At 38.4% G+C, this 258,152-nt stretch overlaps 2 protein-coding genes across 2 annotated transcripts; one reads left to right on the top strand and one right to left on the bottom strand.

Moving 5' to 3' along the window:
- Positions 1-28,635: 28,635 nt before the first annotated feature.
- XRCC4 (X-ray repair cross complementing 4) lies at positions 28,636-214,958 on the bottom strand. Its single transcript, XM_032205917.1, has 8 exons — positions 214,927-214,958; positions 197,567-197,716; positions 190,277-190,464; positions 133,192-133,358; positions 127,136-127,288; positions 126,395-126,498; positions 91,803-91,947; positions 28,636-29,379 (listed from the first exon to the last, which is right to left on the bottom strand). The coding sequence occupies exons 2-8, from the start codon at positions 197,703-197,705 to the stop codon at positions 29,271-29,273; spliced, it is 1,005 nt and encodes a 334-aa protein (XP_032061808.1). The 5' UTR covers positions 197,706-197,716; positions 214,927-214,958; the 3' UTR covers positions 28,636-29,270.
- A 115-nt stretch (positions 214,959-215,073) lies between these two features.
- On the top strand, positions 215,074-236,252 carry TMEM167A (transmembrane protein 167A). Its single transcript, XM_032206299.1, has 4 exons — positions 215,074-215,137; positions 226,457-226,566; positions 231,941-231,975; positions 235,031-236,252. The coding sequence occupies exons 1-4, from the start codon at positions 215,135-215,137 to the stop codon at positions 235,099-235,101; spliced, it is 219 nt and encodes a 72-aa protein (XP_032062190.1). The 5' UTR covers positions 215,074-215,134; the 3' UTR covers positions 235,102-236,252.
- Positions 236,253-258,152: the final 21,900 nt, after the last annotated feature.

Raw genomic sequence — 258,152 nt, 5'->3', positions numbered from 1 at the left:
CAAATCACCCTGTAACAGGGGACTTTCACCAATTAATAAAGGGTCTGGGGTGTTTCTCGGGCAGCTCCTTTCCCACAGTGTACCTATCCCAGTTTGTGTCAGACACACACAGCTCCCCTCGGCCGGCACAAAATGCTGGCATGAACAGTGCCTCTGGCACACTGGCTCCCAGTGCAACGCGTGCCACAGCCCCCTCGTCCAGGAAGGTGTAAATCCGGAGTCAGAAAATAAATGCCTGGGGAAATAGGTGTGTCTGACCATGCCGCTCTGGGCTCGTTTCTGGCAGACCCGAGATACCATCGCGAGGAAGGCAGAGGAGGGGTTTTCCTCTGGTGCCTCTCTCCCTCATTGTTCCGGCACCTCCATCCCTAGAGCCTTGCTGACAGTGGGTTTGAAATGAGCCCAGAGCCCTCACCTCCAAACACAGCCCTCAGTGCCAAGCTGCAGGAACGGGAGGTGGAGGAGATGACAGCCAAACAGGGGGAGACAGAAACCTGGTGGCTTACACTGGACCAGGACAGTGTGAGCCTCACCTCGTCTCCAGACAGAGCCAGACCATGGGGTGAAATCCTCACCTCGCAGACTCAGAGCGTGCCTCAAACAGGGTGAACTCACAGCTGCTCACTTCCAGAAAGGGCTCCAAGGAGCATACGACCACCTTATCTACATCCCCACCTCTGCTACCCCACCAGACCCTGGGGTTCCCAAGCTGGTGGTGTCAGTCCCAGCATATCCCCCGTGCCCCCATCCATGCCCTGACCCAGTGGAGCAGGTCTGCGTGGTGCTGGGTTGTGGGGTTCCCAAACCCTGAGCCTCGTGCAGCGATGTGGCCAGCAGAAACACAACTCAGCGCTTTCAATTCGGTGCTATGACAAGTCGCAGGCATATTTTTGAGGCTTTTTGGTGGAAATTCAGACAAAGGCACTACGGTTCTGTTCAAATTGTAGGTTAGGGGCTATCAGAGCTAACCCTGCTCCTTGTTCTGCCCTGGCCTCCCCTTCCCACCCTTGCTGCCGAGGCTGTGCACAGTTCCTCTGCACAATGTTGGGATAAAAGAAGAAAACTGACATTGATTTTCTCCAGCAATGGTTCGGATGAGCCCCTTCAGCTGTCCCTGCCATCAGGGGGTTGTGTGAGACCCACAAATAGGGATCTGTCCCCTCTCCCCATGCAACCTCTTGGGCCGCAGGTGAAACCCCTTGAGGACAGGTACTTAACCTGGGAATCTCTCTGGATCACCCCTGGACCAACCCAACCCCTCACATCCACCAGCCCCCACAGCCTCTTCCCTTTCCTGCAGCTCCTGGCTGAGGTGGTGGCACCCGTGTCACCATCCCAGGCGGCAGGAAGGGAGAGCAGAAGGTACCCAAGAGTGTCAGGTGCCTCCCCTTCTCCAGGCCACCCTCCAGAAGCACTGTCCCAGAGGACAAACAGATATGTTGTACATGACCACGGTCAAACCAAAGGCTGTCTCCATCATCCTCTGGGCTACCCCAGTGCCAAGCAGCCCCAGCTCTGTTCACATGCATCTCATTTTTCACGGCGGGTAAGAAAATAGATTATTTTTTAATAACCAGATATTATTTTTTACACACAGATACCCATTCCACCACTCTTCTCCCACCCACCCCAAACGCTGGAGCCCTCGTGGGAGACGGACAATTGAGCTAGGTGCTCATTCAGGGAGCCGGGAAGAAAGCAGAGGCTGCAGAAACCAGCCCCTCCCCCGCTCCTCCTCCTCCTCCTCCTCTTCCTACTCTTCCTCCCCACCCTCCCCAGCCCAGCCGCCGAGCTCCCGGCACCCCTTCGGAGCCTCAAGGCCCCAGGGCGGAGGCTTGGTGGAGGCAGCTGGTGTCTGGGGAAGGGGGATTTGGGGTCTCCCCGCAGAGGTGAGAGGCCGTGCCTCCCCTACCCCGCAAAAAAAATCCCCCTGAACCGGACTGGCTTGTCACTGTGGTGGGGAGGGACAATGGTGGAAGTGGAATAGGCCCTGGAGGCTGTGGGACAAAGGGAGGCCAGGAAGGTGTCCTGGCAGAGTGAAGGCTGGGGAGGGGGCACAGGGAAATGTCCTCGGGAGCGACAGCCTGGGATGGAGGGGGTGGCCTCAAGGAAGGAGACTGGGGATCAGGGGTGGCCCTCGGGGACCCCAGGAGAGAGGCTGGGGGAAGCCAGGACCTGGGCCACCCCTTGGTGTTCTCATCCCAGCTCATCGCATGAGCCCCTTTTTTCCTTGGGAGCTGGCATCCCTGCACAGGACCCAAACCCACACAGAAATGCACCCAGAAACCAGAAATCCTTCTCTCCTCCTCAGCAAGACCATGCAGACTTCCTTCACGAGTTATGTCAGAGGCCTGAAACATTGTCTGATTTACTGTGAATGTCAGATATTTTTTCTCTGTAAATATTTTAGGCAAAGTAGAAACAGTAAACCTTTGCTCAGGCTGCCAAATGTCTCCCATGACAAATCATTGTTTTCAGATGTTCAGATTTGTGTGAGAAAACCCAACAAAGGGAAAATGTTTAGGCTTTGTCTCAATCCTAAAGCATGTATCATTAGAGAAAAAAAAAAGAATCCTTTTAGCTACGTCGCAGTCCAGAAATGATGAAAAATATTATTTTCATTACACACTTTTTAAGCACAGGTTTTATGTTACTGACTCAACAATGATTATCATTTCAAATGTGAACCACAGACCCTAAACGGTTCTTTATGAGAAACCATTGTTTTGAAATATCTGAAATTAATTAGACTGTGGCTATGGCCAACGTGCAAGTATCAAACTGAGCATCTGTGTAGAAAAAAAGCTTCCCATCACTTGAAAGAATATTATGAATCTGAAATACAGTCTATCAAGGAAAAACTCTCATCTGGCATAAGTTCTCTCAAGCCATCTCCCTTGACAGGCACCTTTTCTTTAGCCTTTTCATGTGCTTTTCCCCCATTTTTTCCCCCTCCTGAGCAGCTGTGTGTGAAAATCCCTATGTAAAAGTCAAGGAAATAATTCATGTAGTTTGGATGCCAGCAGCACAAAGGTCAGTTCAGGCAAATCAGAGATCCTTGCAGAGTTACTCCACTTGGCCTACCACCCCTGAAGGTCCAACTTCCTGTGCCCTTCAGCTTGCAGACAAGCCATGCTGGGCCAGCTGCACTGACAATGAACCCATGGCTCCAATTTTCCTCTTAAACATATTGAAGCATAGGTTGCTTCCTGGCTCTACTGCAAATCCATTATCTAAAACCACTGTGTTTTCAGAAACCACAAAGTCTTTTGAAACAATGGACTTTTGCAAGTTCTCAGATACTGTACGTAAGAAAAGCTTTTTCCAGCCATTCTCTTTCCTGTCTCACGTTGAGCTCATTTCCAGAGCCAAGCTAAAACTCTTCGGAGGATTCAACCTTAGCAGCACTGGTAGCTGTAGTGAGAGTACAACCACTTTCCGAAATGAAACACTTGATGCCTTATGTCAATGTTTCTTTTGTGGCAAAACCCTTCTCCACCTATTTATACTCTGTAGCTCTTTAGCAAAGGAGAGAGCACGAAGCTATGAAAAGCTATGAACAGAGTGTTTCGTTTGGTATCAGAACAAACCACAATTGATGGTTAGGTATTATTTCTGCATTACTTGTAATGATGCAGACACCACACTATCTACACAAAGATAGTCAGCTTCCAGAGCAGCTGTCCTTTATCAGATGGAGGTCCGGGACACGGACCTCAGCATCACTTGCCTGAGCAGAGACCTCCCAGAACAATGATATGTTCTTCTCCCACATTTTGACTCTGCCTTCTGTCCTGCCCTGGTGTTTCTATACCACAGTTTTTCAACACTACAGGCAAGGGGCCAGGCTGGGTTATTTTACTCATGCAGAGTGGCTCTGCTTCCATAACTAACCTCACCGAAATGCGTGTTGGACAGGTGTTGGTGTACGGTGCTCCTCCATATACCCACAAGGCTCAGGCTTTGTTGTCAAGTTAGGCTCAAGGAACAGTCTGCTTTATGCAGCCAGACCAAACTCCCAGACTCTCCAAAGAAGAGTTGCTTTCTGATTTTGGGGAGGAGCTGTCAGAGCAAGGAGGTCACCAAGACCTCCTTGTCAGATCAAGGAGGCCATAATCTCAACAGCGATGCCTATGAGGAGCAGACACAGGACAAGGAGGGAAGAAACTGAGCAGTTTATCAGTGTGGGGCAGTCCGAACCATAGTCAAGTGTTGTGCTAATCCCCACTGTCCTGGGCTTCCTCTGATAAACTCCATCCTGGACACACACTATTTTTGTTTTGATAACTCAGTGGCTGCATCACAAGCTTGAGTGCAGAAGTAATCCTGAAGAATCAAATGTGGTTTTGTTCACTCACAGTCACCAAATGAAATGAGCCTTTCATAACCTTCTTTCATAGCCCTTTTTTTTTTTTTTTTTTTTTTTTTTTTTTCTCCTTAATATGATATGAAGGTACCACCTCTGTGCAAAGAGCAAACTTACTGGGTCTGGTCTTGCACCATTAGGGTGAGCTCTTGAAATGGATTAAGAGAGATTTTCTTAACTAATCTCTTTTTCCTGGGCCTTCTCATCCCTTACTAACGCAATAGCAAACATCCACAATGAGATCAATCCTAAACCTGCCGAGTCACTAGAAAGATCCCGCTGACTCCACAGGTGTCAATCAGTAGTTTCTTCTCCTTTGCCACACTTGAAGGAGACCAAAGGAATAAAATGGAAAAGGAATGTCTTAAAAATTGGAGAAAAAGAAGACTGCAGGCTTTTCCCTTGTCCTCCACTGTGCGTGAAAGTCTCTGCTTTTCTTCTCCTGTGACTCCTTTTGTCAGGTCAACATAAAAAGGCAGACATTTTGGAGGGTGTTAGGAAGCAAGGAAAGAGATCCACATCTAAAGGGAAAGCTAACCCACCTCAGGAACAATAAATAAATGAGAATCCTTTTGTGGAGCACACCCTGAGCACAGCACGACCTGCAGCTCAGCCCTACCCTGAGAAGGACACCTCCTCAGGTGAGCCCTGAGAGCCAGGCACAGGGCAGTGCTGCTAAAACGCCTCTGCAGCCCCAACTTGGGGCTCCCTGCCTGCTGCCCAGGGAGCCTCAGGCTCTGAGTTCCCACCGCAACCTCCACAGGTCTCCGTTACGGGCACCAAACACTTCTCAGTGACCTCCAAAAGACACGTGCTGTTATCATTTGGCTGTGAAGGATGAGGATGAAACAAGGCTTTTCTGATGTCCAGCAGAAGATTTATCATGCTGAGTGGGGTCTCCAGGATGAGAAAGGATGGAAACAACTTTGGTGATTATCACATTGGCTACAGGAGCTTTAAAATGTCTTTTTTTTTTTTGGTATAAAATCAGACATAAACTTTACGAGACATTCCCATGCTAATGCCAGCGAACATACCACAGCTGTTATGTTGGCAGAGGAGCACAGGAGGGGTGCCCTCTCCTCTGTTTTGACCGGGACACCCCGTTGAGCACACACCTTCAACACAATAGCCCTGGCTGCGGACATTTCCATGCCAACAGCGCTGAGATATCTCATCTTCCTTCTCTTTGCTTTTCATCCCCCCCGTACAGAGGCACAAGGGGTAAGGGAAGCTGTGGCTGTGGTGGTCCTGGGGTTGTAGCGGAGGGGTGATAGGACTGCAGTAAGCAAGGCTTTCGCACTGCAGGCTGAGGTTGGCCCAGGAGGAGAGAGGATGCCCCCAAAATGCTCCGAGGGAACAGCTGCAGACAGCTCGAGAGGTAAGTCTTGCTGCTTTTATGCAAAAAGGCATGAGATAATTTTGCACTGGGGGATGTGAGGAGCTGTAGGGATGGAGGAACTACCTGGTGGCAGCAAGGCTGATGTACTCTGAAGACCTGGTTGGTGGCTGGAGAGGTCTTCTGTGCAGCCAAAGGGGGCTGAGGAACAGTGAGATGCCTGCAAAACGGGAGAAACCCAGGGACACTCTGGCTGAAGGAGGGAGGATGAGTGTCAAAACAAACACCAGAGAACGACAAAAGGCAGGGGAGAAATACATGTTTGTTTTTCTCCCTGTTTGCTTTTTAATGAAAATAGGCAGGCCAGTGTTAGAGGGCTGTTAGCATTTTGTGCTGGCCTGCAGCTGGTGCATTTTTCACCCACTTCTGTCAGAATTTATTTGAGTTTGGTACTGAACGCAGATCAGACTTTGCCCCTTGCTTTACTTAGGCTTGGAATTGCTTATACAGCAAACACTCTCTGCTAGGGTTCTCATTAATCCACCTCTTTGTTGAGGTTTCCTAGAGGAATTCCTATTTCGTAAACCAAACAGAATTAAAAGGAATGCGTCTGAGCTCGGGATATCCATCTTGAGTCTCCGGGCTCTATTGTCCCTTCTAAATTAGACTAGGAGGCCCCCTGTGCTTGCCTGGTGCCACCATTCCCACTGGCACCCGATAACGAATTAAGAGCAGCCCGTGCGGGTCCCGAGAAATAAATCGGTGCGGCCGCAGCCGCTAGGTGGCACTTCCCTTCTTGCAAATTACAGCAATTAGCGGCCCCGGGCGCTGCCGGAGAGGGCTGCCCGCCCTCCTCCATCGGCTGAGGGGGGTGGAAGACGAGGTATAAATTAAAAAAAAATATTATTATTTTTAAAGGACAAGGTCGGGGCTACTCTCCGGCTCATCCCATCCGTGGTTTTTCTCAGGTGCGCACTTTCGTTTCTTTGCCTCCGCACTGGTGTTGCTGAACCTCGCCAGAGCCCTGCAGGCACCGCCTGCTCCTGAAAACACAGATTTCAGTTCCCCACTCCTTCCTCGCCTCCGTGCCGGGACCAACCAGGGAAAATGTCCGGGAAGGCAGAACCGGCCTTCAGCTGCTGCCCCGCAGCACCCACGGGGAAAGGCCAGTGAGATCTTCTGAGATGGGCCTGAGAAGGCGTGCGCTTCCTCAAAAAGCAAAAACAAAGGAAAGAAAGAAGAAGAAGCCAGGTTTTACTGTGGCTTACATGACATTTCACTTCGTGTTTTAAGTTTCTATAGAGCCTAGTTTGGTTCAAACTGATTTTGGCAGAGCACCAGGCATAACTGAGAGCTTCATATAGTTTCCATCTGAAAACATAAATCAAGCAGCAGGCTCACGGGCAGCCTGGCCAAGCCTTGCTGAATCTCACTGCCCCAGACAGTGAGGCTTTCAGCGGATGTAGTCTGATACCTGGCTCTGGCTATGATATGCGGAGATGTAGCTTGTTTGTTTTGCAAGGCATCTGGGCACAAGGAGAGGAGGGAAGATAAGTGAAATGTGGCTTTTTCCACACTCAGAGGCTGCTCTCAGCTCCCCAGCGAACAGTGGGCTCTTTTACACAGCCCCGAGCAGCTTGGGGGAGCACATGGGATGCTGAGGGGAAGGTTAAGAGAAGATTTATACATTTCTTAGTGCATGCACAGATGTATTTACACTGCATCATCCGCTCTGCAACCAGATATCCACTCATACCCACCCTCTCCCATCATCCACATCCCTCTTTACCCCATCGTCTTCGTTGCCTCTCTTCATTGGATGAAGGAGGATGTGGAGGCTGGGTTCTGCTGAGCCTTGATGCCCTCCTTGTGCCCAGTGACATAGCTGCTGTGGGACGACTGGGACCAGGACAAGGTCTGAGCGCCTGTAGAGTGCCTCGAGGCGGTTAGTTCAATAGGAGTTCTTGTATTATTTTAAAACTGGATGAGGACACGCAAATTCACATTTGTGGCATGGTTTAATAACCTTAAAGCAACACAAACAAGGCTTGTTTTGTTTTGTTTTGTTTTTCTCCCATAATTTTCTCCTTTCATTGTAACTTTTCTGCAGCATGAGAGTCCGAGTGGACTCCAGTGAAAGCCTTCATGCCATTTAACTCTGCTGATCACCCTCTGCTTCTCACACTACTACAGCAATTTCCCTCCCATCCACAGAGGGCTGGATTGTTTCTGCCTCTGAGCATTCAATATCCCTCAGGATTAATGCCCTTTAAAACTTCCTAACATATTCCAGCTCATTCTGCTGCTTTCAGCATCGCACTGATGACTTTCAGCACACCACTCCGTGCTCCAGATTCAGTGCCTTATGAACAAATGCTAATTATGTTGCTGCGGGCACACACTGCAATGGTTTCCTTATATGCAATCCAGGTAAACAAGACAGGAAAAAAAAAAAAAAAAAAAAAGAGAGAGAGAACAAATGTTCAGTATGAAATGCAGGATGGATACAAGACAAAGGTGCTTTTCCCCTATCCCTACCATATTGCAAAGCTGACAAGGAGAAGCACGCTCCAGTTTGTGAATACAGGTTGGAAGCTGAGGGATCCAGCATGGGTGAACCCCCCTGAAAGTGAGTTGTGCCCAAAGACTTCTTGACAAGTGTTGTTCCTCTTAATTAAATTAAGCAACTGTGAAACTAGAACTTTGCTGACTTTTTTTTTTCTTTTCTCTTTTTTTTTTTTTTTTTTTTTTTGAGGCTAGAATAGAGTTAATTCCACACCAAAGAAAAAATAGCTAAGAAAATAAAACTCTTATCTTAAGCAGGAAAGTTGAGGAAATCTTTATATTGCTAGACTTTGCTTCATTCTTTCTGCAAAATAATAAATGATAAGGATAACTAAAGAGCTAGCTCAAAATGCTCCCCACAATGTAAGGTAGTGATAAGCTTTTCACCATTGTTCAGTTCACAGTTAAAATACCTGTGGGATACGTAAGCCTCCCCTGAGACAGCTCTCAGCAATGCCTTGTGGCTGGTGTGTATTAGCCATCCAGCCACAGACGAGCCCTGGGTGCTAAAAGCTGCAGAGATGCTCACTGACCTTTAACACTGGAAGTAATGTGGGTAAAGTGGATAGAAATACCTTACAGGGAAGTCTGCATATGGTTTCCACATAGGACCACAGGAATGGTTACAGCTGTGTATCAGAGTGACATCTGTGTTGGAACAGGAGGGGCCACGAAGACAGCACCGTAATTGCTAGCTGTTTGTACAAATGTTTGGCTGCTGGAGCCTCGAAGGGAACCTTTTCTGGACAAAGGGAACAGATATTGGGTCATGGAACAATCTGCAAGGAGGAGATATGAGCACAACTCCAAAAAGGAACAAGAAGAAATTGCTTCATAGGAGGTTACTTCACCATCCGTTTTACTGAACAGCCTTCAAGGAGCCATTGCAGTCCTAGGTCTGAGTTTTCCCAATTTGCCAATGAATCTGAGGAATCCTTAAAATCTAATTTGCATTTTTTTCTTGTGGGATGTGTATGTGTAACCTCACTGTTTAGTTTATCTTTGTACTTTTACTACATTTGTATTATTTTTCACTACTATTAGTTATTTTCAGGTGTTATTGTTAGACTAGCCTGAGTTCAAGAAAGAAGAAAATATTGGAGGTATCTTTATTTCTTATGATTTTTTTTTTTTTTCCGTACATTCATGAGTCCTAATCCCAAGTCCTCAGACGGTTTCTATTGATTTCACAGGGCTTTGAGGTGTCCAGTAACAAGGCCAAACAAAAGGAATATACTGACTGTGCTCATGCTTCTATAAAACAAATCCTGAAAGGTGTTAAAATAGAAGAATGCTGTGTTTCTGCATTTTTTTCAGAAAATGCATGCTTTTCAGGGCCAGGCGTTAATACGTTCCCAGAAGACTTCAATAAACAATTCAGATAATAATGCAATTATTTAAATACAGTGTAGTAGGATGCCCTGCCTGTGTGAGTTCATACATCAGTGCTCTGGGGGACAGAGCTTCGTGTCCGTAACCTGCTCTGAAGACAGACATGGGCATGCTCCCCAGATGCCTCTGAAAGCCCTGAGAGCTAAGGACCAGGCCAGCCAAAGTCATCTCTGAGCTGAGAAGCTGCAACTCCAGCGCTCCAGTGCTGCAGCTCCTGCTGCTGTGTAGCATAAAGGAGCTTTAGTTCAACCCTGGACCACGTGTCCTTCGTAAGGATTTGATATCAGAGGCCTTCTGCTCACATTTACCCATATATTAACATTTCTGCTGCCATGCTGCAAGTCGCACAAGAATGTTTTTCATATTCCTGACTTGAAAAAGTGCTCCCACAGACAGCAATTCCATTACTGGGTCCCAGATAGCAAATGAAAGCTCTTACAGAAAAAGACCTACACAATGACCTTTTCAGATTAAAAGCTGTACAGCCAGCCTTTTCTTAGAGCAGCTGGTGCTCTGCTAGCAGCCAGACAAACCAAAAAGAGCAGATATTTTAATATTGTAGCCATTTCTACTTAGGCATAGGGCATCATCCAGTAAGCATTACCATTCATTCCCAGAAACCTTCCTCATTACCCATCCCTGAGCAGCACGCACGCTGGTCTGACACAGGTGATGCACAAGCTTCTAAACAGCAAATACCCTATCTCTCTGTATCCTATCAAGCCACAGGAGTGGGTATGGTATAAAATATTCCTTGCCACTCTAACAAGAAATATAAGAAACATGCCTGTGAATGCACCACCATGCACCGCTCCATCAGAAGTCAGGACCTGGAGCCTGAGAGTGCTGTGAAGCCATCCAGGAGGTGGTCACCCCATCCACAGCTGCTGCGGGTTTCTGTTCTCTTCCTTCCCCTGTAGTGGCTCTGTCACCATGTGTGCTCAAGGACTGTATCCTTGGTGCTCAGGTATAATACCAATGCAATAAATAACACTAAGGGTTTGATACACAGGGCTCGCTGAAATAATTTTTGTTGATTTATCATGAAAATGTAAGGTCAAAGCTTTTATTGTATAATGGGATGGCACTTTCATCTGCTAAAGAGATATTTTAAAGTTGGAAATATCAAGAACATAGGGATATTAGAAATGAGCATTTCAGTGTTGTCTTTTCTAACCTGTTTGTAAAGAAAAATAAGCTCAGCAATCATAAATTTCCACTTTCTTTTATTGTCATTAGAAATGTCTCTACCTACAGCCCAGTCAACAGTAATTCAGCTGTGATTCATGGTTTTAAAGCCTGAATTGTGACAGAAGAAGTCATAAATTGCAGGAATTATTTTACTTTAAATATGATGGAGTATCTACACTGACCAGAAGGCTTTTAATCTATTATATTTCTTAAATAAATATGCCTAAGCAACTAATCACTTGCTATTAGCAGTCTCCTATGATCACTTCAACTAACATAATACTGTATCACTTAAATAAACTGGCAGAGTCCACAGGAGAGATTTATGGGACTTAATTTCTCAGCTCACACTTGTCTCTTTTGCATTCAAAGCAAATCCCAGAATGTAGCTGGCAGCTGATATTTGTAGGATCCATTTATTTAATGTTTTGAAAGAAAGTAAAATACTTGTCAGCTAGTTTTTGCCTGCATATTCTGCATGATAAATAAAAAGTAGTAATAATTAAAAAAACTAACAGGACAACAACATTGCCTGTGGGTAATATGACAACATTGGAAAACAATTTTTTTTTATTTTTTTTAAATCATGACAGCATAGTATGTATATTGCCTCTCCAGAGGAGAAGGTGTGGGTAGTGCCTTCAAATGCCTTATCACTCTGCTGTGAATTGCAGAAAAGCCCGAGTGATGCAAGGAGGTGCTGTGCCTGTGGGATCCCTGCTAGCCCCAGCTGGCAGACAGAGCTGGAGAAATCAAGTCATGAAATTTTGGTTGTTTGCCATCTGCACAGTGCCCAAGCAGGTCACGTTTGAAGTTGTGTAATAAACATGGGCCATCCTTCTGCTGGTGCTGGTCCAGGCAAGTGACACATCAGAATACTTTTCTAAACTGTTGCAGGTACTAAGACAACAAAAGTTTAGCGTGAAAAAGCTTATTCATGCTGATGGTGAAAGATCCAACTTCTCAAGGAAGCTGTCATAGAACACCTCACCCCCTACGCAGTTCTCGTCCTTCACCTTTCCCAATTGTATTTGGAAGGCCCCAAGGGCAGGAGAGTCAGACTGCCTGGGGAGGATAGGAAAAGGTCAAAGCATCCTCATTACTTCATTTGGATAAATCCCAGCAGCCCCACTGACACTTTTCGCCTATAACAAGAGCTGGAGAGGGAACAGAGGTGGTTTTTTTTTGTTTGTTTGTTTGTTTTTGTTTTAAACTGCTAGCTGAAAACAAACAAAATAAGGGACAAACAACAAAGAAGATCCTTATTTTTATTTCAGGCTGACCCAATGTTAATTACTTTCTGTCCACTGAAAAATTTCTTTGGGATTAAGCAACACTTTCTCATCCTTAAAAAATCATTTTGGTTTTGATTTAGACTTTTAATTTAAAGAAGTAAGGGATGAAAATCTAATCTGAATGGAAATCCCCAAAATAATATGAAGCAATGCTTGGACTTCTGTTTCCTTTCTGTTTCCAGTCTTTTCACAGACTTTCTGGGAATTTTTATAGGACAAACAACTTGGCAAAAATCAGTTTTGAATTTGCAAAGTGTTATGATGTCACCACATCTGCATTCTTCATAGGAAAAAAAGTAGTTTGTTCTAACAAACTACCAGACAGAAGTGGCATATGACAACAGTGGTCAATACAGCTTAGAGAGGTGATTATCTCCCATACATCAGTTGGAAGTGAAATGATTTCCCTGTTTGTAGGACAGCATCTTCTCCAAGCAGCATTTCATTCCTCTGTAATCGCTACTTTCCCACTTGTTGCACTGACAGGGAGTGAAGTGTGGCTTCACAAAGGCACACAGAGACAACTGGAGAGCAAATGCAAGAGATGTCTGTAAGCCATCTGCAAAGGCACACAGTCTCTCAGGGCATGTGAAATTGCAAAATGGACATCTCTTATGGGGTCACTCATCTTAAATGTTCTTCATATGTACCTCTAAAGAAGCATGCCTGGAGTGTCCACCTCCTAATACTGCTCCAGGCACTGTGGCTTGTATATATAATTTCTGCAGGTGCTTTTTACCAGGCCACAGGCTTCCATTCATTTCCTTCACACTTGCATGGGAAACCACTTATTTGTGAGAGTTTGCTGGCGGTATTTTACTCACTAGATTTCCTTTAGGATCTCTTGCTCTTCACTTTGGACCTTGTCTGATTTTGATCAGAAATGGCATGCATCCAATCTTCTGTGGTTGTCATATAGTAGCCATGCACTACAGTATCCAGGTAAGAGAAAAATTTCCTTTAAGGGTCAAGAGTGCTTTTGCGTGCTGCTATTTTAGAAGGCTAATGGCCTGACATTAAAGTTTCTTAGTTTTTTTATCATACTTATTTATTTATTTAATAAGCCTGTATTGAACCTGCAGTCCGCACGTAAGCACAGTTGATACCAGGGAGAAGTACTATGTATAGAAGGTCAGCATTCCTTACTATGACTTAAGCCACCTGTAGCTGTGTCAGGATAAAGCTTGGGATTGGGGCAGAAGTTACACACTAGGGGTAGGGCCCTGGAAGGCTCTGGTTGATGTTCCACTTTGGGTTTAAACTTTGCAGCGTGTGCTTAGACAATCTGACCTTTCATACAGGTGACCTCATAAGAAAATTTACAGAGCTTGTTCCTCTTTCTTGGCAACCTCAGGCACAAGGGTCCTTGAGAGACTTCAATGTCATTTAGACAAACTCAGACTGAAAAAAAAAAAATCCATAATATCTTGGGATGTCATTTCTCAGCCTGTTACCCCAGCTAAGAAGAAGTGCTGCTGGGTTTAAATTCAGGTAGTTATTGTGGAGAAGGAGAGTGGAGAGGGCAAAATATCAGTATTTTGTTTTGCCGGCAGGTTGTAGATCAGTTTTCAGACCGCTCTAAGTTCTTATATCTTATCTGTCACATAACTTTGCATGCATTAACTTCATCGCTAAATTTATTTCTGGACTTTGCAAGTGAAGAAGGGAATTGACAGAGGTGGCATGCATGTACCCTCACTTGTTTTAGACGTGTAGAAAACCTGACCAAACCAAAGTAAAAGAAGAAAAAAGATCCAAGAAAATCTGGGCTATTTCCAGTGCTATGCCCCTAACACTTTTGGTTAGATTATTATGTATCTCAGGGCTTGCTTCATGCTGCCAGAGTGAGAAATCCTCCTCGATCCCTGTGTGCAGTCTGAAGCAGTTGGGGCATCTGCTCTGGTCTAATTTGAGAGAGTAAAGATGTCCGCATAGTAATATTAAAATGCATGGTAATTTAACCTAGAGGGGCATGCCTTTTCCCTCTTCACATATTCTGTTCACATCACCCTTTAAAATTAATTGTCTGGGTTCTGTAGGAAGTAGTTTTGCAGAATCTAAATACTCCCTTTTATTTAGTTTATGCTTGTTTTATGGAAAGCGACATGTTTTCAGGTCAGTGGTCAATGGAATTCTTTTTACAGCTGCCTCCTCCTGTTTATCTTTATCTGTCAGTAAAGTAAACTCTCTTCTAGTTGTTTAGAAATGAATGTATTCCGTACGAGCTATCATTACATTACAGGCAGTGCCTAGATGCCGTGCTCTGCCCAGCAGGAGGCAAAGCCCCTGTGGTCTTCTGCAGGATGGCTACGGTACCAGAGCCTGTGTGAGGGATGGGGACACCACCAGCTTTGCTTGTGGCATTCAGAGGCAATCCACAGGCATCGAGTGGCATCAGTTCTCTTCATTAGCTCTGACCTGCTGAGATCTGCATCCACACACCAGGTCTATTGTGGTTGGATTTTTGGCCACCCCCCTTGGGTTGTCCCCAGGCTCTGCCACCATCATCACCCCCATCCCCTTAGCAGGGCACCCACAGGGGTTGTGCCCCAGCCTCAGCTGTTCCTGATGTTTCTGGCACTCAGTGACCATGTGTCACAGACGCAGTTCACTCCAGTCTCTCTCTAAAACTTCAGCCCTGTGGCTGGAACACAGTCCTTCACTGAAATCACTCCAAAACATGCCATGAGGAAATAGCCTTGTATTTTGGAAGGAAAGCAAGTGGCTTAGCTGTGGCTAACAATGTGTCTATGCTCCATGCTTGTGCCATTTCTTTTCCATGAGAAAGCATCTCCGAGAGGCTGGATTCCTTCTTTTATTTGGCCGTGTGCTTGCACTGTAACTATATTCTTTTCAAAACAACCCTACAGTAACTGTACATTATTAATCCCCAGAGACAGAAACTTCATTTTAACATTTTTCTGTAAGCACTATGTAAAACTAGGGTATAATACTAATGTCTTTTTTCTTTCCTTTCCTTTCCTTTCCTTTCCTTTCCTTTCCTTTCCTTTCCTTTCCTTTCCTTTCCTTTCCTTTCCTTTCCTTTCCTTTCCTTTCCTTTCCTTTCCTTTCCTTTCCTTTCCTTTCCTTTCCTTTCCTTTCCTTTCCTTTCCTTTCCTTTCCTTTCCTTTCCTTTCCTTTCCTTTCCTTTCCTTTCCTTTCCTTTCCTTTCCTTTCTTTTCTTCTCCTGCCTATACTTTAAATGTAACAAAAAGGGAAGTCAGCTTTAAGAAAGAAACAAAAACTGAAAAACTGATCCAACGTGGAGCATCCAAATCTGAATTATATTCTGGTAGAAAAGAGCGTGCAGGTGGTAAAACATCTGTTCTCTCTCTGGGCTTTAGGTATCCAGCATTGGCTCATGCTTTGCAACTCTCTCCTCTTCCATATGCATTTCTTATAGGTTTAACACTTACTTGTTGGAATCTCTACAGCATTTTTAAATTCAAAATAAGAATAGAAAAATGCTTCAGGTGGCAAATTACAACCTTATTTTCCACAGTTTCTGTAATGAAGTTTCCCCTCTAAGTTACAATAGCTGGCACTTTGTTTTGCATAAGGTTGTGCTAACAGAGACACCAGCACCCGCTGAGCACAGCACGCAGGCCTTTACACGGGCTGCATCTAGGCCTATGAGCAGGAAGGCTCGGGAAACCTAAAACAGAAACAGGAGAGGCTAAAATCATAAAAAGCTTGGCATAGCCCAAACAGGGAGGGACCTCAGCCAGCGACAGGTTTCTCCTCTCAGCCCATCCCCAAGGATGGAGCAGGGCAGCCTGCAGGCAGCCATGGTGTAGGCCACAGAGTGGTGCAGAGCCCTCGACAGTGGGACATGTTGGGGGAGCACTGGTCTTCCACCAGTATCTGCTGGGCAGCGACTGATACCTGGCCCTGGGAAACCCCAGGAGCCGTCCCGGGCACAAGGAGAAGGGGTTTCCTTGGACAAGGTGTTTGGCATCATGCTGACTCATGAAGGAGGGTTTTGGCACCAGGCCTGGCACGGCGAGGTGAGCGCCATCAAGTGCAGTCGGAGGGCTGGACAGCTTGCTGAAGGTGAGGACATCGTGCCAGATGAAGGAGAGCAAGCATAAGCCACGTCTTGACTGACTGCCTCAGTGCCGTGATGTCTTTAGGAACAAAAAATTTTTCTGGCCCTTGTTCCTGCACTTTAGGGAAAGAAGGTTTATTACAAGAGATCTCAGAAAATCCTGTGATGTCTTAAAGGTCTCAAGCTGAGGCCTGTCAAGATATAATTAACAGATGTAGACAGCCACTATCTCGGCATGACTAAGCTAGTTTTACACCGGATAAATCCAAATTATATTTATTTTCATTTCACAATATGTTCATAATTTTAATGAGCCGGTGCGATATACAAACAGGAAAGTGAGGCACCATGACCAATCCTCCTCCCTGAACTGCTGGGCTTGGTATGTTAATGGACAAAACTAACACAGCAACTTCACCGAAACAAAAATCTTCCCAAACGATTGAGCAAGGCAGCTGGCAGGGAGGCAGCAGACAGCTCCCGGAGCCCACAGCTATTATTATCTGTTTGTGATCGGATCAAGCAGTTGTGATAAGCATGGCACTTCACTCCAAACGCACTCAGTGACAGAAGCCAAACACAACAATTAGTCAGCGAAACACATCTCTCAGGCTGACACACAAGAACTGTGTTTTCATGAAGGGCAATGCTATGCAAACATGTAGGAAAGTAAGTGGAGACCGAGGCCTTCTTCAGTAAGGGGAGCTGAAAAAGACACATGGGGAAGACAATCGGCCATGAAATAAGTTAGACATGGGCCAACTGCAGCTTTGCAGCTCCTGCTCCTGAAACAAAAAACGTGTTTTCTCTAACTCTGTCTGCTATCAGGAAGCCCAGTGATGCTCCATAGTGGTCCAGCGCCATCAATGCCAACAGCTAGCCAGGTGTTCACTGGCAGAGATAAGGTTTTTCTTTTGCAGCAGTTGCAAAACTATGCATCTTATTTAAAATGTGATTATATGGTGTCCACAGAGCATGATATTTCAATGTCTACATGCCAAATCTCCCAATACTAGCTGAAACTCAACACGCTGTATGGCATCAAGTACCACAAGAGAGCACTGCTTTAATTTCTGGTGACAGAAGAGAGGGTGATTTAGTGCAAGGCCACACTCAGCTCTGACTGTGGATGGAAGGACATAGCGATCACATTTGGTGCTGCTGTGCAACATGGAGCAGGAGTACACACCTACCATGCAGGAGAAGGAGAATAAGGAGCACTGAGGAGATAACAACTCACCTTCCTCAGAAACCCATTCAGTGGTTGCAAGCTAGCATTTCCTAGGTTAATCTTCAACACGAGTTTATGTAGGAATTTCCCATTTGCTCTTGCAACTGCTTTACAGTCAGGCATACACCAACCTGTTAATAAATTACACCTGTGGGAAGAGTCATGGATGGCTTAGGCCACAGGTCTATTCGCTTCAGCATCCATCCGCAACTCGGGTGAGAAGAGATGCTTAGAGACAAGTAAGAATTGGGTAACGAGTGTGATGCTTCCCCCAGCACTCTCCCAGCCTGCAGACACAATCATTTCAGGGGACTCCCCAGGCTGGTGCTCAGTGACCCTTTTCCCTTTTCCATACTTACATCCCCTTTCTTCTTGGAGCAGTGTTACCTTTAGTATCCACAGTATCTTCTGGCAAGGAGCTCCAGAGCCCTACATGGCATTGCATGACAAACTGCTTTTTTTTTTTGGGGGGGGGGGAGGGGGCAGAGGGGGTGGGTGAGTTGTCTTTAACCATTCCTAGTTTCAGGGCTACTATACTCACAGGTGTGTGAGTTTAATTCAGAAGTTATACCAAGTCCCTGGTCCTGTTTTTGGTATACCTGGGCAGCTCAGAGAGTCCCTCAAAGGAGGGAGCAAGAAGACAATGAGGACCTCTTAAACTGCACCCATCTTCAGGACCAGGGCCACTGGTGGGGATACAGTCTGCAACCTTGTAGGTTAAAAATCAAACTCATGCTTTCCAAAATCTGAGCAAGAGACTTGCTCATTCTTTCAAAGCATAGCTGGGGACACCCCTTTCTGTACATTACCCAGATTTTCAGAGCCCATCTGCCTGCAAGGTACCCCTGCACACCATGTGCTTTACTTCTCATCCATCACCTCAGCTGTGCATAGCCCCACTGAAATGTGGTCATTTTTATGAACCTTAAAAAAAAATAATATTGGGTTACCTCCTTGTTTCCCAAACTCTGCATAACACTTGGGACTGGCTTCAGTGAGGTGAGGACTTGACTCATGGACACCATTAGCAAAACCCTGTCAAGTCATTAAACACCACAATGAAAAGCCATTCGTTACAAAAGGGCTAAAATAAAAATCCAGCTAGACAAATAAAGGAAAAGCACCCCTGTCACTAGAATTTATTGAGACATTTTCGAGGCCTTCAATGGGGTTTTATTTTGTGATAGTTTTCTATTCAAATTGTAATCACAGGACTGGGTGTGGAGTTACTTCTATTTGGCAACGTGCTCCTGGTGAGAGGGAAAGCAAGTGTGCTACAGGCACGAGTATCAGGGAATGGGCAGCCCCCGACCAGCTTGACCTAGATGTGAGCTCCTCCCTGAGTTGGGTTTCAGAAATCAGTATTACACAGCAGAATGTGCCCCCAGTGCACACTGCCTCCACTTTAGCCTGATTTTTGTGTTTCTCTCAAAATCACTAATGTGCTGAGGAAAGGGTATGAAAAAGTTATTGTGAAACCTACAAATATCTTTTGTGAAATCAGAGACCACTTCTTTCATTTTTGGCTTGCGTACCTTCTTGGGCTGGTTAAGTTTCATTTCTCATTTTATGGACTTGAACTGGAGTGATGAAACCCATCAGCATCACCCCACCACATCCCATTGTTTTGAGAACTGCCAATAGCTTTCATGCATAAAACTTTGGTCCCAGCTGTGTAATCTGGGGACCTCAGCTTCAGAGATGTCTCCTCAGCAGGAGTCTTGCATTGAGCAAGTCTGCAGGTTTCATGGCGCAGACTCCTGCCCCTCAGGAGGAACCTCACACAACATCACTTCTCCTGATAATGGTATTGACAGACTGTGTGAGCTCTGGTGTCATGACAGCAAGTTTGTCCCTGAATGCTGTGACAAGGAACACAGGTCCCTGTCAGGGTAGAGGATGGTACCAGAGTCCCCATGTCCACTCTTAGTGAACCTCCCCTTTAAAAGCCAAATCTCTTCAACACAGCTTGCATCTTTCCTTTGGCTGATCTTACCTCTTCCGTTGGCCTGAATCCCAATCCTGTGCGCATACTGCATGTCTCTGATAGTCTAATTAGCTAAATATTCAATTAAAAAAAAAAAAAAAAAAAAAGTGAAAATGTAACCTGAGGGCAAGCAAACCATCCGCTGAAATCCTTGATAGCAACAGGAAAGGTCCTCACATTAGTTCCAGTTGGAGAAAGCAGGCTGCAAAACTAAAAAAATTAGCTTGTTCCTCTGGCCATGAAACTGAAAGAAAAATCAGGATAAAAAAAAAAAAAAAAAAAAAAAAAAAAAAAAAAAAAAAAAAAAAGCAAAACAACAGATTATACTCGGCTTACTGCAGCTTTTTACTGCGCAGTTGCAATAAATCATCGGTCAGCTTGGCTGATCAGCTCAGCTCTCCACTAGCTGCATGAAGTCAGAGGGGAAGACACAGCATTCCTGGGATTTGTCATGAGGAGGTTTGTCACATCTTCCCGAGGCTTGCGTAAGGAGGAATGAGACAGGCTGCAGAAGGCCAAGTGTTAAGCAGAAATTATTTCACTTCCTCCGTGCTTTTGCAGCATGAAATATTTCTTGCCATAAATCAGCTCTGATTAGTTTATTATGGATGTTTAGGTTAAATGTCTCAATTGCTCTTTTGTTCTTTGGGAATCCAATCTTATTTTTATAGATATTTATTAGTACAGCTTCTAGACGGCTGATTTCATTTCCCATCTCTTTCCCATATTTTTGGCTGCGCTGCGGGAAGGACTGTGTCATAAAGCTAAAATACCCACAGACATTAGCAGCGGGACATGGGCTTGCCTCTCTACCCACCATGCTGAGACTAAGCAAGGCTGCGTGGAGAGGATGTGAGCCCATGCAGAAGCTGACTCCCAGCTCTTCTTCTCCCACAGACGTGCCACAGCCTCTGGGAGAAATGTGGCTAGCAAGGCACAGCCACTGAGTGAGAGCTGCCCTAAAACAGGCGGTTGTGCTGAGAAAATTGTATGCGGGAACACGTGCCTCCTGTTCACATGTAGGAAAATTTCACAGAGTTGTACAGTTTAGCTTCTGCTCTTCCCTTCTTTAAAACCACTCTGCCACAGCCTCCTGAGGAAACAAGATGAGGGGTGGCCTGATGTGAGCAGAGAGTTGTCATCCCAGATTGCTGAGCCTTCTTCACTCCCACATGAACTTCTCGGTGGGCTGTGCAGGGATGTGGCTCACTCACCCCGTTACTTACCTCGTGCATCAGCTGCGCCGAGTAATTCACCAGCAGTTGTCGAGAGGCCATCGCAGGAGAAGTACTGATGTGGCAGATGTTACTTTGGTTTTGAACCTTGGTTGTTCAGTGACTACTACCCAAGCTAGGCGTCAGAGCGCTCAGCTCCCCGTACCCACTCCGGCAGACGGGTCTTGCTGCTGCGTTGCCGCGTCCACACCTAATATAACACTTGCACTTGGCTCCCACCGCTGCCGTTGAAAAGAGGGTGGAGTGAACTTGACTTCGACATGTCTGGTAAAAAGTTCCCTGCAGACAATGTCTAATGAGGTTTTGATTTTCCAAAATAAACTTACAGCAGCTTGCACAAATGCAGAGCCCCTCCTGCTCCTTCACTCCCCCCCGACGGAGGAGCTCCCACCACCTGTGTGCCAGCGCAGGTTTTCTGGATGTGGCTGCAGGACAGAGGCTTGGAGGGATGGAGCAAGTGGTGCTTATATCAGGGTGCACTCTAGGGTTGCCAAGAGCCTTTCCAGCAGCTTACCGGAAAGGATAAAGATTAACTTCTTCCCTCTGCATGAAGGAAAATTAACCACGTGCTCGCTGTGTGGAAATGGTAACAGAGAGTGCTGATAGTGCTTCCTCTCCAAATACAGCGAGAAGTCAAAAATAGGAAAAAAAATCACTTGGATGGTGTGGGAAACTCATAAGATGGTCTGCTTACCCTGCTCTCTGAATTACTCAGACCATCAGGAATCCCAAACAAATTAATCCATATCACAGCAGATCGACTTGTGCTTGATCACAGTATTTTGTATTTTGGTACTATATATTTGATATCTATGTAATATACATATTATTTTTCTTCTCTAACTTTATTATTATTATTATTATTGTTATTGTTATTATGTGTGTTTGTGTGTGTGTGTGTGATGTAGAAGCTTTTCCAGTGTCTTCATAAATAAAAAACAAAAAGGCATCTTCCTCTTTGAGGTGACTTTGCTTGATATCTGCCCTACTCACGAGGAGCAAATATCAGGGAACACAGCAGGAGAACGTCTTTCCTTGAGTTCTGCATGGTGGTCCTGGTATCAGCTGTGCTCAGGTGAATCAGTGGGAACAATGTTCAGAGTGCCTGCAGATAACAACACTCTGCACAGTGACTTCTGCCCACCACCACCTTGACAGGCTTTGATAACTCCAGATATCAGGTACCCTGAACCACTTCTTTGCCCTTCAAGAGTAAAAAATCCACAGTAATGGTAGCTACCAACCCACTGGTGCTCATCTGCCTAGCTCCAAGAAGCCACATGCTTCAATGTTTGCCATCCCTGTTCCCCTGATACTCATGGAGAAAGTGAGGGTTACCACCTGGCAGCTAGCCATCCTATCCTAAAATAGGTAAGATGAAGATACGCACCTACTTCTTGCTGCTGAAGGAGCCTCTGGGTGACTGTCTTAGGCTGAGCATCTGACCCACATTTTTTAATCCAGGCCAGAGAGGTTTCTCCTCACTTACATCCTCTCCATGCAGCAGCTAGCCACCATTTGGTTAGTCTGCGTGGCTGCACTTGGTGCACCCTCAGAGGCACCATACTCTTTCTTCCCAAACTCCATCCAAGTGTCACCTCTCAGACCAGAGCCTCTGCGGCACAATCTCCCATTTTGGCCACAGATCTGGCAAAAGAGGGATGAGGTGACCATGCACAAAGCAGGACTTCCAAGTGACATTTAATTAAATAGGGGAAAACCAAACCAAACCACAACAAGAACAACAAATCCTGACCTTTAAACTTTTTTTTTTTTTCAGATATTACTGTCAGGCCTTTTCTCAAAAAATGACAGCTCTGCATAGAGCTCCTCTAGAAACAGAGGCTAATAATAGTTATTTTTAGCTTACATACTCAAATGGTTCAAGGTATTTGTTTCCTAGCTGTCCTATGAAGACTAGTCTGGGTAGGACCCACTGGTTTAAGTCTCAGCAGAGACATAAAGCTAAGACTTTATGGAAAACCTTTACTGTACTTGGGATACCTGTAAGCACTTCCCCTGAAGACAGAGAGACACTTGCAGTAGGATGGTACAGGAGCATTCATCAGCACTGCTGTCTGGTGACTGCAGAAAGCTTCACAAAATCCCAGCAGACAGAGTGATTTACATTCACAGCTACTGCTGACATTAAAGCTTTTTGGAAGATGCAGACTAAATTTATTCTCTTCATTAAATAACAACAGACTGGGCAAGGTGTGAGAAACTTGCCTTGATTGCCCCTTCCCTAAGCACTGGACTAGATGTTCTCCAGAGGCCCCTTACAACCTCAGCAGCCCTGTGGCTCTGTGATGTTGAGGTACAATGGTAATTCTTCTTCAGATAAATATTTCTGACAAAAAGACAAATACAGACACATACACAAACAAAAACAAACAAACAGCCAAACAAAAAGCCCACAGAACTATTCTGCTTTCCCAGGAAATATGCTGACAATAGTGTGTTCATCCTTCTTCTCCTGGGCATTAAAAACCAGCTCACATCAGATAATATTAAGGTTGCTGTAGCAGCTTGACAAGAGGTGAGAATTCCCTCAAAGAAGGCAATTTCTGGTAATTGTGAAACCCTCTGACCATTGGCATTAGCAGGTAATACAAGATCTGACAATGTCAGGTGTCGGCTGCAATCCCGTTCCCCAGAGAGAATGAATTAAAGAAGGCCAAGTATCAGCTCTCATCCCCTCTTCCAGTCACACCCAGGCCAAAAGTGCTCTCAATTTCTCTTTCTTGCCATCTCTCACACATTCTCTCTGTTTTTCTTAGGCTGTACTCCCATAGATTGTCCCAGCCATGTCCTTGTTTTTTCACTACTTTTTTTTTTTTTTCCTTGCACTTTTTGTCATCTCTGTATTGGCACACAAATTGCCACAACACAATACCTATCAGAAACTACTAATCCTGAATGCCTTATTCATGAAACATGTTTAAAGGTGGTAGCTGCTATTACTTCAAACAAAGAAGCAGATATTTCTCATAAGGCCTCCCAGATTGATCTCATCAACAGATTTCATTAGGGTGCCTGTTTTTTGTGCCAATGCCATTAAAGAAATGTTGAATGAGATTGGGATCAAGAGTCATCCCTGGGGTTCTCTGCAAGTAATCTTCTTTCAGGTTGGTATATTCCGTTGTAGTAGTTACCAGTTTTAAAAACATAGAGTTTCATTTTCCTAACACTACCAGTATCATACTGATAGATTTTATGAATTATATTGATTTTGTGGTGTATTTATAATAGCAGTGAAATAAATTAATGGTCGCAGAGAAAGATGAAAATTCACACGTTTCTGACTTTATCACAGAATCACAGAATCACAGAACTGTAGGGGTTGGAAGGGATCACAAAAGATCATCGGGTCCAACCCCCCTGCCAAAGCAGGTTCCTCAGACCAGGCTGCCCAGGTAGGTGTCCAGATGGGCCTTGAATATTTCCAGAGAAGGAGACTCCACAACCTCCCTAGGCAGCCTGTTCTAATGCTCCATCACCCTCACCATGAAGAAGTTCTTTCGCATGTCAGTGCGGAACTTCCTGTGCTCTAACTTGCAGCCATTGCCCCTTGTCCTATCCCCACAAACCACTGAGAAGAGGTTGGCTACATCCTTCTGTCCCCCACCCCTCAGATATTTGTATGCATTGAGGAGATCCCCTCTCAGTCTTCTCTTCTCCAGGCTGAACAGACCCAGGTCTCTCAGCCTTTCTTCATAGGGAAGATGCTCCAGGCCCCGTATCATCTTTGTGGCCCTCCGCTGGACTCTTTCCAGGAGAAAAGAGTCCAGGAGAAAGAGTCCAGCAGACTCTTATATGAGAAAGAAATGAGACAGAGAACGATAGATTGCCAAAAGGAAATTTAGGATAAAGATTTGATGAGAGCTCAGACCCTGTGTCGTGGTTTAACCCAGCTGGCAGCTAAACACCACGCAGCCGTTCGCTCACCCTCCCCCCTCCCTCTCTGGGACGGGGGAGAGAAATGGAAAGTGAAGCCCGTGAGTTGAGATAAAGACAGTTTAATAAGACAGGAAAATAATAATAACAAAATAATAATAACAATAATAATAATAATGTTACAATGGTGATAATAGGAAAGTAATAATAATATGTACAAACAAGTGATGCACAATGCAATTGCTCACCACCCGCTGACCGATGCCCAGCCTAACCCCGAGCAGTCCGGCCCCCTCCCCCCGGCTAGCCACCCCTATATATTGTTTAGCATGACGTCAGATGGTATGGAATACCCCTTTGGCTAGTTTGGGTCACCTGTCCTGGGTTTGTCCCCTCCCAGCTCTTACTGCACCCCCAGCCTGCCTGTTGGCAGGACAGAGCAAAAGTCTGAGGTGTCCTTGGCTTGGTGTAAGCACTGCTCTGCAACAATTAAAACATCGGGGTGTTATCAGCACTCTTCTCATCCTAAGCCAAAACACAGCATTCCACCAGCTACTAGGAAGAAAATTAATTCTGTTCTAACTAAAACCAGGACACCCTGTATAGAAGTACAGAAGTACAGGACTACGGGAAGAGAATTGGAAATTCAGCTAGAGCTGAAAAATAGCAGAAAAGTGGAAATAACCCCTGATGAGAGGTTTGATGCCTTGCTGAAGACAAGCAGGAATAGAAGTGAGTTTCCATAAGATGAGAAGGCTCTGCTTGCTGCTTCTCCTTCAGCAAGATAACCAGCTCCTGAAAAGATTTTTAGTTTTGCTCAGAACATAATACCTTCAGTCTCTAAGCAGCCTGGACATACTTTTATTGTCTTGTTTTCCTACCATTCTTGCTTCACTGTTTCCACATTTTATTTTTTCTGTGAAGAAAAAGAAAAGCCAGAAAACAGAATAAATAAATAAATAAATAAATAATATGCTTTTCCTTAAATATTTATCAGCATCGAATTCCCAGGTGTAATGGCTTCTCCTATCCGCCACCTTGAGTATTTCCAAGGTGCTAGAGCAAACTGCAGAGGATGTCTAAGTCAGCTAGACTGTGTTAAACATTTCCAGGGAGTCACATTTATAAACACAATTGTTTATACCCTTACAGGCACCATGCAAGGAAGAACAACATATTTTATATATACATATATACATATGAGTGACTCCTTTGGGGAATAATAGTGGAAAGGTAATTAAAATACTGATATGCCAAAAATTTATCTCAAAATTAGAATATTTCAACCCAAAGGCAATACTTTATATAGCACTTCCTCAAGAAAACAGTTTTTGTTTGTTTGTTTGTTGGTGTTTGTTTGTTTGTTTTGGGGGGAAGGGTATAACACTGTTTCCCTTTTATTTAAAAAAAAAAAAAAAAAAAAAAAAAGTTGTTAATCATTTTGAACTAACTACTGGATAAACCCAGATCTCAAATGACAAATTGTTATGCATAAAAACACCCACTCTGTTTAAGTAGTTACACTGAAAATACAAAACTCTAGACGAGTCTAAACCTATAATGAAAGATGGCATGTTTTTCCTCCTGTAAAACAAATGTATGTTTTATCTTCCCCTAAAGTATAGTTTAAGCTGAAGAAAAAATTTACCTGGGAAATCATTTGCAGAGCAATATCAAAGAGACGTACTAATTAAGGACAGCCTTTGAAATTGGATCCGCATTTCTTGACATTGGTTAATTTCCTGTCTTGAAAAACCATTTGTGGGCAGGTTTCTCTATTTTGTCTTCCATCATTACTAAAATATTTTGGACAGGGGAGAAGCAATTGACTGACATCTCATGTCAGGTTATTTCATGTGACGGTTTTATAGGCTTGCCTGGAAAACATGCTCTTCCAAAAGGTGAGTTAGAAAACCATGCTCACAAAGTAATTCTCAGTTCAGTAACTCTGCTAAGTGGAAGGATGAATGGAGTAAGGCTTAAGACCAGAAATGTTCGATGTTTTTATTAATGGTCTGGATATCAGCAATGGGAAACTTACAATGTTTCCCATAATACTGTGCTGAGAAAGAACGAGTATACAAAATCATCTTGACAAACATGGGAAATCAGCTCCAGAAATGGGATGCAAGTCTGTAAGGTGAAATGCCAGTTACTAAACTCATTGGGTAAGTGTCAGCTGCACAAATGAAGAAATGAAAAACAAGTGACTACCTAGTAATTCTGCATGTGAGAACCTAAGGATAACGGTGGATCACAACAAGAACATAATCTGGTACATGTTATATCATTGCAAAGAAGGTAAATATTGCATTCAATTTATGTGTAGCCGTACTTGACTCTCACAGGAACCCCTCTGCTCTGTCAGCTTTGGAAAAATCCCACTGCAAGAACTCCATGGGCACAGAGGGATAGCAAAGGTCCCAGCTTTTCTCTGAGACTTCACCAAGAAGCAGCAAGTACTGTAATACTTCCACAGATTTTTAAAAAATATGAGGTGTTATTACTGAGTTCCCTTCCCAAAGATCGCAGGGTAGTTTGAAATGGATTTTGTTTGGCATGGCCAAAGGAGCCCACTGGGTCTGTTTCAGTGCATAAGGATGAATGAGTTTGCGGATGAAGTGGATGTCTCCCCTGCTTTTGGACAATACATACATATTGTAGGTAAGTTGCACTCATTTTGTGTAGGTTTCACAAGACTTCCTCTGCTCTGACAATTAATATGAACTCATTTTGGAATTATTAATGAGATGCTCCTTGTCTTCAAAGTCAACTGGATATTGGAACCTCATTGGCAGAAAAGCAATAGCTTTTTGCACAAACTCTTTGAAAAGGGACATTTTCCTAGCACATTCTCACACAGTTGTGGGGACTGACACGTTGTAGATGGTTTTCGAGGGAGCGGAGGTGTTCCCATGTATACAAACAGCCACAGCTGATGGGAAACTGGCTCTGTATCATAGCTTTTCTAACTAGACAACACATCTGTGCTCATTCCAAGGTATGTCCCCCATCACGTCACTTTCTACTAAGTTTCTGGCTTGATTCTATAAACCTCAAAAAAAAAAAAAAAAAATCTGACAGAATTATTACATCTGCCAACTGAGTGTAACATTTGCTATTTATATAGTAGCATTTTATTATTAGAAACCAAGTTTCTTGAAAGCAGACTTTTGCAGGATGTTCAGGTCCATTTACCTTCATTTTCTGCTCTTCTATTTCAGGTAAAGCCATGGGACATTTTCACATTAAAATTGAAACTATATACAAGCTTTTGCTGAAAGCATTGTCAGATCAGCACTGGAAGATTTTAAATCAAGCAATGTCTATGAATGGGTGTATGAATAGGTCTTTTGTGGTCTTGTCATTTCTCAGGCACAAAGCCTATGGAGCAAGCAAAATATTTTGTCCATTCATGTTTTTACTATGTGATTTATAACACTGTCCCAAAGCCCTTTGTGAATTTAAAATGCTGTGACCATGTTTTTTGGAAAGGAATGCTTAATTTTAATATTCCCAGATACTCACTGAGATTCTTAAATGAGACCCTGATCCTGCGAATAGAGACCAGTGCTTTTTATTAAGTATAGGACTGAATTTTGGCAGGATGAGGGCCTAAATAAACTGGCATTTTAAAAATACAGGGTAATTTTCAAGGTCCATTACAAGCCATAGAGCACAGAAGCAGTACTATGTTGCGTAGTCCTGCTGGCTTCAGTGGGATTATTCATGTTTAAAACTCTTGTTTCTCAGGCAGAAGAATGGGTCCCCTCTGCCTTAAGTGAGAATTGATTCAGGCTCTTGAAATTGCAAAGCAGAAGTCTGACACACATGCTTAGTTCTATGCACTTGATTTTGACCTCTGAAGGTAAATACACATTTCTAACTTTTCATCTGATGAAGCCTTAAACCTAAATGAGTGTACCAGCTTCAGGCAGGAAGAGGTCAAGCATTAAAGCATTCTTCTAACTAGACCCTTTACTCATAGCAGGTCTAAGCAAATAAAAGCAAAAACAATGCCTTTTTAGAAAGCATTTTATTACTTTAGAAACCATCTTAAGAAAAATAATGAAATATCAAAATGTCTCTTTTAAAGTCTATGGGTTTCTACAGGTCTACGTCATTCTACAGAAGGTCAAAATAGATTCAATATTAAACACTTTACTCCCCAAAGCAGGTATGCACCATATATGCATAATACTACAAAGAATCTTTAAAAACCAAAAGTCATTTCTTTGCACACTTAATTTTTTAAAGACATACCTCAATCAAAGCTGAGGAATTAGATAGACCACATCTAAGCTAAGCTGCTCGAGAAAGGGGCAGAAGATCAGGTAAGTACAGTGACAGCCTTAAGTATTCCTTATGTCTGATTTATTCTCTGGCGACATCTGAAAACCAGTTGATCTTGGATACAACTAACAGCAAAAGCCTGCTAGGATGTAAAAAAGTTGTGATGGGGCTCTCTTTCCCCATGCGCATGCAGTAAAAGCTCTACACAGAGGCTGAACTGATTTCAAGGCTGTCACAAATCAAGACTCAGAAGGCCAAGGTTCTACAACCGCGCAGTGAAGAATGGGAACAAGGCCAGTGCAAGGGAATTAAAGCAATATGTCATCAAATACCGTACAGATTTTGTCTCAGTGTCTATACCAAAGCCTTTTAGTTTTATAACTAAACTTGATGTGGAGCACCAGTCTCTGAGTTTCTCAGACAACACATAGCTAGATGTCATCAAAGAGGTCCTCCGGCTCGCAAGTGTTTTCCAGTGTTTCGAGAGACATCACATCCGGAGAATGCTTGCCCGATGTCTTCTGTGAGGCAGGATCAGGCCTGGGAATATTAAGCAAAGACATAGGTTTGAAATAAGTTTAGATAGGGATATAAATAAATCCAACACGCACACGGCCAAGGTGCCCATTTAACAGCGTATTTTGAGATTTTTGTTAAGGTTACATGTAAGAGAAAAGAGCTTTTTGTAAGACCTAATTATGTGCTGAGATGGCAGTGGCAAAACAAACAGATGAAATTCAGCTTGTAAATGTCAAGCCTTTAGCTATTTTGTTACAATTTTTAGGAGAATGACCATTTCACCCACAAATTCCACATGGAGAGCTATGGAGAGCAGAACAAACACAGAAAGCAAGGAGAGGACCCGCCCTTCTTCTGCTGTACAAGATGATGCTCCATGAATTGCTCTTTATTTTTACCCTGGTGCTAAGTGTGTGTGTGCTGTCCATCACTTTGGCACACTGAGTTGTCTCAAAGGTCCATGCCCCGAGGGTGCAAGCCTGTCCCCACACTGCGCAGCAGAAGAAAACACAGGTAAATGCAGAAAATCCTTGCATAGCACATGCTCTCCACCACTAAAATCCACGTTTTCATGGACTTCCAAATCCCTGTCCTCCACCTGTATGTATATTATGTTTACATGTGCTCTAACTGTATGCAAAAAAACTACTCATCATTCACTGCTACTTATGTGCCAAGGTGCAGGTTTGTCCTTAGGTAACTGGACAGCACAGACTCCTACCTGAAAACTTTCTGCTTGAATCAGACATCTGTTATAATGGATAACACACTGCTCTGCAACAATCAGCCCTATTTAGTCCTCCTTCGACTGCCCCTATCAAGACAGATGATTTAAATGTTTCTTGGCTATATGGGCTCCTGGCATTTACTACAAGCTCACGTTCACTGCTTCTCCTCTCCCTCTGAGACGGCATTCAGATAAACACAGAAGATGAGGTATCCTGCATTTACAAAGATGACAACATTTGTGACAGCTTCTAATCACTATGAGAATTAATACGTATAGACTGGGATTCTCCCCAAAACCTTTGAATCCTACACAGATTTGGTTTTGTGAGCTTGAGGAGGAAAATCACTGATCACAGATAGTGGAGCTGTCAGTGATGCGATATTCCAGGACGGTATCACTAGATGCTTTGAAAACAAGAACTAATCTCTTAGTCTTGACTCAGTAGACTGTAGGGAGTCAGTACAGGAAGCAGGAAGCGGACCTGATGTGCTTGCACTATAGGGTTTGGGACTGGCTGGAATTTCATGAAGGTCAATGGCTTCATGCCCAGGTACAGTCCACTGGTTTCATCCTGACAGAAGGTAAAAATTTTTTCTATTACCAAAACCAACACACCATTCACCAGGATGGGAAGAACTAGACAGAAATGATGGAAAGTTACTCTGAAACTCTGCCATACGAGGGCTTTGTGTAATGAGGCATTCAAAAGCCATCTTAATTCCCAGACTAATTGGAACCTTCAACTGCTCCACAGCTGCCAATATATTTAGTCAAAATCAGCATTTTTGATTGCTGTTTTGAAGTTTGGTTTCACACAGATTTGGAACCAAGTTTTAGAAAATTCCCATTCTAACTGGAAAACTCCAGAAAGCAACAGTTCTAAAAAACACTGCGATCTTCAAAATGTAATAATCTTCCCAAGAACCCAGCCATTCATGGCTTCTTGTCCTTCAAGTCTGTGAATCCACTGGAGGTTCAGAGCTCTCACTACAATGTTTCTTGGAGACTGATTTCCATTTAGAGGTGGAGCCCTCCGTGCTCCTTGGGAACCAGCAAAATCCCATTAAATGCTGAGTTTGGGACGCCTGCCCTTCCTATGAAGTCTCCAGTATTCGGAAGGGTTTCCTCACCACCCTATCCATCATTCCAGTTCTGCAAACTGCTTTAATTTCAACATACCATTATTTTCAGATTATGATCATTACTTTCCCTGGAAGTCTAACTAGGTTCCTCTGTGAACTCTGTAAAATGTTCTCCTTCAGGTCTGAATTAATCATGTCAAAGAATGTGCTTTGTTTTGTCGTGTTTGTTTTATTTTGTTTTGCTTCTTCTATTGGCATGCAGTGACATCTAGACAGATGACAGTCTCATCAAAAACCACTTGGACCAACTGCAAATCAAATGTGCCAGAATCAGACCGTTAGCCAGTAACCTCTGGTCAGCAGGATCAGATCACTCTGTGCCATTCTGACTGTTTGTGATCAACTCATTCATACCCTTTTTTTACATATAGGCAACATACCTCAGCACAATGTGAAGTTCAAGTTCTCTTATTGAAGGTGCATAACTTGATCAGTCTAAAGCATTAAGTCTCCAGTGAGAACACAGGTGAACCACACAGTGTGGAGCAGCACATATATCATTTTAATTAATTTTGAGTGGTCTCACAAGCAGATAAATTAGGCTGTGAAAGACCTCTGTATCACCACAGGTTATTTCAGGTACTTGAAGTCTTTTTAGATTAGCTTAGGAATTTTTCACTGTCCACATGCCATTAAGGTAATGAGTCTGAGTTTTGCTGACTTTGAGGGTTCACCTATCACAGCATTTTCTGTTTTTGAAAAATAAGCCTGACATTGCTTAAGAATGGCTGTATCAGTAACAATTTTATCCTCATTGGGTAAACTAACTGTTTTCAACATTACACATGAGAACACATCCATAAGCCAAACCACTGGTGAGTTTTAACATTACACAGCTAGAACTATTAAGCTCCTGTACTGGTACATGGTACTCTCATTTGCTCTCCAGAAGCTGTAATACCATGCCTGTGAATAAACCCAACTACACTTGCAAAGTGGAATCATTAGACTCTTTACATGAAGTTCATAAGCAACTTAATTTTGGCTTTAAGACTGTATGATTCATATTTGCATGGCAATTATTCAACACATGTCAACAGCTTGCCTTTTGCTGTGAAATTTTGAATCTTGGATTCTCACTGAAGCTGTACTACCTGATGCATAACTGAGTTAATTTCTTTAAATTGCAGTAAGTTGTATAGTTCTCTCTTGCCAAAAAGCCTGCAAGTAAAGGCATTCTTCTTGAAAGTTTATTCTTATGTTGGATCACTTTTTGAAGTCTTGCCTTTTGGTAAACTTAAACTCCATTAACACATGTGGAGAACTGCTGACTCCAAGAGATCATTTCATATTTCCTGACATTTAGTTCAAGCCCTTCATAAACTGAGACAGAAGACCAGATCCACAGCTGGTGTGAATCACTGGAGCACTAATAATGTCAGTGGAGCTCTGCTGACTTACACCAGCTGAGATTCTGGCCCAAGATTTGGAAGAAAGTGGTTATATTACTTGATATTTCTTTCCACAGCTGAGTAAGAGCCATAAGAAACAGAAGACATGCAACATGGTACTTAACTAAACAGTACAGTAACTCAAAGCCATGCAGGATGATGGTTTTGCACAGCTTGGGAGAAAAAACAATGGACCAGCCCCATTTGCTTCATGTGATGAATTGTTCCTGAGTTCACACGGACCCCAGAGGAGATCTGCACGACACCACTCCTGCTGCAGTACATGGCCAACTCCACTTGGTAATGTTTTTGCAGGAGTATGAAGCAGAAAATAATCTCTAATGTGACTGCTATAAATGACATGGTTAAAAAGAGCTTCCTAGTGGCAAAAAGATCAAACAAGTTGTAGCTGCTCTGAAGCAAAATCAGGTCAGAGGCTGCAACATTAGCACCATTGCTCATTTTGAGGCATTCCTTGCCCGAAGGATGAAAGGTTCTTGCACGGAGCTATGCTTGCACATCCAGCTCAGCACATTGTGGTTACTCTTCCACTGAAGGTTTTGTTCTCAAGCAGCTCTCATGGGATTTGGAAAGAGCAATACTCTGGTAAATTAACATAGCCAGAAAAGTTTCCTAAAAAACTTAAGCAATCTAGGAGGCATACTTGTGTCCTTGTACAACTGTATAATTTCCCCCATTTTTCTTAGTAATTAAAAGAATCACTTCCAATCAAAAGCTGGCATTTTACTAAAAGAAATTTCTCCAAAATGCGTAGCAGGTTTCTTAGGAAAAGGATGAAAGTATTGATGTGTATCTCTCTCCTTAGTTTGGTTTAATGATTCATTGCTGTCATTAATCTGAAAAAGGCTTAATAACACGAGTAGCTATGAACAGAGGATATAATCTGATACATATTTTCTTCAGCATCATAAAAATAGGTGGCAGCAGCAGTTCATAAACAGAAAATCGGTAGTCATGACAGCACTAACAGTGAAGCAAAGGTGAGGCACCTCGAACGCTAATGAACAGCCGCTTTGTGACTGACAGGACAAAAGCTCAGAACAACAGTTGTGCTCCAGAGGCAGCATGTTTCGTCCATCCCAAGAGAAAAACTTGGATTGATTTATCATCAGTCTGCTGTCTGGGCTGTTACACCCCTGTCTCCACAGAAAGTCCTCAGAAGAAAGGTACTCATCGGCTGTCATTAATAAGGAAGGATTATGAAAGGAGCTTTGAGGAAAGACCTGGGTGAAGCCTCACAGATCTTGTGGCTATACGTAAACCCTCGGTCTTCAATAAGTGATTCCCCGTGGTGTGAGCCCTTAGGAGACATCATACTGACTGCCTACGGCTACTGGACAAAAAGAGAAAAGTTTAAACATGAAAAGAAAAAGAAATGGTGTAACGGAGGCAGAGAAAAAGCCTCTTACATTAGCAGATGCATCAAGAAAACTATGTGCAGCCATACCTATTTAAAGACTAATTTTAAAAATATAAGTAGATTAAATTGAAACTATAGTGGATTAAAAATATGGCCAGGGATTCTCTTTTACAGCAATGCTGATGACTATAACATAAGGTAAATTATAAAGGTAAATTATAAAGGTATTTTCCTTTTAAATACGATTTAAAATAAATGAAACTCGATAATTTGGTTTAAGTTTTGGCAGTGTTATAATTATTCAGCTTCCAGATATGGTCTATTCTGGCATCTATTCCTGGATAATATGAAAAGCCATGTATTTATAATTGATCTTACAAAATCAGATCAAGAATTGTGAAGAACAGTTGTGCTGATTACAATTGCCCTTGTGATCAGAAATTACAGTAATGGACTTTTCATGAAGAAACTGATTATTTTTTTCAGTCACTTTCAGTCATCTGAAGAGACTGGTGGCCTCAGGCATCATCAGAGCCCAAGCTGTACTCAGTGCCTCTCGGAGAACCTTCCATGTGTGGCTTTTTCATACATTCAGCACATTAAGCAAACAGTCTAGACTCAGTTAAAGTCAGCAGACAAATAATAATAAGAATGTTCAATTACACTGTTAATGAAGAATATTTTCAGTGCGGCAACTACAGATTTAATGTTCAGCCAGGGAATCAATGCTCCTTAATAAGCTTCCACCTCTGGCTGAAAGCCAAAGTGCGACTGCACCTGCATTCATAACCACTGGGTGAAAGGTAGGTCTGGAATTCTGTCGATGCACAACACTTACAGCACAACTTCAAAAAATAGGACAATTGCTAAATACTACTTTAAGCTCTTGCAAGTGCTCCTCTTTTTTCTCTATGAATAGATGCTAGCAAGAAGAGGATAATTTTGTTTTGCGCTTGCATCATTTTTTTTCTGTAAGTGTCACTTTGGAATCTTTCAGAGGGAGGAAAATGAATGAGAATCCCTTAAATATTGTAGAAATAGGCACTTTTGTTGCAGCAAGAACAAACTTGCAAACAAATCTGTTATACTCTAAAGACAGGCATATCACTCTTATTGATCTCTGGCCTAGAACAGCTCTCAAAATTATTTTCATCTTCCACGCTACCTGCTTAGTCCTAAATAAATAAATAAATAAATAAATAAATAAATAAAAGGGGTAAACGTCTAAAGTTCCTCAGAAATCCATATGCAATGTCTAAAATGGCTGCACAGACAATATGTCATGTAAACGAACAACACTGAAAGGACATTTTAAGGGACTTGTATCCGTTCAGTTGCAAACTTCCAATTAACTTCTGCTGGCAAAGGTGCAGGTCCTTCTTTAAAAAGAACATTCCAGTGTAGGAATATAAATATAGCCTTGGATCTTTCCATCTGATCAAACACACTTGTGGATGCTTACTAACAAAGATCTACTTGAAGATGCAATAATAGATGTCACTTAAAAGGAAAGGCCTAAGCCATGTTTGTTTTAGACAAGTGGCACACATTTCTGTGGCTCATTTCCACTTAAACTCCTTCTTGCTTAAATAAACTAGATCGCATTCAGCTTGAGAAACATACTAGAGCCACAGACTTCACTGGCAAAAAATACAAATCTCTTAATCATAACTACAAGAGTAGTAGAAGAAAACTTGCTTTGTTTAGGAATTTTGTCAAGGCCTTTCATAAACCCAGTACATTGCAAATTTATTGGCAAATGCTAGAAGCCATTTCTCATAGTCATGAAGCACTATTTATCGCATATATACATTTATATAACACCAGCACTGGCTAAACGGTATCATATCCCTTTTCCAGGCTGTCAGACCTCTGAGGCTGCTTTCCCTCCCTAACCCTTTCTAATTCCCCCAGGGTGATCATAAGCAGCAACCAAAGGCCGAAGAGGGCAAATAAAAGTCCCAGAACCAGTTTCTCACATGGGAAATGGGCGTCCCTGTGCCCCTCAGCCTGCTGTACCCAGTTCAGACCACTGCTGCTGTTGCATGGTGGTGGAGCACAGAGGGATGGGCTGGTCCCAGAGCCTACCTCTCTTCTTAGTGGGACCCCATCCTACCAGATAAAGCAAGGGCTGGCTTTTTGCTCTGTTCCTAATAACATGATGCTGCTGGTTTCCACTGGCATGACAACCTGCAAAACCATGCTGAATCCAAACACCAAAATAAAGCATTTAGTTGGAGCAGTGCTGAAACCTACGATGCACTTTAGATCTTCCACGTCTTTTCCACTCCCTTCTAGTGCAAAAGGCTCTAAGTGACTGTTTAAATCCTATTGACTTCATCAGCTGCTAAACACTTGCTCAGAGTTAAGCATGTGCTTAGAAACTCTCCTGAACCCTGGTCTCAGCTTGCAACTCCCTAGGGTCCATTCTTTACTTTGACTGCCGCAGGAGAAAACTTAAGAACTTCACAGACTGAGAAAATTAAATAAAGCCATTCTCACAGAAAAATGGATTACTCTGGCATTCATACAACAAAAAGTTTCCTCTTCACACTAGGCTAGATTACTTTCAAATCTTTACAAAATAACTAGTTATAGCTTAAAAAGATCGATCCTCAGAAGGATTTAGGAGAATACACAGGTGTAATCTTAAAGATTCTATTTTAAACACTCCCATAATGAAATTAAGTAATTTATTTTTTTTTTTTCTACTCAACAATTTGTACACATGCACCTGGGCACTGGCAGAAGCCTATTACTGCCCAGATAACCCATTATCTGCAGATCTGCTCAGCATACTTTGAATCGTACATTTTAATCAACTTACTGAGAAAAAAAATTTTGAATCAGTACAATATTCAGATACAACTTATGTATCTATTTTCTGATGATTAAATGCTCTCAGAAAGAATTGAGACAGAACTGCAGTGAGTTCTTACATCTGGGAGCAGTGAATTGAATGAATGAGAGCAGGTCCCAACTTACAAGTTAAGGCAGAGCATGTAAAGTATAACAGGCTTCCCCCCAGTAGGTGTCTAATAGGTCTCTGTTGAATACAAAATTATTTTCATAATGAAAACTGTGTTTCCCTTTCTGCTGTCTCTGAACTCCCATTCAACCTGTCCTATGTTCCTCCTGCCCTCTCCCAGCCACAGATGTGAATTTATTCACACTTTTCTGAAATAAGTTCAAACCTTTGATATTTAAGATCAAATTCCTGCCTACAGTGACACCTGTGAGAGCTAAAGCATGTTGAAACAGTCGTATCAAAAATAAAAAGAAGAAAAAGAAAAAACAAAAGGAAATGCACATCACTCCAGCCTTTTGAAAACATCAGGTAAAAAGTAAAAACAGGCACACTTGGCTGAGATAGATCAGAGATGGCCATGGCAACAGCCAGTGCTTTCTGACTACAACAGCATTTTTCTTCCTTTGCATTTTTACCAAACCTTACTTCAGATGTCTCCTCACTCAGGCTGGAGAACTGACATTACCTTTGTTCATTTAAAGCCAAGCCTATTCCTTACTTCAGGGTGCATAAATGAAATGAATATGGGCCTAAGAACATGCCTATGAATCTCTTAACTCTCTGGTAATACTTCTTTTTACTTTGGACACGTTGCTAAGACATTTCACAACCGTTCTTTCTAAACAGCACATCTATGAATGTGTCTATTTATTTGGTAAAGAAACTGCCTTAAAAAGCAGGAGTCATCTGCAGCTCATGATACAATTGCTGTAAGACAGAGACAACAAACTTGAGTCTTTTCAAGACATTTTTTCTCCTCCAAAGTCCCAAATGGTCTTCATCCATGCTAGCTCTTGGGGTCTGCCTAGGCAGCACTATCTGCACTAAGTACTTTACCAGAAACACTTAACAATAGAGCAAATTGCCAAGCCATTACTTGTTGGATAAATGCTACAAAACAGTCTAGACTGTAAGATTTTTAAGAAAGGTTGTACTACCTCCAAAAACAACAAAACCCCAACTAACCAAGAGGACTGGAGTGGCCTTGTGTGCTTCTTTCACAAAAATTCTTACCTAAGCTGGATTTTTGTTCTTAATGACCCACCCCCTCTTTTTTTGGTAAATGGTCAAATTCACAGAAACATTCTTTAGCCCTTAAATTTTAAAGATTTCCTTTTCTGGCAGAACAATTTTCAAGCACGTTGTACCAGAATCAAGGGACATTCTCGTCTTACTTGTGCAAGCACGTACTTCCCCAGGTGTTGTAGCAAGGGAGGTCAAAGCCCTGACTGGTCTTAAATCAGCACACCCCAATGGGTGATTGCTGAAAGCCGTCCACAAAGGTCGGGTGGAGGGAGCACAGGATGGTGACTGGTCAAGATCTGCCACCGCTGAAGCAGGTCACCCATCTCTGTTTTGAGAAGGAATCAAGACGACCAGCAGAAGAGATGGATTAACGAGTGTGGCAAGCTGAAAGACAGCAACCAACCCTGTATTTTAAATGGAATTTTTCAATTACTACTTTTCCGTGAATATAGGCCCGGTTTCAGAGAGCCCATAGTCCACAAGGCCCACTGCCAAATGTTTCTTCTCAGCCTCCAGGATCGCAGAGACACTTAGTCTATCAGGAAATTACGAGTGGGGTCTCAGAGGGAGTGTAGGCCATCTGAGGAGGCAGGACTATCAGGCTCATCAATACTTCCAACCAGACGCACAAATGCGACCCTGAGAGCACACAGTGCTGGTATCAGACAGTTGAGCTCCTTCAGACTGCTTGTGCTCGCCACCCTGGCTTGGGGAGATCACCTTACGCTTCGTCTTCCAGGCCTGCTCAGCACCTGCCTGACTTGGCACCGTGCATGGACACCTGCAATTTTTATTTCACATGCGGCCTAACAAAAAACATTCTGCAGTTTTGGTCACTGTGACCTGAACTAGGCTAAAGTAAGTGCCTTCCTGGGATGAGGAAACAGGCCATGTCAGCCAATCTGAAACAGGTAATGAAAAAGACAATTTGCCAAACTGCTGGAACATAGGAACAGCTGTCCTGGGTCAACCCAATTTAGCCCAGAACCCAGTCTCCAGCAGCGGCCAAGAGCAGATGTTCTTTGAAGCACACAAAGTGCTTTTTCAGCTTCCAACCATTCGGAGATCAGAGGCTTCCTGAATTAGTGTTACTTTCTATGGATTCGGCAACATTCAGCATGTCTCTGTCACAAACTGGCACTGTCCCACCGGAGCACATTTACACTTCCAGTTATTCACAAAATATTGAGGGACACATGTAATGCACAGGAATAGGAAAAACATAGCAGAGAACACAGAATAGAATAAAAATGGGATAGAAATAGGACAGAATTGATCAGATACTAATATACGTTAATTTTCTTTACAAAATTGTTCCTGTTCCACAGCATAAACCAGATTTTAAATTGGGTTGTGATACATTAGCATAAACCCGAAGTAGCTCCACCAATATTTTCTTGTACTGGTCTGGTTCAAACCAGCATTTGAACCACTAACTTCATAAAATTTTGATCTGTACAGAGCCTTGATAATTCTACCAATGCTGTCCTACTGACAAATTTAGATGGCTTGCCTTTTGGTGAGTTTCAGCACAGTGCTCTAAAGGATTTTTTGTCTTATAAATGCATTAAGAAAAAAGGGAGCACCATACGGGTGGGCAACTGGGACTTTATTAGGAGAACGTGTATGTCAATCAGAGAAGAATAATCATGGTGTACATGTGACACAGATGCTGCCTTGTGTAAAATAACACATTGTGATATACAGATGAATCACTGAAAATGCAACTACTGATGCATCTTAGGTTATTGGTAACAGGTCCACTTACTTTAAACCCATCTGGTTTTACCCACGCTATGGTACCAGGAAACAGGGAAAAGAATAATGCCCATTTTTCAAGTACACCTCCTCACCTGATGTCTCCATTTTTCTTTTCAGAAAAAAAAAAAAAAAAAGAATCAATAGTAGGCTAATAGTCCAAAATCACATGGAAATCACTGTCTTTTGTTAATTAAGATATTAACAATTTTTACATTTTGAATATTGTTTCTGCCTGAATTCAGTATCTTTGCAAAAGAGAGAGGGAGAAAGAAAGAGTTCCCATCTAAACCACAGCACACAACTACCTCAGCCCTTACACAAATTCTCACAATCAGAAAGAACAGTTTAGATAATAGAAATGGATGCATACAATTTAAAAGACCTTGTGGAAGACCTTTTGGTTTAAAAAGTTGTGATTTATTTTTATTTTTTTTAAAGCACTATTAAAAATGGCTGCTTGAAAAGCTTCCCAGTAAATCTGGCAGGCAGAGAGCATTTCTGGTATCACTAGGAAAAAAAAAAAAAAAAAAGAAAGAATTTTTCAGAATTCAGTCTGAAGCTTGAATTTTCTGTTCAAGCACAGTTTAGCTCTCCTTTTAATATAATCTGCTTCTTTCAGAGCAGAGTTAAAGTAAGTGATTGGCATTTTTTAAAGACTGCACATGGAATTACCAAAGCTCTGCAGCTCTGAGGAATCCTCATTGCAGGGGTGACGATTTTCCTCTTTCAGTTGTTCCAGCAACAGTGGAGGGTGTGCTGCTGCTCCCTCTGTGATATTGCTTGCACAGGGCCCTCCTAATCCCCCAGTGATTCTTCACAAGAGTTTTATTACCAACAATATGCAGCATAACAATTGATTGTATTGCATATACTCTTGCCTGCTAAAATTATAGGTCTGGTCATAAAAGATGTGGTCATTAGGTACTATCTAAAGCCCACTCAAATCCATGGGAGTTTCTCCTTTGGCTTTATTTTGCTTTGTGTATGTTCTTTGCACACAACACACCTACATAAGCCCTCCAAAACAAAGCAGGGGAATGGTGGATTGTTTTCATAATCTGTATCCAGAATTCATTTTTTTTCTCCCCAGATATCTCTCGACTCACCAGTAAGATAGCAATCCAAAGTATATGGCCCACTTATTGCTGTTTATCTTTCAAAACTAGTGATGAAACAAAACCAACCAATCAACCAAGAGAGTCCTTGTGTGTGTGATTTGGTTTTGACACAAACCCCAAGCACACCTTACTCATTGGTTAGGTTTCAATGGTGCTGTTTGTGTGTTCACTTTGTACGTAACCGCTTCTGCTTTGTTCTGCCAGGTATGTAGCATTCATGAAAATGTCTGTCTGAACGTAGAGCATACAATAGAATCAATAGAGGAATTAACAGATGATGACAAATTGATTTCATTCACATTTTTAAACTATGAGAACATTTTAAAGAAACATCAATGAAATATTAAAATAATTGATACTGGTCCTTGCAAAAAATCGTGATACAAGATGGGTATTTGGAACAAAGCAGCAAACTGGGAAGCCTGTTTAATAACCAACATGAACTTGTAAAATGATTTATCAAACAGCTTTCCACCAGACGCTCTGTGAAGAAGAATCCATTCTACCTTTCCATATTCGGTATTGGTAATTGTAATAAGATATTCAGACAACAGTAATAAAAGCTCATTCTAAATCTGGTGGGAACTGATGAAAGCAATTATGGTGAGGGCTTGGTACTGTCAAACTGTCAAGTTTCAAGCTTAATGTAATTCTTTAGGGTTTACGCCTTTTCTACTCACAAAGGAAAGGACTGCAAGCCATTTTCTGTTCAGAATGCAATGAGACCGAGGAAACAGGCCATTTAGCTGCAGAATGCTAAAACAGCATATAACACACCAATAAAATTATGTCATGTCACTGAAATTCTTCAGGAAGGGACCCATCTTGAACTTTTGGATATTACTAGTGAAAAAATATGACAACAGCCTTGAGGCCCTTGGCAGGGAGTGCTAGAAATTTCAGAGGTCTGTGAAGAGTGTTCATTTAAATTTTATCAATTGTTTCTGTTTTTCTAGGCAGGAGAAATGCTCCATTGTGGAGGAAACAATGAAATAATAAAAAATAATGAGGAGTCATTAGGTTTAGTCTGAATAATGCCATTTATCAGCAGAGCATATTCTGCCTAAAGACCTTCCTACATTAGTCTGCAACACTAGGGCTTACTTGAAGTGAAGTGCTCTTCACATACACACTTCCAAGCTCCACAAGCTTTGTGATTACGAAAAATGTCAGAAAAGGATGCAGTCTACATCCTATTTGTATGAACAACTCAAGTATGACAGGGGCAGTAGCACTGACAATACGATTCATGAGATGCACTCCATCTAATGCTCCACTGTGCCGGGAGACCCTTCATGAACAGCCACGAGCCACTGGGTCTGAACATCAGTGCAGTCTTTAGCCCCTCAGCTGAAGCTCCCTGTGACAATGAAAATCATCACTAACAATGACTGGATGCACCAGGAGGCGGATGATTATTACTCTACCTGTTTGTCTCAAATATTCCATAAAACAGCAACCACCAGTCAGTGGAGAACCTGAATTGGAGCTGAACTGCTTGCAGAGCAGCCAGTGAGCAGACAGCAACAATAATGATCCATGAAGTCAACACCACTGGAAAAAATATTACACTTTGACTTGTAGTTTAATTTTATACTAAGGGAGTAAGGTTTTCTCACTTACTGTGGGGCAAGGCATGCTGAACTTTGTGAAGAGTATAGCATGGGACAACAAAAAGGACCTAGAAAATGTGATGTAGATCTGGTGGAGATATGTGACCTCAGCAGGCATGACAGCAGAAGGAAATGCCGGTTCCGGCTTTATGAGTGTTAAAGTGCTGTACTATTTATGTTGCATCTGCTTGCCTCTGGCAAGGAGGAGGTGTGCCAAACTATAAATAAATCAGCATGCTATATGAAGAACAATTGAGACTGATGGAGCTAGCATTAATGACTTTGGCTAGTGAAGATTGCCGCATTTTTCCTTTAAAACTTTACTCTGTTAGGCAAAACTACAACAACAAAGCAATGTGTTAATTTACAGCTGGGGAGACTGTTTAGGGAATAAATCAAAATGCAGATGCTCCCGGACACAAGGGGCAGAATGCAGTAAATGTAATGCAACTGATGGGCATAGTATCATTTGCTGCTCTAAGATGCCTAGACCTACAGAAATGGTTCCAGACTTAAAATACTTCTGTTCTTTCTTTCACAACAGCTTAATTAATGCACAGGCACATTTATCTGATTCCCTCTTCATAACAGGAAGTGAACTAACAGACAGAAGAAAGAGTTGGTAGACAGGATACAAAGAATAAAACTCTTATTTGATCCCTACAGCTGCTGCAAAACCAAGGCAGAGAGAAATATTCATGCTTCCAGATAGAATTTTTATTTTAAGTTGTTATTTTGTTTGTTGTAAGCATCCTAGATCAGTTCCTGGTACTGCCAAAATAAGAAGGAAGATTCAGAAGGCTTGGATTTGGACTGGAGGTATATCAAAACTATATGGATCTTAAGTCCCTAAAAACACAGCAGAAAATCATGACAGAAAATACCTCTTGTGAGACTTCTGCATTATTGCTTTTAGAAACGTGAGAGGGAGAAAAAAAAAAAAGCCACCTCCTTTTTACAGAATGGGATGAAAAATGTAACGACATGAACACTCAGGACAAGACTTTTGAAGTTTGGATCAAAATAGGGGGTGGGGGAAGAGGATGGAAATTTACTAGTTTCTTATGTTGAGTCATTCATCCACAGTACTTCTGTGTGTTTATTAAGTGTCAGCAATCACAAAGTAGACAACAAAGTGTGATAAAACTAGCCATTCCTAAAAATCACTTCCTATAGATTATGCTTAATTCAAAGGTGTGATTTTTTTTTCTTTTATTGTTGGCTGAAAAGACAAAAACTCTAGTGAAACTGTCTCTGTTGACCTGTCCAGATCAATACAAGGCGAAGAGCTGGAATTAAATCAATAAAGGGAATAATAAAACCAAAGACAATTCTCTTTAAAGTGAAATATAAAAAATAAAAAATCAGGTGATTCAAATTCCCTCAGAGATACTGCCCTGCCTCACTGGAGTTGACTGACCTCAAAAAGGCTTGAAACTGATGAACCATTGTGCTGTGAAAATATCTCAAGAAGAATCTCATGAAGAAAATAAAAATAAAAGAGAAAGGAAAATTATCGTGTCCAGTATGGCATCATTGTGGGAATGGCCTGTGGGGCTCCCCACTCTTTCCATCCCATAATCTGGGGAAGCAGCCACAGAGGAACAGAAGCACTCCTTCCACCCTACCACTCTTCCACCCCACTGGCAGACACTACCTGAGATGCTCTGAGTCACCACAACACTGCGTTTGGCTGATCCAGAGATTCTTCTAGCTTTTGCCTCCACTAATACATACCAGTATCACACCTGTCTCTACTTCCATGTTAATATGGACAAAGAGTGAAAACTGAAGTGTTGCAAACCTGGGTGAGGGAAAGAAATGTGTGGGTCTCCTGAGGACCACTCAGAGCAATGCAAGTTTGGACAAAAACTATGTTTATAGAGAGGCTGCCATTGGCAGTCTGAAGGTGGCTACTGGAGAGAGGTGAGCAGACATCATGCTATGTAGTAAAATGAGTTGTTATTGGCACGGGTTTACAATAGCCACATTGCACATGTGTGTCTCAGCTACAGTGGCTTATACAGTTTGTCCCAAATGAGTGCCAAAAACACCTATTTTCCCACCATGCCTCTCCATGCATTTCGTTTATTGCTTCCACCCCCATCTTCTAGCAGTCCAAATGGCAAAACCCAAGCACTGCCTCTGACGGGAACAGGAACACAGTAGCTGGCTGGCATAAGCCCAGTGTGGGTCCAATTCAGGAGAAGCTGGACCAAGGCCAGCTACAGAACAGGCAGCTTTTCGGGACAGGAACGGGTTTTAAAGGTTATGTACACCACATTCTAGCACAACCTCCAGTGGATGATGTATTGCACAACCTCCAGTGGATGATGTATTGCTACCCTTTGAAAATGTGAACTCCCTGAACAGAGAAGCAAGTCCCAGAATCACTGAAGAGTTTGCTGAGTTAATGCATTAGTGGTGATTCTTTGAATTATAGGAAATTAAGAGGATATTCTGAAAACAGCAAGCAAAAAAATACAACCAACCAACCAACCAAAAAAAAAAAAAAAGCAAAAAACAACCAACAAACCAACCAAACCCAAACCAAACACACCAACCAACCAACCAAAAAAAAAAAAAAAAAAAAAAACCACACACAAAACAAACAACAAAAAAATACACACACACAAAAAAAAGCAAACCAAACCAAACAAAAAAAAAACAAAAAAACATTCCACAAAATCCAGCCCTGGGAATGAATGCATCCAGCAAGGAGTATGACAACTCTAAGCCAAAGATCTGTTCAGATGTTTGTTGAAAATATTACTGGGAAAAATCATACAGACGAGTATTGGTAAGACAGATATTATTACAAAAAGACATAATGGTAAGTAATGCATGCTGTGATAATGCATATTTTGCAAGGCTTAATTTCATATGTACCATTCAAAGAAAAATAAAACAATCTTAAATGGAAGATTTGGAAAGACTATTCCAACACGTCTAGAAGCCAGTTTTCTAAGAAACTGCCCAGCCACCCTCACCATCTCTGGGCTCCAACAGTCACTACGTCCTGCAATCCCCTACGTCCTGCAAGAACCCCAAGGAAAAAACTGTGATTCACAGCCCCCTGAACTTTTCCCCCACATGAGAGCTGATCAGGCAGCTCTGTAGCACAAGGAGTGTATTCTAAAGCCTGACCATCTCACAGTCTCTGAAATGGGAGGCTACTGACCAAATTTCATCAAGATATGTTCTTGCTGATACTTTCTTGGATTAATCTATGGTGTATACATCTATTTATATGTGTAACCAGTAGGGAGTTTTTTGGCTATGTTTTTCAAAGAAATCCAATATACATATTAAATACACGTCCGCATTAATTTTAAGAAAAGTTGGGAAATGAGGACTTCGGGTTCATAAACCAGTTACTTAATTGTATTCGCCCACATACATCATTTTTCCTATTTGTGACACATGAAATGGCTCACATACTTCACTGTCTTTCCTGAAATTTGTTGTGCAATGTTCCTGTCATAAGTGGTACTCTGCTCTTCCTTACAAAGAACTGGTTTAGAGACTAAACCACATACATTGTCAGAAAGGTTGTTGGACCTCCCTCAAATTTAAATCCCTAATGCCTGCTAAGCGATGTTAAAAGAGGCTTACAAAATAGAATGGTACGTGGCACTGCTGAGTATAAATCTTACATCTAGTATTTATGAATATCATAACATACAGCACCTGGGCCAGACATGGTCCTGTTCTGCAGGGGAAAGGCCAAATAAAGCAGTTGTGATTCGACCATTTCATGAAGCGTGTGCATCTTGTGCAGCACTCAAGTTGTTCCCATACCCAGCAGCAGCCTTTCAACCTTGTGCCTTGCACAACACAGGTGTGTATCTCGGTCCAACAGATTTGAAGGCCACGTGGAAGAATGGAACAGCAACTCCACATTCCTAGCGAAATCTATGTTTACAGGTATTTTCAAAATATGATGTGCACATAATAATCTCCTTTGTATCTGAGCTTTTAAAAGTGTCCTCCCTGTTGTAGAACAATGCCATTAATGTTTCCCTTTAAAATATATCAGATATATCTCTGTAGAGTGAGAGTTGTCTAACACATGAAGGCAAGACTCATGTTGATTGTGTATGTTTGCCAGACAAAGAAGTGAGATAGTAAGCTTAAATTGTTTTGTTTTGTTTTGTTTTGTTTTGATGAGTCCTGTCAAAGAATAAGAGATGAGTTGTGCTATTTGTTGCTGTGACAGGACAGTCTCCTCAGCCTTTTCAGTTTCTGTTGTACAGTTGAACTTGTATTTCTGGGTGAATACACTAAACAGAGTCTAGAGGCAATTATTAAACTGATTACTGAGAGGTGAATAAAAAGCCGTATCTGAAACAACCTTTCACTTCAAGCTAATCATTTCAGTACATTAATCACTTAGGCTTGAACTCCTGTGCTGACGGGAACTTACTAGAAGAAGCTAATAAAACCAAGCAATCCAACATACCTTTCTCTACGTATTCATACATTACAGTAGTATTTTAGAAATACTAATTGGAGCAAGCCCTCCAGCCTGGACAGCCATGGCTTTAAAGTTAATGAAAATTTCCAGCAGAACAACAGTTACCACAACAAAAGACACATTAAAACAAAACAAAACAAAACAAAACAAACAAACAAACAAAAACAACTTTGCATGTGTTTACCATACCAATTCATTTTTACATGCTATTTTTCATCTCAAACGGTTAATTTTAGAACAGAGATGACTGTATCTTGGATTCTGTCAAGATAAACACTAGTGACATATAGTGCACAGAAAATAATCCAGAATGACAAAATTGATTTTGGAAAATGACATCTGCTAACACAGCTAATGGTGAGTAATTCCAGGTTGGGGTTTACCAGATTTGATTTGAGCCATAAACTATTTCTTGGTTTACAGCTCTACAGAATAATACTTTAATGTGACTGTGGCAGATTTCCCATATGAAAAACTCATTCTAAAGACATAATTATTTCCTTAGACTAGTAAATAGTGTCTCATCACACTGATGACATTGTAAGAAATGCAGGCTTTTGATTAAAGGTATTATCATTGAAATGAAGACAGATCACATTTTAAACTCAGTTGGATTGGTTGGCATTAATTTCCTGCAAAGATACCATGCTAGTTACATTTCCTATGGCTTGATTTTTAGAGACGCGTACCACAGAATAATTAGGCTCTCTGATTCACAGACAATACCACCATTTTCCCTTCCCTACATACATTTTCTACACAGCACTTGGATGATTACAAACATCTCAGGCAGCGAGATGCAGGTATCACATCCAGAGATTTATGGTTCTTCATCACAGGTCCAAGGACTAAGGTGTTTTGCTCTCCACGTACAGTTGAAATCCAATGCTGTCAGTCTGCAATAGCACTAATTTTCCAGCACCCAGCATGAAAAAACTGCCTGACTGATTTTATAAGAACCCTTAGGAATGCAGAATCCTCCTTTCCTACTTCTGCTTTTGGCCCACATACCTCTTTTGTTAGTCCTCCCCCTTGATACTGTTCTCTATGCTACAGTCACATACTGTTGATGCACAAACAGCTGAGCCAGGATTACAAACTCCTCTGACTTCGGACTCTGCCAAGTCTGTAAGAGTCCAGCATGAAGAAGCAGTTCAGTGATCCAAAGTTCCAGTTGCCTAATCAATCCTTTCACCCTAGCCAGGAGGCAGTCATGCTTTTGCTGTGGTTTTGCAAAAAAACATGAATTATACAGCAGTACAATGAACTATCAATTACTGACCCAATTTGCAATGCTGGGAATCAAATCCCAAAGAATCTAAATGATCAAAGAAGAATCATAGGTTGCAAATTTTATTGCTGTATTTTTACTGGAACACAGTTTACTCCTCCTAAAATCATCCACATTAACACAATACTTGCATGGTCTGGAGCTGTTTAAGCAAAACCTCCTTCTACAGCTCAGTGTTTCAAGGAAATTAGCCAAGTAATAAGACAAAGCATTTTTTTAGGAGTATTAGAAAAAGCAATAAAAGTTTTGAAAATTTAACTTTTGACCCTGAAGACTTAAACTGGAATAATTTGAAAATCAACCATACAGCATATTTTTTCTAGGTAACTAAAAGTATTTGTAGTGGATTTTAGGATTAAGTGAAAGAAAACTGCTAGAGAGTCTGTTAGGAATTACCAAATTGTTGTAAAGAATTCACTGTTATGTAAAAACTATCATTTATTTTCTTGTGCATTGAGTCACATGCATTAGAGAAGAAATAACATTTTGGGCTGAAAGAAAGCCACTCATTCAGAAGATAAGGACATAAGTTGAATGTAGACAGCAAAATGTGAAGGTAATAAATCAGTTTAGGGGATGTGTATAGATAGTATAATGCATATGCAGCAGGACAAACAGCACTTTGTTTTTATTACTCTTTTCCACTCTACATCTTCTTGCTGGTAAATCTGAATGGGCATTGTTAAAATTGCTGGAAGGAGACTAGGCACAAACTTTCAGTCCTCTTGGCAGAAGTGAGATTTAAATAGATGAATTTACTGAATTTCTTGTTGCCACCATCCACAATTTCATAGAAGGAGTTTCAGAAAGGAAAGACTCTCTAAGTCTCTGGGAGAAATTTAGGCAACACCAGACTACAATTGCAAAATGGCATCCCTTGTGAATTCTGACAAGGTTCTTCCTCTGGGTATCTCACCAAGCAATGTCCTTACCCCATGGCTGGGGAAGGGTGTGAAACAAGACCCATTCTGGAGCAGACCAGAACAGAATATGTCTGAGGGCATTTGCTTCAAGCTGCCTGAGGCCTCACTGGCTTTTTTTTTTTTTCTCTGCAATTCTGCACACTAGCATCTTGCACATTGAGAAAGCACGAAAGGACTTTGTAAGGAACCTCATATTGCTGGTCTTAATCTGGCTACCATAATCCTACTGGGAACAATGCTCCTCATACCAGGAAACTGCAGTGAGATTTAAAAAAAGGTGAAACTCCCCCAAACACGCAGAAAACACACTTCTATTCAGTCCAGGCAAACAGGGAGTACAATGTATTTAAATGACAATTTGAGAAGATAAAAGGAATTGGGGAAAAATAAAATAAAATAAAATAAAATAAAATAAAATAAAATAAAATAAAATAAAATAAAATAAAATAAAATAAAATAAAATAAAATAAAATAAAATAAAATAAAATAAAATAAAAGGAGTGAACAGATACACATACCAAAGTACAGTAGTTCTATAAGATCTTGTAGGGGAAAAAGGAAGGTTGTTCCACTGTATGCCAGCCACATAGACCTGACCAGCTGCTTAAAATAATCACGGAGAGATCTGAACATAAGGACTACAACGCTCTTCGCATCTTTGGCCAGCTACCAATGCTGTGCAGACTTACACACCCCTTTATAGACTAAAAACTCAGATTTGCTCAAACTAAAATATAAGAGCAGACTTTTTATAATATACAGTTAGCTGTACTGATCGTACAAAGGATGCATACATGATATGAAAAGCTACATTTCAAACTGAAAAAATGCCACAGCTCTACGTCTGTGTGCTGCTGCTAAGAGGGAGCCAGTATTACTCTCTTTATTATAGCTCAGCCAGTTGAAGCTCCCACCTGCCCAGGATGGAGGGAGAAGCTCCACTGAAAGTCCCTATGTTCTTTCCTACTGCACATCTCAAATAGGTTTACAAAGCAGTTCATGTGTTATGCTTATGAAATCAGCCTATCTACACCACCTATCTATGCTTTCAGATTCACTAAAAGGTAGAAGAGCTTTGGTTTCTATGAGACTAAACTATGAGACTTAAGTTCTCCAATGCTTTCAGTGCTTCAGAAAACTGTGTCCTTTGCTCACAATTGGTCCATTCCACATGAACATTGCTTGAGAGCTCTGGGATCAGATACTAGGGGAGGCACATATTCATACTTTCTGCATATGAACTATAATACTGTACAGACCAAAGATGAGTTTTTAAATTACATTAACTCACTTCAGCAGAAACTACTTCCTAATGAAGATGTGGACACTACTCAGATGTGGACACTACATCTACTACTCAGTATTAGATGTATGGTATTTATTTACCCGTGGTTCCTTACAAAGGACAGTGAAAACAAACAAACTCAGACAGATGAATCTGTTTCCTGCGACAGAAGAACTCATTCACATTACTCATATTTTTGCAGCCCAGTTCTAAATGAAGCAAGAGAAGCAGCTTCATTTCCCTCTGGGAATGTTATTTCGCAAGCTAATAGATAAGACTGACAAATTCTTAATATATTGTTCAAAAGCTCTTTTTTCATTTCAACCCATCTTTCTTAATCCCATTTCTCATATTAAATTCTCTGCTTTGTGTTGATACTCTTCAAGTATTATCAGAAGTTTCCTTTGTTGTCCTCTAACCATCCAGCACATATTTAACCTAAAAACATTCCCTATAAATCCCATCTCCAAATACCTTTCCCAAGTGTGCTGTTCTTCTCCCCATCTCACCAGCTGTCAATATCTTTCTGCTAACGAGACCTTACGATCCTGAGTGACAGGAGACCTCTGCTTATTCAGAATAAAATTGAATTGGTCTTTATTGCTGTCAAATCGGCATTCTAAATTCATGCACAATTGGCTGTCAGCTACTACTTTTAAGTCTCATTTGGCATTACTGCCTTCCAAGGTTTCTCTCACTCGTAGGAATCTGTGTCTCAGATTATTTTTCTCTTAATAGGCGTGCGTGCACTAACTAATGTTTCTAAAATGCTTTTAAAATGGAAAACACTATATAAACATTAAGTGTTCTTATCTGTAATGGGGAACATGCTCCATTACTATTGTCACAGAAATTTCTCAACAACATGCTTTATACATAGTCCTTGGTCATGGACACTTGATTTCCTAAAAAGCATTACCAACCGAACACATTAATGGGAAATACTTATGTGTAGCCTATGTACACATAAGAGCTGGGGCAGGCACTGTATGTGTTATACATACAAAATATAACTCAAACAACTCTATCTGTTGTTTACATATTTAATATAAACAGAAATTTAGTCCAGTTTGCAATTTTGCATATGTATTTTATACTGATTTTTACTGTATAAACACTGTCGCACTGAATTATTGACTGCCTAGCAATGTTTGGTGCAAGAAATTGTTCAATACTGAAGGAAATGATATTTGTTAAGTTTAGGCTGCTTAGGTATTAATTATTCAAAAAAAAAAAAAGTAAAGTCAAAATATTTAAAAAAATCTGTACTGGTGCTTCTTAATATTTCATAGATTTGACTTTAATGAGTATCACTTCAAATGCTCAGTTCCAGAAAGAAATGCAAAATCTACCTGTACACTTCAGCATCTTTAAACCATGGGTAATTAAGAAGACTGCCAACTGTGGCTATTGCAGATAATACAGCACAACATCCATTCCCAGCAAGGGACCCAGCGTCACACAGTGCTCTCCGGGTCTCACAGTTCAGAGCCTGTGGGGTCACCCTAAAAAGTACATGCCCACGGGGCTGATGAGCAGAGGGAAGGCAAAGGAAGGAAACCGACCCAGATATTTTGTTAAAGCACGCATTAAATAGATTAGTGGGGTTTTTCTTACTAAATGTTGCATACTTGGTCCTGCTCCAATAACTCGCTTACCATAGCAGTCAATGTGAAGGTTAAATTTGTGTTTACATACTCTCTTTGGTTGGGATCTGCACAGTCAGCTCACTTCAGGATGGACCCACTGTTAGCTAAGGTATTTTATTTTTTTTCAAGGCTACCAGCTTTTGTCTCAGAAATGACTGTGACAAACTTTCTGCAAGTCTTGCTTCAAAGAAAGCTGGATGGAATAGCTTCACCTCCATCTGTATTTATTTTTACAACAATCACATTCAATATGGATCATGATATGAGGCATTTTATCATATTCCCTCTTTTTCTGGACTACTGTCCCTTTCCAAAATTCAGATCAAAGAACAAAAAGCAGTACTTAATCTTTTACAGACTGTAAGAAAACCATTCTACGCTTTTGTATGATAGCTGATATTTGGTGAATTACACCTTGCGATGCTGACTTACTGAGTGACACACGTGTGGCTGTGTGTCATGGCCACCACTCCTTCCCACAGGTGGTGGCTGCTATACGTGTGCCATATTTGCTAAGCCGTAGTTTCAGATAAAACGCCAGCAGACTGCTTATTTTGGAGATTGTTTAGGCAGAACAGCACACAGCTAATGCACCCGTCATGCCACCACCAGACCAAAAAAGCTGTGTTTGCCTCCCTTATAAAACACAGAAGGGGGCCCTAAACTCGTATAAAATGTCTAGACTGTGAATAAACAGTCCCCAAAGCCGGTGCTGTTGCTAGTTACTGAATTGCCATGAATGAAGATGAAGCTGCACGTCGATAGCATGTCATTGACATTCAAGGACGAGAAGCAGATGTAAGATGTCCTCTAGAGATCTGCGGTCACCTGCAGTCCCCAAGAAGGCTTCCCAGTGCCCTGTGACTGCAGCAGCCCTTGGCAGCCAAACTCCAGGGAATTTTGGTCAACCAGAGGGAGGAGCAGGTGATCTTCAACCCATACGCTTGTCGAGTGAAGCACCTCTCAGCTCCCGAGACCCAGTGGGAGTACAAGCGAGCGTGCATCTGCAATAACGCTATCCAAATCTCTTTTACAGCTCATAACCTTGAATGCCAGTCTCCTCCACGGGATAGAATACATCTCACTAAGTTCTCAAAGGCCTCCCCTTGCTGCCACAGTTACTCATAAAATCCACATAGCGTCGTTATGAATTCAGCATAACCTGCTGACAGACACGAGGGAAATTTAAGGTGAATCAATGAAATGTAAAGGCAAGAGACGTAATCCACTAGATAAAAACAGTTCCTTTCAGGTGTACAATCTACTTTGTTGTACCTTAACCCTGCTAACTTAATCGTGCAATTTCAGCCTGCCTTTATTTGTACACACCGATACAACACTCTAAGTTGATAATTGACCTCCATGCATTTTATTGTGTTAAAAGCTTTTCAGATTCTGGGTCCTGGCAGGAACTACATAAACGATGACAAAGCGGCTTTGGAAAAATTTCCTGCATTCTCATGGCTACACAAACAAAAAACACATAGAATTTTTATTTATACTATTATTCATAGTTGAAGATAACTACAAAGATGATAAGTATCACCACAATGGTTTGCATGGGATTTCCGCAAAATAGATGCTTGAGATGGTTATAACATTTACAGTAAACATGCTGAAAAATTCAGACAATGTAAGAAAATGATAATGTTACATAAAACAAATATATGTATCAGTAATGTGCTTGTTTTATGAAACCAGGAAGTATTCTATGTGAGAAGTTGTTGTTTTTTCTTTTCCTTCAAATAACAAGCAAAGAATGCAAAAATAAAAAATCCTACAAGCACTTCCAATTAGACACAAAATATCCTTCCCTTTTCAATACAGCATTAGTTTAGCTTGCTAAATGTTGACAGGAGCATTACAGCAATTTCAGTGGCTGACTGCTTCAAAAGGCACCAGTGATGGTGGTATTTTGGGAAAGGTTACAAAAACAGATCTCAGCAAGAAAGAGGACAGAGCACTTGCAGACAGACATCTCGCTTGGTTTGCCTGTACCCACAGCACGCTACAAAGGGAATGTTTTGCTGAACCTGAACTCCTGTGAGGAATGGAGGCACAGATCTGGTAAATCTTGAGAATCAATCTGAACTGTTTTGCTCCTGAATTTACCCACAACTGATCCTCCAAGTGGAGACTGCAGGAGCAGTCTTGAGCAAGCTGCCCACATGAGTACGTCCCCTTCATGGGTAACATCCACCTCCTGTTTTCTGCGCTGCACGAAATAGCTACAACAAAACCAACCCGGTGGCACCTAGAGCACCTGCTGCTGTCTCCTCAAGCAGTATAGATCTAAAAGACCTAGAAACTGGGACAGACTAAAAAGAATTTTACAAGATTTTTTCCAGCAATGCCTGTTATCTGGCTGAAAACCAGCTGGGCTCCTTGCTTGAAAATGGCTGTGCACTCTTTAATCACACAGTCCGGTGAGCTTCCGTGCCAGAGGGAAATATTCAGGAGGTTTAGGAAAAGAAAATCAGATCCATTTACATCAGTGACCTAAGCAGCAGCTTGAATCTGGATTTAGAGATGTAAAAAGTGAAGAAATCCATTATTTCATTCTGCCCATACTCCAAGTTACGGAAGCATAAACAGATAAATATGTCAGTAAAATCTGCTTGCTTTTATTGCATGGTAAGCTCTTATGAATGACCAACTTTTCCCCACCACATTTTTAAAAGAATAATTTGTTCCTAGTCAAAAAGCCTGCATGCCAAGTTTCAGCACAGAATAAAACTTTTACAGTGAAGTTATAAATTTCTGAAAAGTGGGTTCTATGTACTGACATACACTTAACTATTACAAGGGCAGCAGGTGTCACTATAACAAATGATGTAAAGTTCAATTTAAATATCAGAGAACATACTGAAATACTTTGGAAATTGCCATAGGTCAGTAACATTTTATATGAAAGAAAAAAGAAAAAGAAAAAAAAAAAAAAACAAACCAAATGCAAACTCCCCTCCCTAACATTTTTTCCCCTACAAGGCAAAGTAAAGAAAACACAGATCCAGATTCTTTGTAATTAACAGGACTGTGGTTTTACAGCTAAACAAGGTCCAAGAAGTGAAAAGTTAACAAGTCAGTAGACATCATACGCTGCACTGAAAGGGAACTGCAATACTCTGCAAAATAGCTTAGGATGCATGAGCATGAGGTCAACTGTTTTCAGTAGATAATTGTACGTATAAGCATCTTTACCTCATGAATAAGGCATGCAACATAACACAGGAATATTCTAGCATTTTCAAAACAATTACATTTGCCTTCCGTGTTATTTTAATAAACACAGAAGGTAAGGTAACTAATCAAACTTACGATTTATATATTAAGAATAAAATTGCATGCCTTTTTTTCTCCTCCCCACCTCCTATTTTGGTGCGTGTCCTCGTAGTTTCCATAGCAGCTGCAGTGTGTACAACACAAGGCCTCTTCTCTCTCCTTGCTGGGGCTCCTTGATGTTGCAAAGCACTTCAACACCTACTTAGTTCTGAAACAAGGAGGTTCCTGTGGGACCGCTGGTACCCAATATAGGTGCTTTGCTCATTTTCAGAATGAAAAGGAGATACACCAGGTCACCTGAAGGAAAAGGAGCAATGCAACTATCGTCTGTTCATGTAGGAATAGTCATCTTTGACCCAGTCTGCCCTATTACTAGAGTGTGTTCAACATGACCTCCAGGTTTCACATGGTGATCCACACTCCTTCTAACCAGCACCTGCTCAGGGGTGTACCTGGCAGCATTCACACGCTGTCAGCACTGCACACTGATCAACATTTTACCCTACGAGTTGCTGCCATCGAAAGCTTGGCCGGATGATTTACAGCAAGAGCACCTCTCACCTCTCACCAGGCACCCTCTGAGGGTCATAGGAGCTGCAGCAAGCCCTGCATGTGGAAGATCTGACAGCTCAATGGTGTGGCTCAAACCACACAGCTTCCCTCCTTAGCAGGATACTTGATCTCTGATGTATAGCAACATATTCTACACTAGAAATCTACCAGATGGAGGATTTCTTTCTGATTATAACAAACTTTATAACAATAGCAGCATTATCTTGGAAGCCTTTACGTCTCTGCGTGTGCGGCTGTTATGAGCTATGCATCCTCCCCAGGACTTGTGTTCTGTGAGTGGATGTGTCCACGACTGCCAGTGCAATCTGTCAGACACAGTGTGGTGACTTCGTACTGCACACACCTGGTGCTGGGCTCTGCAGCCAACGCAGCTGCAGGTAACAGAACACACCGTGAGATGGGGGCAGCAAAGGAAATCTTGGTGTCACTGCACAGTGAGCTGGATAGTGTGATGCCTATTCAACGTGATGTTGCTCTCATTTCTACCAGTGTCACTGTGAACGTGCTACACACATCAGCCAACAATTTGCTGGATTTTTCCTGACTTGGTGCTTAGGGACGTGGTTTAGTGGGTGGCATGGGTAATAGGGTGATGGGTGGATCAGATGATCTTGGAGGTCTTTTCCAACCTTAATGATTCTGTGATTCTGTGATTCATGGCAGTCAATAGACTTGATCTCAACCATATAGACTTGATCTCAAGCAGACTCAACCACCACACAATGTGAATTGCTGTTGTCTGATATCCCACCTTCCCTGCATCAATAAGCACTTCACACAGATCATCCAGCCCGTATTTATTCCTGACCAGAAACATCGCCTCTCCTTGAAATTTCTGGCCATCTTCAACAACTGATTTTCTCAAACCACCTGTGAGGCTCTGGCCTAACAGCAGTGATTTTAACCCACCCAACTCATAGCAGCAAAAACAATAATGAAACAGCACCTACTTCAAAGGCCATAGATTGTTAGCCAGGCAAAATTTAGCACGTGAGCAAAAAAAAAAATTAAATCAGGGAGAAGTGTTAAATGGAAGAGTTAGTTTTTGTTCTTCTCTTGGAAAAGAAAAAAAGACGTTCTCTGAGCAGATGGGGACACTGGACTGCGAGTGAGTTCTTGCTGCTTGTTTTGCCCCTTTTTCTGTTTTCCCAGGTCTGTTAAGCACCCTCTGTATCAGGGCATCAGGAACCAAGGTCCTCATCATCCCAGACAGCTTCCACATCCCCTGGCGGCCCGACCTCCCACTCACAGCACTGTGTGGAATTGCTGACCAAGCTGCAGACGCTGCTGGAAGAGTCAGTCTTATCCCCCCCATCCTAGGAAAGGCAAGCAGGCTGCATTTTTCAACAGCCGTGCCCTAAGCAGCTGCCTGTTTCACCTGTGCCTGAAGCTAACTGATATTTAAGCTCTTTCTTGTCTCAAAACGAATGTTTTAATCTGAGAAATACGAATATTATCTGTTAGATGTTTTCTGTGGCTTTTTGCTTCGTCATAACATGTCTGGCCCTGGTTCAACAATGCACTTAAGCATGTGCTTAATTTTAAGTAGTTGAATAGGCCTGTTGAAAAAATGCTCCAGTTAAGTATAAAATTGATAATGTGCTTTGGTGTTTTGGATTAGGCATTAATTGCAGGAGAAGTTTAAAGCCAGATTGTATAACATTTAAACATTGATCCATAGGCAAGTCTATGCTTTCCCTTTAATAATAATAATTAAAAAAAAAAAAAAATTACTAGTGCTCCATAGCATTAAAGACATCTAGGATGAAACTAATATTACCTAGCAATGTGATAGATGTGCTACAAAAAAAAAAAAAAAGATCGGTGATTTTTCTGCGAATCTTTCCTGTCACAGACAAAAAAGACCTTTTTTAAACAGTCTCTGTAAAACAGACTGTTTTCAAATATCAGTACATTTAGGGTCTTTTTTTGCTAACTTGTTCTGCATTCAAATCCAAAATGCACATGTCATGCACAATTCCAGACCACACTGATGTCAGCACCTTTTATACATTTAATTTGGAAACTATAATCCCTCATATACCTATTCTCCCCAGAATACTTATAGTAAGAAAACAATGTTTTAGTTTTATTGTGAAATACTCCAAACAAATATCCTAAATGGCAAATAAAAAAGCATAAACATAAACACCGAATATGTGTTCCTCTCTTCCTTCCTTACAAAGGCAGCTTTTATCTGTACAAATTTAGCAAAAAGAAAAATGAATTTGTTCTGATCTGAAAAGTATCACCCTGTGTAATTTTAAAGCCTAGCACGGTGAGCTTCACTTATCATGGTGAAATGACAACAAAACTCTCACAGAACTCTTAAGCCAAATCTGTAAATTAGAAGCACTTTAGCACATCAGTGATATGTCAAGTAATGAGACCAGGCCCGAGATGTGCAGAATGAAGACACTCTTCTGAGGAAGACTTTCTAGATAGCAAGGCAAATGATAGCGTGGATCAGGGATAAACACAAATACAAGCTGTTGAAGACAAAGAATGAGTTTTGGCACTAGAATGAAAAAATACAAATTGCTTATGAAGCATTAGGCATATGAATGAAATCAGAGAACTGTCAGGACTGTGAGGTTCTCAAATTAAGGAAAAATTTGGGTTTTCAGACCCAGCCTCCAGCTCTCTTCAAGACTTCTTGAAGCTGCTTCTTTCTTAGAGCAGATTACAATTAGGCATCTCATTTCTGACGAGGTCCTGAGCAAGGCGTGGGACATGTAAGCTGTGCCAGCTACATGAAAATATTTATGGGGTAGTTGATAGGAAAAGCACACAGCGAGAGGAAGGGATAAAGAAGGCCAGAAGACATTTCTCTCTGCAGCTGTCAGTAGGAGGCTGCACACCAAAAAAACGCTCCAGTAAGTTTTTGCAGCAGTTTATTCTCAAGAGGCACGGATACAATGATACCTATTCAGTAGCCTGAGACTCAGAAAAACAGAGATTTATACTTCACTGTTTCTCTGTTCACATACATTGTCAAACAGCAAATGGGACAGACAGAACAGAGTTTTCATAACAAAAAAAGAATTGTATATATTGAGACTCTCAACATGTTAGAAATGCCAAACTTTTATTCATAGCATCTATGTAGTAAGACCTCTCAAAAGATAAAGAAAAATATTTTATCAGCCTGAATCAATACTGAACTTTCTCATCAAACACTGCAGCATTTTATTCCTACAGGGTTGCCTGAAAGCTATCATTTGAAACCACTGCCATCACATAAATCTTTTTTTTATTATTATTATTATTATTATTAATAGCAAGAATTTTCCTTGCAGTAGTAGTGGGAACAGTGTTCACATATTGATCACTTTAAAGCAGTTCCAGTACAGTAACATAACCATCCTGTGCTGCCATCTTTGCAAACAAAGTTCCTACAAGTTATAAAAAAACACATTCCTGCTGATGGGCTGTGCCTAAAAACTATCTGATTTCTCTTTTATTACAAAATACTTTTCAGTGACCTTTTGATGGAGACATGCAACTATGCTAGCTTTCTTTTATTTGTACCAGTCCACTAGATGTTTCCAAACCACACAGGGCAGCACAAACACTGCTCAGGGCAAGTACGAAGCAATCTATCAGCATTTGATAACTGGTGCTAAGGAATACTTAAACAGTATGTCAAAAAGAAGATGCTGATGTTAAGACTGCAAAATAACCCCATCCATTGATTATTTTAAAATTCAAGCTGCTATAATTTTTTTCCTTTAAAAAAACATGGTGATAGAAACAATCAGATTACCAGGACCAGAGATATTACAGTGAAATTATCATTAGGAAAAAAAATACATTTTCAATACATTTTTAATTAACGATTTACTTCTTTTTTGAACTGCATATGTTTTAAACTACATGTGCCTGAATCACTATCTTCTTTAGATTATGTCAAAATGACAGGCTGTTACAGTAAGAAAGCAATGAAGAAGAGACCCCTGTATTTTCTGTGCTAATGAAGCAACAGAAAATAGCATAGGTTTTGATATACACATGGCTGGTTGACTTGGGTTTGAACCATGATCATATAGAAGAGTATCATCTCTGACACTGCATTAGTGCCACAGCACAAGGCAGTCATTGCAGACAAAGACCACTCTGACTGGCTCTTTTTGCTTGACAGAGTATAAAATCAGAGAGTGGGGACAAAGGGAAGCACAATAAATTAGAGTGACACTGTTACTTACAGTCTCGTGTTTCGTTAATGTTATGTCTTGCACGCCTGATTGATTTTCACGCAAATAAGAAGGACTAACATCCTAATTTCATCCTGAATCATTATCGATTTATCTTGTATTTGTGTTCCTCCACCATTGTCTTCCATAAAATGGGATGGGAGTGTGCAAACGGTGAAAGTAAATTTAATAGTAGTTGGATGAAAGACTGCAGGTCATTGTTTTCTCTAGTTTAGGTTGATCAAAGTAATACACAATAGTACCAGGGTACATGCTTCTCTCAAGAGAAGACCTATGCTCCTGTGTGACTTAACCATCACCATTTAAAAGATGTTTGGAATTTCCCCTCATCACTCTACAGTCAGATGGTGATAGTAGACGTTAGAGAACAATCATCACTGGCAATTGATGAGAATTTTGAAAAAGTTACTTTTATGATCACATTTGATGAACAAATTGTCTTTCATCTTTGTAAAAAAGACAACAGATTGTGTTAATGAAGTAAATTCTATGAATAAATAATGTGCTTATTTTTAGACTTGATGGTGATTTCAAAATTTCAAAGCAATATGGCTTTTGGTATATGAAACAACTTGTATACTTCTATTCAACATCTTTTTTCTAGTTAAGCTACATAACAATTGCAAAAAAAAAATCCCTAAATTTTGCTACACAACCATCCTAAGTCAACATTCAGACTGGTCTAATTCACTGTTTCCTTTGGCAATACCTGAAACAAAATGAGGTACTATACATTTGAAAGAGGAGTGCCTTGAACTTATAGCCTTTTTATGAAGCTACAGCTTACTGGGATACAATAATGAGTTGAGTTTTTCATACTGAACTGTAGTGGTAATAAATTGCACTGAATATGGAAAGGTTGCTGAGTATCTACTCTGAGGTAGATTCTTTTTTTGTTTTACATAATTTGCCATGGACTTATAATTGCATGAGCTCAACTTGCATCCCACACTGACAAAAGCTCTTTGCAGCATTGCCATCATTTTCTTGTTGATTTACAAACTGACAGTGGATTTACATGAAGTCAGATTTAAAAACTTCCAAGTCTTTTTTCCAAATGGGTATTTTTTAACAGTTCTGCAGTGGTGGTACAATACTCTTGTCTTACTTGGCAATGACATCATGCATCCATTCTCACCATTTTTGTCCTTGGACATTAAGTTCTTCACTGTGGTTTGAAGTTTTGCTTTGTTTACACCTGAAAGTTCTCAGTCTCACAGTGAAGTCCAGTGTCTTTTTTTTTTTTCTTTTTTCTCTCTCAACTTTAACACGTAAGCACTTCTGAGATTAATTCAGCTGTTCTCTGAAGACTTCACTGAAACTTTAATTCTTCTCTCCTCTTTGGCTCTGCATAGTTGTTCTCACTTGTTTAGTTTTTGTGGTAAATAGAGCAGTTTTAGTTGCAACACATTTGTGGTTAGCTTGGAAAGACTTCACCAAAGAGGAAGCTGAATATGTGGTGGTGAGCAAAGTTCACATTCTCTCCACTATACTGTCTTCCCACACAAATTTATTGCAGCAGTATCTGTTACTGCCTAACAAATAGACTAAAGTGTGATTTTCTTTCTAGCATAAAGGAAATATAAAATTTATTACATTTCATCATGCAATGACTAGGAAAGCCAGTAGGAGATATTTCAAAAACTGTTTAAAATTATTGTGAAGTAAGATTAAAGTAACAGATTTTTTATTTCAACAATGTGAACAATTGGGAAATCTACAACGAGTTAAGGTGGTATCTTTCTGTAATGTGACTTGGTGGGTTGTAAAACATAGGGCTGAAATTCCAAAAGGCATTGCTCTGTGCATTACATTAAGTAATAAAACAGCAAACTCCAAAACATAGCTTCCTGTTAGGATATTTATCTCTTACACTACTATTTAATGTTTATAAATGTATACTGAGCTAAATCAATAGAATATAATTTGAAAAGGAGGGTATGCTTTCTCTCATCTTTCTTTCCTGTGTACTTCTCCTCCTGTTTGTACTTCTTTGTAAGCATTTTAATCCAAGACCAGTGTTTTGGAAATGTTTACTCCCAGGTGTAATGCTTACTACACCAAGGAGTCCCACTGAAGTCTGAGAAGATTGCTAAAGAAAAATGTATCCCAGGAGACCAATTTAGACTGAAGAATGTAGACAGGGTGTTTAGGGGTACTGCACAGTGAATACTAAAACAGTCTGATATTTACGTTAATTTCGTAGAGTCTTTCTTAGCAGAAGAGACTCATTATATGAACTAAAAGAAGTAAACTGAAAGTTAGTTCAAAGTGTGCCAGCCTGCTTCAGAAATATCAGCTCTAAATGATTAAGTGCAAAATATAAATGGCTTTAAGTTATTGTTTTCCCACTATGTCTGTTAGTCACACACTCTTTAAGATAGATTTGTTACCTACAAAACATTATATTTCTTTTAAATCAGTGCTAGACTTTTGAAACCACCATATTTACTAATACAGAGAGAAGGGTGATATTTGCAAAGAATTATACTCCAGAGGCTTAATGAACAACCAGCTTTGAGGTCTCCTGCAGAACAGGTATCAGATGGCTAGGTGTGAAAATACATGGGTTTTAGTTTCAAATGCTTAGCACCAACTATGAACCCAGTATAAAAAAATACTACATTAAGAACAAAAAAAAATCTTCTCAGCATCCAGAAAGACCCTCAGGTGCAGCAACTAGGTTTTCAGAAGATCTCTGCAATGGTTCTCTGTCACAAGAGTTGCTTCTGTTGACATTTCAGAGGATAACAAACTATACTACAAAACAGGTTTGCTTACCTAGACTGAAATTTTAACATAGCTATCTACGACTCTTCACCACAGAGATTCATATTAGCAGCACATTTTTCTTTGCATTCAGTGTTCCCTGTGCTATTTGAGAAATAAATGGCAGAGTAGAAAAACATTTTAAATGAAGACGAGGCTAAAACAAAGAGCCACCTCATGGGGTTGACAGAAGTGATGGAGGAGGAATACCACTGAATTAGCAGCTATCACAGCAGTGGGCATGGTGGGTGCAAACAGGCAGCTGAGAGCTTCCCATACAAACACTGTCTTTCTTCCATTTGATAAACCAACATTGTGCCCCATGGAGTGCACGAATGACCTACGCAAGGTCCAAACATGTGTTACACCCACACCAAACAAGTGAGTGGAGTTAAGTACTCATATTGTACAAAATAGACATCTAACCAAATGACTCACTGTATCCTACAGAGGATAAGTAGGTGAACAAAGTTTCTCTTTAATTAATGGTTTGTAGAAAAAAAAAAAAAAAAAAAAAAAAAACAAGCAAGGGAATCACAAAAGGAAAAAGAATTGTGGTATTCAGATAAGAAAACAATTATCCACTTAAAAATAATGAGAAAAGAACCTTCCACCAGGGAGATTTTTTGTTTGTTTGTTTTTCCTTTGTTTTATTTTGTTTTCCCCTGGAAGTAGACTATTATTGGTATTCCTTACATTTGCATTAGTTATTTTAAGAGCTAACGATGGCTCTGCTGCAAAACAAACCAAATCATGAGTATCTTGCAGTGTACCAGAAAAGACAGTTTAAAAATGTATAGTCTTAGTATTCTAAAAATACTATTAAAATAAAGCAACTCAAGTCTTTTCACGTCAATCATATACAGAGGATTCCAGTGCTTCCAAATTTTATAATCTGTAACTTATTGTAGTCCCAAAGGCACCCCACTAAATACATGACCCTATAAAGTATGATTGAAAATTCCCACTATGCAAAAATGCAAATTTAAAACATATCAGTAATAGAAACTAAAATATATATATATATATAAATCCAGTGTCTTATGAAAAAATAATTTTATGTCTTTGGATGTCATTCCTTGTACATAGTGAAAGATCTATTTTGGTTTTGGCAGGATGAAAATGATGCCGACAGTAAGTGACATTGACTTAAACCAATGAAGATTATAAGGTATCTGGATCATTTTATTTCCACTAAACCCTTAAAATATACGATGTTTCCCACTTCATTGTATTCAAACTCTTATGATGAACCAGAAAAAATTCTGTTAGCAATCAAGCTTTACATAGTGGCATAGTAGGCTTCCAAAAACTCACACTACTGCAGACTTAGAATTTAAGTTGCATTTTCCCTTTACATTAAAGATGGGGATAATCCACAAAATTTGTGCACTCCCCTAAAATTCCTGAAATTGCTTCACTAAGAGAAAGACAGCACTAAGAAGCCAAGTAAAATCACAGATATTGACTCTTCCTTTTTTTTTTCACATCTTTTTTTTGAGGGACTTACAGAGTGAAGAAATTAAATATTAATAATGCTTTGTAGGGCAGTGATTGAAGAAATTAAATAGTCCAGCAGAAAAAGAACAAATGGCTACATCTACTGCGTTAATGAGCCTGACAGTGGAAAATTAATTGGATACCAGGTATACAGTACTATGAGGGACTTATCTTTCCACTTGCTTATAATACATTAAGAGTAGCAGTAGAATTGTTAGAAATGTCAAAATGCCCTGGAACATGTGCTATCAGTTTTCCTTGCCTTTTTGTTCTTGCTGTTTTTTTAAAGAACATTTGGAGGCTTTCAGGTCAAAGGATTCAGCGGATATGAATTAACACACTTCTTAACTTCAGGCGGGCCACTGATTTACAGAAGCTAAAGTATCAGATGAAATTAAGAAATAGAAAGAAAACAGAGATTTATGCTACTTATGTATATATATATATTTATTATCGAAATGTCCTCTGTTATCAACATGGCAAAAATCAAATGATCTATGCAGCCTGACTTGAGTATAGTTTCATTTCCTTTTAAGGCACTTTATAATACTTTTCATCTGATGAATGAATATAAAAAGATAGCATGCATAGTCAATGTTATACTACTGCTTTTTACATTATAGTTAAAGACAGTTTTAGGATTATACCTATTTCAAATTCTTACGAACTCATAAAAAAATAATTTGTTACAAAATTGAGAAATAATCTACTTTTGCAGAAGTTTCAAGCTATGAGAAAAAATAAAAAGGTTGCCATCACTTATGGCAAAACCAGTACCATAGTAGCTGATATGGTTCCTAATGTTGATGCACATAATACTATACATTAGATAATATTAGATAGAAGTGGATGTGCTAAAAAAAAAAAAAAAGATTTATGATTGTCATCCTGAATTCTTCCCAGCTGGATAGGAATAAAAGACTTTCTGTGGTTTTCCTCTAAAGATCTGGTTGCCCCAACTCCAGACCAATGTGTTGGGCATCCATACAACATGGTCACCATTGCAATTGCTGCTTCACACACTCCTTGGCAGTCTCCACAGAGGACCCTATGGGACTGAGCATGTCAGATATAAACAAGATGTGTGTCTATCTGTGTCATTTCTATTCAACAGAAACTGAAATCTCATCCTTCAGGTCTAATGATTTGTCTCATCTTGAATGTTCATTCATTTTCCGGGAGGACAACTGCCTTAAAATTGCAGGATGAGTTATGTCTGCCTTTCAGCAAAAATTAGTGAGAGCCCCTGGGATCAGACACTCTTTGGATAATCATTCATGCTGTAGCTAAAAAAAAAAAAAAAAAAAGAGATTTGATGATATCACACCCTTACTTATGCTGTTATAATAAATGTGCCATCAATTTTTAAAAAGAGGTAAGCAACAACAAAAAATATTGGGAAAAAATAATCCTGAACATAATTTAATTTACAACTATACTTTTTATCCTTTCTTCTTGAAGTCCATTCTATTTTCAAAGCAGTTGAAATAAGATAGATATGTAGAGTTCAATTATGTTGAGAATGTATGGAAGTGCATGATGCAGTTTGGGTGCATGATGCAATTTAAATTTTATAGACAGCTTTATTAGTTACTTATTATACAATGAATGAAGAAAAAGCCTACCTTTTACAAGTGCACTAGATTATTAGAAGTATAATTGTTTCTTGTTTGTCTGTTTGTTTTTAATTTTTAGGTTAGTCTCACTAAGTCCCACTCATTTTCTGAAGTATAAAATTTATCCTTTCTCATTGGGCTTTTCTTATACATGTACCTTTCCCTGACCTAAAATAGAGGTCAGGGAGATCTCTCCCTCTCACTGAACTAAAATAGAGCTCTGCACAGCTTAGGAAGAATGTGAAATATGGTATAAAATAATAGTGGTCAGAAAAAAATGACTCTCAAATTTTGTGTGCTGCTCTCTCAGCCTTATTGTGGACTTTCAGACAATATGAATCAAATGGGTACAGACTTTAGCCACAAAGGCTTCACTTGCTCTGACTTCTTATCTTGACACAAAAAGAAAAACCTTGTGTGCATTTTACCCTTTTTATTGAAGAAGAAAGCATGTTTTCTTTAAGCTCTGAATGCAGAGCACAGCACTGAGGAATGATCCAGCTAGGATTTAAGAGAAAAGTACTTACAACCTGTAGGAAAATTTTGTGGAGGTCATACTCATATCAACATAAAGAATACAAATACCTGAGGATTGTCACTGAGGATTGTACATGGATTGTCACTGAATGTCTGCAAAGATATGTTTTTTCTCAAGGTACTAAATTTTTATCAATAAATTCTCAAAAAGAAAAACACAAAAATGGTCTTTATATTGAAAGCACCTGAACTGTACCAAATCAGTATCAAAACCACACAAAGCTTGTCTGAATTCAGAAAAATGATTTAAGTAGCACCTCCAACTCCTTACGAAGAACACAAATTCCTTATCAAAACTCTGTTTTCCTTGCCAAGTTTTTGAGTTTTAAAATTTTGCAGTTAAATAACTTGCCAACAATGACCTTTGCAAACTTAAGCTGCAATGTGAAAAATAAGCAAATGTGAGTGAAGCGAATGGACAGAACACAGTGTATCAACTGCTCAGACTCTGAAAACTGGGTAACATTTGTGCTGACTGTGGAAAGTAAAACATACCAGATCTCAGCTCCATCAGAAGCTTAAGTGACTTGTGATACACAGTTTGGCCTTCCCATCCATGCAACTTGCTTGTAGACAATCTATTTTATAAATACTGACTTAAAAAAAAAAAAAAAAAGCAACACACAAAATGAACCATTTTCCTCACCAAAACTGAAATCTAATCTCTCCTGGCATAATACCTTGAGACAGGGAAAAAAATGCTATTTATAACATGTAGCAGTAACCTAATATCATCAGGTATTCAAATATATGCCTTCAGCTACAGCATTTCCCTAAAGCATTCAATCCTTTTAAAGACTCACTTTTTGTGGCAGCAGTTAAAAAAAAAAAAAAAAAAATTCTTTCTGCTTGATTAAGAGAACCACTTCATTCCCTAAAGGTATCAGATGTTACCTGTCAGGAATAAAGACAAGAATTGAGCCTTGTTTCACAGAAGAAATATTAAAAACACCAGACAAAATCAGTGTCATTGCAATATGTTGATGAAATACAGCATTTGGGAAACAGCTTTGGTTAAGAGCTGCTGGCTAAGACCTTATCCAGGAAACAGCAAAACCAACACGCACACACACAGAAATAAAAGAAAAAAAAATCAGCAAGCTGCTTGGAAAGGCTTTTAGAAGTTGATAAAGGCTATCAGCAAAGGCTTGTGTTCTTTCATAGCTGAAGAAGTAGACAGGCTGGGAGTCACTGTGTCTAACCCCTCTGAACAGAAAGACTCAGTGTTGTTTTTAAGTGGTGACATGAGGTGAGGGCGGTAGCAGAAGGGACCTTCTGTACAGACTGAGGGAAGAAACAAATCTGTTTATAATTATTAGTTTTATGGGACCAGCATTTTTTTTTCTGGCCTGATAAATAATTAAGAAAAAATAAAAGAAACAAACGAGGAATTCTGTATCTCCTATGCTGTAGGTCTGAGGTTTCTGAGGGGGTGAAAGATGAGTCAGGCCATGACTCAAATTGCTGTCACGCCGGCACTGGGGGAATGGAGAGCCACCTTCTGTCTTACCCTCAAAGTGGGTGATCTGCGATGCTAGTCATCTGATGATAATAAATTTGTGGGACTTTTAAATAAAGACTATTTGCCATACACACACAAGGCCATGGAAGTAGAAAAAAAGGATACAAAATCAAAGAGGGAGCAGCCATGTGGATGCTCTCTCATACCACAGACCTCTTCAAACATTGGTGGCTATACACTCAAAAAAATGTGGACAGGGATCACCTCCAAACCTACTCATGGCCTTTGAACCAGACATGGATTAAAGCTCAGTCTAAAACAGCATGGTTTTATGGAAGTTTTATACCTCACATATTGTGTGTGAAGTACATAAACTCATTTAATAAGCACTCTTCAATTTTATATACCTAGGTATATCTTGATAATCTTTCAGCGTGTCAGGTGTTGGGTTTAATTCCTTGTAATTTCGGCATAGGTCTTCATTAACTTATAAAAAAAGATCGCTTCTGTGACTTAATGATTCCAAGTAAGGTAGGAATTGCCTAAGGGCGGGGAACTGTATTCCTCCCATGGAGCACTGCTCAAGTGAAGGAAGCTCAGAAGCATTAAAAAATAGTCAGAAATTCACATGTTCACAAGAGTAAGACTAGAGAAATGGAACACTATTACAAAATGCCCTGTTCCAGCCTGAGGGCTTGTATGAATAATTTCTGGATTTTGGCAGGAACACATGCTAGTTTAATTTCTTTCTGCAAAATTTTGTTTACTTGCAGTTCCTTCATACCAATCAACAAGCTCTTTTGAGCTACCACTCCCAACATTATTAAAACATATGCACAAACCTGAAGAGGATTTAGCTCATGGCTGCTCCATGGTTTTCCTCTTGAGGGCATATACAAACCAAATAATTTACAGATTTTAATATATTCAGTATGAAATTACAGATTGCGAGCTATCTGTCTAAATAAAACAATCAGGAAAACAATGAAATTAATTATAAGCTTTGAACTCTGCACCATTACTATGAGAGGAAAATAATCCTTATGCTAGGATTAAATCAACCAAGTAAATCTAAATTGCATTTAATTAAATTTCTGCTAGGAACAAAGATTTCAGCATGTAAGTGTCAGAGTAGTCTGAAACACTTGAAAAATCTCTCATATAAAAATTTCAAAGCAAGAGAAAAGGCCTGGAATGGATATCTAAATGTGGCAGTAAGGTAAGACTATAAACAAATACACAGCTGCAGAACAATCCTAATTATTCATCATTGCCAAAGATTGATTTTGTTTCTAAAATAGTATCATCATCAGTAGTAAGTGGAACAATGGTACATCTAATTCTATGGCACCTTTAAGAATGAAATTTTCTGTGTGTAGCATGGTTTTAAGAATAAAAAGTCATTTATTAGGAAAGGAAAAAATAATACACTTCCTAGAATATTTTATCCTTTCAGAAACATATCTAATTGTAACCTTCTTTTCCCTCTTCTCCACCTGTTTTCTTAATCCAGTAAAATACAAAAGAACCTTCTAACACTCTAACTAGATCCAAAATAATGCTTAATAGAACAAAACGAAATGACTGAATTTTCCACCACGGATGTGCAAGATGGTTAGTCCAACTAATACTAATAGCACCAGATGAAAATAAAAAGGACTGTAAGAAAACTTTTTTTTTTTTTTTAAAGATAGCCTTTGTCTCCCTAAAAGACAAAACTGACAAACCCCCCCAAAACTAATCACCTGAAAAAGAAAACAAAAACATAAGGATTTCTACAACCCACAATATGAGATGAAACTCTACTGAGAGTGCTTAACTAGCAAAAGGAAAGGAAGGGCAATGCAAAAGCCGGAAAAAAAGGAAATAGTGTGTTATCAAAGGGCTATTAATTGCTCCCAAAGTAAGAGCAAGTGATGATCTTCTTCCTTTATTTACTTGGACTTTCAGCTGTCAAATCAAAGAAATGCTGTGTTAGTTGTGCTGAAAGAAAACTGTACCTTTTGTTTTAGTTATTGCCCACTAGACCTTAAGGGCTTTCATTTGAGTGGTTTTATAGCTCACTACTGCACTTTAGAGTAAAAGAAAAAAAAAAAAAAAAAAAAGAAAAAAAAAAGAAGAACAGCAGACAGCTCCCAAAGTCAGCTTATATGGTTAGTAAACAGGAACAGAATTACAGAGCAGCACAGTTCAATGGAGTTCTGTGGATGTCATCAGTCGGCCAGTCCTTCATCCAGAGCTGAAATTTGCAGTTTTAGAAAATTTACTGCATTTGGAAATTTGGATCTCTAATTATAATTAGCTTTAATATGCAAGGCAATAGATTAAAAGAAGCTGAAATAAAACAAAGTACTTTATCTTTCCACATGGAAGGCTTAGATAACTGGCACGCAGCAGTGTGGGGTACCTGCATTCTGGGCTCTCAAAGCAGAGCAGCTTGGCAGGAATTATGTTGCTGGTGGCCTTCTTGCAGCTAGTCCCTGACAAAGGAAGCCAAAAAAAAAAAAAAAAAAAGGGTTTCCTACTGCCCCATAGACCTCAGTGTATTAGATTTTTCTTTTCAACTTTAGGGGTGGGAAGAAGAAAAAATGGAAAAGCACCTCATCTGTTGTCCTTCCCTCTCTGTATTCCTCTCATGAGATCTGCTTACCAAAGCATCCTCAAAGTCTGTAAATATAATCATTCTGCAGATATGACAGGTCTATTTCTTTTTTTTTTTTTTTTTTTTTTTTTGATACTGACCGAACACAGTGAGCCTTCTCCCTGTGAGTTTGTGAGCCAAGGCACATACAAGAATCCCAGTAAACTTCTATCTGCATCCATAGGAATCCAGACACCATTAAAACAGCCAGCCTAAAGGGGTTGACTAAGCTCATGTTTTCCTGGATCTGGCCACAACTTTCACATCTCAGTGGAACAAACACACAAGAAGGATGGGTAATGTATGAAAAAGCTTGCAGAAGAACAGCATCAGCTCCAGGTCAAACTCTCATTTTATGCCCCCCTTATTACTCTTCCCCCTTCTTCTTAGCTGAAGAGAGATGAAAGAGGAGTAATCAAGTGCACTAAAAGCGCTTAACTAGCAGAGATGGAGAAGGAACATTTGCTGAAGCTATAGCAGGAAGCAACAACACAAGGTCATTGTATCCCAAACCTGTCTGGACAAAGGCAGCTCTGTCAGTCTATTTACTTTTCCCAGTTTGTCTTGCTTTGTGCCTTTGATAAACTGTCAGAATTAGTTCCTCCAAGGAATGTATTCCCCAAAAAACATTCTCTGCCAGGCTCACATATGGTACAGCTTCATGCACTTCAGAAGCCTACAGCTCTCGCAAGAACTGTTCATGTTTTCCATAATAATTTTTAATACTTTTTGCATTATTTCTGCAGCTGTGCTGTGCACAGACTGAGCAGCATTACCAATTTTGCCCTGTAACTTTTAGCTACTGCTGCAGCCTCGTGGGTAAGCCACAGAAATTTTAAAAAATAAAGATCAGTAACCTGAATGCCAAATACAGTATCAGTGTGTGCAAAAACAGATAACTCCACCAGCATTATCTAGGCACTGAAACAAAGATCAGTTCAGTTCATTTGGCTCTAAAGAAGCATATGCCAAGGCGAATGCTCAAGTTTCCCAGCTCCAGAGGCATTTTTTAGAAGCTGATCAGGCTGAAGTACCTCCCAGAAACTAAAACTATCAGCAAGTTCATAGAGTATCTATTTAATAAAATAACATTTTTGAAAGCTCTTGAAACAGCCAGGTCTTTTCTATTTCCAAAACACCCTGGAAGAGCAATTGCAGAACAAATCCTTACAGGGAGACTCTTGGGCTATCCTGGAGAAAGCTGAAAGCACAGAAAGTGACAGTTGTCACTTATTAAATTATTAGCTTATTTTGCAATGATTTATCTGCGTAATCAGCTTATAGCAAGGACTTGAATACAAGAACTGTTAATACCAGGGTGACTAAGCTGTCCACTAGCAAAAGCCAAGGAGAGAAACAGGATAAAAAGCATGTCTGATGGCAGGAAATGCTCCACACTGAGAGTACAGAATGGCCCTTTTTTTGAAGAGTGATGCGTGCTCAGCAGCTGCCACTGACCTCATTACACTCACTGCTAAAATTCAAACTTCCTAATCTGGTACTTTCTTAGGAAGGAAAAGGCAGAGATTTTTAAACTTGCATATCATGGATGCTTCGACATCTTCCTTCCACTGACAATCAAGGGAAGTTGGATGCCCAACGCATCTTGTGCCCACTAAAACCTCATTCCTAGCAAACTACATTCTAGCAAGCAGCTTTCACTTTACCTGCCTATTTTCACTCACCACCTGCTCTGAGTTTTATCAACAACAGTTTAAGAGGAGAGATCACCTCTAGCAAACCTGAAACAGATTAGTGATAAAATTGCTTCTCCGCCTACCAACCTATTTTATAGCACATTATTCTGGTCAATTCTGCAGGTGACCCTTCTCAATGTGAAGGCACAGAGACCTGAGTAAATGAAGATGAAATCTTTTTTCTCCACAGATAATCATGTCACATTTTTAATTCACTAAGGAGCTCATCTAACTCCTCTAACAAAAAATAAAATAAAAAAAAAAGATTGCTGACTGTGCCGTCTGTGGATTATCAGCAAGTGCAAATTCAAACATAATCCATATTTGAGAATTTGTCCACAGAACTCGTCCACAGCTGTACACAAGTATTGTCTGCCTGTCATCAACATTTCTGAGCACTTGGTGCTGTATTATTAATCTTTCATTAACCTAAAGTAACAATGCCAGTGTTTGTGTCAAGTACAGATCAAAACTCGTGGTTTCAGTGGGACATTGAGTGGGTACCAGTTTTTCACCACACATCAGCCTGAAATATCATATTCCTGTATCCTGTTCTTGATGTCACTGAAACTGTTCCAGTGTACATCAAGAGTTCAGCCTACATTTTCATACTCTGCCATAAAAACACTTCCCTTAGGAAGAAGCTGCATGGCCTTCAAGTCAGCAGTGGCTTCCTGAGAATGAGAGGGCTCTCAGAAGTGCAACCTCCAGAGACACTTTTGGTTTCTGAAGGACAACTATACACAAGACATGATGTTCTCACTTCACACTGTCGTTGGACTCTTGCAGGTCTTTCAGGGAGCCATAGGATGCAGTGGCTTCCTATTTTCCCTTGTTGCCATCTACTTTGAATGGATGCCATAGGCTATATTCCAAATCAGTATGGAATTAGTCTGTTGTTGCTGACTTTTGGGTTGACTTTAAGCTTTTGCTAACTGTCTCTTTATGAAATTGCCTTTTGACAAAAGTTCTAACAGTTTGTGGAATCACAGAGAAAGACCAGTAATTATTCCTGTGTTATGCTTTCACTTTGGAGAACAAAATATATTTTAATTTCTCAATCAAAAAAAACTTCATGCTATATACAGGAAACACAGATGAAATTTTACTTAAATGCAAAAAAAAAAAAAAAAAAAAAAAAAAAAGAATAATCTACCTCTGTCAAAGCCCTGGAGGTTACCTAATAATGCTAAATCTACTGTTTGAGTCCCATCTTTTCACAGACAGCAATATCACCCATGAAAACAATTCTTGTGAAATGCATAATTAGAAATTGTAATTTCATTCTACATTGACCAAAATCTAGCATTTTATTCAATCTCCATATCAGTATGCTATTGTCCAACATGAGAACTGCATTTTCAAACAATAGGGGATTCAGTCCTTGAGAATTAGTATTTTTATGCTCATCTATCTCCCTTCTGACTAAAAATCTCAGGAAAGCATATGTATAATGGCACAGTGTGACTGCAAAAAGAAGAAGCCAGAGGGACAATGAAAGCATACTATGGCGTTAACTGTAGTGGCTCAGTAAACTCAGTATGCACCTGACTAACGTGTGTACAAACATACCATTAAAAGGTTAACAGTGAGCCCACCTCCAAATGATTTTTACAACTACGATGAGCTTGGGTCCATACATTAAGGGAACAGTATTTATTTCAGACTTGATAAGTATCTATATTCATCCATTTAATAACACTACATTGCTCATATGTTTGTTACAGAATTGATTTTTCCCTAATCCAAGTGAACCCCTTTCTACAGGTCACTCTCTTCCAGTTAGTAATCTGTTAACTACATATATTTTTCAACCTATGAATTCTATGTATTTTTTTTTTAATTGCTAGAACAGTAAGTACATGCACATGAAATCTTCAGACACTTTGTAATTAGGGCTAAACAGGTACTGTATCATCTGCACAGTAGTTCTGCAGCTTAACAAAAGCATCACTTTATATTCTGAATAGTTATACAGTGTACTAAAATATAAGGTTACAATAAAATTATTCTAAGATATCCTTGGTGAACTCAAAGGGAAAATATAATTAATTTTCAATATTCTGAATGTAAAGAGAGAATTGTAGAATGCAAAAGTTAACCTTCTGTGTTGATTAATAACTCTAGGGACCACATGTCATGCATGCAAAATGTATTACTTTGTTCTCTGTATTTCAGAGGTAGGTATACAAAATACTTGAAACACTACAGCAATCATCAGACTGGGTTTTGGAGATTATGTTGAAGACAACTCTTTTGATAGGAAAGGGAATATAAACAAAAAACATGATAGATTTCATTGATCTAACCTACTCTGAGTGTATAACTCATCAAGGTGTTTAAGAACATTTAGATGCCTTGTTTGAACAGCAATCTGTGTCTTTTAGTAATTTGAATTTTAAATTCTTGCATTTGCTTCAGGGAATAGCAGTGGGTGTGCTCAGCCATCTAGAGGTATGAGGGACAAAAGATAAGAAACATTAATATAAAAAGCAAGAAAAAGCATCTGTTTCAAAGTAAGTAGTGTTAATTAAAAGGTTATGAGCCAACAAGAAAATGCATAAGTATTCCAGTGATGGTGTTCACCACTTAAAAACAAATTTAACTCAGAATTCAAAACAGTTTTAGCAGACATATTTTCTAACAGACACTTGCTTTTTCAGTTTACACAGTATTTTTTCAATTTTTCTGAATGCAGCCAATACACAATTTACTTAAGACTATCCTTGCTAGTAAAATTCATCCTATTTTGATTAATTGCCAATCAATGACAACAACCAACAGATTATGCCTGAAAGAGATAGAATACACTTAATTTGTTCTGAATTAGGCTCGAGCCTACAGTAATAGCAGGAGACTACTCAAACCATTGCCCACCAATATGCCATGGTGAGATAAATACAAGACTGAGTGGATTAGATGAGTGGGTCTACCAGGCATTGGCTTGTGAAGCAATTAATGCAGTGCAGTGTGGTCCTTGGGAGCATGAGGAGGTATCTTGCTCTACAGATTCATAAAGGGCCCAGGAGGTTTTGTGCCTACAGGGCATCACCTACCCACAATTTAAGAAGAGGTATTCCTCTGGTTTATCAGGTCTGTACAGTGATAGGTAAGGGGAAACTTCTGTCCCACTACAACTGGTTTTGAGAAATGCCTAATGCATGGGATGGGAAAAAAATATATATATATACATATACATATATATAGCTTCTGAGTCTGTGTATAAGAGTAAAGCGATGCCATGAAAATTGTACTCCGACTTCTCTGGCACAGGACAACCATGTATTGCACTTCCTGGATTTGTTGTGCACAGAAAATCTTTCTCCAGTTATATGGATTTTGACCAGCCTAAGTTAATGACACAGATGGACTTTTTTTCTATTTCCATAGAATTGCCACTACCTCCTTACATCAGAAAAACATCAGTTGACCTGGTAAGCAGGGAAGTAGATAAACCATAATTCTCCTACCAGAGAAAACAAAGCAACTTGCCTTCAGTAAGGGCATACTTGAGTTCTCTGTAGGACAGTTAATAGGATAGCCAGCTACAAGGAAATACAAGAGAGCAAGAAAGAATTCTCCTGGGAGAAAGAGGCTGGATAGGTCTTTTCTACTGCCTAGCATCAGAAAAAAACTTGTGACTTTGGAAGCCTTCTGGCAGGCAAAGTCCCGTGTGGTAGAATACTCACAGCAATCTCTCTAGTAGAAGGTGTGACAAGCTGGTGGGCCTAAAAAGAGTGGTGAGGTCCAACCAGCTACATGAAATAATCTGACCTTTGGGAAAGGAAGAGGAAATCATCAGGACTTACATCCTTAGCCTCCTAGGAGTTTGCTTAATGCAGTCTCTAAACAAATATTTTGCTTAATGCAGTCTCTAAACAATATTTTTTGTGTCCTCTAACTATATCTGTGCACTGTTCATGCTTAATTATGTTTTCTTCGTGCTTTCCAATAAAATTGAAGCCTGCTGCTTAAGCCCTTGTCACACATCTGTGCCATCCTTGTGATGTCAGTTCAGTTATAATTAATCACTAGAGAGATTTATGATCTGTCAGTCATCAATTATCTAAGTATTCCTTGTCAAATAACTTATGCATTACTTTTTTTTTTTGTTCTATACTTGCCTGATATTAAAGCCCTGTACCATTTCAGTAAGTTTGTAAATACTGAAAACAGGAGCAAAATACTTCTGAAATCAGGTAGTGTCATAATAAAAACAGTACCTTCAAAGCTGGTCCTATCTACACATTTTCATACAAGCTTCATATACAGATCAAATATGGAATTGTTATCGCATACCTTAATGTGGATTGTGCCTTGAGTTCCCTTTGGAGTTAAAATAAATAGTATAATTTACCTGCAAGTCTGGTTACTAGCAGAACTCATTCTGATGAAAGATGAAGAAGAGTGAGGAAATAAAAGTCACATCTTAACGAAAATAGTATAAAATAAGTAATGAGAATGGAACAGTCTAAGTGTAGATTTTCCTCTTTCTCAGAAAAAAAAAAAAAAAAAAATCTAGGGAGATGTTTTGCTCAAACACTTATAATAAAACTTGCATCTGTCAATTATATCCCAGTAATATCCTGTCTTGCACGGTTTGCTTTCCTGTCTATTTAAACATTAATTTTACATACTCTATAATGGGCTTTTGCAAAATAATAATAAAAAATACCTTCTCTCAGACTTATGAATTCTTCTCTGCCAGCAGACCCATGAGAATACAAGTAAAGAATTGATATGTTAGTAACATCTGTAAGAGCTTATTAAATACCAGGGACCTTGATTATGTTGGGTCACTCTGATGATTTTATTTAATTTCTTCTATACTACAGGGTCCGTATATTAAGAGAATCAGGTTTCCAAGACTATACATCTTGAGATCAAAGATTACTAATCCTCTTGAAGATACACGTTTTTCATAAACTTTTTAGTTCAGGTATGACTACTCACTACCAGCATGATTCAACACATTCAATTCATTAATCTACATTATTTTTGGATTTGTTTTTTTTTTTTAATCTCTAGATGATACCAGTCGACCAAGAGCCACTTGACAACTGAAATAGCTATTCAGTACACACATTTTCTAGGAATTTCCAACTTTACAAGCATCTGAAATCATTAAGAAGCTCCATATATAGCCTTAAATTTCTTTGGGAACTTATTATTAGCTACATGTGTGAAGTGGTCTTGCAGTGAAACCTCATTTAATCTAGAATTAGCAGGTAAGCTCCCCGACTCTATCAACAGAAACTTCTAGAGAAGCTCAGAAACTTTGATGAAGTCAAATCAAATTACTTATATTCTCAATATCACATCACATAATGCCTTTTTCTCAGCAGTCTTGGGAAGAACACTGGCCTAGCAGAGGAACAAGATGCTAGACTCTCTACAGCCTAAGAGGCTGCAATACATCTTTTTTTTTTTTTTTTTTCAGGAAACAGTCCAAATCCAGCAGACTTCAAATATTCAGATGGAATATCCCAACTTTTCTATTGGTTCCATCACCAAGGGATGATGTGGCACCTAATGACGAGAGTGCTGAATCTATACTAGATGAATCAGATTCCTCTTCACAGTTCTTCCAAGGTACCTAGTTTGTTGATTAACCCCATCAGAAATTTAAGCCAATACATTTGTCAGACTGAACCTACCTTATTTAGGGCCAAATCTAAAATTAAGGTTAGGTAATTGCCTCAGTTTGACACCCTTATTGGGGCAGAGTGGATTCCAAAAGCTACTCAAGATGCTACTGTCATGGTTATGATTTGTCTCAAGAAAAAAAAACATGCAGCTGTGTATCTTCTGTTTATATTTTCTCTAGTACATCTAAATGCTTAGTTGAAACAGCTCAGTAAATAAAAAAATCTATTTTTCTTCTGTGTTTCTTCCTATATATTAAGGCAGGCACATTTTGTTCTAGCAGACAATAGAGACTGTGTTAGAGGAGACAACATATTTTTGTAAGAACATACAATTGAATAATAATATTTGGAGATGTCAGATGATGGCAAGTTAACCCCCACACAGGTGCACCTTTATGCAGACAGTGTTAGGCTCCAGTTCATTTTCTGAATTCCACATCAAATTGACTAAGCCTAACAGCTGGAAAGTTTTCAAGATGAAAAGCACTTGTCAACGTGACTCAGCCAAGGAACATATTTAAAAACAGAGAACTCAATTACACTTGGAATGCCTGTGCCCTGCTAAGGACAGCAATTTCAGGTGGGACAGAAATTTTAATGATAATGATTTGGAAGTCCAAAAACTCAGCTTTTCAAATGCTACAGTAACGGTATTTAAATAAATTACAGGTGAGTGTACTAAAACTAGATGTCATACTAGATTGCTACTCAAGACAGGAATGTCCAGCAAAGAAGACATGAAACAAAAATGTGAAGAGCCAAGTTAGATTCAGAAAGATGCAACTAATTTGAAAGGCTTGCATAGAATATTCAAACTTAAATAGTGAACAAAATTTAAGCCAGTTTACTGTCCACTAAAATCAATACTGAACTTCACTATTACAAATGTACCTCAAATTAGCATTTTCTTTCACCCACCTATTTCTTTGTTGAATAGAAATATGTCCTTATGTTGGTATATAACAAAGCTTAAAATGTCTTTGGTAAATTATTTTCAAGCACTGTGTAGCTCAGCTTCATTCTTAGAGGAAAGTTATTACTGATTCTTATGTTAGACTAACTTCCAAGGTGTTTGAAAAGCACTTTCAGTGTACTTAAAAGCCTCATTTTGAAGTCTTTTTTTTTTTTATCTTGTTAACTGTAAAAATTCTGACCAGCCAAATACGAGCACCACAAGATACAACTGCCAGTGACATAAATAGCATTGTATTCATTACTATCTATAATTGAGCTGGTATTCCAAAGAGATCCCAGCTACAGAAAGGTTAGAACTAATGAAGAAACAAAATTGTACCTTTTTAGCTTGGCAAAAGGAGAACATGTAAGGACACAGGATTCATTGCAGAACTGGGAGTGGTAAGCAAACCATGAAAAAGAGGAGTGCCTGGCTAACAGGGTCTTATGGTAACATTGACTTTTTGTAAATCTAGCTTAAGAAAACATTGTAACAGCATCAGAAACAGCTCAACCAAGCAAATCTCTTCATTACAGACGCTGAATTTAGTATTGTGGTTGCTGGCAACATCCTGCACCAAGTCATGTTGCATAAATAGTCTAACAAATATTTCCACTTCTGCCCTAAAACATGATGTCTAAGGTGCTATTACTTACAGCAGAAATGGTGTAGATGCATATCCGGAATGCAGATATACACCTCTCAAGTGTTACGGTGGATAGGAGCAACCACGAACACAAATAGAAGTCTGAATGGCCTGACACAGAAGAACTATTAAAGCGTTACAAGTCTTAGGCAGCACTGAATGTTCCTCCCAATAGTGACAGTAACTCCAGCTCTTATAATTTTTGTTACTGGCTTGAGATATGCCTCATCTTTTTTCCAAGACTCACATTATATACATAAATGCTTCTAATTTCCTCAACCTCTTACCGCCAAACAGCCATATCCCTTCCTTCCCCAGAGCCATGCTCTCAGCAACCACCCAAACAAAGGTGCTAAGCCTGAAAACTGGACAACACAATGTGGCGGGCACACTTTGTGTTCCACTAGCCACACAACATCGTTCATAAAGGGGCAAACGAGACATTGTTCCTTGTGGTTGGGCTTCTTAGCCCAAACAACCACTGCTGTTCCCAGCTTTGTGAAGTACAACCCATATACTGATGGTACGTTACACAAACTTTAATTTTGTACATTAAACAAAAATATAATGTAGCAAGGATATTTTGCTCCCTTCTGCTCCTCTTCCCTCTCATGCCATTAGTACTGGTTGTAGAGAGAGACTTGTCTGGAAGTTCTCATACTAGTTCTGGGACTGCTCTGACTAGCAGCACTGATAAAGTCTGGAGCTCATGAAGTATTTTGAATCCTTTAAAAGTGTCAACAGGAAACTCATCTTATAGTGATGATACCTCCTTTTTTTTTGTTGTTGTTGTTTTGTTTTGTTTTGTTTTTGTTTTTGTTTTCCCAAATACGGTTTCACTTTAACTGAAATAGGTATTCTGGTGCTTTCAGGTGCAGGATTTTGTCAACACAACTGAATAATCCAAGTGACTGTTTTACCCATTGAACATCTTCAGGTATTCCTGTAGCTAAATAGTTACGTAACTAAAAAGGACTCTTTACATACTAAAGGTTTCTTTCTTAATTGCTTGTCAATGATACAGAACCCAAGCAGAAAAGTATTTCTGTATTTGTGATTGACAGCAAATCAAATAAAAGTATTATTAGCAGAAATATTTTATTATTTAATGGTGTGCTTTACCCTAAAGACTTGAGGAGTTTCTTTATAAAATACATAATTTTTTCAGGACACTATAATAAAAATATAATTTTATCCATGTAATTTAATAGTTATCAAGGGAGCAAGTCTAGACAGACAAAAGCAGTAATAGTCTGGCTGATTCACATCACCACTAGAAAGTAAGTGACATGATTTATCATCACTTTACTCCAGTTTTACACTTGTGTAACTTCAAGGCTTAGGGAGTTGCACTGGAACACTGACGTGATGAATCAAGTACCATATTCCACTCAGAGCAAAAATAACCATTATGAAAATATTCCAAAGTGTTGCTTAGGAATCTTGGGAATGTAGTGGGAAGATCCAACTGTAAATTAAGGATTCATAACTGTTTTTCTCCTTTGTCAAGTAATAAGTCAGAACTCGATAATTTTAATTAGCATGTGGTTAATTTCTCCATATAGAAAGAAAAAGGATACATTCTATGTTTTTGCTAAGTTCAGTACAGCCCTCTCTATGAAATAGACATTCCAAAACTTAAAATTATTTCAAAGTTTACACTTACCACCTTTTCAACAGCCTTTGCACAAATTATTTTTCCAGTTTAAAAATCTTTACCGTCTTTTTTAGAGAAACACAATCCAAGAGGTATTATTTTTAAATTTAACTGAAGTGTCTCTTATCTTTATGTCAAATTCTCTTTCTTCTACCTACACTAGTCACATAAAGATACTTATTTCTACAGTCCTGAATAATTATCTGTTTTGAAAGAAGAAGCATGTTATAATTCTCATCTATTTCTAAAATGGAACTGCCTTCATTAAATGATAGAATTTTCATGCATATCACCCTTTGACACAGTTTTAATTATTATCACAGCAATCATTCTGAACATACAGAATCAATTATTAATGTCAATGATTAGACTATTGTCAGATTTTAATTTATCTTAGTACTTGGTATTTCTTGAATCACTGGGATCATTTCAAAAATAGCCTTTTATTTTAGCACAATTTTGCTATTTAACATACATTTCAACATACCTTTTACTCATCTTTTTGGAATACTGAATGTTTTCTTTCAGTTTTATCCCAAGTCTGTATTAATATTTACAAGAGTTGCTATATAGTTAACAATGTGAAGAAAGCATAAGAATATAATAAATTTCATATTTTATTTTATTTTTTTCTGCTTTTCATAATATTGTTCACATGTACAAGCTGCAATGCTGCAACAACTACATGAAAATTATTATGAATAGCTTGACAGCTGAATAAAGTCAGGGATTTATTTAAGTGCTATTAAGTAATCAAGAGAGTCTTCCAGTAGTATTCTATATAAACAAGGACTGTATTAATATAACTCTGTACATCTGCAGCTTTAAATAAGCTCTTGTTTTTGTTTACCTTCAAGGTAATTGCAAGGGTAGTAAATTTTTTTGTAATATAGACATAATTTATAATTTGTCCAACTCTTTATCATATTCTACAAGTTTTTAGACTGATGCACAAGAGTATGCTACCTACCTTCTCACAGATGGCAGAACTCATCAAAAAGATACAGATCAATGTCATGCTGAATCTTGATACAAGTTGACAGAAACAGATGAGTCCTCTCAACGGACCATGAAAGTGCATTTGCTCATACCATATGTATTAGTCGCAGTGTATAAATTTATGAGTATTTATCCATATGGACCAGATTTGGGGATGTTCTAAATATTATTGAAAATCCTTTGCCATGGGTTTTAGGTGCTTAATGTACTACTTTGGGGAAACACATATATGTGAGCAATAAAAAAACAAATGCACAAATAATAAATGCCCCTCACTATGTTCCCTCTCATCTATTTGCTCAAGAATATGCCTGGTGTCAACTTACCCTTTTCTATACTACCCTACAGACCTTTTTTTGCTCCTTTTCCAAGTCTTTTTGAGAGATCAACCTGTTCTGTAATGGAGAAAATACAGAATTAAATCAAAACTCATTGCAAGTCTTTTTAATTTGGAGTCCTTTCCCCTTTGGTTTTTCTATTTTTTCATTAGATTTCAAGCATTCTGGAAAAGAAAATATCTTGGTATCTGTATCTTATTCAGATTCAACTGCATCCTTTGGAACTACGAAACAGTAATTGTAATGAACCAGCCATGATGCACATAAAAGGAGATGGAGAGAAAGGCACAGACAATGTTTCTGAGTCTACTTGATATTATACATTTCATATTGGAGGTCTAGACGGTCACTTAACTGTCTGATACTGTATTTCTCTCTGGCTGGATGTAGGTCTTCACAGTCAAGAATAATCAGTGAAATTAAGCAGGCAAAAACAACAGACTTGGCCCTCACAGTTTGAGGAGCAAGTTTGTTATGGGACAGGTAAATTGCATGGATTTAGTTCAATGGATTTTACACACATGAGTTATCACTTTTAGCAGAAAAGTGTTGCCACTACTAAACAGTAGCTTTGTAGCTCTGCTTTGCTGAGATGTAAGTTTTCCAGAGTGTAAAGGGAAGAAGAAAGTATTCATGATTCATAAACGATAAGTACAGAGAATGGACAAATAGAAATACAATTAAATAGATGAATAGGAAAGGGGTAGGAAAGCTCTGCAGGAGGATCTGGATAGGCTGCACCGATGGGCTGAGGTCAACTGCATGAAGTTTAACAAGGCCAAGTGCCGGGTCCTGCACCTGGGGCGCAATAACCCCAAGCAGAGCTACAGACTGGGAGAGGAATGGTTGGAAAGCTGCCAGGCAGAGAAGGACCTGGGAGTGATGGTTGACAGTCGGCTGAATATGAGCCAGCAGTGTGCTCAGGTGGCCAAGAAGGCCAACGGCATCCTGGCTTGTATCAGGAACAGTGTGACCAGCAGGGCTAGGGAGGTGATCGTCCCCCTGTACTCAGCTCTGGTGAGGCTGCACCTCGAGTACTGTGTTCAGTTTTGGGCCCCTCGCTACAAGAAGGACATCGAGGTGCTTGAGCAAGTCCAGAAAAGGGCAACAAAGCTGGTGAGGGGCCTGGAGAACAAGTCCTACGAGGAGCGTCTGAGGGAGCTGGGCTTGTTCAGCCTGGAGAAAAGGAGGCTCAGGGGCGACCTTATCGCTCTCTATGGGTACCTCAAGGGAGGCTGTAGCGAGGTGGGGTTGGCCTGTTCTCCCACGTGCCTGGTGACAGGACGAGGGGGAATGGGCTTAAGTTGAGCCAGGGGAGTTTTAGGTTAGATGTTAGGAAGAACTTCTTCACTGAAAGGGTTGTGAGGCACTGGAACAGGCTGCCCAGGGAAGTGGTGGAGTCACCATCCCTGGAAGTCTTCAAAAGACGTTTAGATGTAGAGCTTAGGGATATGGTTTAGTGGAGGGCTGTTAGCGTTAGGTTGGAGGTTGGACTCGATGACCTTGAGGTCTCTTCCAACCTAGGAAATTCTGTGTGATTCTGTGATTCTATAGCTTTGTGCTCTGAATTCCATTTCTGAAAAGTCAGCACAAACTGAGCAGAAGCTGAGCAATAGCCTCAGTGGAATGGGAGTGTTTGCAAATGTTTTTGAAATCGTTTCCCAAATCCCATATTTTACACTATTTTCTTGTATGTGACTATCTCCAGAATGTTTTCTGGAGTCCATAATGAGTTAAAAGATCATTGGTCTTCACAGACAATTATGCTATATGGAATACTATAATTTAATCCATTATAGAAGGCATAGTTCATGATCAATTTAATGAACAATAAAACAAATACTTGATACTTTATCTCACTAATACAGCTGAGTTTCCATCTCATATTCGTCTGCACTGTCTATTTTTTATTTCAGGACTGAGCTGGCAAGCGTAGTTGCTTAGGTTTTCCATCAGTCTAGTCCTAATCTCCTGCCAGTGCATACATTTTACACTACCTGTTTCTTGCTAATTAAAATGAAGTGAAAATAATTCTGCCTGAAGAGCTGTTTTGGGAAATGGAGGTTTAATCAATACCATCATCAAAAGCCTTTCACAGAAATGTTCATAAAAACAGTGTACATTTGCCGCTGTATACCAACCACAAGGAGGGTTTTTTAATAGGGACTTTTAAATATTATATATATGCATAAATATTGCCTTCTTTGCTTTCTTTAAAGCAAAGTCCTCTCTTTCTTTCTTCCCACCATTCCACCCAAAAGACTAAAAACACTGTAGGCAGCTCTACGTTAAAATCCAGTGAATATTCCAGTACTGTCAGTTAGTTCAGCCACACAAAATTTTTTCTGTTTCTTGCCTTAATTTACCCCTGAAAAGAAATTTTTTGGTCTCTCACATTAAAATACCCAGCAGGGTATCCCATTAAAATTAAAATGTTAAAAAATATATTTTAAAAATTAAAATATTATATTACCCCCAGCAGGGTAACATGTTTAACAAAACTAATCTGTTCTGCTATAAATTAAAATATACCAACTAAAAATCTACCTGAAAGAGGCTTAAAATGTAAAATTTAGTTCAAGCATTGTTCCACTATAAAAGCTGCATTAGAAGATCCATGAAAAACAAACAAACAAAACAACAACAACAACAAAAAAACACCAAAGATTTACCAGAAAGGTAGTGGAAAAACATATTGTTTATATTTTTTAATCCATCATTTTACAATCTCAGAGCTACTAGTTTAATTAAAATACATTATAGAGTAATCATTTGAGATATATATCTCACCAGATCTGTCACTGCAATAAAATCCTGCTCTAAAGAACGTGCCCTGAGAAAACATAGGGTACAATCCCATCTGTCCTACAGAGTAATAACTTATCCATCATCAGTCAATTATTAGGCTATTACTAGACACAAAATTTGGTGAGATGTGCTGCAAACTAGAGAGCTGAGCGGCTTTGCTGGGGAGAAATTGCAGCCTCAGAGGTCAGCAGATAATGCTCGTTTTTCTCAGCCTCAGGCTTTCAGCCTTCATATTTTGCCTTCTTTCCCTCGAGAGTAGGAAGAAATGGTGATGTGGATACCAGTTCTTTGCACTTTCCATGGAAATAAATCATCCCTTCGCACATGGATTGTGGAAGCCTTTCTAATTATCTACTGCTCAAATAAAACAAAGAGTAAACAAATAAAACAAAACAAAACAAAATAAAATAAAATAAAATAAAATAAAAAATCAGAAAACAAAGGCAACTGTACTGTTGTGTATTTCTGCCTTATACATTCCAGTTGATTATGGAATTACTTTACATGTTTTGCTACTGATTTTTTCTTTTTTTTTTTTTCTCTTTTTTTTTACAGATGTTACTGTGCGTTCAATCAAAGGATTCTATTCTTTTTCCTCTGACTGCATTCCATTTTTGTACAGCCACAAGTCATACAACACAGGTAATGAACACGGCTCTTCTTTCTGCTCCAACGTTACACAAGATTAAGTATTTCAGAAAACTGAAGATTAGTATCACTTATCAAAGCTCCCATCAGGCCACATAGAGTTACAGTACAACCTTTAGCATGCATGCAGGTTAGTCAAAACAGCCTGTCTGGTATGACTGGTGATCTGCTACTGCTGCCAATGCCGTGGCACTACAGGAAAGAAAGAAACCATCTTAATGAAATGATTCCTGTTCATCTTAAATAAGGGAATACCAAACATGAATGAAAGGACTTAATTCAGCTGCTGGAAAATAAATTAATTTGTCACATTTGATTCTCAAATGAACCTGTTTGTCTGTTTCTAAGATATTTCCTAACCTGTCTGTGTCCCAGCATGAATGATTAAATTATCAGAAGCCTCCTGAACACTGTGTTTCACAAATTCATGATGGTAGCAATGTGTACCACTTTACCCTGTGGTACACAGACACTCCAAGGACGCACATGTGCATACCTGAGATCAGAGTGCTCTGTCTCACCAAGCAAAGCTCTACAAGTTCTTTCCAGTTGCATCAAATAAATGCATTTAGCGTATTAAAAAGTGGCATGTCAACATGTGCTCTCCGAAAGATCCTTCTTTAAAGCGGGTAGCTGCGGTGTAAACTTTATACTCCCCCTGCACCATAGAAAGTTATGGTATCATTTTCATTGGGATCCAAATTTCACTTGGTTAAACCTTTACTGGAAAGAATTACTTCATGTGTCAGACAGTAACACTGATGTCTATGTGCAACCCGCTGAGAATTCCAGGACAAATCTACCTGAAGGGTTTTGTTACCTGCATCCTAAGTGGTGGCAGACCACGTTTTGAGTAAACCGTGTGTTAGAACATCAAAAACGTGACCCACAAGCAATAAATCAAACCCATGCAGAGCGAGGATCCCATGGGGATTCCTGGCACAGCACAGGCTCCAAGTGCTTTTAAAGGGGTGTTCTGGTTATCAACAGAAGGGCAAATCTAGCTTCTTTTGGTGCTGTAATATAAAGTCGAGAGCTTTCTTTCCAAATAAATTGTATGTACCTATGAAGACGGTAAAAATATTTCAAAAGTACAGAAAGGGATGAGAATATGAAAAAAAAAAAAAAAAAAAAAAAAAAAAAACAGAAACAAAAAACACGTTTATCATTAACAGGCACAAACTATGCAGCTGATCCTACACACAATTACATGCGTGACTAACTTTAATAGATCCTCAAGTCAAGCACCAACACTGAACGTGAGGACCGTGACAATCTTATTTAAAAACTCAAAGCAGAAACGACATTCTCTCCTTGGCCCCTCCTGACGGAGCAGCTCATGGCACTGGAAGTGGCACCAAGAGCATCCTGTCCTCGCTCTGAAGCCACCTCTACTTCCTTGACATGCACTTTGCAGCCAAGGTATATGGTTGTTCAGGTACCCACCCACAATAACCGAATATGATTTTTTTCCTTCACAAAGGTCTTTCTGAGGAGTTCCGAATATATGCTGGACACTCCGAGCTCTCTGAAATAGTAGTATTTACATGGGGAAAGATTTAAAGTACTGGTGGCAAGCATCCTATCAAATTCAGTGGAGCTAAAAGAAAACATACTGAAGTAAAGGGAAAGCATCTCTTTCCTTCAGTTTAAATGTAAGCCTGAACAGTCATTCAGTTTCATCAATCAAAGCAAGAAGGATTAAACCAGCAGTAGTCAAATTTCAGTACAAAAACACATTTAGAGGCACAGAGAAACAGAGAATCAGGTAAAGAAATGTTGTGTCTTATCCAGCAAAGCTTTCCTCCTAGGATAAGACCCATGTGTGAAGAATTAGATTCTTCAAAAAAAAAAAAAAAAAAAAAAAAATATTTTATTTTATTACATCTCTGTATTAAAAAAAAAAAAAAAAAAAAAAAAAAAGCTAAACCAAATCAGAAATATCATTTTTTACTTGTGGAAACAAAGCAACAATTGTAAACTGTAAATGGGAGGTTTTTGCTAATTTACTCTTCTTTGAGACTACAGACTCCAGCACTGTTTGGTCCATATTGAAGATTAAACAAATCTAACTAAGCATTCTGTATCCAATGACTATGCTTAGTTTACAAGATTTTTATAAAGCTTTTTTGTCAGCATCTTCAGTAGATACTATCTTCTCTCAAATACAATATTCCTACAAAATTCTCCAATATTCCTGAGTAAAATAATTATAGGAGTAACCAATTATGTATAGGATTCAGGCTGACAGGCCATATACTTAAGCCTCTATATTGTATGCATATTCTACATAGCTAGTAGTGTTATTCATATGCAGAGTCCCCTAAGAGATTTGCTTAATACATCAATAAGCATAATTTCTACATGTGGATTGGGATTGCTTTTATTAATTTTTCTCCTCCAAGTATAAAATGCAAATTACAAAAAGTAGAATTTGCATCTTAACTTGCCTAACATATTATCTCTGCTCAGCACCTTAGGAAATTGCCAGATATTAAGTTATAGTCAAAGCTTCACAAATACCATTACAATTAACTGGAATCAGCATAATTTTATTTTACTTCCTAACTCAATCATGTTATGAACTGTAAGAACATTCCTTTGTCACATTTCAAAAATGCATAAATTGTGATCTGCAGTTTGACTGTTATCAACTGTAAGTAGCATCTGTCTGCCTAAAGACGTGCTCGCTTTCATTGGTCTATCTCAGATTGGAAAACAACCTGCTACAAAGACAGATAAACCTCAATCGTGGCAGTTCTGTGACTGACTTGTTATGCTGAATTTCTGCTTCATCCTGTAGAACATTATTATCTCAGCAAATAATTTAGCAGTTAATTTAGCAAATCTTTTCCCACAAATCCTAGCTCAATTCTTTGCTGATCTCAATGCTACACTACTTTCACTAAGTTTCATTTTATCCAGGTTTCCTTAAAAGCATTGATTTAAGCCTTGAATAAATTGTCAAGTAATAGATGTCTATATAGATAAATATAATATAACTCCTTTTCTTGCCACTGCATCTGCACACAAAGCATAAGAAAGGCAGTGCTCCTTTTGCCCTAATTTCTGTGTTAAACAAAATTTTATTTGCATTCTTTTCAGTGTTCTTGTTCATATCTGAGAACATATTTTCATTCCATAAAACTAGAGAATTGCTACATAACTAGTCTCACAATTCCTAAATCTAAACTATTTGTTGTAAAAGAATCCTTTCGTTTGTCATGACTCTGTGTTTACTTAAGATGCTTTTAACTTTAAGCATAAGTGGTACTTTCTTACAATCTCACAAGAAGTAAACAAAATTTAAGATATAATTCCTATTATGTGATAACATGATGACTGTGTTGCATAACACCGTATTTTCAATAAAAAAAGTCTAAAATACATTGATAGCCTTCAGGTCCTCATTTCTGGTTTGGGAAGCAAAAAAAAAATTAAAAATATCTTATTGATGAATGAGAAATATATCTCATTCAAAAGATGTATTCTTTTCCTTTTATTTAGGATCTTGTATCAATTGCGTTACAATGCAGGAATGTACAGACAACATTATGGACAACATTATTTAATCATTCACGTCCATTTATTGTAACTGCTCTTTCATTACCTGGCAAACATGAAACAAGCACTGGTGATGTCAGCAAAACTTGCAAATGGAAAACACCACTAAATAAACTTTAGTTTGTTGAAGCAAGAACTATCGGCTATGACTTTATCAGATAGCACCTTAAAGTATTTACATTACAAGTAAAGAATCAAATCTTTGTGCAGGTCCATGCAGGAGAGTTAAGAAATAAGGATTCAGTCATGCATTTGGGAAGGTGATCACAATCTGTCATTTGATCCTTCTGCCAAACAGAAAAGTATGACGCACTTCCAAGGGCTGTGCATCTTCCATGTTTGCCATGGACCACTTCCAAAGGTGAGGGAGTTTAGAGGTCAACTTCCCCTGCCCTGCCCCCTCCCCCCCCCCCAGGAGTCTGGGGTGGTTTGCTTGGATTTGTTATTTTTTGCTAAATGACACAATACTGGAAAACATTTTGGACAAGACCCCAGCTTAAGATAAAACCTTTCACACCATTTTAGGATCTAGCTTTCCATCAATGTAAATTACAGAAGCTTCATAAAATGAGACAGCTGTATTTGTTAAACTGGATTACAACACTAATTCTACATCTTCCTACTTGTGACAGGCTGAAGAGAAGTAAAAATTATTAGCCAAACAAATTGAGTGAAAGCTTGATTAGCAGCCAGCAAAGGACTTAAGATGAAGTTTGAAAACTAAGAACCAAGAAGGGACACTGAGAAAAATAAACAGCAAAATGGAAATGAATGCAGCTCTGCTTTTATGATTTTCCAGGCAAACTAGGGAGATCCAATACATTCTTATCTGATCACAGAGCAAGCACTACCATTACTACATTTACTTTTTAATTAATTAAAGGACTAAAAAACACATGCCAGGATAGAATGATATCACCTTTGATTTTGTAAATCAGTGTAGGATCAGAAAGAAGCATACAGATCTTTACTATCAGACACATCTTCATTGGTATGTTCCATCGTATCTAAGGTATGTCACATCTCAGTCAATGCTTTGACCTGGAGTGCTAACCAGTTGTTTACAATGCAATTAATACATAGTAAATGCAAAATTAGAACAGAGATAAAGATCTGACAGAATGGATATTCTGTTTAGTAAGCTTTAAAATATGACTAATTATGGCATAGACAAGAAGAGCCACTCTCCAGATTCAGCTCTGACTTTATTCTGCAAGTATATTAGAAATGCTTTGCACAGAATGAAAAACATAATGCTGCTCTATTTTTTCTTAAAATTTGCCTCACTTAAAGGAATTATAACAAAAATATCAATATCGTCTCAGTCCTTCCCCTGGGCACAGGACTCAAATATTCATATACAGAGGATTACTCGGCCCAAGGCCTCTCTACTCTCCTTTGCAATCATTTGCCTCTGGAAGTTTTCCTTCCACAATCAATACTAAAAAGAGTGAAATTATATGTCAGACAAACACAGCCAGACTCTCAAAATCAAACTGTCTGACTACATACAATTGACAAAGAGCATGGTTCATTGTAATACTGTAGCAGAACAGAAGAGCAAAATTTGATATTTTTCTAGACCATTCTCAAAAATAATCATTTCTTTTACCAATGAAACAGGATTGTAATTTTTAACATTCATAGCTGGCATCAAGTCACAATCTTTAATGTCAAAATAAGATAAATTTCTTGCTAATAAAAACAGAAATCTTTGATAATCACTATAAATGTCTTTGTGGTCTGAGCCTATGCTTGGTTAGACAATTTATTACACATTGAGTACTATAGATAAAAGATGGAAATAAAAAAATCAAAACTAATTTACCATTGATCTTACAAAAGTATCAATTTGGAAGAAGATACCATCAATCATACGGCAACCCTGTAGACTGACTGCATTTAATCATTCACGTCCATTCAAAGCTGGATAAAATGAGTGTAAATGACTATAAAGAATGCGACAAAAAAGTATTCAGAATACTCTGAATATTATGAAACTTCACAAGAAAATACAAAAAGAACAACCATCTGTAGGTGCAGAAAGACCTCAATACGTTTTGAAAAGTACTTACTTTTCCTTTGCTGGCATTTCTGTCTCATAAGTAGCCATTTTAGCTCCTGTTCCAGCAGGTTTTACTGGTCTTTGTCTTCTCTTTCGTCTTGGAGTGGTATTGATGACATCAGGGCTACCCAGAATGGAATCATTGCGTTCTGGTGCTGCCAAAAAGAAAAAGACCAAAGTTAACAAGAACCCCAATGACAAACAAATTGTTCGTATTACAAACTATCCTTAAAATACTTTTTATTTTTATTAAAATCACTATATTACTAAGATGGACTCAGATCTGACGGAAATTGGTGTCAAAACAAATAGATGACATCAAAGGAAATGTAAAGGGACCAAATATAAAATAGAAAGATGAGCTTCCCTCGGCATCTCTTTGTAGTCACTGGAGAGTAAGATGGGCAGTTATGGACTAGAAATATACTAATGGTCTTCCTCATTGTAGACTCTCATGTAACTTGAGTTTTCAATATTCACTAGAATAAAGCCTTTAAAGATGCTTGCTTCTGTGGTCAAGTACTGTTATGTACTACTGTGTACTTTATAATGTCCCAGTCATTGTGCTACCACAGGCCACCAGGCCATATATCCTTCAGGATTCTGCTGTAGCCTCTCTGGAGGCAATGACCACTAAGACTGATGGACAGCATGGACAGCCTGCTGCCTGTACACTGAGGCTGGAGCAGACCAGTACATGAAATGAGGCAGCACCACTTTACCGTTCCACCCATGGAACAGGTGGCCCCAATTCCGAGTAAATCTCCCCAAAAGACAGAGTGGCTGCGGTCTGGTAGGAAAATGGGAAGAACTCCTTGCTCTTCAGAACCTGAAACTGGATGACCAGTCTAGGTTTCCACTGAGCCCTCTGCCTAAGGTAAGTAAAGAAGGCTGTATCCAGATTCATTCACATAAAATTTACTTTTCACATTCGTATTACTTCAACATGTAAATTCATAAAAGATGCAGTGTCTCAATTAAAAAGCAATCCCCTCTCTGCGTTGACAGTTATCTCCTTGAAGCTTTAACATCAAGACAATAATATCCCTCCTGAAGCAGAAGCCCTCCATACCCTCCCTTGCTAGACACTCACAAGATATGTAGACATTTTTACTCCAGCCATCAAGACTTTGTAGCATGCTTTTATTTGGTATGCCTTATTTAAAAATAAAATCTTTAATTACTTGAAATTTTTAAGATAATGACATCCAGAGAAGAACACATTTCAACTGAAATATATTAAATAATAATGTGGTGACTGAGGCTGATGCTATTATGGTAACTTCGCTGGTTATTACTTTCTGTGTGTTTTTGGAAGGTTTAATCTTTACGTGGATGAAAGACACCATAATTAAGAGATTCATACTGAAGGTTTTCATGGAAAGTAAATAACGGGTCCTATTTCTGCATTCCTTTCACATTTGTTATTCAGCTCTTCTGAAACTGAAACAAGAAGAAAATATGCAACCCACAAGAAATATTTTTGCTATTTCTTAAAAAACTCTTTCTAACCAAGATCACCACTAAATTAAATATGCAAACACAGTCTTCTCAGAGCCAATGCAACTATTGCAAATATTACAAATAAGCACATGCTTAAACATCAGAACATCCCAGCTTCTACCAGCATGGACTACACTTATACAACATAGACTTACAGATCTTTGTAGGGTGAAAGCAGGCATTAGTTGACATATTTCCAAGGCACAAACTAATTAACGAGTTTCAAAGTCCAGTACAGACAAGGTACACTGCCTGTAATAAATGCTGAAAAAGGTTAAGTTACAGCCTAACCCTGCACTCTAAACTTTAACTAGCTATGCATACTTTTCCAGCACTAAATGCTGAAAACATGTTCATGTTTTGTTTGTTACTGCTTGTTACTATTTACTGACAGCACATTCAGAGTTGTATACCTGTATACCTAATACATCTACTATTTTGTATATTCCGAAATCAGTTCCCAAAGTCAGCCCCTTCTTAATTAAAACACATAAAATAGTTCACTGTCAAGAACCATATAAAGAACCACACAGCAACAAACTTGAGTAATTTGATCATCATAGTTTTCTTACTTTTCCTTGTTGTTGTTGTCCTCTCAGACTCTCCTTTGACAAAAAGTAGATCCAAAGGTTAACTGCATATATAAACCTATCACAATGCTGATGTTAAATAATGCCTCTGTGCTTCTAATTGTGGAATATATAATGGTGCTCTGTAGAGAGGTGCTCAGGCTCAGCATTGCATAATGTTTAGAAACAAATCCTGCTTGTCTTCTGCAACTGTCCTGCTCATGCTCATGTGAGGTAAATGGAAGAGAAATATTAGTTGTTGCAGTATATATACTGCATTTATTTCCCAACCTCAGCCTGGGAAAGGGTCTAATTTTTTACCCAAACCTCAAAGAAATCTTCCCAATGAAAACAAATTTTGCTCTTATGACCTGTTAAAATCAAAGAATAAAAACCATAGACCTAAATGATAAACCTCTGCAATAATTTTTATTATGAGTAGCAGTAGACTGGCTCGTACAAAATAGTTCATCACCATAGGCTTTTTTTTCTGTATTTTTTTTTTAACCCTAGCTACCACTATGGTTACAACCTCTAACGAAAAGATGACATGGACCTGAAGCTTAAAATATCTTGCATCACCATAAGACTTTAAACTAATACCTACTACTACTGCCCAGAAATGAATGTCATTAAGGGATTCATTTATAGTACTTGACTAAAGGCCAAAGAAAGCTTCAGAATAAAAATATTCATTACTTGACACAAAAGCATTTGGAATAATGGGGGACAGTCTTGAATACAAACTGAGTTTTTCATTCTGATTTCTTTTTTCATTGTTTAATTTTTGTTACCATTTTAAGGAAGTAAAGTTCCTTTACTTCTTACTAAATTAAGTTTCTTAGTTTGAAATTACAGAATACAGTATGGATTACCATCATACCTTTGAGAAAAAATGAAGCAATTTAAATAGAGGAAAGACTGCTGTATGAATAAAGCCAGTAAATAAACCCTATAAAACAACAAATGTTGATCAAGAAATGTTCCAAATATATAGCATGCCTTGTAAAGAGGACAGTTGCAATAAAAAAGATTGACAAGACAGTAATAAAGGGAAACATAGTTTAAGTGCTAAAAGAATATTTCTGCAAAGAAGTTTAAAGACTTTGAGTAAAAATGCTTGATTTATTTTTTTTTTGTCATTTTGAAGACTGCTATTATTTGACACGTAGAGGGACTTTTCTAATAAAAAAGGATATCCTAGATATAAATTTATAGTGGAAACTAAAAATATCTTTCCCTGGTTTGGAAGAGTCAGAGTGAAATGAAATCAATAACTGTCCCCTAACGCTGCAGCCTGCAAATAGAAGATGTCTTTACTCTGGTACAGAAGAACCTGGAGCCATTCCCGGAAACCCAAGAACTTTGCTCCACAGCCCCTTGCACCCACACAGAACAGCCCTAGCCCTTGCAAGCTCTCTGCAGTCTCCGGCCCGCCAGGCACGGCCTGGAGAAATGCCCGGCTCCACTGAAAAACCTTAGCAGGGAACCCGCGAGTAATGAGATGGGCAGACAGCTAATTCAACTGATGGCATCAAGACCCTGTCCTACAACACAGTGAGGAACACCTTTCTACATTTTCCAACTTACATAACAATTTTTGCATTATTAGGAAACCATTAAAGAAGACTAAGCACTTCATATAAGAATGTGACCCTTTTAAATACTTGTTTTGGCCTGCTGTCATTTCTTGTGCAGGAAGAGAAACTAAACTCATTTCAAATTGATGCTTAAAATGGTTGAATGAAGCACAGTCTAGCTCTGCCATACCATGATTAAAATCTCACAGAGCACAAAAAAGCACAAAAATGGCAACTTGATCTAGGCACACACCTGAAGGAAAAGTATATGAAATGCCAAAGCTGGGCAGACACCATGACTCCCCAAAACTACAGGCATTTTAAAATAAATTTGTATAGTTTGGTTGAAGATAGGCAGTCCAGTTGTATTTTAACTTATCTCTCAGACTTCTGCACTAATTTATTGATATACAAAAGTGACCTCTTTAAAAAAATACTTCCAATCTATCATATCCACCTAACAATTTGGGAAAACAAACGAACAACAACAAAAACATTCTTCGTATATCATCACCCATAACAAAACTTCTGCAGGTGGGAGGTGTCTAATTGTTCACAACAGTGTTGAAGTCACATGAGAAAACAGCATTCAGCTCTTTTTCTCTATGGAAACTCTACACTCATTAAAGGACTAGAACCAGTACTAAAAGCTGAGTTTTGCCATAATATACATATACATATATATTGAACCATATAAGCAAAACTTGAGTAGAAACATTCTAAATTTGAGCAACCTATTTGCCTGCAATGATCTTAACTTCACATACACATAAAATACACTCAACATCTGAATTTCTGAGAGCTGTAGTGCAAGCAACAAAAAAACTGTAATTGATGCCATTTTATGTATAGCAAGCACAGTTACAGAAATAACTTCCCTTCACCTTGTTAGAATATATTAAGATGCAAGAACAGATCTCTTCATTTAATACATTCCTGTCATCCAAAAAATCTGGTTGAGCTGCCACACTTGCTTAGCTAAACTGCTCCTCATAGGCCCAGATAAAACCATGCACTTTAATACCATTTTGCAAATGATCTATTTTAATGTAATGTGGATGAGAGCAGAATGTGGTCCTCAATATTTACAGTTGAAGATGACATAGCTCTTCTCATTTGTTTATTCCTCTGTCTCACTGGTAATTAGCCTCAAATATGGTTTTGATTGTCTTAAATATTGAATTATTTTTTTTCACTTGACCAAACCATTTTTTCTCTCTGAATGTTTGTACTTCTCAGCATGCTGACTTAACAGTAGAATGGGAAGTGTCCTTTGCAAATAGAGCCCTACAGTCATAGGTCTGATGGGATTTGTTCCACTGCTTATGATACTAGACTAATTTTATGTTAATCAGTCAATCCAGAAAAGGAAACACTGCACAGAAAAACATATTTGAACAGCCTACTACTATAAGATTCATGTTACTGAATTATCAGGACAATTTCAAAATCAGTCATCAATGTCAAATGGGTTCAAGGAAAATTTAAATTTCTGTCATGACCCACATAATAAAAATTATTTAATACTCTGAACTTGCTTTGCTTGCAATAAGGAATTTGAAATTAGAAAAAAAAAATAAATATGTTTTCTTCCTGGATCAGAATAAACAGGAAGAATTTACAAAGGACATGAACACTTCATCCTCAATAAAAGGACTGTCATTTATTTAAACCTCCTATCCTAAAGATTTTATTGACAGCAATACAAAAGTCTGCCAGTTAGAATTTCTGCTCGGAATGAAAATTTACCCAATTCCTTTTTCTGTAGAGTAATAAGCACTTATTCCTTCAGAGTAGTAAGGATTTATGAACAGTTACTAGAATTTGTTCAGATTATCAGATAGTAATGCTGCCAAACATCTGTTAAATACCTCTGAGTACCCCCTGTTAATGGAACAGAATTTCCTGCTTAAATTCTGCTTATATCCAGGTAGCACGATCCATAAAGTTACTCAGCTGAACTTCCAAGCTCTGCTCTGCTTTAATGAAGCAGATGATTTAACTTAATTAAGTCCCTTGTTCAAGGGACATTTTCTTTAGGAAACCACCAGGCTACACCTACAATGTTTACAGCCTCTCTGCTCCTGCCCTTGCACAGCATTGGCATAAACTGGCCTGGAAGAGGACAAAGTGCTCACAAAACAACCATCTAAAGTGCGCAAGGACTGCATGTGACAGCTGCTGCCCAAGCCAGGAAATAAATAAATAAATAAATAAAAGCAGAAAGGGAGCAGAACTCATCACTTTAATCCTTGACTATAGTGTAACTTCAGTAATTATGTGGTTTCTCGGTCTCAGCCTAATTCCCAAGGGATCACCAGAGCTGATAATAATTAGCATCTCTTTGACATTCTCAGCAGAGAGTCTCCTAAATGAATGGGTATGGAAATGAATGTGTCTGACTGATGCAGGCAATTCCTGCAAAGTAGGATTAAGTCATTTTTGACAGGCAACTTAGGAAATACCACTCCTACCTATGCTAAAATTACACTTTATAACACACACATTTTAGCCATAATTTTTCACAAGAAATAGATCCCCATAGATCACTCAGAGATCACAAATTAAACAGTGGTGTTTATAGTTTGTGTGTATGCTTTAGTGAAAGTAACAGGAATATGTCATCATTTTAATTTTAGGAAAACAGTAAGAATCATTCTCTAGCCTTTTTTTTTTTTTTTTTTTTTTTCTATTTTACATTTCATTCTTTGTATAAATTTGCCTATACTGTACCATAATCCCCTGGAGCCTAAAGGCAGTTAAGACTGCAGTTCTATAAATTCTCTGTCAGTTAGTTATTAACGTTTATTTTTATAGAGAATATCACCATGGGAAGTGTTTATGAAGACACATTTTAAAACAACTCCAGCAAAAAGTTTAGATCCAGCTATACAAAATTTATAAATTGTATTCAGTTCAGTAAGGAAGTTTACATTTCACACTGCAAGACTGTATTACCACTGACAAACTGCCCTATGTCCTACATGCTTCTATTTGCAAAGTCTATTCTAATGTCAAACTTTTTCAAATATTTTCAAAATACAAATCTCTTCTTCAGCTAAGAAATACTATTTCAAACCTGCAGTGAAACTTTCTCAAGTTTAAATAAAAATTTGCTTGACATATGGTTTACTTCTCAGTGCTTACTTATCTGAGAAAACTCAGGTGCTCAGCTGTTACTGGCTCATACTGTCTTTAAACTAGATTGCCAAAAGAAAAAAAAAAATCAGGCTAAAATTGAAAATAACAAGTTTGGTCAGGAAGCATGAAAAGTCTTTTTTCATATGTCAGAATATGCAAGAGAAAAAAAAATGTGTTTTCACAAAATCTGCAGAGACTGTGAAGGAGCTCTTTAATTTTAATAATCAAAATCATGATCCCTAGTAGAATCCCTTTAAAAAATAATTTAATACAGGATATTTCAATGACCATATGTACTTCAATAGCTGAGATACTCATTTTTAAAAATCCAGAATACTGTATGTTGCTAAAAATAGTTTAGTAATGCCATAATTCTAAGAAAATCACCAGTTTAAAATGGTGATTATGATATATCAATATCATATATATCAAGGATTATGATATATCAGTAACAGAGATTTTGGAAACACTCATTGCATGCAGCATACATGTATGAAGACATCTCTAGAACCTACATGTATGTATCGGTACTCGCCTTACAATGTAACAGGAAAGCTTCATAATGTGCTCAAATCTCTCCTGACACTCGGGTCATAGGTATGACACTCCATTACGAAGTGGTGAAAGCTAAGAGACTGCTATTTCAATACATAGAAGATGCTAACAATTGAAGTTGCTGGGTTTTTTGTTTGTTTGTTTGTTTTTTGTTTGTTTGTTTTGTTTTGTTTTTGTTTGTTTGTTTGTTTTGGGGTGCTTGACAGAAACAAAGACAATGTTGCCAACTCAGATGCCTTGTGGATTTTGACTAGCCAAAGGTAAAGAGTTGGGCTGCTCAGCAACAACATGCTCTGGCCTTAGTGTTCCACTCCAAGTCCAGATTTATTATGTGCAGTTTTAGAAATCCTCTTCCATGTCTCGCCCTTGAATCCTTTTTGAAATTCTGTGTTACTTCTGCCTGATGAAACTACTTTTTGTGTACCATGGTTGGATGCGTGGTCATCTAGCATGCCAGCACATTCAAGTTCAGGGAAGAGCATTTAAAAAGTGTTCATCTGAAAAGGTCTGGATGAGCTCACTGTCCCGGGTGTGCCTATTGGAGTCATTCTCTGGACTCCCTTGAATGTCCTACTTGGATCATCTGTACCACCCAGGGTGGAGGTAGGAGGCTTCTGACCAGTGTCCCCAGGAGATATGAAGCAACATGCAGGTCAAATAAACAAAACAACAAAACAGACAGACGGAAGAATTAAAAACATGAAGCTAAGAAAAGCTTTGGAAAAAAATTCTGGGCTGTGATCCTTCAACTCAATGTGAAGTGGTGGAGCCCAAAGTCATTTCTCATTACACATGTAAAACATATACATCATGACTGGAATTCCACCCAATGCTGGCATCAATGCTGCCCAGTAAATTTGTCTGGTGTCTATGGCTTATGTTCCTGAGTCCATGCAGCACACTCCAGCTCTGGCACTGACAGTGGTGGGCTTCCAAGTATCACCTCTGAGGTTACCCTACATGTCAGATAATACCTCTTACTAAGTCTAACCCACGGTCTAGCTCTGTGGAGCCTGACATTTGAAAGCCAGTCCTAAAGAAGAGTTTGAACTATGATAATTGCTTTGCTTACTTACTAACTTGAGATTAGTAAGAGATTACTTTGCTAACCTTTACGCAAAATGGTCGTCTGTAATGCTATTTAGAGCATGTGTGTACAAGGAAACTAGTTTAGAAGATCATTTTTTTGACACGTGGCATTTTTTATTTACTGAGAAGCCTGCAGGGATCATCAGGCCAGAGAAATCTAACTACTGTTTAGAGAAGGTAGTCTTAAAAACAGAGAAGTGCAAGCTCTACTTGGGCCATAACCTATATAATCACCTGAATTTACTCCAGAGTGCTTTGAAATAGATGAATCTTCAGACTCTAATGGCACGAGAATGATTTCTTTCACCATTAAATAACTTTTTGAGGAAACCAGCATAACTCGAGGAAAGCAAGGGGCTTTAATAAGTACACAAAATGTATGTTTTCATGATGCTGGCATTGAATTACTAACCTCTACTGATAACAGTATTGTATAGTACCTTCTAGGCTACCCTAATATTTTTTTCAATTATATTTAAAATTCCATTTAGGGGTGTATAGATATTTCTGCTTCAGGTTCACTAAAGGTGGAAAAATCTAAAATAAGAATCTATATTTAAACAGGAACTTTGTCTGCACATAATTTACTACAGATTAGTGATAAAATACTATAAAATCTATGCAAAGATTACACTCAGTTCAGAAGCTATTTTGCTATTTATGGTATTTATATTAGCAACATAAACAATGTGTGGTCCTATCTGTTTTCTTTGAGACACAAAAAGATGGATTTTGAGTTTGAATGTCATTTAGTCTAAGAGTTTACACTAAAAGTGACACAAGCACTTTTCTCTTTGTAAAGACGTGTTTTTAACCTTGGAACCCCACACAGATACATTAAAACTGCCCTTCCACACAAACATATGTAATTTATGATCGGATAAAGCATAATCATTCAAAATTTTATCCTCAGATGAAAAACACTGAATAAGCATTAACGGGGCAAAAAGGAAATAAAAGTATCTCCTGCAGTTTATACAATGGTTCTGCAGCACTAAATACTAGAAGTATTGGTTGGTTGGTTACTCAGAAAATTACTAACATGCCTTTTACCTCTAGTTCCTCCAATTTTAATTCCGTCTATGTACTTGTCAACTAAAAATCACTGTCACTTATAGATGTTTTGTAGATAATGTGATTTAATTTCAACAAGGTGCAAGGAAAGATTTGTTAGTGGCTACATGTTGATACTCAAGTCATCCTTTGTTAAACATGGATAAAATCTCCTGGACCCAATAAGCAGAATATAGGCTTAACCACTTATTCCCAACACCCACAATCTTCTGACATCCCATACTACAGATAAAGTTATATGGATAAAACTTATTCAATGTGCACTACCTTGTATTTTTAAATGTCTGATTTTAAACAGGGTGTGATTTTTTTTTTCCAAGTCAACTTAAAATTAAAATTAAAATTAAAAAGTTTGCACTACAGTCAGGAGGACATGAGATCTGTTCCTGATCCTACCAACGATCTCAATGAAAATGCGTGCTCAGTTCCTTGTGTGTAAGCCACAATGGTTACTTGATGGTTACTTGATCACAGGGTTGATGGATAAGGGAAGAGCAAACTGACATTATCTACCTGTACATGTGCAAAACATTTGTTACTGCCCCACTTGCAGCCGAGAAAGCCAACCACATCCTGGGTTGCACCAAAAGCAGCGTGGCCAGCAGGGTGAGGGAAGGGATTGTCCCCCTCTGCTCTGCTCTGTTGGAGAGGGCAGGGAGACTGGTAGGGTGGTCCCTAAGAGGAAACATTCCTAGGAGGAAATGGTGAATCTTGAGGCAGGTAGCCATAAGGAAATGGCTGGTTTTGTCAAGCAAGGCTCTGACACAGATAAGCTTGGGATCTACTGGCCAGGTGAGCCACTCCGATGACCAGCAACATTCTTCAGCAACTGAAAATACATTATAGTAATCAACCAACCAGTGTTGATATAAAGGAATTGAAAGGATTAAGTCTAATTAATATAAATCCAATAGTAGTACTAGCAGGATCAAAGGTCATGTCAGTAGTATAAAACATTGAAATTAAGAAAATAAGTTTAGCCATATATTAAAAAAATAAAACACAAAAGAAGTAAACCGTATAAAGCTGAAACTATCTGAAATATTCAGTGTCTTCACTGAAGTGAAATGCATGGAAGTTAGATGTGACTCCAGGAGACATTCACAGAAAAGCCTGTGCTTTGCTTCAGCATCCTCTGGATTTAAGTGATAATTTCAAGAATTTTTTTTTTGTGAAGCCTGTATGATTTGGTACTACCTTTTTTTTTTTTTTTCCCATCTTTTCCCTTTTCCTTTTTCTAACTTTAATATGAATTGAGGTGAATGATAAAAGGTCCCTGTTCATAAAGTATCTATACAAGTTCCTGGGCAGAATTATAACAAGACAGCCAACGCCTTCCTTCTGAAAGACTGTTTCACAAGAAGCTGATGCTTTTCCTAATAGTCTTGCTACAGAAAGGATTCCTGGAATATTCACATCATGCTTTTTGTACATGGAAAGCTTTTTTTTTTTTTTTTTTTTCCAAATTTAAGATAATTTAGATTTTTATTTCATCGTATGTATGTATGTGTGTGTGTGTGTGTATATATATACATATATTTGTTCTTGTACAACCAGCAGATATAGTTCCGAACTCTGGCATGCATTATCTAACGTTTGCTGTGAAACAAGCAAGCTGACCTAAGGTCTCAAGCGTCATTCACAAGGAACAAAGTTCTATTTACACCATTAGATTTCTGGAACCATTTATTTCTATTGAAATTAATATAAAAACACGACTAAATCAAAGACATACCAGGAATATTACCCATAAATTGCTGTTAGCTAGCTGCTTTTTTCATACACAGTGTTTCTAAAAGGCTTTTCATGCTGTGAATTTAAAGACAGCATTTAAGATGTCATTATGGCATGTCTTTATATACAGCTGCCATTAGGTCTTATAATGGATTCAGAAATGATGAGCATAGAAGGTGCATGTGTCTCACTCAGACATGACATTAACGTTTTTACGGCAGATGCACTGGCACAGTTTCAATCAACATCACAGGATAATTTTGCTATGGAAAATGCTACAGGTAATTTTGGCTCCTCTAAGAGGTTCTGAGAATATATTTAAAGAAATGTAAAGACCTCAATAAGTACTTCGGAAGCAGCAATACATTAATATTTATTATAACACTTACTGAGCATTGCACTTGGAATCTGATAATTTATAAATACATTAATATATGACTAACAAAAAATTATCAATTGAAATGTCTTAACCAGAACAATGAGTCTGGTCTAGTTTATCACAACTTTTATTTATATTCAGAAACTTTTAAACACTTACAACTCTGTAAAACACATACATAGCACAACCTTAAATTTTATTCATCATTTATTATTCAATGGATCATAAAACTTATTATTGGGCTAAAGGCTCATGTTTACATTCTGACCCAGGCTGTTTTTCTTTATCTGCTCTCTGGACATCTGCAGACCTCTACCGATCAGGCTGAATTGTTCGTGTGTGCAAAGGTCACCACTAACAGACCACAGCTGAAGATGTAGTTAAAAAGGAGCTCATCTTCAGGCCTTTAACCTACTTCATGAAATTGTTGATGAAACATGTTCTTGTTGACAAGCTGAAAGATATTCAGGGAAGCTTTGCAGGGCAATGGTGAAAATGAATGGCAGAAGACTATGACAAATAGCCTAGTCCCAAGTCGGTCAGACATCTGAGATACACAGCTAAGATGCAGGATAAAGTGATTGTGTGGTGTGATGGCAAGAGTCATAGCCAGACTCTCTATAAAGAGCTGGCTTTGTTCTCCTGGGATCCACTAACTCTGGGATAGTCTTTCCATATGGCAAAAACTCCTCTCGTCAGTCAGGAAAAAAAAAACGGGATCATGCCCTGAGCTGTGCTAATGTTCCATGTATCCTTCCCCAGCCAAAGTCCCCACCAGTTGGGAGGGCCAAGAGGCACCTTCCCAAATGCTTATTAAAAAGGCTATAATGGGTTGTTGGTTACCTAAATCACCAAACCCACTTGATAACAGGGAAAAACATAGATTCAAGCCTAGGAAGCACACTAGTCTCTTCTGATGAAGAATCTTACTACTAAGCCATTCTGATATTCAGACTAGACTTCTGCAGCATGCAGCAACCTGAGAAATTACTTAAGGGCAAAAAAGAGCTTGTATGGCAAAGCTTCATTCAATTCCCCTGCTCCTCCCTCAGTAAACGGTGACTCCAAAAAAAAAACAACCGGGCGATATCCATATACAGGAATAATTCATTGCTGCTTAGTAATTTAAAAAGCTCACCAAATCCGTATAAAAGCAGAAAATATTCTTCCATATTGAATATATATTGCAATTTCATTACATTAGCAGATTTTCATGCATTTTTGCTACCAAAAAATTATTTAAATTATTACGGCTCTGTGGAGATTTGAATACTTCCTCACATCCCTCCATAACAACAGCCACTGTAATGATAAGGTGGTTTCATTAGGAAAAGTAATATAGCCTCTCTGTAACTAAAGAGAGCTTGGAGAAAATAAGATTTAAATACATAAGATTTACATACACAATCCTTCCCCTACTGCAACACTTATGAGAATAACAATTCAGAAGATCAGTGAAGGACAGGGGCCAAATAAACCTCCTTTACACTGGGAAAAAGAAAAAAAAAGAGCCAGAAAAAAAAAAAAAAAAGTGTGCAGGTTTTACAGTGTAAGTGCATGCAGATTAATTATTTCATTTGTGGCAAAAAAAAACAACAAAAAACACCAACAACCTTGATCATCCATGAAATAAAAGAAGTGAAGAAAAGGCAGCATAGCTACGTTTATCTTGAAAGAAATGTGCAAAGGCATCCAAATATGAATTCAGAAAATGGTAATGGCAGATTACATACTTTTGCTTAACCATTGGTTCCTAAGCCTGCTTTTTAAAGACATGGGAATAAATGACATATACGCTTGCTTGAGATTAAGAAAAAAATAAATCAGAATGTTAGAAACAGCAGACAATTAAATTAACAGACTGATCCAGACTGACGAGAGTTTTTTTTTTTTTTCCTTTAGCACTTTGCTGCAGATGGAATGAAGGGACCAATCACTGTGATATAAAACACATATTAAATTCTAGTAATGAAACACTATTAAAATCTGATGTTTTCCAAGAAAGAATAATGGTGGGCTATTTCTAGCAAAATTTGCTGAAGATGTTAGAATGCAGGCATCATTTTATAATGAATGTCCTGGGGAAAAAAAAGGGGGGGGGGGGGAGAAAAGAAGGTGTTTCAGGCTAGAAAGATGCAGAAAAATTAAAATTATGAACAGTAAAACTGTGTCACTAGCTTATGTGTGGGATGACAGGATGCCATATAAAGGTCCTATAAGCAGAAAACTACTGTGCCGTTTGATTTTAATCTATTTCCAAATGGAAAGAAATTCTATATTTCATATAGAAATCTTGGGTATTATATTTTCTCAGATTGCAGGCTATATCTTATGACTACTCCAGCTATCATGAGTACTGTATCATTTGACAGCTTGATCTTTAGAAATAGTAGTGTTGCCTTTAACTAATATTATTTCAAATCATCATAACATTTGTCTAAAAGATGTTTGAGAACCTATAATTTTCTTTAAATGGAATGGGTTAATCATTATTATACTGCTATAGTTGACTTGGAAAAAAAAATCACAACCTGTTCAAAATCAGACATTTAAAAATCTTTTTATTTTGCTGTCTGCTCAAGTTTAACCAACTTCACAGTGCTTTTCTCATTCCCACACTCACTGGTTCTGACTGTTATTTTGGCAGCCATCCTTCCAGATAATCAGCTTTGATTAGACTACTCATGAAGCACAATGCTATGTGTAAGAGCAAATACATCAGAATAAAGTTTAAAAGCGGAGGAAGATTCATCTAATCCTTGCCCATGCATACCCTTTTGTGCACAACACTCTCTTTGTTGATCAACAAAAAAAAACACATTAAAACATCCAGGACTGAGTACAAAATACTAATGTGAATAACAGCTGTTAAGATGACTAACACTTTTATTACATATTCAGAATTGCACACTCTGGCCAGAAACTGAGCCAGAATAAACCAGAGTAGCCCCTCTGGAAGTTAATGGATCTATAATGAATTACACCAATTGAGAATTCAGAGTATTATTCTGGGATAGTTTGCTGGAAATACACAAAATAAAGCAAAGGACTAATTGCATGCTGCACATGAACACAGTCACTTAAAATTGCATTTCCTGAAAAGGCAGATGAATAATATGATTACCTGAGAAACACCTGCTATCCTTCTTGACCTTTTTTTCTAGTAAAGGCTATACATAGGAATTATATATATATATACACACATATATAGAGAGATAAATAATTAAAAAAAAAAAGAAAGTATGCTAGAAGGTTTACAGAGGATTCCTCTTTTCCTCCACAAGCTCTGAATTAACAAGGGAAAACACACCACCCTGACTATTCTGTCAAACATACGGTTTTAACATGATTACCCAACTCACCTGTCCCAGAATATGAAATTTCATTTCACGCAATAAATCCTTCCCAACGTTGAAAAAGTCAAGCAGAGCTGCAACCCAGATGAGTTGAAGGAGGACATTCCTGCCTGCTGCTGAGGTCCCAGCTCGTGCAGCTAGCTGCTCCCTGGGCTGCCGCTAGCCTGCATGGTTGCATATCAAGGCAGCCATTTTAGAGCCTCTTTTTTTGGTGGTATTAAAAGAGAAATATTATGTACCTTGGTGATTTACTGCCTTTACTACAAAAACACCTGATGTTTTCTCTAAAACTGTTTTGTACTAATAACAAGAACTGTGTTGGCCTTGTTTTCCAGGGATATCTACCGAAAATAAAGACAGACAGAAATTGTGTTTAGGATCTTCCCTACCATCAATCACCACGTGAGCTCGGCAGTTCAAAATGCTGCTTTCTCACGGACAGGAATGGTAAAGTTTCTCAGATTCAGCTGCAACAAGGGCAATTCTGAAATGCTACCACAAAAGAAACTGGCAGTGCATTTCTGAATGGCAACAGCAGCGGAATAAAGTCAGCCTGAGTATCCAGGAGACACAAGCAGCCCAACTGTGACACACCAGACTGTTGGAAGGAAGGGTTTGTTTTTTGTTATGCCTTCTGGTTTCCTATCCCAGACACTGGATGCAGATACATGACACAGGTCAGGGTTAAAACGCTCTCACAAAGATAAAGAGTCAAAACTGACTGAATCACTGGTTACTGTCAGCAAATGAGCTTTCACTTTTCTACGATGCTATAGTATTTTTGGAAGCCATGTTACAGAGAAAGGAATGAAGTGGGATATAGTTTACACTCCACTAAAAGGGATGCCACTTTTCCCCCATCTCACATCCCACTTTGTCTAAAAAATAAAAGAGAACAAATCATCTCTCCTTTGCTCCTACAGCTACTTGCTGCAGAAAAATGGGGCAGCAAGCCAGGCTGCCCTCATTCAAGCACAAGTAAGAGCTGCAAAAGAGCATCCCCAACCTGTACCACGAGCTTCTTATCTTGCCTCCTGCCAGGATGAGACAGGGATTTGTGGGTTCTCCCCCTCTTCTGCCAAGGCCCTTCTCCCCAAGCAATGCTGTCTGCCCCATACCCAGCTGAACACAGCCTCGCTGGCAGACAGTTTCCTGCCTGGGGGAATTTACAGGCTAGTTACTTTATCCTAACTTTGCATTGTTTATGCAGAGAAGATTCTCCTCAGTAGGCCAGGGATATGGCCGTACTGTGGCTTTAGCTTAAAAAAAAACTATTTAAAACAAAATACTTCAACCATAAAATATACACATCTTCTGAAAGTGCCTGCTTATCTGGATGCTCAGTGTAGCTCTTTAATTTTAATGCCACTTCAAAGAACACAGGAACACTCACAGAGCTGGCCTTTCTTTGTAGGTAAAAGTAATTTTAATCCCCTAAACATCAGTCAAACCCCACAAGCAAGGCATACACTGAGGGATGATATACTACCTACTGTGGGGTGACTGTATTTCTTCTATCATTAGTTATCTTGTCTTGGAGTCTAAGCAGGGAAGCAGTAAATCAACTCATCTCCTGAGCTCTTCAGGGCTTTATAGCTACCTCCCCAAAGATCCAGCATAAGGTGGACAAGACCTTCCTCCTCTCAGGATTCAATAGGATTGATGCTTATTTCCAAAGTAAGATATGATTTCCACCTCTTATTTTACTAGGTTATCAAAACTTAATTATGCCGCAAAGCTAATCAGGAAGTACTCATGTATTTAAATATCTATTTGATCACATAGCTAGAAGTTTTATTTCACTAGGCATTTCCAAAATGAAGCTCTGTATCTAAGTAAAAAAATAAACAGAACCAAGCTGTTCAGTAGCCTACAACATAATATAATTCACTAGCAAAAATGCACAAACAGAAGGCCAGTTACAGTTTTGACCTTATGGATGCTTTATGAAAATGCCTGTTTTTCCTATTTTAAGGAAATCTTGAAAGCCCTTAAAATTTTTCCAGTAAGAATCTTGTAATTCCTGTCACATTTCACAGACAAGAGATACCTCCCGTGACAGAACTCTCAACAGAGATCTGATTTCCACCTTGGTCTGTTGCAGTGATGCCATCAACCTGCACTGGCTGAGGTCAGCTGCTCAGCATAATGGTTAGCTGTGCAGCAGCACCTTTCATTTCACTCTCAAAAAATCAGTTTAGATGCAGGCAGGTGTGAAAGGGAAGGTTGCATTTCCATCATTTATAACTTATCTACATCTCAGATCACAGAGAACAGGCAGATGCAGTCATGTCACAATTGCCAAAAATCTTTACTAACTTCTTGGTGGCCAGAAGCTCTTTATACATCTCCCTAAAACCTAAAATCCTCAAGTGTTTCATGCAATATAAACTAGGAATTCCAGAAAGAAAATACTCTCTGTTCTCCACTTTGAGGAAAAGATAAAAAATTCTCATATGAAAAGCTTCATCTGCAAAAGCTAAGTGCACAATAGGAGCTTATCCCTCCTGGGCAACTGGAGATGATGCGTATTTAATTTCCTTCTCTATCTGGGTGGGGGGGAGGGATGGGGGACAACTTGAGCTTGTCACACTAATGCCTAGTTAATGCTTTCACTGTCACACTAATGCCTAGTTAATGCTTTCACTGTGGACAAACACGTGGCAAAACAAGTTCCTGTATTTCTCCTGTTGTATGATGTTTTTTTAAACATGAGGGGCATTAAAAAAGAAGTAAAAGGAAAATAAGGCACTTCATATGAAAATGAAAGACAGTAAGCACACTAAAATGATTGAAAAGACACAATCTAAAATCCATCCACATTTTACATCTATCAAAAAATTCCCAGCTTTCTAATCTATTATGAAATTCAACACCAGAAGCCTACCTGCACTGCCACTGAGTTGTGTTTCTACATAGATTCAACTGTATTCAAGTACATAGGTTCAAAACCATTCAAATTGTAGAATGGTTCATTTTGGAAGGGACCTTAAAGACCATTTGGTTCCAACCCCCTGCTATGGGCAGGGACACCTCCCACCAGACCAGGTTGCCCAAAGCCCCATCCAGCCTGGCCTTGGGCACCTCCAGGGATGGGGCAGCCACAGCTTCTCCGGGAAGCCTGGTCTGGGGCCTCACCACCCTCAGGGGAAAGAATTTCTTCTGCATATCTAATCTAAACCTACCTTCTTTTAGTTTAAAGCCATTCCCCCTTGTCCTATCCCTACACTCCCTAACAAAGAGTCCCCCCCCCAGCTTTCCTGCAGCCCCCTTTACATACTGGAAGGTCGCTGTGAGGGCTCCCTAGAGCCTTCTCTTCTCCAGGCTGAACAGCCCCATCAAATCCTTGTCTCTCCAACTATGAGACGAGGATAATAATGGGGGACAATGTCAAATGCTTTGCAGAAGTCCAGGTAGATAACATCAGTTGCTCTTCCCCTATCCCTCAGTGCTGTACTCCCATCATAGAATGCCACCAGATTTCTCTGGCCCTTAGTGAAGCCCTGTTGGCTGTTGCCAGTCACCTCCTTATTTTCCATGTGCCTCAGCATGGTTTCCAGGAGGATCTGCTGGGCATAGAGATGAGACAGACTGGCCTGTAGCTCTCTGTGTCTTCCCTTTTCCACTTTTAAAAAGTTGGGGTTGTGTTTTCCCTCTCCCAGTCAGCGGGAAGTTCAGCAGACTGCCATGTCTTCTCAAAAATAATAGATAGTGGCTTAGAAAGTACATGTGCCAATTCCCTCAAGACCTGCAGATATATCGCATCAGGTCTCATGGACCTGTGCACCTTAAGACTCCTTAGATTGTCTCACACCTGATCTTCTCCTACACAGGGCAGTTCATCATTCTCCCAGACCCCACCTTTGCCTTATGGGGCACAGGCTATGTGACTGGAACTCTTGCCAGTGAAGGTTGAGGCAAAAAAGCCCTTGAATACCTCAGCCTTCTCCATATCCCAGGTGACCAGGACTTCCACATCCTTCTAGAGAGAGCCCACAATTTCCCTAGTCTTCCTTTAATCAGTGATGTAGCTATAGTGACTGAAGATGCTATTGAAGATGCTATCATAGTTATCACCAAGTCCAATACAAAAGAAACTCTAGGTATATTCATCCAAAGCAATTGTATTTCAACAAATTGAAATTACCAAAAAGCTAAGCAAACATTTGCCTACTATATCCAGCACTCTTCTGCTGCCAACAGCAAAGTCAACAGCAAAGGCATTCAATTAGATCAGCAAAGACATTTCTGTTTCTGTGCCATTTTCTCAAAAATCAACTATTCATACTTTTTTTGTACTTCCTCCTCTATATATCCCCAATCTTTTAACTTTCTTGCGTGGAGGATACTCTTCAGTGATGTTTCTCCTCTGCTTGTGAGATATATAGACTCACACAGCTGCATACTACAATGATTTCATGGTAAACCATTTCATTAATATTCTCGAAAATCCACCCCTTAGTTCTTACATGCTACTCTAACAAACTGAAGACAAGAGGCTTACCAGTGTTAAGTCAGTAATAAACCACGCTGTGGTTACCTAAGTGTCTGGCTGTAACCATTCAGCCAGAGTCTTCAAGTTAGGTTGGGTGCTCTATCCCCATGATACCTGTTAACAGTATGAATTTATTTTAAGGAACAGGGCTACACAATACCACTGAGAATTTTCCCTTTAAAATCAAGGTAGCTGACAACATTTGAGCTGACCTTTTCTGAATGGAACCAAATTCAAATCAGAAACAATTTACAAGCAGCTTCAACTGGAGGACAAACATCAACATGTTTTTAACCTCCTGCACAAAGGGTCATTTCTCACTGAGATGCCGCACAAACATGTAGCCCTGTTTTGTAGGGAAGTTTATTAAGCACACCTGGCTACATAGTCTAAAACAAGCAAGCACTGGGGACTGTGACTCAGATTTGCTGTTGTCAAATGAGGAAATTAGGGAACTACGTTTTCAGGCAGTCTACAATCAGTCTTGGTTAAAGCAAACTGTGAGTAAGTGACAGACCTTCGCCAAGGAGCAAGTGATGAATGGAATGCTTTTAATGCTAATTTGAACGAAGGAGCGGTGTTTGAATAAGCTGTGGATGGAGATTCATCTTTGAATAGAGATGAAAGCTGATGCCAAGCAACTAAAACAAGCAATGTCTCATGGCAAACAGATAGGCAGGTGATTTTGTCAAATGAAAGCCCTCTTTGCTGAGCTTTGTTTAGCACGGTGCCTACACATAAAATGAACTGTTATGTTGTGTTGCAATTACACCCCAACAAATGCAGTCAGGTAATAAACACAGGAATTGCAGACCTAAACGCAGTTCTATTTTTGTGGATTTTGAGGTACATTTTTATAAGAAATGGGCCAACATATCCTGTATCCTGTACTAAGCATCCTGTTCTTAACATACACCCATTGTTTCTTTCCCATATTGATGTGGTGTTACTGAAAATCCCTTGAAAAATAAATGCATTTTTTTTTACATTTAGAAAACCAGAAATCATTGGAAGCTCAGGACAAATATCCTAGTTAAAAAATGATATCCAACAGTTCATGAAATGCAACTGCCTTGGAAAAACAACATTCTAGTGAGATTTTCCAAGGTTACCTGTGGGGTTCTCCCCTTCAAACTCTCCTTCTCACTGCACACACTCTTGTAATTAGGTTTTGTCATGAAATTTATTATACATATGTTTTCAAACATGAATGCATATCTGTGCTTCATTAACATTTCCTTTGGCATACACTGATGCAAGAAGCAAGTTCTCAAAGAGGTGGCCCAAATCTTCTGTTTTCTGTTGTGAAACATACCCCTTCAATGTCTCCTGGCCTGGAACTGACTAAGGAAGGGAAGCGACTAAGTGGTTGTATAGTGTGCGTTGTCTCTTAACATCTTAAATGTAAAAATAAAAGGACAATAACGTTTTCAAGCCCATCAAAATCTGAAAGTCTTGTTTGAGTCAAAAGATTGGAAAAAAAAAAAGTTTTGATGCTTTAAGCAGGAGTGAATGAACTACTACTGAACCATGTAGTTAACGATGCTGTTCTTAACACAGACCAAGTTTTCTGTGTAACTAAAGAAGTTAATATTTGGTTAGGTGTAATGAAGTAAACTATGATCAAGTAGGGAAAATGCTTTATTTTGCATGTTTTTGTGTATTTTCTTTTAAATTACTTTAACGTCTCCAGCAAACAAAGTGCATTCACATAATACCATGAAAGTGATGGAGCAAAATTAATATAACATTAAGCAACTGAGAGCACCAGAATCCTTGTACCACCCTTATGAAGGAAACACCAGAGGTTACAAAATAGGTTAACTACTCTGCTTCATATGGTGTTTCTGAACTCATACTCCAAAGCCTTCCAATAGCCTGCCTCATAGGTTTCCCAGGAAAGGTCTTCAGGAAATTGCTGGCAATCAGATACTCATGACCTGACCCTTCTCTCCCAGGAACCTAAGTAATGAGTATCCTTGTGAGAATCCAGCTCATGGCTATAGATTAAAGAACCATTTTTTTTTTTCTGACTGAGACAGCAGCTCACAATATAGCTAGAGCTCAAACAAGCACTGCTTTTGCTGTATTGAATTGAAGATAGCCACAGCTTGCATGATTAGCAGATGGAAATCTGCCCTGTATATGCAGAAAACATAGTTTAGCCAGATAAACAGACCTGGCAGATCAAAAGTCTCTGCTGCTTGAACAGAGCTGGGCGTAGCAGCAAGAGCACTGCTGCGAGGTGCTCTCCTACAGCTCTTGACAGTTTTCCCCCTTGCAACAAACAGGATCCTTCCAGAGACAAACATGAATTTACTGTTGTGAATGGGTTAATTAATGACAAGGCTGTGGACAAAAGAAGGTGTGTGGTGAGAGGAAGATGAGGAAAACAAAGAAGAGAAGATGGTGGCAGGTTTAAAAGTTACACAAAATGCTCCCCTGATTTGCAGCTAGGTGATGGTGGTGAATTCAAGTGAGTATTTTTCTGTCATATGTAACAGGGATTCATGCAGTAGCAGCAGGTTAACAAGTAATCTACAGACCTGGGATCCAAGGAGTAAAACTTAAGTCAACATACAATTCTGGTGTATATTTCAGATTTGTATTGCTTATTCAATCCTTCTTTTCCTACACGGTACTACTTTCCCACCCAATCCCTCCTCAACTTGCATTTGCTGCTCTCCCAGTTCAGGCTGTGTGCAGCTTTCTGAACAGGGCCAAAACTGAACATGATAGCCTGCTCTGCAGAAGTTTGAGTACAAGAGATTTGTGATTTTCAGTCTAGCTTGGATTGGTTCCATTCAACAACTTTCCAAGTCATCAACTAATGAATTTGTGAAATCATTTAAGTTATTTTAGTCATTCTTGAAATTTGAGATTATTAGTCATGAACACAGTGGCCACTGAGGTGATTGCTCAGGTTCTCCTCTTTCACTTTAGTGCCAAGAAGTCCAACATTTTTTATAAAATCAAAAACACTACACTTTTTCTCTTCCCTGCACCTCCCCCCCCACCAAAAAAAAAAAATAAAATAAAATAAAAAAAAAATCTAAGCTAAGACTAAATTAAACAAAGGAATGACCTGGCACTGAAATGGGAAGCATCTGAGATAGGCATTAAAATTATTTTATGCTATGGACATCAGTACTGCAGACTGATTTGTTTTGTTTTTGTTTTTCAAAATGAGTGGTGCAGGTATATATGTAGAGTGTAGGTCTATATGTAGAGCTTAGGGATATGGTTTAGTGGAGGGCTGTTAGCGTTAGGTTGGAGGTTGGACTCGATGACCTTGAGGTCTCTTCCAACCTAGGAAATTCTGTGATTCTGTGGTATTTGTTTAAAAGAGGCTAAGGAATACTGCTATGGAATAACTGGCAATTTAAAATATTTATTATTTCCTTAATAGACCCCCAAATGCTAGCACATAAAGATATGCTAACATACCCTTTTTCATTTTAATTGTGCTAATTTTGAACACAATTGATATCTACGCAGGGGGCTAAATCCAAAGTTTATATTCCACATTCATTAAAAAGGCCAACTAAAAACAGGTATCCATTTTAATTTATATTTACCTATCCAAATGTGTGCATAAATATCTAGAAGAATGAGTACTGAGCAGCTCACTGAGCTTCCAAACTTTCTTTCTGTGGAGAGTAATAATGTGCCTTTTTATATGCTGACAGAATTGGTAATGAACATGAGTTATAAATGAGCTGTTAATGATATTTTTATAACATACAAAGGAAGAAAAGGTTAGCATCTTGACTCCAGGGATACCTTATTGGAAAGGCTTAAATTTGTGAGGAATACAAAGGAAGGCCCAGTGATTTCAATATGATGATTAGTCCCAGGTGATCAAGATCACACCTACTAACTGCTGTCTCACAGGAATAACAGAAAAGCTGTCACTAGTTAAGACTTGTGAATTGGGGATGAGAAGTGCGGAAAGACTAATCTGTCTCTCTGATCATGTCTTCATTTAAATCTATTCTTTATTAAGAAAAGTTCAGAATGCATAAGCCTATATCATCATTTTATCTGAACATGTAACTAAGATTTAATCTCATTACAGAAAAAGTAATCCTCCTTTAAAATATATAGTGCAAAATAATCATTTTTTCCTTTGCACCTGTCTTCACGTATGCAAAGCTTTGAATCTCATGAATTGACATTTGGTTATTTATGGGGAGTGGCATCCCGTGTGTCTTACTAAAGTAAATTAAATTGAGCATATAAATAACTATGTAAAGGGAGGAATCTGTAAGCATAAGGAAATGTGTTCTCTCTCTGTTGCAGGTATGGTGGGTTCAAGTCTCCACCTAATTTATAAAATGTATGTACCTGTTGTACATAAAGAACCATATATCAACAAGCTTGGGTTAATCTTTGAAAATTAGCAGAATACTTATTACAGAACCACATAAATACTTACGTGGATACGTATCATTACTTAATACTTATTAAGTATTACTCATTAAGTATTATTACTTAAGATTTAATATTAATACTTATTATTACTTAATAATTACTTAAATGCAAATACTTATTTACAGAACCACCTGCATTATATAATTATATAATTCATTTGCTTATTGTATCTGAATTATTTTAAAGCCATTTTTTCCTGTCCCACTCAGTTTTCACAAATGCCTAATATTTTACACGAAACTTGTGTATGCAGTATACGGAGTGTTATGCAAACTGAAGAAAACTGTCCTGCAGGAGAACTTTTCATCACAAAGATGAAAAGGAGCTTCTCAACTTTTGAACATGGCACTCAGAAACATTGCTGTCCTACAAATCTGGCTACATGTCAAACTGTTTTATGGATTTATGTACCATTTAGAGTTTCTATTAATTAAAACAACTTTTCCAAATACAAGTTACATCATTATACTATATCACTCTCAACATCTATTGGTCTATGTGCTACTTTAAGAATAAGCTTAAGGACAAACAGGGAAGTGATTTTGTGACAGAACCTATCACTTGAGATGGATATAAGCAGTAAAAATTACCCATTTTAACAATCAGGCAAGAAGAGAAAAGAAGGAGGGGAAGGGGGAAAGCAGACACAGCAAACTGAGACAAGTACTACATTTTCAAGTTTTAGCCCACTGAGTGAAGGGGTTTCCTCTTTCTTATTCAAATATTTTTTAAGGGACATACAAGAAAAAAAAATCCTTTGCTGTTCTTATTCTACATTCTATTTCTATTCTGAAGTATGCATATTTTTAAGTTTCTGTAGTTGTGAGTTAAGTCTCCAGTCAAATGTCCATGGTGTTTTAAGACACAAAGATGGCCCGCAGGATGCATACCCAACCAGGGAAGCCAACTCTGCAATCTAGCAGAGACCTACCAGGCCCAGAATGTGAATTTTGGTTGAGAAAAAGTCAAGTTAAAAATAAAGATGCATACTTTAACCTAGAAAAGTAATAGATCAATGTAATAACCATAGGTTGTAGTGCAATCTTGAGCAACTCAGCTTTTAATCAAGAGAGGCCACTTGCTCAAATGAGACACTGTAATACAGATAGGAAGTAATTAAGAGAATGTTACACAGGCAGCCAGAGAAAATGTCTTTCCAGTATTTTGTCAGAGAGACATCAACATTCAAAATTCAGAAGCAGAAGCTCGTTATTGTGCATAAAAGAAATACGGGTATAAAGCAGTGGAAAAATTTGATCAAAATCAAATTTTGTCAAGTCACTGCCAGTCATGACAAAACACACATGAAGCACAACACATGTGAAGACAACCTACAATGTATTAAAGTGAGAAGAGTTGTTTTGAAATGTGCATACAGCTACAGGTTTCAAGTAATGCCTGTAAAGATAGCTTGAAGGTGCTGCTTGCTGAACACAAGATTCTCAAGATTCTCAGGCCTGCAAGTGTAAGGATCATCCAGGCCACTGATATATAGTCTATTCAATAGACGAAGATAAGAGCTTTTATCCAAATGTCAACAGTTATAGAAACTGGCTATCAGTACCCCTGCAAGACCTGTTTTTTCTCAAAAAACAATACTTCCCTTTGATGAAAGGATAATTCTCAATGAGCTGATACTGATAAAACCAAAATCAACTCATCTAAAACATGGCTCTATTTCCAAGAGTGGAAGAAATACAGATGTTATTGTAGCACTATCATGTGAATTGTTTTATTTGATATTTGCGTAACACAAAGTATATTTAAAGATTTTTGATGCTTTGCCTTCCACTCTGAATTACCTGCATATATAAAAGCATTCAGATGCCAAAAGCAAATATCTACCCCTGTCAACATGCCGGAGAAAACTATCATGAATAAATGGTGTGAACTGAACATAAAGTAAAAAACACCCATTAAGTTATCCCTGATAAGTATTTGTGCTAAAGACAGTTAAACCATATTATTCAAAGTAAAACATACATTAAAAAAAAAAAAAAAAAAAGAGTCAGGCTCTGTTTTACCTTTACAAAATAACCCCCAGGAGGGAAAGCAAATCTCTGCCTGTACCTTCTGGTAAACCAATTTATGACCTGCAACTCAAAGGATTATTTAAAGCAGGCATGTGGCATGAAGTGCATAATGAGACTGTGTGAGTGGTTTCATCAGCAGGTTTGGAATCTATGAAAATAAAGAACTGTTGTCACTGTACATTGCATTCTGTAATTTTTATATTCCATAATACATGTATTGAAGCATATTGTTGTATAATTATAGTAATAATTACTAGCTCTCTTAAATGCAACAGATCTCAAAGGGACTATTGCGCTGGATACTAAACAAATACATATGGAGTCCCTGCCCCAAGAGCACAGGGACAAACAGAAGTATTAGAATGGGGGTTGATCCAGGTAGGTTACTGATGACTAGCAAAAGTTTCCCATTTACCTGATAAGCAGTTGTTCTTTAACTATTTATTGAAGGAGGATGAAACAGAGCTGCGGTGTTAGTGGCACTACTCCAGCACCACTGATGCTCTGGTTTCACAACTGATGTCACCAAAAGGGTGTTGAAATAGGTCTTCTGTAGTTCACGAAGATGAGAAAACAAAGAAAGAGTCCTGCTGAATTAGTGCCGCCTGGTAGATGGTCAAGTTACACTATCCTTTTGCAAAGGAAACAAGTATCAGAAAGTGCATGCCCAGTGCAAAAGTGCCTTGACTCACAGAATTTATGTCCAGGTCTACTCTTATTACAGATTGTTGGGTCATGTCAAATTGCTGTGAAATATGAGCAAGAACAGAGGAGGAGTCTCTACATTTCCTTTATGTATCGCATAAGATCGCATCAGTACTCTACAAAGATACAAAGAGTATTTGTTACCTCTGCCTCATTTTTTTTAATTTTTTTTTTTTTCTAATGCTGCTTTTAGGCTTTCAAGCCATAGCAAAGTACAACATATTTTGAGGACAAGTAGGGGGAACATTAGAACACCAGCACGATAGTTTCAAAAACAAATAGCTGGTTTGTTTTCTTACATAGAAAATCTGTTTATTCATGGAAGAAAATAAAACATAAAGCTTCATTAATGGATTGATTTATTTTCTGAATTATTGGAATTTTACATTATTTGTTCCTATTGTTCCTCAAGACCCAAAGAAAAAATACACAATAATTCTACCTTTGCTCCAAATAAACATTTCTACAGTATTTAAATTGCTTTGTTTTTAAGTGGAGGAAAAACAAAACAAAACAAAACAAAACAAAAAACAGCAGTATCCATAGAAGTGTATTATGTTTGGACTTTAAATCTGTAATGATTCTGAAATTAGTCTTAAAATTTAACTTAAATCTGGTAAAGACCTAATTTGGCAGTGATTCTAACAGAGCTTTAATTATGTATAAAATATTTACAGCCAATCAAAAAAAAAAATAAATTCTTTCATACCTAAATTTTAGTAATATGTGGACAATGCACAATCAAACATTTTTAAACTTGATATTGGCCAATGCCATTGCACCAAAACCACAGTGTGGTGATTAGGTACTCTACTTTTTTGATCAGTCACAAAATGTTGCAATGCAGAGTAGTATTCTCAAAGCATAAATCCATTAAGATTATGTCATTGTGATTCACCTGAATTAACTGATCAGCATAAATAATGACTTACTTAGAGACAACCACATTCAGCTACATTACTTCATATACTGAAGAATATATACTAAGAAACCTAGTTGTATGCAGTTTTGATCATTTTTTTAGTAACATTTTGAAGTAACACCTTACCAATGCCTCTCAGTGTGATAATCCTAACAGGATTTTTAAAGGGACTTAAAACATATTGATATTTGTGCTTTGATTGCATTTTGACCATGACATCTGGTATAACATGGATAGGCAAGCACATGTATTGTACAGACATAAAACCATTAGGTTAAGAGAAAAAGTAGCAGGGTTTCAGCAAAAAGGTATCTACTACTTTAAGGGAATTGGATATGTGATTATTCCTTGGGATGAACCATTTCCAATTATAGCTTGACAAAAAAAAAAAAAAGTAATAATAATAATAGTTTAAGCCTGAAGTCAATTAAAATGGCAAAGTTCTAAAACTCCTTAAAATAGTCTCTAAAGGAGAAGCCTTGACAGATGGAACTTTAACTGCACAGCACAGTTGGGTGCTGTTATAATAGGCATTTTTAAAAATAACTTTGATCAAAGCTTTTTAACCAGCAGCATCAAATAATTGGTGGTTTGGACTACAAAAGAGAACTAATTAAATTTAAAGGGCCAGAGGCTCATGAAGGCACAACATGTAATCCCTAAGGCAAGACCTCGAATAAAGGGGATGAGAACGTTTGCACATTAAAACAGTGAAAAGTGGCAAGGTGCTTGCTATTATTTATTTTAGGCACTATGGCGAGATTATTAGAACCAATTCTGAATCTGTCCTTGTAAGGAAACATGTAGAAATGTACGAGCATTGCAAGTCCAAGGATTCACTTGAGACAGAATATTTCCATAGAGCTGGCAACAAACACAGAATATAAAAACTTCACTCAATCCAACAGGCCATCTCATGAGGTTCTTCTCTATCCTAAGGAGCAATAACTTCCACCAACTTCAATAAGAAATATGACTGAGAAAGGACATGGGCAAGAGAAAATAAAATAGAGAGAAAGAAAACTGACTGTAAATTGGTGCCCAGTAGCCTTGTTTTGTCTACAGGTAGCTATACATACTAGCATTATAACTGAAGACAATCAGAAATTATAAGACAGTTTCTTCCATTGCTTGTCTCCCATTTGCTATGTTATCATTCATATCTATTTATATCTCTATATAAGTACTGTATATATTTTGTATATAGCATCAAATACAGTATATAACTTCTATCCCCACAGTTTCATCACATTTCTGGGAAAAGGAATAAGGTTGCCTTCACTGATCATCTTCCAAACCTTGTGAAGAAGGAAACTTTTACCCTTCATCTACCTTTCAAGATCCTTAGAAGCAGAAAGGGTGGAATTTTATCCAATACTTGCTCCTGCTTTAAAATCTTCCTGCTGTGTGAAGCACTAAAGTATTTTCCACAGTTAACAAAAGGGTTTTATTTGTCTGACAAAGTTATGATTGCCAGTCATGACATCAAACATTGTTTTCTTAGCTTGATAGTCTTACTGGCTTTTTAAGTCCCACAGGAGAATGGACTCAATAGCTAGAGGAAATAAGAGTGAAAATTGGCACTGAGCAAAACAAAGGGGAATCGGTGTGAAGGACCAAGACCACAGCTGGGTCATGTTCTGGACTGCCCATAACCAGAATTAGGGTTTCTGCATTCTGCAGCGACACAAGCTTCCTGCATCAGCGTGGTGGCTTCATGCTAACTGAGTCACCACATAACTCTTGTGGGCTAACAGAAATACAGAGGTCAAAAGGACTGGCATTTTTCTGCCTTTTTTCTTTTAACAGATCCTATTAACAAAAGAACATGAAAAGAACCAAAGGCCTTTCAAAGTTTTATTCCAATCAACATCGCTCTGTAATCTTTTCAAGCCTGCTCCAGCTGCTTCTTGTCTATGTGTGTGTATAATTCTTTCCACTGTCACAGGACCTAGCAGTCCCAACCAAGAATGATGACTCTAAAATGCCAGACACCAAGCAAGCTAAACAAAATATCAGACCTTTGATTAAGGAGTTATAGAACAAGACTGGATGCAACATGTGAGCGAGAAGTAAAACAAATGAGACAGTGCTGAAGGGCACAACAGCACTCCCAAGTGTGAGGCACCTATAAAGTCACTGGAACTTAGTTTAAGTACCAGTAGCCAAAGCAACAACTCTATCTCAGCTTTGCATGGGGCAGCTAGAATCTTAACAATCCTGAGAAAACAAAACAAAAAAAACCCTCCGCCTGCCCCAAGAAACATTCACACCTCCCCATTTCTGAAGAACTCCCCAACAGCTGGAGGACTTTCTTCCCATCTTCCTTTCTGAGCAGAAACTCCATCAAACAAGAGCAGACATTCACAAGCCCCTGGCACACCATTTACAGCTGCTGCTTAGAAATGTTCTACACACATAGAACCCTTCAGGTTGGAAAAGACCTTTAAGATCATCTAGTCCAACCTTTAACCTAGTGCTAACATCCACCACTAAACCATACTTCTAAGATCTACATGTACTAAACTGGGAGCTGAGTGTTTTTCAGTCCTGGATTCACAACACTCACCAATATGCCAAACAAATTTCCCTCATACACTTGGAGTGGGGGGCAAAGCTGCTGTACATAAAGACACACAGTATTATTTATAAAACTTCTTACATACATCTGTTGTTTTCCTGAGAGCTTTACTTTCTAATGCCTACTAATCCAGTTTCAAATTGTTATTCTAGAGTATAAAGAATTAATGACATCAGTATGTAGATTTGAGGTAAAAATTACCATATTTCATTTGGCTCTCGCTTTATGCCATGAATTAGACACTACCATCAAAAAGCAAACCATAAATCATATCTACTGATGTTACTGTAAGTGCCCAAACCCTAATGTTTTTATGTAAACTTTTAGGTTACAGATTAACTATTATCGTAGGAAAAAGACCCTTACAAAAAATTTCTGTGAAGCGGAACAGATAAATGCAACCTGCTGCTCTGCAAAGGCTTAAAACCTATCAGATAGCCTGGCTGAGAACGCATGCATGAGTAAACTCCTTTATGCAGAAAACAAAATAAATGGCTTTATTCTGCAATTCATCTGCTCTTACAGATGGAAAAAAAAAAAAAAAAAAAAAAAAAAAAAAAAAAAAAAAAGGTAAAATAATAGCCATTTGCTATTTTCCCATGTGTCATTGGTTGTGGACAGCTTTGAGGTAATACTTGCATCAACAAGATCTTGTCTTTTTATTAAAAGCATCCCATTATGATTTCAACACTGGCACCAAGTTGTTCTAACAGTTAATTAGTCTGCAAGAAAAAAAGACCAATTTTTGTGTTTTTCTTGTGTCAACTTCCAGTTATTCAAGTTCATTAGACAGCAGTGTCTGCTGGACACAAAGACTATCTACTACCACACCACAGAATCATCACAGAATCACATTTGAGCTGGAAGAGACCTTAAAGACCAGCTAGTTTCAACCCATCTTCCAGGGGTAGGGACACCTTCAACCAGACCAGGATGTTCAACTTGCCATGTAGTTGTAGACCATATGTACTATGTTTCAAATTCTTCTCAGTATTTCACTTAAATCATTTTCCAATCCCTCTGTTTTTATCACAATGTTATCCTACCCAACTTCCTAATGTTTTTTCTTCAAATTTGGATTTCCAAACTTGATAGGGCACTGTATCAAGGGGAAAAATTGTCTTCACTCAAAATCATATGGTCCACTTCCCTGTAAATTTACAGATCTCCTTTCTCTAGGCCTTTTTATAGATATAGATATAAAACTTTTTAAAAATCATTGATAGTACAGAGAATGGTCTGTATCTTCTTTATTTCCCAACATAGCCATCAGGTAGCACTGAGAAGTCACAAATTCACTGCAGGTTTCATATAGACACCAAATGAACTAACATGGCCAAGCCTAAGCTGGTTTCCTGCAAGCCCAAGGACAATACTCTGCTGAACGATACCTTACAGAAGCCAAAATCTGTTACTTTACTAATTTTACCTTCTTCAACCTTCTGGTAAAATCATCACAGAAGACACAAGCACCTAGTTTGCAGACGCCAGTTTCTGCATCTTTATAAAGATTGAAATTAACCATTCTTATTCCTTTTCTCAATATTTTTGTTCATTAAGTACTGCTCCAATATTTGCCTCATATCGACACCAGACTATACGTTCATGTTTGAATGTGTCATTTTATTCAATTTTTCTTTTGGTAAAAATTGGCAGTTTTTTTCCAAATCTCGTGTAATCCCCACAGTGAGATGAAAATTCCAGGAAAAAACACTAAAATATTGCAAACTACTAAAAGTCCTCAGACAGTTTTTAAACTCTGCAATTCAACATTCTTTAACTGGTTAATTTTAAAATGTCTAGGTTTCACAGCTGTTGTTTCATGTCTCACTTGGTTTATAGAAGAATGGAACTTAGTCATGACACAACAACTATTTTTTCCCCCTAAACCCAAACCTAAAGCATTTACAAAACACGCCTGCTTTTTCAGTTACTAGTAATTTTTTTATCACTGCACTAAATGGCCAGTAGCAGCTGCATATACGTTCTCAGCTTGCTTGAAGACTGGTCATTTTCCTTCTGTCTCCTGGCTCGAGATTCTCTGTGTTTATATTGCATGGCTTTCTTCTGCCATTTCCTGCAGAAAAGTTCCTACTTTTCATTTATGACAACCATCATGAGCTTCCAGCTTTCTGAATTTTGGACATGCATACATACAAATCACAGAATCATCTAGGTTGGAGGAGACCTCCAAGATCACCTAGTCCAGCCTCTGACCTAACAATAACCAGTCCTCCACTAAACCATATCCCTAAGCTCTACATCTAAACGTCTTTTAAAGACCTCCAGGGATGGTGACTCCACCACTTCCCTGGGCAGCCCATCCCAATGCCTCACAACCCTTTTGGTAAAGAAGTTCTTCCTAATGTCCAACCTAAACCTCCCCTGGCGCAACTTTAGCCCATTCCCCCTCGTCCTATCACCAGGCACACGGGAGAATAGACCAACCCCCACCTTGCTACAGCCTCCTTTAAGGTACCTGTAAAATGCAATAAGGTTTCCCCTGAGTATGCCCTTGTGTGTGCGTGTGTGTTTTCACTTTCCTCCCATGCACCTTTTAAATTTTGACTTTCTCTCTTAATTTTGACTTCCACCTCTATCTTCCAAAACATTTCCAAAGATCCTCTTGTTCTCCTCGATATTTTTCCTACAATGCCCACAATGATGTTCTAAATCAAAAAAAAAAAAAAAAAGGACTAAATGGTAGAAAGACTACACAAACAGAAAACAAGCAAACAAACAAACAAAAAACAACAAACAGAAATAAAACAAAAAATCACCATTATTTATATTATCTTTTATGCCTTGGAGTTCTTGGTACTTGAGGTATGTGTTCTTCATTCTTCTCTCAGGCCATTCACCTCTGAAGCAGGGACAGAAGCTTCATAGTGACAGAGTCTGTCTCAGACATCTTTTTGCATGTGAAGATCACAGATCACACAGAGGTATAGATCTTATGTCTGCTTTTCCATTGCTCATGGAAAGAGAAAGCTGGACATAGGAAATACCATCTAACCTAAGCAATGCTCATTCCCGAGGATGCCATTAGAATGAAAAAACGCAGTGTGTTACCCAAAGGATTAACTTTATAATCTTATTAAATTCAAGCTTTGTATTTGAAAACTGTTTGTCACAATTAAAAGACTCTATCTTTCTAAGGCAACAGGAAGCATATTTATTACAATTTAAATGAAAATATATTTGCTGTCTTTTTACAGTAACATCGATCAGCTCAGTCCCTCATTATAGCTTGAGGGGTGGGATTTTTACTGTTTTTTTAAAACACAGCTGTCTGTCTCAAAACTCTTACTGAGTTAATTAAGCCATACTGAATCTCCTGAAAGAATCAATAACTTTCACTTTCTTTGTCTTTTCCCTAAATATGATGTATTTCTTTTTACGTTACCTCTCTGAGCTGACCAAATACCACTTAAAAGCAAATATGTCTGAACTAATGACCACAGTAAAATACAAAATCTTTGCTTTCCATAACTGCAAGTTCTTTGTGTAAACAACTTTCTACATTTGTCTGAAGTTCTGTCTGCTTTACACTATATTAGAAAGTCCTCAATAAATGAACCTATATGAATTGTGTAGTTTAATACAACTTGTTACAGGGTTCTGAACACTTCTGCTTCCCAATATTCACAGAAAACAGTTAAAATAAATTGCTGTCTTGTCTATTATTACCTACAGTGGAAACGGAAAGCTCCAGTGAGAGAACCCATAGTACATGTGAGCAGAGCTGTAGTTTATAACTACACAGCAAACGCCATTGCAGTTTTAAAACTCTGATATTATTCATCTAACAGATTCCTACTACTTTGCCAAAATTTCTTATGATTCACAGTTAAATATCTTACATTGTGGAATGGGCTATTATTGTACCCTATATGCTTTACCAGTCCTAGAAAACTTAGTCAAATTACATTTTTTAAGCATCTTCATGAGATCAAAAAGTCTTTGGGAAATTAAAATTAATTCTGCTATAAATACATCTTTATTCCATTTTTGTGATGCAAAATGAGTGCACAGCTCTTTTTATAGTAGTGAAACCTTCCCTCTTACTCCTTTTTAAACACTGAAACTGTCAGGAACTACATTTTACATTTTAGCAATCGTCGGGTACGCATCACAGTTTCTAGAATTTAAAATGAAACTGTTGATAGTTCAGATACCGTTAGACTGCAATTAGTTCTGCAAAGTATGCAATTTGTCATGTTGGAAGAAATGACAGTACCTTCACCTTGTGGAACATGCTTTTAAATTTCTCCTCTTTAATTTGAAAATGCTAGTATTATACTCTGCTTCAAGAGAGTTATTTTTAAGGCCTGCAGGTCGGCTTGTCATTGAGCAATTTGTCAGGTAGTATTTTGTCTTCATTAAGGTTTATTTGTGTAAAGGGATTGGCCTGTCCATGATACTCCCCAAAGACAGTACATTCAGCCTTACCTGCTGGTAATGAGGACCATGCTAAATTTTCACTTTCCTCCTCACTGCTGCCATCATAGTCATTTTCTTGCCCAGTAGCCATCTGAGTTGTAGCTACGCTTTCCCTAAAAAAAAGAAAAACAACAACAAAACTGTATCTTCCATCTACTATTCCTAAAAAGCATATAATTACTTCTGCACTGCCATAGACAATGCAAGCTGATCGCAAACAACATGGAGGCCCCAGAGTTGCAGTTAATTTGTCTAGCATTATCAGGTAGAAGGGCAGCTAATAAAAGATAAGATATTAAAAAACAGCATAAAAACGGCAAAGAAAGGTGTGCTGTTGCATTGGGAAAATTCAACTTCGTCAACTTTTAAATTAGAAGTAGATAAAAAATGTTCAGATTAAGATATTTTTGTTACCCAAAGAACAAAAGGAATCAAAGACAGAGGAGAAGGCTCAAAAATACCACCTATGGAAATGGCACAGACATACTATGTTTGGAAAGATAACTGCATCCAAATAGAAAATAGGAGAGGAGAGAATCAATGACTGTTTAGTTCTTGGCTGCAGAGTCCAAAACAATATGCTGCTTCTTGCAGTGACACTCCAAGGAATCCTCTGCTTTTATGAGTATCGCAGTCATTTTGGATAACCAAGCCATATCCAGGAAGAATTGTTAGAGCTAAAGAAACAGAAAATAAACCAAATCTTGTGCCATGAATAATACCAAGAGACTCAGGGAACTAAGGAAATACCTGGTACATTCAGTATCTGCCGCATACTGCTTAGCTTCATTCAACAACTTCTGCAAGTTTCTTATCTTCGCCTTCTTTTCATTCAGCACCAAAATAAACCGGTTATAAAGATCTGCCTCTAGATCTTCTTTAGCTTCTACGCATTTTTCCAACCTACAATATAAAATTAATTGTTACTTACTTCACACATCACATCATTTCTTCTTAAAACTCTATGTGTTTTCTGGAAGAAAATTCTATAGTGAGGCCATCCTTCCTGTTACAGAAATTCCCTTACTATATGTTGCATGTCCAGCATCTTGCATCCGAAACGGGTCAGAAGCAGCTTTTTTTCATAGAAATGTTCAATTAACTTTGCTACCAAAAGAAGAGCATTTCCAAGGAGGAAATTTTCTCTTTATTCTCTTCTGGATATCTTACACACATGCACATCAGGCAACTTAAACTGGCACAAGCATTCTTTGGTTTCCATGCTGAATTCACCAGAAAGGGCATAGCTTACCAGGAGACAATATAATGAGATTATGAATAGTTACGGTTTAGCTTGGCAGACCTCAGATCTGGCCTTCCCACTCTGACTTGAAATACATTTGAACAGCTGAAAAACACAACAATAAAAACCCCAAACCAACGCAATGAAAAGTAATTGGATGACAGCACTCCGAGGTGGACTGCAGTGCCCAGCAGATGCTCCAGGCCATTCGTGCAGCTCCTGAGCTCGTTCCTTGGGATGACATGGGTCATCAGACTCGCCCAATCCTTGCCACCACCACAAAGATTTTATTTCCCTGAACCAGTCACCATTATTTGGTAGGGGACTAAATTTTTATGATCTATACAAAAATGTTCTTAAGGATGTTAATTAATATCTTTAGAGAAAAAAAAAACTTCAATTTTGTGAAGTTTTAATCTGCATCTGTAAGTAGGTGAATTTAAAGACAAAGAAGCACAATGGAAATATAAAATTAAGAATGCCTGTATATACTCTGTCATAGGCAAGGCAAAAGTGGAATACAAGCAAACATAATCACACTAAATGAAGCAAGTGACTTGCAGGAAATCTGACCCTATTAATTACTCTTGTGTTCTGTAACTTTTTAGTCTTTGTGTTGAGACCCAGAGATTTTAATAGCTATGTTCGTAACAAGCAAGTAAACACCTTGATTATCTTATTGATCACAGTAACTACGGTATTATATCCAACAGTAGTAACTTATAAACAACATTCTTTTTCAGCCTATATAAGGCTGATAAAAGTTTAGAAGGCTTATTTTGGTATTAAACCTGCATGCATAACAGATTTTTAAAATATTAATTTGAAAGATATGAAATTTCAACAGACTTTCTATATAAATTCTGATTATTTTGTTCATAGATCAAACCCACATATGATGTAAGAAGAAAGACAACAGAAAATAATCTCATGAAGTATTAAGTCTAGTGTGGAATGCTTTAGGGATATACTTGATAGTTGATAAATAATTCATCTAATTTAAATGCAAATAGCAGAACATCATTACCATATAGATCGGTTCAATAATTCCTAAATGAAAGATCATACGTACTAATCAACTACCAGGAGACTTTCCACCTATTAAAGGAAAGTTAACTGTTTAAGTGGGGAACAAACAGACAAAATATTGAAGTACAAAGAGCCACAAACCCTAATACAAGACCCAGGAGTGCCTTGACCAGTTCATGGAAGGACAAAGGTAAGGACAGGGGTTGCCTCTTGTCAAGCAGAAGTAAAAAAAAAAAAAAAAAAAAAAAAAAAAAAAAAAAAAGGAGAGAGAGAGAGAGAGATTAGGGGAAAAAAATACACCCATTGGGTAAATTGTCGTTTACATGCTTGGAACTAATTATGTCCATATACATAAAAATGAAAAACAATTTTTTTTGTGTGTGTGTGTGTTAAATATGGTAAGCCTGGCTGTATCAAGTCCTTTAGAAAAGCCCCCTCTCCCACACACAAAACAACACTAAGTACAGAAGGGTTTACCACTATTCCTTTATTTTGCCAGTGAGCTGGTGTCAGAGCAGCTGAGGCTGGTTTAAGGAGCTACATTGAGACATTTCCCGCAGTTGGCCAAAAATGTGTCATACAATATAACTTCAACCCTGCCAGGATCATTGTCTCTGATGAATATCCATATAACTGTAGACTCTCAATGGAGTACAGTTGATACTACCTGGACATTATGAACCACAGCATGGGAACCTACTGCAAGACTAGCCAGCTTCTTGATTCTGTGGAACAAAATACTAGCATTGCAAGATATACACACCAACTGCATGCATAGAATATTAACTGTTCCCTGTAGGAGGACACTGTAGGCAAATCACGTGCCTACATGGCAAATGCCATCACTTAATTACACATGAACGCTGTCGTTTATATCAACACCTTTTTTTCCCCTCCCTATTGTTTAAGGCAATTAATGCATAAATCCATTCTTCAGACATACAGTTATTTAGCGTAACATGCAACAAAGGAATCAATGTGAAATAGCATTACATTAATGCTATACTTGCAAGTTATTTGGCTTTAAAACTCATTATCATATGGAACATAATGACACATAAAAATGGAACAGTCAAAAGCAACAGTCCTCTACCACTTAGGAACAGGGATGCACTGATTGCAGCATGTATGTATGTGTTGGGGGGTGGCTCCAGCTGCAGCTCTGCATAGCCTTTAGGATTCACTCAGGCATGTGTTACCTGAATTACGTGACCGCTAAGCAAAGCTGGCTGGGTTTCATTCCAATACCTCATCAGTTACAAATATAACCTTTCATTGCAATTCGTCACATGCTTGTGCCTGTATGCGATTTGTCTCACAGAAATACCATTTCCCCAGGCCAAGTAAAAGAGCTGCTCATCTCAAAGACATCTTTCAAGTATAATGAAAATAAACAAAAGTTAACGGCTAGAGTAGTGCAAGTCTTATTTGCATGTGCTTTACAGTTTCTATTCTCTAAGATGTCTTTTATGTCAGTGCAACGCTTTTAATGTGCCAGATGCTCAAGTTGATATCCATCAAAAAGCTCACATACCCTACTGAAAAGAGCTAGTATTAAGAATGTTTCTGATTAGTAATTGAGAAAATAAGGTAACTGTCCAGTTCTTCAGCACCACCTAAAAACACAGAGATCACCACGCGCTTCACAAAAATTAACATGAACTATGTAACTTACTGGCAATTATGCATTTTCCACACTCAAATACTATAAATGTGCTCTTTCTACCCTTGTCCTCCGTGATCTAAAATAATTACTGCTCTTATGGCACCTTTCTATTACATTTCAGATTCACCCTCGCCTTCCCCCAGCACTGGTGATGGTATGGAATTTCAATGAGCTCCTGCTGAAGAGTCAATTTCAAGTACCAAACTAGCTAACCTGCATTTTTATAAGTTATTTGTGGTTTAAATATACCGTCGCTATAGCTGATGGCAATATAAATTAGTAGGGCTTTTGTTTTTTCTACACTAATTTTAGATGTTTGATAAAAAATAAATATCACACACACAAATCAGACATTTAATTTATGTTTTATTGGCCAAGAAATTATTTTGCTAAATGTTATCATTGCTTTATATTTGCCACTTTAATTATCTATATGAAATTAATAAATAGGTATCCTGCTTTGATATTTAAATTTACCCATCCCTGAGGTGTGTATGATGTACACATATTCAGCACATATTCAGCGTTTTCAGAATAATCTATTTGAAAATTTCTATAGGCTCTCTATTTGGATCTTGACAGATAGTGTCTTAACAATTTTTATTTTAAGTTTTTAGATCAAATGCTGAACAGTCTAGCCAGCCACTAACTTTCAATACAATGCTATCTTCATGTGGGCAATTTTCTAAAAGCAGGGAAAGCTTTGGCCAGGTAAAATCCTACCCTTAGGTTATCACACTAGGACAATGAAAATGAAGAGTTACAGATTCTGCCAGAAACTCTCAACATATCAGACACCACACAGCTCAGACTAGATTACCTAAGTAATTTAGCAATTTGAGGATGCAGGGAATTTCTCTTCAGATGGATTTTTGGTGTCATCCTGCCTTTTGCCTTTACGTGGACCTTCATCCCAGAGGGAAATGGCAGAAGCCATCCCCATACATGGCACACAGCTGCCAACAGCAAGTTGTTTACTGATGAGTGGATTATCTCATATATACTGAGGTAACTGCCAGCAGCAGATCAGGGCTGGTGTTTAGCCTACAGATTGCTCACTAGGCAGATTTAACCTCCTGAATGAAACTTATTAGTCATTCTACAGAGGGTATGGAAAGCCAGAAGAATGTACTTCCTCAGGAAAAACAGGAGAGCTACAGGAGAAGGCTTATTCAAAGTTGCTGAGCTGAGGTCACAAAACTTTCACTATTGTCAAGAAAATTAGAACAGGGAAATGGAGTGACTGAATTATTCCATCTAGTGCCTCATGCTTTCTATTCTACTTAAATTGAACAACAACAAAAGCACTCTTCTGGAAGTCTGCATGCTATGTGTTGATTCTTTCTAATAAGGTCCTGTTTTAAGCCATGGGAAGAGTTAGCATTGAAACTGAAGCTGATATGCCTTAGCTACAGGTGAAAGAGGAAGTGCTATTTTTCAACCATGTGCTTCATATTTGCTCTTTTACCTCTCCACACTATGAGTGATACAGAATGTGAAGCTTGAAACGCTATATAGTGAACAACAACAGGCAAAGCTGTATGGCTCCAAGAAACTTGCAGCAACCTGCACCCTGCAATTGGAGCCAGAAGAACAGCAAGAGACAACAGGGCAGATTGGGCTAGGGCAAAAAACAAAACAAAACAAAACAAACAAACAAACAAACAAACCAACAACAACAAAAGTAAAAAAAAAAAAAAATAAATCCACTGTTTGGATAAAAATCATTTTTATTCTCCACTTAGGGGACATGGCCAAAGTTTGACGACTGCACAACTTTCAGTATTTATTTTGAAAAATCAAGTTTCTGCTAATTCAAAATATGAACATACTAAAGAAAAACACCAGCTTTCAAAGCCATGAATACATTGCTTTAGAGTGCGATGGTTGTCAGGCAACTGTGAATTTTTCTTTGGGGTTACTGTTTAAAAGTGCCACTCCACCATGGAAATTGATACAAGCAGTAATGCCTATTACACATTAGCGTGTAATGCAGTACAGCATACTGGTTATACAACACACTATTGTTCAATAAACTGTTAAGCAGTAAAACACTATTTAGGAAGGCCATATGCTTGTCAGGGAGATTGTCAGGAAAAACTGTTACTCATTTTAATGAGAGAGAAACAAAACTAGCTCCTCCCAAAAGTTAGCTCTCTTTTTCAAGGTAAATTAACACCAATTAGCTACATTCTTTCATCAGTCTTCCTAAATGTACTTCTTCAGATAAAGCTATACAAAACAAAACAAAACAAAAAAACACACACAAGATAAATCTCTGACTTTTACGTGCTAACCACTTTATGCCAGCTGAAATAAGCACAGATGACTTCAGTACAGAGTACTGGAACAGGCAATTCAGATCAAAAATGCAATGGCAAATAATAAAGTCTCTCACAAAACAAGGGTATAACATCAAACTCATTTTCCAATTCTGCCTGCTTCCATAAACAGAGTAAAGAAATGGCAACTTATTTCCCATTCAAAAAAAATATAACTAATTCAAAGCCCCAGTCATAAGAATTAGTGAAAATGAGGGAAATAAAAAGAGACACTTCCTGAAACAGGTGGAGATGAAAAGAGAAAATGATGAAAAAGATGAGAAAAAGATGAAAAGAGGTGATTTCTTTTTTTGCTACATAATGCTAAAACCAGCTTTAACTGCAAGGTCTATGATACCAGTCACATTTTTGATGTAGGAAGGAAACTTGTAAGTATCTGGGCTCACAACTCTTTTTAAGAGAAGAAAAAATTGTGTCCATCTATCATTATATGACTTTAAAAGCACCCATCAGTAAACCCTGCACTGACAGTACAAATATGTGTGATTTGCTCAACAATACCCTGTGAATACTGTTTTAAACTTACCTTTTCTCCACATCACTCCAATCACTGAAAAGCCTTTCATTTTCTTTTTGCAGGTGCTCATTTTTCACCTGGAGTCTTCCCAAGCAGTCCAGACAATACCCAATCAGCTCTCTTACTACCTCAGCTGGACTTGAAACTTTTTGTAGCTTCAGAGATCCAAGCCTGAACTAGAACAAAAGGAAAGACTGAGTTACTTCATCAGTACTGGAAAGATCACAAAACACCGAGCTAGCAACTCACACACTAAGCATAGACATAAGAAACACATTACAATCCTCCAGTTCAAAATGATATAATAAATTTATAACAAGAAGCAGCACGTGGAATAATTTACATGCCAATTGTTTATGCAGCTGACAATGCCTTAATGGACACCTGACTTTCAATATGCACAGGAAGAAATCACTGACGTACCTTCAAATGGCAGGAAAAGACATGCAATACAGAAGTGTAACATGATACAGCAACATTCTGCTACTGTACAGATCACAGGAGGTCAGAAGTACAAAGGTGTGCCTGCAAGTTTTATATAAAAGGCATTCTTGATGTAACGGAGAACCACAGGAAAACTTACGGCATTGCTAACATTGGTCTTGCTATCTGACCAGTAAAACATCTAAAGTAACTTGCTGCTTATTCCTGTAACCACAGCAGCAATATAACCATAAATATTAATGATAAAACAAATGAATGCTAATTACTTTTGAATTAAAGTACCTCTGCAAAAGCCTAGCACACCTGACAAAAAAATAACCTGTAAGTTTTTCCCTCAGGGGTTTAGTTGGAAAGTTCCTAATAATAAAAGAAGCCCTTCCTTCAATTACATTGGTACCCTCAATAATTCACTGAGACTAAAGGATAGGATCTATAATGAACAGTTGTATTTCTTCAGCAATGAGAATGATATACAGGACATACAAGAGGTCTGAACAGATTTGTTCTGCCTGGTCTGGCAGGCAGAAGGCTGTTGTTTCCATTATGTTGAAGGAGGAACAGCTCATCTATACACACAAAACAGCATCAGCTAAACACATATGCACAGCTGGATTAAGATGCAATGTTCGACATGACTGAGGCAATTGCAGATGGTTAGCAAGTTTGCTTGAACAGGGTCACACGCATCCTCTGAAAAGAAGCAAACCAGAAATGAAGGACCTGACTTTGTTGCTCTCCATTGGGCAGATGAAACAGAATCTGAACTACATTCAGGCGCACTTCCAAACCTGTTTACGCACACCAAAGTCAAAGGAGGCACCATCATTAGCCTGACATGACAATAAAACAGCAGATGTAGAGAGAGACAGACTGGGCTAAGTGGCATAATCTGCACTTGGCCAGACTAAACTACAGTAAAACCAGACCTTTAGGTAACAGAGTTATCAAAATGACTTGACTTTCATGGACCAAGCCTGCAGAAACTTTGAGGGTTACGTGGAAGGAGAAGGGGTCCTCTCTCACATTGTGGAATTTTTAAAAGGGTTCACACAACTGTTGTGGCACTTCCCTGCACACAGAACTGCTACTCCTCTTCTCAACTTAAATACAGAGCATTAACATTATAAAAGTGTAAGCAGTACACACTAGGGAAGAATTCATTCGTTGTCACGGCACCACACCTATTACAATCAGAATTACCATTTCCTTATTTTTTCTCTCCTCTCTTTAGCTCATTCTCCTCAGACAGGGAAGAAAAATGACCCTCAAAAACATCGTCCATGAAAAAAAAAATGTGTAGCATTTGTTAACACTTTTTACAAATCAGGTTTATTTCTGCGATATGTAACAATTTGATGAGAAAAAAAAAAAAAAAAAAAAAAAAAAGCCTTGTAAAAAATGCTTAGAAAGACTTCAGGGGAATGTTTGAAACAAATAAGAGTTCTTCAACCTAGATAAGATATCTGCGGAAGTCCGCAACACAACATGATACTATCATGAGCTTCTTCAGTAAGGTTAACTAATCCAAAAGTATGTCTAACCCAAAGCTTCAGTTTCAAATTTGTCACTGATCTTTCTATCGAATTCACATGTCCAGTTTCTAACATATTGTTTTCTCTCAGCTTACATACATCTGATGGCCATAGATGAAAAGATGCATTTAATTTATTTTTGGAAATTAGATTACATTATCAGCAACCCACAGAGTGACGTGTATTCCCTGGATATCACACTTGCTGTCTGACAGCATTAACGAAGATGGATATTTGTGTAAAGGAAACTGCTTTTCATCACTTGCAAGCCACCACCGCGCTATACGGATAAAGAATTCATGCCACACTTTAATACTAGCCACAGAGATAGAGAAGAACAGTAGCACAGATAAATAGAAACATGATCTCCTACTTGTACTGTGGAGGAAATAGCAAGAAGTGTGCAAGTTTTTGTCTCATACTTTTAGTATAATTGAGATAAGGTAAATGCACATATGTTTAATCAGGACAAACACACTTTGACCTACCATTTACTCAGCACAAGACATTAAAATATGAATATTCCTGAAACAGGTTAGAGGGAATGACATTTCAGCTGAAAGCGTGGTTCTGCTCACCATCAAAGCATACAGAGTACACAGCAGATGTTTCAAAAGTGCAAAATTATAAGCAAACAGCAGTTCGGCTTCTTCACTGCATTACGTGAAGCAATACTGCTTGTGCAATGAAGAGCTTTGTTAGTGCAAAACACATCCTCAGCTTTATGGATCTATGCCATGAAAGGACTGCTGAAAATCTGTAAGGAAAACCAGCATCCCTTTTATAATAAATGCTGATCCTCCTAGAGAAAGCAAAGCCAGGCCTTCGGGCATGCCGCCTCTTTTGATGAATCCTCAGAAGGGAGAGGGTGAAAGGCCAGTCTGCAGAGAGTGAAGTGAGCAACGCGTGGCCGCCTGCTCAGTGGCTGCACACGTGTTAGCCAGCAGAGAGGAGGTGAGGAGAGGATCTGCCATGCAGCCACCGGGACATGGGGAATTTGCTGGACATCTTGGTAGGTGTTTCAAAGCTTCATCATCCCATTCGAAAACTGCAGCTGAAAGCAACGCCTTACACTCTTCTATACCAACATGGTAACAATTACTCTTAATTTGGTCTTTATAAAGCAGTTCTGTGGCTATTATCAAATGAAGCTTAACCATACCGCCGTTTGTACTGCGATCCACAGACCCTTTCTAACAGGTCCACCACAGGTAAGTAAAGCAAGCCTGTCATCAGTAGGCTTAAATTCATTACATTACGCAGGTGCCCACATATTGACCCCAAAAAACACAAGGTGTCTGGAAAATAATTATTCTTTTATATCTCTTTTCCCCCAATCACCTCAGGTTAACATAACACAGTTGTAGAAGTGTATTACCCTGGCTACACTGCAGCAATCTCCAGCAGCTCAGTGCAGAAAAACACCAGACATGTTGGTATGGCCCTAATTAAGCCAGAAGTAATGCAATATTGGATATGTGTTTTTGCTTTGCTTCCTTCAAACAGAATCCCACACACCATGCACCAAAAAAGACTGTTTCTTCAACATTAAATTATTTGATACAGTGAGCTACTCCACTGCCAATTTAACAAACACAAATGTTAGCACTAACAATAGAAACATTGTTATCTGAGCAAATTACAACTGATTGGCACTTGCCCGGGTAAAGAGCCTAGTGCTGAGAGACTGATAAGCTGTAAAGGCAGCCAGATCAGCTTTGCCTCCAAAGCATGAAGGCGAATCATGAGCCGTTTGTAAGACAAAAGAAAGAAAATGAAGTCTCAGGGCAGTTTGGCACTAAAGTTTCATGGCAATACCCAACTGGAAAGCAAAATGGTCAAGGTGCAGATGAACAAAATAACAGAATTTTAGATCCCAGGATTCTGAATTTGGGACAGATATGTAATTTGCAGCACTGATGAAGACAGAATTCTATTAAAATTGAATGTTTGAAAAAAAAATCACAAAAGAGGAGGCATTAATTTCTCTAGATGTTCTCTTTCATAGGCAATTAAAATGAGAAATGCATTATTTGTCCAAAACTACAGTTGTGAAATTAGACACAATATTAGAAAGATTCAGAAGTGGCTTAAGATCAAAATACCCCTTAAAAACAAACAAACAAACAAACAAACAAACAGTTAAATGTGTAGGATCCCAGGATAAATAGATCTTGCTTACTGCATGAGTGAAAGGTCAATAATATTAACACTTCATTAAACTAAATTTACATGCAATGTATCTGATTTGGATCATGCTCCCAAGGTGAATCATATTTTGTAAATTCCTGCACATTGCTGCTATCTAGATGAATTTGTATTTCTTGCTGTTCTTCCAGCTGCTGTAGCTCTCTCTAGCTTCATATCATTCGCAGATGTAATTAATGTGCCTTCTACTTCCTCTTTCAGACCATTCAAGAAAACATTATGTAAAACAGTGAAGCATTAAACACTTAATTCATACTGAGAATGATCAGATCTGCTAGATATCCCAGTGGACAATAAACTGACTGTAATTGATACAATGCTCCTCTTCAATGTCTGTTTTATGGTTTACTGTTGTTATTATTATTGTTGTTGTTTGTTTGTTTGTTTTTTAAAATGCATGAAGATGAAAAAAGAACAAGTTAAAAAGTTGCATCCCATTCATCAGAAGTCATATTTAGCACTTATCCATTACAGAAGTATCTGAAGTTTAGAAATAAAAACCAAAATTAGATGCTTATGACAAATCTGTCATTTTCCCATCACCTCTCACCCTGTCCAAACACTATTAGTCTTCTACAGATGTAGAAAGAAGTGTTCTCAACTATTAGACAGAAGATATCATGGGAGTAAATTGAAAAGCTTCCCAACTAACTTTTTGGTTTTCTATGTACAGATGTTTAAACAAAGATGCTTCACTCAGAGAATATTCTTTTAAAATATTATTCAAGGCATTTTTTCATGCAAAAATTTAGCATCACATTCATATAGAATTAGTTTTTATTTTTAATTAAAAATGTATATAAATATATATATATACATACACATATATGCTATTGTTTTTACATTACTACACTCCACCAGAAATTAGAGTATCAAATCTAAGGCAATAAGGATCAGAGATCACACACTATGAGCTGTCGCTTTTGAGGCACAATCTGAAGCTACACACTAACAGTGAATAAATTTCCAGTAACAACAATTTTCCATTGTAACATATTGGTGTATGAAAAAAACAAAACAAAACAAAACAAAAAAACCCACATTGATTCTGGAAACTGTCGCTGAATCTGCATTGTTCGTCTCTATGATATTTACGTATATCAGCAATCTTTTATAATAGCATTTGTTATCCAAAATATATTTAGGGTATTCCATACTTCTAGAAGCTACCAAAAATATTGATATAGACAGCCAGATCTCATGCTTTCTTCTCCTGGCAGGCTATGAAGAGCAGCTATTCAGCATCTGTTTCTCTTCTATTTATTTTACCTATTTACTTCCTAACCCCCAAAATGTTGCTTTTTCCTTCTCTACTTTGAAAATGATTTTACAAAGAATATGTACAGATAGCGTATTTATAGATATTTAGGTCTGACTTTGAAATGAAAATATTCCTATTGTGTGAACCAACTAACACGTTTTCAATTTTACAAGTTAATGTGTGGCTTGTAACAAAATCACTCATAGCTCACCTCACTCACCTTCCACATCCCCTACACCTTTAGAGATGCCTGCACTCTACTCCACACCCTGCTAGCAATCAGCTGGTTATAGCACAGTTAGCAACATCTGTGCAGACAGATACTGACTGCCTCCTGCAAGGTGCTGTCTAAGCGCATGTCCTTTCACTAGGGAAATATTAGTGAAGAATGTAAGGGGGGGGGGGGGGGAAATCCTCATCAGCCCACCAGCACGGAGCAGCTGTGTAGTCTCTCCCTGTCTTTATCACAACCTGCAGCCCGTCACAGCAGATGTGACCTCTGCGACCAAGAGGAAAGCCCTGCAGACCCATGGAACAACAGATCCTTTTGTCGCTGCCCTATCCCGAGCATCTCTCAACACCTTTCCCAGGCTAGAAAGGGACCCACACTGAGAGGGTTATTTCTAGATAGAGCTTCTTACTAAGCTTGGACTTTCCATGCTGTTAGTGCCGTTTCAGCCAGGTCTTTGGGAACAAGGGAGGAGAGAGGAGTAACCAGGGTGTTTTATTATTAACTGCTCACCCTCCCCCCCCAGTCTGAAACAGTGTATTTTCAACATTCAAAAAGATGTCTTAATGAATCCCAAGAACCAAATCAAAACTTTTATTCATTAGTTTTTCAGTTCCTGAAAAATTTTGCTAGGATGAGACACTAAAAGCTGTCAGCTAAACCATCCTTAAATCACCTGCTGATGACCTTACCTATGGATGATATTGAAAACAAATTCCATACTGCACAGTTAGAGATTAGCCATAACATTCAGTGTTGTTCAGCATGTTAAGTTAGTTCAAAAGTAAGACGTCCCTTTCACCCTTGCATTACATTAGGCAGTGTAAGAGACAGCAGCTTTCTTCTCTCAGCTGAGAGCTGGAGCTCCTGCAAGACAGACACCATGATTTCTAGAATTAGCCTTGCTGCTACCAGTTAGGTATCAACCACCTCTTCTATACCGCATAAGCACAGACTCTGAATTAAGACAGAAATCAGAATAAATATTTAGATAAATAAATAAATAAATACTTAGATTTTAAAAAGAAAAAAGCTTTCTCTATGAAAATTCATAGGTATTTAGAAGAGGAAAATGTTAATGAAAATTCATGTACAGGGTTAAAGAATATGACCTACAAATGAATGATGTTGACACTTAGTTGCATATACAAAGAAAGTATTGTTACAAGCTTGAATCTGGAAAGCATTATACCATTTTTATTTCTTAAGTCAATCAGTGAGTGGTCTTGATTTTTTAAAGCTGTGCCACTATTATCTCCAGGGAAATCATTCAACAGTAACTATGACATTCCTGGGTGTGGTAAAAAAACGAGTATACTGGACTTGCACAATACGGTGATGACAATATGTAAAAGCAGAAGTTGCTTTTGTAACAGCAAACTCTAGGAAGCTAGAAAAATTACAAAGTACCAAGGAAGCCAAGAAAGCTTGCCAGTTACATCAGTCAGTGTAAAAATATGATCACCAGTTTTAAAAATCAAGTTTAAGACAAAAATTCTGCCTTTCTCCACTTTTGCCTTTCCCTCCTGAAATGTTATTTATGAGAAAAGCATTACTTCATCCTCAAGAAAAAAAAAAAAATCTTTCTTCTTGATGAAGGCATTACATCTATTCTGGAGCAAAACAGCTGACATAAGCGATTGCTATTTTTCTCAGGTTTTTACTACATGCTGCAGAAACCTTCCACATAAATCGCCGTCATATTTGCTGCACATCGACTAATGAAATTCCATCTGGTTCCACTATTTTGTATGGCAGGGGTTCCCAAATATTTTGGAGAGTGCTTCGCTGTTTCTCACACCCTCAAACCCACACATTCATGGCACCGCAGCCCACTTGTGATCGCAGCACAAGGAGGCTACACGTGCTCGATAAACCAAGCAGGAATCGGGAACGTTACCAGCCAGTAGAATACACCAGTGTTATACACATTGACAGCGTGAGACTGGCCCCAGCACGTCCCTGGCACATCAGCCACTGCTATGCAAAACGACAGGCAGGCACATCTCAGGAGCTAGGACATCGCAGAGACCCTTCCCAAGCGGCGCTTCGCATGTGGCCACCCTGTCCTGAGAGCCTTCAGGCATGGACCTAGACCATTCCCCACCAGTTGGCCTCTGCAGTTGGGAACAGTCCCAGGAAATTTTAATTTACCACAACCACAGAAATCCCTGGAATAGTGCTCTGTCAGGTTTGCAGCAGAAGTCACTGTATATTACTGGATTAAGAAGGATGAAGGTACAGTGCAGAAGCAGTTCTTGGGTTTCCCTCTTGAAGAAATACTTGGATCCTTGGGAAGAAGGCAGAATTAATGCTGAAAAAGGCTCTGCCAGTTACAAGTTTTTTCTATCCATCTCACAGTAACCTGTACGCTGCAGCACAGGGCAGAATGGAAGCAGATTCCTAACCAAAAAGCTCCTGTCACAGAGTTACTGGTCTGGAGGGATCTCCGGAGTTCTCCAATTCAACCTTTGCCCAAAACAGGGCCAGCTCAGAGATCACTGTGTTGCTCAGAGCTTTATCCAGCGTGGCCTTGGAAACCTCCACGCATTGAGACCACATAACCTCTCCAGACAACACTTGACTGGCCTAACAGTAAAAAACCTCTCTGCCATATCCAGTTGGGAACTCTGGTTTCTGCTATGTCTGCTGTCCCTCACCCTCCTGACACACACCACCATGAAGGCCCTGTCTTCTCAGCCCTCTCCCTGACATGCCTGAAGCCACATCTCCTCCAGGGTGAATCAGCCCTAGTCCCAAAGCCCTGCAGGGCAAACCCTCCAGCCCCTGACCATCTTGGCAGCTCTTCACTGGATTCGTTCCAGAAGAACCTTCTTGTTCCAGCAACATCCCTTCTTGTGCTGGGAGGCCCCAGACTGGACGCCACATCAAACTGAGTAATGCCAGTTAAAGAGGGATGGACCCTTCACCTGCTCTACTACTTGTGCAACAACATGTCCCGTTGATCTAGCCTGGGACACCACTGGTGACAGGACTCACTGCCTGACAGGATCCTGAGGCCCTTGCCCACAGATCTTCTCTACTGTCTGCTGCCCATCCCCTTGCAGGGCTTTCTGTGCCCAGGGCAGGGCTTTGATTTTCTCCATCGACTTCTGTACGGCTCCTGCTGACCCATTGCCCCAGGCTGGTGTCTCTGGGTTGCACAGCCCTGTCCTCAAGGGAATCCACCGGGCACTCCAATGTGTGGTGTCAACTGCAAACTCCATGGATGTGCCCCCTCCACATCACCAATAAGGACATGGCACATGAGGGACCCCTGCAGTTCTCCACTTGTTAGCAGCCTCTGGATCAACTTGATCCCATTATCTGCTGCCCTCCAAGCCTCATCACCCAACTGGTTATCTATCCATCTTGTTGTCCACCCATACAGACTATAACTGCCCACCATAGATACAAGGATATTGTGAACGGCAATGCTGAAAGCCTTGTCACAGTCAGGACAAACGGCATTAACTGCTCTCTCTTCAGACGCAAATCCAGTCATTTTATCACAGAAGGCAGCCTGGCTGGTCCAGCATGATTTTCATTTGGTAAATCCATGTCAACATCTGACCTCCACCTCCCCCGTGTGCCCAGAAATGCAATCTGAGCAGATGAGCTCCATGATTTTCCCAGAAATCAAAGTGAGGCAGTTTCCTTTGCAGTTTCTCCGACCATCATTCTGGCATTTTGTGAAGACTGATGGAGGGTTTGCTATTCTCCAGGTGTGAGGGGAACCTCCCCCACCCAATCTCTATGACCTTTTAGCTTTGATATGGAACAGTCCTGTAAAGGATTGTTCTCTAAGCGCCCTTAGATGCAGCACATCTGGTCCAATGGACTTGGATGGGTTGTTGTGTTGTAGAAAACAGTAACACTGCTCAATAGTCTAGATTTTGTTTTCTCACCTGGATTTCCAGAAATTCAGTAACGTTTTTATAAGCACTACACTTTGACATCCCATATCTGAGACCATTTGTGTAAGAAGTTCTCAGAACAAATTGCAGTTGATTTGTTCAAGGGAAGAGAAGAAGAACTTCTCTGATGCTGTACCAAAACTCAAGCATCATTTTCCTGAGACTTCACTAAGGCCAATTCTTTGGAACTACAATGTGACAAACTCCCTATAAAGGGATCAATGTCTTTAAAAGAGACTAATCCAGTTGGAAAGCTGTTCTAGGCATTTTTTTTCTAATTTGCCTCTTAAACATACACTTGCCCAGATTGTATCCATTTGCTCTTGGACAGACACTCTTCCTTATCTTACAGAGTTCTTCTCTCTCACTAGTGTTCAGACTTGGTTATTTATATATAATTATTTACCTCTGTCAGTATTCAATCTGTTGAATTAACGCTCAAGGCTGTATGCTTTGGCTGCTTACATATTAGGCTCTTTATCTCCCATATCATAAAAGTAAGTTTTCCCCCAGTTTGAATTTGCATTGCTTGACTGCAGATAACAATACACATAATTCTTAATATAAATCACAACTAAGTAGACTGTGCAAAAAGTCTGTCACTACACTGACAGAAAATAAACAAAGAACTTATGTAACATTTGCAGATCATCAGTTGCAGATCACCTTATTTGTATGTTTTGCTTCTATATTTCACCATATCACATTTACCCTATATGAATCATCAGCATATGTGAACTACCTATATTCCAGAAGGCCTGTTTTTCCAGGTAGTTCTGGAGTAAAAAGTGGTAAATAAAAATAATGAGCACATCAGAATTGGCTAAAATACTCATGCTCTTTCATCTATCTATTTATTTATTTATTTAGGTGAGCCATATAGTCAGGTAAGAGAAGTTGTGTGTGTGCCTGTGAGACACTTACAAAGCAAAAAACAAAAATGTTTATTTTACAAACAGAATTACACCTAAATGTCTTCCTTTAAAGCCTTAGAAATTTTCCTAGTTTCATCTTTAAACTTCTTAGAAACATCATGTTTCACATATCTATATGATCAGCTACTTCTGTAAAGCTTAACCTTACCAGTGCTGAAACGGTCTTTAGCTACTGAATTTTGACAGGTGTGACATGGTCTGGTCAAGATCTAGCCAGGCGATGATTCACTGGCTTAAAGTGCTCTGTAATCATTTTTCCAAACTTACTCTAAAAACCGTCGCTCATGAGAATATATATATTCTTTTATTCCATTAACAGTGAGATTAACTGATTTCCTGTGAAACACTACACATTATAATACAATTGAGAAATACTTCCATTAACTTGGCACCCAGCATCAAGGCCCATATCATGTCTTTGTACAAATGAGACACAATTTAAAAAAAAAAGGGGGATTAGCTCAGCAGAGTTACAGGGCACTTATAGTAAAACAATATTCACCTCTCAAGGTGCTACATTACAGAAAGCCACTACTGTTTTTCACCTCAATTTCATCACCAGTATACAACTGAATTCTTAAATATTTAAAATACAGTGAACACTAATATGTACTGAAGCAAAAACACTCAGTACCCGCAGTATTAAGCGGCTCTTGCAATTCTTCTCCATTGATAACCAGACACAATATTTCATTTTGCAAAAAGGCCTGAAGGCAAGACTCCAGAAAGATTAGGTGCATTAGTTATTTATTAGAATAATAAATACAGAATGGACAACTATACATTTTAATTCCACAGATAATGGGAACAGTCATGATTATGTAAAGAACAAACAGTTCAAGAATTTTAGTGAATTTGGGATGAAATTACAGCTTCCTCATGGAAAAGTTTGTAGTTTTGCATTATATTCATACATCCAAATGCTTTAACGTCTTTTTGTAATTCCCTTTTATCACTCCCTTCTATACTTCAGGCAATACTATCTATTCAACTCTTTGCTAGAAGTCTGCCTCTGAAGTAAGTTTACAAAGACAACTGAAGCAGGTCATCCTTTAAAGATCTTTTTTCAGCTTTTTCCTCATTAATTCAATGGCTTCAGGAATAATAAGATACTTTCCTACCTCTCTGAGTAACAAGCAGGTCTGTGAGCAATGGAACTACTGAAGCCTGGTTTCCTATGGTTATGACTCTTCTGTTGGATCCCCTAATGTCTAAGAAGGTGAGAAATCCAGTCAAAGCTTTCCCTTATTTGGGGCATTCATAACTTCTCTTTCCCATGAGGATTTGCTAGTGTCTAATAATACAGTTGATCTCATTCCACAGGTTTTTTTTCTTTTCTTTTTTTTTTTTTTTTTTTTTTTCCAAAGCAGACACATGAATAGGGTCTCTCTTCTCCATCCAGCCACCTATTTCCATGAAACTAGTAGGAACCTGATATCTTTGAGACCTTTACTCCTGTCAAATCTGTTTGAAATTGGCCAGTAGTTTCAAAAGTTATGGGGGGATGGGGGAGGAGGTAAGAGACTGGCGGTCAGCAGAGGCACACAGCATGATCACATAAGCTTTGTTTCCTTAGGAAGCAGGGTAAAACACTTGCACATTTTATTATTTTTAAAACTACCCCAAATGTATGAGGGAATGAGCTTTACTTGGAGATCTAAACTTTTCTTCCTTGTTTTACATTTAACTTGTAGTGTGGCAACAATACGATAAACTCCAGGTAAAACATCTGGATTCATGTCTCAGGGCTTAAAGATATAAACAGTTCACAACTACGTTAATTTAGGCTTCAGAGGGAAAGCCTCATAAGGTAAATCATAATGTATTTCCTGCGGGCTAAGGACAGAACATGGGCCTCTGCCACAAGTCAACTGACACGCAAACTTATCACATAGCAATGTATTTGTGTTTGAGACTTGAATGTCTCACAGCATGACAGGACTCTTGCTGAGGATTTTTCATTTAATCTGCTGGAATATTTGGTCCAATATTCCGCATTTATGATTTTCAACTAAAAATTCTTCTAGAGCCAAGCCTATTTAAGGAAAGTCTTCCAAATAGGAGTGTGAAGCTTTTCTGAAGAGTTAATCCCAAAGAATATATAGCAGGAACACGTATCACTGAAAAAGTCATGCAACCCTTTTGATAACCTCCAGAAAAGTTTCTGCAAATGCTATGAAATGTAGACTCAGATAAAAGTGCTTTTAGCACAGATCTCCAAAATAAAAGCAAGGCCTGCAGGAGTGCTTGTGATATTACTGTCAGCAAAAGTTCCAAGATAACAAAATATGAATGATTAATACTTACAAGATTAAAAAAAAAAAACACCACCACATTATGTGTTAGCTGCTGCATAATGGGAGTATTTTAAAACTGCCTGTCAACTAATCATATTCCTACATATGAAATCCAGACTGCAACTTTCTTTAAAAGCTTTAATAAAACATAACTGAAATGTCTAGAGTAATAAGTGTCAGATATGAAGACAACTTGTCTTGGGAGCTACTTCCCTTCAAACGTTGACCTTTAGGTTTGGGAAGTAATGGAAACTATAAAGTGCTTCTTGAATACACCCTTGGAACTAACATGCCAAGATTTTGCAGTAATTTAAGTCTGACTCCCCCCTGAATATGCTGTACTCAGAGTTAACAGCTCAATGATTGCACATGATTTCTTTGCTTGGAAAGTAAATGTATAACCACGTGAATAAGCATGAGATAATGCCTAGACCGAGGCAAAATATAAAAGTGTTCCCAACTAAGTACTACAAACAATTTTCCAGTGTGAGTAATAACACAGGATTCATTTAGAACACCCATAGACTGTTTTCTGGGTGGTTTTTCCTCCTTTGTTTACAACCTCCTTTCAGGACGTTGACAGCCACTTGCTAAAACCTTTAATATCCAGTCCTCCAACTACTCAATAAAAACTTCATTGAATGGAGTTATTTTATTCCACTCAAGAAAACAAGAGATTGAAGATTTTTCTCTCCAGCAATAAGCGCACCTACCTGAGCTGTGAGGTATACATCTGTGTGTACTGTGCCCCACCCACGAACATGAAAATACTCAATGCATCACAAGATATATGTAGTGAATATGACAAATCTCCAATAAATCGAAAATTCCATAGTGTTAACTACATAGAAGGACATAAACACTTCTATAAATTACCAAGATATGAATAGTATACTTCTTTCCATTTGAGAATCAAAAACAAGGAGACCAAAAAAAAAATAATGAATTGCCCTGTTCAAGAAAGAACGAAGCATCAGCTCAGATTTAGGAATGCTGTGCGTGTGAGAGAGAAATAGACTTTACTGAGTTCCATCTGTCCACACTTATCATGTTCCTTGTCTTACTGTTTGATTTGACCATCAACAAGAGACCTCCCTCATCTCTTTAAGATTTAAATTGCTCCACAGATATGCAGAGTGAGATTGTACACACACCAGCCAGTCTTCTGCAGTCTTCCTTAATGAACACATCTTTTGTCTTCATGCAGGAATTTACATAATTGCAACTGCCTTCATGGCATCTTTACTTTATCAAGCCAAAGAAAAAAAAATCAAGGAGAATTAAAAATCAAGGAGTATTCTGAAATGTAGTAGGACGATGTAAATTTTTACAGTTAACAGAGACTCTCACTTTAAAAAAAAAAAAAAAAAAAAAAAAGGCTTGCTCTTTTGTCACAAGAATACCCCCAAGAAAAATGAAATTGTAGCACAAGGAAGATGGTTCAAGCTTGAACCATTTATGGATTCAGTGGCAGCAGCAACAGCGGCACATCTTTAACCCCAAACAGATGGGACAGATGGGATACCTATCAACCTTCAGGCCATTTTTCTCAAAACGGCTGCAGGAATCATTACGTCATTCCATTCAGAACTATAGCCACCAGCAGAAAATTCCCAGTCACCTACCCAATTTCCTTTGGCTGTACTCATCTAAACAAACAGAGGAATATAATGAAATGCAAGCTGCAGATGACTTGGGAGGTTAAGGAATCAAGACCCCTTTATTAAAAGCCATTCTCTTTAAGCTACTCCAGGCCAGCAGCATTTAGACACGTAATAATGACTAGAGAAAATACTGTGTTTCAAATCATCAAGGCTAACTAGCAGCTCACAGTATGCTTTTGGCCTTCAATGAAGGATCTCTAGCATTGCTACACTTCATTTCAGGATGCTACATATATATGTTACTACATATATATTACTTTGGCTCTGGGCTCCTTAAAGGAAAAAATTGAAGAAGAAAATGATAGTTTATTTTCAGAGGTTTCCCTATGGTCAGAACAGAAGAGAATTTACTACAACCTGTTCACCACCTGCCTCTCCTAAATGGGATACATTTGGGATATAGTCTTGTTTATGTTCTGGACATGAAATTAAAGTTTCATCCTCTAACTCTGGCACTAGACGGACTCGCTACTACAATAGAGGAGGATTTAAGCCTAAGTACTAGTGCTAAAAATATCATGTCACTTATTTGATCATGCAACCGTAATTAAAACGACACTTTAATTTCATAGGTAAAGGTCATTTCAGAGCACATACATTCCTCAACATTAATGTGAATGCTATATAATTTTAATTTTTTTTAGATTCCATTTCAAAGCAACCTTAAAGACAAACAAAACTAATACATTCTAGCAAGCCATATTACCATTAACACCTCCAAAACACCCCCACAATGTAGAGGACATAGTTCTAGAAGCTAATGTTTAGTTTCATGGTAAGACATTACTTCTGCAAGGCATATTTTCATCAAATGTGACTTCAGCTTGCAACAGACAAGTAGCTAAGCATGCAACCATTAGCCACTTAAACTTAAGTAAGGAAAAGAACTCACTTCAGTTACTTCTAAGAATTATCTATGTAAGCAATTCATGTGAAAAACATTTTAGACTGTGTCCAACTGTGAAAATTTTCACATTAAGTTACTTTTCATGCCTTATGTTGCTTGGAATTTTGCCTTTTATATAATTGCTTGCACTATACCTTAAGAGAAACATCATACAATGTGAGCAACATTTAAGGAGCTTTCAATTTTCAAATGTCACCTAATTAAATATCTTTTCAAAGGCCAGAAAATGCTGTCAGTCTTTCCTTATCTTAAACACACATTTACACAAACTTATATTGTAGAGTTTAAAAATAAACCTGCTTTAAACATACCTGCTCTGAAACAGCATAAATGACTCCATCTAACTTATCAGTAACCCAATTAATTTTCTAGATAACTTTATCTTCTAAAAAAAAAAAGTGTATGTGAGTTCTGAGGAAATGAAAGGGTTTCAAAAGTTTTCCAGACCAGTGTCATTTGCAGTGTCCACGATAGTGAGGCAACCAGAAAACACAGGAATATGTGGAAGAAAGAAGAATTTCCAGATTGCCATATAATTGATTCAAAGTAATTACTAAACTGATATGTCAGATTTATTCATTGGCATTACAAACTCACCTTGTGTTACATTGTAATGTATAATATATAATATTTCCATATGGATTATTAAGATGATGGTATATGGCAAAACTTTGCATTTCCAGTCAAGATTAATTAAAAATTACTCTTTTTTTTTCCCTGAAATTTCAACCCACACAGGATTTACTTACACAAACTAAGTATTTTAAAGGGCAGGCAAAAAGACCAAAAAAGTTACAAAAACCTTATACTTTAAAGAGATGCAATTGTAATACATGCCTTTTTGTAAAGACAGTTTTTACAAAGCTCAAAAGTTGAATGGGATTCAATTGAAACTATTTTCCCTGAAATCTTACAAATTTTTATCTGCAAAAGAAATACATCTAACAAATAAAGATCTTAGACTGAAGTGGTTGCTAGCAACACAAACAAAACACTTTCTCCACATAATACTGTTTTCAAAAGCTGCTGTTATAAAGTATTTAGTGAATCAATGCTTTCTTAAGCCAAGACAATCCAGGAAGAAGGAAAAAATTTCCTTCACATAATTAGAATTCTATAGAGCATGACTGATTATTTCAAGGGACTGTGTTTTACACACATTAATATACCGCCTGCTGAAGCTACAGCATTTTAATTCACTCTAAACTGAATTCCTGAATCAGCCCTGCACTGCTTGCTTTGAAAAGTTGTTTCTCTTTTTCAGATGAATCGGTGAATAAGTTCCTTCATTACACTTGGAGCAAAGATATGGTGAATATATTTTGCACCTGGACCCTGGGTCATCATTGGGACTGTAAGAAACCATTAGAAACACACAGAAAAGCCATCAACCCAATTACTAAAGTTACAGTCCACAGAGCTATGGAACAACAGGGCAGACCACACCACCTATTCTGCCCAGCCTACAGTTGCCTGCATTGTGAGATTCAGGCATGGTTTAACCTGGTGGCACTGTTTCCTCCCTCAAAAATTCTTAGCTCCATGAAAGGGTATGTAGTAGCTGCTAGTTAAGTGAAGAGAGGTTACAGTCACATCAAATTACCTGCACAACAGAACAGAAGCAAGAAGTTTTAGGGACCCAGAAAAAAGACCAAAGGCTACTTTATACTACAGCATAATTAGAAAGCACCAGCTCTATGCCTTCAAATTTAGTGGCATGGACAGACCACGCTGGGCAGCCCTATGTGCACGTGGGACACCACTGTGTTCTACTCATCCCCTGGCAGGATTGTCTCAACGTGGGAAAGAACCACAGAATTTCATTCCACCTTTACCATAACTTTAGTAGTTGGAAACAGTATTTCTCAAGACCATTATACCTCTTTTTCTCTCTTTATTTTACTTTTACATCAGCAAAACAGCATAAAAAGGGAGAATCCATTGCTAGCAGTTTTTTGAAACCCCCAGGACTATAAAAGGAATAGTAAAAGGATTAAAATTTCTTAAGAAACAAAAATTGTCCTAAGAGGTATTTTTATGAAATTTATTTACTTACTTTTGAAAACAAACATGAAAAACATAACATAAAATACATAAATAAATAAATAAAACAAAAACACACACACACACACAAAGAATTGCAAAATACTAGCTCAGGAGTACCTTAAAGAAACTGGCATTAGGCCAGTTCTGTTTAACATGACCAAGGCAAGGGGGGGGGGGGGGGGGTGACACTAAAACAAAACAGAGCATACAGTTAGATGGCAAACAAGGCAAAACTTAAAACTTAAAAAAATATGTATTTCAGTTATCAAAGAACTCGAAAAAGAATGTATACAACATCAAATGCAAGCAATAGCTAAGAACTGAGATATTTTTTCCTTTAAAGCTCAAAATGACTTTCAATATCATGTGTTATTTTACGATTCTGTATTAACCATCAGTTACCAGCATTAAAAAGTATTATGCCAATATATGGGGAAAACAAGATCTAGTGAGGCAATGTGTCTCTGAAAAAACAGAGAACTACTGAGAACCATTTCTCAAGTGACAGCCAATGCAGAGTTCTGGTTTTCAGAGTTCTGGTTTTGGTGACTTGGTGATCTCTGTACTGTCCAGGAGTTGTGATGCACTAACAGACTTGAAGACTATCCTTCACAGTCAAGTGCCCATTGGAGTGACCTGCACTCAGAATTTAGTAAAAAGATGAATTTTATAAATTTTACTTACTTTGAAACCAGCATTTCATTGTCAAAGGGACAATGCTTGAAGAGGAAATTGAATGTCCTGAGTTACACAGGATCCCATACATTCACATGCATTCTTTTCTGACTAGACATAAAGCAAGTACTTACAAGGTCTGAACTCTCCTAGAATCAGTTAGTTATCTCCAGGTTGCCAAAAATAACTTCACTGTAGTTCTCAGCAGTCTGCTCTGTAGTAAAGATCCGAACAAGCTCTGTTACCTCAAACAAAATCTAAGTCTACTCCTATTTGAGGAAACGGCAAAGAAACATACATCACTATTGCTGAAACTACTAAATGGATCACTAAACTTGCTTCCCATTAGAAGAACACAATGGTGTTCTTAGGCATATGAAACTGCTATGTAAGGCCCATGAAAGCACTACTTTAAGCAAATCCAGTCTAATGCACACATGGATATATGTGAAGAAGCTTTTGAAGAGAAGCTGTATCACACTCTTGGGCAGTTAGTTTAAACATGTTAGAGGCAATTACTTATTCTGAGCTGTAAGCCTAAGGAAGCAGCACTTTCAAGCTCTACGTAGCTGAAATGGAATGACTAGTAGCATGAAATAGCCCAGACTGTGAAGCAAATAGTATAAAGTGACTCTACCAGCCCACACAAACACAAGTGGGAGATGAACCAGAGCAGCAACAGAGAAGACTGGAATGCTTCTCCACTGCCAAATGTAAAAGAACAAGAACTCATTAAAAAGAAAAATAAAATGGAGGGGAGAGGAGTGGATTGTCAGTATTGTGCTCCTCGTTTGCAAGGTGAGGAAAATTATTTCAGATTATGCAAGACTAGCACCCTGTAGTCCGTAGCCAGCATTGCTCAGACCAACCTCAGAGCTTGTCAGATTTTTTGGCCGACCAAGATTTAAACAGTCACTAAAATAAATAAAACTTAAGTAAGGATGATCAGCTTTTTTATACAAATACATTTGCCTTTACTTTAAGCCAGCTGAAAGCAATGGTGGTAATTACAGCTTAAGTTGCTTGATAAGAATATCAACAAACAAAGAAATTTTAAATGCTATCTACAGTTCTGTTGGAACATTGTGGGTTGTGTTTATTCTTTTTATATAAAAGTTCTTAAGTGTAATCATGTGAATTGCAGAAATCAAACTGACAATGGTACCACATGAAAGTGGAGATGAAATTTCCAGGAAGGAAAACAAGTTAATACTCGTGAAGAGCTTTCCAGCAGTTAAATTCACCTGTGAAGCAGTCATCCATGGTAATGTAGTAATTTTCATTAATTAAGCTTTAAAAAATAAAATGGAAATATTTAGTATAACTAGTATAACTAAAGAAATTAATGCATTCATCTATATGTTATCTGCCAATCCTAACTTCCAACATACTCAGGTTCTACAGAGACAATAGATAGCCTGGTTCAAAATATCAAATACCTGCACCAAAACCTGCAAATTACTTGCAGAAGAAGTGTAAACAAAGCAAACGTGTTTAAAAAGTTACCAGAGAAAATGCAAAATTAACATTTTCTCCTCAAGTTATCAGTATGATCATATCTAACAGATATATTTGGGAGACTTTATAGAGGACTAAGAGAAAAGAATAACTCCAGACAGAAAAAGAAAGCCATTGTCAGCATTCCTCTAAAGGATAGTGGAACTACTGTAAACTTGCAAAAAGACCTTAAATTGCAGTATGTGGTTTAAAATGTTCTTTCTGAACCTTTAAAAAATATGTAAATATTAAAGTTACAGCTCAGAAAATGATCTATTCATGGTAGCAGCATGGTGCATGTCTGGCATTCTTTAAGATTCCCTCACCTCAGTGTGCACTTGCTTATATCTACGTATAATATCCTGACGCATACTCATCTTTATATAATACTACTTGTGATAGAATAATAACTGCTATTAAATCTGAAGATGTGAGAGTACCTGTTCTCTCCATAACAAACATTTTTGTGTACAGAATCTACTGCATAAAAAATTAAGTAGGTACATCTCTTGCATCTACGATTACTTCTTAAAACTGAATTTAGAAGTGCTATCTGAAAAAGATTGCAGTCACAAGCACCTGTGCATAATCTGAACAAAGCTTATGCAGCTAATTTCAAGAATGAAATCACAATAACAACTGAATAAAGAGTAGTCTGTGTAAAGATCAAAGAGTATTACAAGTATCTTCAAGCCAGGAACTATGCTGCTGTGTTCATCTAAATAAAGCTTTAATTTGGAGAACTAACTTATATTTTTGGGAGGTGTCACTAGGTATTATGAAGGTAAGTGGCACATCAGAAAAGGACCTGGGGCTGCTGGTCATCAGCTTAATCTCAACATGAGCTGGCAGGGTGCCCAGCTGGCCAAGGCCAACGACATGCTAGCCAGCATCAGAAATAGCATGGTCAGCAGGGCCAGGGAAGTGACGGTGCCCTTGTACGTGGCACCAGTTACACTGCACATCAAACACTGTTCCACTTTGGGCTCCTCACTACAAGATGGATATTGAGTTGCTCAAGCGTGTGTAGATAAGAGCAACAAAGCTGGTGAAGGGACTGGAAAACAAGTTATGATGAGCAGCTGAGGAGACTGGGGTTGTTTAGGCTGGAGAAGAGGGGAGACTTCATTGCTCTCTGCAACGGCCAGAAAGGAGGCTGCAGTGAGGAGGTGACAAGTCACAGGACATGAGGAAATGGCCTCATGTTGTACCAGGGGAGGTTTAGACTGGATACCAAGAAGGATGTCTTCACAGAAGGGGTGGATAGACATTGGAACAGGCTGCCCGGGGAAGTGGTGGAAATGCCATCCCTGGAGGTATTTAAAAGACATGGAATGCGGCGCTTAGGGACATGGTTTAGAGGTGGATGTGGTAGAGTCTGGTTGATGGCTGGACTTGATGATCTTATGGGTCTCTTCCCCTAAATAACTCTATGATTCCATTCTATGATTCACAGACTAACACTTCAACACCAGTATTCTCTGAAGGTGACAGAACTTCTCTTAAAATTGTGCAAAGCTGTTTTTAGGGAAGCTATTTTCTACATCCCGAGGCAGCTCTCATTGATAGAGAACAAAACATTTTTGTCATACACCTCCCAGGAGAAAAGATAGCTCTCTGCAGAAGTACTGGAAGATAATTCACGTCAAAACTAGAAGAAATCATAGCTACTATGAAAACAAATACTGTATTTCAAAACCCACGGGGAGGATCCTGTTGTGCAAGAGGTCAGAATGGTTAGCGTTCATCTACTTCAGCTCGTGAATCGTAACTAAGGTCCAATATATTTATAAAAGTGAGGGAAGTCCTCTATCATATCATGACTATTTCCTTTTTTTTTATTCAACTAGTAATATGTCTTATATGCATGTTTTCTTTTGCTTTTCACTGGTTCCTAAAGTAAAAATAGCAAAAGGAAACTAAAATTGAACAACACAACTCTTCTCACTTTTCTCCTTCAAAAAATTATTAGCAATAGTTACATATAAGAATGTATTTAAATAAGCCATATGTAAAATAAACAGTAGCATGAATTAAATGCTTAATTGTAATGGTTAAGCTGTCTAGAAATGGGTCACTTTCTGATGCACGGGAAATATTGAAGACTAGCTAGGAAGTCACAGTTATAGATTGATTCCTGATCATCCTGGAAAGTATGTATTATAAGGACTACAAGAAGAACAAGCTCCACAGAGCTGGTAGAAATAAGGTATAAGTGGGTGGAAAAGACAAATACCTAATAGACTAGAGAGAAAACCTGGACCTGGTTCAGACAGCTGAAACCTTTGTGTGTATTGTTTCTTTCAGTCAGGCATTATAGATCCAGACCCCAGCAGCAGGCGTGGCGTTTTGGCTGAATCCAGGCTGCTGAAATCAAGATCTACAGCGCACACCGTCCATCATCCTGCCCTCCTAGCATAAGTACTAGAGCTCTATAGCTGTAATTCTGCTGAAGAAGAAAATATTTCTTAGCACACAGAAAGATTTGCTACTGCTAATTTTTTAAAAATCTGGATTTCTACGTGTAAATGCTGTGGTCTTGCAAAGTTCTCTTGGATTCTGCTGTGCTTGGATGGTTGAAATATAGAATCTCACCAGACTTCAGTACTACTCTGCACAGACAGGGTGCCTCTTCATGTAGAATAAGTTGTGAAGTCAGAAACTAAACAGATTATTACAGATTAAAAATATAAAACTACTGGGATAAGATTAGAGATTTATGTCTCCTTGATCACACTGACTCAGCAGCAGCAGTTCCCATCTTAAATGCTGGACCAACAGTTTAACACAGGCAGGAATCCAGCCACACAAACTAAGAGCATCAAGCTTGAAGCATCTGTTTTGGTAGTCACAGAAACAGCATTTGTTTCTGTCAGCAATATTGCTAGCTGAACAGCAAAATTCCCCTTTTCTCCAAAGGAATAACTGCACACCAGATAAAAGTTGTTACGTGGCTTGGATTTAGTTTACAGGTCATTAATTACACCTCCAGAAACAAGGAACAACATGCTGCCTTAGAGGTCCTGTGGTAAGGTACAAACCACACTGTTTGACAGATGAATTTGCTCCCTCCAGCAGAAAAACCTCCACAACTACTCCACTTAACAATAAAGGTTCCACTTCTGCAGGTGTCATACATGTAATCACACACCGCCACACAGGTGCAGGCCTTTACAGCCGTACTTAGTGCTGCACACTAACCACTTTTCACTACCATCTCACTTCATGGTGCTTACAGGTAAGCATTCCTTCTGGTGCAGGAAGCTAGACCAAAGGAGTTGGCTGAGAAATGCAATGCATCCCTCCACTGGAACACGGTACTCCTGTCACCTAATGAAAGGTAGCAGCTGCTGTGGCAAATCATCGTGGTGAACTTCATGATTACAAATTCTTATGACTTGGCTTTTAGGCACACCACTTTTCTACATGTAGCTGGAGATGAAAGATAATGCTTTTGGCAATACTAAACACTTTCTCTTCATTGTTTTTTCACATGCTGTTAAGAACAGAATTACTTGGAGGTTTAAAGGAGACAAGTGTTTGGGTTGACACCTCCTAGGATCCCAAAGAACTGTAGCCTTACCTCACACAAAGAACAAAAACAAAGCAAAATCTCCCATTTCTGCAAACCACAGCCTTGAGTCAATCCTGTACCTACACCATTGCCAGAGATTTGCTAAAGAAAGACATTATGAACAATTTGTGGTGCATGCAGACAACGACAATTCAAGTCCCACGAAATGTGACTTGCTAGCATTGAACTAGCTCTGTCTATACCCTTGCTTTCCTATTTGTGAATATGCAGAGGTTGGCATCTCACTCAGGATCAGTCAATATGATTATTGTTAGTGCTGTGTACTACTGTGTTATACCAGGAATTGGAGAAAGAGCTGTCTTTAGTCAGATGTTCTACATCACACACAATTTTCATTCTAATTTCTGAATACAATACAGACGCTTAATAAGTCCAGCTTTTCATTACTTAATTTCATGCATCTAACATATCTGAGAAAAGTGAGTACACCACACAAGTGAACACAAAGATAAAACTCAAAATTTTCCTTCAATGTTTACATTTGAATACTATTTGAACAAAATCAAACTAATTAATCATATCAAATTACAAATAAATTTATCCAGAAACATATCTCTTTAGAAGAAAATAATGATGTGTGACTTTCGCCAGTTAAAACCATATGAGAATATAACATGCAGCTTTGTGGAAGTCTCAATCCAGAGCTTGATCTTCTGCCTTGAGCTTGAGTTATGACTGCTAAAATTTCTGTCAGTTGAATTACTGCTTCTATGGCAGACCCAAAGAAACAGCAACTGGTTAAAAATTCACATCAGAAACTACTCATTTCAATGTTTCAGTAGATAAGTAGAAAAATGGAAAAGGCATTTTAATTACTGCCTAACATACAGGTTGCAGGCACCCATGGATTTCATCTGGCCTGTATTCCTAACACCTATTTATATCTTATCACCAATATCATTTTGTGGAATACATGGGACTTCAAGATATTTTCTGTCCAAACACTAAACTTACCAACACTATGTGACCTTACTTAGCTTGTATTAATCTAGGAGGATTACAATTTTGCAGCATTGGTATTTTAAGTCATGGCATCACCACAACTTTTGGGAAGGAAGGCATTGCAACTTCTGTGAAATGCTTATGTTATCAGAACAAGCTTTTTTCCTCTGTCATCTTGTAGAATACTCAACCCACAGGCAAAAAAAGTCTAATGCAAGTTTATTCAATATTAATCATATTCCAGAGCATATGGGTGTAGAATTTCATTTTCTACAACATCAGCTAGCTTATACTTGTAATAGAATCAGTCCTAATTCAGGACAAACGCATGTTTACAATGACTTACAATAATATGCCAGTCATGGAAGAGTTTTTGATGTCAAGGACTCCGTTATATATTTGGGTGCAAGTTCAACAACAGCTGCTCCAGATTTAATGAAGGTAGTACTCAAGGGACAGACATTTCCTGGATTTATTTATGGGGGCTTACAGAAAATGTTCAATATGTACTAAAATATACATTGTTCAGAGCCTTTCATGCTTGAAAGTGAGATTCTCAATGTTTGATTCATAATGGCTATTTCACAAGGGCTTACAGGAAATAAAACTGTTTGTTTTAATTGCATGCAGCAAAATGTTGGAAAAGAAAGATTTATGTTCTCCAATGACAGTGAATGTTTTGGGCTAATTTTTCATGGTTACCATAGACAGAACATAAAGGAATATTATTACAAGCACTACTCCAATCCATAGACAACCTGAAGTCTAGTATCAGCAAATATGCACATTACTGTGGGCATACTACATCTCTTTTTAATCGTTCATGAATTCCTACAGCATCTCTTAAGTATAGTATATACTAACCGTGTAATTTTCTCAGTTTACCTTCATTATTGTTCTCCATTATTAGGAAATAAGAACAAACAGCCAAAATGTTTGCTTCGTCAATGGACACCACTAAAATCCAAGGTGATTCTAGAGGAGGGTATTTTCTGTATGTTTATATGCACATTATCATAAAATCAGTCTTAGAATCATAGAATGGTTTGGGTTGGAAAGGACTTTAAAAACCACCTAGTTCCAACCCCCCCTGCTATGGACAGGGACACCTCCCACCAGAAAGCCCCATCCAGCCTGTCCTTGAACACCTCCAGGGATGGGGCATCCACAGCTTCTCTGGGCAACCTGTTCCAGTGCCTCACCACCCTCTGAGGGAAGAATTTCCTCCTAAAACTTTAATATTAATCTACCCTCTTTTAGTTTAAAGCCCTTCTACCTTGTCCTGTCACTACCTGCCTGTGTAAAAAGTCACTCTGCATCTCTCTTGTAAGCCCCCTTTAAGTACTGAAAGGTTGAAATAAGGTCTTCCTGGAGCCTGAAGGTTGATACGTATCCCATCTGTTTGGGGTTAAAGATGTGCTGCTTTTGCTGCTGCCACTGAACCCATAAATGGTTCAAGCTTGACCCATCTTCCTTGTGCTACAATTTCATTTTTTTTGGAGGTATTCTTGTGACAAAAGAGCAAGCCTTTTTTCTTTTCTTTTCTTTTCTTTTCTGCCTTTTTTTTTTTTTTGCTTTTTTTTTTTTTTTTTCCTGCTTTGAAAAGTAGTATAACTTTCTCAGCCCAGAGGGATGGTTTAATATTTAGTCTGCAGAAATCTTAGCTTTTTACTACTTTGACTTATCTTCTAGGAATTTGTGATCATAGAGGTACCTGATCACAGACCACTGTTTGTTACTGTGTTTTGTTACATGCTGTTTCAGCTCACAGGGTGTTAACTGGAAAGATGACTGAGCAGAAATAAATGTCAGAGTATTACAAATGTATTTTGTCTGGCTGTTGAAATACTTTGGTTTCAGCATCATAGGGTCTATTCCAAAACCTTTTCCTTCCATATTCTAAGCTGCCAACTTCTGTCTTCAGCAAAAAGAAAACAGAAGATACCGCCCGCATGTGCTTTCATCGCACCAAAGGACAAATCCCAATACAATTCCAATGAACATAATTATCTTGTGCCAGTTAAAACTCCAGGAAAGCTATAATCTTTCAACTGTTTCTTAGACCTCACAAAATATTAGAAAAAAACAGGTCTTTCTAAAAGCATGGCCTTCATTGTCTCTTATTTGCCACAAAATGCTTTCACTGTGAACTAAAGGAGGTACACAGACTAGAAGTTCACCTTCAATTTTTTCCAATCCACTCTTTTCAGTATTCTAACATTTTCTCCCTTCCTCCACAACTTGAGTGAAGTATTGTTTTTTTGGCATAGCCCACTCCAATTTAATAATTTTTTTTTTTTTTAAAAAAAGTCACATATATGAGTATTTCTAAGTGGAAGGTGGTTTTGTGTGTGTGAGTGTTTTTTATTTTTCCCCTTTTTGGCATTTCACTTTTTTTCTTTCCAAATAACTTAAAAATAGACTTAAATTCAAAAGAAAATGTTGTTGTCAATTTTTCCTTGTTATTTTTTATTTTTTTTTCATTATAAAGTTATGATATGCAGGGTATTTCATGTCAACCTGAAACTGAACAGAAATTTTGCATTTACAATTGAGTGAGAGAGCTGTTTCTTACACCATTTATATTTTCGAAGTTAAAGAAATCATGATTATTTACCTTAAAGTTACCTGAACAAGTGTTTTCCACAAAAGGAAGTTCTAAGATCCACACACATGCATATTTCTCTCCAACATCATAATTTTCTGTCAGGGATTCTTAGAAGACATTGAGAAGGCATAACAACAAAGCACAACATCCATTTCCTCTCATCTTTGCCAGTGTCGGTCAGCTTGTCTCCAACCTTTCCTCGCACTCTCCTCAATTTGGACTCAAAACCGTCTTCCACTGTCCATCTCTTTCTCCTTTCTTTAGGATTTTCCCTTTTTCATTTAACCATTTCAAATCATTGTAATTCAGAAAGAGACATGAAGGCCAAACTTGTGTTTACTTTTTTTCCACTTTACACTTCACCATTCATAATCCATCAAAAAAATCATAGCTCAGATTCTTCATGATCCTTAAATCATAATATAAGTTTAAAATTAAAGCTTCCTGGAATAGGTATTAATTTTATTTTTTTTTCTACATCTTTGAGCTTTTAAAATACATACTTTCAAGCTTTTTCTGCATGTTTCATGAAAGTGACTCTCAAAAATAAAGTGAAAGCTATAACTCCTACTCTGCCATGGAACTTCACAAGCTGTCTCTAAACAATCAGTAAAAAAATACATGCCTCCCCTTCAGATCCAGTGTATTATTGTTTAGATTGGATTTTTCTCATGCTCAGAATTCTTTTTCCTTAAGACATGAGCTAAAAAAAGGCATCTAGATACCACAGCAATGCACACAAACTCCGCAGAAAGAAACTGAAGCATGGTTAAAAAAACTGTATTCTTGGATCAACAGATACAGAAACTATACTACAAGGTTGAGTAAGCTAAGCCCAGTGATGATTGTTACTTCTTACAGGTTTTATTCTTCTGTAACAATCAGAATGTTCAGCTGGAATAGTTCAGCTGGAAGAGACCCACAGAGATCACCCAGTCCCGCTGCCTGACCACTTCAGGGCTGACCAGAAGTCAAAGCACAGTACTGAGGGCATTGTCCAAACGCCTCTTGGACACCGACAGGCTGGGGGCACCCAGCACCTTGCTAGGAAGCCTGTTGCAGTGTCTGGCCACCGTCAGGGTAAAGAAAGGCTTCCCGATACCCAGCTGGGCCCTCCCCTGGCACAGCTCTGTGCCATTCCGGTGTCTTCCCAGGGAGCAGAGTTCAGCAATTCTGTATTTACTACACCAATAACCCTATATAATGATAATCCCGTTATGAATGCTTAAAGATAGCTCTAAGTCTATTAATTGAGGTTGTATTTCCATTTTCTGGAAGCATCACAAAAGAGTAGAGACAGGGTTTTTAAGCCCATTTGTAATTAATGTCAGTTTTTTTTTAAAAAAAGGTAAATTATTTCTCCTTAATATTACTGCTCAGCTTGCATTATTCTTCAAGCTCAGCAGGGCTGGAAAAAACGTTCTTCTCTTCAGTGACCATTAACTAAGTGATGCTGTTTTACGGAGCTGGCTCACATCTCTAAGTGTTACACACACCACCCAGCGCAGTGACTCAGGGCATTAGGTAGTACTAGTGAATCACTGCATTTTTAGTGGAACTTTTATGATGCTCTGAGACTTTTTCCTCAGGTTTTTCCTGCCACTCCCAGTAGGTCATTCCTCCCTGACAAGGCAGAAACACTCTTCGCAAAAACTATATTCTGCCAGAAAGAATGGCAGAAATCCTGGCCTTTTTAGAGCCAGATTCCTAATTAATCAGCAGACAATTGTTCTTCTACTCTGCAATGCCCATCTTTCCGTTTGATTATCACTGAGATTGTTCTCACTGCAAAGTCGAGTTATAAAACAGTTGCTGACCTAAAAATCTGTGTACATTTAAAAAAAGCCTCAAATGTATAAGACTTTCTTTTTAAAACTGGATTGTTCTTCTGTCCAAGGGCATATGTCAAAGGATGAATGAGAATAGCCCATATGCTAATAAGACCGTTTTCCACAAAGAGGTTATCTGATCACTCCACTCAAGGGCCACTAATCCATCAAAGACTTCTCACTATCCTCTCGCATGCCTGAAGGAGAGAGAAGATTTCTCCAAGATCCACTGAAAGGTAATTCATATTGTTTTCAGTAACACAACTCATGCAGCACAAAGAACCACAGGATTGCCCCTCAAAGCAATCACACTTCAGCTGCACTCCCGCTTCTTTCTGTGAAGTGCTCCTCACAGTCCAGTCACGTTCACTGAGCTAAGTTAACATCAGAGAAGTAGTTCAAGTGTAGACAAACTTTCAATGAGCATTACTGTGAAATGGTCATGAATGAAAGACGCAGTCTAAATAGGCATAATTTAAGTAAGCTCAGAGAACGTATGCTTTCTGGAACCAGCTATATATAACCATTACTTTGCTGACTCAGAAATCTTACAGTAATCTTGACTTTATTTTTTTTTTTGTATGTATCTATGTAAATATGCAGTACTTCTATTAACCATTCAGAAATAGAAACTGACTTACAAGGGATTCTCTACTTAGAGCAACCAGATGAGAGAGGCAGTTGCATATTTCAGTCCAACCAAGGCTTAGAGCACAGAAATCTCTGTGGGTCTTCCATCAAGCCAAGAAAGAAATAAAACGTAAATTTACTGGAGCCTTAGTGACAAGGTTGAATGAAGCATGTTTCAGTGATGTAGTAATTGAAACTTGTACTCAGTAAGACTGCTAGCCTGCAGAGAGAGGTAGAGACAAAGTCTTTTAAGCAATTGCAGGCTAGATCAACATTTAAAAACTGTATTAAGAATACAAACCTTAGATACCACTAAAACTGAAAATAGATGCTTTCCCAATGATCAAAAGATTATGCACTTTGTACTGTCAAACAATTCAAGAGGCAGAAAATAGGCTTGGGATAGGAGTTAAGATTATTTTATAACTTATTTGGTGTCCATACAGTCCTAAATTAACTGTATGCCTACAGTGAGGGGCTCAAGAGGCAACAAGGCACCCTCCTCCCATGCCAACACTTTCCTAGGAAATACCAGCATCTAACCTAAAAGAGATGGCTTGTTGCTAGGTGTTATTGTATTTTTCTTTATAAAAAATAAAGCTGCTGAATATATGACCCAAGGAGCATATAATAAGGCTGTCCTCTTTACTGCCCAGGTCAGCAGGAGCTAGATCCGCTCAGGTTAATTATGGCCTTGATATAGCTATTAAAACCTTCCATGAAAAGAGGGATGAATGCAGTATCTGGACTGTGTAAGGATGTGCTAGGAAAGTTACCAATTAGAAAATCCTTTTCAAAGATTAACATAGACCATTTCCAAAGAAATCCACATTAGAATGTTACAATAAGTTTAATCTACCAATGGAAGTTTTAAAAGGCATTTCAAAAACAATTTAACTGATACACAATAAAAGCATCGAAAGAGCAGTCATTCAGTGTTTGATGGCCTGTAACCACAGCTAAACAGAAGTCCATCATAACACAGAAACGGTGAAGAGAGCAGTGCTGCAAGCTTTTCCACTGCTGTTGTCCAGTGTGTGAGTAACCCACAGGAACCACCCTGTCTTGGACCAGGTGCCGATCTCCCCGCCTGCCAGCTCAGGCTTTGTGTCAGCCGTAACAAGCATTTCTAAGGTAACTACGCACGGACTAAAGCCCTGGCTTAGCTTTTTTTATTATTATCATTTGTTTGTACATCCAAAGTCTGGAGGGAAAAAACAAACAAACAACTTTTTTTTAGGGTTCTAACATCTGAGCCATCCTCTTGCTTTTTCTTTTTTTTTCCCATCAGTAATCATCCTAAATCTTCACACAATCTTTCTCATGTTTATTGGAAAATAAACTCATATGAATAAAAGACAAATTGAGAAATATCAGAGATCTTATACAAATATTTAGTGCTGTACAGAACAGCAATAATACTCTGCAGAAGACAATCTTATTAAATGAACTAACTGCTCACATACTGTGAATTTGAGAGATTGTATTTTTTCCTCTTGTTTACTGTCTGGTTGCCACAGCAATGAACAGCCTGTTTGTTTCAAACATTACATGGTGAGTAGATTTCCTAAAGCACTTCTTTTTTCCCTCAGCTTTGTACTGTACGTGCACTGATGATTTCAGTCCAAAGAGGACGCAAGAGTATGAATGCATAAAACCCCACAGAATCCAAAATGAACTTTAGCCAATCCCAGTTTTAGAGCACCAAAATGTCAAACTACAGCTGTTTTGCCTTAATGAAGAGATGTTCTGCCCAGTTTAACCCCATCCCTTTCTCTTCCCTAGAGGGAAGTTGATGACCTAATGTCAGTTTATCTCACTAATGCATATATCTCAACAAGAAGTATCCTGCTTTACATCCACCTTTTCTCACTTGCATCTCTGACTTGCTTACATATATACACGGCAATCCACTTCAGAAGAAGCCTTTTACACAGTTTTTAAATACTTGTAAAAAATATTTACTGCTTCACAATGTAAATCTGACAGCCCGCTAAAGTAATTTATTTTTAAACTGTCAAAACAGATGCTATATGAAGCAAAATATAATTTCTTGAATAGATCTAGTATAATTTGCTTTTTTTTTAAAAAAAAAGCCTGTTACTGAGCAATAAAAACATTCCATATATTTAAAAATTAATTTTGAAACAAAATAGATCAAACACCACCCATTCTTATTCTGCTTTTCAAGTAACTACAGCATGCAATTTCCCATGTAAAATACATTAAAGCTGAGCAAGACGCAACTGACATTAGCTATTATAGTTTTCCACAGATCTTAGATTCATTTCAACAGTGCTATCTCTGTGCTAGAAAACATCATGGTTGGTCCTCCGAAATGTTTCCCTTACGGAAATTACAGCAAAGTCAACTTTTTCAATATTTGCATGTCTATATTTAATGTCGCTATGGTCTCCTCCAAGTCCTGAAGCATGGCAAACAGTCAGATTGAGTATGGTAAGCAGAGACTAAAAAGTTTCACAACTGCATTCCCAATGCAATCCCATTTCATCATGAGATTGCCCAGAACACTCAACTTCATTGCAGAATGATTTAACTTATTTTTCTTATAATTTTAATTTTAATCTCAGAATTTTCATGCAGAAGAAATGTTAAAATATCTCAAATTCTGTAGGAGATTACTTCATAAATATATTTTTCAAATGCATTTATTCCAGCTCGAGCACACAGCAGAAGGTACGTACACATTTTCAATTAAAATTTTGACATCAGTAATTCCATAAAATTCATTGCCATTCTAGCAAAGCAATGAATAACATGACTTCTGTTATGGACAATAACATACAGATGCAAACCTTATTTAATGATACCTAAGTTTTAGAGAGTAATGTCTGCTAATAGGCCTGGAAGTGAAAAAATTAAACAACACAGAGCTTTGAAAATGCAGCCCCTGTACCGTGAAATTTCGTGATAAAAAGCACACTGAAATTATGTTTGATTTCCCCTAGAAGATGATTGTAAAAGTCAATGTAAAGCACATATAGAGAAATAATATTGTTTATCACATGAACTAACGTATTTAGGAAAAAAAAACAAACATGAATAGTCTTCAGAAATAAAGAACTACATACCTGAAATGCTATGGTGCCAGGCTCCCAACTATACAAAAGTTATATAGCAAAAGATTATTTTTCTCTGAGCTTTTAGTCATCTGTATTCTAAACCGTCACAGCTACAGCCACATGACTACTTCAAATGCCCATAAGCATTAAGATTACTACCACCACCTAAAGTTTATTGGAAGAAAACAACCATTCACTTTTCCAAGCGTCAAAAAGCATCCACAAAATACAAGTCAAAAAGTATTTGAATTCCATTTCCAATTTCCTAGTTCAGTCCTTAGCTCAAATCACTACAGTATGAACTCAAACACAGAAAAACTTTGACAAAAAGCACAATCCCACTGTCCTTCCAACCCTCTTCAACAAGGCTCCTCTAAAGAAACCTTACAATATTTACAATATTTTTCTATATTTCTATATTTTTCAGCTAAATTCTAAATTGCTCGAGTGTGTTTTTTTCTTAAAAGGATCATATCATTCAAGTTGCTTTCATTATAACATACAAAAGATACCTAGTTGCCTCATGATAACCTACTGCCATTTCCATCACTCACAGAATGCACTTATATATTCCTATTTGTTCTCCATATCAGTCTAAGTGATACCACATTTCTTCACTACGAAGACGATAAGCCTTAAAACTGATATATGAATAAAGAGTCAGATCACTTCCAAGCACTTTTTAAAATATTTGGTTTCTGGTAGTTATCATTTCTTGATTTTATTTTGCTTTATCTGATTTGCCTAAAGGCTGCAGTTGTTAGGTGGTTTAAAAAAAAAAAAAAAAAAAAAAAAAAAAAGGAAGAAAAACAATCCATGAGGCTATTGAGGCTATCAGGCTATCACTTTAATAGATGTCATCTGTGGAAATAGAATAATATTGTACTCCAGTTCCACAGATTTTCAGCCTGTACTACTGTAAATGGCTTACACTGAAGAGCAATAGACAATAAAAAGGGATAGTGAAATGTAGAACTTGCAAGCCAGTTAGATACACCTAAGTTTTGAAGCATGGTAGAAAAAAAAAGAATAATACAAGTTCTGACAAAATGTTGAAGAAATTCACCAACACTTTATTCTTTTAACTCATTAAAAGTCCATGTGGATGCATCAAAAATAGGAACTTTTCTTCAAATGATTTCAGGAAAATGCTAGAGTTCAGGGAAGGAACAAATGACAGCTGACAAGGCCAATAAAACGCTATGTTGTGAATGAGCATAATTTGATTTGAGAAAGTATTTTGCAGAAGCATATCTTCAAGAAGAAGCTATGTTAAGACTTAACAGAGGATAAACTACTTGTTTCCTTAATATTTAATGTAGTTCAACCTACGTAAATTCAGCTTCCAGCTCTTTCCTATGACTTACTAGACCTGATAGAAAAGGCTTTTGTGGCTCTTTGTCAAACATACAGCATTTTTAGCATTACATTGAAAAACATTGAGGCAACTAAACAGGTTGCAAAATACTAGTATAAGACTTCAGGACTACAATACTAGAGTATCCCAATCTCTACTCCTACTTATGCTCCTGTGAAAACGGCTGATTTTTATTTTTTATTTTTTTTACTACAAAATCAGACTGGGTTTTTACCACAAAATCAGACTCATTTTAAGCTATCTGTCCTCTAAGATCCCCAAATCCATTTCAGAGAGTTGCCACTTTCAGCACAGTCTTCTGTTCCTTTTTGCTGCATCCCTTCCTTTACCTGATGATACAACATTGCATTGTGTGTAAATGGACCTGCTTTACCAAACAACCAGAATTAACCTGTATGCTTGCTCGCTCCCCTAACTACCATTTCATCAGCTTCTGTACCATCTGCAGTTTATATGTTCTGAAATTATTCCTCCAGATCAGTGTCAGATTTTCCCAAAATTTTCCTGAGTTTTCTCATTCAATGTTATTTACTCACCAGTGATTAAAAATTTGCTAGCAAAAATAACTTGACTACTAAACAAAGCCAGAGGCTTCTGCAATGCTTACCCTCCTAATCTCATTCCTATCTCAAGTCGTCTCTTTAGAAATGAATACATACATACAACCATTGTTTTAGAGTTGCTGCGCAGTACAAAAGTAACAATCATGGCTATTACTTATTGTACAGTCTTAAATTGTCTGCTATTTCTTGGGAAATAATTAAAACCAGCTTTCATGTAAAAAATATGGAAAACTCCAACACGTTACCTCAGAAAGTGTACTCCAATATCCTTCATCAATAGATTTCCTTAGACTTTCTTCACTTTTAGGTCAGCCTCTGTGACTTCTTTTTGTAAGTAACTACAGAAATTTAAAACTTGAAGCTTTCCAAGGGCATTCTGAGATTAACAAAATAAAATAGGAGTGATGTTTACCAACAACTGCATTTTTGTTCTATATTTAGCAGATTTGTGTATTATTGTATTTAAGACCAACTACAGCTTAGCTTCAGATTTCAATAAGGACAAGTGCATACCCACTATATGCTGACAGAACAGTAGCACATTTCCAGGTCTTCCGTAACTTCCCAAGGTTTTAGCATTAAAACCTTATTTGAGCAAGCCAGAAATCAGTTCGGCCAATTCTCTCTTGGACACAAGTTATTTGAGGAGGATGATAATTTAAATGTGTTCATCTATGTAATATCTTCCTTAGTAACAAATGGATTGTCTTTGTGACATACAAATATTTTTGCTTTTCAGATTCAGAAGAAAAATACTAATGGAACATTTTGGTCTTTTCTGAAGCAATGGGAACAATTTTTCACCATTATTCAGGACTAGAAATACATTAAGCCTAAGAAGAGTACAAGCCTAATACAATTCACAGAGAAGGAAAAAAAAAAAAAAAAAAAAAAAAAAGAAAGAAAAAAGCTTTGCTGGTCTTATTTCTAACAGTTCCAGATTTTTCCCTTCTATTACTCTTCCTTTGATTGTTTTTTGTAACTTCATTTTTTCCACCTATTCTTTCATATTTTCAAACTATCACTTAAGAAGGAAAGCGTTATTTAATGCAAAACAAACAAATAAAAAACAACAGAAAGACTTTTGACCATGTAGGTGTTCTAGAACTCACTGATAAAAGATCACTGTATTTCATCCAACCAACTGTATAGTTATTACTACCTGAAAGCCACACACTAGGAATGAAGCAAATCAATGAAGGGCCAATGAGCCTGTATATCTGAGTATAAAAAATCCCCCGTAACCTGTACATACAAAACACACAGATGAAGAAAAGTGCTCATAGATACTCGTTTTACTGTACAAAAACATCTTCAGTCCTGTCATGAAGCATCATTAGTTACATCTCCTTACTTCAGCAACATTTTAGTAGCTCAGTTTATGGCTGCCATGTAAAGAAGCACACAAGTTCCTTAGCTTTCAGAGTAATGGGAAGACAGATATGAGGTTAGTTCTAAACTCAAAAACTCCCATGCAGCAGCCAAGCAAACTGCCAAAAGACCACAGATGTATACCACATGAGCAGTTTAAACTGTGATACTGAAGAAAAAAATGGAAATACTTTGTATTAATACTTTTGCATTAATGTAATTTGAAGGTATAACATGCATCAGCTCTGTATATTAGTAGCTTTGTTTTTCAAAGTAATAATTTTACACCTAAACAAGTAAATTTACACTTAAAGAAAGGAACCCAAAAAGCAAAATAACAGAAAACTAGGAAGTGAGACTACTGCAGAAGAGATGAAACTTATAAATGGACAATGGAAGGCAAATGAATCATTTTTGAGCTGAACAGAATTTACTGCGAAAATGTAATTACATTTTTATTTTCCAAATCCAGGCAACACCTTTTTCATTTTTTTTTTTTTAAATGAAAGACACAGATTTGCTTTCTATTCTGTTCACAGTAAAGTTTCCGTGTTACAAAGCTATTTATGAACGAAGCATTTTGCCTTTTGATCATCAAAACTATCTATAGATAGAGCCAAGAAATACCTTCTCTAACACTGCTAAATTGCACATCACTAAGCTGGGGTGGACAAGGGGATGGAAATCTGCCTGGGCTGAGTCACTGTGAAGACACATTAAAGAATGATTGCTGTACAAATCCAAAGCTATTGAGACACAAATTGGCTGACCTAATGGACAGTTTTTAAGGCTTAGCATAAATATGAGAACCAATCTCTCCCTTGATATCCTGCATTTCCTCTTTCAACAAAACTTTTGAGTTGCATTAATTCTGAACTGAGACATAACTTCCAACTGATGAAGAATTCAGAAATGGGAAGTGATCATAATTTAGAAGCTTTATATGAAAAGCTGCTAATTCAGCTGAGTGTTTGTTCCAGGAGGATCCAACTAGTCACCTAAGCAATAGATAATATTTCTGAAACCCAGACTCAAATGTAATTGCTTGACAAATAAGTTAAAAATTCCAGGGTCTTTTCCTTGGCTGCTCTACTGCTGACTCACACACTACACATAATGCTTTCTCATTCATATGAGCTTTCTCATATAAAGTTTGGAATAAGCAAATAAACAGTAAAACATACAGACTGAGATTTTTTCATTGAGAATATGTTCACAAAGTCTCCATGAAAATTAAAAGGACAATATGCAGCTTGTCCAGTTTTAAAAATCACCAGATAGGAGATTAAGAGAAATTGGTCTCAGAAAGAAAAAAAAAAAAAAAAAAAAGCAGCCTTCTTTTACTGCCATTCCTAGTGGAATTCTCAGCAAAAAGATACCATTCATAGACAAAAGTGCCCAAGCCAATATGACACTAACAGCTACACTAACAGCACTACTGTAACATTATCTGATGCCTTAAGTATTCCATTGCTAGTAAATGTTGCTATCTCCAGCAATTACAATATTGCATGGAATAAAACAATGGAATACTGGCATGTGTCTTAAAATGCTCTGAAACAATCAGTTCAACTGTTTATCTAGCAAGTGTTCTAAAATTAGTTTCCATGCCCACGGGAAATAACTGATGGAAACTCAAGATCTTGCCTATCTTCCATAGGTGTCAAGTTGATAACGAATGGAAAATTTAGGACCTGTGAAACAGCTGTGCTTCTACTCTGACCAAAAGATAATCCTTGAAAACAAACACTACGGAAACCAGATCCTATCTCTTAAACAACTATCCTTAGGCCATGGCTATGAATGCTTTTCTTCATTGAAGAGAGCAGCTGGGATCCATAACAGAATGATCTCCTAACCTAAATGTTCAACTTGAGTGGAAACCAAGAGCTCATTTAATATAGGCAGTACTTGGGAAATTCTTTATAGTTGTAAAAAAGCACTATGGGCTTGTACCATGTCATAGCTACAATTGCAGATTTTACTGGCATCTTTATAAAACAAAATTTTAGTCTTTTAAAATAAAGTTTATAAGCAAGACGGGAACAGAAGAAAAGCCACCACGTGCACACACACACACAAAACAAAAACAAAACAAAAAACAAACAAAAAAACAAACAAACAAACAAACAAAAAAAAACAACCACATTTTAATGGAACAGAGGACTACCTGGACAACAATCTTCTCTTCTCTCCACACTTTACAGAAAAGTTTGCGCTCAAAGGAAACCATGTGAAGAATCCCTCTTTATGCCTGGACATAATTTGATCAGTCAAGAACCTGCCCGGTATCTGCTGAAGAAACCATTTTGCTTAGACTCTGGTTTAGACTTCTGCACAAAACATACAGAAATTTTAATGTATGCAAGATATTTAAGTATACCTCTGAAGCAAGCAGCAATGCTTTCTTACAGTAATGTAAAAAGAATAATTTGGAACAGAAGATGTATCTTTGGATACTATCACGGAATGGTTTAAATTGGAAGGGATTTCTCGAAGTCACCTTGCTCTACTCCCCTGCTCAAGCAGGACCACGCATAGCCAGTTGCCCATGTTGGAACACATTCAGATGGTTTTTGAATATCTCTAAGGAGGGAGTCTCCATAACCTCTCAGGGCAAACATACTACCATCAAGTGCTTACTCCTTCTTCATTTATAAATTCTTCCAGCGGTATTTGAAGCTATCCAATTACATAGAGGGATTATAAATTAAAATGCAAGATTCATTTATCCAATGTAACTTTATAAAACATACATTCCCCTAGTTACATTTGCATTTGGGATAGTTTCACAAGGTTTTTTTTCCCCACAAAGTTTTGTGTCTGGTTAAGTCAAAGGAAAAGTAAAGTAATATAATTTGCTTCAGAAATCTAATCAAAGCAAGAAGCTTATAACTGCTTGTTAAAGACACCAACCACTCAGAGGGTAGATGAAATCACATTCTTAAAATCAGCGCATATTGCTACCATCCTGAAATAAGTCTAGACAGAGCTCAGTACAGCCATGTGTATCTTGGCTTTCCATCATATACTAGTGGCTCTCAGAAGGAAAGAATGTGTAGATAAAGACAGACTTCTCTTACTACCCATTTTCAGTTCAAAAGTATTGAAAACAATAGGACATAGAGGTTGTCTGTTACTCACCAGACTACCAAAGTGTTAACACTTTTATGCCTTAATGCGTTAGTTATGGGGAGACCCACATGAATATATATTTATTTATTTAGCAAATACTAATAAATTCTTTAACATATGGAAATACATTTCTTTCTAAAGTCACAGTACAGATTAAATTTAAAATTGTAGCTGAAAGGAAAGAGTTTTTGTCATGCAACCTACATGTTATTTTCCTATAAGGCACACTGATCTGAAATCTAGGGGCTTTTTTTTAATTAAAGGAGCTGCCATTTGTTAAATTACATCATTTTCCATGCTGATGTGTACAAACTACACAAAAGAAAGAATAACAAATTAAAAAGTGTATTATTTTGTTAGGTTAGAGACCTGCATTTTAGAAAAATACTACTCTAATGTACAGTTATTCTTGAAATCCCACATTAATGTGTGGGGTAGGGTCCTTCTTGACATAGTGCAGAAAACACTCCAGCAGGAGAAAAATGAAAAAACAAAACACCCAGGAGAAACTTAACATATCTCAAAGAATATTAAGGATGCAATTGTGGAATCACAACTTAAAATGCAATCATCTTTGGAGCAAATGTTCCAAGGACTGACAACATACGCAGTACCATGAAAATTCCGGTACCTTTGCCTCCCTGCACAAGGTACGACCCTGGAAGAAGGCAAAATCAACTTATTTTCAAATAGACAGCACAGACCCCAGGACCACACAAATTGTGCACAATTGTGCAATTTGGCATTGCACAATGACAAATTGTTGCTGAGCCTTACACACATGATCTACCAAGCTGAGTCACTTACATTCCAGAAATGCGAGTCTTTTTTTTTTTTTTTTTTAAATATAAAAGTAACAGAGAACTAAAAGTTAATTACCTAAAACCTCAGGCTGACAAATAACTGTTAAACATTTAACTGCACACATTTTCATCAAGTTCTGAGATGAATCAAAAAGTAGTAAGTCAGATGTGTTAAGTGGAACATGAAGCATATTAAAATAATGTAAACCTCTGAAATAGCAGTGCAATCAGTCACAGAACCTCCATGCACGTAAATAGGGCAGAATCATGATAACTAAAGCCTCCCTATCAGCGAAGCTGCCTTCTTGCAATGAACGCCATTGAGAAGTGTATGGACATGTCCAGACGCTCCCTGAGATAGACCGGCCTGTCACTGAATCAGTTTCAAGCTTCTCTTTCAACAGAGAAACTGGAAGAGTCGTAGGAAAGAAGAAAGAGAAACTTTGAATACACAGTTGGAGTGTTCCATGATGAGCGGGCTAGACTGCATTTTAAAATCTTAAAGCTACAATCAGATGAAAAAAAAGTTTCTAAAAAATTGTTTTCAAGAAAATAAAAAGATCCAGGGCAGTTCTCCCAACTAGCTCTGGCAATACCAAAGTTAACTAGTGCACCTTTACAAAACAGTACCAGAAAACCCAAAGAAAAAAAAAAAAAAAAAAAAGGAAAAAAAAAGGCTATTTCTCCACCCCCACAACAGGCAATTGAATTCAAAGATAAAAAAAAAAAAAAAAAAAAATCAACTAGTTAATGTAAGAGGTATTGTTAAAGCAGAATGTCTTTATTTGGCACAAAAAATCTAGAAACTATTAGAGACACAGTAAGCATCATAACTGCAAAAGATAAACATGTACTTATGTCATTCAACAAACAGCAGATCAGTTTTACAAGTGTGACTGAATACATCTTCCCGAATTTTTTCTAAGAATACACACATTTACAGAATGCTACCGGGCACACTTCAGGTTCTGGCTCTTATCAAATGAACTAAGACCATATCAAATGTGTTTTTTTTTGTTTTGTTTTGTTTTGTTTTTTTTAGTGTCAACTGCATAAAGCCAGAAAAGCATTAACAGAAGAAATTGCTCAAAAACGTGTGAAATTCATATATAAGAGCATAAGCTTTTGTAATATGAAAAAAATAAAAAAATAAAAAAAATGTGAAATAGATGTTTCTTTTTAGATAGATCTTGAAAAAAAAATGTGTTTCCTAACAAATACAAGTTATCAAGCAATTCTTAAAGGCCTATACAATTCTCAGTGATGACTCTTGATTTGTTTTTCTTACCCTGAACATCTTTAAAGGATTTGCACTCTAACCAATGAATGCAGAAGCTAGAGGGAGCATGGATAAAGGTATTAATTCCAGCGATGTGGTATCTTCTGGAAGTTTGTTACCCTGCGTGGAAAATGATAGGGTTTGGAAAAATGTATGTGTAACTCTAATCTTGGCATCCTACTGATTATGTATACTGCTCTTTCTAGCCTTTCAGTAATAGCGGTCTTGATTAAAGACTATTGTTCAGGAAGGGAAGCACGTGCATTTCCAGATGGCATAAATATGCTGCAATGACTAAACAACATTTGATGAACACATGCAGCACTGGCAGCACACCAGAAAGAAAACTGTATTCATGTTATATAAGTAGTCTAACAAACTTGAGATAAACCACGCAGCTTGATTAGAATGGGTTAAACCTGGAGATACACTACCTCCGAACTTAAAAATCAATAGTAATACATGTTTAAAAAAAATAAAGCACAGTATGTAGGGTCAATTTAAGATATCAGCTTGTTCAACAGAAGTCAAGATAACAACAAGCTTCCCTCCTACCCTCAACCCCCCTCCCATTTCTGATCAAGTATTTTAAACCATTAATTTTTAAGAGCAGTTTTGAAGCATTTAGTTACTGGTTAGCTTAGTCTCTTTAATGTTATTGATGTTATTTATGCACAAATTCATCTACCCCTTCTAGGCTGATGATTCTTAGGCCCATTTCTTTTTCAAGACCTCTTACCTGCCTCAGTCCAGCTCCTGAAAGCCTAGTTTTCTGCTCAAGCTCAGCATGGCTAAAGAACACAGGTCATTATACTCCCTCCTCCGGATGCCACCATTTATTTTCTAAGCTAACACAGATATCAGTATTATATTTGCCACTAAGGCTGGTAAAGCTGGCAACAGCTTCAACTCAAATCTCTCCCTTGACCTTTACAGTCTGGTTTCACTATTAATGGAAGCAATATCTTGCAAATATTTTCCTCCTCCAAAGAAGTGGTTTTCTTTATCAGTGAGAAAAGATGTGTATCTGTCATTTTTCCTTTTGTGCTCAAGTTTTCATTAGGGTAGTGCCCCTCATTCTATGTGCTACAGTAGCTACAGAGATCCAACATTCTGTAGTCCCAGTGCAACTGCAATAAATATATTTAAATAAATATATTTCCCAATTTTTTCACAAACCAAGATACTCACTTTGTTGGCATGAACAGACTGTCTTCTCCTGGGTTACATACTGTAATTTATTATCTACCTGACATTCCAGACACTAAGAAAACAGATACTTTAAAAAAAATGATTTCGTGAATTCTTGAGGACCACAGTAAAAAGAAGTAAATTAGCATGGTGAATCAAATGCATTTGCAATATATTTGGGGGTGGTGAGGCACTGGAACAGGTTGCGCAGAGAAGCTGTGGATGCCCCATCTCTGGAGGTGCTGAGGGCCAGGCTGGATGGGGCTTTGGGCAACTTGATCTGGTGGGAGGTGTCCCTGCCCATGGCAGGGGCGTTGGAACTAGATGGTCTTCTAGGTCCCTTCCAACACAATTCATTCTATGATTTATATACATTGAAGCCTTAATTAGTATTTCAGTTGTGACAGCACGTACAATGGTCTTATCAGTGCTGTTGAACCCAAACGTTCACCCACTTACTGTTCTTCTTCTCAAAAACAATGTACTCACCCATTTCTAATGCCAACTGAATCTGTTTTGACTTTGAAAAAAAATCAGTGTGTAGCTGGTGAAATACAGACTTAACAGACAAGCTCTGCCAACTACCCCACCTACCCCTACATACAATCTGGTAGAACTATTTCCTAATAACAAATTAAGAATGACTTTAACTTGAATAATTTGGACTCTTTAGTGACCTCAATCATCACGTTGTTAGAGCACTATCCTGTTACACATATCTTTCTATTTTTAGGTTTTGGAGATTAACATGAAGAACACTGAATTTTTAACAAGGTATAAAATGAGAGAGTTTAGGCTAAGTTGTTTAAATGCATGAAAATTGCTGAAGCTTACTGAAGCTATTACAAGAAACACTGTGTGCTTGCACAGAAAAAGGAGAAAAACTTCCTTTCTACTCAAGCAATTTTTGGCGATGCCTATGAGACAGATTTAGTTCCAATATTTAACTCATTCTCCCTCAAGATAAATAACAGGTACACACGTTCAAGCTTTATTTTTCAGAGAAAGGATGTTATTTTTCCAATGGATGTTCTTTTTGCTGTTTTTATCTCCAGATTATATCACTGAAAAAGAAATTTTGAAATACAACTATGCCAGATAGATAGGTAATATGAATAACAAACCTCATTCTAATACCTAGCACAATATCTCTGCTACCATATATCCAAATAACAGTCTTATTTGAATACAGTTTTTATGAATACCCTGAGAAATATTTCCTCTTACAACCTGCAAGGACTCTTGACAGCAGAATGCCTTAGTTAATAAGTTTACAGATGTTTCAAACTAACACAATTGTACCACTAGGTTTAATATTCCTGACCTCTTTAACCAGAAAGAATTCACTTTTGATTATTTAAAGCCAGTGAAAAGTTGTTTTTGCCTCCAATAACAACTAACAAAACCTTCAGCTCAATCTCTCAGAAACATAATTGATTTGTTGTTTATCAATTAGTGCACAAAAATCAGAATACATACTTCATATTTTAATAGCTTTTAATAAAAAATACTGACAGTTCACAAGCACAGAGCTTAAGTATATAATTTTTTTTCACCTATAACCCTAAAAAAAATCACAAGCTTCCTTAAGTAATGATTTTTTTTTTTTTTTTTTTTTTTTTTTTTTTTTTTTTTCTGACATGCCATGAGAACCATTTTTTGAAATACAATAGTTGTTGTCTGGACATCTCCACTCTAGGATAAGTAGGGATAGGAGTGACCAGGGACAGATGCTTATTTCTCTATGTTCAAGCATGGATTTTGTTCTAGAACGCTCGCTGTAACAACATAGGTAAACTTGCAGTCAAAGGCAACCACTGAAAAGACAGCTGTGCTGGCTTAGTGGGAGTAAGACCCAGAAGATTCAGACATGATGCAGACTGTTCTTTTACTAGAATATCCTGATTTGGAAGGGACCTACAAAGATCATCAAGCCCATCTCCTGAGTATACACAGAAGCATACGAAAATCAGACCGAACATCTGAGTGCTGACTTCGTGAACTGCAGTGCCCTGAGAAGCCAGTCCCAGTGCCCGAACACCCCTGGGTGCAGACCCTGTCCCTCACCCCCAGCCTGACCCTCCCCTGTCCCAGCTCCATGCCGTCCCCTCGGGTCCTGTCGCTGTCCCCAGAGAGCAGAGCTCAGCGCCTGCCCCTCCGCTCCCCTCCTGAGGCAGCTGCAGGCCGCCATGAGGCCTCCCCTCGGCCTGCTCTGCTCGGGGCTGAACAAACCAAGGGACCTCAGCCACTCCTCATCTGTCTGGCCCTCCACACCTTTCACCATCTTTGTAGCCCTGCCTTGGACACTCTATAATAGTTTTATGTCCTCCTTATGTTTCCGAGCCCAAAACTGCACACGGTGCTCAATGCACCAGAGCAGAGTAGCACAGGACTACCTCTTCCCTTGAGTGGCTAGCAATGCCATACTATAAACAACAAACCCCAGTACTGCCTTCTGGTAAACTGTTGTCAGCTGTAGACAACTGTCATTATTAATATAGGATATTACTGAGTCAGTTCCTATAATGTTTGGGCAGAGAGGGTGTTTGGAGAATAACCAAGAAGATAACCAAGAAGACTGACTTTAGAGAAATCTTCATTGTGTAACCCACAACCTACTATTTCACCTACTATATTCAATTATTTCCATACACTCCACAAGTTGCAGATGGAAAAGTTTTCATCTTTGATTATAATTATACATGTGTGTATATTTGAAATAGCCTTTTAGACATTCTTCAGCCTGCTATTCAATGCTACATGCATTCTTGATAACATTACTAGTTCTGAGCTATATTACAAATATTTCATTATTTCCAAGACTGCCTTAAAACTGAGTTGTTTGATGTATTTCAACTTTAAAGTAATATTGACTAAAAGAAAAAAAGAAAAAAAAAATAAAACAGAAAAAAACACGAGGTGGTGAATAGCTAATTTACACAATCAGTTTCTCCAGGCTGGTAGCAAGATTTCACTGTTTTAACTGCTTTGCAAGCCCACAAAAGCAAAAGATGAGAGTAACTTCAATTTTTAAAGTGTCCTTCAAGAAAACCCCTACAAAAATTATCAGCTGTCTCTCTGAATTATTTTAAGGAATACACATTCTCAAGATGTGCCTGAATGTTCAATAGGATTTCTGCTTAATATTTTAAAATATTAATAATAAAGTAATACTTGTAAATGCTTAGATAAGCTCACAAATGTTCTCCAGCTATTTATTTAAACACTTCCAAATTCACCACAGTTCTGTAGACTTAGACACAGAAGGTATTGGGTACACTGGAACTTTCACTGGAGCTGTAACTGGCAATCAATAGCTCAAGTTAATAAGTCTGTAAAAAGCTCCTTTAAATGTTCATAAACATTTTTTTTTTCCAGGGAGTGGTTCAGTTCAGAAAAGTGGCAAGTGGAGATTTAGGCTAGAGTGAAAGAGTGTTATTCCAAGTAAATAGCAAAATCTATCCATTTATTGGTTCTTGGATGGACTAGCTATACCGAGAGTAACAAAGAAATTTCATTCTAATTAAAATTGAATAGGTCTTAAACATAGCCGCAAGGCAATGGGAGTTCAGTTTGAAGTCATGAAAATCTATTTGCTGTGGCCTTGTGAGTTGTGTAGCAACCAACAAAGTGCACAGAGGACTTGTATGAAACGTTACAAAAAGCTAAAAATTTCAGGAGGATGGTAGAGTTCTGCAATAAAACTTCTTAACTAGCTTTGAGTTTTATCCCAAGTTAAACTGCAAATGCATTAAGCATCACCCAAAAATAAAGACCATGATTCATTCAGTATTTTCTAGTATTAAAAAAAAAAAAAAGGAAATATGTTCAGAGTGAAGTTAACAACAATTATCAGTCTACACATAGAGTTAGATATATATATATGCACTATATATGTAACTTCAATATAGCCTGTATCTGATTATGCAAACCATTGATAAACAGCTTCTATAAGGAAATATACAAAATACAGATATGCAATACTAAAATGAAAATATTTCTGATAGAAAAAAAAATCTGAAATTTTTCTGATAGAAAAAAAATACTGAAAAGCATCTTTGCAAGCAAGAGGACCAATTCCTGACTAAGAAGCTCCCCACTAATTCCATATAGTACTTAGTATACTAACTCTGATGAGATTTACACATCTGATTTCAATATGATGGATGCTACTTGCAAATAGAGGTCATAACAGCAATTCCCAAACTGGAAAATACAGGTTACTATTCGAGAGTGGAGGGCAGATATATGTAGTTTTTCTTTTCCTACTAGTATCTCACTAAATATTTTTCCATCGTTTTTTTCCCAAAAACGTTTAAGTCCCATTACAAGATCGAAAATAATAAAATGTTGCAATAATCCAGACAGAACAAACAATAATAGCCAACTGTTCTTACACTGTATTTTTCAGTAGCTGGGCAGCAATGAGGAACACTGGCAAAGATCTGCTACCGCAAATTAGCATATGCTCCAGCTATGGTCTCAACACGAATTTGTTCTCGTAATTCTGAGAATTTATAAAAGCCTGAAATTTACATACTGATTACATGGAATCAGATATTAATGAAAACAGCAAACCAGCACAGCACTATGTCAAATCAGACCAGCACAGAGAATGTGTGAAAAGTTCAGAAAAGTATCCACATGTACATGACTTTTCATGATTAATGAACTACGGGATAAATCATTAGTACAAAACAAAAAAAAAAAAAAAAAAAAAAAAAAAAAAAAAAAAAAAAAAAAAAAAAAAAAAAAAAAAAAAAAACAAAACAAAAAAAAAAAAACACCCACCAGGTTTCACACCTCTGCCTCAAAGCACAAGCTTACTGCAGCTTCTAAAATATATCAGTTTAACTTTGGTAAAATGGGTTATTTATTTCACAAAAATTGTTTGTTTCTTTTCAAGAAGATCCCAAAAAACACATCCAGGAAAGAAGCAGAATTTTCAGAAAAGTTATAAGAAATCAGACGTTATAAGGGAAAATGTCAAGCAATTTTAGCTCTAAATGTTGCTTCTGAATATGTTGCCTTCACAATACAGTACCAAACCCACATTTCTAAAAATTCTGGGCTTGCTCCCAGTGGCATCAAGCCTGTTAATGTTGGGGTTCTTCACAGTTTTTGCAAATGCTGTAAGAGTACATCTGCACCCTTAGTATAGTTAGTCTTGTTCTCACACTACCTTTTGTAAGTGACCTACTGGTTTCAACATCAACTTGACTTCCTGGCTATGCCTCCGGTGCTCTGGACTCCTGTCTGAAACAGGCTGGTGGTGGGCCTGGGGTACTGCAGGACTGTCCCCACCTGTCCTGCTGTCACCCTCAGCACCGAGTCTGCCTCTGGTACAGCAGCTTGCCCTGCTGCTCTCTGATAGTTATGCTCTCCTGTGCAATGTGGCAGCAAGTTCCCCAAAGCCACCTTGTTAAAAACAGAGCAGCATACAAATAGGAGTTTTGTAAAGAGTTCTGTTTATGGAAGTCACTGCTTGAACTCAGAGTCTGTATACATCTTTTTTCAGCTAATAAGAAGAGCAGGGACACAGGAAGACAGCTTTAGGAAGCTATGTGAACATGTTGCACAGATTCATTTGGGGTTCCACTGGCTTCCATAAAACACCAAGTTCATTTACACCATATGCAAATGTATAGACAATATGAATTCATCTAGATATTTCCTTTCTACTTCTTTTCCCCAGCATTAATTTGCTTTTTTTTTTTTCCTTTTTTTCTTCCCCCCCCCCCCCCCCCCCCCCCCTCCCCCGTAGCATGAGCCAAAACAACAAGACTGAGATTTGTCTGATAAACTCTGTTTTGAAAAAATTGAACAAATTCCTCACTGTAATCCTAGTTAAAGGCCAAGCCTCATCTATTGATTAAGGATCAATATTTGATCCTTAAGGTTTATTTTCATCTGGAGTTTTTCTTCACCAAACCTCATATCTATTCCTGGCTGAGTTTACATTGATACTACTCTCATCTTTCCTGTCAGATTAAGCTACTACATACATCATGGTTGGTTATACTTAAATATTTCTGTCATACTAATAACCTATAAACAGAAATCATGCACTGAGAAGACGTACTAGGCCTTTTACCAATAAAACAAAAACTTACACCTCAAAAGGATTTAAAAATAACTTTTCCAGTGATACAAAAATTACAGAATGACAAGGATGTGTGTTCTGAAAACACACACAAAAAAGCAAACTATCATATTTTATAGTTACATTTTACAACAAACAAAACAATTTAAACTAAAATCTTAGATAAAGTATTAAACACTATTTGCAAGACCTCTGAGATTTAAAAAAAAAAAAAAAAAAAAAAAAAAAGATACTGAGGTGAATCTTCTTTTATGGAAGAGTTTCCCCACAGAATTATACCACCCATGAATTCAAAGAACTAGAACTCACTCTTGAAATTGTACAGTGCAGTAACCTCTCTGGAAAATGTGTTTCCTTCTATAAGAGAAGCATACGCAAAAGATTTGACAGAGAACCCATTTTCCAAAGTACTTTCCCATTATCTTTTCACAACAACTCTAAAGGAAAATTTGATTCACCAGAAATTTTGTATGTATTTGGTTTCAAAGTTTAAATCTCAAATTAAAAACCTTAGACTTTGTCCTTGCTAATAAAAAACAATCTTACTCATCAGACTCTCTGGCATCTAATACGCAGGAGTTAGCATTCTGTAAAATTCTAAACTAAGACAAGGCAGTTTACAGTGATGTATCAAAATTAGATTAGTACTATTCCACCAGGAAACAGCTGACCTTGTTTTGCGTATCAGGCAATGAAATTAGGAACTTGTTTTCACTGTTCAAAGCAAACTTTTTTTTTCTTTCAAAATTACTAATATACCAAGATTTCATGAGGTAAGTAAACAAGCAAAGATGCATGTGTTTGACCTAACAGCAACATAAGGGAAGAAAAGAACAGGAAACATAAAAGCTCCCTCACTGCAAGTATACAGCTTCTTTATTTCTGCACCATATTATACAGTGATATTTCCAAATGTCCTTTTTTATTTTATTTTAAATATTGTACATCCTGAAGACAACTTGCTCTTTTGTTTCAAGAATATTTCTGTAACTAACTGTACAAGAGCTAATATGTGTGCTGAAATTACCTGGAAACAGTTTGTCAAAGATTTGAGGATTAAAACATATCAACTCACTATTTCATAGTGGTAAAGGCTTTATTTCAGGGAATCAAAAATTTAACAACACATTATTATCCTGAACTTTATGTTTTTCATATGCTTTTACAACTAGAAAGATGAATGAATGCTTCCCCTGGAGCTGCAAAAACATTTTTAAAAAGAAATGTAGGTGTGATTCTTGCTGTTCAGGGTCCAGCTGTTGTTCATCCTTACAGAAAATATGAGACTAGAGTATTGTAGCAAAGTTTTAAAACCTGGCACACAGTAATCTCTTTTCCAGAGCATCTACTGTCTTCCATATTTTTCTTAGGACACTGAGACTTGTCAATACCCCATGATTTAAGGATTTTCCTCCTAAAATGAAAGCATTTCAACTCAGCTGTACAAGTAAAAGTAAGCCTTGATGTCTACACAGAGGCTTGAAATGCACAGCAGGTATTCCAAAATGGGTAATCTAAAGGAACTGAGAGGGGATGGGAGACAACACAATAACATTAGTAAGAAGAAAGGACAACTGCATTTATTTATTTATTTATTTTTTAATCAAAACAATATCTGTTACTTTGCTATTATAAGAACACATTACAACTTTTTTAAAAATATATTTACACCCTTATGACACTCCTGAAATAAGAAAATACCCCTTACAGTGCTATTTACAATAGGCCTTGAAAAAGTTAAATTACTACTTTTGTTTGACAGGATACTTCCAGTGAATTCCAAAAATCATGATGCGTAGCTAGAAATTGGAGGAGCATTCATTCGTGGCAGCCTTTGATTCTTCCTTTTTCAACAGTCTCTCATTTTAAAGGTATATGATACTTTATTTTAAACATACTTCCCCCAACACTTCCCAAAACCAAGATTATAATCACAGTTAAAACAAGGAAAATATAACAGCCTAATTCTCCAGAATGTTTGTCAAATATTATACATGTATTAATGTTGGGAAAAATAACAATCCTTTTATTTTTTTTACTTTTTATTTTTAAGCACAAGTCTACAGAAAGTAACCCACTGTATTTAAAATGTACCTACAAGATCTAAAGAGTTCCTAAAGGTACACATCAGGTGAAATGGGAAAAATCACATAGCACTCAAGTCTGAGATTACATAAAAGATACACTTGTGTTTTTATGTACAGTATATTAGCATGCTATTCTTGAACTGAGCTTCCGAGAAACTTACTCGAGTGTATGCTATTAAATCCTCAAGGACGTAGATATAAATGATACAGAAGAGTCATTGCCTTTACACTGAGCTGCATTTTAATCATTTCGTCTCTCTGTATGGCTTTCCTCTTTCCTTTTTAATAGAGCAGTTAGTCGAATTGCCTGGGAAACAATCTGAACTCTCAGTGACCTTTGTTATCCAAACAACATATCCTTGGTGGTTTGGAGCAAAGTAACTATTCAAACCTTGAACCAAGACAGTTTGGACAGCATAAAGAGCTCTGCCAATTCTACTTCCCTCATTCAGTATGCGATAAATTTTCGTTAATGGGAACTGCTCTAAGTATTTTTAAGTTGTAGTAAACTCATAATGAACTCGTGGAACTGACCATGGAAAAGCAGCCACAGGAAACTGAAGAGACAAATAACAGCATCTCTTCCATCAGCTAATTATTAAAAGTACTGTATCTAAGGTGGAATTTCTTAAGCTCATATCCTCCGTGTTTACAAATTTACTTAAAAGGCAAGGAAAAAAAAAAAAAGAGCCTGTCACATTACTGTAAGAAAGAAGACTGCTAGCACTCAAATAATTGTTTATCAAAGGCTATTTAATCAATTTAATTGCCAGTACAGAAAAATCTTGCCGGATTTCCATTATTTATTATATGTGGAGTGACTCGCTAAAGTACTTGGAAAGATTTACTTCCAAGTGGTCACCTACTTAGATCAAGCGCTAAATCACTAACTCTGTGATGGTGTTTGTTTAGGTGGCAGCAGTTTAGCTGGCCGAGCCTCAATGGCCCCTTACTGAGATCTCTGTGTGTGTGGCCCATTTTGCACTGCAGCTGGCTTGACACACAAGTCCCACTGTATACCAAACCCATTGTTATTTTAATGTGACTCTTAACAGTCTACTTTGCCCTCACCACCCCAAAAACAGTTCCTAAGGGCAGAGTGTTGAATGCCCTACGGCAAAGCCACCTGTCATAAGGAAGATAAATCACAAAACAAATCAGAGGTTTTTAAAGGTGCAACATCTTAGGCTCGGCTACACCAGGCTAAGATGTGGCTAGAACAACTATTTCTAAAACTATCTTTTTCGACCACTGTTTCAAAACGCTAAACATGAAAGTCCTAAAATCCTTATGAAATCCCTTTATACTAAATTGTGATTCTTACTCTAATACTTTTAAAATACCATGCTACTATGACACTACAAAATAAAGATTACATAGACATTGCCTCTAAATCAGATATGAATTCTTTGTTACCTGGGGAAGTTTTCCATCCATTTAAAAACAAACAAAAAAAAAAATCAAGACCTAGGTAGCTCCACTCATTACATATATCTTTAAAATGATTAATATATAAATAATGCTGAACATATAGCATCTCTACAAGGATTTGGAAATACAGATTTAGTTTGAACCCAACCAGAACGGTGATGGACTGTTTGCTTTTAAGTATCCAGTTTTGGTAGCAGACATCAGTTCCTGGGAGGAACCTACCTGTTCATCAACTAGGCAACAGGTGAAATGGATTATAAATTGTTTTCTTCTGAATGACTGCTACAGGTATGCTGTAAATGACTCCACTGACACTTAATTATGTTGATGATAAAAGCAGCACATTGTAAAAGCAGCACATTGGCAAAAGAATTTCACATCCGGATGCAGCTTGCCTTCTTGCACCCCTTAAGCTGTTGCACCTCTCCTTGTCCTTCATTAAAGGGCTCTGGCTAACAAGTGTAATTCCAGCCTTAATGATCCAGTACAAAAAAGAAGGAAGTAATTTTTAGGAACCACAGACATGTTTTTATCACTGAACCTATTTACTTCCACAAGCAAATAAAGGATAATTATTCTTCCCTATCAGCTAGAAAAGAAAAACCAAACCGATCCTCAAGGGCTTGCTTGTAACTTTACCTCAGTGAGATGTTTAAAATACCAACATTTATTGTTATAGTGGAGAATCATCTGTCAGTCTTACCACTGTCAAACATTCCATCTAGACAACAAAAGGCACAACAAGCTTTGAACAAACAACCTATGGCACCTGAAGGGGGATGATAAATCTGTTTTCATGAGGCAACTTGCAGAAACCACATCCTCCACCCTATTGCTCTTCAAACTTTGTGCATGAGTGTTTGTGCATGCGTGAGTGTGCTGGGGGGCTATGACATGCATATTACTTCCTTAGTGAAAGTATTCATGGCATCACAGACTGATGGAGCTCACGTGTACAGTAGTCTGGGCAGGCAAGCAGGGATTCACAGGTTTTAGGAATGAAGAACACCCATTAAGTCATCTAACATATTGTACTGCCAATGCAGCATAGTTACAGCGCATTACAACGCATTTTCCATTCCTTTGTCCAGTTTTAAGTGACTGATGCAATGGGGCTGCTACCACTTCCTCTGGCAAAGGCTTCAACAGTTAAACATATTTCAACATTAGAAAATATTTCCTAATAATATGCCTACATTTTCCTTTGCTTTACATCACTCCATTATTCTTATTTGCACTCCTCTGGACCACCCAATACACTTTTGGCACTAAAATTTTAGGGAAGTACACCTTCAGCAAGCTGAAACCAGCAGTGGTAATAATGATTTCAGAATACATGTTTAGTACAGCTATAGGAAATAAATTTCAGTATCTAGTACATTTTAGCATTCACGAGTGACTATTACCAGTCATTATTACAAAGACACTAACAGAAATTACCCACTAGAAGACTGGAAAACATTCCTGCAAGCACACTTAAGAAATGAAACAGAACAAAACAAGCAAATAAAAAAAATAAATCAGAAAAGCAGAGCATTGAAAACAGATTATTGCAGATTTCCAAATTCACTAATTTCCTGAAAATTACAATATATTTATATAAAATTTCCCATCTGTTAACTCCGAAACTGAAAAATATGGCTCATCAAGAGAAAAATCAAATGACACTTAACAAAACTTTACTTCACCATCAGTCAATGATTAAAAGTATTGATCACAGCTTTTCTAGACTTAAAATTTTAAACACTAAGTTCTGATGGAATTTGTAAACCATTAAAAATTTACCACCTACCATATGAAAACTTTTTTTTTTTAAATGACAAATCAGGTCTGTTTTACTAAATTCCTAGTCTATATATATAAGAAGCATGCTAATCATATACAGGATGCATTTCAGATGTGCGGATATTTGCAAAAACAGGGATGAACAGATATACCAAGATAGTGTACAGAGTTGTAGCAATATACTTCTCCCACATTGATGCAGTATGTTAAAACAAAACAAATAATTAGCTGTAGTTTATTGCTATTTTTCTGCCTTCTCAGACACTCTCTCTGTGAATTAAAAATTAGCTAACACCATACTGTTATTAACTACTGCAAACTATAAATGCATCAGGAAAGTTATTTGAGATTATTCGTTTGAACTGTGGTATCTAACAATAAATGTAAATTTTCTTAACAAGGATTCAGAGTAAGAAGCAATGTGTCTTACAAGCAGCAAAACTTACAATAGTGTATTCTTTAAGGTGCTTGTAACATGCTCATTCCAGTTGGGGTATACACACCATGGATCTATACCTCACAAACTCCTTGGCCAGTGTTTACTTACATATTGTGTCTATCACCACTTCTATAAAAAAGACCAGGACACAATTCATGAAAAGCAATCAAAATAAACAAGTTTGTGTGTACAAGTATCCATATACCTATAACAAAAGGCAAATGGATTTCCCAAATGCATGAAATTGATTCATGCATCTGTGTAGCAATTGGGTGAAAATATTTGCAATATTTGCATGATCTGATGCCCATTTCATAGCCCACAAAGTACATCAAGCGCTTTCAGAAGTTTTTTTCTTAAGCCGAAATGTGTTAACCATCTTATTTAAGAATAAGCAAAACGTCCAGTATTCAAACACCTAATCAACAACATCTTCACACATACTTTTCTGTAATCTCTCCCTTTGTTATATATCAAAGGGTAAAAACTATAGTGACTTAAGAAGAGTAATTTTCTAATTATTCCTGATAATTGAATGGACTTTTCTCACAATGGGGATTGATAATAGAACAGGATAAGAGAGGAGAAGTCAGGAGTTTAAGAGAACTATGATGTGCACTACTGTCAAAATCTGAAATTATTGCTTCCTTTTCTTTTATGTCCACATTTTTTAGTAAAAGCACAAAGACTAACAAATCTTTCTGCATGACTGCAAGTAGTACAGCTAACAAAGGAAACACAGTACTTTTCAACCAATAGCTCCATCACACCCTTCCCCTTCCCTCCACACCCCACCCCCTGAAAAATAAGTAAAGAAGTTCCCAAGACTGGGGAAGATTCAATTTGTGAAACCTGCCAGAAAAGACACCCTTTAGAAAAATGGTAAGGAATAAACACGACTAAAATTCAGTGTTTAAGTTGCAGATCAGCCTCTCTAGGTGTCCTCTCCAGTAAATGTACATTTAACTGAATTTCTGCCCTCTGGATGTATAAGGCCCAGCAAGATCATTTTGTAATATGCTGTCAAGAGATATACAGCATGAATTTTTCCCAGAGACTCCATAAAATATTTGAAACACTCTATTATACACATTGAAAATATTTATAATTCTCACAAAGGCTTTGGCAATTTCATTTGTAGGCATTAGTTCCATACAGTGGGGAAAAAAAGGTGTGTTCTCACCCAAGAAATGACATTTTTTCCAAAACCATTCTTTTGACAACCAAACCTAAATGCACACATAGGTATCAGGACACTGTATTTTCAATTACTTTGGCCAGATTATTATTTTCCCAAATTGACATAAAGATGTTTTCATATGAATTAAGTTTCTCATAAGCCTTAATTGATGGAAACGTATTTGGTGGGCCCACATATATGAAGATATTTTCCCTTAATAAAATATAGTATGTATTTCATCTGTCTGGTATTTAGAATATATTATGTGTGACACAGAGAAGAAAAACAGGATTGTTAAAATTACTGCTCTTATTTTCTAAGTAAAATTTGGTCCTAACCTTGTAATACTATTGCAATATAGTACTTGAGCCTAGACCCTTTGTGAACAGCACTCAGCCCTGTGTGTGCACAAGAAGTGTCAAGAAGGTGGTATAGAGCCTATAAGGCCTTGGGTAAATACACAGAAAAAGCGATAATATGGATTGAAATGCTTCTATCACCTAATTTTTGGCACTTTACTCAAGAGCCAAATTGTGCTTGAAGTTTTCCTAAACTGTATGAGCTTACAACGAAGCACCCTTTTAAGAAGCCTAACTTCACTCAACTTAATCTCTCTTTCTCCACTTGGCAAAGCAAAGTGAAGGCTCTGATGTTGGCTTCTGAGGCACTTAAGTGAGTAGCTACAGATTAGGTAGTATGAATGGCCCTCAATTTACAGTAAAATACAAACCTGAAAATAGTGAGAAAAAGTTAATTCCCATACTGAATTCTTCATCAATTTTGAAGTTTGATAAAAAGGCATTTCTACCACCACTTCAATGTAAGCATCCCAGATAACATATTTTTTGTTTGTTACAAGTCAGTCTCTTAGTTTCTTAAAAGCTGATATCTGACAAAATTAACCAAAGGAAGTGCAAAGCATGCCTCATTGGTCTGAAGCAGTAAACAAAGTAGGTAGGATAATCCTTAGACACTTTGCTTCCAGGAATAGTTCTATGCTTTTTTTTTTTTTCCCCCCCAACGGACAGACAGACATGGCCTAAATGATTCCTACTCTTCTCTATCTGCAACCTTGATTCCATTCTCTGCCCAGAGTTTTCTTCCCTATAACAGTGCTGGTGAAACTGATTCCAGAACTGTGCCCTGAGCTTGAACTCGATCAGTGCATTGATCCTCCCAGAGCACTGCAATTGCTCCTTAAACCCAAATTCTTTCACTGATGTGGTTGAGAAGTCAGCCATCCCTGCACAACTGAAGCAGTGACAAACCTTGGTTACAGCATAGGATTAAATTCTGGAGAAAAATAGAGTAGGTGCAAGCAGGATTTCCTTTTATTAGCTTCTTCCCCAGAAAAGCTTCAGCACCAAACCACAACATGAAACAGCTAATGGTGTCTACAGATACAGACAATACTACTTTGTTTCATGCTTTAAGAGTCCTTTCCTCTGCAGCCAAGAAACCAACTTGAAACTGCATTCCCAGTTGTGATTTGATGTAGTTCTAAGCAGGAAATCATTTTAGCATTAGCTTTCAAAATATTTAAAATAATAGAAAACTTATTTTTAATATGTTTTCACATTTGAAAGTAATCTTAAGCTTTTTTGTTGTTGTTCCTATTTAGAATAGGAAAAAAGAAGAAAGAAACAAGCAAAGAAGGCCAGAATTTGAATAGGGAAGCTTGCTTCCTGAGTTAGGAATTAAAAACAAAGTTACAGCTTATGGAACTTATCAGTTTAATGCTAAATTGAAGTCAAAATCTAGTCATACCCTGCTTACACACACACACTCAAAAACTTAAATAAGTTTGAGAAGTAATACTTTTATTCAGCAGCATTTAAGATGCAGTACCACAGAAATAGTCCTGCTGATAGGCTTTGACAGGAACTACATGTTTGTTTCCAGTTTGACCCATAGAGAAGCTCACCTTTTTATTCAATCAGAAATATGTCAGATTTCTATTTGACTTTAACGAACCTAATAAAATATAGAACTGTACCAAGAAGATCCTTCTCATAGTTTAACAATAATTTAAGCATTTAACTGTACTTACAGAGCCATCTTTCAGATTTCTCTCATAGGAGAAGAGACACACTGCATTTTCTTCATCTCTTGAAATAGCAAAGTTGTATTTACCAGCTGATTCTTCTCCAAGTATCAATGCTTTCTTCAGTTCTTCAACATACTTTTCTCTATTCATTTCCATGTCAGAAGCCTCTCTAGAAATTTCAGCTTCAGACACTATAACAAAGAAGATTTTTAAGAAATAAATATTCATGTGTGAGCATATACATCTGTTTACATACATACACAGACATGCTCACAGACGTTAAGGGACAGACAAATATTATTCTATTCCTTCCTTGACATGTATCAGTATGTGCCATTCACTAATGAAAATGCAGCAGGAATACTGTTTTTTTCCATAAGAAGTTCTGTGCCTTTTTTTTCCTGTCTGAAAATGGTTTATTACCATTACTCCACAATTTCACTTAGAGTTATTTAGAATAGTACTAGCCTTACAATAGGAAAAAAAGAGCATAATGTTCAAACTATGATTTATTGTACCCTCTTAGTTTTCTTTGAAAGTGTGTAACCTAAACCCTAAAAGGCAGCAGGTAGGCAACTGTCTCCTCACATATTCTTAATCTACGTTCCCAAATTTGTAACTCACAACCATAAAACAAAATAAATTGTCAATTTACAAAGGGAAGATAGACCTAGAGGCAGGTGAATCTATGCTGTTTAAACACAAGACCCACTAAATGGGGGAATGTGTCTCTACTTTTTATTAGATTTAGTCTATTAAAATGTTATTCCATTCTTTTGAAAACAAAGAACATTTGAATTTGCTGCAGAACAGTCCAATTAGAGACATACTGTCCTTAAGAACCACGACTGCCTTTCCCATCAGCTTCTGATTGTGTTCATTTCTTCCTAAATCTTCTTTCCATTAACCCTTAAACTGGAAAGGCAGCTTACCAAGACTCATCTTCTCTCCATTGGAGTAACAAGAAACAGTTCTTAATTTTACCACCTAGGTCCTTGGCTATTTTCCTTCCTTTTAATTTCATTCTACAAACAATTTCCTCAATACTTTTAGAGATCCATATGTTAATTTGAATAAATAACCTTTATGTCAGAGTACAGTCTCCTGAACTGCAAAGACTCTATTAAATAAGAGAAATATGTCCACCATGTAATGCATACTTCAGTGTATAGCCTATTGATACAGTATTTTAGATTCTTTACTTGATTCACAGCACAGTTTCCTTCCTTTCTGACCAATCTTCCAAGGAAGACTACTCTAGATCGTCCTTTATCCTTACTTGCTCTTAGATATTTTTAGCATTTGCCCAGCATTTGAAAGAGTAAGATATGAAAAAGGAAATTAGTTTGTGACAGCTTGAAAACAAAAACACTTCCTTCACACAACTGCAAATGACTTTAAAAAATGCATTCTACTTAAAAACCTATTAATAACATTATTTCTTCTTTATAAAAATGCCTTTGACAATAACTTCATAGTGAGGCATAAACCTGCACATATATTGAAACTGTCCTGATGGAAACAGAGCAGCATTTCAAGAAAAAATAAGCCAGTTTAAATTGCCTCATTTTTCTTCTGTTTTCATCTAGACAGAGTAGTTAACCTCATACTACAAAGAAAGCACTACTTAACAAATCTATCCATCATTAAAGTACACCAGAGGAGTAAAGGTATAAATATTTGCTGTGAAGTTATATCCTGAAATGCTTCAGGATTTCTTAATTCTGCATCTTCAGTAATTTTAACTTAGTTCCAGAATCATAAAGAGGCTGAAGTTAGGTGTGACCTCTGGAGATTGTCTAGTCCAATCTGCTCAATGTATGATTGCCTTTACAAGCTACTCAGGACCACATCCAGTTGCATTTTGGGTATCTCCAAGGACTGACACTCCTCATCTTCTCTGGGCAAGCTATTCTGGTGCTTGGTCACCACCCTATGGCAGAAAAGTTTCAATTCCTGGTATTTTGATTTGTGCCCATTGCTTCCTATGTTGTCACTGGACAACACTGAGAGGAACCTGACTCTGTCATCTTTATTGCTTGCCATCTGGTACTGATACACACAGGATCCCCCCAGCCTTTTCTTCTCCAGGCTGCACAGTCCCAGCTCTCTCAATTTCTACTCTAACGCAGGCTCTAGTCCTTCAGCCATCTCGATGGACTTTCACTAGATTCAGTTCAGTAAGTTCAATGTTTTTCTTGTACTGGGAAGCCCAAAGCTGGTCACAGCATCACATCTCCCCAGCGCTGAGCAGAACTGAAGGACAACTGCTCTTGATATTTTCCCTCATTTTCCTTTTGCTGCTCATAGACAGAAGAAGCACTAGATAAACCTGTAGAAACATTCTCCTCTCCAGAGTCATATCCCGTAGGATTCTTTTAAAGAGATCCTAAAAAAAGGTCAAAGCCTGCTTTTCTGAACTTTAGGGTCGCAAGCCTGCCTTTTACTGTTTACTCCTCTCAGGATGCTGAACACCACCATTTAATAATCACTGCAAACAAAGGCCACCCTCAGCTTCTGAGGCCTTTTTTTTTTTTTTTTTTTTTTTTTTTTTTTTTTTTTGGGGGGGGGTGTAGAAAGGGCAGGGAGTGGGAGGGAAGAGGGGTTGGGAAGACAAGGAAGGAGATTTTTTTTTTTTTCTTTTTTAAATACCATGTTATAATATACTACAGCACTACCAATGTGAAAGATCATCTATTCACAAACACCAACTATTTGTGCACACAAAAAAAGAACTACCACCTTACTAATTAGCTTAATTACCAGGTCAGACACTACTGCACCAGTCTACTACTCTGTAAGACACAGGCTAACAGCTATAGGAAAAAGGAGGTACAGGTAGCAAACGACAGCATACTAATGTCAACACTGCAAAGAAATAAACAGCTGACACAAGGACAAAATACTCCCATCTGTGGAAAATCTAAGCCTGGAGATACACTCAGTTAAAGTGATAAATTAGCACCAGAATCAAAATCAGCTATACCCTAGGCAGTTTTCCCTAAGCAGATTCAAACGTGTTAGACCCTTCAAAAGCTAGAAAGCAAAAGCATGCAGGGGGAACTGAACTGCTTCGGAGCTGTTTGTAACAAAAGACAGATAAATAAATATTGGAATTAGGCTCAATAAATATGAGCAAGTCAGTCTTTTTAACAGTCAGATGTGAAGTAAGCCACAGCCATGCCAGTCTGAAGTTTGCCACAAAGTTCCCCATGTACTGGTACCACGCAATGCCTGAAGTTCAGTATTCGCTCCGTCTTTTTTCTTTTTAAGAGAAAATTGCAAACCTGTCACACTCATAAAGTGAAGGCCTGAACATGGCATTTTCCCAGATCTCCAACGAGACACTAAGAACAGTACAGGGGTACTGTGGGGCATGCATTAAGAATAAATCAGAAATAAATTAACCTCATAACGAGTATTCCTAAGTTAGAGAAGATGTTCCCACCATTACATTTTAAGTTGCACTATTTATATCAGAGGTTAGGAAAAACAGGTTAGGAGGCAGTGGGGTATATTATAACCGTATATCCCTAGAGATCTGTAAATTCAAGATAGATGCTCTTCCCAAAATAACGCTTCCTGAAATAGAAATTATATTTTGTTGTTTCTTACAGCAAATGTAATAGACAATCATACATAGATGTTTTTGTATACAGCCTAATACTGGCCATCTTTTGGGCACTGAAATACTCTGAGACACATAATAAATTATAAACGATTTCAATATTTAGCTTACTATCGTTTGAAGACCATGGTATTACTTATTCTACCATTATATTTTTCAAATTTGTTTCTGTAGTCTAACAAGATAAATTCAAACAGAGTGAACAGGACTGCAGCTTACTTTGTGCTAAGTTAAGGTTAAATAGCTTTATGAAAGGGAATATGAGAGAAAAGGTAGTGGGGATGCAGAAGAGAGAAAAAAAGGTAACAATATATATATATATATTTATTTATTTTTAAACCCCACAGCATGGGCAACTCAACCATCTTTTTTTCTAATGTGAAATCCCTTCCTGATTCATGAGGAGAGAGGGGCTAAGACAGAGGGCCACATATTCTACCAGCTGGTACTTGTCCTACAAACTGGTCTTTGAGTGAGATGCTGCTTTGCAAACGTTTAGCTCCAATGCCACATCACAGCCTCCCTACCGGTGCACCAAGTATGTGTGCAGCTGGCATACGGGGACAGGAACAAGAGAGAAGCCAGCATGCAGCATGGCAAACATGGAGATATCTACAGACAAGCCACTGGGAAGTCAAAACCAGCTGTGTATCAATCCTCACACATTAAGACTGACAGATAGGAACTTCAGAACCGGACTTGGTACCATCACATACACGTGTGGCAGCCAAAGCTGAAGCAGTAAATTTGCCCTCACCTCTGTACTTGCTATCAGTTCTGCCCTACCTGGTTCTAATCCAAGCCAATCATACTCAAATTCAGGAACAAGTCTAAACTCTCTCTGGATCAAGTAGAGAAAGCATTCTGTAAAATTTTAAAAATATATTTTAAGCATGAAACACCATTAGAAAAGATTACAATTGCCTACTGCATCTCATCTTTCAAAACTGAAAGCAACACTTTTTAATGTTCATATAAAAATGATACAGTACAATTACTAACAGGTAAAAAAAATAAGCCTGCATGACAGTGAAGAATTGAGTCTACAGTGTTGGTCCACATTTAACTTGTAAGGCTATCAATCCACTACAAATAGCAAGGGCAGAGTGGGAGAGAAAGGCAAGACATTTAACACCAAAACATTTGTTTTGGCTGAAGCTACAGCCAATCATTTCCTACTCCTTATTAGCTCACTTACTTCTTTTAAAGGACACTAGACATTGTTAAGGTAGAAAAGGCCGCTAGTATATCAATATTTCTCTTAAAGCAGAAATAGCACAGACAGAAACGTGGTATCCCTTGCATTATGAGGGTAAAGAGAGGCAGAAAAAGTAAGTTGGAAATCCATAAGAACAATTCTTATGGATTCCATAAGAACATATTGTTCCGTAAGAACAATTGTTCTCTTGCCTAGAACAATTCTATTAACACTGAGAAAAATTAGACAAAACAAGAAAGCCCCAAAAAACAGACATACTAGTACACTATAATTGAGCACTAGGATTTTTTTTCCCCTCTTGCTTTGCCTCTGTATTCTTTTTGCATGCTGTGTATTCCTTTCTCTTACAAAATTAGCAGAAAAACACATCAATCTGTAGGAAAACATGAAATTTATAAATGTACATATCTGCAGTTCTTTAACACAATACTGAGTGAATATATTAGATCATACTGCATATTTGTGTGCTTCTCCTCCCCTCAAGATTTTACTTTATTTTGTTATTGAAATCAGACTCCCAAAGCTTTTCATCATCACATTAAATATACAAAAAACATAAAAGACAACTCCATCAGCGACTCTCGTTCACTTCCTGGTAGATGTTGCCAAGTAAAATAATCCACAGCATGAGAAACCCAAAAGGGATTTCCCCCAGCAAGAATTTTCTGACCACTGCTTTTTCTCCTCCCAGATTTTGAAGCTGGTATCTAGGCAGTCTCAAACATGATGTAATAACTAAGAAAAAGTGATCAAAAGCAATGGTGAGAGTATGAAGAGACAGATCTCTGCAGCAGATGCACAAGAATTTCAATTCCCAATGAAGTTACTAAAAAGACTATGAATTTCATATGAATTCCGGATAAATGGACCAGATTCTTGCAAAAGAAATAAAAGCTCTCTCCTTTGGATGAGTACCCAATGTTAATGCTAAACTGTTTTTCTTTCTCCTTTCTTTAATAGCATGAGGTCATCTTGCTTTCACTGGTCCTCCATTCTGGAAAACTATCATCCAGCAATTCTGCCAGATGCAGGAAATTTACAAAATTAGAACTGTTTACATACTTTTTCTACACTTTTTTTCTGTTAAAGTAACACAAGGTTTCACTTACAAAAATAACAGATTTTATGAATTAGCTTTTTGTGAATTTTAAGGTATTTATTTTGAACTTTAAAACTTCCCTTGATACAAGAACAACCACAAAAGCTTTTAAAAAGAAATACTGGGATACCCAGTTAAATATTTATCAATGTTAACACATTTTCTATTATTTTGAAAATACATACTTTGACAATCTGACTGTGAAATCAAAAAAAAAAAAAAACAACAAAAACTTTCACATCAGGCTACAGGGAGCCAGTACTTGAATATATATATTTGGCTTATGCAGGAACCACTATTTTATAGAATGTATTATTTATAGAATGTTCTAAATGGGAAAGGGAATGTGAAAGAGCAGATTTTACACATGCACACACACATTTTAAGTTAGTCTTGTTTCCTAGGTTTGAAAGAAAAAATAAAGAAAATAAAGTTGTATTCGACAGAAAGCTACTGAACGATTAAGGTTCTTACAATACACAAGACAACAGACAAAACACTATAAAATGGCTGCCCTATTTGAAATTTTGGCTTAAGTTAGTACCAGGGAGAAACAACTTCTGGGCAGCAAAAAGGAAGGAAGGAACTACACAGTTATCTGTTCTTATAATTTAGAAAAAGAGTCAGGCAAATGTTTTTGCCTGTATTACACTGTAAAATATATCATTGTCTCCTCCCTCTGAAACATTTCTGCTGCTGAGAGAAGTGCTTTGGACCAAGTATCTGACATCTAAAGGAACACACAAATCTTTCCTTCTTTCACAAGACATGAATGAGACAAACATGCATATATGAAGAAACCCACTTTATTATCCAGATTTCTGTGTGGGGAAAAAATGCCACAGGCTATTTTTTTTTTCTATTAATTTATCCCTAGGGGGGAAAAAAAAATTCTGTCCCCTATTTTTCTCAAAAATTCACAAGAGCACCAAGTACAACTACCTTTAGTTATTAATACCTTATCAAACCTTTAAAAAAAAAAATCAATTAAACGTTTCATGAATTATAATTTGCAAACACTACTTGCATTAACCATTGTTCAAGAATCTGAAGAACACACATATATGGTACTGCAATATCACAGCAAGAAAACCATCAAGCAAGAACAAACTGCTGCATAGCCATATGCTAATGAATTACTATTACTTTAGACATACGAAGTTTCCAGATTTCGAAGATATCTGAACACATCCCAGAAAATCATTAATCTACCTCCTCCATCAGTGAGGATAGGTAATATTAATAAAATATTTTTGCTGCAAGTTGTGGGTCACAGTCTAAAAACTACTTAAAAATAGTAATGAAGAACAGCAACAATTTAAAACACTTTTTTCTTTCCATTATTACCTGTCCCAGTCCATGCACATTCACCATCAGTGAGTGTTATACCAAAGCCGGTGCCTAAATCTTTTTCCCATGATACTTGTAGAAAATACACTGCTTCTGGATCAGAAACTGGATGAATTCTGTTCAAAGTTTTCTCCATTTCCTAGTCACCTGTTGTGGAAATAAAATAATCTTGTTATAATCATTAACATATTTTCAGAGATGCTTAGCAGTTTTACGTAACCGGCTTTGAAGAAAAAGAAAGGTAGACTTACAAGCATTCTTAGAATGGCATTTCACTTTCCTACACAAATTCAGTTTTTTAGATAAGATTATATTTCCAAATAGAAAACTGGATTAAAATAATTAAGATGTAAATAGCAGTGCCAACAATCAAACATATCTGAATAGTCCCCAGTTGTGAAACCGCGTGTCAGTCAGGAAGCTGGGGAATGTAAAGCTGTCATACACAAGCACTTCCTCATGTTACCTCACTGTTTACTATCACCCAACACACAGCACATGGAATATAATTAAAAACTATCACGATGCAGGTGAAAGACTGTTACTTGCAAGAATGCTATTCAGCTCTGCTGCAAAACATCTACTGCAGGAAATGCCAGCAACAACTAAAGAAATTATATTCAAAAACAAATGCCGCAGAGAAACAAGTTTATGATGCTAATTTTTTTTTTTGCTTTATTTTTTTTTGCTTTATTTTTTATTTTTTTTGCTCAGTATCAAAGCAACTGCACAACCTGCAGCTGACATAATACCTTCCAAAGAATCTATTTATAGATCTATTTAAACATCTATTTATATATATCCCAGTCTAACAATAATGAATGCCATGGTACTCAAGGTCTTTATAACTGCATTGGGCAATTTGCTCCACAGAATAATGAAGAAACAGCCAATTCTAAAGTTAAAGTTGACTCATAGTATTTACATTGAGAATGCTTCATGCTGTCCAGTACTTGAAGAGCTTTTTTGGGGCTATTAAATTGTATGGTGCTTTTTTTTTTTTCCTAAAAAAAAAAAAAAAAAAAAAAAAAAAAAGAAGTGAATGAAAAAGTATGTGCTTATGCACACACACAAAAGCATGTATTGATAAGGGTAAGAAAAATGTAACCGAGGCATTTAAACCACATGCAATGAGTACACCTGCTCAGGCAGGTGTACGGTATTAAAAGCTCTATCTAGTTTTCCATCTGACACGTAGCAGTAAGTAATCAAGATCAGCCTCAGTTCAGGCCCTGAGGGGACACTTTTCTTCCAGCAGTTCTGGTGAGGAGCTCCTGGCTTACAGATATTGAAGCAAATCTAGATGCAAGATGCAGAATGAACTACCACTAGCCTCCCCAAAAGTTGGTATTTTCACGTCAGGAGGATCAATTTTAACTGAGTTGCCTGCAGTATCTGACCTCTGTTCAGTTACATTTAAGAAATGCCTTTCTCTTGTCCAGACAGTGCACAGAATTCAAAAGCTGCAAAATACATGAATCTATGAGTTGTTTTTCAAGCATAAAGCTGCATTAGCAGTTAGATAACTACTATATTGTAACAATAAAAGTCTACTATAAATATCAACAAGGTTAATGCAATAACAAATTAGCTACTTCTGATGGCTAATATCACAGTACAGGTCAATTTAGACTAACAAATCGCATTTCTAAACAATGAAAGGATCATCAGGTACAGTGTCTGCTGTAAATTGCAGGATGAATTTTGGTTAAACAAGTCACTAGGTATTTCTAGCACTATGGACTACACATTACATTTTCATAATTAATTTAACAAAGAGCTAACTTCATTTTTCAGCTTAAAACTTAAGTTTAACTTCAGTTTAGAATGTATTTCAAAAGACTTTAGAATTAAAAAGACAAAGTAGGAGTAGGAGATAAATCACTTACATATATAGCTAAGCAGCATAAACCCTCTCCAACAACAGCAAGAGGGATGACTTTACGTCCATAAAACAGCAGCATTCATACTACTACAGATGCCACACTCAGAGTTTATATTCACAGAAAGAGTGCCAGAAACTAAAGGGTTACTTAATTTTTCAATATCGCTTTTAAGTCCAAAAAAAATATGTTTGAACACTGGTCATTTCTGAAAGTGTACAGTACATCTGTGCAGCTGTAAACAAGAACAGAAAATGGTATATTTGGGGCACAGAGGCCTGGAACAAGGCCTCTTGAATTACTGTTTATGGAATGAAAGTAATTTTAAAGATTTGTAGTGCACCAATTGCCTGAGTATGGGTCAATAAAGAATACATGACACGAAGCACAAGTAAGGTGTGTAGTATATTTAAGCATACAGACATGTATTCTCCTTTGCCTGCCAGATTCTCTTTCCTTTTTTTTTCCTTGTTCTGGAATGATACTGAGCCTCATATAAAATATTTTGATAAAAATCCCTCTCCAAAAGACACTCCTTATAAAAAGACTTGAATTGCTTGTTAATTAAAAGCTGTGAAACAGTTGCATGCAACCCAGAGAGAAAACATACAACATACTAATGTAAATATATAGCTTAACGGGGAGTTTTTGTTTGTTGCATTTGATTCTTATCACAAAGCAGAGCAGCATTCAGTGAAAACCACCTGCACCAGAGGCTTTTTTTTTTCCCTTTAATGTAGGCTGTAACAGAAAGCAAAGAGAGATGGATTTGCTATTTATATGATGATAAAGAGGATGAAGTGCCAGTCCTCTGTGAGGAAAAGTGAAGAGTTGATCATTAAAAAGAATTTTTGTTGTTTTAGAAGATGCTCTAACAAGGTCTCCAAGGCCTGAAACAAAACCCATATGATATCATCATCGTATGCTTCCCACGCATCCATCTTTACATGCCAGTATTTCACACGAGCAGTGTGGAACAGCTAGAAGTTAAGATCTTTGTTAGACATCATTCTTAAGAGAGTTGTTACCAGAGTAAGGGATAAGCACATTAGCAGAACTGAGAAAGCTTCCACATTATTTGTCTACCTGTGGTGCAACACTACTTAAGTAAAAACCAACGTCCTGAGGAGATGCAGTGCAGAAGAACGCTCTGCATTTTATAACAAAGTGCAAAGTAGAGTTGACAAGCGAGCATAAAACAAAAAATACTGCCCTTTCCTCCCAGCTTTCATCTCCTCCGTTATGCTCACCAACCTTCCCAGATGCATATTGGCTATGTTTAGAGGCTGCCTTACAAAGCAGAGCTCAGTCTTGTTTGTGATCTCCAAACACTCTACTCTCCAAGCCCATCACCAGAAGCTCAAGGATTTCTTGGCAGTTTACTCTGGTTATTTACTCCTCTCCAAAAGGAGCAAATGTTCATAAACATTAGTCAGACCAACATGGCACACACAAACATCACTGTGAGCAAAAATACTGTACCTTACTACCTATTTTTGAAAAATCGTTTGTAAAAAAAAAAAAAAAAAAAAAAAAAAAGCAAAGAAAAAAAACTCTTCCCCAAATATCCTAAAAACATAACTCCTCCATAGTGTATGGTGTAGTGTGCAGTAAACCAATAAACCACAAACAGCTAAAGTGTGAGCAAAAAAATAGGTAAGGACTTATCTAACCAACCAGTAGTGAGAAACTACTACTAATGAAAGGGAAAAAAAAAAGAGGTGGAAAGGAAATCAAAGCAACTTCCTTATTCACTTACTACAAGCTGAAAGCATGCATTTCACTCACCCTAAAGGCAACGCTGAGTAACGTACAGTGGAGTATTACTGAAATAAGTGTGGCAGGAGAAGGAATTAGAAAATCCTTCTTGGATCCCTGAAGTCAACCACATATTCATGGGATTCATAAAACATTTTGTTCAATGCCTTTTAGAGAGATACATCAATCTATACATCAGGAACTGAAGTCAATTAAAATACCCTCTTTCTAAGACATCTCTCTCCCATCTTCACCTGCCCTCTGACTGTATTTTCTCATCACGCCCTCAGCTTTCAATATGTCAAGTACACGTGACTCTTCACAGATCAAGGACTTGATTGTGAAGGGTGCCCGTGTCCCTACTGGAGTTTCTGTACCAGGGTGTCCCTTGGGGTGAATGCTGAGGGGCACAAGATAAGCAGACTTGATGAAGAAGATTCTTCTATTCCCCGGCCCCAAATTAATAGTCAGGAAAAAAAAATGTTAACCATGTTGTAAACATTTGGCTGCCAATTAGCACCCTCAAGGAATGCAAAAGAAAGTACACCTTTGAGAACTCTAAGTCTATCTTTGTTTTGTCCAACAATCGAGAAGAAGATGGGAGAACTCAGTTCCATGGGAGAAGATGTTGTATATACACAAACTGGAGGCTACTATAGGATCAAGGCTGAACATGGTGATGTCTCCCATTGTTACTGTAGACATTATCTTCCAAACCCTAAACGTCGATTGTAGAAATAATTAAAGACTAAAAGTAATTTCAAAGTGATATATAGATATGTTTTTTAAAAAGTTATTTAATACGATAATTCATTGTCCTAACCACTACACATGCAAAATTCAAAGAGTCCGACATGTGCTTACCTAAGAATTTACCTTTATACATTGAAAATTCAGTCCCAGTAAAAACACTATTTGAGTCTTTTTTTTAATTATTACTATTTTTAAAGGAATGCCAAAGTATTCCTCTGTTGTGTCTATTGTCTCAAATGTACTACACATACAACTGGAGAATAAACACAACAAAACATATCACAGCTGTTTGAGATGCTCTGGGCCAGACACTCATCCAGGACACAGTAACTGCAGATGTACTGACGAAGGGGTCTGAAAAATCCACCCCAACCTGGGATCTGGCCTTCCACGGAAGCTGGTCACACACACTTGCAGAAACTGCTACTGCTTTTTCAGACTTTACCAACACCTCTACCAAAGTGATATTTTTCAGTATGACAGACAGCCAAAATACCAAGATGGATGAGGGAGAACTGAAACGCTCAAGTTTCACTTTCACATCTTTGCCAGGAAAGGTAGGGACATAGATATGAATTGTATTAATGCTCAAACCTGTTAAAAGAGTCACCTAAATTTTGGCACTCTCACTGTTCAACAGTCCAGTCGCTAGTGAAGCTTATCAAAAACCATGGAATAAAAAACAGACTACTTTTATAGCTATCCATCAACTTAAATTACTGAATTCAGGTGCACATAATAGCACTCTAAAAAGCACCTAGGAGTCAATTAGAACAGAGAAGTACCTTGGAGTGCCTTTCAAGATTCAGCAGTACTGTCTGTGTAGGCTCTTTCCAATTCAATGTCTCAATAAAATGAGAGCAGTCAGTACTTCTTTCCTCCCTTGATTACTATAAAGAAAAGCTTCAGAGAAACTGATTGATTAGGGCCATAAGAAAGCCAGTATTTTCCTCCTTAAGGGCACAGTAGGTCACACTACATATCAGCACCTCACCATGGCAGAGCCAAGGATCTGAGGCAAGCTTGCAGGTGGGAAGAGCAGAGTACCACCCCAAATTAGTAAATCAGAGGCTTTATTGAGGCCTTCGAACAGTTGAGGATTGAGCTGTTTATCTTAAGCACTTTGTCCCTTCGGTCTTTGGCTTCCAATGATCTATATTAGTCAATGTTTCTTTCTAAGGAGAAATCAGCTGTTGGCTGGTTTGCAATTGACTGGAGCCTACTCTCCGAACAAATAGAGTACACAGTTGCATCTGAATAAACAAGACACTTTTAAAATTGGTTTACAAAGAATTTTATATGTTGTTTTGGATAGCACTAGGCATAGACTAAAAGCCAAATCTTTTAGGCTGCTCCAACACAGCATCATTGATAATATTTTGAGCTTCAGCACTTTATTTTTCCTCCATGCAGACTAATGGCTTTTCTTCAAATTGCTTCGGCTGCAGGTGTTTCAAACTTTAGCAGCTATGCATGGAAGGCTACTTACAGATCAGAAAGAGCTACTATATCTTTCTAATGGAGCAATTAACTTAAGTGCTTTCTTGTTGAGAAAAATAGGGTGCTATCTACCCTGACTTCAGAATAGAAGACCAGCACAAACAGCACACTGCTATTAAGTCTATAATTCGATCCCTTCTTCCATTGGCTTGACCACAACACACACTACAAATCTGAATGAAATAATCAGTAGAAAGTGCATGGTTAACCTAGTCAGAGAACAGGTACTATTCACAAAACATTGTCTGTATTTATAAGTGGATTAGTTGAGATTTAGAGCAGTCAGAAAAAAGAAAAAAAAAAAAAAAAGAAAAAAAAAAAAACACACACACAGATTACCTTTAAAGATTAAACCTAGTTATTACCACATTTCCTAGCCGAAGGCAATAAGATAATGTATGAAATATGTCTCTAGAAATATTCATAAATACAGACAAGTTGATTTTCTCTCATGTTAATTTAAAATTCCATTAGCTCCAATGCTTTAAGAGGAAGAGTATTAAAATATCTGACAAAAACCTCAGTTAATCTAAGATCTACTATCCACCTAATAAGGACTTCCTCTTTTTTCTTTTCAGAGGAACATGTCTGGGCCAAGAAGCATAAAAAAAAAAAAAAAAAAAAAAGAATATGGCAAACTTCCTATCATGTCTCACAATGAGACTCCCGTTCTCCTGGCCGTAATATTTGTTTGGCACTGCAGAAAGGTTCGCTAATAAATCTTCAGCTGCAACTTAGAGATACCTTTGTAGACCAAAGAAGATAAAAATTTTGAAAGAGCTCTTTTTCTAATAAATTTTAGCGGCCTAACATATTTTCACATGACATGTAACACAAATTGTTTCTAGTTGTTCCTTTGTTTAACATTGTTACACGAGGTTCACAATTTTGTCAATAATGTATCTTTGTCTTGCGGACAAAAGAAATGAATAAAAAATTGGCACCGGATTTAAAGAAGAAACTGAATGACTTAATAACTTCAGGAAGACGGGTTAATGGCCCATCTTAAAAATGCAGTGCTACATGACATTTGATCAAGAGACTGACTTCAAGAAAGCTGCGATCAGTATTTGGTCCTCAAAGGACCCAACTGCAGAAGCAGAACTCACATGGCTAACATTCGCACTGCTTGTTTCCCACTGTTCTGTGGCAGCCACAGAAGTATTGGAAACATGTACATACTCATTGTACAACTGTCAAAAAAAAAAAAAAAATAAACAGCTTTTTAGCTTGTCAGACTCCATAGGCCAATAGGATATGCAAGATTTGCCACAAAAGATCTGGAATCTACGATAAGGAACAACCCTTGTCAGACTTACTTACTACAGTCACCAGTTGAAAAATGAGGAGAAACAGAAGGAAGCAGACAGTCAACAACCTTTATAGTAGGAATCTTACTAACAAGCTTTGATCTTAATTGTAGCCTGGAGGCAAAGCCCACCCTGGTGTCTTTCATCCCCTTGAAGTCTCATGACTAACCCACTACCAACTCCAGGCTTCCAGGCTTGCCAAGCTCACTTGTAAGCATCTGTATTAGGAGGCAGTTTAAGCTACAAGGTTTAAAAAAAGGCCTTAATTTATTAAAATAAATACCCATGTGGGAAACTATACCAGTATGTACTAGCAAATAATGGAGTAACTTGATATATTTCCAAAAAGAACAAACCTTTCTTTTTCACACTTCTCCAGGAATTCTTCCAAACCTTGTGCTTGGAATGGTTTGATGGCTTGCACACTGTCAAATTCTAACTTTCCAAAACTCATATCTGAAAAATCCTAGTTTCTTTAAATAAATCAGTATATACTGACTGAATGTTACCAAGATATCACATAAATTAAAACAAAACAAAACAAAACAAACAAACAAAAAAACACAAAACCACACATATGATGATGATAATAAAATTTAATCACACAATTGAAAACTCTACCAGTGAAAAAGTTAATTTTAGTACTAAGTTACTGAAGAGCATGTGCAGAACTGAGCAAGGATCAAAGAACAAGACCAGACCAGATTCAAGTAGGATGGAGAGTCAGCAGGCATGCCCAAGAGACCCAGACTCCCCACCTCTGTTGCCTCTGGGAGATGCAACTTCAAAAAATATTTCATGACTCTTAGCTTGGCAGAAGGTCATGCTGGCTCTCTGAGGCCCTGCTATAGCCAATGGTGGCATGACGCCATACCTATTTAGCCTAAGGTTACAGTTTTCAAGGGATCACAATTTATTAAGACAGAAAATTTGCTTTCTCAAAAAAAAAAAAAAAAAAAAAAAAAAAAAAAATTAAATATGTGTAACAATTCCCTCATAATCTGAACAGCAAGCATTACGAACTTTACATTTTGAAGATAAAAATAGAAAAAGGAAAAAAAAAAATCTGTACATGCTTACAATATACAACTTTTCAGCCTGCTGGTAATACAGTATATGATCAGCAACAGCAGAGAGCCAGGAATTCCTGGCATCTTAGTCAATTTCCAAAACCATCTCTGCAGTTTTCCATAACTTAGTATTATCCATTTGAGAACACTGAAGCTGAAGGGAACAAAAAGAAAAAAAAAAAAAAAAAAAGACAAGCATGTTCAATCCACCCTTCGCCTATCCAAAAAAACTCAGATACATGTGCCTTTTTGATGTATGTTTGGATACCCTGGTAGACTGGTTGAGGTATCATCTGTTTCCCAAAACACTGCCTTCTCTTGGATTAAGAATTATCAGGATATTCAACACAGCAAACAAATCTGTCCTACAGACTTTTTTTTCTGTCCCCAGATACACGTTCTATTACGATCTTACTCAGTCTGATGTGTTTCTGTAAATCTTTGACTTGGTATCACTAAATGGTCTTACAATTTTATTTTATTTTTTAATTTGAAATAAAGTTATATTAATTCAGTCCTGTTGAATCCACAACTTCTCCACAGGCAAGCATAACAAACCTCACTCAAGGATAAATGAAGTAAAGAGATCAGCATCAGCCACATATTGATGCATATATTTCTATATCTGAGTGGGCTTTCTGAAGAGCTTGGAAAAATTGAGCCAGGAACCAAGAAAAACAAGTTTGACCAAATGTAGCCACTTCGGGTATAAATATGAAGGCTTACATATACTCCTCGCCCCCCAGCTCTACACCCAAGACTTTCCAAAGAGATGGATTATTTTAATTTCACGTCCCTGTCACATTAGTAATAAAAAATAGGCCTAGACTCCAAATTGCTTTATCTTGCTAAACACTTTCCTAAGGCATTCTCTTTGAAGAAAATTCCTGTGTTACCCTGTCTTCACTTAACAGGAGCTTTATTATGTTTTTCTTTCCATTTTCTATTTATCAACTGGAATAGGCAACATTGATCTCCTTGAAAACAAAGAGCTCACACCACTTCAGTTTATTAATTTAAACATTGTAATTCATTTTTCTTCGTGTGGCCCCCGCATAAAAATAATTCACAAGACATTCTCAGTGAACTTTCAATGCACTTAAATTTCAATTCTGCGCCTCTTTGTTCAGTCATAGTAATTCCTTTGCATTGAAAATGAACGCCTTTTGTGACAGATTAGGTTAAGCAATCAGAGTTGAGGCAAAGAGACATCAATCCATATGGAACGTTAATTTCAGCTGGTTCCACAGATGGGCACAGGTTCACCTTCGGTTCTTTAATCTGCTTTGAATGCCAGTTCATGAGATTTAACACATTGCTAATGCATCAGACACCGTCCCCCACCATACAGCACCTTCAAAAGAGGTAAAGAAACACAGAAAATCATGGCACCTGGTTAGGTTAGGTTTTGTGATGACGCACATTGAACAAACCAAAACAAGAGGGAAACGCCAATCCCTCCTAAGAACTGAAAGGACAGTATATTAGCAAGGAAGGTGTCCAGCGTACAAGTCCTGTAACCTCAGAAGTCTGAGCTAATGAACAGCTTTCTTTAAATTAAAAACAAATAAATAAAGACACCTCCACTAAACTGACAGCAAATTCAGTGGCCATTGACTCTGACCTAAAAAAGAAAAAAAAAAAATCACTCAGACCTATCAGCACATATTCTGTCATCACTAAATCTACAGACTGCATTTAGAAAGGAACAAAGGCACAAAGAATTTCACAACAAGAGTCAGCTTAAAGTCCTATGAATAGAAATATGAAGCTTTTAGGAGATATCTACTCATTGTCTATCTAGGTAGTTTTCTTGACAGTTTCATATGGTGAGGTCTTTTTCCTTAACATTGGGCAGGCAAAAAAAAAAAAAAAAATCTCTAAAAATTAAACCCAAAACACTTGATGCCGCGCAGGGGGTCTACTTCAGGAAGACAGCTCTTCAATATTAGTTTCCCTTCACAACTACTACAGAACAGTAGCTTGCACTGCAGTTAAAAAGAATTTGCAGACTAATATGAGGACACAGCAGGGGCACACCAGTGGAAAAATGCTATTGGGATTTGAACAGAGAAAGCACTTAGGTACCTACTAAGAAAACATAGCACAAAAGCGCTTTGATATTCCAGCAGGTAAACAGTTTTGAGGTTTTAATGTATAAATTATTACAAAACAAATGTGGTGCATCGGTGTCTAGGATCGAAAACTGATGTTTTATGACAATAAGTATTGCATTCCCATAAAAATTAAACGAATTTATAGAATGATGACAAAAGTTACTGGGAATAAAAATTAAAGCAGAAAATACAAACATTGCACATCGGGTCACACTTCACCTTCCATTGCTGGGCTTCCTGGTTCCCAACTGCAAAAGGTAAACAGGACTGCTATGGCACAGCAGTATCCTAAATGAAACAGTGAAAAAATACAATATATCTAAACACATGTCCTTACACTAGCATATGAAAACCCAGCCCTTTGCACAGAAGAATTAATTCTTGACAACCGCAACAGATTGTTTCAGTATATTTTGAGATACAGTATCCCCACTGTATTTTCTCCCCTTTCATACAGTTGTTCATACTACTTTGGTACTTGACAATGCAAAACATTGAATTTAGAGTATAAACTAAAAAATGCCTTCAAGAAGAGAAAACACATCTATTTTTAGGACAGTTAAAGTTAATAAAACAAATCCCTAGCACAGACAAGAATGACTGTAAATTGCAAAGCTCCATTTTCAGCTATATACTTCCCTGATTTAGTCAGGAGGAAAAAACCTTCTGATATTTCCTTCAGGAAGCTATGAAAGGTACACCAAGTAGTACCTATTGCCATGACACACACACAGGATTGCTAGCTCCTTGTCTCTTATTTCAAAAAATAAAAAATAAATAAAAAAATATTATCCTCTACCATACCAATGCCTACCTTCCACTGAAATTAACATTTCTGTCCAACCTCTGTGATGCCTATGGCCACTGTGTGCTGTACTCTGACTTAATTCCAGCATTAGGTTTCACAGCTGGTGAAATTTAATGTAAGCCCACACAATACAGTTTGCTGCCTCCAACTACTATCTAAGCTTCCCTCATTTGCTCAGTCAACACAAATCTCTCCTGAGGTTTTTATGAAGTTTCCACCATAAGCTTGACACAGCTGACTGCATTTGGAAAGCCCCATGGTTGCTCTTTCCTGTCCAGCTACTGTGCTGAAAAGGGTGGCCTCTGAGATCCTTTTGTAGACCTGCAAACAAACAATCCCTTTCATAATCACTTGACTCATCTGTAAAAACAAATGCAGCCTGTGATAGGATATATAGCCTCACTCTTCCTCTAATGGCATTAATTTTTCCATCCCAAGATAGCAAGTAATTTGGCTGATCTCTAGATCAAGAACACAAATGTTCTCAGTCTCTGCACTCTTAAAATCACATAAGATTAGTATCTCCTTTTTTTTTACTTATTTTACAATCTCTGCTCTATCTGTGGGCTCCGTAAGAGGACACCCCTACCCACAAGGCCAGCCTGAAAACTCACCTAAAAGTTTGCAAAGCAGATGTAGAATGGTTCTTATTATTCCAATAATTTTCCAGACTCTGTAAATTTGGTGGTACTTAATCAAATAATCTTTTATGGCATTACTAGTATGTCTCAGGAGAGAGGAACACCAGAGGTCCTTGGCTAGGCACACACATAATGAAAGTATTTTTTCAACTTGGAACTTTTCCTGTAAAAATATGTCATTTAAGTCGATCAGATTTGACACTTAGATTAGGAAATGACAGCAATTTGCTTAGCAATTCTCTTCTAAATTTTATCTTGACTTCAGAGGACACCAGTCCTTCATTACGACACTGATACCAGATGCCCATACTAGTAACTTTCACGTTCACAGGGGCCTTCCACCACCTCTCCTCTTTCTGCCTCATTAACAGGAGGTAGGGCTAGCACCCTAAGACTAATGCCCACAAAGACACCTGGAGGAGGTGAAGGATGCCATTTCTGAACCTAGGAAACGGGGTGCAGCTCAGGTCAGTGGATGGACCACAGAAGAATAGTAAGACAAGCTCTATTTTTGTTGCAGAAATTTTAATTTAGTGTTTAGAAATAGTATTTTAGAGTAACTTTCTAAATTGTATTCTAACTTTTTCACTTAGTGATGCTAGCCTAGACCATAATTTAATGTGAACGCACATTATGTTACATTTTCCCTGTACTACAAGCAAGGAATACTAACTGCTTTGCCAGATATAAGAGTGAAGAAATCACAGCTGCATCCTATTAACCTTAATGACAAATAACCTTGGTTTGAGACCTTGCAAATCTCACTCTAAACTCCTTGTGACTCCACCTACTCTTCAAGGGCATGTGGTGCTTTTTCATTTGGGGTTCCTGAGCTATAAATGCCCACATTCTCCACTAGGCAACAAGAGATTAAAGTTTCTCATCCACAAGAGGCACCGAAAGATAAAAAGCACATCAGAAACAGGCATTGGGACCAAACAGTAAGTGACCCTGGGAGGTTCAATGCACACAGATGAGTACGTGTCACACAATGCTGGGAAGCCATGCACCATTTCAAATGATCTCGCCCACACTAAAATGGAAGTCTATTAGTCAAAACAGACCACAAGAAGCCATCTAGCATTCCTGAGAACTTTCTAGCAAGACGAAACACCAGCAGCAGTAACACTGGGATTGTCTATATCCTATGGGGGGCTAAGGTACCTCTGCCAGAGGGACAGTGTAACTGTGCAACGCCACAACACCAGTTTGCTAAACAAGCTGCAGTGCCTTGCTAAGTTGCACAGTAACCCTGACACTAGTCCATCAGTTGTATGCAACTACCTTTTTTTTTTTCTTTGTAAATAATACATAATGCAAAAGCTTTGTTTTATGGGATATATACAATGAAGCAAATATTCTGATTTTAGTCCAGGTAAGCGTTTGAAATCAACAGAATGCAAATGATAATGCATTTTTTAAAATTTCAGTGTCCCCATGCGCCTCTAATGCCACCACCTCATGTAACCAATCATTCTAAAACTCTATGTGACAGCAGACAAAAATGTTGTGTATAGAAAGTAAAAGGCAAATGCTTCCCCTCTTCAACGGGGCTCACACAGGCACTACCTTCCCATCCAACTGAACTCATCCCAGAGTATAAACACAGCATCCGTTTAACCCACACGAAGTACAGCATAACCACTGGCATAGTCTTTCCTCACAATTGTTTGAGGTTCTGGCCAGCTCCTGTGAAACAACAGCCTATACAATTCACAGAATTCCAACATAATGATGGAAGATGGCAGTTCATGTGAAATCCGTCACAAAAGCAGACATTTTAAGGTGTAAGAATTCACATCGTTATATGACCATTCCTTATAACACACGTGGTTACAATACTAGGTTCAAGCACTCTTCCCAAGCATCTCTGCTGCGAAGTCTGAGCGCTTATTCTGTCCGCATGGAAGCTCCAAACATTTTACAGCTTTTGTGGTTACTCCTACCAGAGCATACAGCATGCACCTTTGCAAGGCAACAGTGAAATGTGGGAAAAGTAGAGGAATAGGAGCTGCACATTTTGTGTTTGTTTGTTTTGTTTTGCTAAATGGTATCAGTGGACAATGTTCCAGTTCCACGGTCCAATGTTCCATGTTCCAGTGCCTTTGCCAGCGTGCAGTGTGTTTTCACTACACTTGCCTGAATAACGCACATCCCTTACATTTCTCTGCCTCCTTATTTCAGTGGGAAAGCTGAACAAATTAATAGCTGTTGTGACTAGGCAAATAAGGTTTTATGCGTTCGTGGTTGTATTTGGAGACACCATGAGCAACAGAAGTAGACATATGTAAAACCTAAAAAGAGCATTACCAGCTTTTATCAATACATTTAGACTAGCACATACCAGGAAAACAAAACAAAACAAAAAAAAACAAACAAGCATCTATTTTATTTGCAATTTTTTTTATATACATGTGCACATTTGTTATGTACATAAACTTGTTTACACAGATGTACTTGTCTTGCCAGTCAGCTGCCTGTGATATTTTTTAAACTACCTTCCATCCTCCTACTTCATATGAAAACTACAACAAGAGACGCTAAAAACCCAGCCTCCCACGTGCACGTTGACATTGTTTAGTTAGATTTCAGCCTGCATTTGAAGACAACCCACAAGCCTAATTTATGAAGCCACCTTTTTTATGTTTCAAAATACACACTAATTCCTTGGTACGTCCAGTTGATTAAACACTCAGCTGAACAGCAGACAATCTCTTCACTGACAAATCACACTACTAGAATATTTCTTAAGAGGCATGACCAACACCTTTAAACCTCCTTCAAAAAAAACAAAACAACAGAAAACAAGTATTCATTGCATGGCTTTATTTACCTATTTGGGTATTGTTAGATCAATATAGTTGTTTAAACTTCTGATTCATTTTGAGGTTTCAGTAGACAAGAATATATATCCAGTCAACTCCTGTACACAGCATCAACCCTGCCATCTCAGCCACTTGTAGTTGGTTTTCCATGAAAATACATTGATTAGTAGAAAAAATACACGGAAAACTGGAGAACAGACATTAGAAATCGTATCCTATACTTCAGCCAATACCCTATATGCGCTACAGCTGCATCCCAAAAGACACTGCCATGCTGATACACTATCCTTCAAATGATACCAGCAAGGCTCCCAGTAGTAGACCATTAATGATCAAATGTAATTTTTCACACGAGAGCAAAATATGGAGCTGAAAGCACGCAATCAATGGAAAATCTTCAAATAGCTCAGACTGTTGGAATCTTCACTTGAAAATGAAATTGTTAAGGTAAATAAAAAGCATTTTTACAAAAATCTGTAACGGAGTTCATATGTGAGTTGTAGGAAACTATCAAAGTAGTTTCCTTTTGATAATTTTGATGTAACATTTGCAAAGAGAACCACTGAGCAAGGCAAAGCTAGCACCTAGAAGCATGCCTGACTACACCATAATCAACACCTGACTGTTGCAGTCACCTCTACAAACGCAGAAATAACTTTTCCATTCACACTCAAGAACCAAAAGTGAAAGCAAAAAAAAAAAAAACAACTGCTTTGGAAAACCAAACTCGTTTTCTTTCTTTTTTTCAGAAACACACAAGTTCAAAAGTACTACTGTTTCTAAAATTTAGGGTCCTGGTAACCATTAGAGGTTTAACTGTTCTTTGGTTACAGTTACCTCTTTCACTTTAGAATTCAACTTAATGTGAAATAAACCAAACACATTAATATTAGGTTATACTAAATAGCAAGGCTGCTTTTAGAACTGCATTTTAATTTAACTCCACTTTTGATCCAAAACTATGAGTAATGAATAAAACCGACTTGTTGAATCTAATTCCCTAACAAAACAGGATTAAGATGTCTAAATGTGTTACAGCAAGATTACCAGGCATCTTGCTGATTACCTAGCAAATTAGTGGGGGGAAAAAAAAAATCAGAATTATTAGACTTCAACAGTGTCTCAAGAAAACAAAGCACAAAATCAACTTTCAAAATGCCTGAAATGTACAGATCAGAAAAACTAGTTACACAAGGCAACCCATCTTACATTCTACAACTCCACGTGCTGAAAACCATTCAAGTCATTTTTGTGGTTACGAAACTACAATTTTACTCCAAGTGGGAGTTACCCAGCCTGCTACTGCAAACGAAGGTGCTCTTCAAAAAAAATAGTAAGAACATTATACATGCATTGTGTATGTTTCTTTCAGTTGCCTTGAAGCATTTTAATAGAATACAGCCTTGATTCCACTATACAAACATGTTTCATATAGATACTCTCATTATCCTGCAGCCTCCTACAGCAACTTTTAGAAGCACGTCAAGGGTTATGCCCACTTCTGGTGGGATGAAGAGTTTTGCTTACCCTTATCAAGGCAAAAAGCAAAAACCCATCCCACGCTTAACAGACAAAACCTATTTGGCCTGGGAACTAAAGATACTGAATCACTGAGACCTCAAAGCAAAGCTATCAACTTTTAAAGCGTTAACGATTGTCGAGTTCTGTAAGATAGAGTGAACCTAAAGAAGGAGCTGCAGATTGTTCTCGAAAGCGCTGGTGAGGCCGCACCTCGAGTACTGTGTTCAGTTTTGGGCCCCTCGCTACAAGAAGGACATCGAGGTGCTCGAGCGGGTGCAGAGAAGGGCGACGAAGCTGTTGAGGGGCCTGGAGAACAAGTCCTACAAGGAGCGGCTGAGGGAGCTGGGCTTGTTCAGCCTGGAGAAGAGGAGGCTCAGGGGCAACCTTATCGCTCTTTATAGGTACCTCAAGGGAGGCTGTAGCGAGGTGGGGGTTGGCCTGTTCTCCCATGTGCCTGGTGACAGGACGAGGGGGAATGGGCTTAAGTTGAGCCAGGGGAGCTTTAGGTTAGATGTTAGGAAGAACTTCTTCACGGAAAGGGTTGTGAGGCATTGGAACAGGCTGCCCAGGGAAGTGGTGGAGTCACCATCCCTGGAAGTCTTTAAAAGACATTTAGATGCAGAGCTTAGGGATATGGTTTAGTGGGGACTGCTAGCGTTAGGTCAGAGGTTGGACTCGAAGATATTGTGGTCTCTTCCAACCTAGAAATTCTGTGAATCTGTGAAGCCTGTCATGAGCGTGGAGGCAACTTGCTGCAAGGGCAAAGTGGCCATGGCCAGGTTCTAACAGGGAACTCATCAGGGTCAGAGCAGTCCTGGCTTTGCTAAAACCACTAAGAGGATCAAATGAAAAATAACAAGAAAGGGCACGCCCGACACCAAACAAAGGGGGAAAAAAAGAGGAAAATCCCCCACCCCTGGCTCCACGGGGAGCCAGGATTAACGCCTATCCACACTGCGACCGCCTGCCAAGCGCTGTAGCACTGCAGGCTTTAACACTAAACCGCCCCGGGGCCGCTCCTCGCCGCCACAGCCCTCAGGGCGCCGGCCCGGGACCCTCCGCCAGGCCAACGGCCACCAACGGCCACCAACGGTCGTTAACGGCCGCTACCGGTCGCCGACTACCCCGGGGGTTGGGGAAGGGGGGAGGGGGGCGGGGCGCCCACACCTACCTCCGCCGCCGCGCTCCGCTTCCGCCCTCCCGAAATGGCCGCCCGGCTTCCGCCAATGAGAAGCGCTCCCCTCCCCTCCGCCCCGCCTCCCTCCGGCCCTTCCGCCAATCGGCGCCCGCGCTCCGCTCCGCGCGGCGTCGCCCGGAGGAGCGCCGCGACTTCCGCCCGGCCGCCGCCGGAAGTGTGATGTGGCCGCGAGCGGGTCGCCATGGTAAGCGCGGGGCGGCGGGCGGGCGGGCGGCCTCTCCCCTTATTCCCCCCCCAGCACTTGACGGTGACAAAACTCAGGGGCTTGTGCTTCGGTTAGAGCTAAAATCTACTGCGATTTAACCTTCTAACAGCGCAGGTGAAGCGCTGCGGGCACACGCCTTTAAGATTTCAAAGCAGAAGCAAAGGAGCCAGAGATGAGCGCCTGGCCCGCTACAAGCGGAACGCGGAAGTGTTTGAAGCGCCTGTAAAAATAAAGGGGATAAAATAAATTGGGGTCGCTGTAACCTGCGGAGCTTTGGCCTCGACACCCTTCGTTGTAAGGTGACCGTTTCCAGGCCGTCTGGCAGGTTGCTGCTCGTCAGGAGTGGTGCGTGCGGTGAGGCTGCCCCCTGAGTCTTTTTGTTTTGGCAATCCCCACGTTTGTTAAAGGATTTAAAAGTTCAGAACCTCCGGAGCTTTGGCAGGGTTTGGTTCGAGGAAAGGTCCTAGGCCGCAGGTCTTGTCACCGAGAGGAAGTTGCTTGCCAAGGGCCCTTGGCAGATTTTTCAGGTGAACCTGTGCTAAGCTGCGGCTTCGAGCAGCGAGCAAAGGGTTTTCCTGGCAAGAGGCATCAGTTGTCTCAGAATACCCCAAACATGCATACATAAAGTGTGTGCCAAGTGGGAAGAAAGTGAAGCCATCACCTCCAATTTGTGCCTTGGAAAGGTAGATACCATGGCAGTACAGCACCCCTACCTTGCTGTGTTTCATAGCACTGCAAAGGACTTGAGGGTGTAGAACAAAAGCAAGAGAAGCTCCATGATCAGTAAGACACCTTACACTACCTTGTTAGCACTTAAATATAACACGAGTGCTTATAGTTAACAAAAAGATCATGGCATGCATGATTCTTAAGAGTGTTTTTTTTGTTTGTTTTGATCCATATTGATTTCAGGAGATTAGGCTGTATTGTTCAAGGAACCTGAAACGTGCTAGAATTTCTTAATGAGATTTTTCTCATTATATAGAGGTGAAGGTAAGATTCCTCAGTCTTGTAGAGTTTGAATTTCCTCGGGGAGACAATAAGCCTCGTGGCCTGATCAGGATTTTGGGTTATTTGTGGTGCTGCTTGCTGCCTGTGGTGTCATGGCTCTGCAGAAAAATCTTATCTCCTGGGATTAACAATCATGATCTTAGATTAACAATCTTCCACATGCACACTTGACTGTGAGATAGGAAACAACTGGAAGAAAGCAGAGCTGTCCCTCTTTCTCCAAAGTAAATGAGCTGCAACTGTGACAAACTAGCTCTGTGAGTAGCAAGATTTCTGAAGGACTTCATCCCTGGAACTTTCCATCCCATTTTCTCCCAGGGTTTCGTACCACATAGTTACTGCACAAGTCCAAACTTCTTCTGGGTGAGTGGCCACCTGCTGACAACAAAATATATAGAAGCAGGCTTCTATCAATCTAATCCTGTGTCTACAAGCACAACTTTGTGTGTTTCTGTTTACTGCCGGTGGGTAGAAAAAACCTTTTAGCTTAAGGCAACTCTGAAAGGGGGCTGAAGGTGCTCAGTGGATTAAACAAAAGTACTGGAACTGGAAGGGATGCAGTATAATGGCAGCTGCACGGTTTATTTAAAAGCAGAACACGTATTGCTTAAAACAATAGCACTGACTTTCACTAATCAGTGAGTCATTTTATCCTGTTAACTTTTGAAATTTTATATCTGAAAACTCAATGAAACTTTGTTGGGGTTAAAAAATAAACTATACGTGTCAGGTTTGGTTGGTGGGAAATATGAAGAAGCCTGAAGTAACTGTTTTAAAAATGAGCTTTCACCCGTTGAATGGAAGTCTTCACTTTTCTTTGTAGTAAAAATGTGCAATTGCACCCAAGCAGTGTGAATAAATATACAGAAACTTCAGAGTAGTTTTATGACTATAATTGTGATTGGGTGATGCAGAAAGTAATGAATTGCAGAAGACTTTACAAAGATGGCTTCTTCCCCGTCACCCTCTGGTGAGGACAGGGACGGGACCTCAAACCCCATCCTGCTGCAGAAAAATTGAATTGGGAATTTTCCATGGGGACAAACGTTTTTATCACAACCTTTGTTACTATCTAAGGATGGTGTTTACAGGAGAAAGGAGAATTGCTCATAAAAGCAATTCCTTAGTAAATACTGATCCAAGCCAATATCTTGGATATGAACACACCAAAATCTAAGGCAGTATTTTGTGAACGAGCTTTCAGGTGTCTTCAAAGTTTTGTGTCTGGCTTATTGGAAGTTACAAGGAATCAGTCCTGATTGAAATTTTCTAATAGCTTTGCTTTTATAATGGGCTAAAGAGAGATAGGACCAGAAAAGGTGTCCTAGTTCATCTTATGTGTGGACATATACGTGTCTTTTTATTACGAGTTTATTTTGGAGCAATGACAGACAACTTCGTGCATGTCAGTTTTATATTTCATCAGGCATGAAATGTTTTGAATAAAAGTGATGAGAATTTCAGGGAGTTTCAGCTGCAGTAAAAAAAAAAAACCTTTCATCTGACAAAGTCTTTGCTGCCCAGCTAACATTCTTTTGCAAGGAGTCTGAGCATTTTCCTCTTAAGCAGTAACGGAGAAAGATGCTGGGACCTCCTTTGCTGCCAGTCGTGCAACAACTGACTCACGTCCCTGCACTCAGTGTGTGTTGACCCTGTGCCAGCCCCTAGGAACAGAAGCAAATCCTACTAACTGAGGAGAAAAGAAGAACCTGCTCTCCATGCACCTCGCCTCCTGTCGTAATAGCAGGGTTGTCAGAGAACTGGAATGGAGAGGGGAAAGGAGAAATAGGGTGGTTGGATAGGGGCAGCGAAGCAATGTCTTCATTGCACTGGTATTGGTGGTTAGTAAACCTAATGCCTTCTGCAACGGCACATGTAAATTTTAATGCTGCTGCGGAGTAGGAAATCTGTAGTAAATTACTGCTTGAAATGGTCACTGTAGATACTTCTGTGTCAGTATATAAGATGTGAAAATATACCATTAATATTTTTATTCTCTGATTATGGAACAGAGGACACAATTTATTCTGCCGTTGTAAGATACATCTCTTTAATGCATCTCTTAATTTGACTTGGGAGGAGTAGGATGTAGGGAAGCTACAAATTTTACCAGAGACCAATAGCGAAGGAATGACACAAGTTGAGAGAAACAATTTCCTTGCTGAGTGCCAAACAGTTCTTACTAAGCCTTTCTGGCAATCCATCTACTATTAAACATCTTTATTCATTAATAACATGAAAAGGGTGGAGGAGGTCACCTTTATTCTGTAGGCTATTTCAAATTAGTAATGAACTGCTTATGCGCTCTATATTTCCAGCTCAAGATCCAAACCCTGAGGTTTTATTTAGAAAAAGAAAAAAGTCATGAAATAGTCAGTGTGTCAATGTAATTTTTTGATTGGCTTCAGCTTCATCATGCTCATCCACTGCAGTCGCTGTAGTGCTGCTGCACAATGCTTGGAGTTCAAACCCACCAGAAATTTTCAGTTTCAGTTTTGTAACGCAGGAATCAAAGTGGAGCCAGCTGGCACTTGCCTTACAGATGCTGAAAATCTAATCCATGCATCTGGTCTGTGCCAGACAAGGGACACAGGAGGTGTGGGAGGCCTGCCCATCACCAGTGGGCATCAAGACACTTGGCAGAGCTTTTCTGTATTCCTTGAGTAACTTTTACTTACTTTTACCTCTTTTATTGCTTTTACCTCTTGTGTAAGTTGTAGGATGTGCCTTTTATTCAGACTTAGGAACAGGAAGTAGATACTGTCCCATTTTTGCATGCAGTGTCTTGGGCTTTTTGTAAGGATGCTCAGCAGGCACATTCAGCTTTGAACTGCACAGGCTTTCTGTGGGGCCAAGAGGCATTCGGGCAAATAGTGCATTTTCCTGTTGTGCTGTGGAGCCATATCTAGTTAGTTTTTGACCCTCGCTTGTAAATTTGTACCTTAATAATCAAACGCTTACAGATAGAATGTTAGCTATATCCCTGATTTTAAAGTATTGAATATAACAATAATTCGGTGTCTTTCATTGTGAGAGCTTTGGCTCTCTTCTGTGTACCTCCTCAAATTCCTGTTGCAGTTTGTGTTGCAAATCAACTTTACCTCTCACATGGTTTGAACACTTTTCATTAGAGTAGGAATATCATCCAACTCAAACTGTGCGGGCATGTTAGAAATACTCTCAGAGCTTCCACTCACCCACTTAATTACTGTTTCTTCTGTTTCTACTGTTAAGATTCCCTGGTAAATTTGTGGCAAACAAAGCAATTTGTTGTGCAACTTCAGAAGGGAGAGTTATCTAATTTGGCAGAAACTATGCAGCTCAGTTGTAAAAAGGACAAAGGCAGTACAGGTATAATCTGCCATGCTGCTTCTCTGAACAGCAAGAGAAGCCAGAACTGATTATGGGAGAAGATGTCTTTTATGTGGATAATTTTTCTCCTTCTGTTCAGGTACACTCTAGAAGTCTCTAATGGGCAGGTTTTTAGGGCAGAAGTGGCAAAAGAGCTACAAGTCAAGATTTTATGTCCACTTTGAGAGCTGTGTGGAAACAGCTAATGAGTACCTATTCTACTTACAGTTCCAGAAAGTACCATTAGCTCCCTGCTACTCTGGAGAACATGCTTAATTTCAGCTTCTTGAAATTGGATTATAGAAATTATTCCTATTATCAAATGGTGGAAGAATGTGGAAAAAAATCTGGTAAATTGCAAACTATAGTCTGCGAAAAAGATTTGGAGGAAAAGACATCATGAGCTTTTGCTGCCACATCAAGAATAAAATATGTTTTGTGAATAAGTGTATAGACAACACTCGTGTTACAACACCAATATGAAAAGTTTAACATTGTAACTTCAGTTTGCTTTTTGGTTTAAGATGTTTGTTTTAAAGTTGAGCAGTTTTGTGGGAGAGGACACCTGTTTCTTTCTGCTAATTGTTTAAAAAATTGTTTATATCTTAAAACAGATATATTACTCTTCAGTTTGACTGAAAAGCATACCTGTTACCACCTATGTGTTGCACTTGCCATTTCAGTTAGAAAACCTATTTCTTCAATAGATGTGTAAGGAAAAGATTCCTTCTTATTCTAATTGAGTCTTAACCAAACTTTGTGTGATTGTAAATATTTTGGGTGGAACTGCAAGTATGACAGGCAGAAGTGTGAATTAATGTAAATACCGTGCTTAAATTTCTTGGAAACTACATGCTGGGATGAATATGAAGTAAACTTAAATACCCTGATTCGTGTTGGAGCAACCAACAACTGCTAACAAAACAGAGTCTGGATTCTTAAGTATAAACCAGTTTTGTCTAAACACCTCTTGCTTAGCTGTCGAGTGTAGTTTTGCCAATCATAACATCAAATTTAACTGATTCGCAAGTTTTTTATTTTTCTTATAATTCTAATTAGCATGTCTCTTTTACAAATGTTTATTTTCTATTCATTTTTTAAGATTATGTTTGGCAGGATTGGAAAAAATATTTCAGAATAGGTTGTAAAATAATTACATGCGTGTTTTAATTTTTAGCAATTTGCCTTGGCCTTCGGCTTGGAGTAGTGCTACATGCTTTATTTCCTACGCCTTTTAACAGTTTTATACTCCTAAAATTTGGTTAGGAAAGTAAGAATGGCAGTACTTAACAGAAACCTTAGATAATAATCATTTTCTCCTTCAGATTTTCAAGGGCCTCTTCATTAAAATTTCATGTAGATTGATTTCAGCTTTCTCTGATGGCAGTTGAATGGTACCTCTGAGTTAATATTTTAATACAGGCTTTTTCATTTTTATAAGGTCTTGCTTAACCACGGTTTAACCACAATGTGAACTCGTGCTCACGTTTTAATATGAGGACAGCTACACAGTCAGCCATTAGCATTTGTTTCTTTGTTTGCAGAGAACATAATCATCTGTTTTAGTAATATCATAGAGGGAAAAGAAAAGCAGTTCTAGAAGGTGTCAGTATTTTGCAGCATATAAAAATTTCTTTATTCTTTCTTAAGAATATTCCAATATTTTATCTATATGTGTGCACATAATAAATGATTATAGCAGTAACCGTGGCACTCCAGTGGCCTCTCTTTTTCTAGCGGACACAGACGAAATCGTGGTCACACTGCAATCAGAGATAGAACAATCATATCGTAAATACTGCAAGTCTAGTGCAGATTAAGCTTTGGTTTCAGCTCTCAGTCTTCAGATAAACTGCCAGAGGTTGTGTTTTAGGCTTTCTACCAACCCAGGAGGGCAGCAGTATGGGATTTACAATCTCCTCCTGTATGTTTTTTTTTCTTTTCTTCCCAAGAGCCCTGATACCAGGCAGTTTATTTTACATGGAAGTACATGAGGTAAGGGGAAAATCAGCAGGTCCTTCCACGACATGCAGAGTAGCATCAAAACTTACAGTGTAAGTTACAGTGCTGCCCGAGGTTTGCGTTGTTAGCTGGATCACAGTTCTGCTGTGGTCTCTGCAAACACATGGAACAAAATCATACATTAATCAGAGAATGTCAGAGCACTGGAGCAAATAACAAGTTCAGGGATGGATACAGTACAAAGTCTTGGCTATGGATGTGTTTTCCTTGTAGAACAAAGTTTCATGTCTATGACTGCAATGTCTGCTGAGGCTGAACATCAATTTCCCAGTGATCACAAAGAATTCAGGCAATCGTCTGAGAGTGTCCTTCCTTTCAGCACATTGAATTAAATACTCTTATAAAGTGCCAGAGTAGTTGATAAGTAGTGCTCTGAACTGCCTCATTTTCTCCCCGACTGTAGCAAATTTAATGCTCTCTGAATTGGAGGACTCATGATGCTGTCTGTAATCAGGTTGACGTGGGTTGTGCAAATGTTATGGCCCATCAGGGTTCCGTTTCTCAGCCGCACAGGAAATTTTCCACTTTAAATCAACACTGAGTAAAGCATATTAAACACTTGAAGTACCGCTTATTATCTAATGGACTTCTTTCTTCCCTTGCTACTCATCCTCCTAAAAGGCTGTTGCACCAATTCTTGCTCCTCTGTTGTAGCAAACTCACCAAGAAGCAACTGGAGACATCCCTTTCCTTGCAGCATCCATCCCCTGTGCTGACAGCCTTGCTGGTTAGGTGAGGTCTCAGATAGGAATACATTCAGATATTTCTAGCAATAACACGGCTTCCAACTACCATATATGTGCAGGAACTTTCAGGAGTATTCGTGCTTTGTTTCTCTGTATTACAGGAATTTATTTACATGGAATTATTTTTACTAAGATACGATGTGATTGAGGGAATAATATTGAGGTGACTTTTAAGTTCTAATTTTGAGAAGCATTTCAAAGAGCCTTCAGGCATGCAGCTCTTAATGTTAAAATCTATGGTCTTAAATTTCTGAAGCTCTGTGAAGCAACTTGCTCTTGCAAGTCCTGCTAAATGCCATACCTCCTTAGTGCTTCAGGTGATACAGTAGTGCTCCACAACTACCTGGAGGCAGCACACAGGAGAGGGAAATTAAAAAAATAATAAATAAAAGTGCTTAAGTAGCACAGAATGTAGCTACTAAGTTGTTTCCACAGTGTCAGAAATGCACAAAAAACGAAAAAACAAGGGTGTATAATTAAAGCCACGGCTGAGACTGTCCAGAATCGGAATAAAATACCAGTGTTGATTCGTTTCTGCATCTGCAATCTAAGTCTCGAGAAGCATGTGGATGCAATCTAAAAGACAGCATCAACTTTTCCATGTTATGAAATGTACTTCTGATAGGAATTAGGATCTGCATTTAGCCAGTCAGCACTGTTTTGGAAATGCTGATTTGTTGCATTTCGATCACAGGAATCTAGTTTAATCAAGTGAATTTAAACTTACCTGTATTGCAGCGTTTTGCAAATAGCTTGATACCCTTAATGCCATGTTTTTTGAAATGGGTCTCAAGTAATGTACGACTTAGAGCAGGTTTTAACTGCATCAGTTTGAGCAGCAGGATGCAAGTTGCCCTTTTCTGTGAATTCAGTTGGGCTGTACGAATTATTTCAGATACGAAATGTGTAGCCATCTGCTTCGGAAATGAATTTTCATTTCCAGTTTAAAAATGCAGACCAATTCAAAAATACGCCTCTGTCCTGTCGAAGTGACCCGTAAATACATGTAATTCAGAGCACGTTTCAGCGGAGTGGCATATATATAATTATAGCAGATCGGGGGAAACGCCTGAGAAGCCCAGCAAAGAACAATTACACACTGTCCCTATTGATGGACTAATCACACATTTCATGAGTATACGTTTACATTCCCTGCTCGGTGCGCAGCAAATGGGGCCGTGTTGCCTCCTGCCCTTTCCCTGCGTCTGCGTGCCCCGTGCGCCAGGCTGTTGGGGCAGCAGCTGCAGCGGGAAGCCTGCAGGAATTCATGGGAACGGGGCGCTGGCAGGCACTGCGCCCTGTGATGCCGGGAGCAGCTGTCTGTCCCGGGGGACTGGCGGAATTACTCCGCTCAGAGGGCTACGTACATCTATATCGCGCCTTGCTGAGGCTGCCGCTCTCGGACCCAGCCCCGATGTGTTCCTAGACCCGCAGGAGCCAGGGGATGCCGCCTCGTCTAGGCTTCGAGTCACCTCTGCGCCAGAGTGGAGAGTTGCCCGCTGCCTGAAGCTGGGAAGGGTTTTGGACAGTAGCAGGGCAAGATGTGGTGGTGGTGGTGAGCACCTCTTTTGCACATTGAAAGTAACACATCCTTTACGTAGAGCACTGTAGGTTAAAAGGTGGCTCAGCTAGCCCAGCGAAAATACTAAACTGAACCCGATTTAGCTAATGCCTTTACTAGGGAGAAGAGCAGCTGGCCTCAGCTTTGGGGACCAGCGGGCTGGCCTTGGGTACTGGATCACTGCTCAGCTTGAGTCACATCCCCTGTCCTTCTTCGCCCTTGTTACAGAAACCTTCCTTCTTCCTCCTGTGTGCAGTTGCCACTTACCCTCTACCTTTCTCCACCACCCACCGTATCTCTGTACATCCTAATAATCACCTTTTCAACCCATGCTTTTTTTTTTCTCTTTTTTTTTTTTTTTTTCTCCTTTTTGTTTCCCGGTCTTTTGTAGTCAGGACATGAGGACTGTGGGTGCTGGCTTAAGAGTTTTGCTCCTTTGCAAAGGCAGCTGCTGCAAGGTGGCTCCTGCTTCAGACAGAGCAGAGGGCAGACTGAGAGTAGTGCACCCAGTACAAGCCAGCTAACCCTCCCTTGGGGGCATGCCACCTCAGGATGCTGAGCTTCTTGTTCAGTCTGCAGCTCCAGCAGAGCTGTTCAGTCGCTCTTTGAGCCTCCCTCTGCTGTTTCTCCTTCATGTATAGTTCTCCAACCAAGAGTGGCCTGCTGGATCCTGTTAGCTGGGACATCTGTGTTAATTTTTGTGCATTGATCTAGGCTGGCAGTGTGATGCATGTTCCAGTACTGCTTCATGTGATTCACAGAGTCTTCTACATAAGCTAAGGATTTTATTATTTTTTTTTTTAATTATCAAGGCTCTAGATCTCAGTACCAAAAAGGTAGTAGAAGTCCTCTCTAACATCTTCTTAGTATCAAAGTGCAATTGTGAACTGCAATATTGTCATATTTTTTTCTTACTGATTTAGTGAAATTTGATTCTCAGAGCTTCAGAACATCAGAATGTTGTGACATAGGAAAAGGTGCACCCAGATCAAGAGAGCTGTGCCTCAGGATAGGGAAATGGGAGCTCTGATGTGCTCTGAACAAATCCCACCCAGTTCTCTGCCTGAAGAAGGAAACAGCAATGTAATATCCCTCCATAAGTGCAAAGTATTTACACTTAATTAAATACTACTACTTGGCCTTCTGGGTTAAGCAGTAGGAAAAACTGTGATGTATTTAGACATGAATTCATCTGTAACACAAAAATCTAGGATGAAGAGTGAATTCATTCTATTTGTTTTTCTACTTTTTGTAGTTCAAAACAAATAGGATGTGGAAAGGAGGGTAGTGGAACAAAGCAAAAGCATGTGTGTCTGCAGTAAGCAATTGTCTGTTATACTACCTGGTGCTGTTAAGTTGACCAAAATGTCAGCTAAGACATGCTAACTTTAAAGTAAAAATTTAAAAAAAAAAAAAGCCTTAGATTCATGCAGCTGCATTATTTTAACATTGTAACAGAAATCTAAGCCTCAGATTTGGGGCTAGTTATTAGAAAATACAAATCACAAGGACTAGTTGCCCAGTATTTCTTCCAAAAATTCCAGGGAACCTACTGCAAACAAACAAACAATAATAATAAGGTTGCTAGTATATTATTCATTGGAACGGCGATGTAGCACTTGCTGGAAATCAGCATCAACAAGCTTTCTTCCAGATGTTGCACTGTTTTGGAGAGGCAGCAGTCCTTACATGAGCACCTACTCTCCCTCTATATGTGTCACTTGAACGATGAAAGTTGCTTATAATCTGGTGACTAAAAAACATTTGTCCTCACGAGATTCAGACTTTAGTTTTAAAAAGATCCTGGTGAGAATTTCCTGATATTTTAAACTTTAGCAAATAAGCAAACGTTTTAGTAGTTTCTCAATAACTGCTTCTTATTGCCAGTAAGCGTTTTACGTTCACTCGAAAGCAATCAATCTTTAGTTCTAAACTATTTTCTCTGTTTGTCTAGCATTTTCCATATAATTAGCACTTCTACAAAATGTACTTATAGCAAAGATATTTTTAAATTTAAAATCAAAAAGTGATTTCGAAGTGAAATTAATCTGTTGTGTTTTTGTAGTTCAGGTGGGTCTAGTTGTATATTTCTACAAATGTTGAGCTTCGAGGGTAGTCTTCATAAAGTAGTATATTAACAATTCCCCTGCATATTTCTTGTTTTACTGTGTTTTGGCTGCTACTGGTTTAGTTGTCAAATACTCTTTACCTCCACCTTCACCACCACCATAGTACTCGATGCAAACCGCAGTTACGCTTATTCTTGGCTGAGGGGGAACGTCTGTTTTCTGTAACTCTTAGACTGCTGCTAATGGGTTTCCAGAAACTGGTTTTGGAACAGCTGCCTGGGAGCAAAGCTGTAAGGTTACCGTTTTGCGTGTTATTTCTTCACCCTTTTTGGGATGAATTGGGAAGGGAAAATTCCGTTCTTTCACCATTGCATGCAGAATAATGGCTGCTACCAGTGATTTTAGCTCACTGGCAACATAGATTATATATTTTTTTGTTGTGCATCCTAGGAAGGATCACTTACTTTCTCCAGCTTATACAGCAAGGGAAGTTTGTACTGTGAAGTTGTAATCTTTCTTTTCTCATTTTCTTCCATAGTCTGCCATCTTCAACTTTCAGAGTCTGCTGACTGTAATCTTGCTGCTCATATGTACCTGTGCCTATATCAGATCCTTGGCTCCCAGCTTATTGGACAAAAACAAAACTGGGTATGTAGTTTGATCATTTTAAAAATTCACAGATTGTTTTTTTTTGTTTTATTCTTAGTATCTTCTAATGGTTTGTGATAATATAAATACTATTTTGACAGTTTTTTTTTTCTTTAAAGACAAAAAAAGCTTTAGATTGTCTTTAATAAAGATAAGAACAAAGATAGTAATTTTCTACTTTCCTACAATAGAACATTGAAATTTTATAGTAAGGAATTGTTAACTTACAAAGCCAGCTATTGTTGTTTTTTAGTTATTTTTTGGGCTTGCAGTTTTCTCTTTAGATGCTGGTTAATGGTACAGAAATGAGAGACAGGAAGCATTTTTCTGCATCTAGCTGTTGCTATAAGGATGTATTTATTTTTGATTCTTAAAGCTGTGAAATAAAGCATTATCAGCAGAGGCTGCCTTGCTTATTTTTTTTTCTCCCCTTTGGTTGCTGTGATTACATCTCACTTTTATTCCTGAAGTACATTTTCCTGGGTGACCAACCTTTTTCTGTCTTGTGTTCCCAGTTCTCTTGGAATGTACTTGATGTTACTGCTATAAAATGGTTCTCTACCTTGCTCAGACTGACTTTGGGGTGGGGTGGGAAATGGGGATAGCCAAGTCTGTGCCTTGCTTATGCTTTTAAAACACATTCACCTTTTGGCTTACCAATTTCCTTCGTACTACAAAGAATATGATGGGGTGTTGGATGCAAAGAGCAGTGTGCAGAACCGTGATTTAAAAACTATGTTTTTGAAGTAATGATTGGGTAATTTTGACCTAGAAACCACTGAGGCCACCCTTACTACTTCAGAAATACCATTGCCTCAGGTTATTACAAAGGAGATAGTATTTATTGAAACAGTAAGTAATTCTAGCTGGTAATGTTCTAACTGGAAAGAACAGGCAAAATTTTCATCTCTGGGTGTTCAACTTGTCCACTTTTTCCATTAGATCATTTTCTGTTAAAGAAAATGTTTTTTTTTTGCCTAATTATCTTCTATCACTTAGGGATTTAATTTTCTGAAAAAGTGCCAAGTTTTGAGTAGACCCTTCCTACCAAGAATCTCAGAGGGTTTGTCTTCTGAAAACCCTCATTGTAGTTAACTTCTGGAATTTCCATTTTATCACACAAGATTTCTTTTAGTGATGTAAGCTACCCAGAGTACAATAGCTTTTTTTTGGTCGGGAGTTCTGACATGAAAATGTTTGTCTCCTTTCATAGGAGACCATAAGGTTACCACTGACATGTGAGATTTCTTTTGATAGTAGTAAAGATGGAACGAAGGGATGACTTCATGAAGGACTATTTTTTGGTGGTGGGTTGAGTGTCTGCTAATGGAAGATAACACAATAGTCAATGAGGTATACATAGTAAGAAGCAAGAATATTTATTTTACTGATTAAAATTTTAGTGCTGTTCTTGGCAAGGAATAGATCCTTTAATCTGGAGCTACTCTGTTTACTCTTGAGGCAAATCTGTCTTGAGCACAATAGAAGTCTCTTCATAAAATGTTTTCAAAGGGTGCTGACACAGTGGAGGAGTTGTGCGTTTGATCCGTAGGTTTGTATTTATATAAATGTTGGACATACTATTTTATTTTTGTTTCATATATACGTATGTAGACTGCTTTGTACTGGAGAATAAAACGTTGGCCTGGAAGCAATGAAATTTGTTTCCTGAATGGTAGATGTTTACATGGAGATCATATGCTGTTAAACCCCTCTCCCTCTTCGCTGACATATTCCGTGCTCAAATGGAAACGTCTAGACACACTGGATAAAATTTTTACTGATACTTTTTTTTACCCCAGAGATGATCTTAACTCATTATTCCTGCTTCAAATTAATAGCATAAAAAAGCAGCAATAAAATACTAAAGCAACACAGAGAAGAAATGTTAGTAGTTACTAGCTGTATTTCTCACTGGTAAATTTGTTGAAGATTTAGGTCTGTTGACCTAGTAAGTAAAGAAACATGTTTCTGTTGGTTGAGAGAGGGCACTGCAGAGTGATGTCACCCGTCCTCATAACATTGTATTTCATCCCAATGACTTCTGCCAAAATGTGTGTTTTTCTACCAAGCCAAACAGGATTTTAAACCTTCATGTTCCCTGAAGCATCATGAGTGTTTCCATGTGCTTTGTCTGCAGCAGTAGCTTGTAAGGTTGGGAAAGTAAGTGGAGATGTACTGTTTCATAGTAACTTAGGGGAGAACGTGCACCACAACACAGTTCTGTTCTCCTGGCTAACCAGGAAGACGTGTTAGCTTACATAGTGGAGGTTGACTTGCCGTAAGCATTGCACTGGAGTATATCTCACATTCCTTGACTGCAATTGCAGTAGGATTGTCCTAGTAGACACAGGGCAGCGGCTTTTTGCAGCATTCTCAGTCTAGAAGAGTGAGGTGTGGTTAACCCTTTTTTGTCTTTTTGGTTCAATTTCTTTGATTTTTCTTTTTAGCTTTTTTTTTTTTTTTTTTTTTTTTCCTCCAGATAGCCAACACCTCCTTCATGATTGTTGCTTTTAAGATTAACACTGGCAGTGAGGAATGTGCAGCAGCTTGTGCATATATTTTAAGTGTGGCTGCTGGAAAATTGCACGTTTGCAAGCCAGACTGACATATCTCACGTGCATCAAAATGAGAATGAGTTTTTCTCTCCATGAAGGGGAGAATAAGGAGCAATGCAATTGCTTTGAATAATTACTTAAGGAAGAATTATTTTGGAAGAGATTCATTCAAAGAAGCATCATTTCTGTAAAGGTTTTGACTTGAAGAGGTACATGTTGAGGACCTGAGGTGAGCAGTAATATATAAATACAGGAGGGCAGAAGTCCTGAAGAAGCTCTTCTACTAACGTGAGCTCCTCAATGTATCCAGAGGTTGTGTTTACAGCTGTGGAAACTCCACATCTCAATTTGCTATTGCTTTGCCTCAAACCATATGGACAAACAGATCTACTGGGATGTTCCAATAGGAGCACAAGCGTCTCAAAAATGTGCTTGAGTTTTCTGTTGGTAGGCTTGTTAGATTTCATGTCAGTGGTGAATTTAAGTTCAAAAATTGTCAACTGCAGTAAGGGCAGCTGATGAAACCCATATTCTATTTTGTACCTCCCATATTAGAAGGAAAAATTCTTATGTCCACCAGCAAGGAAGTTTTGTAACACTAGGAACAATGTACAATACTATAACTGAAGTCAGTTATAAATTTATGTTGTTATACATGGTCAAAAAACTGAAAAGGCAAAGAAAAATCCTTGCCGAGATTGTCATACAAACAACAGATTTGTAGACTGCCTGAAAAAAATAACTCTTCTTCCTGGCTAAAATTTTGCAAGTATGCATAAGAAAAGGACAATAATGTTTTCTTTCTTTGAGTTCCCAGGCATAGTCTTGAGCGATGTGAACATGAGGTGCCAGGCTGTGGAAGTTTTTGCAGTGGTTTTGCTGCATGCAATCTGTAGATCTTCATTTTACAGAGAATAACAACAATTTCAATACTCTTGAGTGCCATTCACCCAGGACTCTGAGGCTGTATTTTTTGCTCTGAAGGATTTACGCAAGTGCCATTTCCTGCATGTCTCTTCTTAAACGGCATAGATGTCTTCGGGTTATTTTACTGTATGACCTCTTAGCCTGGAAAAGTGTGTGATGGTCTACATGCAGGAATTATTACTTCTGCTTGTGGAATTATACAAAAACAGAAGAATGAGCTTTCACAATATAGAAGTACTTCTGGCTTGAGGTAAAAAGATCTAAAACAAATGAAAAAAAATTATTTTATTTTTAATGCAAATGCTTGGAGTGCCGTTAGCAAAAAAATTGGTCAACAAGAGAGACACTGGTCAAAAAGCATTTCACTTTCACTTTGAGAACTACAGTCACTTGCAGCCTCTTAGAACTCATGATTCTGACCTGCTCAACCCCAGACTTTTATTTCAGAAATAAACAGGAGGCTGCTAAATGGAAAGAGAGAGAGATACAGAAGTAAACAAAGATAAAAGAGCTCCAGGTACAAATATGAAGTAACACAAATTCTTAAGGAAAAAAAAAAAAAAGGTAGGATATGGTGACTTCAGCAGTAGGCATGGGCAAGTAGTCCAAACCTACCTATCTGCATTTAAATAGGAAAAAAGTACATAGTTGCCAAAGCCCAGGAACAGGAGAGAGAAGTCAAGTAATCAGACCAGTGTGGAGATTGTTTCAGAGTACTGTGGGAAAGCACCTGGAGATCTGCTATCACAGCAGGTAGTAGATGAAGCCCCGCAGATAATGTAGACTGAGGTTACTGCTAATAAACATGTCAGGAGAAGAGAAAAAAAGAAACACTTAAGGTTTTTTTATTTTTTTTTTAGTTCGTAAATCTGTGTAGTCGATATAGTCAAATCCAGATGTTCTTTCTACACTGCAACCAGTCATGCTACGAAGCAAACCTTCCTGTAGACACTATTTCAACACAGGTTTGACCAGTTTTTGAAAGACTGAAAACTGCCTTCTGATTCAGGAAGCTTCAGTATTTATTTCCATCTTTCTTAAGAAATTCTAAAGCATTCCATTCCACTTCTCTTATTCTTCTTGAGGAGTCAATATGAGATTAATTTCTCCGTGTAATGAGAATATAAATATGTGGCCTACTTGCTTGTACTTCATTTTGGATATACTCTGAATAGTTGAATCCTGGTTTTGTCCTTTTTTAGTTCCAGTTGTGAGCATTAATATCCTGGGTGTGCAAGATTAGAGAGACTTTACCTAGGTCAACCTTGGTAAAAGTAAAAACTAACCTGAAGAATTGTTTTGTAACATATTTCAAGGCAAGCATTCTGTAATACCAGATTATGTGTGCTCTGCTGAAAAGTGCATTTTTATCTGCAATTCCTAAGGGAAATATAAAAAAATATAAAAGATACTACAAAGCATTACATTTAAAATACACAGTTTTCTCATCTCTTATACCTGCAGGAAAATTTGATTGAAAAAACCTAGCATAAAAAAAAATCCATATACAGCAACATGGAGTCCTGTTGGCAATTTGTGCTTTGGTTTTCTAGTTCTATTTTTTTTTCTTCTTTTTCATGATTTTCTCTGAGCTACTAAAGTGTAGAACGTGGAATTCTGATGGAACACAGACTGAGTAAATGGACCTTTGTTTTTCTTGCATGCCGAAGTTTTGCTGGACTTAGAAAGAACTTCATGGCTTGTGGGTCATAGCTTGTACCCCACACTGGTATCTGATGTTTTCTGATGTCAAAAACAGCATCAGCTTGATAAACTGTTTATTTGGATTGGTTTAGCATGGAAGGAAGAAAATTAATCAATTGGCAGAGTTTATTTCTTAAAAGATTCTATTAAATCAAGAACCTAATCAATTTCTTTTATCTTTGCAGACTATTGGGAATATTCTGGAAATGCGCCAGGATTGGTAATTTTTTTCCTTGAAATCTTTAAAACCAATGCTTTTTCTATAGCATGCCTTATTTATTAGAATAATATTCCAATGTGATAGTAAAAACCACACTCAAAAAATGTATATTTGACCTCCGTAAAATACAGCTAAGATAGGGGACGTGAGCTATAACTTTTTCTCTCTTCTTGAAAGTTTCTGTGTACTTCTAAATTACTCAAAGCTGTTAGTTTCAAGTAGAATCTGTGTGCAGGATGATCAACTATGTCTGGTGTTGGGCATTTCCCCATAGCATTGATATTTGTATGTATTTTCACCATCATTCTGAATTTATTTTGAAATGGAAATGGGCATATGCAACACAAATTCAGTCTTAGCATTGAGGTATATACAAGACTTAAAACAGTAAAATAAAAAGGTATGATCTACAAATGGCATTGTTAATACAGAGCAGAAACATTGGACTTGTAAATTGAGATTTTGCTACTTGTCATTGATCCTAGAGGAAGATGTATGGTTCCCCTTTCTTTATTCTCAGGCTTTGAAGGAACGTGACATGTGTTTCAGCATGTCAAAATGCACTGATGCAAAAAGCATTCTTTTGTGAAGACCTGCTGTTAAAATGGTATTGTCCTATTTAGATAATGGACATAGCAGAACCAATTTTAATATTGTAATTGAAAGATAATAGTAATTTGGCAGCTGTTAGAAATGAATTCTGAGCTGTACTAGCAAAAATAAATCTAAATTTCAGCTGTATTAGTGTTTGTTCAAGGTTGGAGAATACACGTTATGTTACTTACCATCTTCTTTTTTACTTAGTTAAGTGCAAGCGTGTTTTTTTTCTATTAGCCATGCACAGCAAATAATTTTAAAAGGCATTTGAAAGAGTACACAAGAGGTTTTACGAGGTCCCTGTCAACTTGATAAAGTTAAGAACTGCAGTTAATCTTCCTCTTTCATAATGTAGTAACTTTAATAAAGTACATTTGCTGCATCCAAGGTAACACATGCTCTCTTGTGCCCCACACCGAGCTGCTTCCTTTTCTCTTATTCATGTAAAACACTATTTTCTTTTCAGTTTACATTTGGAATGATCTAATTTTATTTTTTCTCCCAGGCTGAGAAATGAGGAAGCATCTTAACATTCCTGCTGTATATTTCCTTATATAACACTACAATGCACTTGGTATGGAAAATGTGCTTTGAAGGTGATTGCCACCATTTTATTTGAGTTAGTCACAAAAGACCTGGAGGAAAGTGTAGGCTTTTAAAAATGAAAATGCCCACTGTCTTACTTTACGTATAACGTGCCCAGAATGTTTAAACAACCTTTTCACATGTGCATAAGATTTTAATAATCAGCAAGTGGTTACATATTTACAAAGTTGTGCAAAATGATGTTTAATCCTGCCACATGGTGATTTCTCTTTCAAGAAAATTAAGAGCAGGAAAGTATAACCCATATGAAAATTGTAATACTCTAAACTGTAGGAGTTGGACTTCCTCAAAAATTTATTTTAAACAGATGTGAAACTGCAGACATTAATTCATTCAGTTATTTGAAGTTTAATTAAACATATGCCAGATCATGACAACATCTTGTAATGTCACTGTGGCAGTCACCCCTGCTTATGGGAGGTGTCGCTACAAGTATTTTATTTTTCTTTTCCTATGGAAAGTTTGTTTCTGCTGTATTTGAAGGTCTGGCTAATGAAAGAGCCTCTTTTCCTAAGAATTACACCTTAATAATGCTGGACTTGAGAGCCTTGGCATGTTTTTTTCTTTTTCTTTATCGATTCTTTGAAAATAACATCTCAGAAAAGTTTGTAGCAAGATAAAAGACCTTACACAGCAAGAGGAAATAGAACTTTGTTTAAAGCAAACAGCTCCAACTCTGTCTTTATGCTTCTGAACACATCAAAACAGGAATTTGCTCATCGTAAAGAGACACTGGTGTTAACACTTCTGACAGTTTTGTAGGCTGGAAGTACCATCAAGTGTAGGAGGCTCTCTGGTCTCCAGAGGAAAGTCAATGGATTCATGAAGAGGGATGCCTAAGCAGAAGGGCAAAAACAGCAGGCTGTTTGAGTTGGGGAAGTGTTCCTGTAAATCATTAGCAGTCTAATATTACTGATGTTCCCATGACAATGTTACAGTTCCCTACCTAAGATTTTATTTGTTTGCTTTTCCATACCGTATTTGGTGAGCAAGAGACATTCATAACAATTTTGTTCTGGATGAAAATAGGTGAAAACAGATCTCTTTTGCTTGCATTTGCTACCAAACATATGTCTGTTAATGGGACAAACTTACATTTTGTCAATGGTGTGCCATGCAAAGCTATAACACTAATTCGAAAGTATCAGAAATAGAGATTTTTGTACACCTTGTGCAGTCTGTTGACCATTTTTATTACTAACCTGAAAATCTGTGGACCAGATCCTCTCCACATGCTCGCGATGTTATGTCTCCCTAGCAAAGACAAAAAAAAAAAACAAGCATCTGGCCACGTCTGCTGCTGTAAGTTCCCCAGCCAGTTCGCTGGCTCCTACATGATACTACGTGTAGAAGATGCATGCTGCATATGCAGCCATCATGGCCAGACAGCACTGAGTTACACCTCTTCTCAGCTGACGTGGAGTAGCCTTTGAGCAGTGTTAGCTGTCAAGACAACCGAGAACAAAGCCAGGAAAAGATCTGGTGTCTCGGTTAGCCTTCTGGTGCCTGCCTCTTGACTCTCTGGCAGTAAGGGATAGCAACAACACATTGTATTTTTCTTTAATGTTTTCACAGAAATAGCATCTCAGAAAAGATGGTTACTAATAAGACAGGAGTCCTTTCCAATTCTGTCCTTATATGGGGCAATATATCCTGTCCTACAACTTACTTTTCCCACTCGGATGCGTTTTCTTCCCCAATACGCAACTGTAGTTGTAACAGCATTTCTCCAGCTGGAAGCGTTCAGTGTTACTTTGCTCATGCAGTGTGATAATTACCATGTTAGACTAGGAGCCACCTAGATCTATTTAGTTATGCCTGGATTGTTTTGTTTTGTTCTCCCCACCCCAAGGTGAACGGAAGAGCCCATATGTAGCTGTGTGCTGTGTGGTGATGGCCTTCAGCATCCTCTTTGTACAGTAGCAACTGGAGAGTGTCCCTGGTGTCCTACTACCAAACAGCAAAGCATGGAAGAACTTCTGCCAGGAAAACTTTGGGAAGTGCCGTCTACTCTCCTCTTCTACGTTGGATAGCCTGTCTCTTTGTGGACAACCCTCTTCCTCCAAATGGACCATCATGTACAGTATTAGTGATCATAATGTAACTAACTCCAGTATGATAAGTACATTCTAATGTCACACCAGTACTGACACTGCTGATGTAACTGTTAAAAAGGTGTCTGTTGTATATTTGAGTTCCATGGGAGTATATTTTACACCATGCAGTTGAATAGGCTTTTCATGTTCATGTTTGATAGACCTACTTAAAGAAATTTAAAAAATTACATATCTAGCAATAGCAATAAGATCACTCTTAGAAGAATGAAGAACATTATAGGATATGTTTACAGAGGTATTTTTGGTTCTTACTGTCTGAACAAATCCTATGATGTTGTTATAGGTATATTCACATAAAGCATGACCTCTTGTTTAAGTTACATTCAACTTTTATTTTCTAAACCTGAAATTCCTCAAATAATCTATCAATATTTTTATTGTCAAGATGAAATATATATAAAGACAGGGATTGGGATCATTATTGTAGTGATGTCAGACTATCTGTTGAGGATGCACATATGTGGGATCTGAGAACCTTGACTACCCTGTGAAATATATGTATTCATCTTTAGGAATCTAGCTCTCACATAAATCATTCTCCATTTTTTCAAAATTGTGTCAAAAAGATTCTAGTGGCTCATGTGCTGTTGTTGATACATTTAATACAAGGTTGTTAAATCAGCTGAGTGAATGGTTAGCTTCTTAGAAGTCTGCAGGTACAGAAGTTGTATGTCCTGATGTTCTAAAGGTTAAAGAAAACAACTAAATTAGATTACACTTACTATTAGGTTATCTTTTTAAATACCTGCCATTAGTGTTTGTTCTATAATTTTTCAAACTTTTACTGATTTAGTAACTTATTTTAATAGTGCCTAACGGGTGTGTTTATGCCAGACAACTACATGACTTCATATTGACTGCATTTGAGAGAGTTGTCTGTCAGCAGTACTTTTTGTTGTTCTAAAAATGTGTGTGATCAGAATGAGCTTAGCTGGCAATAAAACACACTGAAAGGTATGTACTTGTCATCATTTTTGCTTGAAAAACTTGTTTTGTACATCTAAATTACCTTGCACTTAGAAAGGATTGTTAGTTAGCTTAGTCATTATCCCATGTATAATCTAAATCACCATCACAAATAATCTGTTGTACAAAACTGATTTCTAATCTGCAGACAGGGAAAATAGCTTTCTCTGTTTTGCACCAAATAAGTAACAATGTAAACCATGCAGGTTCAGAAGAGTACAGAGCTGTATGGTGATGGTGACCACAGTGTGCTCAGATGCAAGTTTTAAACTGAGCAGGAGATCTGGGAGAGAGCCCAAGTCCGATCCTGTACCTTTAAATGTGGATACTTTTCAAAATGTAGCATCAAAGCAAATCAGTTCTGGGTTTCAAAGGCATCATTCCTACAGCTGGGGGGAGGGAAGGTGCTAAGGAGATTTAGATTTTGAGTGTCAGGTAAATGCATGTTCAAAATATACAAAGAATCACCTGATAACTTTTTATATTAAGCAATTGTATTCTAGTTTTTAACATTTATTGGACTTTATCATAACTAATGGTTTTTGTAGATACTCACACATCTCCAGTGCATCTAAAGCTGTCCTAGTTATCAGATTAATTCTTAGTAATCTCTGTGTTTATCTGTGACTAGGAATACCAGTGAAATGACCCAAGAAATTTCTTTAAGCCCTGAGAGTCCAAAAACCATTTACAAGAAGGCACTGTATTACAAAGGCCTTTCCTGTTCACAGCATTTTATGGTTGAAGAAATTCAAGCAAACAGGCCTCTTCCTACTTATCACATGTAATTCAATCCTTAAAATTATTTCTTTACAACAGCTTTTCATTTTGTTCTAAACACAGATATTTAATGGATGCATCTTTGATTTCTTTTTTTTTTTTTTTTCTGCTTATCCTTTTGTGACTTTTATGGGATATTTGTGGCTTACTAGCTGCAGAGTTTCTCTATGCTACTACTTTAGTGGCTAAGTAAAGAACACATCTCTTAGGAGCTGCTGGCAACACAAAAGTTCAGAAGCAGGTTGTGTGCAAGCTTTAGAAATGATCGTAGCCAGAGATAAGTGTTGGCTATGTTGGGGCCGCTCAACACTTGCCCCTAGTAAAAGCATCCAAAACCAGGATCTTTAAGCTCTGACAAATGTCAGTTGTTCTGAAACGACTGCTTTAGGCAGGTGTTCGCCTCAGGGTAAGTTCCTTGTTTTGCAAAGTTTTGTCTTTGGAGAGCTTGATACCTCATCTCTCTTACTGTCAAAGATAGGAAGAAAATAATGTTTTCCCATCGTAGAATATTAAAACTAGTTTGCTTTCTCAGCTCTTTTTCTCATGCAAATTACTGATGTTTGATGAAGATATGGAGCACAAGAAGTACATATAGCTTCTGGAGTGAGCCCAGGAGAGGGCGACTAAGATGATGAGGGGACTGAAGCACCTGTCATATGGGGACAGGCTGAGAGAGGTGTGCCAATTTACTTGGCGAAGAGGAGGTTGAGAGGAGATCTCATCAATGTGTATAAATACCTGAAGGGAAGGTGTCAAGAGGATGGGGCCAGACTCTTCTTCAGTGGCGCCCAGCGACAGGATGAGAGGCAATGGGCACAAACTGAAGTACAGGAGGTGCTGGCTCAATAGGAGGGGCACTTCTTTACTGTGAGGGTGACAGAGCACTAACATAGAGAGGCTGTGGAGTCTTCTTCCCTGGAGATACTCAAAAACTGTCTGGATTTAATCCTGGGCAGTGTGTTTTAGTTGACCCTGACGGGCAGGGGTTTACACCAAATGACCTCTGGAGGTCCCTTCCACCTCGGCCATTTTGTGATTCTGTGTAACTCTTGTGAGAAGGAAGAGGAGAGCATAACATTGCACACGCACTCAGTAAAGCTTTATAAGTCATCCTTAAACTTTGATCCTGAAATGTGTCATTTTTGAAGTGCAGTAAGTGGGGTTCAGTGGAGCTCTATCAGAAGAGCTGCCAGTGAAGACAGTGTTCTCCTGAACTCACTCTTTGCTCTTATTCCTAGACCAAGTGGAGAACGAAGCGAAGTACTTTCTACCAAGTGCTGTAGGTGCTAATGTAGACTACAATAGCATATTAACACACACTGTAGCATTTTACATTACCTTGAAACAGCAGGTAATGGCTATCAAAGGTAGTTGAGAAGACAGTAACAGGAGCTCCTGGATGATGTACAGGAGTTGAGAACCCTAGTGGGTCTGTGGAGACCTTATTTTATTTAGAGGTGATGGAAGGTGGACAAGGGAATGTATGGAATAGTGATTAAATATGACTTAAGCTATAGTTGTGCCTACTGGTCTAGAAAAGTACTTCCATATTGAGACCTCATCATTATGTCTAAAAACCACGGACAGTGGCTCTGTCAGCAAGGCTCCCCATCTCTACTTGTTGCACATACTCACTGAAAGGTGAGGGTGGTTTAGGCTGTGGTTTTAAGTGCAGCTCAGGAGAGGAGCCCCATTTTTTTTCTCTAGAAATGAGCAAAGAGACTAGATGGGTAGCTGGAGCATCCTGCTTGTAACAGAGGGGTAATGAAGAAGTGGGTAATGAGGAAGGTGCAGGCAGGAGATGGCAGGGAAGATGGCTGCAGCAGAAGATACCTGCACACTCCTGAAAAATAGGTAGGCCCCAAACAAGTAATTTTGCCACATACAGAGCACTTCCAGAAACTACTAAATTGTGCATTCAGCTGGGTAAAAAAGGTAAGGTACTACAATAAGATTATGTTTTTTCCTTCTATGAGTGGCTGAGATTAGGAAGCTAAGGACAGCATTTTGATGGCAACTTAACATTTTCTACCCCTGCATTTAATGCTAACAAGCAGAATGCAGGAACATAAAAGGCACTTTCCATTAAGACAGCAAGCACCGGGTCATTATACAACTTGAAAAGCACAAAGTGTTTGTTCAAATAATTGAACTAGCAGAAGGAATAGGCATGGACCCTACATCCTGTGTTTGGCACATGATGGGGGCTTTTGCTGTGCAGCATTTTGCATTTGTGATCGAAACTCACACAGGCATACCTGAGCCATATTGTGTTTTCACATAATTACAGGCAAGAGTGGGAGTCCGTCTGCAAACCATTCCCTTCTCAGGCACCAGCTCTGAACTGAGCTGTATGGTGCCATGGCTGTATTGCCATTGCTTCACTTAAGGTATACAAAGCTAGAATTTACTAAAATGGCACACATTTGCAACTTTGAATAGAATGTGGCAATCTGTGTGCTGTGCACATCCAAATTTACTGCCTAATGATGCGAGTAATAAGGAATTCGTGTAGTAAAACCTGAAATGTGGTGTGTTGTTCTTTGAATAGCCAAAACATTTTATGTCCTTGCATGTACTCACAGTGCATTAATGGTATACTAACTTCCATCCTTGACTGCACTCTGAATGACCTCAAATTCAAAGCAGGGATTTAGGAAGACTAACTTGAAAAGCAGCAATAGCCATGTTGGGAAATGAGTAAAACATGAGTAAGAAATGGGATCATCGTAAGGCTCTGATGTTCTGGAGAGACTGATAAGCAAACGGGCAGTCATAGGTACTGGAAAAGTAGAATCCAAGGGATGACTGGAAGATTTCATGTGCTTGGAACAGTGTTATTGTTCTGCAGTGCCCTTTGTACCTCGCTAACCGCAGCCAGTGAGCAATGGAAATGCGCTGTTGCCAAGAGGTGAAGCTGCAGTGCAGTAGAGGAAACAATTATTCTTTTAGTGCACTGAGGCTTTTGTTCTTTCAGTTCATTCACCAGCTGAAACACTTTGTGTTGCCTGTGTAGACAATGTACCATTCACAAATGAAACAACCTGCAATCATTCTCTACAGCCACCAGAAGCAAAGCAAAGCATGAAACAGCATTTTGCAGTGGACGGTTAGGGGTTACTGTCCCTTTCAGTAGTCTGACTGGTGTTTCCCCTCTGCTGAATCCCCCAGAACGTGCCTGGTTCTCTGATTACTGCTCGGAATTAAAGTCACCCCTTGTAATTCTTCCCAGTGTCTCACCAGGAGGTCAAGAACAACAGCACAGACACTGAACCTCCTTTTCTGTCCCACTGACACTAATGGCAGCAGCTAATTAGCCCAGCAGCTAATGCTTAGAACAGTTCCCCGCGATCTTGTCGTTCCTTCCCCCCTTCTCCCTTTCACACCTTAACTACACTTCCTGATAGATTAAAATGCTAATCCTGGGGAAGAAAAAAAAAAAAAAAAAAAAAAAAAAAAAAAAGAAAGGAAACTGTGATTTAAACCTGCTTCTTGCACTCATGCAGCAACTTTAGATTATGTAGCCAAAACATCCCTAGTTAAAGGTTTTTCACAGAATCACAGATTCACAGAATTTCTAGGTTGGAAGAGACCACAATATCTTCGAGTCCAACCTCTGACCTAACACTAACAGTCCCCACTAAACCATATCCCTAAGCTCTACATATAAACGTCTTTTAAAGACCTCCAGGGATGGTGACTCAACCACTTCCCCGGGCAGCCCTTTTCAGCCTGTTTTTTCCTGCATTTTCTCTTGTTTTACTTCAACACCATTGTTCATTCTGGTCAGAGTTGATGAGTGTTTTCCACATACATTATAAGGTCCATTTAGGTTCCACATGTATTTGATGACACTTGACTGGCTGAAAAGTAGTTTTCCTTCAGCTTCTGTAATGCAATATAATCAGCATGATGGACACTGAAGATACACCTAGGTATTGTAAAACGAATCATACAATCATAGAATATCCCGAGTTGGAAGGGACCCATAAGGATCATCAAGTCCAACTCCTGGCACTGCACAGGTCTGCCCAAAAGTTTAGACCATGTGCCTAAGTGCACAGTCCAATAGCTTCTTAAATTCAGACAGGCTCGGTGCAGTGACTACATCCCTGGGGAGCCTGTTCCAGTGTGCAACCACCCTCGCGGTGAAGAACCTCTTCCTGATGTCCAGCCTAAACTTCCCCTGCCTCAGCTTAACACCGTTCCTGCGGGTCCTGTCACTGGTGTTACAGAGAATAGGTCACCTGCCTCTCCACTCCCGCTCGTGAGGAAGTTGTAGACTGCGATGAGGTCCCCCCTCAGCCTCCTCTTCTCCAGGCTGAACAGGCCCAGTGCCCTCAGCCTCATAGATTTTCCCCTCTAGGTCCTTCACCATCTTCATTGCCCTCCTCTGGACACTCTCAAACAGTTTCATGTCCTTTATGTTATGCTGGTTGCCAGAACTGCACACAGTGCTCGAGGTGAGGCCGCACGAGCGCAGAGCAGAGCGGGACAATCACCTCCCTTGACCGACTAGCAATGCCGTGCTTGATACACTCCAGGATACATTTGGCCCTCCTGGCTGCCAGGGCACACTGCTGGCTCATATTCAGCTTGCTGTCAACCAAAACCCCCAGATCCCTCTCTGTGGGGCTGCTCTCCAGCATCTTGTCGCCCAGTCTGTACGTATAGCCAGGGTTGCCCTGTCCCAGGTGCAGGGCCCAGCACTTGCTTTTGTTAAACTTCATGTGGTTGTTGATCACCCAGCTCTCCAATCTGTGCAGATCTCTCTGCAAGGCCTTACCACCCACATCCAAGTCCACAACTCCTCCAAGTTTGGTGTCGTCAGCAAATTTGCTCAGAACACCTTCTAGTCCTACGTCCAAATCATTTGTAAAAACATTTAAGAGAATTGTCCCTAAAATGGAGCCTTGAGGGACCCCACTGGTGACCATCTGCCAGTCCCATTTACCACAACCTTTGAGCCCTGCTCGTCAGCCAATTGTTCACCCATCGAATGATATTTTTGTTTAGCTGTATGCTGGACATTTTGTCCAGTAGAATCCTACTGTCAAAAGCTTTGCTGAAGTCCAAAAAGATCACATCAGCTGGTTTCCCTTGGTCAACAAGATGGGTGATCTTATCATAAAAGGAAATCAAACTGGTTAGGCAGGACCAACCCCTCATGAACCCATGTTGGCTGGGACCAATGACTGCATTGTCCCCCAGGTGTGCCTCAGTAACTTCAAGGATCATCTTCTCCATAATTTTACCAGGCACTGACATGAGACTGACAGGCCTGTAATTGCTAGAGTCTTCTTTCTTGCTCTTCTTGAAAATTGGCACATTTGCCAGCTTCCAGTCTACTGGGATCTCTCCAGATTCCCAAAATCATTGAAAAATAATTGAGAGAGGTCCCTCAATGACATCAGTCAGCTCTTTAAGCACCCTGGGATGGATCCCATCTGGACCCATGGATTTATATGGATCCAGGTGGAGCAGCAAATCCTGCACACGTTCAGGGTCAGTTGGGAGTTTGTCATTCCCACCATCATGGTCCTCCAGCTCAGGGCACCCTGGGTCCCGAAGCCCATCATCAGCTTTGAAGACTGAGGTGAAGAAGGCATTAAACATCTCTGCTTTGCCTTTGTCATTGTCTGTGAGGAGACCGTCCCCATTCCCCATCAAGTAGCGGACCTATGTTTCCTTTGGTTTTCCTTTTTCTGTTCACATTATCTAAAAAAACTTTTTTACTGTCTCCACAGACATGGTCAGCTTCACCTCTGTGGGGCTTTGGCCCCACAAATTTTCTCCCTACAAACACAAACAGCATCCCTGTATTCCTTCCTCATTGCCTGGCCCTCCTTCCAGCAGCCATACCCTTTCTTTTTTCACCTAAGCTCCAGTAGAAGATCCCTGCTCAGCCAGGCCGGCCTTCTTCCCTGCCTGCCTGACTTCCAGTATTTTGGAATCTCCTGATCTTGTGCTTTTATGAGGCAGTGCTTAAAGACTGACCAGCACTGATGGATGCCAACGCCTTCAAAAGCAGTTTCCCAGCGGACCTTGCTGACTAGTTCCCTGAGCAGCCTAAGGTCTGCTTTCCCCATATCCAGGGCTGAAGTTTCGGTGGCAGTTTCCCTTCTGTCACCATAAATTCTAAACTCAACCACTTCATGGTCACTATGACCGAGACAGCCGCCAATTGCCATGTCTCCCACAAGACCCTCTCTGTTCTCCAGCAACAGATCTAGGAGGGCAAACCTTTTTTGAAGGTTTTAAAATATAGCCTAAATAGTTGGTTGCTTGACTACAGTTCTTATATTTTATAAGTAATGTCTTTTTCATGATATCCCAAGGTTAGAAGGCAAAATGTGTGGAGAAATATAGTCATTCTGCAAGACCAGCTGGCAGCTAGAAAAAGAAAAACACTTGTGAAGGGAGAATCTTTTTCAAGTCTGAAATGAGAAATCTCACACAAAGAAATAATCTGTACTAGGCTTTCAGTCACATTTACTGTTTCAAACCCAAAGGGCTTCTGTGCCCACAAGCATACCTGTTCTCTGTTGTTGTTGTTGTTGTTTGTTTTGTGGTTTGTTTGTGTTTTGTTTGTTTGTTTGTTTGTTTTTTCAGTTGATCAGTACCTGACAAGACATAATGTTTCTCCAGATTTTTTTTTATTTTATTTTTTTTCAAAATTTCAAAAGCCGTTCTTTGGTGTGTTGACCACAGGTAATCCTTAGCAAGTAATCCCTCACTTTGTGGGGCACCATTCTGTTTGGCTATTGCACAAGCAGAGCCTAAACTCCTCTTAAGAATCATAAGTCACACTAAGTTTTCACTCAATGGAGTTCAGAAATAAAACAACTTTGACAGTACAGCGCACTCATAGCTTCCTACTTCACAGGAACCACTGACTTTAGGAAGATTATCAAGTGCTTCATTAACCACCATCAGAGAAGGCTTCCAGAAAGTTATTAACTCACATAATTCCCATCAACACTGGAGGGAAACACCAACATTTTCTCAAGGATCTGGATATAAACATTTCCAGTGACACAGCTCTTTCTGCTATCTCCTGGTACGTCAATACAAAAGATAAAATTATTTAATGGGCTGCTCTGTCAAATGCAATACTTTCTATGAGAACCTCATCATATCACATCATTTCCGTTACTTGAAAGGGCCACTTGGAAGTTCCACCACATGGAAAGAGGCTTTTCTCTCCAACTCAGCTGAGTGGGAAGCGGTCAGCATGTGTCTCCAGCACAGCTGTAGGCATATCCAGTGACACAGTCATTTCAGCAAAATGATATATTTGTGTAGACCAGTTCATTTGTAGACCAATTTGTGTTGGCCTAATTCAAACTCCACAGCATGACATTGATCTCTTTTTCAACACAAAGTAAATGAATATAATCCAAACATGCTGCACCAGACTCCTTGACATCTTCTCCATTGTCTATATCATCTATTTACATCATATATAAACTAATCAGGGGAGCCGATCATGTACAAGATGATACCATCATACCATATGAGAGCATTTGTTTTTTACAAATTCTGTGATTAAAATATACAGCATTTTCCTCTAAATAAAGACAATGGGATTTTAAAAGGGTAAAATTATATATGATTTCATTTATTTGGTAAAAAAAAGACTTATTTTTAAACACAAAAGAATTGTTGTTTTAAAGCAAAGTCAAGTCAGGTCAAAATATAAAAGTACCCCTTTCAATTCTGAAGTCCTCACAGCTGGTCATTCCCACATGTAAAAACTTAAATAACCTTTCAGGGCTGTAGTAGGCCTAAAGAAAAGTCCAACAAAATGATAGATGTATTTGGACATAAATGTCACACCCAGTGGAATTAAGAGGAAATAAATAGTAATTTAACAGCATTGGCAAGCTGCTTTTTTGACTGTGCAGCACCACCAGCATATTTTACATGTGTATCACTGTCGTGAATAAGCCAAACCAGACACACACACTCACAAAAAAGTTTTGATTTCCTATTAAACTACATGTTTTTTTTTTTCCTTCCCCCACCCTTTTCAAGCAATAAAGGAGGCCAAGGGACACACAGATCTTCATCTCTTTGGAACAAACATTAACTCCAAATTCTCATGATTAATTCTCACAAACTGGTAACACTGCAGAAGAGAGAAAAAAATCCCTTCCTACTAATAAACCATTTTTGACATTTGACATTTGAATTGTTTGTTATTTACTAGAGACATAAAATCTTGATTCCAAAGATGGCATTTAAAATTATCATCATCGCTAACAATGTGCCTGGGGCTACAGGACTTCAACTGATTTCCTCATTAAGGAAAGTTTATGAGCTTGCAGTGTTCAGCCTATTCCATCACTTCCCTGCACAGAATGTGAATCTGCCTGCCAAGAAACAACTTTTAACATAAATTTGATAGCTTAATCACATCCTTCCCTAAGAGACCATAGGCATGGAAAAGATTTTGGTGTCTGGATTCATAGCAACTTCTGGAAAGTAAGAGAAACGGACCTACCTGGACTTGTGCAAAGCATTTGACATGGTCCTCCATGATATCCTTGTCTCATAGTTGGAGAAAGATGGATTTGAAGGATGGATCACTCAGTGGGTAAGGAATTGGCTGGATGGTCACACTCAGTTGTGGTCAACAGCTCAATGTCCAGGTGGAGATCAGTGACGAGTGGTGTTGCTCAGGAGTCAGTACTGGGACCGGCACTGTTTGACATCTTTGTCGGTGACACGGGAAGTGGGACTGTGTGCATCCTCAGCAAGTTTGACGATGACACCAAGCTCAGTGGTGCGGTCGACATACTGGAGGGAAAGAATGGATGCCATCCAGAGGGACCTGGGCAGGCCTGAGAAGTGGGCCTGTGTGAGCCTCATGGAGTTCAACAAGGCCAAGTGCAAGGTCCTGCACCTGGGCCAGGGCAATCCCAAGGCCTAAAGGACTGGGGGGTGTGGGTTGAAGAGAAGCTCAACATGACCCGTCAATATGTGCTGGCAGCCCAGAAATCCAGCTGTACCCTGGGCTGTACCAACATCAACTTGGCCAGCAGGGCAAGGGAGAGGATTGTCCCCCTCTCCTCTGTTCTCATGAGACCCCAGCTGGAGCCCTGCACTCAGCTCTGGGGCCCTCAGCACAGGGTCTGATAGAGTGAGTCCAGAGGAGGGTCACGAGGATGGTGAAGAGGCTGCAGCATCTCTCCTATGGAGACAGGCTGAGGGAGATGGGGTTGTTCAGCTTGGAGAAGGGAAGGCCCCAGGAAGACCTCACAGCAGCCTGCCAGTGCTTAAAGGGGGCTGCAGGAAAGCTGGGGAGGGACTCTGTGTCAGGGGGTGTGGGGATAGGACAAGGAGTAATGGTTTTAAACTAAAGAAGGATAAGTTTGAATTAGTTGTTAGGAGGAAATTCTTCACTCTGAGGGTGGTGAGGCATTGGAACAAACTTTCCAGAGAAGCTGTGGATGCCCCATCCCTGGAGGTGTTCAAGGCCAGGCTGGATGGGGTTTTGGGTAACCTGGTCTGGTGAGAGGTGTCCCTGCCCATGGCAGGGGAGTTGGAACTAGATGACCTTTAAGGTCATCCAACCCAAACCACTCTGTGATTCTGTGACCTCTTCTCTTCACAAGGGAGAACAAATCCCCTGAAATTTAGCTACTTTGGGTCATGTCCTGGTCTGTTGGCTTGACAACACCACCATCCTTCTCATGTCTCCACAGATGTTCACTTTGGCTTTTACAACCTTTTAAACTCTTTCCTTCTCCACTGGAACACTGAAATGTCTTTCCCTCTTGCTCCAGTACCAAAGTAATACCAGGTTTGAGTAGACATTTCTTCTAAACAGCTCTCTTCTCTTGTATGCAGCTTTCTGTGAATGTAAAGTAGTTAAAGACAGCATCCCATTCTTCCTTTGAAATCCATCCATAAATAACTACTTCTGCAATTGCATCTACAAAATGCCGGTTAACAAATTCATAATGGCTCAACAGCACCTAGTCACTGTTTACAGAAGATAGAGGAAACTGTGCAATGATAGGAAAAAAACTGATGCACAGCACTTTGCATTTGGTTGATACCAAGTGCTATGTAGTCATGCCAAATTATGCATACATAAGCCATAAAAGCAATGTTAACCAGTGTGTGCATCCTGGGGTTGGTTATGGTGCAATAGTTTCTGTAAAAAAAAAGTAAAGAAACATGCTGATGCTCCAGCCTTGTGTCTAGAGGGCATTATGGGACAACTCAGCTAGTAAGCCCCAGACCCTAGGAGAACCTAGAGAGTATTATCCACCCACACCAAACTCATAAGCCCAGTTCTGCCAAGGAAGAGCAGAACTCTAAGAGCAGAAAGACAAAATCTGGCTGAAAATGGAGGAAGATCCAATCAGTTTAATTTCCTTCATTGTTTCCTCCCACCTACCCTGTATTTTTCACCCTCACTTTTATCTGGTTGATGTTAAGATGGCCATGCTACTGCAGTTTCTTCCTAGCACAACCCAGTGCAACATTAGAGAGCAAGGCATTTCTTGCTTTTCCCTTCTTTTCCCTTTTGTGCAGTGAGGCGATGATCTTGCTGGCTTGAAAACTTGATAGAATGATTCAATATGTGGTCACAAGAATCATAATAGGGGCTATTCCCTAAACTCATTCGGACTACTCACCTCACATTTGGAAAATATGTTTTAAAGGAAAAACAGTTCACAAACCACAAAAGTGCTCCCTATGACAAGTTTATTATATTTATTTAGTATGCCTCAGTGAGGGGCTCTGAGTTGTGCATATACAAACAGACCTCATCACTTCTTGTCATAATAAAGTACAATATAATACACAGACAAGTGCTCCAGTGCTGTGACCTGAGGGCAGGAATGGAAGCTTGGTCCTCTTCAATTCCATTACCAAATAATTCACTATTCTTGGGGAGTCATTTATCAACTCCTTGCTGAGCCAGCAGATTGTGTCCTAGCAAGCCCAACACCCCCACCTGCCTTTTTCCAGTCTCAGGGTTCAGATTCCAGATGGAGAAGTGAGGAAACAAAGAGCCTTTTAAGACCAGTTTTTGCACCATCATAAGCAATATGCAACCATACAGTTTATATGTCTACTGCAGCCCAAGTCCTGCAAATATTGATGTAGCTATTTGTTTGGTTAGGCTCTGGACCTCCTTAACATTAGCGTTTTCTCCTGCAATTCTTCCTCAGGCAGATAGTCTGTGCTCAATTAGGGACTGACACACTCGTTTCAAAACCATCCCATTGATTTGAGATGAGCAGTGTGAAACACGTGTAGCATATACGGAGAAGGGGCAGGGATGGAGAAAAACAAAATACCCACCAAAAATCGACATGAGAAACAGATCCGAGCAAGCAGGAAAAAACAAGGAACATGGACTAGATCACCCTTTTGTGATACGTCAGTCATCTAATATATTTCATCATCTGCTTGAGAGATACCCAGTTTTATGGTGAACACAGCAAAGTGTCTTTCCAATGGCTCTGCATGGCCAGGGATAGAGCAGCCCAGTGCAGAGGCAGATGAAGAACCTAGGTCTTCTTCTGTCTAGCTAAACAGAAACACTTGCCTTTCATCTATGTCCTACTACAAGAAGGGCAATAAACTCCAGATTACTCACATAGACACTTGAGTAGGTTTTGGCTACTCAGTGTGTGTAAGCTGGGAGCCAATATTTCAGAATACTTTCATCATTGTACAAGATAGGCATAACTCCCAATGTTTATAGCTAACCATGGAATCAACCGTCACTTTTCCAAAAAACCTATGTTTGAAAGCAGCATTGATAAATGTGTGACTGAGCAGTCTATTGTCACCCAGCACAGAAGGATAAATTTCAATTTCTATCTAGAAAGCTATCTGTCTTCTCTTAGCCAGTAACACATTTATTATACATCTTCCAACTTGGTCAGTAAATGCAGCAAGGTCCTGTCCCTACTTAACCCAAAATCACTCCTAGAACAGTTACACTGTCAAAGCTGAAAGATGTTCGGGACCTCTCAGAGCACATCTGTGTCAACATCACCCGCCTGAGCCAGGTAGCAGCACAACATTTGGTCTGCAAGGACTGCAGAAGCCACCTGAGGCCCAGGGGTCGGACAAGGTTAAGTGGGCTCTGGTCAGACAGCATTAAACTGGCACAGATATGCAGCAGCAAGCTCTAGAGCTTAGCAACAGCCATGTCTGAACTTTCCTTTTATCCCTCTAAATCCAGATCTAGAAGCTATATTACAGCATTACAGCATTTGATCCTCAGGAATGACCAAATGGTTTATTTTGCCATGCTTCCTAATATGATATTTAAATAGCTTCTGACTTTTTTTTTTTTTTTTCCAAACTTGCAATCTCAAAAATTTTGAAATTAGAATAATTGAGTATAAAATAACCCTGGTTGTAGATACCATTCTGTTGATGGGGAAACCGACACAGAAACAATTAAGGGCCTTGTCAAAGTAAACTGGTCCAGTTGTCAACAGAGATATTTTGTTCGGTGATTCCACCCTTAGTTAGGCATCTTCAGGGGTCTGAAACAAAGCAAAACAAAGAAACAAAACAAAATAAATAAACAAAAACAAACAAACAAACAAAAAAACAGCTCATCAAGTTATGCATGAACTTAAGTCTGTCTGGGAGGTTTTCTGTGATGATCTTCTGAGTTCCCTTCCAGTACTCAATGCATACAGTTAAACAGAAGTTAAACATTGCCTATCCTTTTGTTGCAGCTTCTCTGCACTTGACCTATTTCATTTTCATTATTCTGTGGGCACAAAATGAGGCAGAATGGTGCCAAAAATAAAAAGAAGCTCTCCACATCCCTGCATGGCAAATTCGGTGTTATCCATTTCCCCCAGTTTCTGCCCACTAGGGTGAGACAGTGCCCCCAGCAGACAGGCTGACAGGGTTATGATCAAAATGGAGTGCATTCTGGTGGTCCTGGTGCTAAATGTCAGTAGGGTGCTTAGCCAGCAGACAGCAGCCTTTATGCTGCCTTTATTTATTGTTAACACCTGCAGGTCCCACCCAGGAAGCACGGAACCTGGAAGGCTGTTGCATCAGAGCATCCTCTTTGTGTCCTCTCACACCTGCAGGCACGGTGGAACAACTCAGCTATCACTGAACCTTTTTTAGAGGAGGACTTAGACCTGCTCTCATACAACCATGTCAGAATACACAGTGTTTTATAGGGAGTGGCATTTGGCATTAAACATGCAAAAAAGGCCTAAGAGCTCAAAACAGGAAAGGAATACATTACCCAGCTCCTTTTCCAGGATAGAGAAGACCATCAAAAGACCATTAGTTAGCACTATATAATGTGAAGACTATTCTCTAAGTTATGTTTTAATAAGTAGAGAGAGAGAGTTATATTTGCTGAAGGAGAGGGATCTGCTCAAAAGTCTTCTAGCCAAGCACTAAATGATTTAAACTCAACACTCCAGTATTCCATCATTTAAAAAAATAATAAAGCAGGATAGCTTTAAGAAGACATTTTATTACATTATCACAGATTATAAATATAATTGTCATGTACTATGTTATTCTGTTGTTCTGCTGCTGCAACTCTTGGCCATTTCCATGTTCAAACTTGTTATTCTGTATTGCACACCCACCTGTAACAAACATTGTTTGGGATTTCTAAATCAGCTTTACTTCCAAAAATGTTCTATTCCAACAGTCTGTTGTTTTCAATGCTTGGAATAAAAATGTAAGTTACCATATCTGCAAATAAAAATAAGACCCTTATTATTTTTTTTATCTCTGAAAAGGCATTACTGTTCCCTATAACAAAATAAAATACATTAAAACATTTGTTTTAGAGGGAATAGAAAACTTTTCTATTCTCTCTAAACATAAAGAATGATACTTCTCATCCAACATTCATGTCTACAAAATTTACAATTCACGAATGCTTCAGATGTTACCAGATGATAGGGAATGACTAGAAGTATGTCCAATTGAATACTGTCCTTCTTCCAAAAGTGCTAACTAATCTTACCTGTCCTTGTGATTTACAACAATACTAATGGAAGCAGTTTAGCAACATGCTTTGGCAAGCATGTGCATGTGGACTAGGGAGAGAGCTGCATCCTACAGGAGGAGAAGTGTGCATGTACTGAATGCATGAGGAAGCATGTAAATCTGAAACACACACAAGTGGAATTAAAACACCCTGATCCCTGGTTTTAAGAGTTTCTGGATGCCCACGAGTGAGTATATCATACTGAGGATAAATCAATTCCTAAAATGTATTGTCAACAGGACCCACAAAGGACCAAAATGCTTTTCATATCTAGGGTCACTTCTTCTACTGATACAAAATTTCCACCATAATTCAAGTCAAAGTTACAAATATAGTCTCATGAATCCATTTAGAACAGTGCCCTGTTTTGTGGTAATAATGATTTTCATAGTATACTTGGAAGACTCACACCCCCACCAGTTTCATTTTCACATGTAACCTTTCTTTTTCCTCAGATGTTAGATTATCACCAGGAAATTCTTAGAGGACAACACAAATGACACTATTCCTGCTAACTCTAATAGATGTAGCATTTCACCTGAAATTGGCACACCTGCTAGGTTATTTGCCTGTATTTTTCTTCCTTTCTGACAGAAAAATGACAATAATTGAGGGCTACAAGATAGATATTCCACATTGCTGCTTTGCTAACTCTAACACTGAAGAAAGAATATTGATTTTGTTTTCTCAGGACTTGGTTTTCTTTGACCATTGTTTCTTGCTCTTTTGTTTTCTACTTGGTGGGCTCCTTTCCACAAGCAGCCTGCACGAGAGAGTCAAGGAAAACTGTGAGGCCACGAGGGAAATCAAATGGCGTAATTACAAATGACACAAACAGTAAATGAAAGTCTTTCCCTCCTCAGGCTCTTTACATTTCGAAAGGCTCGGATGACTGAAATGCTAGGATTAATTAAATACAACACCAGCAAATTCTGCACAAGTTAAGTAGATCTCTCTCTTTTTCTATCTCTCCCTTCTTAACTGTAAGAAAATTAAAGAGACCAGAAATAGGAGAATGTTTCTCTTTTCTATTACATCTGGTTGACAAAGGGTACATTTTTCTAGGCAAGCATGAAAATGGAGATGAAAGAGGACATTTCTACTAAATGCAAGACTTGATTATGATTAGGTAGGGGGTAGAGAATAAACCAAACCAGGAAAGCTGCTGCCAACCTGCATAAATGTTATGTCTAATTGTCAAAATTCAATCAAATAGGAGAAAAATACATGGCTGCTTGTCTCTAATCAGGGTCTGAGGTAGTAAGCAGATGAGAGAAGACCACACAATAATGCTCATTTGGCTAGAACAACTATTTTCTCTTTCACTGTGGGGTGAACTTGTGAACCACAACCCCTTCTTTGCCAGTGCACAGGACGGAAGAAATCCTCAGTAATGTACAGCAACAGTGGGAAGGTAACACAGCTGAACTTCAGAAGATATGCCACCGTCCCAGACAAAAACCTCATTTCTTGCAGCTCTCGGCTCTTAAACATCATCTTGAGAAAGCGCATGAGTCTCTTTGGTTTGCCAACCCCAGGCTCTTTGCAAATAGCAAGTTGGCTACCACATTGTGCCTAACTTGGACAAAAAGGCAGATCTGCTCTTCATACAAAAGTCAGCTGGCCTTTGTTTACCAAATGTTCTTTTGTTACTTGAACCTTTCATCACTTGCACTGGAATAATGAAGGACACGCAAACTACAGCGTAACCTTACCAATCTATTCTCAAGAAGAGCTCAACTGTCAAGCCCCCAGCTGTCTCTCAGAGAAATGCATGCAGAGAGGGATATGAATTATCATTTTAGAGATGCTGTGGAGACGCCTAAATTCTAACATTTTAAAATTAAAACATCTGTTAAAAATGTGGCAAAAGAACCAGATCTACAGGCGGGTTTGTAATTCCAAGTGACCGTGATAAGGCTATTTGAACAATGCCCTGTCTGATGGTTATGTTTTAATTTTGTCAGGAACAGATGGTAGCTGTGCCAAATCACTGTTGCAAGATAAAATGAAAAAATTATGTCAAGGAACATCTTATGTTGTATCATATTTGCTCATAATGCAAATTTACCTGGAGATCTAGGTGTTTAAACAACTTTAGGAATAAGAGCACATACGGATTTCCAAAGTACTCAGGTCCTCAATCATCATTGCTTCATTGGTTAAAACCCAACACACACTGCTCTTTGGATTAAATATCACTGTAAACTGAGCCAGATAAATCAGAACTCTTCATTGAACTACAACAGACCCCACTAGGAGCAGAGCCTTGCCCTGCAATAGGGTTCCTCAGCAGTAAAGAAATGCAGTGGCATAATGGCATAACTTCTATGTAACTGTTATATATATATATATGCATTTTCCAAGGGCCAATGCAGCCAGTAAGCTTGAATAATATTTCTTACCCAGATTAGTCATATATATGATTCTCTGAGATACTGGAGAACTAGGCCGGCCACATGTATCATTGAGAAAAACGTTTTTAAGACTTTGTAGTTTTGTTATGAGCAACTGGTATCCAGAAAAAGCAGAGCACCTAGTCAAACGTAATTCTTGCTATAGGACGAAGTTAATTAGCTTTTTATGCTCCAAGCTTCTCTTCACTCCACAGGAACAGACTTCAAAAAGAGAACTCTGAAGTTTTGTTCTCCTCTTTCTCAGTGATTACTCTATGTCATAGAGTCGCTGTGTTCAGGACAAGGCATGCACTTTGTAGCAGCTGAAACCACACAAAGTGTCTGCAGCCAGAACAGGTTCTGATGAAACACCAGTTATGATCAGAGCTGACCTGACAGGAGCTAGACTTCTTTCTCTCCCTCATACAAAAAGTTGCATATCTGAAGTGGATTTTGTTCCAAAATAGAACTACACACTTGGGAAAAAAAAAAAAAAGCTTTTTTTTTTTTTTTTTTTTTTTTTTTTTTTTTTTTTTTAATAACAGAACAATCTGAAACATTCTGAGCAGCTGAAGAGCCAGACAAAGCCAGAGACCTGGCAGTCATGAATGGAGGGTGAGCAAGCAAGGAGAAGTCTTACAGAGCCAATGTTACAAGCATGAAAGGAGGATTTTAGTGGAAAAGTTGCTTATGTCTCAGTGAGTAAATGGTCAGAAAAAATAAGCCTACTGTGATTAAACCTTAATTTCTCTTTGATTGATGAAGGTAAAGTGCCTTGATGACATGAATGTGGTGAAAAACAGGTTCCAACTCACAAGCAGAAGGATAGCAGCAGCAGGATAGCAGTAGAAGTGTTGTGTGCTGGATCTTGGTATGTAATGCACCCTAACAAAATTGTCAAAATGTAAGTGTATGAGGAACACCAAGAAGCCTGTTTGAAACTCATTTTTCATATATGCGAATGTCTGAAGTCAGGGGATGATGGAAAATTGAGCTCAGTCTTTTCACCCCTGCTAAAATCTACATACCTATATTTCAGAAGGGAAACAAGAATGAAAATGATAGCTAAAATGCCAGGTTTTTGTGAACTGCAAATATCTGAGCACAAACAAAGCTACACTGATTTATACTGCTGACTCTTGCTCATAAATACTCCTGACTTGAAAGACTCTTCATGTAAGAATGCCTAACAACTCCCCCTTCCTCTCTGCAACACAAAACTGGCAGGAAATTCCAGCTTCCCAAGAAGTCAAAATCCTGAAATGAAAGCAACCATTCAGAAGAAGCTGCATGAGGAAACCAAGGTGACAGCTAAGCAATATCTACACCCTAAAACCTTTCTGATATATCTTGATCAAATTTTGGCCTAGGATAATGGAAACAAACAACTATGTTTATGATATATTACATTAAAACTAAACATATAAAAGTTTTTGGTGAGAAATTGTGGTTTGATTCCAATTTTATACTGGATTCTGTGATACCATGACTCTAGCAGAGACATTTTTGATGCAGAGAGTTAGATAGGGATAACACCATGTTTGGAAACAAACAAACAAACAAACAACAAACAAACAAACAAACAAACAACAACAACAACAACAAAACATATTTAATATATATGTTTTTTTTTTTTTTCCTTTTTAAAAGCCTAACTTGCACAAGATAAGGTAGATATTCCAATGATTTATGAACAGCCACACAACAAAGACTGGAAAGAAAGCCCTTGAATAACAAAGCTGCAGGTAATCCTGAACCCTACAATTCCACTTTTTACAGGCTGTTCAACTACCAGTACTTCCCTGGCCATTTTCATAATAGTAGGCTATTTATTTCAATTCTTTTCCTACAGCAAACCTTATTCCAAGTGATAGGCACAGTAAAGCATTCTTCTGGAAAATAAATCATTTAAAACACTCTTCAAGATCTGGAGCTTGAATGGGTTCATAAATGAACAGTTAGCTGGGGAGAAGTCTAAGAGGATGTTTTCAGGTCCTTCTAAGTTAAAGTAGAAAATTGTGTGCTGTCATAATTATGACTTATGACCAGAGATTTCAGTATCCTAAACTCTTTCAGTTTTACTCTGCAGAGGATTTTTCCCTAAAGAATCTAAGTCTATGACAGTGATAATGCCAGATGACAAAGGTATCAGCCTCATATAATAGCACTACAAATGCATCCATGGTGTGGCTAAACCCTTATTCACATGCTCACCTTCACTTTTATTTTTAACTAGACAGATAATTAACCACTCATGTTTATTTATCATGTTTAGTTTTTCAGCCCATTCAACTCTACAATAACAAACAATAGTTTGTGTGTTTATTTTTTCCCATATACTTTCTGAAAGTGTAACCTACCTCAGCTTCTTGCTGCCTCTGTCTATACAACTTTTAGTGTACTTCCCATGCTGCTCCAAAAATAAATTGATGAAAATATAGAGTGTAATATATCAGATGTAAACAAAGATGGATATTCTTGGCTTTCTCATCAATACCACAGCTTTCTCATATTAAGCAGCTAGTAATTAATAATAAGGTGTTAGTAGGAAAAAAAAAAAAAAAAAAAAAAAAAAATTAAGCTCCTTACTGAATGTTTCCAAAGCAACAGATAACATTTTTGACATCTTGTCAGACAAAAGGATCTCAGCAATGTGCATTATTTTTACACTCTTCTTGTCAGCTGCACCACTGTTGTGAGATGGGGTTGAGGAAAGGCCTTCCTAAGTCAAAATACAGAATTTTAAGTAAAACTGTCAAGACTAAAAATTGCTTTCTGAGGATGATTTACTCCATTAATTCAGTCACACATGAACTCATGCTACCATAGTTAATTGCATGATTTCTTTCCCTTGAAAACACTAATGAAATTTATTTTTTTTAAAATGACTAAAACCAAGTCATGCTTTGTCATGATTCACCTTATTAGTATGAACAAATTTAAACAGGATTTTAAACAAAAATCAAATATCCCAGACATTTCACAATAGAAAATCAAAATGCATTCATGAAAGGGGAAATTGCTTTTCTAGTTTTCAGAACAAGTCCTAAAGGAGATTTAGCTGAATTTTATCTGGACTTTTGGAAGCCCTTTCACATGACCTATCATAAGAGGCTAGTGATAAGAACTGTGTAGGCACAAGGTGAAAGGCAAAACACAGCTACAGGCCAGGACTTCCCTGCAAGACGGAGAAACAAGAGCATCTGCGGCCACAAGTGATAAGCACAGTCCCTGAGATCGTTGTGCTGCAAGAGTCAGGCAGAAGACAAAATAAAGAGATTTACCTAGTTCAGTCTAGTGAGGTCTGCAAATGATTTCAGAATGCCCTCATGTGTGCCGTAAAAGGCGTGCTGGGATGCATTATCTGAACTACAAGCAAACCTCACTGATAAGTTTCAAGACACAGGTCAGAGATCAATTCTCTCCAGATCTTCCTTGCTCCACATAGGAAATACCTCCACAGCACTAGTCTTTTACTTATTCCTGAGCTCTGAAAAGGTACCAGGACTAAACATGAGCATGCATACCTTGGCACAAAAGAACATTACATTTTGGCAGTCATCTTCATGGTGCATTTGGGCTATCCCAAACAGTTCTAACTTGATTCTCTCTCACCCAGCGATGTAAGGTATTTATATTTCCCTTTTAGTTGGTCTAGATAACTTGCTTATTTAGGTCAACTATTTTTCCAGTTCTTGGCTCCAGCTCTCCCCTTAGCAAGTATTGTAATGTTCAGCAAAAAGAATCCAGCTGGTTGAATGAAGACTTTACATAAATTAAATGGGAAACTTGCAGTATGCCAGTTTTTCATCTAAACAACATGTGCATTGAAGTCTGGATAACAAAAGAGCCTATGATTTCAAGATTTCATTTGTAGGCACTTCTGACAAAAGACACTGCAAAATGTTAACAGATCTACATCTATTTTATCTCAAAGTTGCCTAAGGCAGTATAAGTCTAAAACAAGGAACATCCGAGTTGTCTAGCAGTATGCTGGACTTTTATACTTTTGCCACTGAAAGAAACCAAGTTAAAAACTATAAGCATTTATCACCTTTAGTTTAGGCTGAGCTATTCTGCCTACTACCATTCAGAAGCCAAAGCCTCTTGAGCTTCGGAAATTTCTTTCATGTAAGTACATCCCTCTTTGGGCCTTCAAACACTTACTGACATAAAAGAACCAGAACGAAAATGATCATTTCATCCATTTTAACCAGTTGAAGTTTTGCCCAAAAATTTTCAGCCATGTGAGCCAAAACATGCATGAAATATCTCATCTGGGAAGTTCTTAATATTTTGTACAATACATAAAAACCTAAGTGGTAATTTGTAAAATTGCTCCCTGAACAGAAAATTTATTTCATCTTCTCTTGCTGTTTTAGATAAAATGTAATAACAGCTTATTGAGGGATTTTTATTTTATTTTATTTTATTTTATTTTATTTTATTTTATTTTATTTTATTTTATTTTATTTTATTTTATTTTATTTTATTTTATTTTATTTTATTTTATTTTATTAATTATTTTGCTGTCTGTTTGTTTCTGTTTTCCTGGGATATTCTTGCCTTTATTTTCTTTCTCTCTCTCTCTCTCTCTCTCTTATTTTTTTTTCTCTCTTTTTTCTCTTCCTTAATGTAACAATATTGGACAACAAATATCAAGATAAAGCTAAAATTACATTATTTAATCTCTGT

The sequence above is a fragment of the Aythya fuligula genome, chromosome Z (assembly GCF_009819795.1).
Source record: "Aythya fuligula isolate bAytFul2 chromosome Z, bAytFul2.pri, whole genome shotgun sequence".
Lineage (NCBI taxonomy): Eukaryota > Metazoa > Chordata > Aves > Anseriformes > Anatidae > Aythya > Aythya fuligula.
This window is presented reverse-complemented; position numbering and strand designations above follow the sequence as displayed.

Bases quoted from the DNA above. Each gene is read 5' to 3' on its own strand.
- XRCC4 (XM_032205917.1), bottom strand. From the start codon at position 197,705: ATGGAGAAAACTTTGAACAGAATTCATCCAGTTTCTGATCCAGAAGCA. The intron at 91,948-126,394 runs GTAAGGCTGAAT...TCTTTTTGGCAG, and splicing joins ATGGTCCTCATTACCAGCAG to CACCAGAACGCAATGATTCC. The intron at 29,380-91,802 runs GTAAGTACTTTT...TAATATTCCCAG, and splicing joins GAAATGCCAGCAAAGGAAAA to GCCTGATCCTGCCTCACAGA.
- TMEM167A (XM_032206299.1), top strand. The intron at 226,567-231,940 runs GTATGTAGTTTG...TTATCTTTGCAG, and splicing joins TTGGACAAAAACAAAACTGG to ACTATTGGGAATATTCTGGA. The intron at 231,976-235,030 runs GTAATTTTTTTC...CCCCACCCCAAG, and splicing joins CTGGAAATGCGCCAGGATTG to GTGAACGGAAGAGCCCATAT.